The 254696-nt window shown below is 32.5% G+C and overlaps 11 protein-coding genes and 1 long non-coding RNA gene across 15 annotated transcripts; 6 read left to right on the top strand and 6 right to left on the bottom strand.

Annotated features, from left to right (window-relative positions):
* Nucleotides 1-15790: 15790 nt before the first annotated feature.
* LOC115889311 lies at nucleotides 15791-16449 on the top strand. Of its 2 annotated transcripts, XR_004051420.1 has the most exons (4): nucleotides 15791-15812; nucleotides 15872-16014; nucleotides 16073-16272; nucleotides 16331-16449. It is a non-coding gene; the product is annotated as an uncharacterized LOC115889311 (long non-coding RNA). The 2 variants fall into 2 exon arrangements; XR_004051419.1 differs by having other exon boundaries at nucleotides 15812-16014.
* Nucleotides 16450-17095: 646 nt separating this feature from the next.
* On the bottom strand, nucleotides 17096-24209 carry LOC115889309. The gene is made up of 12 exons (XM_030909268.1): nucleotides 23923-24209; nucleotides 23551-23868; nucleotides 23368-23486; nucleotides 23189-23253; nucleotides 22716-23133; nucleotides 22426-22657; nucleotides 20803-20882; nucleotides 20548-20753; nucleotides 20342-20495; nucleotides 17676-17776; nucleotides 17474-17617; nucleotides 17096-17420 (listed from the first exon to the last, which is right to left on the bottom strand). The coding sequence occupies exons 1-12, from the start codon at nucleotides 24055-24057 to the stop codon at nucleotides 17350-17352; spliced, it is 2043 nt and encodes a 680-aa protein (XP_030765128.1). The 5' UTR covers nucleotides 24058-24209; the 3' UTR covers nucleotides 17096-17349.
* A 3598-nt stretch (nucleotides 24210-27807) lies between these two features.
* LOC115889267 (ATP-dependent DNA helicase DDX11) lies at nucleotides 27808-44411 on the top strand. Its single transcript, XM_030909208.1, has 13 exons — nucleotides 27808-28074; nucleotides 28133-28324; nucleotides 28375-28632; nucleotides 28687-28853; nucleotides 28916-29163; nucleotides 29223-29489; nucleotides 29543-29670; nucleotides 32628-32957; nucleotides 36366-36566; nucleotides 36620-36854; nucleotides 40749-40879; nucleotides 42873-43088; nucleotides 44229-44411. Exons 1-13 carry the CDS (start codon nucleotides 27931-27933, stop codon nucleotides 44259-44261), a joined length of 2550 nt encoding a protein of 849 aa, XP_030765068.1. The 5' UTR covers nucleotides 27808-27930; the 3' UTR covers nucleotides 44262-44411.
* LOC115889269 (tRNA pseudouridine(38/39) synthase) lies at nucleotides 44254-60704 on the bottom strand. 3 transcript variants are annotated; one of them, XM_030909210.1, is made up of 10 exons: nucleotides 60656-60704; nucleotides 58774-58907; nucleotides 58600-58718; nucleotides 58322-58523; nucleotides 58050-58262; nucleotides 50014-50164; nucleotides 44816-44963; nucleotides 44606-44749; nucleotides 44415-44554; nucleotides 44254-44349 (listed from the first exon to the last, which is right to left on the bottom strand). In XM_030909210.1, the coding sequence occupies exons 2-10, from the start codon at nucleotides 58846-58848 to the stop codon at nucleotides 44273-44275; spliced, it is 1269 nt and encodes a 422-aa protein (XP_030765070.1). In that variant the 5' UTR covers nucleotides 58849-58907; nucleotides 60656-60704; the 3' UTR covers nucleotides 44254-44272. The 3 variants fall into 3 exon arrangements, with proteins under 3 accessions (XP_030765070.1, XP_030765069.1, XP_030765071.1); XM_030909209.1 differs by having other exon boundaries at nucleotides 58774-58915; nucleotides 60664-60695; XM_030909211.1 differs by lacking the exon at nucleotides 60656-60704 and having other exon boundaries at nucleotides 58322-58482; nucleotides 58774-58914.
* Nucleotides 60705-64256: 3552 nt separating this feature from the next.
* Nucleotides 64257-72582, top strand: LOC115889342 (upstream stimulatory factor 1). The gene is made up of 4 exons (XM_030909320.1): nucleotides 64257-64398; nucleotides 64551-64720; nucleotides 68368-68609; nucleotides 71724-72582. The coding sequence occupies exons 1-4, from the start codon at nucleotides 64370-64372 to the stop codon at nucleotides 72081-72083; spliced, it is 801 nt and encodes a 266-aa protein (XP_030765180.1). The 5' UTR covers nucleotides 64257-64369; the 3' UTR covers nucleotides 72084-72582.
* A 1465-nt stretch (nucleotides 72583-74047) lies between these two features.
* Nucleotides 74048-75278, bottom strand: LOC115889355 (programmed cell death protein 6-like). Its single transcript, XM_030909337.1, has 4 exons — nucleotides 75073-75278; nucleotides 74887-74993; nucleotides 74450-74718; nucleotides 74048-74396 (listed from the first exon to the last, which is right to left on the bottom strand). Exons 1-4 carry the CDS (start codon nucleotides 75114-75116, stop codon nucleotides 74295-74297), a joined length of 522 nt encoding a protein of 173 aa, XP_030765197.1. The 5' UTR covers nucleotides 75117-75278; the 3' UTR covers nucleotides 74048-74294.
* Nucleotides 75279-75549: 271 nt separating this feature from the next.
* LOC115889391 (peregrin) lies at nucleotides 75550-105174 on the top strand. The gene is made up of 19 exons (XM_030909366.1): nucleotides 75550-75681; nucleotides 75788-75969; nucleotides 76032-76325; nucleotides 76396-76477; nucleotides 76555-76736; nucleotides 76790-76947; nucleotides 77001-77167; nucleotides 77220-77357; nucleotides 77402-77596; nucleotides 77657-77757; nucleotides 88099-88276; nucleotides 88343-88519; nucleotides 89523-89684; nucleotides 91307-91619; nucleotides 96602-96728; nucleotides 96917-97010; nucleotides 98249-98483; nucleotides 101155-101333; nucleotides 104137-105174. Exons 1-19 carry the CDS (start codon nucleotides 75550-75552, stop codon nucleotides 104257-104259), a joined length of 3219 nt encoding a protein of 1072 aa, XP_030765226.1. The 3' UTR covers nucleotides 104260-105174.
* A 39-nt stretch (nucleotides 105175-105213) lies between these two features.
* On the bottom strand, nucleotides 105214-116210 carry LOC115889392. Its single transcript, XM_030909367.1, has 5 exons — nucleotides 115849-116210; nucleotides 112920-113204; nucleotides 110695-110952; nucleotides 105417-105614; nucleotides 105214-105353 (listed from the first exon to the last, which is right to left on the bottom strand). Exons 1-5 carry the CDS (start codon nucleotides 115916-115918, stop codon nucleotides 105286-105288), a joined length of 879 nt encoding a protein of 292 aa, XP_030765227.1. The 5' UTR covers nucleotides 115919-116210; the 3' UTR covers nucleotides 105214-105285.
* Nucleotides 116211-121149: 4939 nt separating this feature from the next.
* On the top strand, nucleotides 121150-126406 carry LOC115889393 (polyadenylate-binding protein 1-B-like). Its single transcript, XM_030909368.1, has 6 exons — nucleotides 121150-121280; nucleotides 121460-121525; nucleotides 121682-121715; nucleotides 124227-124456; nucleotides 124520-124573; nucleotides 125992-126406. The coding sequence occupies exons 1-6, from the start codon at nucleotides 121232-121234 to the stop codon at nucleotides 126168-126170; spliced, it is 612 nt and encodes a 203-aa protein (XP_030765228.1). The 5' UTR covers nucleotides 121150-121231; the 3' UTR covers nucleotides 126171-126406.
* Nucleotides 126407-126855: 449 nt separating this feature from the next.
* LOC115889390 (dynein assembly factor 1, axonemal homolog) lies at nucleotides 126856-140698 on the bottom strand. The gene is made up of 9 exons (XM_030909365.1): nucleotides 140560-140698; nucleotides 140319-140500; nucleotides 140117-140248; nucleotides 135405-135646; nucleotides 134411-134475; nucleotides 133603-133688; nucleotides 133373-133552; nucleotides 129901-130119; nucleotides 126856-129841 (listed from the first exon to the last, which is right to left on the bottom strand). Exons 1-9 carry the CDS (start codon nucleotides 140661-140663, stop codon nucleotides 127347-127349), a joined length of 3705 nt encoding a protein of 1234 aa, XP_030765225.1. The 5' UTR covers nucleotides 140664-140698; the 3' UTR covers nucleotides 126856-127346.
* A 277-nt stretch (nucleotides 140699-140975) lies between these two features.
* LOC115889364 (tubulin gamma-1 chain) lies at nucleotides 140976-144763 on the top strand. The gene is made up of 8 exons (XM_030909343.1): nucleotides 140976-141143; nucleotides 141198-141278; nucleotides 141341-141511; nucleotides 141575-141809; nucleotides 141874-142068; nucleotides 142128-142371; nucleotides 142424-142606; nucleotides 144205-144763. The coding sequence occupies exons 1-8, from the start codon at nucleotides 141095-141097 to the stop codon at nucleotides 144382-144384; spliced, it is 1338 nt and encodes a 445-aa protein (XP_030765203.1). The 5' UTR covers nucleotides 140976-141094; the 3' UTR covers nucleotides 144385-144763.
* Nucleotides 144764-157487: 12724 nt separating this feature from the next.
* On the bottom strand, nucleotides 157488-208053 carry LOC115889418. The gene is made up of 15 exons (XM_030909406.1): nucleotides 207990-208053; nucleotides 203819-203960; nucleotides 174710-174777; nucleotides 172897-173035; nucleotides 172712-172833; nucleotides 170330-170569; nucleotides 168285-168479; nucleotides 168106-168223; nucleotides 165605-165672; nucleotides 164196-164270; nucleotides 164019-164117; nucleotides 162729-162854; nucleotides 160821-160979; nucleotides 158841-158951; nucleotides 157488-158387 (listed from the first exon to the last, which is right to left on the bottom strand). Exons 1-15 carry the CDS (start codon nucleotides 208051-208053, stop codon nucleotides 158287-158289), a joined length of 1827 nt encoding a protein of 608 aa, XP_030765266.1. The 3' UTR covers nucleotides 157488-158286.
* Between the last annotated feature and the right edge of the window lie 46643 nt (nucleotides 208054-254696).

Genomic DNA, 254696 nt, shown 5'->3' with positions numbered 1-254696 from the left:
GTATAGCTATACTAATTTATTGGCGCTAATTTGAGTGGTGGTAATTGCCGATGATTATAACAATATATTATAGGTACCAATTTACCCCTGAGTGTGATTAGTTCAATCACAAATGAACTGATTTATAGCCGGTCCGGTATTAACCGGTACGACAAAAAATTGTTTACTTTGAACACAGTAGGTATGTGATACATTTGATTATGTAACCTACCATCAGGGCCGGCGGAAGGGCCGGGCAACCCGGAGCAGCCGCCCGGGGCGCCGGACGCGAGGGGGCGCCGCGACAGCCACTAAAGTGTTTAAAAAGAGTAATCTCAACAAATAGTAACTAATAACCGGATCAATAATTAATCGGTAGTATCAATTTCCAGATTAAAAATATTAGCAATTATCACACCACATAGGAAAAAATATCTGACTAAACATTATAAACACTACTATATCCTAGACGTATCCTATTATAGTTTACTGAAATTATGCTCAAAAATCCTTAGAACGAAAGCTTTGGGATAGTTTTGATTTCTTCTACTCTGTATGTTTTTAGGTGCTCTTTTCGTATATCGTGGAGGAATTTTAAACAAAATAAAATAAAAAATATAATAAATCTGATTTGTTCGTGGAATTTTACTTATAACCCAAAAGCTAACAACTTTTTGTAAATAACCCCGCTTTCTATAATTCTCGTTTTTATAAATTTCAAGTCGCAAACTGTGGTCAAGAGCCAGCGATATTGACAGTTTTAGACTGACCGCTCAAAATCGAACTTTTTCTACTACCCACATACTTTATTTGTTATTAATGGCTAATATACCCCTTAAAATTACATCAGGCAAATATTCATTCGTCAGAAGCTGAAGATGATCCCGAAATCCTTATTATCAAAAAAAAACTTATAAGTTTGCCTCGACCTAACCTAACTATATGTCCCGCCCTCCGATGACCTTAACATCGCATTAAAGAATAGACACAGGAATGATTCATTCGTTCGAGAAAAATCGAGTCCCACTGGAATGGACTAGTACATACGAGAACATTCGAAAACCTTCTCTATGCACCTAACGATCTATGGACTATTCTAGAGTTCTTTACCTGTCGGTATAAAAACCGGCGGCTGTGGCCTACAGGGGGCAGTTATAAATATAGCAGTTGAGTTGACGCGCTAAAATTCAAAATAAATTCTTAGTTATAAATCGTTTGTAAATAGTTCTATAAGTCTTTTATCGTTATTGTTTTTGTTAATTAGTGTTAAATAAATAGTGTTTAAATAAATTGTGACTTTCTATCCACACGGAACCGACGAAAAACGTAACAATACTTCTAAATTTTACAGCAGCTATAGAAATATTAATTCATAAAGTTTTGGGCAATTATGCTATTTAAAATTTGTATAGCTATACTAATTTATTGGCGCTAATTTGAGTGGTGGTAATTGCCGATGATTATAACAATATATTATAGGTACCAATTTACCCCTGAGTGCGATTAGTTCAATCACAAATGAACTGATTTATAGCCGGTCCGGTATTAACCGGTACGACAAAAAATTGTTTACTTTGAACACAGTAGGTATGTGATACATTTGATTATGTAACCTACCATCAGGGCCGGCGGAAGGGCCGGGCAACCCGGGCAGCCGCCCGGGGCGCCGGACGCGGGGGGCGCCGCGACAGCCACTAAAGTGTTTAAAAAGAGTAATCTCAACAAATAGTAACTAATAACCGGATCAATAATTAATCGGTACTATCAATTTCCAGATTAAAATATTAGCAATTATCACACCACATAGGAAAAAATATCTGACTAAACATTATAAACACTACTATATCCTAGACGTATCCTATTATAGTTTACTGAAATTATGCTCAAAAAATCCTTAGAACGAAAGCTTTGGGATAGTTTTGATTTCTTCTACTCTGTATGTTTTTTAGGTGCTCTTTTCGTATATCGTGGAGGAATTTTAAACAAAATAAAATAAAAAAATATAAATCTGATTTGTTCGTGGAATTTTACTTATAACTCAAAAGCTAACAACTTTTTGTAAATAACCCCGCTTTCTATAATTCTCGTTTTTATAAATTTCAAGTCGCAAACTGTGGTCAAGAGCCAGCGATATTGACAGTTTTAGACTGACCGCTCAAAATCGAACTTTTTCTACTACCCACATACTTTATTTGTTATTAATGGCTAATATACCCCTTAAAATTACATCAGGCAAATATTCATTCGTCAGAAGCTGAAGATGATCCCGAAATCCTTATTATCAAAAAAAAACTTATAAGTTTGCCTCATTAATTAAATTAACTTATTAAGAGTAGTGGGAAAAGATATCAATCTTTTGGTGATTTGGATTGTTCCGGATTGACTATGTAATAATACACTGAAAATGGTAGCAGAATCGTAAAATTTTCTCATTAGAGGAATCATAGAAAGAATTCCTCACAAAGAAATGCATCTCAAACACTGGCTGATCCTCATTTTAAAGCCGACAAAACTGTCTGAGCATATATTGATTCTGCACGAAATAATTGATTGAGAAAAAAAAAGGAAAAAAAAATCTTATAGAAAAATTATGCAATTGCTTGCAACTAAATACTAATGTTTTCAAAGATCACGAGACTGCCGAAGTTGGAATTCTATTTCTTATAACTCTATATACCGGGTGCGTCGCAAAAGTGGCTCACCCCTATGACTTATTTATTTTTTTAGATGAAAAGACGAGATTTGGTATGTTAGTATACGACATAAATTAGGCTTAATTGACGTATTCAATTGTTTTTGGGCACTTCCTGTTTCACCGGAAATTACTACAACTTTTGATTTTTAAATGGCATCCTCGATATATTTCTATTTTATGCGATAGAAAATGACACTTTCAATAGAATGACATAGCATATATCAACTTTTGAAATTTTTGAATATGGTTTATTTGAAACTGTATAACGGCGAACAATTTGTAACAATTTGACTAGATATACCAAGTGTGTGGTATCAAATTATCCTTAAAAAAATGCTTTTTCCAAATATGCTAATGAGCCATCCTTGTTCCATTTGATAAAATTGAGATATGATTAAAATTACGATTTGAGCATCTTTTAATCGGCCAGAACAAGACACGAAAAACATTAGACCACCAAATCTATTTTTCCAAGGCTCCTTGTTTAAATTAATAAATTAGTTTTTTAACACAGCGAGGACACTATAGATTGAAATTTAAAATACGGTTTTTTTAAACAAAAATGTCAAAAGTGGTCATATGATATGCCATTCTACTCAGAATGTCATTTTCTATCGAATAAAGTAGAAATTTACCGAAAGTGCCATTTAAAAATCAAAAGTTTTAGTTATTTCCGGGTGAAACAGGAAGTGACCAAAAACAATTGAATACATCAATCAAGCCTAATTTATGTTATATAATAAATGAAAAGAGAATAATTTTGAAGTATCTTTCTTTGAAAATTTATTGTTAAAGTAGCATAAATATACTTAGTTGTAGTTAAAGCATAGTATTGAAGAAAAGAGAGAGTTGTAATAACTATTAGGGGGGCGCCAGATAGGGTACTCGCCCGGTCTCAATATTTCCTTTCCGCCGGCCCTGCCTACCATATCTATCGAAAAACGGAGATTCGAAGAATAATTGATATTTTACATATTTCGAGACATGTTTTGGTCGAACGAGACTATATCTGAGTTTTTACCCCTATATGAAAAAGAACAAATAACTTGGAACACCAGAAATAATGCACATAAAAATAGAAATGAAATACAGGACGGCTGCCTGAGAATACACATCAAAAGTTGAGTATCAATAATTATTGCACCATGAACGAATTAAAAAATTAATTAATTAAAGAATTAAAAAAGAAGAAGAGTTGTTCTAGTCTTTTTAGTTCCTAAAATACAGGACGAATTTTAAAATGTTGCATTTTTCGATTCCATCGTATCTCGGTTATCTTATAACTTATCGAAAAGGTGAAAACTCAGTCTCGTCCTCGTTTCGTTTTTTACGTAGAATCCAGTGATGTTAACTAGTTTCGCTGATGGTTCTCATTTTCGAAATCTGACTTCTATTTTTTAAATGAGACACCCAGTATATTATTTTTTATATTATTTGCCTTGTTATGGGCTTTCTGAAAATATGATATACCCTATAATTATATTTTCATAAATAAGGCAAAAAAATATTATTTAACTTTTGAACATAAATAACCCTAGTTTACCTAGTTAAAAAAAAGTATTATTATCTTATTTAATTTAATTTAACCAGATGATTTTGCTTTCCATCTTGTTATCTTAATAAACTGCACTGATAATAAAGTTGCGGAATAAATTATTTGATTGTATGAATTTAAACCCAATTTAAACCGATAGTCTATGTTAAAAAGTTATATAATGTATTTTTTGTTCTCTGTTTCTCGGTCGGCGGTGAGATTGCAAGTGCGAAAATACGCATTGGCGCGTCCTGGCTCGGCGATTCGCGCGCCAGGCGCACAGTAGGCAATATGTCCAAACCAAGTTGCAAAAAATAACATCCACAGTTAGCATTTATGGCAATAACATTAGATTGGAAACATATTAGTTAAGAGGAAACCATATAAAACTAACAAAAAATCTTATTCGGAGTCTCTTTCGAGGGGCTGTAAAACGAACTTTGCGCAAAACCTACATTTTCAGTTAATTTGTGTCCAATAACTGCCTTTTTTCTACAATTTTTTAAATCGTTGGCATTGCATTCAAGTGACACAGTATTATAACAATTGAATCGGACGACCTTAGCTTGCTGTCAATAATTATTGTAAAATTGTCATAATGTGTTTTACGTAGATTCCCGGTTGCGGTAAATTTAATGTCAAGGTAAGTAAAAAAGGATCTTTTATTTTGATTTTTTGGATAAAAACTAGGTAAAGGTCAAAGTAGAACATAATCATTTAAGGTTTTTTTGATAGTGGCATATATTCTATCTTAGAAAAGTTAAGTCAAAAAAATCGCAACTTTAAACTTATTGGAAGCGTATGTCTCCATGCATATGTGTATAGTAAGATCCTTTATGTGGATACTTCTCATAAATTAATTGTTATAGTAGCTAGAGAAGAACTTGAAATATAAAGTTACGTAATTTTTCTCAAGATTTCCGAAGAGGTATGTCATAAATGTCAAATGACATTTTTTGACAAATTGACAAATTTTGACAGTACCTAATTTTTTAAATTAAATGAAATGGATTTTCTTTCAGATTTAAAATGTGCACTTCGTGACCATTGCTTCCAGCTGTTATAAAACAAAATATCAGTAAATAGTAGGTGGTAAAATAAAATTTAGATATTTTTAATAGGTATAAGTTCTGTTATTTTCGAAATCGTCATTGTTTAAGTCTCAGAATATTGTTACTTATTTAAAATATAATAATAAAATATTGTTCACATATTGTCTGGTATTATTAGAGACCCAACTTATTCAAATGACAAACAATCTTGAATAAAAGTTCGATTGGATTAGTATACTTAGAGTTTTCTTTTATACATTGACACCCCCTTTATATTTTTTATTTGACGTTTCCGAAAACTGTCTCAAATGAAAGTGGTTTTGAATAAATTTGCCAAAAAAGTCTATTTCGCATATCCAAAGTGCTTCAAAAAATCTAAGCGTGGTTCAACTATCTTATTTCAAATTAGGTATAGGATATGCTACATAAAAGTAGTTAGGATTTTTAGGAGAAAATAAAAAAAAAATAAATAAAAAATTGGGTACTAATTTGAAATAAGAAAGTTGGGCCACGCACAGGATTTCTAAGGCACCCTGTATATGGAAAGAAGACTGTTTTGAAAAATGTATTCCAGACCATTAAACTTTTATTCAAGACACTTTTTTTCGAAAACGTCGAATAAAAAAGATACAGAGGATGTCAATATATATACCTAACCTAACAAACCCTGTATATGCCGGAGGAGTAATAATTGCTCAACATTTGTCTGTTTCATCTTGGCTCTGCCAAAAATCGTAAAATTTAGTGAAATGTAAAATATTCTTACCGCATTTTGGTAGCTGTATTAGTCAAAAGATGATTTTTCCATTTTTGAATCCCCCACCACCCCCAGCCAATCTCAAGTCAGCCAAAACTAACTAGGTTCACGGGCTACTGGCATAGAATGTTTTTACCAAATTTGAATGAAATCGTACAATAAAAGAATTTTTGCAACATACTTCTGGATTTTTGCCCACTGTGAGGCGCGTGGATCGGCAAGCCACACGCCGTGTATGGCCCCTTTAGACTCTCAATACACCTTTTTCTTTATACTCGCCGAAACTCGACCGTTAATATTATTCCGCACGAAATTAGTCAAAAATAATTTAATATTTTTTTTTCTTTTTCTCGCCATGTTTTTTCCGATTAAACACTTTTATTAGTTGTCCAAGTCCCGACCTAATAGTTTATTAATGTTAAATTAAATCTTATTGTTTTTTCTAAGTTCCGACCGAATATTTACAGTACGTCTGTCCGTTCTGTAGCTCCGGGGTATCCGTGAGAGGGGAAACGATATTTTCTCGATGTTTTTCGTAAAAAATTAGACGACGCGTCCCATCAATCAAAATTCGACAAATTTGCCAGTAGCCAATAAAGTGAGTGGGCGGAGCGATTTGCGGTGACGCACTCGTCAAATCGACGTATAAAATATATTGCTGTTTATTTAAATGTTTTTTGCCCGCATGCCTTTCATAGACACAGGTCCAGCAGATGTACTGTACATTTACTCTTGAAAAATCTACTACGTTACGTTCAAACACTTTTATAACTTTTCTATATAAGTCCCGACTATTCACTTTTATTGAATCAACAAAAAAAAATAAAATAAAAACCTGTCAACATTTGGGCATTACGACGAGCTGCAACTGATATTTGTCCAAAGACTACTTTTATGAACTTCTGGACCCGTATTTATATGTAAAATTTTGCCACTACTCTCGAAGAATCTATTGTCCCCACCGTTTTTTAGGATGGCTACGTGCGTTTTAATTGGTGCATTTTTTCTAAGGAATTTTATTTACTGACCTCGAAAATGAGGCCAGCGTTCGACGGTCCCTGAGATTTTTCTAGAATTTTTACTTACTGGACTTTGTAGATTTTAAAGGAAGCTTGACCTTGTATTTAAATAATTATTTTTAATTATTTATACCTATTTGCAAAAATATCGGTTCACCACAAAAGCTACAAATTTAAAGTTGCTATTATTTATTACTCTGAGTAATCCCCATTGCGGCAGCCAAAAATAAAAAGTCAAAGTTAAAGATACGACGGTATAGAGTTAGTTGGGGTCTCGGGGAGCCGGTAGGGGGGATGTCTATGGCAATATCAGGGCGAAACCCGAAAGTTTATAGGGACCTGTGCCGACGATAAGACAAAAGTTTTCCCGACTCGCCTTCTGGAAGAACGGTCACGAAAATTTACAATAACGGAGGTCGCGAGCCGGAGGGGCCTCTGCCGAATATAAATTCTTTACATATCTGCCGTAGCCCGGCAGCAGCGGTTATTATTTTCCTTCCGAATGGAAATTAAAAATCGCCAACTTTCGGAATTCCTTTCATCTTTGCCCCGGCCAAGTTATTGCCGGAGGAAATGATAAAAAATGGTAGGTATTAAAATAAAAAACAAAGTCTTGATATCTATAGAGAATTTTTGGGACGATATATGACACCAAACAAAATAAGTTAAAAAAACCTTTAAAGGCATATCTGTAAAATGGTAATAAGACGTGTTGTACAGGGTGGCGCCTCTCATACGCCGCGGAGGCTCCAAGGAGAACGACAGTTTGTATTGAAGTAGGTTAATTCAGAGCACTTTTTAAAAATATAGAGGGTTCTACAGGGTGTCCCCTAAAAAAGTTACATATCAAAGTTGTGTTTTTTGTAATGGAACACCCTATATATTAATTGATTTTCGGATTCTGGGAAAAAAATAAATGTGAGTTTTATAAGAGAAGTATATGACTAAAATGTAAGGTTTTTGGCATATTTAACATTTCCTAGAAATAAAGAACAATTTATAAATTACAATAAAAGCTAACTAAATTGGAATTTACCCGGTATAGCCTAATATGTTGTTAAATTAACTATTGTACTTTAAATCAAATTAAAACTTAATCCAAAAAGTTATACAGGGTGAGACAAAATTAATATTGAATATTGGTCACCTTTAAAACCATGGTACTCTTTTATTTTAAATGTAACACCCAGTATATTATTCCGATATTCAATGGAAAATTCATGTCTCTTCAAAATACTATTAAGGTTGCCTACCCCTCAAACAAAGATTTTCCTACGTATTTTCATTTACATGATTTGATCTGAATAGATCTTTATTATTTGATAAAATCTAGGTGGCTGTGATATGTCTGACGTTACTTCAACATAGCTGTCTAAATAGTCCAACTTTAACAACTAGTTATCATTTTGTGTCAGTTAACAAATTTAAACGTTAACAGTAAAAACAAATTTTGAAGTAATCACTTGTCAGTCAAATTTTAAATATATTAATTTCCTGCAATGCGTTCCAATTGTACCAACTTATTTCTTTGAAAAATAAAATAAACTACTTTGAAATTAAAATGACAGACACATCTATCACTGTCAAGGATCTTGTCGTTGGACAGACTGTAGTTATCATTTTGTGTCAGTTAAAACAAAAAAAACTCAGGAATTTGCCGAAAATGCAAACTCATCCTACATCAGAGAGAACTGATATGATTCTATTAGTTGGTGAATGTAGTGTGCATTCACCAATTAATAGAATACTTAACTGCTCCTGATTTTATCTAGTCTGTTTTTTTTATGGGGATATGTTAAAGACAGTGTTTAAAAACTCGACCAACTATTGTCGACATGAGAGAAATTATTGTAGCTGCTTTTCGAGGTAGAGGTTTTTTAGGTAGCTGTTATCGAAATTTAAAACTTACTCTTCATTTTCACAAAATGTGAAATATGTCAAAGTCCTTAGATTTTAGGCTTTCTTTAATAAAAGTCACCTTTATTTTTTTTCTAGAATCCGAAAATCAATTAATATATAGGGTGTTCGTTGACGTGTAACTTTTTTTGGGAACACCCCGTATAATTCTATGTATATATTTTTATAACTATTATTTTGTTGGTTAGGTGATATTAGTTTGCGGTGGTGGTTGTGTTGTTTGTTTGCAAAATAGCTGGCTAGTTTAAAAACTAGCCAAGTATCCATTTTAGCCGTAACATATATGTATTCTAAGCACTCGTTTCTTATTCCCTCGTTCAACTCCGGCCAAATTTTAAAAACTCATCAAACGATAAGAACCCAACACCACTTGCCCGATTATTAATAGCCATCAGCGTCGACGTAATGAACATGTCAAATGGGCATTGTCCGGGGGCACCGTGCCGCAGCCCTTATCTCCATCCGTCCATCTTCCGGGGCCCCTTATCGCCGCTCGCCATCTTCCCGTTTATCGGCTAATGTCTCGGGGGGCCTCGCTCTCGGTCCCCGTCCAATATGTTACTTATTTGATAGCGTGGCGGATGGGGTAGATAAAGCCGTGTTAACATGACGGTTTTTATATTCGAATCGGAATAGAGGTTTCTATTAATACGTCTTTAATATGTAGCGTCCCTTATATTAAGATGTACGAGGTTTATTGCAAGTACTTAGAGCTGCAAGCTTACAGAAAACTTAAGTCTTTTTTTGGTTAAAAAAACTGTATGGGAGGAGGTTAATCACCGCGACAATTTTAGCGATTTTTAATACAATAACCGGCAAAAAAAACGTCTAAATCAAATCATCGTTTGATTTAGCAATAGCTACTACAGCTGCTGCACCCTACAGGGTGTTACAAAGTTCGGACAAAAAACTTCGTCTTATTGTTGTGCCCAGTATAAGCTCAAAATAAATTCGGAATAAAAATTTCTGACGTAGCATCCGTTAAGAAGGATTTAATTTACAGTTTAAAAAAATCATCAAAATCTAATGAGTGGTTCGCGAGAAATCCAACTTTGAAATTAGGACTAGTTTTTAGTGGCCGGTTTTTTTGCCGATGAGTGGTTTGTGTAATAAAAAAGTGGGTTTCCATTATTTGAAAAAACTGATTTATGATCATTTTTTAATCGCTCAATTCGATGACAACTACCGCCATTATTATCTGGCATTTGAAGAATTTAATTTTTGAAATAGATAGCCTACATGTCTTCTCTTTGTGTCACAGTAGCTGTGGTAATCACTAAATTTGACGTTTAGGCTATACAAAATTTCTTGAAAGGCAGTTTTTTTCCTCCAAAAATCTTAAATAATTTTTTCTCAAAAACGATTAATAGAGTGTTTAGAGTGTTTGATCTCAAAATTCACAAAATTTTATAGAGAATTTTTATGTGTGCAATAAAAAATAGGAGTACCCATTTAAAATAGGAAAGTTGCTGTCAGCTTCCGGTATTTCCGGAAGTGCCGCCATATTGAAAATATTTTTAATCGACAGAACTTGTACTCTCTAGAAACTTGTAATGCACGCTCAGCTTGGGACACCCTGTATATCGCCATTGACGTAACTACAGTGGTGCCCGGGGGTGCCGCGCCGGGCCCACCTTGGATTCTGCTGGCCACCCCCCAGAGAAATCTTGAATTATGACTCTTGGCTACGTATTAATTTTTATTTGCTTATGATGTAGTAAAAATTACGTTTTCTAGTTTTGTTTAGTTAAAATTATTTTGTTGTGTTCAAAAAATGTGTTAATTTTTATTTTTTTAGAAAATTTGTAGGTATTTAAGTAATCTACAGGAACACGCATCGCAAGTGTTATGTACTAGGCTGTAACGTTAGTTATAGCCTGAAAAATCTTTATACGAAAAATATCATGGAAAGCAAAAAAATGTTAACGCACCCCCGAACAATCCCACATGGCTTTCCGCACAAAGGAAACCGGAGCTCCGGCCACCGACTACGGCCGGGGGCAGAAGCGCCGCGACGCCGGCACCGCCGCCCCATAAATCCGACGCGACAGATGGGGGCGCGCGCGGTTTTCCGGGGCACTCCCGCCCCCTAGCCCCGCCGCTAACAAATAGCTTTGCGACATCATATTTACACCCTCGCCGCTACAAAAATAATATATGTCCGTTCGAATCATTGAACACGCATCCTTCCCAGTAACTTAAAGGTAAACTTGATATATAAAATACCTACAATAAATAGGTGAGAGAGAGAAATAACATTGCCTAACTGAGGCGAGAGTAATATTGCGAGAATTAGCGAAAAATGTACAATTCAGAGACTAAATTAATAGGCGTGATGCTGCCTGAGAGGGTTCACGGGCGTCTCCTCGTGACAAAATAGAAAGTTAAGATCTGCCATTCGAACAAGACAAAAAAACACATGGCCGTCAAGGGTGGTATTTTAAGTGTTTTGCAGGTCAATTTAGCGAAGCGTGTGAAAGCATCCCTTCGTGATCAACTTCCAATTTTGTATACATTAGGTAGTAGGATAATTTTAACATATTTACAAAACTAATACTAGGTGTTTATCAAAATAGTAAAAAAAACAAATGCGTTTGAATTGTATTCGAACATCTAAAAATAAATACAAATTATGTTAAAATGAAACCTACCCTTACGCATTTTTAAAGTCTCGTACCATTTCACTAAAAATCCAGTCAATGTTCTTTACCCAAATTTTCCACGGTAGGATTTAAAAGACACTTAAATAATAATGTCACAAAAATATAAATACATGTATACACATACACATTTCTAAAAGTTTTATTTCACATTTTTTTTATAAGTCAATTCTTTCTCTAAACGTTTTTCGAAATTTAAGCAATTATTTTCTTTTAACCGCATGATTTTACAAACTAAACACCATATGCTGTCTATTTGAAAATATCTATTCCAGAATCAGTCAACAAGAGTTCATCGTTTATCCAGAACCAGAAAATTATGAATTATTACCTACATAAATTTCGCAATGCATCTCAAACCTTCGGCTACGACAAAGCTACGGCAACTAAAACTAATTTTTTTTCGATATTAAAAATTTAAATATTGATTTACATTGACTAAACCAAACATTATACGCGATAAACGATACAAAAACCTCTAGGTTGTTTTAAAATTTGAGTTTTTATAAACACCCAAACTGCCCAAACGGCGAAATTTTTCCAGCGATATGACTGAAATCCTGTAATATATTTATATAGAAATAATGGCACTCGATATTTCTTAATCAACTATATTGATTCTCAACTAATAAACAATATTACAAATTACAAATAATAACACGCTGGTTTCTAGACAAAGACAAAACTGCCACTTTTTATATTGTCTTTCAGTAAACTACCGAATACAAGTGAATAGAATAGAAATCCGTTTGTGAATAATGCGGTCAATGGCCAATATAAACTATATCTATCGCACCTTAACCCATTATATTTTCTATACGTAGTATACCTTACCTTGTCGTGCACTTGGAGTTTAATCACAGGTTTAATACGTGCAAAATATAGCGGGAACTAAGGACAAAATTAAATTTTGACCGGCAGTAGAGAAAATGAGTAAAATAAAATGTTTTCAAGCGAAAATTGGATAGATTGGGAATAGTTTTGAATATTTTAGGATGAAAAAAAAATTATTTACAAAAAGTATAATTTAAATAAGTTTTTCTAATTTTCTCCTGATTTCTTTTAGGGGGGCATTGACCATTTGACCTCATGGTTAAGCCGACACTGGACTTAAGGCTCGTTCAGACGGCGACCAGATCCCAGTGGCGGCTCGTCAGGTGCAGTAGGTAAAGGGGCACTTCACCGAAAAAATACTCAAATTAAAGAAAAAACTTTACTGCTTAAAATATTAATTTAGTTTAATATATTTACATGTATCTAAATAATAAAATGGTAATTTTTCATATATTATTATTTTTCCGGGCGGGCCTCTGCATAATAAATAGCTAGCACGAAGCCACAAGTGAAGTGAAAATATTTCAATATTTGTGAGTCAAGCGGCTGCACGGTTTCCATGGTAACGTGACGTCAGCCTAGCGGCAGCGTGTAAGTCCCCCGCCCCGAAATTTTTTATCGGCGACCGATGTGAATGAGTTTTTGGTTGGTTTTTGGGCAGTTCTTTTCGTCTTCCTTTATGCTAATATTCGGCTACTTCGGCCAGTAATTAACCGTGTAAAGACTGTAAAATTGTTGTTGATTATTTATTGTTGTTTGTTAATTGGTTTTTGTTGATTTAACTTGTTAATTTTTGCTGTTTGTTTTGTTATTGTGTTTTAAAACTGTTTTGTGTGTGTATGTGTTAAAAAATTTATATTTAATTTAAATTTAATTATATTTTCACTGGAATGCAAAATAATGTGTTTATCGAAAACTGGTCGTATCTCTTTTTACTTAGTGCGTTTTAGGCCAAACTAAAAGGAAAATATTATAGGTATTAGTGTTTAAATAAAAAAAAATGTTGACAAAATGGTGAATGCGCCAAAAAAAATTCCCTGTCGCGCAATTTAAAAAAAATTAACTCTTCACCTATTTTTATACCCACTGCCAGATTCTGGCATTGTCGCGATGCGAATACCTCTCGAATTTTTTTTTTCTCATATTTTTTTAGTATTGAAAATACGACTGGGATTATTTTTATGTAAAATTAACATTGGCTGTCGCGACCTCGACACCGAAGCAGCGATATCGCTTGTGTGTGTATGTTTAATGTTAACCCTTAATGTTTGGCAAATGAATAATTTTGTTGGATGATTAATCATTTGGAAGATTAATAAATTGTGTTTCTAATTGTTTTGCAATTAAATGATAATTTTAGTATTAAAAATACCTTATTCTGGGATCATTTAATAAGTAATACAAGGGTAGTACATAAAATTCTCCTATCACAATTTTTGTGTGTTACTTATTATTATTTACTCCTCCGAAACGGCTTAACCGATTTTGATGAAATTTTATATGTATAATCAGTGAGTCTGAAGAATAGGTTGTTAGCTATTTTTTATACCCCTAAGTGATAAGGGTGGTCCACCCCAATTTTTTTTATTTTTTGAACAAAAACTTATATTTTATTTTTTGAACAAAAATTTATATTTTATTTTTTGTATGATTCGACCCCTAAGTGATAAGGTAACCTTAGCTAGTAGAGATCATGTAGAGAATGAGAGATGATGGTAGAGGCACGTAGAGGTGCTAGTAACCTCTAGTAACGTCTCCCCCTCCCCTCTCTTATTCACCCTTGCAAAAAAATCAGGTAATGGTGTGGATCCGGTGGCTGACCTTGAAACGAGTTTTTGCTGCATATAGTCACAGACACTACGCATGCGCATATCTTCGATGTTGCCAGATTGCAAGTTATTTTGGAATTATTTTCAGTAGAAAACAAATATGTACTTTTCAGTGTTTTTTTTGTCAATATATACCGAATGATCGAAAAAATGGCGTCCAGTTGCCTGGGAAATGACGATTGAGAACATTTCCCATAAAATGACAGCGATCTTCATTTCATAGTCATCGCTGGCGCTATTTTTTTCAATCATAGTACGCCGGTATATTATTTATATTATTATTTTAATATTTCGCACAACACGTGAAACGTGAAACGTGAACGCTTATTATGTATTTTCATAGTCAATAAAATTAAATAGAAATAAAACTCTAGATTCCTATAATTAATCTAATTGCTCTAGATTATTATGCTACGTTTCAAAAGTGCTTTATTAAAAATTCGGGAAATTAAAAGGGATGTGTCCAAGTTTTTTCTTTTTTTTTATTTTTAAATGCTGTAAACTGTAGCTCCATGTCATGTTCATAATAGGTTTTTTAACATTCCATCAAAACTACGGAGGCCTTAAAAGGCCTTTTTAGCCTCCGTAATTAAAATTGTAGAATCAGCTTCAGCAACATTTACAGTTACCTTGTTTAATTCTGCTTATACATATATTGCATTAATTTTTCTGCTACCTTAAGATTTCTCTATTCTTACACCTAATTTATGTGATTTTCTTTTTTCTTAGCATAATATGATTTGGTTTGGTTGCAGTAATAAATAAGTTTTACTGTAATTTGGTGCAAATTACAGTAAATTAAGAAAAGAATATAAGTAATGTATATTCTACGACACAAATCATCTCCCTTCTAACGAGAAAAAGATAAAACATAAAGCTTATTTTAATCTTATCAACACACTCTTCGAAAAATTGCATTAATCCACTAACTTGATATTTTTAAGAAATTATGATACAAACGATACAAACATTATAATCAAAGTATATTATATTAGTAACATTATAGGTAAAATGTTACCTCAATATCTCCCATTGACGTGTATTGTTTAATAAGACTAGTCATGGTAGTATTTCAAAACATACCAATACATATAATCAAAACTATTGTTGCCTGTAAATAACTAGAAATTAAATAACTTGAAAGAAATAAAATAATTCTAATAAGTTTAAAACCATTAAGAAAAAATCCGCACATGATAATTTTTAATTCTAATGTAAATATATAAATAAATGTTATATTATTACAATTTTATATATTCATAATACTTTCATTTCACAATCTTCATTATCCTTCTTACCTTAATTTTGGATATCAAGATAAATCTGAAATTATAAAATTAATTATAGAATTTGTATTATTATTGATAAACACTCAAAAAAAAATTTTTCAACTGCAAATAATTCGAAAATAAACTGCAATTTGGCAACATCGACGATGTGCGCTTGCGTAGTATCGATGATCAAATGCAGCAAATATGGGCTTCAAGGTCAGCCACCGGATCCACACCTTTACCAAAAATCATATCTGTTTTACTGGTAGTATTAAAATGAAAGTTTTCTCATCAAAATCAAAGTGACATAAATTTCATTTCTAGTTTCTAGGTTAGAAAAATAGGTATATAAAAGTAAAATGAATAAAAATAGTTTAGTGGACTGCAAAGCAAATATCCTAAGTTTTTGTTTGTATTGTTAAGTTGCTATGTTATCATTTCCCGATTCTACCTGCTACGATTAAATCGTAAGTGACAGTACCAGAAATTTCCAGTTCACGAAATTTAAACTAAACCTTTTTACAGGCATGACAATTGGTGGTATAGGACTTGGCCTTTTCATTTTATTAATAACTTGGCTGATAGCTATAGTTATATTTGTAATAGGAATTAAATTACAAAACAACGTTTCCTGGATTGCATTGGGCTTGGCCACCATCTTTACCATTATTTTATTATGTATCCCGACGAAAAAAGAAACTGAAGAAATTAAACTTCAATTTGAGGTAAGTTTTTTCATATAATATATAATTAAAAAAGTGTGCTGATATACTTTATTTTTAGGAAAAGGATTATACCATTATTTACAAAAACCTTATTGTAATATTTTTATTTCTCAGCACTTTGGCAGCATTCTTCGTGTTTTTCATTGGATATTGTATCGAACCTGTTAGACCAAAATATTTTAAAAGTTTTCATGAAACTTGAAGATGACTGCTCATATGTTTCTTAGGGGGAGTTCAAAAGTTTTTGGGTTATGTAGAAAATTTTCTATATCAAACAATCTTAAAAGGATTATTAATATCAAAGGTAGAATTTAAAACTTAACTGTAGTATTTTACATGGAATAGGTTTTAGTGGCTCTAGATCTTAAAGAAATTGATTTTTATACTTAGGGAATGATGAATTTCTGTCAAAAGTAATGAATTCAGAAAATCCAGTCATAGTGAATTTTCATGCAGAATGGTGTGAGCCTTGTCAAATTTTAACACCTAAAATGAAAGAACTTATCGAACCCATGGACAACATTGATTTGGCAATAGTAGATGTGGAGGATCACGCAGAATTAGTACATACGTTTGAAGTTAAGGCAGTACCAGCTGTTATAGCTGTAAGAAATGGTCTGGTAGTAGATAAATTTATAGGTCTAGTCGATGCCACAATGATCGAAAGCTTAATAAGTAAGTTAGATATGAAATTATAGGTTATTTGCTAAGTTATTTTAAATTATTTTGATGTTTTTTTTTACATACAAAAGATAGTTTTGCATTAAAAAACATATTGTCAATATCCTATTTGTTGAGTTTTGTTTTTAATAAAACAGAATAAAATTTAATATTGCTCTTTTATTTTCAAATGAATTTAATAACTGCTGTGGTTTATGCTGTAAAAAGTTAATTTTATTTACAATTTATCATTAACAAGCAAACAAATATTGACTAACTTAATAAAAAATAGCATGTCAATAGTTTGTTCTAATTATGAATGATTATAAATTAATGATTAAGTATAATTATTACTCCATAAAATTGATATAAACTTGCCCATATGCATAAAAAATTTAGTTCTATAGTATTTAATATTCAGAACTCTATATTGAAACTGGTTTCCGGAATTTTTATCAAATCATCACTAGTGTTGAATGTTATGTCAACTGAAAGAAAAAATATAAATCAAAAAATTAAATAATAAATATAAAAAACTTACAATGTTCTTCCTTAAAAATCTGCTCACATTCTTTAAATTGCGAATACACCAAAACATATTTTTCTGTAAGTTCAAAACCATTGAAATTAATCAGATTTAGTATTTTTTGCATTACTTGATTTTCCAAAAAAGTTTTCCATTTGTCTAAAAAAAATAATACAGAAAATGCCAAAATTGGTTTCTTTGTTAATTTTTAACATACTATAATTTCTCTTTTTATTTTTAAAATCTTTTCTAAAGCTTTCCAATGTTTTATATACACATTCTATTTGTAATTTGTACAGTTGAGGAAGGCAGGTGCATCTAAAATGAGATTTTATTATATAGAGGAAAGTAAACAAATATGAAAGAGTATCCCTAATATGGAATACCGCCATTTCTCAGAATCAAACTTTTTCGATATTTTGCCACCTAACCAGTATTTATCTATACTAATATTATACTAATATATAAAATCCTTAAGTGACTGACTCACTGATTAATCACGATCCTGCTCAAACCACTCAACGTAAGAAGCTCTTTTGGCATATAGGTTGATTTTAGGGTGTAGAGGTTCGATAAGAAGGGATTTTTCGAAATTCCAGTTTCAAGGGGGTGAAACCACCCCTCAAATATTACAATATTTTTTATTTCAAAAACAGTCAAGTTTCCGAAAAAACGCTTAAACACGTACATTTTATTTTGTTTTTTTTACATATTTTAAGATTTTTTAAAAATGTATACAGGGTATTTCGAAAAATCTGGTCATTGATTAATCAGGATCCTGCTTAAAGCGCTTGACGTAAAAAGCTGATTTTTGGAAAACGAATTGACTTTAGGGTGTAGAGGTTCGATAAGAAAGGATTTTTCGAAACTCGAATTCTAAGGGGGTGAAACCACCCCTCAAATATTAGAATATTTTTTATTTAAGAACCGGTGAATTTGTCGGAAAATCTTTTAAACTCGTATATTTTATTTTGTTGTTTTACATATTTTAAGATTTTTTAAAAATTTATACAGGGTGTTTCATAAAATATGACCATTGAGTAATCACGATTCTGCTTAAACTGCTTGACGTTTAAAGCTGATTTTTGGCAAACGGACTGACTGTGGGGTGTAGAGGTTCCATAAGGAGGGGTTTCTCGAATCTCAAATTCGAAGAGGGTGAAAACGCCCCTCAGATATTACCATATTTATTATTTAAAAAACGGTTAGTCCTTCGGGAAAAAGCTTGGACACGCATAATTTATTTTGTTTTTTACATATTTTGAAATTTTTTAAAAAATCACACAGGGTGTTCCAAAAAGTTGGGTAATTGATTAACCACGATTCTGCTTAAACTGCTTGACGTAAAAGGTTATTTTTGACAAACGGATTTTTCGAAAGTCAAATTCCAACGAGAAGAAACTACCCAATAGTATCAAATATTACCAAGTTTTCTATATAGTTTTTTTTTACACATTTCAAATTTTTTGCGTGTACTCGCGGGTACTTGTATATTATTTTTATAATATACTCTATTTTTTTTTCTCAGGTAAGATTTCGACAGACGATGACAGAAAAAAAGCAGATGACTTCCATACCAATCCATTTACTTCACTAAAAAAAGTTTCTAATATTTTTTAAGTTAACTATGGATGGGTTTATACATAAATACGTCATGCGTCGTCTCTTGTTGTTTTTAACCAGTTTTATTGGTTTATTTCAAAAATGACATCATATTTCCATATTATTGGTTTCACGCAACCATGAACGCCAAACGGACGCCTATGCGTATGAACTCGAATTAAGATATTTGATAATTGTCAAACTCTTGCCAAGTTATAGGTTACAATTTTGTGTCAAATTATGTCAAATAGAAATGATAAATGTTTTGCATTTTGGACTGTGTTGTTACTTGTGTTTCGTGTTTTTTAAAATTAAGTGGAGGAAAACTCAAGGGAAAATTAAGTGTTGACCCAGACCATAGTTTACAGTTAATATTCGGTGCACAGAGACCGCCAGAGACACAGTTTGCCAGAGACTATGGTCAGTGAGTTGTATTAGCCACAAATAAAGTTGTATACCATCTCGTATATGGTACCAAAAACTGGAGTATCTGTAAAATAACATCACACAATAGGTAAATAATTCATTTTAGTTCTGCAGAAAAAAATTAAGATTAAAGTTAATTAACCAAGATTAGATTTTTTCAGTTTATACAGTTTTTGTTCACAATATTTTGAAGTAATCACTTGTCACTCAAAATTTAAATATATTAATTATGTGTTCCAATTGTACCAACTTATTTCTTTGTAAAATAAAATAAACTACTTTGAAATTAAAATAAGAGACACATATATCACTGTCAAGGATTTTGTCGTTAGACAGACTATATGGCCATATTGTTTTTTCTCATGCTGACATTGATGTGAGAAAATTTTATCCAGTTCGTATATTAATGGAAATCCTTGCTTTGCTTTATCATCACCATTACAAATGATTAATTGGACGCGTACAAAGTCGCGGGTACACGCTAGTTGAGTATAAAATGGGATTTTTCCTCATGAAATATGTCAAAATGATTTTTTTTGTTATTGAGAAAATTCCACATACACTCTCTTAATAACAATATTTTTTTCCATTTTTACAAACTTTTTTCATTTTTTACAAACGAGTACAAACAGGTACAAACTAAAGAATTTTTACTTCAAGTTACAATTCAGAATTGAAATATATAGCAGTATTTATACTATATGTATGTATGTCTTAAGAATTTTTGTCCTCAAAGTTAAACCCGAATTTATTATATTTAAAAAGATGGCAAAAAAATTGTTTTTATATTGTTTCTACTAAAAAAAACTATGTATATATCTACTTGCCTTAAGAATAACATAGAATTATACTTACATCATTTGAGCATGATCATGATGTATCCAATAACTATATTTAAAGCTGTTATAAAGAAGTGAAACCATATTATTGCATATTTCTAAAGATAAATGCGGCATTTTGAAAACAGACTCTTGCAACAAAATGCTTAGAACGCAAAATGTACATGATCCTGCAAAAAGTAAATTAATGCCTTTTCCTATTAAGAAAAATGCAAAGATTACCTTCTTTGTAGTACAAAATTCCTTTGTCACACACCTCTAAAGGATCTATTTTAGTTTTTGAAAACAAATACTCAATGAAGTGATGCGATTGTGAGTAAACTTTTAATAATGTTGTTAATTTAAGAAGAACTTCTAAACCAGGACGAACAAATACTACTTCTTTAAAAGTATTATATAATAATTCTCTGTTTATATCCTTTCCAGACCTATAAGAAATAATATTTTATATAATATAAAAATATTTCTGTAATTTACCTGTATATTTCTGAAATTCCAATATTTATTAAAAGATTACAAACAGAAACTAAAAAACCAGACATCACTGAGGTTTTTCTCTAAAACATAAAGTCACAAAATTGTTAAAATACTTTAAAAATATAGTGCTTCTAGTAGTAAGAGGCTATACGTGCAAGTTTTGACAGACATTGTACAACGACAGAATAAACAATATATTCTTTTGCTGAACACACTATAGATAAAAATAAGGGGTCAACTTTTGTTTAGCTGAAATCAGTTATTAGAAAAAAAAATTCTTTAAAAAGCTACTGTGAACCACGAAAAACACAAATTTTCCTACGGAAATGCATAATTTCCAAATTTCGCACTTTAGAATAACTGAAATCTTCTATAAAAAATACATTTTGCGTTTTATTTTTAATATTTTTCTGAACATATAAACACAAAAATTTTCCTGCGGAAATAAGCTGTTTTCATTTTCTAAGGAAATTTATAGACTTTAGAATTTTTTATATGAATATTAACTTTAGAATAGCTGAAATCAGTTATATAAAAAATAAATATATTTTTGCCTTTTAGAAGCGTTTACAAACTCAGGAAAATAAAAAAAAATCCTGCGGAAATGCTTGATTTTCATTTTCCATTTTTGTATGCATAAATACATAAAAAATTATCTTTTTATCACTTTTGAACCAAAAAATAATTTAATCTAAAATGCTAACCAATCTAAATTATAAATCTAATATTTTTACAAAATCACAGTTAATTATTAAAATATAAAAACCACAGCTTAACAACCTCCACAAAGAAAAGCAACCCAAATCCTAATCAATCTAATAATATTTTTGGAAAATCACAGTTAATTATTAAAATATAAAAACCACAGCTTAACACCCTCCACAAAGAAAAGCTAACCAAAGCAACCTAAATGCTAACCAATCTAATATTTTTCCAAAATCACAGTTAATTATTAAAATATAAAAGAAAACTGCATGATCCAATGATTTTTTGTTTTGAATCAGCCCTATTTACGTAAAGCTTTAATAAAAAACAAGAATAAGTGCAACATTCCGAGGTACTTGTAAACCCATAAGTACAAGTATAAAAGAACCTATATTATCTATTCTACAAGAATTGTTATTCCTCCGAAAGATGTTTTACCCCACCCAGCACCCCTCTTCGCTCCCGGGTCCCGTAAGCTTCTAAACTGAAAAATGTATGAAAAACAAAGTGCAAAAAATGATATTGACACATTTCCGCAGGAATTTTTTTGTATTTTTTTTGTTCGTAAAGGCTCGTATAAAACAAATATAAGTTCATTTTTCATGTAACTGATTTAGGCTATTTTACAGTCAAGCATTTTTTTATGTAAAATAAAAATAAAACATTTCTGCACATACCGACACTTTTTTGTGTTTTTATGTTAGAAAAATGTCTAAAACACACCCCAAAGACTAATTTTCGATGTAACAGATTTCGGCTATACTAAAATCCGAAAAATGAAAATGACGCATTTCCCCAGGAAAATTTTTGTATATTTGTACTCCTAACGCCTTCTAGAACGCATATATAAAGTCATTTTTTATATAACAGATTAACAGATTTCAGCTAAACGAAAGTTGAGCCAAAATGGGTACTTACACACTTTCCAATATTTTTAATTGTATCTAGTAACAATGACAAAAAATAACCACTACTACTTATTAAATCATTTTGGGGCGGAATAAACCTTTTATCTTCAAAAACTTTATCTAAATACTGTAGTTTACCATCAAAACAAAAATATTCGCAAATATATTTGCTGTATACTATTACATCGGATAAAAAACTTAATAGTTTTCCTGCTATCATTCCCAATTCATCATTTTCAAATCTAAGAAAAAGTTTCAATAAATTAATTTAAAAGAAAAAAAAATGTTAACATAACTTACAAATCATTTGAACTAACACATTCAGATTTCTTAGAAAGCAAATAGTTCATATCAGCTTGTTGAACATCTTCCGATCTCAAAAATAAACAAAACTGTCTCAAATAGTCATTTAAATCATTCAAATGATTGATAGTGAGGCAAATAATTTTAGTTAGTGATTTGCTACATTCAGGTCCATTTATTTCATTCTCAGTACTGTTCACTAACTTTAATATATCAGGATAAATATGATTTAAACTACTATTTTGTTGATTCAAATATATGCATTTGTGTTTACAGTAAGATTCATTGTAATTCTGTTGGTTTTGTAGATACGGAATTGTATTTCTACTTAATTTGTATAATGAAGTTTGAATTATATGTTTTTCTGGATTGCTCTCATTAAATAAATTTAATTTTGTGTATTTTAAGGGGTACACTGAAATGTGTAACTGAAAATTATGTACATCAAATTCATTTTGTTGCATACATACCAGGTTCTAAAATTGCTTCTCTGCTTGGTAATTTCACATTTGTACTACTTTTATCTGTTGTGCTTCTAGAATCATTGTAGATAAACAGAAATTAGATTTGTAGTTTTAAAAATAAATCAAAGTATAAGAAAATATTCTAAATACCTAATAGAGTATTTGTTAAGAGTTATAATAAATACCTTTCTTGGTTTACCTTTACACTGCCAGCTGCAGTTAAATATTGTGAATTATTTGTAATTTCAATATTAATCCTTTTTAGTTCGAATAATTGTTGTTTTAGGTTTCCTATTTCTAAATTCTGAAAGTTTAGAGTATTTTAATTTTTAATACATTTACATTTTTTTTTTCAATTTTTTGCATACCTTAAAATCTAATTGACTTTTAATAGCTTTGATCTCTCTATCTGAAGATTGCAGTTTCTCCCTCCATTCTGTGATTGTTTTTTGTTGCTGAACATGAACTGTAGAACTGTTTTGTTTTATTTTGCTTCTTAAAATACTAATTTCTCCTTGTTTTTCATCATTTGCTTGTTTCAACTTGGTAACTTCTTGTTCCAGTTCAAAAAATGATAATTTCTTAGAGGGTACGCATACACTATTATTTAATTGGGTCGATGAAATTAGTCCGTTTGGCCGCCTGAAAGAGTTGTATGTGGGGAGCTGGGAAGGTCCAGCATTATCCTAGAAACATACTTGTTAACGTAAAATACATAAACAATAAAACAGGAAACTTACTTCATTGTAAGCTTGGCTAGCAACTTCAAAGCATTCATTTAGCGCCTCGTCGTCGATATCATTGTCCCACAGTTCATCTACTAATTTTATTTTCTTTTCGTTACTACCCTGATAATTTCCATACCTTTTGGTCATAGCTATTTTGCAAATTTTGAGGAAATAAACTCAAAGAAAAAACTTTGAAAATTTAGTTGAGTACAAATTCAAAACCCGTCTTCTTAAAATAACCCATGGAGTTTTTCCTACTAGCTGTGCTACTAGGCTACTCACAAAACACATACACAAGGAGAAGTGCGAGCCATAAAATAATTAACTAGAAAGAAGTGTCAACTCTGTGTTAAATCGTGGAAACACGATACGCCACCGTAAGCCTTCGTTGTCGTCTGGAGAACTAATTTTCAATTGACAGGTTGACATGATGGCTTCATTTTTATTTCCGTTTCCGGTTATTCAATGGCGGGCACCTCTTTCAGTTTAAATGTTTTTTTTAATTTGATTTGATACTATAGGTCTGTTCCAGAGAAATGAAGGGATAGAGAATGAGCGTCAACATGCGCAGAAGGTCTAATCAAGTTGGGCGCCATATTCCAGGTCTTCGTGTCATTTTGTATATAGGTGGTAATCTATAAGTAATCAAATATCAATTTGCTGTTTTCAACATACGGGGGGCAATTTAAATTTGGTGAAATTCCATCATTTATTATGGTTAGTTAACATTAATATGATTTATTTAATTATCAGTTTCAAAACTGCGTACAATATTGGTATATAATACACTAAATATACGAATATTCTGACAAAAGACGCTACGGACAGATGACCTTTTCGTCGTAAAACACTCGAAATGATATTAAATAAGTATTTACAATATTTCATGTTTACTTGTACTGAATTACGCGTTTCAATTTAAAATTTTTGCAAATTTGGTAAAAATTGTTCTAAACAACTTTTTGTTCAAGTTGTATATTCATAAAAAACATTTGGTTCATAATTATTTTTGATGATTATCTACCTTGTATTTTTAATATAAACCTAGAAAAAATATGTTTTTGTTTTATTTTTTTTATTCGTCCCTTCAAATTATGTTTCAAAAACTGTTACATAACATGTCCTCTAACAAATATTTTCATAATACATAAACATCATTGATTTTATTAAGGGTATTATTATTAGTATTTATCCTGGTTTTTGTCGACAATAAAAACTCAATCTTGTAATAGAACATCAATTTTATATTTCGTAAAATTATTTTGATACAAATTCGATTTGTCAAAATTCAAGTCATTAATATATTGATAAACAACCCAAATTATTCCTAAATATTTTATTATAAACAAAAACTGTTACCGGTAAGTTTGTAAAACACATTATGGTTTGTCGTAATACTAGAAAAAATCATTTATTTTTTGCACAAAAGAAGCTTGTCGATCCTTATTTGTCCATAACAAAATTCTGTATGTACATATACCTAATTTATTATTAAGAAAATTAGATTATATGATCTCAGAATTTTAAGAAATTTTTTTTTAAGATAAAATAGTTTCTTCTCAACTGTAATATTGTCAACTTTGGCCTGTATTTTATCTATTTAAAAACATGGGATTGACAATCCCCTTACTAAAATACATACTGGAAGGTACCGATTAAGTTTCATTGCATCAAATACCTTTACTATAAATCCTGGCTCACAACTCACAATTTAAGGCCATTGCAAAATGCTTTTGAACTTCATCATAGATTTTACAAGAATAAAAGTGTAATATTGAAACAAAGTAACACTGTAAGCTTCATGACTAATAGTCTCATTTTTAACACTCTTTAAATATCATCTCGTTAACAATTATGAATATTATATGATTTTTCTCAGTGATTTGTGGCACAGATACAAATTAATATATGCCCCATAACAGTTTTTAAATAAGAAACTTCTGCCTACAGATTTAATTTTCTTATTGGCATAATACCCTTCTTCCTATATAAATCTTGCCATTTTTTCAGTCCAATGTTCCTTGTTTTTACAGTTGTAGGAATACTAAAAATGTTGACTATAGAACTCGATACTATGTTTGAAAAAGCCTTCATACCTGTAACTGTGCATAAATCTAATTAACTGAATTCTCCTCCTCTTGACACTCTGAACACGGCTGCTGCTAATGTTAGAAATATTTAGCACAAAACTACAACTACCTACAACAAACTTTACAATAAAAGTGTTAAATTTTCGCTGTTCGATTAAAATACCCTATCTTATGTTTTCTTTTCCTCCAAATAATCTTCTTGTCAAGTAAGGACCAATCTTATTTGATATATTTCTGGTACACTTGAACTTGTGCTTTCATGGACACTATAAGAGTGCACTGTTTTACAGAAGCACGAACACTGATTCCAAGTATCTTCTTCCTCCACACGTAATAAAAACATCCTCTTTAAATGGCCACATCATACACTTATTTTTGACCATTCCCAATTACAATCACGATTTTTACAAATCGCCTTTAGGAAAACTAAAAATAAACAGTTTTGAATCATCTGTAAACACAATTATGTTGTATAAACTTACACATGAAAACTAATCATTATTCCCGGCGTATTAGCTTTCTTAGAATGACTATGAATATACAACAATCCTTTTTGAATTAGTGTTTAGAATAATTGAGATAATAATAAATTTTAACTAGATAACAACACAAACGAAAAACAAAACAAAACAAAACAAACAGATATCAATTAAAGAAGGGAAGTGACAGCGAGACCTGGAAGATGTCTGCCATCTTGCCGTCGACAAAAATTTGGATGCGCACTCGTCGAAGCTCATTCCCCACTTCCATATCTCTGGTCTGTTCCCATGATACAAAAGAATACAAGGTATGATATTGCTACACTCCATAGATATTGCGCAGGTTGGTCATTACGTCACAGGTGATAAACGGCACCATTGGTCGGCAAGCTCCGCGCGCCAATTTCAAATTGTCAAACAGATGACACAAAAAATGTGAAAATAATTTTTCAAATGTCAAGCTCGATGATTTGACATAACTTTTGAGGTTATGTCCTAATTCTTCCCTATTTTAGGTCTTTTTTTATTAGTTGCAATTGAACAATATGGATATTTTTTTGTATGGCGTATGACGTCACAGGTGGTATGCGCAAACTTAACGAAATTGGAACCGCTATCGATCATACCTTGTTTTCTTTGTACCATGAGTCTGTTCCCAGAAGAATCCCTGACTAGTCAGCACGTTTCTCATTGGTTAAAATGTGTAGAAACCTGATTGTTAGTCAGGTTTCTACGCATTTCAACCAATACGAAACGCGCTGACTAGTCAGAGATTCTTCTGGGAACAGGGCCTATAATGGACGGTGGCGATATTACATAATATTTATATATGAATATTATATATATATGATGATATCTCAATAATCAGTGGTGGGCAGGGTTCGGAAAACTACATGTTACTTTTAAAAACTACATATACTACATTACATGTAGTTAATGTAGTTTATGTAGAGGGTGTAGTTTATGTAACTTATGTATGTAACTTTCAAACATCAAAGGTTTGAGGTGAGGTTATAATAAGTTGAAACTCTAGAAAACGCAATGTATTTAAGAAAACAGAAGATATATGGCTTTAAATATAATATTCACACATCATATTATTTAGACCCCTCATACAAAGCAAAATTATTCATAATATCAATACATAGTTTATTAACGTAGTTTTCATGTAGTTAATGAACGGGAAAAGACGTAGTTTTTGAAGAAAAACTACACGTCAGGTAAATTACGTCTTAATTAACTACTTCCGAACCCTGGTGGTGGGTAGTGTCTGCCATTGCTGTATAAAATACAACAAATTAAAAAGAAGAAATTGTGGCGGGAAATTTTTTGGTTAGAATAAACAAGAGCCGTTGACAACCAATTGACAACAAACAACTCTATTTATTTTTTTAAAGTATACAGATTTCAGCATATTAGGATTTTTATTTTCATATAACTAACTTAAGATAATGGATAATGATTTTATATTGAAAGAACCGGATGAATTTCCTTTTCCATTCCCACCATATAATATTCAGTTAGAATTTATGCAAAAGTTATATTTCGCATTAGAAAATAGAAAAATGGGAATATTTGAAAGCCCTACTGGTACTGTAAGTAAAAAATGAATGTTTTGTACAGCTCAACTTATATAACCATTACATACTTTAGGGAAAGTCATTGAGTATTATATGTGGTGCAATTAAATGGTTAAAGGACCATGAACAACGGGAAAAAGATGCATTATCAGAGCAAATAACATCTCTAGAATTAGAAAAAGTAGAGTTAGCAAAAGAGGAAAAGGATTGGTTTAAGGCACAGTCAAAAGAAATTATTATTACTCAAAAATTAAATCACTTGAAAGTAATGTATTCTTATTTGATTTTAATATCTATAAAAAATAGATATTTTAGATAGAAGAGAATAAAATACTAGCATATAAGGAGAAAATAGACAAAATAAAAGCAGTAAATGTAGAAAATACCAGAATTAAAAATCCAAAACCAAAAATTATAAAAGAAAGTGTGAAACTGAAGTTACCAGTTAGTGATCTGGCTGAGGAGAAAGCCATTGACGATGAAGATATTTTATTAGAAGAAAAGGATCCATGTGATGTTAAAGATGAATCTAGTGATGAAGAAGATGAAAATATGAAGTACCATCCGACACAAGTTAAATAAACGCTTAATTTTGATGAATAAATATAAAATATTATTTTATTTTAGATAATAATAGCCAGTAGGACACATTCTCAACTTTCCCAATTTATAGGAGAGTTAAAAAAATCACCCTTTTGCAAAGATCTCAGAGTTGTTTCGCTAGCTTCAAGACAAAATTATTGTATTAATTCTAATGTAAAAAAACTAAATAACATGAATTTAATTAATGAAAAGTAATTAGTTTACTTAACTATAATAATATTTATTTTGTTAATATTAATCTATTAACTAACAGGTGTATAGATATGCAGAAAAAACAAAAAAGTAAAACAGTATTGACGGATGAAGGAAAATCAGTTAAAAAACAAAAAACTTCCAACTGTCAGTGCCCATACTACAAACAGAATACAATAGAAGATCTAAAACATTTTACCCTAAGTGAAATTCATGATATAGAAGATTTGGTGCAAATTGGGAAAGAAATATCAGCCTGTCCCTATTATTCAAGCCGCAAAGCAGCTGAAGATGCAGAAATTATATTAGGTAGGGGATATTTTTCAAGTAAATTCTATTTGCAACACACTTTAAAATGTTTTTTTTAGTTCCTTATAATACTTTGTTACATAAGTCCACCAGAGAAGCTAACGGAATAAATTTAAAAAATAATATAGTAATTATTGATGAAGCTCATAATCTTCTTGAAGCACTGGCTCAAATGTATGGTTGTGAAGTCAGTTATTCACACTTGTATTATTCTTTGCATCAAATAAAATGCTACAAAGAAAGATACAATACTATGTTTTCTGCAAGTACGTTAAGGCATTTAAATCAGTTAATATTTGTTCTAAATAAGTTGTTATCCATTTTTGGTAAGCCAAAATTAAAAATATGTATATACGGTATTAATAAATATATTTTTCAGATAAGGATGTTAAAGAAATCGCTACTGAAATATTTACACTAGAAAACTTTGTATTATCAGCTGGAATTGAGCAATATAATTTCTTTAATTTGATTAAGTTTTGTAAATCAAGCAGAATAACTCAAAAAGTATTGTTTCATTTTTATAATATAGGGAGTATAGATAAAAAAATGAAAAAAAAATCAGGGAGTCATTATTTCTTAAAAATAATTTTTTTTTATATAAAATTTTTGCTGTTGGCGTTGCTCTAGAAAAATCATTAAAAATAATGATATTTGATAATTGATTTGTTGCCTATTGCGTTTTTAATATATTTTCAATTAATTCCGTGTTGGTTCCTAATTTGATTGCTATATGCACTATTTTTTTTATTTCATAATTAAATCAGAGGAAAAAAATATAGTTAAATGCAAGATATTTGAAGATATATAAATTTCCCATTGAACACCGGAATATACTGGGTGTTCCGTTTAAAATAAAGGAGTAACTTGCTTTTAAAAGTGACTAATGTTCCATATTAATTTTGTCTCACCATGTATTATTTTTCGGGTCAAATTTCAATTTGGTTTAACATACAATGGTTACTGTAATTAAATATCGGGCTATACAAGGTCAACTAAAATTTAGGTAGCTGTTATCGAAATTTAAAATTTACTCTTCATTTCCACAAAACGTGAAATACGTATGTCAAAATCCTTAGAATTTAGGTATATGCTTCTTTAATAAAACTCACCTTTATTTTTTTCCTAGAATCCAAAAATCAATTAATATTAGAAAAAAAACTTTGATGTGTAACTTTTTTTGGGGACACCCTGTATCATTTTATATATTTTTATAAATTGCTTTCAGTTAACCTACATATGCTGTCAGAATTTAATTTCGATATAAACTACCGTTCTCCTTGAAACTCCCTGTATACATGCTCAACATTAACATAATTCTGCGTAAAAACGCCCGATTGGATTAGTAACATTCACACACCTAGCTATAAACATTGAAAAAAAGTCAATATTATAATTTTGGTTCACTTTATATAATTTATTAACTGCAGGAAAAGCTAATCGAAAAAAACCCATATCAAAAAAAGATAATTTTAAAAAATAACTTCCTGATTTTTTTGGTAATTTTTGAATTTGCACCTACAGGTTACAATATGATCAAAAAAAATGCGTAAGCTATGGCTATGAAACGAAGATCGCGTTGTCATTTTATATGTAAAATTTAGTGATGGGATAACTCGAGTGAAAATTCGCTCGAGTACTCGATTATTGAAATAACCGACATCGCTCGATTATGAACGAGCGATGCAAGTGACGAGTACCAAGCGACGAACGCAAGCGATCCTAAAATGAAATAAATTGAAATCCGATTTTAATGTGACATACTCGATAAAAAGCTGAGCGAATTTTCTACATACCGTCGGTTTACAAGCAAAACACACTAAGTCCAATTATTTTAATTTATTTATATCATTTGATTAGATTTCTTCCAGAATATAGATCTATATCCAGAAAAAATCTACTATACCTTCTAAGAATTATTAGTTTAATTTTTAAATTACTTTTATATTTTTTAAATCCATAATGGCGCTATATTAGTTCATTAAAAATGTATTTATTCGTTTTTGGACTTAGTGTGTTTTGCTTGTAAACCGACGATACATTGCAGGTAGCAAATTTATACGACCGATATACCGGGTCCGTCTCAAAAGTGGCTCACCCCTATTACTTTTTTATTTTTCTTTAGATAAAAAAATGAGATTTGTTATGTTAGTATATGACATAAATTAGGATTGATTGACGTATTCAATTGTTTTCTGTTACTTCCTGTTTCACCGGAAATGACTACAATTTTTGATTTTTAAATGGCACCCTCGGTATTTCTTTTACTTTATTCGATAGAAAATGACATTCCAAATAGAATGACTTATCATATGTCAACTTCTGACATATTCGCTTAAAAACAAATTGTATTTTAAATTTCAATCTAGAGTGCCATAGCTGTGTTAAAAACACTAATTTTTAATCAAGGAGCCTTGGAAAATATATTTAATCGTCTAATGTTTTTAGTGTCTTGCCCTGGCCGGTAAAAGATGCCCAAATCGTATTTTTGATCATATCTATTTTTTTTCAAATGGAACGAGGACGGCTCATTAGCATATTTAGAAAAAGAATTTTTTTACGAATAATTTGATACCACACACTTGGTACTTCGAGTCAAATTGTCGTTATGAACCGCATGTTAGAAATTCAAATTCAATTTCAAATATATCATATGTGAAAATGTCAAAAGTTGACATGTGATATGTCATTCTATTCAGTGTGATTTTCTACCGAATAAAGTAAAAAAATACCGAGAGTGCGATTTAAAAATCAAAAGTTGTAGCAGTGGCGTCGCCAGAGGGGGGGGGCAAGGTGGGCCGTGGCCCACCCTGGATTACCTTGGACCCACTAATGGCCCACCCGCGCAATGTCCAGAAAATATAATCAACAACTATGATATGGTAAATTATCTGGCCCACCCGAATAAAACCTGATCCCAGTGCTGGCCCACCCTGAAAAAAATATCTGGCGACACCACTGAGTTGTAGTCATTTCCGGTGAAACCGGAAGTGACTGAAAACAATTCAATATGTCAATCAATCCTAATTTATGTCATATACTAACATACCAAATCTCGTTTTATCTGAAAAAATAAAAAAGTTATAGGGGGTGAGCCAATTGAGACTCACCCGGTATATTTATCCGTTGCGTATCTGAGGGACAAAATTTAAGACCTACATCAACAATGCTTCGAAATAAACTAAACCAAGCCAAGCGATCAACCGAATCGCTCGCCGCTTACTACTTGCCGTTCATTACCGAAAGAATATGTGCCCTGCGCACGCAGCTTACTGCTTGGCGCTTGGCGTTAACGAGTACTTACAACATGTGACGGACAGAAAACCGTATTTTTAAATACGAGCGATATTTCGCTGGAGTGATCACTCGGTTATTACAATCGCTTGATACTCGAATACTCGATTATTGAAATTAATCGGTTTTTCCCATCACTAGTAAAATTATATGGACGCCGTTTTTTTTAGGTCAGGTCATATTCAATTAAATACCCAATTGAGGCGGAAATGATTAAAAAACCTACCAAAAAGTCATCAGGTGTAAAAAGCTTCTTAGCAAGTATATCAAAAACACCAAAGCCAGAAAAAAATGAAGAAAACCCTCCAGAAAAACTCAAAATTCCTATTCCAAACAACCCTATCTTACCAGTGGTGTCGCTTTTAGATTCATTGAATTATTCACAGGAAGATGGTAGAATACTTGTAACAAGAAACTCACAAAAGCATTTGTCAAAGATACAGTTTTTATTACTGAATCCTTCGTCGAATTTTAGTGATATAGTTAGCCAAGCAAGATCGGTAAGTTTAAAACACAAGCAAAATGATGAATTCATCTCTCCAAAAAATCCTATATGGGTATTTGCCCACTGCAAGAAAATCTACAAAATAAAATAGTTATTTTATGTAACACTTCTGCGTTTATCCCAAACGGAAACTACTTGTCAGAAGTTAGGTTTAAAAATATATAAATTTGCATAACGTACAAAAAAATGCTGAACCTTTCGGAAAGTTTATCTCTTTCCGTCGTCGGAAGCAAAAAAAAATACAAAGAATAAAGAAAAAAAACTATTTAAAATATTTAAATTCAACTATTTGAGAACATTTTAGTTTTTTTAAAACAGATACGTCTACAAAAACCGTTGACGTTCTATTAAAATGACATTATATCAAGTTATCAACTTCAAAATTAACAATTACTACCTGATTACAATTACTTAATAAGGTAAAACCCTTGTTTATATATTAATAGTTAGTCAATGTGCCTGTATAAGTCGATGCTGCCAACTGGTGGCAGAAATTAAAACGTAAAAAGGGGCGGAGACTATTGAATTTGGCAAAGAAGTAGGGACTAGAAATTCTTCGAATTTAATTCTCGGTAAAGAATAAAATATCTTATCTGATTCGAACCGAATTTATACCTCAAAGCGTTATTTACATTTTTTATTTTTGGACATGGATTTATATTTATTTTGATTTTCATGGCCACTTGTTGGATACTAAAGTATGATATTAGGTATATAAATATTTTATTTTCTTAAATAATCTTTATGTTCTTTAATTCGAACATTTAATGGTTTAGATGTTTCACCAATGTAAAATTTATCGCATTCACATGGTATTTGGTATATTACATTTTTTGTTTGTTGTTCTGTATTCATTGGTTTAGTATGTGATAAAATGGATCTAAGTGTATTTTGTGTTTTGAAAGATTGTCGTATGATATATTGTTTTCCTATCCTTCTTATTTTTTCCGAAACGCCTCGTATGTATGGAATTGTAAGTTGTATATGTTACGCACAATACTCGAATTCGGGTAATGCCCGAAAAAAATGCACAGAACTAGTTTTGATCAAAAAATATTTCCCAAACCCGAAATTGTACATTTAAACGGGTATTGCGCATTACAAAATAGTCAAAACTAGTATTGTGCATTTTGAATTGCGCAAAACTAGTTTGGTGCATTTCAAAATGTCCAATACTAGTTTTGCTAGTCCTATTTGATCAATAACGCCCTAACACAAAGGATGGATTGTTTATGAATGTGTTTGATTCAAATATGATTAAACTGACAATAAAATACTTAAAAAAATAAAACTTTATTCATAAATATTTTATAAATGGATAAATACATCATAATATAGGTACCTATATGAATATTTATACAGTAGCACTATATTATTTATTTGAGCAGGAACACTTAGGGTTGCAAATAACATTATTTTTTTCTACAAGAACACGCTCTATTAATACATTTTTTATACACATGCATGAAATAAAACTTTGAGTAGATCCGGATATATCGGAAGATGCAGTTCTAAGCGATATTTCCGTTTTATCGTCAACATTGTTGTTGTCAATAAAAAAATTATTATCAGCTAATTGAAACTCATTTCTACAATAAAGTTTTTGTAAAACTCCAGTCTTTATTGCTAATTTGTAAACCCATCATCAGCCGATTGTACAACTGCCATTACATTTCGTGGTGCTAATCTGCCTCGATCTACTACGTCTGGTATTCGAACAAAAACATTGTCCCCAATTAGGGCTGGTTTAAATTTTTTATTTGATTGTGCAAGCACCCACAGTTATTATATCAAAACGCTTTATCCTTCTATATTGTTTCGCACTCAAAATCAGTTTTAAGAAAATTTGCCTCCTTAACTTCAGTCATTATCGTTAGGTATTGATTTTTCGACATAAGGTTATGTTTCTGTGCTTTAGCCATCATCAATCGACTTACTTGAATTCGGAACTCGGTTTCCATTTTTTCTTGCATTTTTATGTTTTATTTTACCAAGTATTGCGTATTTCCACCCACAACAAAATCAAAATAAGAATCCTTTCAAACCTAAACAAACTGCTAACCCTACTTTTTGCCGTCTTATTTAAAGAAAACGAGCAAAACTAGTATTGGTCATTTTGAAATGCACTAAACTAGTTTTGCACAATTTAAAATGTACAATACTAGTTTTGCTATTTTGTAATGCGCAATACCCATTTAAATGTACAATTTCGGGTTTGGGAAATATTTTTTGCTCAAACCTAGTTCTGTGCATTTTTTTCGGGCGTTACCCGAACACAGCCCGATTTCGAGTATTGTGCGTAACGTATATTATTATATTGTGTATTGATATCATTGTGTCTATGATTTGGGGTTTGAATTCATGTGTCGCAGCTTGGTCGTCCAGTAATACCATTAAATCAAATACTGGTTGCTGTGACCTGGTCGTCAGTCGTCAGTGCGTTTGGTAGCTGCGCCACATTGCTCGCGAGCAGGCCGAACGAATACCTGGAACACGAAAAACATGGCAAACAGTCGGAGCGAGATGTTCGCGGTGCTCCACGTGCTTGCGATCACATAGAATACCCGTTTCGATTGTTCGGCACTGTCGCGGTACATCAAAGAGACGCTTCAGAGCCATGCGAGCATACGAAGGTTCGAAGCGCTCGAGCTATTTGCGTTGTTTGTTAAGTTTTTAGTTTGGTTTCATTCATAGAATTCGGTATTTACTGCAGTATGATGATACTACCACGATTTTTCTTATTTTATTTTGTTTAGAATTACAAATATTTGTGTTTTGTTCTTGGATTAATAATATTAAATATATTTAGAAGAAGTTTATTTATATTATTTTTAATGCTTTGCTTGGAAACTTTGAATAATTAACCCAAACTCGTATGTGAGCCTCTAGTTGCAAAGAATCTTAATGATATGGCCAATCTTTATTTAACTCTTTCTTTAACCGGAATACACTTCCTAAAAGTTGTATTTTATCTTTCTATACGGGGACCAACTAAGTAATATGTCTTTCAAAATCAGTAGCGGACATGCGATAAAAAATATTAAAAAAACATTCTGCCTGTTTGTAAATCGCGTAGATGTTTATTTTCACTGGGATCTATTTTTTAAATTATTAGACATCCAACCGCCTTTTTTCTCATTGTCTCCGTCGTTTTGCTATAATGATCGCACTAGCAACCGCTATTAAAATTACTTCGGTATCATCCATGTCCGAACAGCACGTACGCAAGCACTACATTACAATGTGGACGCCGTTGCTTGCGAGCCGAAAGATCTTGAGAAACACGACAAACAGGAAGCGCAAGCAACGCAAGCACAATCAGAAGCAAGAGCGCGAGCAGGATCACGAGCAATGTGGACGCACCTTTAAATAACCTGGCTATTAGGTATTTTTATTTTTTCAGGTTATTGTGGCTGGCGGCACCATGAAACCATATGCTGAATTTAAGGATAGACTTTTTATCAATTCTGGTGTTTCCCCAGATAAGATTTTTGAATTTTCCTGCGACCACATTATTCCTCCTGAAAATATCTTACCTATCGCTGTAACAAAAGGTCATAACGGTGAAAAACTACTGTTTAACTTCAGTAATAGGATGTCGCTGGTTAGAAAACATCTTTTCACAAAAATATTTTGTCTTTTAAAACATACTTTTAGGCGTCATCTTTGAAAGATATTCTTAAAGAGACCTGTCAAAATGTCAATGGAGGTATAGTTGTATTTTTTCCATCATATACCTATGAGAATTGGGTCTATGATCAGGTAAAAAACATGAACTTCGGTAGACCATTGTTTAGAGAACCTCAAAATTCAGGCTCTGTTGATGAAGTGTTGAATAAGTATTCAGCTACTATAGCTAAGTCAACAAATGCATTATTGTTTAGTGTAGTGGGTAAGTAGAATTTTTGAAGTGAATACAGGGTGAGTCTTAAATAAGTGCAAATATTTTCAGGGGTGGTATATTTCGACACCAGGAACACGTCTATAAATATGAGTTTTTTTTCGCAAAAAATGTTGAAAATCGTGCATTTTCTTTTAAATTTCCCTGTATATTTTTCGAAAACTGCCTGTTCACCGCAAATTTTCCAAAGGTATAATTTCTTAATCTCTGATATTACCATAGTTACGGATTTCCTCCATGGTTACGGCACTAAAAAGGATGCAAATACAGAAAAAAATCCGGTGGCTCTCAAAATTTTTTCAAAAAAAAATAATTCTTTTTTAATTTTCAAACTTAAATAACTCGGTTATTTTAGACTTATCTGAAAGATGGTAAAGAGAAAATATGTTTCTTTTATCGAGATTTACCAGCCCTGAAAATATTTTCCCTTATTTAAGACTCACCCTGTATATTTCGATCCCAGAAACACGCCTGTGTCTTTTTAAGGATAATTATTTTTCTTTAAATCTTTCGGTATATTTTAGAGATGCAGGTTTGAATTTTTTTAACAAAAATCTTTCATTGTGCACAAACAGTATACTAAGGGTATGCAACGTTGCTATTTTGTACATACTCTATATTCCTAATAATTGTCGTTCATCGATCGCAATAACAATATAATTGAAACAAATATTAACAGAACACTTTCTGTTAAAATGGTATACAAAAATTGCATTTTTCTGCAAATTTAATCAACAAATAATTAATCTACAATAAAAACTGGTTACAACTGCAAACCCACTAGTAAGACGCGATTCTCATTATAACGTATGGCCACCAAATATTTTTAAATTGCCAACAATGAACATATTTACACTACCCGTAGGGCTAAGGTAAATTGGGTTGTGCTTATATTGCGTGTGACATAACCTGGCGCGACGCGAGTTTTTGTAAACAACAGAAATAAGTGGGACAGCGTAAATTGGCAACACAGCGCAGCGCAGAGCGGCGCGGCGCGACCCGACCAGCGCGCGTCTCTGTAGTTCAGAGCATAGATAAATGAAACAAGTTTAGATTGGAAAGCCCGTCAAAATTTTGGGTCGCGACCGTTGTACGAGATCTGGCGCTGCTATAGCGGTTGCTAAGAACAACCGCAAACAAAAACAGAAATAATTTTCTCTTGTCCATATCTCTTGTCAAAGTCAGAATCTTCAAAAATTATAAAATCTTTCAAAATCCAAACCGCTCTCATTGAAAAAATTCCGAAAAGTGTTTATAGCGTCCATTTTCAAAGTAATTATTGCTATCATGTGAGTTTAATTTAAGTTTTATTTACTTACCCGTGATAATTATGAAAAAGTGGCATTAAAAACTTAAAAATCTGTGCTGTGAACTGCAAAAACCATCGTGGATCGTGGCATAACGTCGATTTCCAATGTTTCATAGGTATTTAATATATGTCCTTATATAAAATAAAGTTTCTTGTATGCAACACACTGTATTTTATTTATAAAATTAAAAAGAAATAATAATAAATTTGAATAAATATTTGGCGATATAATTCCGGAAAAAGCCGAACCGCTCCGAAATTTCCAAAAGCTTTGGGTCGCGACCGTTGCAAGAATAGCGCCAAATAGTGCTTACATTGTTCTAATGGACACTTTCCAATCTAAACTTGTTTCATTTATCTATGGTTCAGACACAGTTTTTCGCGTGTCGCGTGCATCGCGTTCGCGCCTTATTTTTTATTATAGAATACAGTAAAATTTCGGCATCATCTGATTCTGATTCAGAACTAAAGTTTAGTAACGATAATTGTTTCGATGGCGAATCAGATATTTTTATGCAGGTGAGCCGCTGAAAAACTGCGTTTCATTTCGAGGACTACCACGCAGCGCGTCCCGTCATGTCGGTCGCGCCAGGTCATGTTACACGTGATACACGCGACTCATTTTGCGCCTAGCGGGCGTAGCCGATAGTCGTGACAACGTCGAAATGACGCGGCGGCTATGTATGTCCCCGGATTGTCTTTACAAGAGGAAAAAACCATTCTTCATAAAAATGTTTGCTCGTTTTAAAATGGTTTAATCACGTATACTTTTCCAAATTTCCATACCGTTTTAGAGAGAATTAAAAAAATAGGAAAATATAGTTGAATTTTGTCCACTTAAAGGATTCTCACTATAGGTACCTTCCGTTTCCATACCATATCCGTTCCGTATTTTATATTGTATTGACGCTATACGTAAGCTTCCGTTCCGTATCAGTTCCATACTTTTTATTGTACAATTTATATAATTACGAAAGTTTTATTTTAAAAAGTTTTTCCTCTTGTAAAGACAGTCCGGGGACATATTGTACAGGGTGGGTCAAATTCGACGCTTTTAAATGGAAACACCCTTTTCTATAGGAGATAGACGAAAACTAATATTGGAGCTCAATTTTCATCAAAAACATGATGGTGAAAACCGCACATCAATATTTGTTACCGTTTCGGAGTTACGGGGTGTTTCTCAAAAATGTGCATTTTTAACAAATCGCTGTAACTTTTTTCCTATGGAAAATTTTGTATTTCTATGCAAACATTTCCAAAGCACCTTTTTACGTAGAATTTAATGGTTTAAGTATAATTTTTTTTAAATTAATAATTTAAGAGTTATCAACAGAAGAAATTATTTTTTATTTGGGACACCCTCTATATTTTTAATTAACTGAAAAGAATTTAAAATTACCTTTCCAAAAATATAGCACACTTGATATTTTGTTATAATCCCCTTCGAAATACAGAATTTTTAAAAGTTCGCCTCTTTTAACTAGTAGGCTTTGGACCCCTTCTTGATGATATGCCCTTAATGGAACTCGAAAACATATTTTTCCAGCAAGAAGACGCACCGCCTCTGAACGATGAAGTGATCAGCAAATTTTTGCAGCCAATTTCAAGAATAATTGAACAGCTAATCAAGATCCCAGCCGTTGGCCGTCGAGGGCGCCTGACTTAGTGCCCATGGATCTAATCCTATAGATAAATTTGCGGAAGAATAAAGGTTCCATATTCTTCTGTATAATCTAGACAAGAATTAGAAATACTTAGCAGTTATGAGACGATATCTTTCACCCCCACTGAGTTAATGAATTCCGCGAGAAATGTTCAAAAACTGCCCCGACAGTCCATAACAGAAGACGGTCGATATGTCGACACCTGTAGCAAAATCTCATGTCTTGGTTTGCTATTTATTTTTATTGTTATTAGATATAGTTTAAATGTGTTAATGTTGGTTAAATATATTTTAAATTGTTATAAAATTCTGCATCTCTCATAGCAAATATTATTTTCGTTTTAACTGATGCTCACAGCTAGAATTTTTTTGCATTACAACCGGTGCCGTTCAAAGCCTACTTATTTAAAGCGGGCGAATTTTTATATACTCTATATCTCGAAGAGGAATCGAGCAAAATATCTAGTGTGTTATATTTTTGGAAAGGTAATTTTAAATTCTTTTCAATAAATTAAAAATATACAAAGTGTCCCATATAAAAAATCAAATTTTCGGTTGATAATTCTTAAATTATTCATTTTAAAAAAATTATACTTAAACCATTAAATTATACGTAAAAAGGTGCTTTGGAAATATTTTCATAAAAATACAAAATTTTCCACAGCAAAAAAGTTACAGCGATTTGTTAAAAATGCATATTTTTGAAAAACACCCCGTAACTCCGAAACGATGACAGATATCGATATGCGGTTTTCACCATCATGTTTTTGACAAAAATTGAGCTCCAGACACCGATTATTAGATAGACAAAGTCTATCTCCTATAAAAAAGGGTGTTTCCATTTAAAAGCGTCGAATTTGACCCACCCTGTACATGAGTTGTTAAATTTACGTTATTTTACTTTTTTCAGGGGGTAAATTAAGCGAGGGCCTAAATTTTAGTGATAATTTAGGCAGATGCGTTATTGTAGTAGGCTTGCCATATCCGAACATAATGTCACCAGATTTGAAAGAAAAAATGGGGTATTTAGATAATAAGGAGGTAATTTATATATGTACAGGGTGGTCGAAATTGGTGTCTTTTAACAGAGAAACCATATTTTCAGTATTTTCTGATTAGATAAAGCAAAACTGACATAGATGTCATGGGCTCGATTTCTGAGACATGTTTAATGTCATAAACCGCCTGTCGATATTTTCACTGCCAACTGAGATACGTCTTTTTGAATTTTTGCCCATTTTGAAAATTGCCCATAACCTTTTTAATTAAGGCACTTTTTTAAGCACAATTCAGTAGCGTAGTCAGTTTTTTTCAATACTTGCTCTGTTTGTCAGCAATAAAAAAAATATGTTTTTTAAATGAAAATCATAGTTGGCTATGAACTCAAAAAAATGCTGGCGTTTAATCGTTTCCAACGATATAAACAATATAAAATGTCTATTTCTAAAAATGAGAGAAATAATAGGTATTTTTCTTGTAACTCAGTGGGCAATGAAAATATCAACAGGCGGTTTATGCCAATAAACATGTCTCAGAAATCGAGCCCATGACATCTATGTCGGTTTTGCTCTATCTGATCAGGAAACATGGTTTCTCTGTTAAAAAAGACCAATTTCGACCTCTACCCCCACTAAAGATTTCAAAATGAAAATGTTTACACTGACTGTGATTATAACACAAAAATAATTTGTTTTCAAAAGTATACAATAAGAAAAAAATCACAGTGGTCTTAGAAATGAGAATAAGGGTGTATTCTGTTGCTTACCTTGGTTATGGTTTTATGTTCCGTTTCTATCGGTTTCCTGAAAAATTCGGTTATAACTGTCACCAAACTAACCAGCGCGAGAAGGCTGGTTTTTCTGGTTTTGTTTGTCAATCAATGTCATTTATGTGACAGAAATCAAGCAAATATTGAAAGTTCGAGTGAAATTCTCATTTAATTTCTAAAATTTGTAATAATATTTTGTATTTACATCCAAAAGCAATGGAGGTAGACAGTAAAGGTAAATAAATTTCATTAATTAACTAGAATGACTTTTTAGGACCATTTAAATTTATCATGCAGCCATTGTTTCTTAAAGTCAGAACATTTAAATAAAACATGAACAACAAGACAACAAGTAATCGTGAATGTTTTGTAAGCTATAAAAATATAAATATTGATTAGATTTGTTGATTTATTATTGATCTATTTTAATATTGGGCCTGAAAATCTTCACTTGGGCTGTCTAACGAGCTTAACATTTTATTAATAAAGTATTTTTCAATATTAGACTCCATTCGAAACAATCGTAAAAGCAGAGAACAGGTACATTAAAAATGCATAAAAAATAAATTTTATAATAGAGGTATTGAAATTTAGAAAACGTCAACATTTGACCAAATTGACCAGTATTTTACCAAACCGTTCTGTATCAAACCGATGTTTTTCAGGAACCCCTCTTTGCCGTAGTTTACCGGTCTGGTTCGCCTGGTTTTGAAAGGGAATACAGTCTTAATCATAATTTCTGTCAGGGCAACCGCTGTATCTGTCAGATATTTCCAAAGGAAATTTCATTAGGGTCCTGGTGATTTTCCCACTGCGGGGACCTAGTGATTTTCCCACTGCGGGGTCCTGATATACAGTCAATTGATATTTAAATCTGTTCATTCAATTCATGTCTCCGAATTTCAGACATTTTAAACTACGTAAAATTAACCAAGAGATTTGTAAAAAATATTAGGATGCATGAAAATGCTAAATAAAAACTTCTTTAAATCTATCAAGTAAATTTTTCGCAGAAAACGTTCGAAATTCGGATATATGAAAGTTAGCCTTTAAATAGAAAGAAAGTAGATAGTTTACTTAAATATTGCAAATCTATTTTATTATTTGAAAGTGGATTTATGTCTGGAAATGTCCTATTTTTTCTAAATTAATTGTTTTATCATTTTTTAAAGAACAAAGTATTGTTTTTTATATCATATAGTATTTTATACTAATAACATTATTAAAAAATAATTGTTTTATTTATAACAAAAAACTGATATTTAGGGTGCAGGGGCAGGACAAAAATTCTATGAAAACCTATGCATGAAAGCTGTCAATCAATGCATAGGAAGATCTGTCAGGCATAAAAACGATTACGCTACCGTTTTGTTACTTGACGAGCGTTACAGTAAAGTAAATGTTCAAAAAGCTTTACCTAATTGGATACAAAGGTCTTTAAAAGTTTGTAACTTTGCAGAAACATTTGTTGCAATTAATCAGGTAAAAATAACCTAACCACATAAGAAAGTTTTGATCATGTCGTCCATTTGTCAAAGTACAATAAAAATAAAGAACTAAAATAGGAAATACGATATGGAACTTTTTTAGAAAGTTGGGTCCCTAGATCCTATATATACTTACGTGGATAAGTAAATCACTATGGAAACTGTCGCAAACATCAACGACTTCCGTTTATCTTCTTTTTTTGTTGCACACACGGTGCTTCTACTCTTATCTATCCTTGTCGAGGACCTATCGTCCGCGCGCCAAATTTGATCATTAATTTAAAAAATTTAATTTGTAAAATTCTTATATTTGAACAATAAATTGAATGTTTACTGCCACAAAAATCAAATTATATAAAAAAATAAATTTAGCCACTCTGTACGAATATCAATATTCTTAGGAAATCTAACCAGAAGGTATGCATGCGGCTTAATATAAATAAAATAACAACTGAATACTTTACTTGCCTATGAAAAGATAATTCGGGGACCTTTATATTAGAACTTTCCTACACTAAACACTTTCTAGTCATTTTTACGAGTATTTAGGAAGTCCAACGAAAAAAAAATAGAAATATAATTGCACAAACTTAAAATTTAACTTTTCACTGAACACACTTGCATCCTTGGCTATATAAAAGCGGCCGATAAAAGTAATTAATACAATTTTTAAATAAAAAAAAAAAACAGGCGTCGTTACACAATGGAAATAAGATTATGACAATATAATGACAATGAGAAGTTGGTTTCCATAACAACGCATAATTTGTACTTTCTAAACCGTATAAAATTGTGATTATTTTGGAAATACTGCAACTTTTAACGCGCATGCGCAAAGTAAGGTCCTCGAGAAAGACAAACCTATTGAACGTTTCATAAGTGCAATAAAGAAGGTTTGAAAATGGCATGTCGTGATGTTGGAGATATATTTTTAATGGCTAAACTTATGACGTTGATTTATCCACGTAAGTATATATGATCTAGGGTTGGGTCCCACTCTGTATGGACCAAACCAAACCAAACCCAAATATGTTTTTAAATAAGCATGACAATGTTGCAAACACAGTTTCTAAACAATATGACATGGTTACAACTTTGTTTTGCATTCCTTTAATAATTAAAATATTTTTTTTAGTTTTTTAAAAAGAAAAACAAGCAAGCTGATTAACTATAAATCCTTTATTTTTTATTCTCATTGGAAACAAGTTCTATTCTATTCCGTTTAGAAAAATGTTCGATTTTATCTTCCAAGCTCTCTGCAATATTAATTATATTTTTTATACTTTTGTGATATGAAAATAAACTTTCTTGCAAAACTTACCACATTTTTGTCTTTTCATTACCGGAACATATTTCTTCGTTTTTACACCGTTTAACAAATTTTCACTTAAACATCTCAGTTCGCATGATCCATCCACTTGTTTCATTAAATTACTTATTATATCTTCTATCATAGCAACTCTAAAAAACATTTGTGTTATAAAAAAAACTCAAATAATATACACTAACTACTTTATAGATTTAAAGACCCATATTCTTCTCAGAGTTTCTAAAACACTTTTTAAATTGTCTTTAGAATACTGCCAATTTATATTTTCATAGCCACATCGAAACAAATTTAAAGGGACTTCATTTGCCATATGGTAATCTGGTTTTCTATAAAATAGAAATAATAAAACAGTTAGAACAGTAAAAAAATTATAATTATAACTATTTTTTTACCTTGGGTTTTCTTTTACATCTAAAAGTTTATTTATTATATCTGGATTTTCTTTTTTTGAACCTATTAAGAATAATATACCCATGATATATCTTATTTGATGCCACAAAAAAGCATTTCCTTGAATATTTGCCACATATATTGTGTATTCTGAAATAATAATAAATAATAATAATAATAAATATTTTTATTTCTATTTCTCTATATTTATTTCAAAAGAATGTTAAATAACATAAAACGAAACAGAGTCAAAAACAAAAATAACTTAACCTAGTTTTATGATTAATTTACATTAATTTACAGATAGGTAATCCTTTAAATTATATGGTTCCAAATCTATTAAAAATTTATACAAATTATTTTTGAAAGGCATGATATTATCTATTTGTTTCATATAATCGGGTAGGTTATTAAATAATTTCAAACAATAATAATATGGTCCTAATTCTGTTAATTTAAGCCTGTGGACTGGATAATTATAATCAGAATGCCTGGTGTTATATACTATCTGGCTTATCAATGTCAAATAGGTTTTTATTTTTAAAGAAAAATAACGTGGCACTCCTGAATTAATATAGCTGTCACTGTTAGTATGTTATTCTCTTTAAACTTATTTCTACAAGATTCCTTAATTTTCATGCCTAACATAACGCGTAGGGCTTTTTTCTGAACTAAAAATTTTATGTAGTTCATTTGTACTTCCGTATATTACCATTCCATACCTGATGTTACTCTCAAATATGGCGTGGTATACACTTTTTAAAGTTTTAAAGTCTAAATATCTTTTTAATATGCGCAGATTGTAGACCGATCTAGAGATTTTCTGAGCAACATGTTTAACATGTAAACTCCATGAAAGATTTTTGTCTAGATATAATCCTAAAAATTTTACGTTGTTTTCTGGTGTTAAATGTGTATCGTCTGTAAGAATAATATCAGATTCTTGTATATTCGTGCGCTTCGTTTGAAAGAAAATAATTTTAGTTTTAGTTTTGTTCAAAATAAGCTGATTTTTGTTAAACCAAATGTTTGCATTGTCTATAATTTCCCTTGATCTATCTAACAACTCTGGCATATTTTTTGCTTTAATGAGGAGATTTGTATCGTCAGCCTATATCACTATGTTACAATAATTAATATTTTCTGTTATTTCTAATATATCATTTATATACAGTAAGAATAAAATTGGACCGATTACACTTCCCTGAGGTATTCCTAGAGTTATATCGTCACTTTCAGATTTGACACCGTTACAGTTTTTTAGGATCACTACTTGCTTTCTATTTGACAAATACGATTCGAACCATTTAAGTGTAAAATCTCGAAATCCATAGCATTGCAATTTTATCAATAAAATATCATAATTCAGAGTGTCATATGCCTTAGACAAATCAAGAAATAAGCCCAAGGGAATATCATTTTGTTCTAAAGATTTCAATATTTCATTACAGAAATTAAACAAAGCTGTGACGGTGGATTTTTTTTCTAAGTACCCATGCTGTACATTATTTAATTGTCCCGTTCGGAACATAAAATTTAATATTCTGTTGCACATAATTTATTCAAAAATTTTTGAAAATGACGATAATGTGCTTATTGGGCGATATTTTTCGATATCAGAGTCATCTTCTTTTTTATATACAGGAATAACTAAGGCAAGCTTCAATCGGTCCGGGAATATACCATATCTGAACGAATTATTTATTACGTAACACAATGGCTTATCTATAACCTTCTATAACATTAATTACAAATTTTATCAGACATGTAGAAATCTCATCATAACCTGCACTATGCTTATTTTTTAATTGTTTTACACAGTTATTTAATTCTTGTATACTTACGTTGCTAAATTTAAAATTTTCATGATAATATGGAACATTATAGGTAAAGGGAGTTTGCTTATTTTTTTGTAAGAGTGATAATGCGGAGTTTATAAAAAAATGATTAAACTTGTTTGCAACTTCTGAAGGACTACCTTCAATGTTTATTTTCTTTTCACTACTTTTTCTACTTGTTAACTCATTAACAATAATCCAACTAGTTTTAGATTTGTTTTCAGATTTTTCTAACATTTTGTTTATTTTCCGTTAATAATTTGTTATACTCCTTTTTTTTATTGTTATAAATTTGCGAATAACTTTGATTTTTTTCTCTTAACATATATGATATATCGAGTTCTTTTTTACATTTTATAGTTGCTTCACTCTTTATAATGTTGTTTTTGGGTGTCATTTTTCTTTTCTCTACTAAAGGAAAACATTTGTTAAAATGTGTTAAAACAATTTTTAGAAATAAGTCCCATTGTTTATTTACATGCGAAGGTGGCAGCTTATAAATTGTATCCCATGATATTTCTGTTAAGGATGACTTAAACAATGCTTTATTTTTTTGACTGAATATTCGAACTTTTTCTCTTTTTTTATCTTTATGTTCCGATATTTCAATTTTTTGTGCAGTATGATCGGAGATCTTAGTGGGCAATACATAAGTTTTATAATTTTCACTAAAATTGGTAATTACGTTATCGATACAGGTAGAACTGTTTTTGCATATTCTTGTGGGTTCGGTAATAGCATAGTGCAGATTATATGACCGCATGATCGATAATAGAGATTGACAATTTCTATTACTGACTAGAAAATCTACATTAAAATCACCAAGAATATATACATGCATTTTCGTTATGTAGTTTTTCACATAAGTCTTCAAATTTGTTTAAAAATAAGTCAAATTCACTATTTGGTGGTCTATATATACATACTATTATAAATTTTCTTTCTGCTAGCATTGTCTCACATCCACAACACTCCAATATATTCTCTTCTCCAAAACGGTAAATGTCCTTTCGTTCTTTACACTAAGTTTTTCTCACCAAATATTGCACTACCACCGTGAGAATTAGGTATTTTACGACAAAAACTTGATACAAGATTAAAGTCACTTATTTTGTAACATTTCAGCTGATCTTCCGTCTTCCAGTGTTCTGTTACACATAGAACTTTACAAAGTTTTTCATCGTCTAAAAATGCTTCAATTAGTTCAATAGAATTTCCTATTGATTGCAGATTTTGATGGATAAAGTTTATTTTTGGCTTGTTCGAGTTTGATTGAGTTGTTTTTCCAGAGTTCTCACATGTACCCTGATTACTTAAAAAAATGACTTATCTTTATTGTTTACTTGACTTCTGTAATTCATTAGGCGCCTTTGATATACAGGACAATTCATGTCAAGGGCCGAGTGCTGACTATCTTCTGGTTTATATTTCATTTTAATACAATTAGGACAGTTAAAAACAGTTTGTGTGCATTCTTTTCCACAATGATCGGTCGCTCCACATTTGTAGCAAGATTGTGCTTCTTTGCAGTGATTTGAAATGTGTCCAAATCCGGCACAGTTATAACACACAGCCAAATTCAAATGCTCATGTACAAAAACTTTCATTAAATCAAAGTTTACAGTACCATTTTTTAAAAACCATTTAGCTATCGATGGTTGCGCTTCCAAGATCCAATTTTTTTTTGCTGGATTTCGACATCTTCGCTTAGCTTTGACTTTAATATTTTCTCTCACATTAGTTGTGGGGAGATCGGTTTCAATTTCGCTATTTAATCTAATAAGTTCTTCAATAAATTCAGTATCCGAGTACCCCTCTTTCAAAATTCCAGTAATCATAAACATTGGGTTAAGGATTTGTGATTCCTTAATCTTTATATTATTTTTGTTCTCTAATACTTGTCTTAGTTTTTTCTGCTGAGTTTCATTGCAGCTCTCTATTATTATTGCTCCATTTTTCAATTCTTTTATATTTTTAAATCCTCCGTCTGTATCCTGAATAGTAATTTCCTTTTTGAGCTGTCGAAGTGTTTGTTTTGAATCAACTACTTTATCTATACGAACTATAGTTTCTAGCTTTTTAGATGTTGTTGGCGTCTTCCAAATTTCTTCGTTTTTCTCTACTGATGCTGTAACCGGTGATATTTGCGATGGTTGTGCTACTGCAGTGTATGTTTTCTGCCGTGTTAATATGGTTTGTGAGGTCTCTTCTCTTTTACTTTTTTCAGTAGCATATATCTTGCAGTTGTAACTTACGCTCCAATGAATTTTTCTCTTGTTCTAATTGTCCAATTTTATACGCGATTAGAGATAAGTTTTCATATATATATAGTTGTAGTAGCCGTTCTTACTACAGTACATCTGCTGGATCTGTGTCTATGAAAGGAATGCGGGCAAAAAACATTTAAATAAACAGCAATATATTTTATACGTCGATTTGACGAGTGCGTCACCGCAAATCGCTCCGCCCACTCACTTTATTGGCTACTTGTAAATTTGTCGAATTTTTATTGATGGGACGCGTCGTCTAATTTTTTACGAAAAACATCGAGAAAATATCGTTTCCCCTCTCACGGATACCCCAGAGCTACAGAACGGACAGACGTACTGTATATCTTGTTTTCCTTTATTTGTTACTTTTTCTATATCATACAGTGCGTCAAACTTTTTTGATAATAACTGATCCATAGTTATGCTGTTTTTCTATTTATTTTCTTGAAGAGTATTATTTACAAAAGAAAGTTTTTCTGCTTTGTTCAGAACATTATCATTTAGCCAGTCACACTGCCTTTTATTTTGGTTTTCCACACCTGGCGACATATCAGGCCCCAGTCTCTTACCCGATGTTTTTTCTTCATTACATTGGTTGCCGTAGAGTGTCTGTGACGTCATCGGTGGAGGAGTGCGCGCGACCGCTCTTTGAGGTCTAAAAATTTCGTCCTGATTCATTCCACACTCACTTTCAAACTTTCCGACGTCCCCCGGTATGCTCGGTCTATTATCTACATTGTCCCTGCATTTCTGCTTATCTCGTTGTTGTTTATCTGTATATCATTTTATATCCAAAGTTTTTTTGCCCCCGGTCAGTTTATTTATTTCCGCGAATTCTGTAGAACCGACGGAAAAAGACCTAGTTTTTCGCACAATGTTATCGCTAACATCCGCGATTTTGCCACTAGCGGCTTTACTGCCACTACTATTTTCCCCCATGCAAATCTCAACTTTTAAGTTTGTCTATATCCACTAAATAACACACCGGATTTAAGAGCGTAATTTTAAAACGTGTATTCGGGACCGTATACATATACGAACTTGACAAATTAGACTTTAATTATTTTTATTAAGAAAGTAATTAATACTAACCATTAATTTTGCTACTTTCATTGTCTAAAAGTTCTATCCTGAAATCAAGTATATTTCTCACAAACTGTACAACGCCATTTCCAACATCCATTTTACAAAAATTTCTGAAATCATGACTCCCAATTAAACATTTTGACGCCTGTCTCATAGCCTGTAATGTAAATAAAAATGCCTTCATATATTATATAGACTTAAGCCTTGTATATGAATTTTTAAAGTAGCTCAACCTAAGACGTTTATGGATGTAAAGCACCAGATGGCGGGGCGTATTTCACAGTCTTTTACTAGAGAAAAATATTTTTTGTTACTCTGAATTTTGAAGCGGCCAATAAAAACAGAGAAAATAAAAATCGACAATTTTCGGACTGTGCCAATTGGTTACTAATCGACCAGATACTTTTTGTCTATTAGATATGCTATAAAAGCTGGTAATTATACAATTCGACCATGTAAATACCCGACAAATTCCGCAAGGCCGACGAGGTCGATGTTTTTCACTGATAAGAAAAAAAAATGTTTGTTTAGATAATTTTCGAGATATTTTTTCTTTCTGAATGCACATTTTAAAGTATTTTATATTCTTTGTCCGCTTGATCTATTATACTGGTCGCACGTATCGAAGTTTTATTTCTTGTAGTTTTAAAATATTTTCTTGTTTCTTTGTAGTTGTAATGTAAAATTAGATTAATTTATTAAGTTTGATTATAATGTTTAGTGTAGACTACCAGAAGAAATTTAGTAGTGTTTTTATATTTTATTTTGAAGTTAAGTAGTAGGTGAAGGGGTAATTTGGTTAATTTTTCTTTATGTTTGATTAATTAATAAGTTTGATAATTTGTTTAGTGTAGAATACAAGAAGTAGTTTGTGTAGTGTTCTTGTAAGAGATTATATTCATTTATTTTGTAGTTGAGTAGAAGGTGAAGGTATTTGGGTATTTTTTTCTTTTTGTTTTTCTTCTAATAATTATTGTAGTAGTTCTTTTAAATATTGTGATAGATACATTATAATCTTCCTTCTACTTTTCTGGTAGTTGAATATACGAAAAAAATCTGATCAAATTTATTTTAAATGAAATTAATCTAGTCTTATTAATTAATCAAATTAAACTAGTCAAATAATATTAATTGCAATCAATTATTAAAAAATATTAATTATTTTGGAAAATAACTTTTGAAATGGAGTATTATTGATAAAATTTAGCCAATTTTTTTTACCCAGTAGCGTATTTCAATATGATCTTATCATTTATCACTGTATAATAACTTTGTTGTGGCAGAAAAATATACCAGTTAGTTTCAAAATATTATTTTTTTTTCAAACGTCACAAAAGTATTAATTTTTGCGACGTGATTGACAATATAAAAAAGTCATTTTAACGCCTAGGCATAAAAGTAAAGCACTTTACGCCTAAGCATAAAAGTATGAAAATATATTATTAAAATGACATAAGTCTCAAATTCAACGAGCCGTAACCATAGTTTCTCGATATATAATTACTCATGGTACAAAGAAAACTTGAAAACAAGGTATGGTCGATAGCGTCTCCAATTTCGTTCAGTTTGCGCATATCGCCTGTGACGTCATATGCCATACAACAAAATATCCGTATTGTTCAATTGCCACTAATAAAAAAAGACCTAAAATAGGGAAGAATTAAATAACCCCTAAAGTTATGTAAAATCATCGAGCTGGACATTTGAAAAGTTATGACACATTATACACATTTATTATGTGTCATCTGTTTGAAAATTTGAAATTGGCGCGTGGAGCTTGCCGACCAATATTGCCGTTTATCACCTGTGACGTGGTGACCAACCTGCGCAATATCATACCTTGTTTTTTTTGTATCATGATAATTACTTACAAGGTATGAGTTTTAAATATTTTTATAGTTCAGATCGAACAGTCATACGAGACGGTCGTGCTTTCGTTTCGTTTGTGGACCGCCGGTATTGAACGTTTGTTTTGTTTTGTTTTGTTTGGATTTGTCGTGTGTTGTTATTCGGTCTTGACCCGACCCGGTTCAGTTCGCTAGTTTTCGCTGAACGTGCGTTTCTGCTTTATTTTATATAATTATTTTTATATAGATATTTTTTAAACGTGACCTAGCTTCGTTGACATTGACACTGTTTTTATTATTGAACTATACTGTCTTGTTTAATTTAATATTTTCCGATTTTGCTGTTCCTTTACACTTCCAAATGGCAGATTTTAAGTGTGATTCGTGCCAAAACCATCTCGGAAAAGGAAAATATAGACTTCGTTGTAGTGGGGAGTGCCGCCGCAACTTTTGTATGACCTGTACTGGGCTGGACAAGACAACCACAAAAGTGATCCACCAGCAAAAGTTCAAAAATATTAGGTTTTTCTGCAATGTTTGTGATTCTCCCACGATGAAGTATCTCCATGACAAAGTTTCACAGCTTCAGAAATCACAGATCCCTCTAGAAACTGTTGAAGGTCTGGGAACCTGTTTAAAAAGGAACAACGACCTGCTTCCAGTCATAACTGAAATCTATGACATATTGAGTTATCATGACTCCAAATGGAAGTCTTTATACAAAAAAATGGATGATATTCACTGCCACCACTCCAAAATTTCGGAAAATGGTCAACAATCTTTATTTCATTCGATCAGTGAAATAAAACAAGAAATACTCAACCTATCATCCATTTTTATGGACTTTCAGGATGAGTCTGTTAGGGTCCAGGTTCATGACTCTTCAAAGGTAGATCTTTTGAAGGAAGTCAGTGAGCTGCGTAGGAGCGTAAATCAGATGGCAACCACAATAGAAAAGTTTGCTGCCCAAGGCAAGCAAAATAATAGGAGTAGCCCACCAGCAATAAAAAAGTCAACTTCGACTCAGACAGATTGCCAAGCCTCAGTGGGTGTCACTTCTTCTAAAGTCAGTACTCCCCCACCTCACAAACCCTCCATTAGAAAAGCCTGGCATTATGTCGTTGTGTCCAATATCCCATCTCCCTTTACGGCAAACCAACTGGCTCACTATATCAAGGATAAACTTGGAACTTCGGACTTTATTCGTTGCTTTCCTATGCTTAATAGTGAGGACAGTTCACTCTCAAAATTCAAAGTTGGAGTGCAGAATATAAGGCACCTAGAGCGGCTGCTTGATATAAGTATGTGGCCCCCAGGAATTGAAGTAGTCAATAGCAATGTCCAACCATCTTTGACTCCCTCGGAGGTATCGCCGCAAAAATCAAGATCTTCTGCCATGGGATTTCAACAGCCTAAGATTTCCACTTTGGAGAAACGAAGCCTTCCACAATCTTCCAATTTACCTACAGATCTAGCCAAGGAGGTCAAATACGTTAAAATTGGTTCAGACAGGGAGGCTATAGCTGCGAGTAAGTCCTTTGGGCAGCAGGAGGCGAAAAATATTATCAATAAGCATCCAAGGGAAGGTGAGGTGCTGAGTTTGGACCCAATGACTCCACCTATTGTGCGGTTATCGCGTGAATCGGACACGGCCAATGGACGTTATTTGTTGGCGAGACTAAGGGACCCTTCGATATTGAAAGCTGTCAGGCTATTCCTTGCGTACCTCCATGACCAACCCCCCAGTGCGTGTTTTGAGGGACACACCAACACCAGCATCAAGTTGGCGCTAGCATCGGAAGGTCTCCCATGCGACATGGACTCCCTGCGCAAGTTGTTTTATCGCTTCCACGACGCGTATGGCATTGGCGTGGCTGAGGTTGAGGCAGATCTCTCCGCCTTCAGGACCTTTTTCTCATCAGAGAAGCTATTTCACCTTCAGAAGTCTAGGGAAAGCCACAGCAAGTATTTTTCCAGTGGCTCTCCATCTAAAAATAAAAATTTTTAATTCATTTGACGCGAACAGAGGATCAAGCACCCTCTGATAAATCGGACGATAGCAAGCTAGGTATTTTTCTTATCAATGTTCAGTCCTTAAGACACAAAACAGATGAATTATTTCTTTTATTGGAACAGCTCAAATTTCCTGAAATCATTGCCATAACGGAACATTGGTTAAATACCGATGAGCCCGTGTTTGTGAAAAATTACACAACAATAGCTAGATTTAATAGAAGTAATTTATCTCATGGAGGTACTATGATAATGTCTACCAACAAAAACCTTACGGCAATAACAAAATTTGATCACTTATTAGCCGAGAAAATGTTTGAATTTTCTATCATCTACCACATTGCTTATGACCTCTATATTGTTTGTATTTATAGAACACCTGACGCAGATATGCATATGTTCTTTCAGAAATTACTGAGTTTGCTAGAGTCCCTGCCTGTGAATAGCAGGTTGATCTTGTGTGGTGACCTAATATTGACTTCTCCAGTGTGTGTGATGCTCGGGTATCTCTCCAGTCTATCTTCGAGACTTTTGGTGTAGTAATGCATGTTAATGCACCAACAAGAATCACTAGAACTTGTTCTAGTACTATAGACTATGTCGTGTCATCCTTTGATCCAGAATTGGTTGACTGTACTGTGTTGAACTCAGGCTTCTCTGATCATGAAGGAGTATTAACAAAATTTTCCATAAAATCCGAGAGTAGAAACACTTTTCGTAAATTAGGACGTATTTTTTCGGAAAAAAACTTTATAAATTTTAAGCAGCTTTGTCTAACAACAGATTGGCATGTCATCTCTGGTGATGTAGACACTGAAGTTTCCAGATTTACACAAACATTATCTGGTCTGGCATCCAAAGCCTTTCCTCTCAGGCCTGTCAAAATTAAACATCATAAACCCTGGACTATTAAGGGCCTACGTACATCTGCAAAAAACATGCGCTCTTTATCTCACCTAAAAAATTCTCGGATAGTGTCTTCTTTCACGAGTACGTGAAACTTTACAGGAAAATTTACCATAAGACTATAAAAGCCGCCAAGGACATCTATTACAATAGGAGGTTGACTGAGTCCGGTAACATTGCCAAAGAAACATGGTCGATTGTGAATGACTTGAGGAGTAAGGTTTCTTCGTCCAACATAACCTCAACTTCACCTGAGGACCTAAACAATTACTTTGTAAATGTGGCGAAGAATATAGTGAATACTATCTCACCCTCCCTTGATCCTCTATCATTTCTCTCTGACTATAATGTTAATTTGCACAGTTTCTTCCTTACGCCTGTGGGGTTGGCAGAGCTTCGCAATACATTAAATGATATTAAAAATAAATCTTCAGCAGGGACTGACGGACTTACTCTTAAAATGTTCTCTAGTATGCCGGAATGTACATTAAACCATCTTTCAGCCTTAATTAATATGTCATTTGAAGATGGTGCTTTTCCAAATTGCCTTAAGTCGGCGATAATTATTCCTTTGCATAAAGGAGGTGATAAAGAGCAAGCTTCCAACTATCGTCCAATTGCACTCCTTCCCACGTTATCGAAGATCATGGAGAGACTGGTTAAAAAAGAGGCTTGTATCATTTCTTCTAAAATACAAAATACTCACCCCTTTCAGTTTGGGTTCTTGAGTAACAAATGTACAAATGACGCTATGTTTTCGCTGTTTAATAATGTATACTCCAGTCTGAACAACCGTCTCGTTACAGCAACAATTTTCTGTGATTTCTCGAAAAGCTTTCGATTGTGTTAATCATAACATCCTACTAACAAATTGCAGTACTATGGTATCAGGGGAACGCCTCTTGAATGGTTTAAGTCCTACCTTAACAACAGAAACCAGCGTGTGAGGGTTGATAAGACTGTGTCTTCTTGCAAGCCAATAGAATGCGGAGTACCTCAGGGCTCAGTGCTAGGTCCTATTTTGTTTCTGTTGTTTATCAACGATATTGCTAGTCTGGACATCAGTGGTAAAATCTGTCTCTTCGCGGATGATACTTGTTTCACATGGAGCAGCCCGGACACCACGGCACTTCATAGAACCATTTCCAGTGACTTAATCAACATAAAAACATGGTGCGATTCTAATTATCTGTGTCTCAACGTCTCTAAAACTAAAGTCTTATCATATAAAAGTACGTTGCTACCTTTTCAACTTGATAATACCACCATTGACGTCGTTGATTCTGTGAAATTTTTAGGCCTTGTTGTGGACAACTATTTAAAATGGGATTTGCAATCGATGCTTTAGCTAAAAAATTAAGTTCTGCCTGTTTCGCACTTAGATCAGTTGCTAATGTGCTTAATTTGTCAACATCTAGGACAGTCTATTATGCCCTTTATGAGTCGCATCTCCGATACGCACTTCCATTCTGGGGTGCGTGTTGTGCGACTCAATTTGAGCGTATCTTCAAATTACAAAAGAGAGCTGTGCGATATTCACTGAGGCTAACCAGTTGTGCTCACTGCCGGGACTTGTTTAGAAGATATAAAATATTAACTCTTCCTTCCCTATTCATACTCGAATCCGTCTGCCTAGTTCGCAAGCACGTATCGAGTATTTCTCTAGAGCCAGTTCATGGCTATCCAATTAGGAACGCAGAGCATAACATGTATCTGCCAACCCCTCACTCTGAGTTAGTAAAGAGTTCCCAATTGTACAATGCAAAAAAAAATGCACTATCATCTGCCATCTGAAATTAATTCCATTTCATCCTTTCCTGCATTTCGCAGAGCCTTGAGATCATACTTACTGGAGAAAGCCTTTTACGCGGTTAACGATTTTTTTATTAATATCTAGGGTTCTAAATTTAACACACATTCACTAAATTTAAGAAATGATTTTGTTTTCTATCCATTTAAATTTAGTATTGACATTATATATAGTTGTTTATTTACATGTATGTTTATATTTTATTTATATTTAATTAAATAAATTTTTGACAATGTACAATTTCTATAATTGTATAAAGTATTGTTTTAGTTTTGTATGTTTGCTGTTAGTTTTATATGTTTTTTTTTTTATATTGTTAAGTGAAGTTTTGTATGGTTTTTATATTCTTTTTTTTTAAGCTTTGTCAACAAAATTGTTTAATTTTTTTATGACAATAAAGCAATTTCTTCTTCTTCTTCTATATTATTTGGAACGTTTGAAATTGTTTAAAACATTATTTGTGGCGTTTGAAAAAATAAAAATGACTTTTGTGCTTCGGCTGTATGTCAAACCTAAAGTCTCGCCACGAAAAGTGTCATTTTTACTCCTAATAAAACAATATACTAGAATGTTTTATGGTTTAACGGGCTTTGTGAGTTAAAACATAATGATATTTTCAGTTTTTATAATTCTTGATCGAAAATAAACGGCGTCAGCGATGGCTATGAAATGAAGATCGCTGTCATTTTATATGTAAATTTATGTGGGAAATGTCGTCGACCGTCGGAAATGTCGTAGATCGTCATTTCCCTGCCAACTGGACGCCGTTTTTTTTTCATATGGTACAAAGTTAAAGCAAACTTGACTCTGACCATGTTTTACGCTAAGAAAGATTTATTTCGTGTAATAAAGATTTAAATGGTGTATTAAGTACATAATATTTATTTAAATGTCAAATAATATTATTGAAACAAGTGCCAAGGTTTATTTTTAATTAAGAAAAAAATTAATCAAGAATGTATAAACGTTTTGTTTTCAAAAAAAAAAATTATCTTAAAAACGTAAAACCTCAATTTAGAATAAAATGATCGAAGAATGAAATAAAATTTTATAGCCCTGGGTCAAATCGAAATAAAGTAAGTGTATGTAACTTTTTTTAAATATTAATAATTACCAGTAATTAGCATTAATGTACCAACATATTGAAAATTGTTATTTCTTTATTAAATACAGTTTAGAATCCTTAAAATAACAGTAAAAATAATCGAAAATCAACAATGAAATAATAGTTTTGTTTAAATTTCTTAATCAGCTGAGCCCTATTATAGTTCGCAAATATCCGAGCTATATTATTACATTACTCTGAGGGAAATACCACAAATAATCGATATTTTTGACTCCGCTCCTAATCACATGCTTCATTCTTTTAAAGCTTTGCGATTTGTTCGCCAGAGGCAGCACATTTTGTCGAGAGGTTGACCAACTTTAAGAATATATAAACAAGGACTTAAGTAAAAAAATATTACCTCAATATCTAGGGTTCCTTTTACAAAATAATATCTATACAAGCGACTTATACAGTCAAATCTAGAACTAAATTGAACAGGAACAAGTGCCCATGAGATACATTGAATAAAATCTGGTAAAACTCTGTTTAATACTTTACAATAATTAATTTCTTTGTCCAACTCGTGTTCATTTTCTTTGGTAAGTCTACTTCTTACTGTTATTGAAATTGTCTGTTAAAAATCAATAGTGATACTAATATAAGTGATGAAAAAATAACAAGTTACTTTACTTGTCCAAAAGAGCTAACGCCTTTATCTGTTCGACCACATCTGTTATAATTAGAAGAACTTCTGTCCTTTATTAAACACGTTTTTATTAGAGCTTCAAATAAAAAGTACTCAATAGTATTAGTTGTGTCTTCTTGTACAGCAAATCCTTGATAATTCCACCCTAAATAAAAGAAATTTAACAGAATATGTCTGTATCTACAGCTAAAAATGTCACTGATTAATTAATATCAAGATATAAATATGTATATATAATATAATGTATTGATTTATGACCAACCTAGTGAAATCAAAACTATTGCTATTTTGTTTTCGTTGGTGGTTACTATTAGATTTAGCAATAACATTTTGTAATTGAAAGTTATGTGCTTCTAAGGACTGAATTTTTGCTATGAGTTCCTAATTTAAAAGTAAAAAAGTCAGAAAAAATACAGTTTTTTGATAAACAAATTACCTCTTTAGATAACCGATTCAGTTCTTCGCTTGACAGTAATTTTGTTTGTTTCTTTATTTTTGCATTATAATCCATTTTATAAGCACACCGGTACGAAATTAAGAAAAAATAAAAATTCTGAATATCAAAATCATGTCTGAACCATAGAGAAAGTTAATAGTTTAGAGAGTGGTGAATCGCGTGGTAAAATGTTGGGAGATTGCGCTTTTAGCGCCCTCTACTTGGCTACAGGTACGAACTATGAAAGAGCGGGAGATTTAAATTATTATTATACTTATTATTTTTAAGGCAATTAAAACTAAGAGTGCCCTTAACCAAAAACAGTGATATAAATGGAGATACCTACTCAAATTTTATATTATCATGATACTAAAGGATACAAATACAGCATTTATAATCCTTTTGTGACACCTTTTTATTCAAAGTTATACACGCTAATATAAAATTTGACTATCTCATTTGTTTCAGAGTATTTTTGGTTAAGGGCACTCTTGAGAAAAAATTTTCCTTTTTTCATGGGAAAACGATTAAATGGGAAGAATTGAATGGGTTCTGGCGCGGTGACCAATTATTGCATTTTGTATTAATTTATAATACCCCTATTCTAGACAAATATCTAGCTACATTGTACTTACAGTTAAATAGCTACATTGTACTAGCTATATATACATTTTACAGTTTTATGAAGGCTATTTTTCTTTTCATCGTGCTTTGTCTGTGATTCGCGTCAGACTTGAGTACTATGGCTCGAGATGGCTCCAGGAATTATTTACCTTTACAGGCCTAGAATATGAAGATTCACAGTAGAATTTTTGGTTTTTACTGCCTATTAGAAACAAACCTACCCCCTACATCAAGGGACATACAATTATGCCTTGTTCTCGGCCATGATATTCCTTCCATTCTATATCCAACATCCAACTTAGCAGACCTGATTTCACAACAGGGCCTAGATATGGTCGGATGATATTTAGAATAGCATTTGATATCTCTTTCTATACAACTTTCATTTAATAATTAAATAGGAGGGCTGGATGGTATAATTTCTGAAAGAATAGCCAGTGAAATAAAAACTTAGGCATGGACATTACCTTTCTTACCTTTATCTGCTATTTTTTAATAAAAAACAACTGTTTAGTTTGCAGAAAACTAAAATTAACAATCAAAAATTTCTTAAAAAATGATCAAGCCTTTGTACTACGCCGCGTACCGCTTTTTGAACAAACAACAAAGAATGAGATTATACAAGGTAAATTATGATTATTGAACTAATAGGTACCAATTCGCCAATTTGGGGAGAAAAATGTCCCGATTCACCAAAATATCCCCATATGATTATTTTAACAAAAAAAAATAATTTTAATAAAAATACAATATTTATTATATATGTTAGAGAGATTAAACTGTAAATTACCTTCTTGTTTTTTAATCCCTTCCCTAGTAGTCATTAAATAATTTGAGGTCACTAAATTTTCTTTCAACTTTCTTGCAGCATTTGCAAAGGGAAGCACAAGTAAAAAGCAGATTATAATTTTTAAGTTGGGAAAGATATATCGTCCCGCTCTGTTTTTAAAGCTAAAAATTTTACGCCATTTTCAATCAGCAATAAAATGTTGAAACCCTTATAATTCAACTTTATTGCTAAAATCCCTGACAAAACTCCAAATCGGCTCCGATTCCCCAAAATTTGGGAATTCCCCTTTAATTGGCAACGCTGAAGGTTTAGCGTGTTCTTTCTGAATATGCTAAGACTAACGGATTAGTGTCGAAACACAGATAGCTAGATGGACGTATTTCGGCACTTGCGTCGATGCGCTACAGGTACATTTGCCTGCGCGTCGTATGTCTTCTGGCAGTCTTTTAATTTTTCTGTTTGTCTATGGTCTGAACCAGTCTGAACATGGCTTTGACAAGGAAAGAGAGGGGACGGGTAACACGTGATCGGATAGTGAGGCCAAAATTCGATCGGCGGCCATACTTTGGTGACAAGATTTCGAGGTGACACCGAGCGAATTTTTATGTTTTTTGTGACAACTGTTTTGTTTTAAATTTATAAACTGTGTTGTTTAGTATGGTGAGATGTTCAGAGTATGGCTGCAAAGGCCGAAGCGAGAAAAAAGTGGCTGGAATTACATTTCACAGGTAAAAATCGATACACAACTTTTGTTATGTGGTCATAAAATGTACATTTTTTTCATTATAGCAGTAAAAATATGTAAAATGCTTTTAATATGTCTTGCACCACATCCAAACCAAACTAATTTTAATAATTCAAAGTAGTATTTTCAATATCCTGTATTATAATTAATGTTTGAAACTATAAATATTGCTACTCAGACCGGATGTCACCAGTGGCGTAGGGAATTATAATCAGAGAAATACAATTTCTGGAATAAACATTTTTTTATATATTTTACATGTAAAAAAATGTATAAAGTATTGTTATCAACTATGGACAATTATTTTAAACTATAAAAAAATGAAAAATTCTAGTGATAAAAAATCTACATGTATAGTTATATAAAACTTAAATTTACCTGCCAAGATTTGTTGGGGTGGACAAACTTGTGGTGGGCTACTTGTTACTACATACATAATAATAATAATAATAGCTCCCGTATATAGTGTTTAACGCCTTGGGAGTAGCAAGGTACAGCTTGCTATACTAGAGCCGTTCGGTATACAAGGAAGGTAATGTGGCTAGCACTACGCTTCAACCGCCTATTATTACCTCAGGATTGTAAATCCCAAGTACTCATTTAAGGCTGAGTCGACCTAGGTACCCAAACTATTTTTATTTTAATAGAAATAGTCGGCTGATGAAATGCCGGGTGTGGGAATCGAACCCACACCTTGAGATTGGTAGACGAGAGCCTATACCTCTACGCCACCGGGCACCTTTACTACATACATATATTTTTTTAAATATTCTTTCAAAAAATTTGCTAATTTAAGTGTATAATAATAGTTTCAGTGAGTAATTAATAAGAATTTAAAAATAAATAAAATAACACAAAGCTTCTAGAGTTGTTTTATTTTTTTGTGAATAAATTCGGATATTCTTAAAAATAGGATATTCTTATGATTGAAGGTAACAAATATTAAAAATTACATTATTTATTGAATCCTTTGAATAAGAAGACTAAGGAAGGAGCATATCAATAATCTTAGGTACACCGCGATGGGCCTCAAATATGGCCGACTTAAATTCCGGTTTATCAGTGTCGTTCTAATTTTATTTAAAAAATGTAAAACTATGATGTAGGGTAGACGTGGGGTAGGCTCAATAATTTGTTGTTTTATTTTACGTTGTGAATAAATGTTGGTAGTTATTAAAATTGTTATAAAAATATATAATTCTAATAAAAATAGATAAGTTATAATAAGTATTTATTAACACAAATATCCGATACGCTACTGCAGCAGGTAAGTCAAATTAACGTATCTAAATTCTTTGACATCTAATCTTTGACAAGTAATAAATAAAAGCTAAAATGCAAGAAAAATATATAATTTAGTTAATTTAAGTGAATTTCACAAATGATCGGTTTACTACACGTATGTATATTATATAGTCACTTACTAGCGAAAAGTTGTTCCATTATTTCACTCAATTTTTGCCGAGATCTACCGCACGCTACACAACCAACTATTTTAGAGTCTTTTTCGATAAATCGCGATAGTGTCACTGTTAATTTAAGTTCTGCCACAATTTCCATCTAGATTTACTACCTTTATGCAACTATCAGTAGTAGAATAAATAATAAATAACATAAAATAAGCTCCGTAAAGACTGACAAATCCACAAAATTTCAAATTAAATTCAAATGTGTCAAATGAATCGTCAAACAGAACTGTCAAGGATCCCCACCTTAGGGTGCAGCCACACTATCCTAAAAACGGCGTAACGACCTTGAATCGATTTCCAGTAATTCTATTGGCTGAAACATTCATCTGTCAGAAATTTTATCTGTCAAATTCATCTGTCAAAAATTTCAGCCAATAGAATTACTGGAAATCGATTCAAGGTCGTTACGCCGTTACGCCGATACGCCGTTTTTAGGATAGTGTGGCTGCACCCTTAGAGAGCTTTTATGGTGGCTTTTCCGCCCACAATGCATGAATACATGGATAGCATTATGCTCCTTCCTTAGTCTTCTTATTCAAAGATTGAATCCGTACGCAAGTGTGAAGGGTAATGACTAGATTCATTATTATACCGTATGGTCGAAAAATAAACGACGTCCAGTTGGCTTGTAAATAGAGAACAACGGCATACGGTCGAGTCGGCCGCTGCTGGCACGTAGACGTAGACGTAAAGAATCTTTTACGTGCATAAAAAATAAAAATATAAGAAATGCGCATGCGTACGTAAACGTTTACGTGTTTGTAGGCCGACTCGACCGTATGCCGTTGTTCTCTAATGACGATTGATGACATTCCCCATATAATTTTACATATAAAATGACAGCGATCTTCATTTCATAGCCATCGCTGACGCCGTCTTTTTTCGATGTCGTTTTGTATAGTTTTTATGTAATTTTATATGTAGAATTATATGGGGAATGTCATCGATCGTAATTTACAAGCCAACTGGACGTCGTTTTTTCGATTAAACGGTATAATAATGAATCTAGCCAATTCTCTTCACACTTGCTTACGGATTCAATATTCAATGAATAATGTAATTTTTAATATTCATTTGTGAAATTGTCATTTCCAAACAAACAAAACGCCGTTTTTTTCGATCATACAGTATATATGTATATACACGTTTAAAATATATGTTATTACATTATTTTTTATTTAATTATACATTATACACACGTTAATAAATAAATAATTGTCTTGATAATCAGTCCACTGTGACTGTTAAATAAATTTTGCATTATCGACTTAGATATTCTAATATTATAAAGGTGAGACTATAAAATACAAAATTGTATATGCATTACTCAAAAATGAACGATATATTAGTCTACGTTTTAATAAATATTTTGTACCGTCTAGGTACAAGCTAATAGAGAACAACGGCATACGGTCGAGTCGGCCTAAAAACACGTAAACGTTTACGTACGCATGCGCATTTCTGATATTAGAGAACAACGGCATACGGTCGAGTCGGCCGCTGCTGGCACGTAGACGTAGACGTAAAGAATCTTTTACGTGTATAAAAAATAAAAATATAAGAAATGCGCATGCGTACGTAAACGTTTACGTGTTTGTAGGCCGACTCGACCGTATGCCGTTGTTCTCTATTTCTTATTTTTTATACACGTAAAAGATTCTTTACGTCTACGTATACGTGTCAGCAGCGGCTGACTCGACCGTATGCCGTTGTTCTCTAATTTCTGACGCTACGCCATTGGAGAATTTCGGGTGGTGACAACTTGGCTCACTTTCAGCTGCCGTGTTACTTGTCCCCTCTCTTTCCGTGTCTAAAGGAATATGGTCTGAACAGCTGTCAGTGATGGTTGTCATTTGTCATTATGTCATTCTTTAGAAAATTTGTAGCGTCACATGACCTGTTTTGTTCCCGTGACCAAAATCGTACTAAAATTCAAATATTTTAGGAAAATAATATTTTTTCATAATTATGGATTTATTGGATCCTCTTGAGAGAAGGTATCAGTTATAATTTGTTTAAATTATTCTTTTATTGATACGGAAGATTATATAACGTCTTTGACAAGGTCAAAGTAACTTTGATATTTGATAACTGATTAATACAATAATTAGATAAAGGTAGCATAATAACAATAATAACCTGTTTTTAGCGATGATATTGAAATAGAGGAGCAAAAAGTAATTTTAGACAATATGAAAGGAGCTGCTTCTATGGATAGTGATTGTGATGATGATCAAGCTTCAATTGAACACTTGGCACCACAAACTCTACTGGAGACTCCTGATAGTGATGTGCAGTACTCTATAAGATCACCAGAAGGTTTGTAAATTTACGTACAATTATTCTGTTTATAACAGTATATTATTTAAAACATGGGATTGTTTTGACTAGTTGTTTGGAAAAACTATATATATTAAACAATCTATTTTATGTTAAGTACCTATTAACTATTCCAAAATTAATGTATCCCATTATAACCTAAGAATTTAGGATTTTTTAAGCGTTTCTAAATTTAGATCTTTGATTTTTATATTCACTATTAGAGATTCCCCTGCTTTTAGTGTTATGCATACTCTGCTTTTATTTTCTGTAAACATAGGACTTATTATATAGCACAACATAGGACTGAGTTAGGATTTGAATGAGTAGTTTGGAATCTCCATTACAAAAAAATTGTTTTGTTCAAGTCTCGAATGTTTATTTAATGCTCTACTTTTTTGGTGAAAAAAACTGTATTGCCTGTCAATATTTAATCTATGTAAAGCGCTGTATAAGAAGTGTATTTATCTTACTTTTATTTTTCTTTGCATTAAAAAAATAAGTCTGTTTAAAAAAAATACTATATAAATAATACTCTTATAGTAACACTATTATTCTCTATCTATACTATATTTTTCAACTTAAGGTCTGCACATTATCTTACACATCTCGTATCCTAGCAAGCTATTTCCGTTCTAGCAACCAGAATATGTATCCACATTAGGGTGTCCGTTATTAATTTATAAAGTTGATCATTTCTCTTACGACGCCCTCTAAATTTTTAGTTTAGTGTCTAAAAAACAATAACAGACCATTGTAAACCCTTAATATTCACAATAAACCTTGCCCTAAAGACGATTCATTTCTCATTTAAATTACATGGGAATTTGCCACTTTTTGCAAATCATTTTTTTTCTCTCGATCTTGTTCTCTCGCAGCCATTACAATTACATATTCTTCTACAGAATTGAACGCTCTACAAAAAAGGTCTCTTACAATTTTTCGATAAACCTACTCCTTCAAAAGTTATTCACGGTTAAAGTTAACCACTCGGTAAATTCCTAATTTTTTCAACTTTTTTGGCAAAATTATGATTATTTTTTCAACTTTTTTGACAAAATTATGATTATTTTTGAAAAATTTAATCTATTATTTAAAAAAAAAACAATTTTCATGATACCATGATAAACAATTTTGAACAATAATTGAATGCATGACGGGTAGTTAATTCAAATACTTATTCAGTATCAGGCAGAAAATGGTTGAAGCTTGAAGTGAGTAATTACGAAGAGTTCAATATTTCTAACCGCTGTTTTTCTGTGCTAACCGCTGTTGATAAATAAAAACCTTGATTATTTCATAAATTCAAATTCGTTACAATTTTTACACGGTTTAATATTGATACAAGTTTTCGGCAGTTAAACAGTACGGAATGGTTAAAGGATCCTGGATACATGAGAGGCTTGGAAATTGTGAAAAATTTGAGAGTAGTTAATGATACTGCAAAAATAGCTGTTAAATTGTCAGAAGAATACATTAATATTTTATCTAGAAGTGAAGATGAAAAACAATGTTATTCAGACTGTAAGAGAGTATAAGAAGAAATATCAAAATCCAACTAAAGAATGTCTATCAAAAAATAAGTCAGCTATATTTAAATGGTTTAAACTTCGTTAGACTTGAAAATTTCTTAATTTTATGCTTTTAGCCTAACCTTAACACTATCAGAATTGTAAATTTTTACAGAAATAGATTAATTTTTTCAAAAATAATCATAATTTTGTCAAAAAAGTTGAAAAATTTAGGAACTTACCGAGTGGTTAGTTTTAACGGTGAATAACTTTTGAAATAGTAGATTTATGGAAAAATTGTAAGAGGCCTTTTTTGTAGAGCGTTCAATTCTGTATAAGAATATGTGATTGTCATGGCTGCGAGAGAAAAAAATATTATTTGCAAAAACTGGCAAATTCCCATGTAATTTAAATGGGAAATAAATCGTCTTTGGGGCAAGGTTTATTGTGAATATTAAGGGTTTACAATAGTCTGTTATTGTGTTTTAGACAATAAACTAAAAATTTTTATAGGGCGTCGTGAGAGAAATGATCAACTTGGTAAATAACGGACACCCTACTGTATATCTACTAACTAATGTTTTTCAGATTCAAAAGGTTACGTCCTGGAAACGATAGATGTATAATAATGTGAAAAGACCATTAAGATACAATACAAATGATGACCTTGAACGGATAATAGAGTATGGTTTGAGGTACTGGGTAACCAGTGTAACCTTGCTGTACTATGTTAAAAAGTTACACACCTCTGACGCTTTGTATACTTTTATTTCAAGAAATATTTTAATTTATTCAGGGTCCAGCAATAATGCGTCGGGCATCTGTAGCTCCTGGAATAAAAAACTTTGTATTTCACGAAAATATTTTAATTTCTATAGGGTGACTCTAAAAAGTGAGTGGGAAAAACACCCTGTATATTATTGCATTTTTGGTTTCCTTTCAGATCACTTTACATAATCCTAAGATATGAGTAAATACATTTCAATAATTTCAGAGATATTAATAAGTAAATAAAAAAAATATATACTTGTCAAACTACTTCCCAGTACTTCCTTAAAAAAATTATTACAAATACAAGAACTGTCCTGATATGAAAACTATATTAATTAGGTATTTACCCTAAATAGTCTATATTTACTTTGCTATAAATACGGTAATCGTAAATCGTACAGGGTGTTTAAAATTCTACTTCAAACTTTCTAAAATATAAAATAATTTTAATTCATTTTTTAAATGGAACACCCTGTATATTATTTTTTTATTTATGGGATGGAGTTAAAAACAACATTTTTTGTATTTAAAGCATTCCAAAATTTTTAATGGTTTCGCAGATATAGACACAGTATTATTTCATATTTATGACTCCTTTCAACGGTAAAATATGAGAGAAAAATCATTGGGTGTCTTGACTGTCTTTGATAAAAATTCACTGTGGAAAATGCCATATGAACTATAAAACCGCAAACATCTGCGTTAAAAATTGTGAAATGTTTTAAATTCAAAAAATGTTTATTTTTTAACTCTCCATCTAATAAAAAATAATATACAGGGTGTTCCACTAAAAAAACAAAGAAAAATTATTTTATATTTTATAAAGGTTTGGCGTAGAATTTTAAACATCCTGTATGATTTACGATTATCATATTCATAGCAAGGTAAGTACAGGGCATTTAAAGTAAATACCTAATATAATATATTAGGTATTTATCAGCTAGGTATAATAAACCTGATTTCAGGACAGTCCTTATATTTTTAATATTTTTTTAAGAAAGGCTGAAAAATATATATTTTTTATTTATTTATTAATATCTCTGAAAGTATCGAAATATAACTCATATCTTAGGATTATGTAAAGTGATCTGAAAGGAGGCCAAAAATACAATAATATAGAGGGTGTTCCATTTAAACAAAATAAATCCGATCCACTCACTTTTTTGAGCAACCCTATATAAGTTAAACTATTTTCCTGAAATAGATCCTAGTACCTACTTTAGATTTGCACTTAAACAAAATTCCCAAGTTTTTTATTCTAGGAGCTACAGATGCCCGACGCACTATTGCCGGACCCTGTATAGGAATATTTATCAATTTTTCTTAAGTTGTCAGTTTACCATGGTTAATGCCATTTTTATTCAGGTCCACTAATAACCTATAGAGTGCTACAGGTTGAAAATGGTTCAGATCCTTCCCAATATGTGTCAACCACATCGAGTTTCTCAAATTCAACAACCATACCCCAAGTGATATCCGGAAGTGGCTTAAATGGACAAATATACGTTATCGGAAGTCCAGAAGTTTATACATCGACAAGTAGTACAAGAGCTATAGCACCCAGACCAACAGTGATAGATAATTCTATGTTATTACCAGTTAAGGCGGTGAGTTATTACTGCTAATTTCTACTTTTAATGCGAGGTCGTTCCTGTCTCACAGTGACTCAAAACTTTCTTATTCTTATTTTTCCTCACACTTCTCCTAACAGCATTTTCATCTCATCAACTAGAGGTGGGCAAAGATTGGACGAGTCGTTCATTTGAACGAGTATTAAAAATGAATCGTGAGATTCGATTCATTGCTTGCAATCCGGTTCGTTCAATTGAATCGTGGCCAGCACGGATCCATAACATTTGAACGATGAGCCGTAAAAAAGAATCGTGAGAATTGAATCGGATCACAATGAATCGTGGCCAGCACGGATCCATAAGATTTGAACGATGAGCCGTAAAAAAGGATCGTGAGTTGAATCGGATCATAATGCAATCGTTCATTTCTACGGGGGCGCCGGAGGCAGCGGTGAAACAATCGTAGGAGTCGATTCAATATGAGAAATTGAATCGTGTGATTCAATTCACTAAAAAGAATCGTAATGTCCATCACTATCATCAACCTTTCCAAATAATAGTTGGCCTCTTTATCCACAAAACAGTTGTTTAGGCATCATTTCGTTTGCTTTGGAACCATTTTCTCTTGGTAGTGCACTGTTTTGATTGCATTTCGTTTTGTGTATATAATATACCCATGTGAAGCCATGCAAATATGCTGATTGTTGTTATTTCATATCAAAATTTTATTTGAGTATGTGAAAATTACATTCATTAGACTTGAGTATGCCTCCAGCTATTTTTTAATTTAATTTTTTTTCAATTTTCAATTCAATTTCAAATCAATAAAAAGGTTATAAGTTATAAGTTCGTAAAGTCTATTTCATATTTTGACAAAAGTCTTGACGTCATGTCTAACATGAAAAATTCCCGAATTTCCATTTGTTCCCGGATATTTTCATTTCACTCTCTCGCTTTTGGATACTCCTCGGGATACTCTGACCGATCTTCTAAGTGCATCCGTTTCGGTTGCTTCTATTATTCTTTTATGTTTTTCTGTCATTCTCCAAGTTTCTGAACCATGTAACAAATTACTTTTAATTGGAGTGTTATTACTATACTGGCTAACGAAATCTCGGGTCGGCGCGCCGTTTACATGTATATCTAGTAACTGCGCTATGGCGATCTATTTGTCTGTTAAATGCTTATTTTGCTGAGTATTTTGCTTCTAGTATGAAGCAGTTCCTATATGGCAGTTTTGATGGAAAGCTGTAAATGTGTCTCGACTATCTTTTATTAGTATGTAAATATCATAATACTTTGCCTCAAAGTCATAAATTTGAACCTTAAGGTAATTCTACCAAATAAATAGAACAGCTAAGATCAGGTGATAAGGACTTGGCAAAACGCAAACATCAGATTGCCCTAAAGGAATATAAAGCCTTTGAACGCGAATTGCTTCACGCGAAACAAAATTTAGTTAAATTAAAATTATGTAGATATAGGTCCACGAAGCTTGATGTAACTCAGTCCGGACCCGACTCTGTTAAAATACCAGAACTACCCATCTCTAGTGCCAACCAAAGACATCTAAATGGGTAGACAACACTCTATTCATAAAACTCAATTTTTTAGAATCATACATGGCTTGACACTTTTATGAGAGTTAAAAAGAGATGGGTACATAAATATGACAACACGGTCGAGTTTGGTCTATCATTCTGTCATTTGGCTCTATCAGTGGCGTGACGGTGGCGTGATGTTTTTTTATCAAAAATTGATGAATTTTATCAAAAATTGATTGGGATTGCCTCAGACCAATTTTCCAATATAACTAGTTGTGCCTGAGGTCTAACTGAGGGTAACTCTAATTTCACAATCGAAAGCGCCAACAAATAAGAAAATATACGTATTTTTGTAATAATCTACTTAGCTATAACTAAAAGTATCTAAATACGCTACTGTAAGCATGGCTAAAGGTAAAAAAACGTAATGACACTTACCGTCGAAATATCAATTCCGGGTTAGAATAGTCCACCTTTTTACAAACTATGTACTGGCGAATCATCGTAGATAGTTAAAAACTACTTTAAATAGTTTTCTTTGCAATAAATACTAATAATTATTAGAAAGTTGTTCAAAAGCTACAAAAACTTTCAATTACCGCAGAAAACTCACAACCGCGCGCTGTCAAATATAAATTGAATGAAAACAAATGAAAACGTCAAATGTCAGCGTAATTTCTACAGATTTCGACAATTTCATAGTAAAGATGAATGCGCACAGCGATGCTGCTAGTTGTCATTGTAATTTCCCTAATATAATTTAATTAGAAAACTAAAAATAATTTCAAAGGTATAATCCTGGCACAATCTATGTATATTAATTAAAGTTAGATACCTATGCAAATATTTATAGTTTAACGTTTCTATAAGCCCGTGGTTACATTGGATGCGTGTCCGTACGTTTCTTTGGTCGTACGTACACGGACGTGAACGCAGCAAAAAAACAAACAAATGCTATCTACGCAGGCGGTTACATTGCATCGGAGTTTGCGCGTCCGTGCACGTACGTCAATTCCCGTTGGTCGGATGAAAACAAACTGGTTTGTTTTTTTAATACGTGCACGTCCGAGCGTTCGAATTTTTCTTCTCAGATCCCAATACATTCTAGAAAAATTTGAATATTTTTGAATACCAGGTTTAATTTTATTTGGGATATATTAATGTTGATGGAGACATCCTAAAATATTCAAAAAATTAAACCGGTTGCTGTCTTAATTCACAAAATGTTTTACATATTCATTTTCTTCTCCTCTTCTTGCATATAAATCATTTACCCAACATTTTCTTCTTTTCAAGAGTAGTTATTTTAACATTATATCCTCACACAGCATCAAAGTTGTGGCGTTTGTTTTGACAAACTCAACACACAGGACACCATGAACGCGCATCTAATGTAATCACTATAATAAAATAGTCGTGCGAGTAAGTAACGGTTCGTGATCGCGATAAAATGTAAATTGTTTTGTCTCCTTTTATTTAGATGTCTTTGGTGCCAACCCTTCTTTTATGAACCGCCACTGTGTTACCCTGTAACTGTCCCTGTGTTACCCTGTAACTGTCCATGTATCAATAATTGTGTAATCTGACAATTTCTATTGTTTTACAGAAAGATGATAAAAGGAGAGCGATCCACAACGCAGTAGAAAGGAGGCGAAGGGACAAGATTAATAACTGGATAGCAAAATTGTCGAAAATCATCCCCGAAGGTCCACAAGATAGCAGCAAAGGCAACGGCCAATATGAAGGCCACTCCAAAGGGGGCATTTTAGCCAAAGCCTTCGACTACATCATCGAGCTGCAGGCCACAGAGCGGCGCCTCAACACTTGCCTGAAAGATAACAAGAAATTGACAGTTTCTATAGAACAGCTAATACAGAGATCATGCGCGTTGGAAGAGGAGAATAAACAGATGCGCGAACTGTTGAAAGAACACGGACTCGAAGTGCCCGCCGCGCAGCCCTCATAGCTTAGTTTAGTTAGTGTTAAATATAGGATTATTTGAAATAAGAGTATTTCGGGATATCTGATCATGCCTTAAAATTACACGCTCTGATGGAATGGTATCGCAGTGACTAAGAAATCGCGATTCGGGTTAGTTTTCCGACCTCCCGTAGATACAAAAAAAATTCTACAAAATCTCATTGCAAGACCACAGATTTAGTTTATTGAGCGCAACTTTCAACTTGGGGAATAAAAGAAAGATAACGCTAAGGTTAAATCAAACAAATAAGGAGGGACCTAACATTTAAATAGAGATTGGACATCTTGAGTTTTACCATGGCAACCAGCAACCACAAAGGTGTGAGTACAAATGTGTTTTACTGCAATCTGCGTGACTGATTATTAGGTAAAAATATAGAGGTACCGCAAAAAGTTAAATACAAAAGTTATAAGATTTTTAAATATCTATTATCGAGTAATAAATTTAAGTATACAGGATCGTTCATAAAGTCGTGGCACATCAAAGTTTAATTTTTTTAAATAGAACCCCCTGTATATTATTACATATTTTGATTCTTCCTTCAATTCTAAGCAACAATCGAAATACACACAATGTACCTCAAAGCAACCGTTTCCGAGTTATTGACTTTTGGAAATATCACTTAAATAATTTGTTTTAATTAATTTTGATGTGTTTGGTTTGATTTAATGATGCCATTTTGCCGAAACTGTGATACTGTTGTAATGGGTTTTTAAATTTCTATTAGCTACTAGTAAATTTAAGTATACAGGGTCAGTAAAGTTGTGTCACATCAAACTTTTTTTTTAAATGAAACCCCCTGTATATTATTACATATTTCAATTCTTTCTTCAATTTTAAACAATAATCGTAATACACAATGTACATAAATTGAAGAATTGAAATGTTAAACGAAAATTTTGTAATTTCCAGACTTGTTATACTCTCATTTTATACATCTATAAATGCTAACTTGAGATCTAATGTCAAATATTATTAAGTATCACAGTTTCGGCAAAATGGCATTGTTAAATGAAACTGAACATATCGAAATTAATTAAATCAAATTGTTTAAGTGATATTTTCAAAAGTCAATAACTCGGAAACGGTTGGTTTGTGGTACATTGTGTGTATTTCGATTTTTGCTTAGAATTGAAGGAAGAACCGAAATATGCATTAATATACAGGAGGTTCCATTTAAAAAATATGAAACTTTGATGTGCCACGACTTTATGACCGACCCTATAACTTTTTTATATAACTTTTTGCGGTACCTCCTATATTTTACCTAATAATCGACCGTTTCCGTACATAAAAGCGACTCTGTACATCACTTATACACAGCTTGAAAAAATATAATATTATTCTTTCATACAGAATACAAGTTCTTCAAAGATTTCTTAGTCATTGATTTTCTTTTGGCATTTGACATGTTTCAAATTACTTAAATATACAGGGTGATTAATAGGCGATGATAGGTTAGATGTTTGCATAGAAATAGGTGTTGGATTTTACACATTCACTGTCTACCCTATAATCAACTGCGAATCATCATGTATGCTCTAAGACGCGTCGACTAGTATATTATATACATATTAAGATTTATATTTAACTTTTATAGGTAACCATAGAAAATGAACAGTTATTAATTAGTTATTTGCTTAAGTAGTTTTATTCGAATTGAAACAGAATATTCTTCTTTCAAGTAATTGCAAGTGCAAGTTAGAAGCTAATATATATTTTTTTATTATATTGATTAAACTGTTATTTTTACTGATTTTTTTATGAAACTGTTGTATTTTATCCAAATCTCCTAAATATTTATAAAAAAGGACATTTATTATGTTAAATTACAATGTGATTTTTCTGTTAATAAAAAATGCATAGATGAAATATTTTGTCTGATTTGCAATATGAAGAGTAAAAAATACTAATTAATTTGTATCCTATTCATAATTAAAAAAATATGATATGATCTTTTAAAATATATTTATTTATTGAGATTACATCTTTGGACTGATATGATTATTGTCTTCAAACTAGATTTAACTGTATCTGTATATATTGGGAATGTTATGACATTTTACTTTGGCATAGATGTACGTAAATTAACACTTAAGGCAACCAAGGCAACTAAGATATATAAAAAAATCCAGCTCTAGTATTTTTTACCTAATAGCAAATTGAGTAACATCTATATAAAATTTAATAGTTGATTTAGATTTTTAAACTTAGTACCATACCCAAAAACTGTTCATAATGAATAGTAATTACACCATCTTGATCAGTGTCATACTGTCGAAATGCTGATGTTAAGGTCTACAAAACAAATAATAAATATATTGGTAGTAATTTACTTGTAAAATACTTACATGTAAAACAATGCAAGCTTGAATGAAATCATCAAACAATATAGTTCCATTTCCGACACGATCGAACTTTCGAACTAGTGTACTCATCAAATCATCGGATAAGTTGTATCCAAATGAAGTAAGAGCAGTTTTTAATTCACTCTTATCAATATTTCCTGAATTATCTCTGTCAAATGATTTAAAGCAATTCTGCCAATCAGTTACATATTTCCATAATGCTCCAAAATCATCAAAACCTATTTGACCTTTATTGTGTCTATCAAACATACCTATACAGATAAAAATATATTTAGATACTTTTTTAATCTACTCGGTGAGTATTTAGTCATATTATGACTGCTATAAATAATTTCACTATCGACAAGCTATAAATTAGTCACATATCCTTGTTTACTTAGCCATAAGGCCATAAGTTTTCCTCGTTTATTTTAACCTACCAATCATTAATCTTACAGTTTCAGGATTAAAAGGACTCCATGTTCCATTTGATAGGGCTTGCTGTAATTCATTGGCATTTATAAAGCCGCTTCTGTCCCGATCAACACTAATTAAAAAATAAATATTTAAAATTCGCTAACTGAAAAATGTAAGAGCATATAATGATTACGTTGTTATTTACTTACCTTTGAAATATTCCCCATAGAAATTCTTGGTTTGGAAGGGCCATATTTCCTTTAACTTTATATATACCAATTGATATAATCGGTTTATAATAGTTCAAAGCTCAAAGTTTTTAATTGAAAGATAAATTAGTTTGATCAATTTTAACAAAATTTCAAAATTTAAAAAGGATAGGACAACCTTACCACAGAATATTAAAATTTTATATATAATCTTCTTTTTTTTTATTGGGCATTTTCACGGATCATATATATAATTATTTCCTATGTGGACCCGGTCGTAACCAGGGATATGAATTAAGCCTATATCTCTGATTATACTTTTGTGCTTTTGACTTGTCTTGTCTGTGGTATTTTATATTTCTCTATGGTCTGTGGTTTGTGGGCTATGTTTACATTAGTTGTTAATTTCTGAATTAAAATTTAAAAATAAATAAAAAAAGGGTAGCTGAAATATATTCAGCCTGTGATTCAGCACTAATGGGTATCGACTTTGATATATTGGAACATTGTAAGAAAGTAAGGGCCGATCACGGACCTCCTTATACATGTCCTGTGGATAAATGTGGAAGAAGTTACAAGACTGTTTGTGGTCTACAATATCATTTAAAGGTACTCTCGCAAGGAACCTTATTTTTATTGCATGCATGATTTCTAACTAGTACTTATAGCAGCGGCTAAATAAAATACCTACTTATAAATGGTATTGGTGTTTTAGAGCTACAATCATGATAATCCAACTCCAGTAACTCCTTCTACGCCTGCAACTCCAAAAAATAAGAAAGGAAGAAATAGACCCAAAGCTGCGACACCTGCTGTTAGTCAAAACATTCCAGAACCTTTAACTTTCGAGGAAGCACAAAAAATGGTACAGTTTGAAGTGAATGGGGTTATTTGCCGGTGAGTATTTTGTTAGTGTTTTGGTTTAGTTAATATTAATTAATCTAATTTTTATGTTATAGTTGGAATATTAATGATCCAATAGAAGTCATACCATATGAAGAGGAATGTAAAACAACCGAAAACAATGTGGAAGTTCAGTCTGATCTAAATCTTACTCAAGTGCAAGAACCAGTAGTTCAGTTGCCTGAAGCTAGTTATAAGGAACTGGCCGATTATAACATTTGTGATGCACCACCTCGTCCAAATGCTTATATTAGATTTATTGAGAAAAGTACTGAGGAATTAGATGGGGAAGTTGAATATGATGTTGATGAGGAAGATACTGCATGGCTGAGTATTATGAATGAAAAACGGTAATAAAATGAATACTACCTAATATAATAAATGTATTCCTTTGTATCTTTATTTTATATTTGATTATAGGGAAGCCCAAGGTTTAGCCCATGTTAGTGTAGATTCTTTAGAACTTTTGATGGATCGACTTGAAAAGGAATCCTATTTTCAGGTAAGAAAGTCAATATTTTCTTAGTTTAGTAGTTTAGTACTTACTATAAGAAAAGTGCTATATATTTAATGTTTTAGGCTGCTGTAAGTGGCCATACAGGAGGAGCTGTAGTAGATGATGACGCAGTTTGTTGTATTTGTATGGATGGTGAATGTCAAAATACTAATGTTATCCTATTCTGTGATATGTGTAATTTGGCTGTACATCAGGATTGTTATGGTGTACCGTATATACCAGAAGGGCAGTGGTTGTGCAGAAGGTTTTTATTAAAACACTGTAATTAATAGGTAAACATTTTTTTTTCATCTCTAGATGTTTGCAATCACCTAGTCGCCCTGTAGACTGTGTATTATGTCCTAATCAGGGCGGCGCTTTTAAACAAACTGATTCAGGTGCATGGGCTCATGTAGTTTGTGCTTTATGGATACCAGAAGTAAGATTTGCTAATACAGTTTTTCTAGAACCTATAGGTAAGACTGTAATATGACAATGAAACTGAGTTAAATGAGAATTTTTTTTAAAGATTCAATAGAAACCATTCCTGCTGCCAGATGGCGTTTAACTTGTTACGTATGTAAACAAAAGGGTACTGGAGCTTGTATTCAGTGTCACAGAGGTTCTTGTTATGCAGCTTTTCATGTAACTTGTGCCCAACAAGCTGGTTTATATATGAAAATGGATGCTGTTAAAGTAAGCAGTCTAAGTTTAATAAAAGATTTATTTTAAAAAATGTTGTTTTCAGGGAGGTGAAGTTGCTGGCCAACCTGTTTTAGTGCAGAAAATTGCTTTTTGTGATTCGCATGCTCCAGCCGAAGCTAAAGCTGAAAAAGGCGATCAAAAGAAAGAAGATGCTAGGAAAAAGATGATACAAGCAAGAAAAGTAGGTATTAATTCCAAAGAATTCATATAATGTTGTTTGTAAAGGTTTTAGCAAAGAAGCGTACGTCAGCACCAGTAATTCTTATACCGACAATACCGCCAGAGAGAATTCAGGAGATTGCTTCTTTGGTCACCATGACCAAGAAATCACAATTTATTCAAAGATTGATCGCGTACTGGACTCTAAAACGTCAGTATAGAAATGGCGTACCGTTATTGAGAAGATTACAAAGTGCACAGGTAACTTTATGATTTTATTTATTTATTAATGTATATTTTATATGGATGATACTGTTGAAGGGTGGAACCAGAGATTCAAATACAAGCAACGTGGATACTATTGAATTGTGCAGACAGTTAAAATACTGGCAGTGTTTGAGACAAGATTTAGAAAGGGCTAGGTAAATATTTTTGCTATAAATTTAAGGTAATATACCGGGTGGGTCTCAAAAGTGGCTCACCCCTATAACTTTTTTATTTTTTTTAGTTAAAAAAACGACATTTGGTATGTTAGTATATGACATAAATTAGGATTGATTGACATATTTGAATTATTTTCGGTCATTCTATTTTTTATATTCTATATTATTGAATTGTTTTTGGTCACTTCCTGTTTCACCGGAAATTACTACAACTTTTGATTTTTAAATGGCACCCTCGGAATTTTTTACTTTATTTGATAGAAAATAACACTCTGAATAGAATGACATATCATATATCAACTTTTGACATTTTCGCATATGGTTTATTTGAAATTATAACTTGCGGTTTGTAACGAAAATTTGACTCGAAATACCAAGTGTGTGGTATCCAATTATTCGTAAAAAAATGCTTTTTCCAAATATGCTAGTGAGCAACCCTCGTTTCATTTGAAAATATTGAGGTATGATTAAAAGTACGATTTGGGCATTTTTTAACCGGCCACGACAAGACACTAAAAACATTAGACGATCAAATCTATTTTTCCAACGCTCCCTTGATTAAGAATTAGTGTTTTTACCATAGCCATGACACTCTAGATTGAAATTTAAAATACGATTTTTATTAAGCGAGAATATAAAAAGTTGATGTATGATATGTCATTCTATTCAGAATGTCATTTTCTATTGAATAAAGTAAAAAAATACCGAGGGTGCGATTTAAAAATCAAAAGTTGTAGGAATTTCCGGTGAAACAGGAAGTGACCAAAACCAATTGAATATGTCAATCAATCCTAATTTATGTCATATACTAACATACCAAATATCGTTTTATGTCTGGATCCAAGCAGTGGTACAATATTTTTTGACTACTTCTTTACGTATTCCTGGTACTTGTTTTTCGTCTTCCACTTGTAATAGAATATTTAATTCATTTTAATTTATTATTTCCTAATGATCCTTATTAATATTCTTCTTCTTTTTATATTTACGGTCTTTAATAACTGTTCTAGCCTATTTGGGAAATATACAGAAAATAAATCCTTTACAGCCTGTAGCCTACTATTTCCTCCATAATACCAGTAAACTATTTTTTGTTTGTTTGACACGTATAAAGTCAATATTGTTGCGAGCCGGTGTGGACTCGACCTAACCTCACAATATGGCCCGCCCTCGGATGACCTTAACATCGCATAGACACCGCAATGATTCATTCGTTCGAGAAGAATCGAGACCCACTAGAATGGACGCGTACATACGAGAACATTCGAAAACCTTCTCTATGCGCCTAACGATCTTTGGACTATTCTAGATTTATTTTACCTGTCGGTATAAAAGCCGGCGGCAGTGGCCTAGAGAGGGCAGTTATAAATATAACAGTGCAGTTGACGCGCTAAAAATTCAAAATAAATTCTTAATTATAAATCGTTTGTAAATAGTTCTATAAGTCTTTATCGTTATTGTTTTTGTTAATTAGTGTTAAATAAATAGTGTTTAAATAAATTGTGACTTTCTATCCACACGGAACCGACGAAAAACGTAACAATTGGTGTCAAGTGTGGCGTGTGTGATAGACTAGAAGAATAAAAAGACTGACCATGGCTCTGAAAAAATTGTTGAAAGACTTGAAAGTGTCCGAACTGAAATGCATATTGGAAGAGAGAGAGTGCGAGACAGATGGAAAGAAAAGCATTTTGCAAGCCAGACTGAGAGACGTTTTGGTGGAGGAAGGTGAGGATCCTGAAACATTTTGCTTTGAGCTGGAAGGTGACCTTGACTCGTCATTGAAAAATTTACAAGACAATTTAAACGACAACTTGAACAATTTGAATAGTAAAATGATTAACTTGGAAGTTAATTTTAGAAGAGAAAATCAGTGATAAAATTAATATTTTGGAAGATAAGATCGCAGAAAATTCTAAAGACATACAGGCCAGCTTTAATAATAAAATACTTAATTTAGAAGAAAAGATAACAGAAAATTCCAGGGAATTAGAAGAAAAGATTATAGAGAATTCTACGGAGCTACAAGACAAAATAACACAAATTGAGGACGATGTAAATAAAAAAATCGAAATTTTAAAACAAGAAATAGAAAAGGCCAATTCACCAAAATGTCAAGAAACATCGGCACCGAAACTAGTCGAAAATAAGTATATCTCAAAGTCAGTTATTAAGCCTCCACAGTTTGACGGAAAAACCGCTTGGGCCAATTATTTTTGCCAGTTTGAGGCCGCTGCGAGAGCGAACGGATGGACAATCGCTGAAAAGGCTACCGCTTTGACTGTCGCACTGCGAGATGCGACTGATATTCTGCAGACATTGTCACCATCGGAACAGGGAGATTATCAGCAATTGGTACGACATTTAGAAATGAGGTACGGCCAAGCTCATTTGGAACATGTCTATCATTCCCAGCTAAAAAATCGCATTCATAAGTCAAATGAGTCTCTGCAGGAGTTTGAAGCCGACGTAGCCCGCCTCGTTCGCCTTGCGTACCCTGCTACGCCAGAGAATGTTATGGAGCGGTTGGCAGTACAGGCATTCTCCGACGGCTTACGTGATAACGAGACAAGACAAGCACTTCTCCTAGCCCACCCAACGCACTTGGTGGATGCTTTAGCACGTGCCCTAGAATTTGAGGCCGCGAAACAAAGTTCTCGGTCTTTAGGAAGAGTACGGGCCATCGACGAATGTTCCGACGAATCCGTGGAAGGGATTGTTCGGAAGGTAATGGACCAGTACATGGGCAAGAAGGGACCGATTCGTTGCTGGAACTGCGGACAGGTGGGACACGTGCGAAGCCGTTGTAAGGAGAAGAACGAAGAACCGGCTTCGTCGAGGTCGGAAAACTACTAAGGGTCGAAATGAAGGGGCACACGTCGACCTGTACCCAACATGCCCCAACGAAAACTGCTCAAGTCGCCTCGCTACAACACAAATTCAACAGCATTTTTGTGGATGGTTTTGTTGATGGAGAGTTCCGGACCATGCTGTTGGATACAGGTGCGACGAAAACTATCATCAGACCGGACATTCTTAAACATCGAAGAAGGTTAAAACAACACAATGGCGACTACGTACTGCTACGGGGGGCTCCGCTGCTGTCCATGGAGAAGTAAATCTTAATTTTGTTATTGGGAGCACCAGTTTTGAACATCCAGTGTTAGTAGCAGATATCGAAGATGAACTTATTCTCGGAATGAACATCATGACCACTAAAGGTTTTGACCTAAACTTCAAAGAGGGAATTTTGAAAATAAATGAGGAATAAGTGGTTCTACATCGAAAATGTGAGGAGACGCTTCGCGTGGTAGTAGCAGAAGATGTTTCGATCCCTGAGCGCTGTGAGGTATTTTTGGATGGTTGCCTGGAAGGTAAAATGAATAATGGGAGTATTATTCTGTTGGAGCCAAGGAACCATGACAGCGAAATAGGACGAGGGATCGCTGTTGGAAAAGCCCTGCTACGAGCGAAGAAAACTGTACCGGTGAGAGTAATGAATACGAATTATTATTCTGTATCCTTGAAGAAGGGAACCCTGTTAGGGTACTGTTGTTCGGTCTCCTCAGTCATTCGAAGCGTGGAAGCCTCCAAAGTTTCGACTTCAAAAATTCCGGACAAAATGGTGAAGGAGTTAGTAAACGTTAAGGGATTATCTCCCGAAAATAGTAGAAAATTGGGAAACCTGATAATCAAGTATCAAGATGTGTTTGATAAAGGAGAAGCAGGACACAGAGGTCGTACCAATTTAGTACAACATAAAATTGATACCGGAGAAGCACGACCAATCAAACAAAATCCGAGAAGACTTCCGCTCGCCAAACGTGAAGAAGCTGATAAAATCCTTCGAGAAATGAAAGAAGAGGGTGTCATCGAACCATCTAACAGCCCGTGGACATCGCCGGTAGTACTAGTAAAGAAGAAAGACGGTACCACCAGATTCTGTGTTGATTATCGGCAGCTCAATAATGGTACCAAGAAGGATAGCTATCCCCTGCCGAGGATAGACGATACTCTAGACACACTGGCGGGGTCAACGATATTCTCTACGTTAGATCTGAAGAGTGGATATTGGCAAGTCGACATGGCGCCGAAAGACAGAGAAGACAGCGTTCTCGGTGGGCTCTCCGGACTGTGGCAATTTACCGTCATGCCTTTTGGATTGTGCAACGCGCCAGCTACCTTTGAGAGACTAATGGAGTCTGTGTTAAAGGGACTATCCTGGACTACCTGTTTAGTGTACCTGGATGACATCATAGTGGTTGGGAAATCCTTTTGACGATCATCTGAAGAATTTGGAAGAAGTTTTCAAGCGACTAGGAGCTCTGGTTTGAAACTTAGCCCCAAGAAATGTCATCTGTGTCAAGAAAAGGTACACTACTTGGGCCATGTAGTCTCCTCCCAAGGAGTTGCGGTAGATCCACAGAAGACCAAGACAGTGGAAGAGTGGCCGATACCTAAAGATAAACATGAACTACGAAGCTTTTTGGGACTATGCACATACTATCGCCGTTATGTACAGTGTTTCGCCACCATCGCAAAACCATTGACCAGACTTACCGAAGGCGAGAGGCGTTTCTCTTGGGACTCAGATTCTGACGAGGCATTCCGAAAATTGAAGAAGGCACTGACTAGTGCGCCCATACTTAGCTACCCTCTAGGCAACGGAAACTTAATATTGGATACCGACGCTAGCAATGTTGCGTTAGGCGCTGTTCTGTCTCAGATCCAGGATGGTCAAGAAAAAGTCATTGGTTATTTTAGTAAGACCTTGTCAAAACCGGAAAGGAACTACTCTGTAACCAGACGAGAATTACTAGCAGTAGTTAAAGAAGTGGAACACTTCTACAAGTATCTCTATGGAAGAAAGTTCTTGTTAAGAACAGACCATGCTGCTTTGAAATGGCTTTGCAGTTTAAGAATCCTGAAGGGCAGGTAGCTAGATGGATTGAAGGATTACAAGAATTTGACTTCGACACAGAACATCGAACTGGGGCAATCCATCGGAATGCCGACGCACTTTCCAGAAGACCTTGCGCTAAGGACTGTAAGCATTGTTCCCGAGCAGAAGAGAAAGAAGCGAAACTCCTAAGAACAACTGTGGTTAATGATAGTTGGCAACCCGAAGATCTTGCAAATGACCAAACCAGTGACCCAGAATTAGGTTTAGTAATTAACTGGAAAAACGCAGGCCAAAGACCAACGTGGGAAGAAGTTTGCAGATATTGCCGAACGTAAAGTCGTACTGGGCCCAGTGGAATTCCTTGGTAATAGATAACGGACTACTTCGCCGTGTGATCGAGAGACCGGAGGGACAAGAGAGAGAAGGCAGATCGTCATTCCAAAGAAGAGGGTCCCAGAAGTCTTGGAGGAAGTTCACAATGGAACCAGCGGAGGACATCTTGGTGTTACCAAGACACTTGGCAAGCTGCGTGAACGGTTCTACTGGGTGAACTGCAAAGAAGATGTGAGGGCCTGGTGTAAGAAATGTGACATTTGCGCAGCCATTAATGGGCCACAAAAGCGTGGTAAAGCCCCTATGCGCCAGTACAATGTTGGTAGTCCCTTCGAACGAATAGCGATCGACGTGGCTGGTCCTTTCCCGGAGACGAACGATGGCAACAAATACATTGTGGTAGTAATGGATTACTTCAGCAAATGGGTCGAGGCCTACGCGTTGCCAAATCAAGAAGCGTCCACGATTGCTGATGCCCTTGTTAAAGAATGGATCTGCAGGTTTGGTGTTCCCATGGAGCTTCATTCAGATCAGGGAAGAAACTTTGAGTCCAATCTGTTCCAAGGCGTCTGTGAAGTCCTGAACATCCGCAAGACCAGGACGACTGCTCTACATCCACAATCCGATGGGATGGTTGAACGCATGAACAGAACTATCAACCGTTATCTGGCCAAAGTAGTCTCTGACCACCAAAGAGACTGGGACAAATTTCTTCACCTGTTCCTGTTGGCCTACCGTTCATCCGTCCAAGAATCTACAGGGCAAACTCCAGCCAGCATCGTTATGGGACGGGAAGTGCGCCTACCCTGTGATCTGAAATTTGGTTGCCGACCGGGAGAAGAAGTCGCCGGAGAAGATTATGTCCACACACTACGTCAAAGGATGGACGACATTCATCAGAGAGTCCGCCTAAATATTCAAAGTGCTAGTGACCGAATGAAGGAACACTACGACATTCAAGCTGAGCATGGAGGATACCAACCAGGGAAGTTGGTGTGGCTATATAACCCGCAGAGACGTCGTGGGTTATCTCCGAAGCTACAATCCTCGTGGGAAGGGCCATACGAAGTCATGGATAGAATTAATGACGTCGTATACCGTATCAGAAAATTGCCAAAAGGAAAACCGAGGGTAGTCCATTTCAACCGTTTGAGCCCCTACCAAGGCGAAATAGAAGATCGTGCTGGGACCGTGAGAACCTGCAGCTTTGATCCCCCTGATTCGGAGATGTCCTTTGACGATTTCATGGCCCGATACAACAGCAGTGAGAAGGCTCGCTATGGTGTAACCAAAGAAGATCAACGAGACCTCTTTTCCGTGCCTCCTGATTATTCGCTCGCTCATTGTGTGGCTCGAGATTTGCGGATGTCCAGAGGAATCGCTGCGACGTTCAATGAGAAGTTTGGGCGTGTCGGAGAACTACGCCGACAGGATCCAGAGGTTGGAAGCGTCTTGAGGCTAACCGACAATGCACATGGTCAAGCAAGGCACATCTTCTACCTGGTCACCAAGGAATGGTCCCCGAGTAAGCCGACTTATCTCAATCTATGGAAGACCCTGATTGAACTGAGAGAAGCCCTGCTAAACAACAACATTGCACGATTAGCCATTCCGAAGCTGGCGTGTGGACTCGATGGTTTGAGTTGGCGTACAATCCGGAACATGATTGAAGTCTTGTTTAGATTTACGGGAATCGAGATCCTCGTTTGCTGCTACAACCCAAAGCTGAGATCGGGAGAGAAAACTGTAGACTGCTATTTCTACCAGACTTCGCAATGGCCAGCTTTGCAAATACCTTCATTCACCGTATACATCTCGGGACGAGCGTGTGCCTAAGAAGGGGGCAGTGTTGCGAGCCGGTGTGGACTCGACCTAACCTCACAATATGGCCCGCCCTCGGATGACCTTAACATCGCATAGACACCGCAATGATTCATTCGTTCGAGAAGAATCGAGACCCACTAGAATGGACGCGTACATACGAGAACATTCGAAAACCTTCTCTATGCGCCTAACGATCTTTGGACTATTCTAGATTTCTTTTACCTGTCGGTATAAAAGCCGGCGGCAGTGGCCTAGAGAGGGCAGTTATAAATATAACAGTGCAGTTGACGCGCTAAAAATTCAAAATAAATTCTTAGTTATAAATCGTTTGTAAATAGTTCTATAAGTCTTTATCGTTATTGTTTTTGTTAATTAGTGTTAAATAAATAGTGTTTAAATAAATTGTGACTTTCTATCCACACGGAACCGACGAAAAACGTAACAATATGCATAGATAAATGAAACAAGTTTAGATTGGAAAGCCCGTCAAAATTTTAGGTCGGGAAATTATTTTGGGTCGCGACCGTTGTACGCGACCTGGCGCTGCTATAGCGGTTTGCGAAGAACAACTGCAAATAAAAACAGAAATAATTTTCTCTTATCCATATCTCTTGTCAAAGTCAGAATCTTCAAAAATTATAAAATCTTTCAAAATCTAAACCGCTCGCTCTAAAGTGTTTATAGCGTCTATTTTCAAAGTAATTATTGCTATATTGTGAGTTTAATTCAAGTTTTATTTATTCCAACCCGTGATAATTGTGAAAAAGTGGCATTAAAAACTTAAAAAGCTGTGCTGTGAACTGTGAACTGCAAAAGCCATAGTGGATCATGAATGACATAGTGGATGACATAACGTCGCGTCAGTTTCCAATGTTTCATAGGTATTTCATACATGTCCTTATATAAAATAAAGTTTCTTGTATGCAACACACTGTATTTTATTTATAAAATTAAAAGAAAATAATAATAAATTTGAATAAATATTTGGCGATATAATTCCTGAAAAAGCCGAACCGCTCCGATATTATCAAAAGCTTTGGGTCGCGACCGTTGCAAGAATAGCGCCAAATAGTGTTTAAATTGTCCTTATGGGCACTTTCCAATCCTGTGGTCAATATGCCCTTAAAAAAACTATTTAGGTAACAATAACGTCAATTTGACATTAAAAAATCGATTTTGAAGGTGGCATTTTAGTTATTCCAATCAGGACATTATTTTTAAATTAGTTTAGTATTTTTTATCTTTAACTACAAAAAATATTCGTAGAAGCTATTGAAAATAAACAATTGGCTTCATCTCAAGGAGTTCTTTAAAAAGTTTCAAATACATTTTTCTGTACAATAAAATGGCTAAAACTTACTCACAATTTTTAAAATTTACATGGGATTTCCTATGTTCAGGTTGGCGATACAACAGACTGTATAGTTTTACACTAATATATTTTTTTATATTTACACTAAGTATATTACTTTTGCCATAAAATTTTAATAACAAGTTTACTTAGTATACCTGGTGCGTCTCAAAAGTGGCTCACTCCTATAACTTTTTTATTTTTTCAGATAAAAAATCGAGATTTGGTATGTTAGTATACAGGGTGGGTCAATGGAAACTTTCCACCCCAATTTTTCTCGTTTAAAATTAAAATTTTGAAAAACCCTCGGACACGTCGATTTAGTTTTCGAGGGGGAAAAGAAAATATCATAAAATCACTTTCACACCTATAACCCCCAAGGCGGGGGCGGCGCCACCCCTAAATTCTTAAATGGAAAGGGGGGCCGAGTGATACCTCATGTGAAATGTCTTTCAATTTCCTTTTTAATGTTATAAGATATTATGTACTTTTGTTCAGTAGTTTTAAAGATTTATTGATTTAAAAAGTAGATTTTAATTTATCAGCTAAGTGGTGAAAAAATCGGTTTTTATTTTTTTTTCTCTCTGTATGTATTTTTTTGGCAAACTATGTATACTAAAAATTTTAACTAATCAATCTGCATCGATCCACGCCCAAAGATCTTTCAATTCGGAATAAGTGAAAAATGCTCGGGAAAATTTTTAGAAATTTAAAAAAAAAATAAGCTTTTTTATTTAAAAGCTTAATTTTTAGTATACATAGTTTGCCAAAAAAAATACATACAGAGAGAGGAAAAAATATAAACCGATTTTTTCGCCACTTAGCTGATAAATTAAAATCTATTTTAAATCAATAAATCTCTAAAACTATTGAACGAAAGTACATGATATCTTATATCATTAAAAAGGGAATTGAAAGACCTTTCAAATGAGGTATCACACGGCCCCCTTTTCCATTTAAGAATTTAGGGGTGGCGCCGCCTTGCCTTGGAGGTTAAAGGTGTGAAAGTGATTTTATGATATTTTCTTTTCCCCCACGAAAACTAAATTGACGTATCCGGGCGTTTTTCCAAATTTTAATTTTAAACGAGAAAAATTGGGGTGGAAAGTTTCCATTGGCCCACCCTGTATAACATAAATTAGGATTGATTGACATATTCAATTGTTTTCAGTCACTTCCTGTTCCACCGGAAATAACTACAACTTTTGATTTTTAAATGGCACCCTCGGTATTTTTTCATTTTATTCCATAGAAAATGACATTCTGAATAGAATGACATATAATATGTCAACTTTTGACATTCTCGCTTAATAAAAAATTGTATTTTAAATTTCAATCTAGAATGCCATGGCGATGTTAAAAACACTAATTCTTAATCAAGGAGCCTTGGAAAAATAGATTGGATCGTCTAATCTTATTAGTGTCTTATCCTGGCCAGTTAGAAAATGCTCAAATCTATTTTTAGTCATATCTCAATTTTTTCAAATGGGACGAAGGTGGTTCATTAGCATATTTGGAAGAAGCATTTTTTTACAAATAATTTGATACCATGCACTTAGTATTTCCAGTCAAATTTTCATTACAAACCGCAAGTTATAATTTCAAATAAATCGTATGCGAAAATGTCAAAAGTTGACATATGATATGTCATTCTATTCAGAGTGTTATTTTATATCGAATTAAGTAAAAAATACAGAGGGTGCCATTTAAAAATCAAAAGTTGTAGTCATTTCCGGTGAAACAGGAAGTGACTGAAAACAGTTGAATACGTCAATCAATCCTAATTTATGTCATATACTAACATACCAAATCTCGTTTTGTTAACTGAAAAAATAAAAAAGATATAGGGGTGAGCCACTTTTGAGACGTACCCGGTACAGTAATATAAAAATATCATTTTGTTATTTAGGTTACTATGCGAGTTGGTAAGAAAACGTGAAAAAATGAAGCTGGAATATACAAAAATTTCCGAAAAAGTTCTTCACGTTAAACTAAAACCTTTAGAAGCTAGTTTGGGAAAAGTTTTGGATTTGATTGAGGCCAAAGATACTAACGAAATTTTTACAGAACCTGTTGATTTAGAAGAGGTATGTTCTCTTTATTCTTTGTATAAAATTTATGAAAAAATATATTTATTTAAAATTATAAAATAGGTGCCTGATTATACAACAGTTGTGACCAGTCCAATGGATTTAAGTACCATGAGAGGAAAGTTGAAACAAGGCCTCTATCCTGATTTATCAGCGATGGAGAAAGATTTCGATCTTATGATAGCAAACTGTTTGGCATATAATGACAGGGATACAGTATTTTACAAAGCAGCCATTAGGGTAATGAAAGAGCAATAATAGTATATTACATACCGAGGAGGGAAGTGTTTCATTACTGTCGAGAGATTAACTAAATCTCGAGACAATAATGAAAACTTTCCTCCGAGATTTGTATACTATTTTATTTACAACCACATCATTAATTAAAAAATAGGGACAGTATTTTATTTTGAAAAAAAAAATAAATATGCGAAAATTTGTCGTTTTCTGTTTTGACATTTCCATATCTATAGTTACTGGTACCAGTGGTTGTTATGGCGCAAACCTTCAACAGCAAAACAAACAACTAAGTGACAGTTTTGAATTTCTCGTTCGCTTTTTCGAATTTATATAACATAGAAAGCCAGAATGTTGTCGGAAAGTTCTGATAATGAAGACTACTTTAATATTGGTACTCCACCAGAACTTACAGAAGCTGCAAAAAGAGCAGAAGCCAGTTTACTTCCAGAAAAAAGTAGGGGGCGATATGAAATAGCATTGAAAGTATACGAAAAATGGTGTGCCGAAAGAAATGCTAAGAATAATTGCTTCGGGGAAGGTCTTGTTGGCATATTTTAGCGACATGGCAAGGCAGAAAAAGCCATCTACTCTTTGGGCTACGTACAGCATGATACGGACAATGCTAGAATTAAGGGAAAAGACTGACATATGAAAATATCACAAACTCGTCGCTTTTTTAAAACGCCAGAATGTAGGTTTTAACCCAAAGAAGTCTAGCATTTTTACCTTCAACAAATATATGTATTAAAATCTTCAATTATTATTGTTAATCTTCTTGTTTATTTTTGTTGATGTTAGATATGTATTTAATAAAGATATTACAAGAATATTTTCCTTAATTAAATGAGGCGAGAAATAAGAAAAACCGAGTGAGGGAAATGGAAGAGGGAAGAAATTTAGATAATTTGACACTTTCAATTTTTAAAAGTCAGTAATGTCAGTATTACATAAATGGTTGTAAATAAAAAATATTTTTTTATGTTTAAAGCATAATTATTTTTAGATGAGGGATCAATGTGGAACTATTTTCCGTCAGGCTAAGAAAGAACTTGAATCGGCTGGTTTAATGCAAACAAATGCAGATTCTGTACAAACTAATTTAGGTAATAATGGTGGAGAGGAGGCTTTAGCTTCAGATATTGATAAAGAATTGGAGAATTTACAGGTACGCGGTTATAAAATATGGGTTACTAAGAGATTTTCAACAAAACACTTAATATTAATTTGAATAATAGCCTGTATTATTTAGACAGTATTCAACAGTAGTTATGTTTCTGAATTTACTTTTTGCCAATTTTGTGAGAAAATGCTATATCATTTTATCTAGGATCAATATCCAGTTCTACATACGAGATTCTTACTAAAAAATTATGGGCGCAGTGCTAGCAGTCCTTTTAAAAATATTTTTATAGATACACATTGGAAATGAAATGTATCTATAAGCTTGGGGCATTTTCCGCCGGTGCTGCCACAGCCGGAGAATATCGTAAATAACGAATACATACAAATACACGGGTTTAAATGGCGATTAAACGAAAAAATTGGTTTATAATTATTCTAAAAGTGTTAGAAAGTATAATTTGTGGAAATTCTGAACAAAATAATAAAAAGGTAAATATTTTGATATCTTAAGAAGATCTAACTTGCATTATAATTTATTATTCCAGTTAAAAAAAAATTAGATGAGTTCAACTACGGTAGCGAGCACAGTTTTATCACTGGCTTTGCTAGTGGGTCATAATTGGAGCTTTTTCGGCTATAACGAAATTTTTTAAAGGTACATAATTATAATTTTAGGAGATGATTTCAGTTGATTTCAACAAATTCCGACCGCAGCGCACTCTACGGCAGAAATCAGAAATTATCAACAAATTGTGTTCACGCCGCCGTCATGTCGATCGCGTTAAAATAATATTGAAATCGGGGTTTTGTCGTATTAAAGTATTTTAGTTTTTTGCTAGTGCAGTTATTGAGACTATAAAACATTCAGGTACGAGGTTTGTGTGATGTAAGGCTGTTTTGGGTAGTAAAAAATAAGTGAAAAAGAATTCGAACTAGGCGTCTTGTTGTGTTGTGACAATTTCAAATGTTAATAAAATTGCCCAAAAAAATGTTAACGCGTAAAGGAGAGATTTGTTCAATAGCAAAAATGGATTCAAGCAGTTCGACGATACAAGTGAGTAAACAAAGTGCTCGTTAGATAATCAAAAAATTAAATAGACATATACTATGAGAGGACGAAATATAATTTGTGTGTGTGCAATATTAATGGTATACTTTTTTAATCAACTAGTGATTAAATGTTTTATAAACATCTTCTAAAAATATAATTATGTACCTTTAAAAAATTTCGTCATAGCCGAAATAGCTCCAATTATGCCCCACTAGCAAAACCGGTGATAAAACTATGCTCGCTACCGTAGTTGAACTCATCTAAAAAAGTTTTAAATGGAATAATAAATTATAATGCAAGTTAGACTTTCGGAAGATATCAAAATATTTACTTTTTTATTTTTTTGTTCAGAATTTCCACAAATTACACTTTTGGAAAAATTATATACTAATTTTTTCTTTTACTCGCCATTTAAACCCGTGTATTTGTATGTGTTCGTTATTTACGATATTCCCCGGCGGTGGCAGCATCGGCGGAGAATGGACCAAGCCTATAATTGTATGAAGTTTGATTAGTTATACTAATAACACATTTTGCTAAAACACTGGTGTTTATGGAATTTTAATTTTACTGTTATTCTGCACAATTTTTAATTCGCAGAGTGATATTTTTAGGGTAAAATTGGTCTAGATATAATCACCAAACTAGAAGATCTCCTTGTTAAAAGCCAAACTTTGAAACATGGACTTGCTCGCGCCAAGCGAGTAAAACTTGTACGCAGTGAACTGAATAAGGTCAAGCGCAATATGGCGAACAATCCTCTATCTGAAACTAAGTCTGACGATAAGAAAGAAGCTGTTAAATTGAAGCTTGATCATCAGAGTGAAATGGAAACTGAACATACAACAGATCATACTGATCAAACTGACGTAGCTTCGCAGTCAGATGGGGAAACCGAAGAAGGAAGGAGTAGTGTCAATTCAGCAAGTAAGGGCTAGCATCCTAGATCATACTTAAGTAGATAAGTAAATCACTATGGAAACTGTCGCAAACATATCAACGACTTTTGATGACATTTATCTTCTTTTTTTGTTGCACACGCAGTGCTTCTATTCTGTCTATCCTTGTCGAGAACCTATCGTCCGCGCGCCAAATTTGAACATTAATTTTAAAAATTTAATTTGTAAAATGCTTATATTTGAACAATAAATTGAATGTTTACTTTCACAAAAATTAAATTATATAAAAATACATTTAGTCACTCTGTACGAATATCAATATTCTTAGAAAATCTAACGAAAGAAAAACTCTTAGAAAGTATGCATGTGGCTTAATATAGATAAAAAACAACTGAATACTTTACTTGCCTATGAAAAGATAATTCGGGGACCTTTATATTAGAACTTTCCCACACTAAACACTTTCTAGTCATTTTTACGAGTATTTAGAAAGTCCAACGAAAAAATAAAAATATAATTACACAAACTTAAAATTAACTTCTCACTGAACACACTTGTATCCTTGGCTATATAAAAGCGGTCGATAAAAGACTAATTAATACAATTTTTAAAATAAAAACGCAAACAACAAGCGTCGTTACACAATGGAAATAAGATTATGACCTTTGAATTAGAAGACTAAGGAAGGAGCATAATGCTATCCATGTATTCATGCATGGTGGGCGGAAAAGGCACCATAAAAGCTCTCTAGGGTGGGGATCCTTGACAGTTCTGTTTGACGATTCATTTGACACATTTGAATTTGATTTGAAATTTTGTGGATTTGTCAGTCTTTATGGAGCTTATTTTATGTTATTTATTATTTATTCTACTACTGATAGTTGTATAAAGGTAGTAATTCTAGATGGAAATTGTGGCAGAACTTAAATTAACAGTGACACTATCGCGATTTATCGAAAAAGACTCTAAAATAGTTGGTTGTGTAGCGTGCGGTAGATCTCGGCAAAAATTGAGTGAAATAATGGAACAACTTTTCGCTAGTAAGTGACTATATAATATACATACGTGTAGTAAACCGATCATTTATGAAATTCACTTAAATTAACTAAATTATATATTTTTCTTGCATTTTAGCTTTTATTTATTACTTGTCAAAGATTAGATGTCAAAGAATTTAGATACGTTAATTTGACTTACCTGCTTCAGTAGCGTATCGAATGTTTGTGTTAATAAATACTTATTATAACTTATCTATTTTTATTAGAATTATATATTTTTATAACAATTTTAATAACTACCAACATTTATTCACAACGTAAAATAAAACAACAAATTATTGAGTCTACCCCACGTCTACCCTACATCATAGTTTTGCATTTTTTAAATAAAATTAGAACGACACTGATAAACAGGAATTTAAGTCGGCCATATTTGAGGCCCATCGCGGTGTACCTAAGATTTTTGATATGCTCCTTCCTTAGTCTTCTTATTCAAAGATTATGACCATTGCCTGGAAACCAAAGAATATACCTAGCTAGAAAAAGAATGGACTCTGCCATACTGAAAAATGGTCCTACAGAAGTGGCGCCATCTATTGAGTAGGGCTTGTTTTAAATGGATCGAAGCGCGGGCTTTTTAAATGAGCGTATTTATTGAATTTTGCTCTAAAATAATTAAATTTGATTATTAAATCTTATTTTTACACAAATTCAACAATACTAATAACAAGTATCGTTGTGATGTGTAAAAAATAAGATTTAACAGTATAATTTATACAATTATTAAATAAAATTAAAGCCAAACATGTGTAAATATTATTTATTATTTAAAGTTTTATTTATATGTCAAATATTTAAACATCGTTTATTATAATAAAACAAGACCAACGTAATACGCCCAAAGTTTTGTAAATGGAGTAAATATAAATAGGTACTTAAATGATGGCAAAAATAAAAGACTTACATTATATTTTTAGGGCCACAAACAAAAGGAATTGTCTAATAAAAACACATATAACAAATCATCAAAATAAAAAACTAAATCACCACAATACACCAAAACACTTTTACTTTTACACTGGACGTGCGTTTCGCTAACCATGTTAGCATCATCAGCAGATGATTATAAACTGATCAGTTTATAATCATCTGCTGTAAAAGTAAAAGTGTTTTGGTGTATTGTGGTGATTTAGTTTTTTATTTTGCTGTGTAACACCAAAGGTTCCAACCCTCAACTGTAATAACAAATCATAGTTTGAAAAACGTTTTGCTAATCATTTTTGATAATATTATGACTATGGCGCTATGACAACGACAATATTTTTTGAGAATTTGACAATAGTATAACAATGGCCGTTGGAAACTATGGAAACTACAAAAAAAATCTGATTGAACGCCATCTGGCAATAACTAGTAGCAACTTCTTAACCTAAAAATTAATTGCACTACCACCTAGCGCCCGAGGCTGGAACTATTTTATTTGAAATTTCCGTGGAAACGGTGGAACCGCTTTTGCTATTTCACTTTCCGGCCCCTGCTGGAAACTTATATGGTGAAATTTTGATAAAATAATTTAGTACACACTAAAAACACGGTATGTCGCTAGTGGTAGGAAAAATAATTTTTAGAGGTTACTAGTTTATTTGGTTGCCTGTGATATGCATATACAGGGTGTTTCCTAATTAATCTAAAAAATAAAAAATCGTTAGAAAACGGATTAAGGCGGGCTCTTAATAAGTATATTTATTTTTTTCTCGACAACTGTTTGATGAACAAGAAAAACTCAAAAGATCAATCTTGTTGAAAAAGGATGGCCAGCCAAGAAAAAATATATTTTCTTTAAAAAAGCAGTGGTGTACCATTTATGTTAAGCAAAATATCGATTTTTTCAAATTTTTAACACCCTGTATCAGAAAGGAAGTACTGGTAGACCCAATAGTTATATATAAATTGTTTAAAGAACATATGAGGAATCACACCACAATTTTTTTAGACTAATTAGAAAATACCCTGTATATTGTCGACTTGACAATGATTGCTGATAAATCAAAAAATACCTTTTCAGTGAAATAAGCCCGATTTTCGCAGGAAAAATTTTGATTTTTATTGAATTTGGTCCTGATGCGTCTGCAAATACCGGTTTGATATTTAATTTTCTATCTATCTAAATTTTAAATATCATAGTCAGAAATAGTTTTATTATTTATTAACTGTAAAAATGGTGTTTTCTTGTTGTGTTGCATCTTGCAAAGAAACTAACGAAACTGCAAAAATGCACGTGTTTCCAAAAGACGATAAGGTATGTATCTTAGATAAAAGAAAAATATATGGTATGTATTCGTTGTTTGATTTTTTTTTCGTTCGCTTTAAAATCTATAAATCTCGGTCTATTCCTTAGACAGCCCGTCGACTTACGATCATTTACATGAAACTCTGTAAAATAAATAAAAAAATAAACTGTAAAATATATATATTCTTATGTTTTATTAAAGTTACCCTGAGATACTAATATATCAGTGTAACTTTAAAAATAATTCCTTTGAATTCAAATATAAATATAAAAAACATTTACAGCAGAAAAGGCGAAGGCGCTGGGTAAAACGTAGTCTCTACTAAAAACACGGAGGGGCGCTTTGACCCAAAATTTTACTATTAAGTTTCATATCTATCTTAATAGTAGATTATTTTCTTTTATCTATGATTATGACAATATGATGACAATGAAAAGTTGGTTTCCATAACAATGTATAATTTGTACTTTCTAAACCGTATATAAAATTGTGATTATTTTGGAAATACGTGCAACTTTTAATGCGCATGCGCAAAGTAAGGTCCTCGAGAAAGACAAACCTATTGAACGTTTCATAAGAGCAATAAAGAAGGTTTGAAAATGGCATGTTATGATGCTGGAGACATATTTTTTAATGCTAAATTTATGGCGTTGATTTATCGAATGTAATACCTCTTTCATTCTGAAAACGTGTCTATTCGACGAGCAAGTGTTATCTTATGGTGCGTTTAGACTTGAGCACGCACGCACTGATCCTCCGCGAATGCTCAAGTGTAAACGGCTGTGCGCGCACGCTCACTCTGAATCTGTCTGTGCGCGAGCAGCCGCGAACGTGAGCCGTCTGGTGTCGGTTTTTGGTCCGCGCTCAAAGGGATTTTATGTGTGCGCGAACGCTCAATTTGGACCGGCAATTTGTTTTGTCTGCGGTTCGTGCGTGCGTGTGTGATTTTTTTTTGTTTTCTTTATTAAAATTATGGAGTGGATCAATGAATCTTCGTTATTATTAATTGAAAAATATGAAAAGTTGCCTATATTATGGGATGTTAAACATTCTTTGTATTATTAAAAAATCAAAAAAAAATATAAAGCATGGCAAAACCTTGTAGATAAAATTAATATTGAATATGTCGATATTAATGAAATTGCTATTCTAAAATTTGTATCTTGTGTTCGTAATTTTTGGTGTTATTAAATTTTGTAAATATTTAAAGTCGGGCCTGGTCATTCTTGTAAAGTTTTTGAACTGATCATAGCCCTCCTCAGACACTAAGTTGTTGCAGTAAATTATATCGATTTCTAAAAATTTGGGTTTGCCACCAGCGACGATGTTTTCGATTTTTCTTCTTTTTAATAATTAAGCTGTGCATAACAATGACTTCAGCCTCGACTATTTCTTGGTCGTCCATTATTTTCGCCAACACAACACTGCTGTGCGCGCACAAATGGATCACTTCATTCGTCGAAAAATAAGTTTTTAATTTGAACGGAGCCGAGAGCGCGAACGAATGCCGTCCGTGCGCGCACGCTCAGCTCGTGCTTGCTCAAGTCTAAACGCACCATTACATATTATGGCATAGATCTGTCTGACGCACGAACATCTTAGTGGGCGTTGCCAGACCTATGAGCGTTGCCGGACATATGCCGATTTTTTGAGAGCGTTGCCTTACTTATACCGATCCCGGTACTATTTTTTGAATGAACTTATATAGGTTTATTCTTTAGGTGGTTCCCCAGGTGGAGTTAATAGAAGAACTGCCGTTCTTTTCACGAAAAAAGCTCAAGCGGCGTTAAAAAAGGAGGATGCCAAGGACAAAACGGAAACGGATACTCCGCCTTTGACTCCAACAAAGTAAGGTTTTTCTATTTATATTAACTTTTTAAAGTTACATAATAAATTTAACATAGAAGTTTCTATTATTTCTCCAATAAAATACAAGAATAAAAACTTCTATAAACTTGAGTCAATTTTTTTTTCATAGATGTTTAATTCACCTTGTTCATAAACAATGCTAATTTATGAGTTTATGTTATTTACAGAAAGAAGAAAGGCCAAAAAAGTACTAGCGATACGAAGAACGCAACTTCGATTGGTGTAAATAAAAGTAGTTCAAACGTCCCGGACAGTTTTAAGGTACACTGTTAAAGCAATATGTTTGTGTTATTGAAAAAAATACTAAGGAAGCATATTAATTTATTAAGGAGCATATTAACACAAGTAGAGCGACCGCGAAGCTACTTTAATATAGTCGACTTAAATTCCGGTTTGTCAGTGGAGTTCTAATGTGTTCAGTGTAATAGTTATTTTTATGAGTCGACCGAAAAGATTAATGTGAATTAATTTCGGGAGACGATAATGCAATTTTATCGTCGTGTATAAAACAATATTTTTTTCCATAGCGAGTTACGTTTTAAAAAATATTCAGAAATGATTATTTCAAGGAATTTATTACGAGTAGAAAAAATGTTGTGCTGGGTTGGCGTTGGTTTCTATGTAATTTGACAAATAAATAAAGCTGTCTTTTTAGTTGTCAGTTTTGAGTCAATATTTTTTAATTCTCTTTCGTGTCGATTGCTGATTGAATTGGAGTCAGAAATGGCTCAAAACGAAATAAGTAAATTACTAACAGATATTCAGGCTGAGGCGACAAACGCCATATCCAAACTACTTCCATTTAAATCCCGAATAACTTACGAAATACAAAAATTTTCAAAAATGGAAGCAATTAAAAAACGTGCGAGAAGAATTAAATAGACATTTACTGTGAGAGGATAAAATATAATTTGCAATATTAATGGTATACTTTTTTTAATCAACTAGTGATTAAATGTTTTATGAACATCTTCTAAAGTTATAATTATGTACCTTTAAAAAATTTCGTTATAGCTAAAATAGCCCCAATTATGCCCCACTAGCAAAACCGGTAATTAAAACTATGCTCGCTCCCGTAGTTGAACTCATCTAAAAAGTGTTTTTAACTGGTTTAATAAATTATAATACAAGTTAGACCTTCTGCAGATATCAAAACATTTACTTTTTTATTTTCAGATTTTTACAAATTATACTTCCTAACACTTTTAGTATAAGTAAATAATACATTTTTCGTATACTCGCTATTTAAACCTGTGTATTTGTATATGTCGATTGTTTACGATATTCTCCGATGGTGGCAGCACCGGCGGAGAATGCACCAAGCCTCTTCTGTGCATCTCTATAAAATACATACAAATGTGTCAAATAACACGTTAAACAAAACTGCCAAGACAAGATTTTTCATGACATTGGTTGCATAATATCTAACGCATGAATATGAAAATGGTACTGGGACTGCTTCGTTAGTCTTTTTATTCAAGTTTCATATATTTCTTTAGGTATATCGTGGTGGTAAACAAACTACCGACGAGGAAAAAAGCGACAGCGACAATTCTCTGTCAACGTGCTATTCTCACGAACCGAGTGAAATAGAGAGTGACGAAGAAGAGGAAAGCGACTCGATGGCTTCTTCGCTCATCGATAAAATTCTGCAGCCTCTTCAACTTGTTTGGGCCAAATGCAGAGGTTATCCTTGGTATCCTGCTCTCATTATCGATCCTACAATGCCCAAAGGTCAGTTAGAATTTATGATTTCGTTTACTGTCAATGATGAGCAACCCGGTATATTGAAATTTGGGTAAATACCACAGGTTTTGTATCCGATATACGGAGTGTCCCAGGCTGAGCGTGCATTAGAAATTTCTAGTATCTAGATCGGAGATTTTTTGCACATTATTGTTTCACAATGAGATCTGTCGATTAAAAATATTTTCAATATAGCGGCACTCCGGAAATACCGGAAGTGGACAACTTTCCTATTTCCTATTTTAAACAACTTTCCTATTTTAAATGTGTACCCCATTTTTTATTACACATTCGAATTCTCTATAAATTTTCATAAATTTTTATATGAAATACACTATACCTAACATTAACCGTTTTTGAGAAATATTTCAAATTTAAAAAAAAACTGCCTGTCAAAAAAAATTGTATAGTCTAAACGTCAAATTTAGTGATTATCACAGCCACTGTGACATATAGAGAAAACATGTAGCTATCTATTTCAAAAATTAAATTGTTTGAATGTCATATAATATTGGCAGTAGCTGTCATAGAATTCAGAGATTAAAAAAATATCGCAAATCTTTTTTTTTTTCAAATGGAAACCCACTTTTATTTCACTATTGAAAAACGTTTTTTAATTCGTTATTTTTTTATTATATATGAATCTGACCGTGCCATATTGCGACACTGTTAAAATATCAGTATGTCATCGATCGTCATTTCCAAGCCAACTTAGTGCCGTTTTTTTTTCGATCATATATTATATTATTAATATCAACTATTAGATATCACTAAAATACGAGAATATTTTTTATAAATATACTTTATAAAGTTATAGCAACAGTATTTATAATATACGATATTCTAATAATTAGTTTTTGGACAGAAGAAAATAAATTGTCTGACTAAAACTTAATAGTACGAGAACTACAAATACCGCGTAGAAGAAATGTATCAACCCAACTTTATCTCTCTTTAATACATTTGATTTATTATTAAGCTGCCTACACACTGTCTTACACGTTAAAATCCAGACCACACTTCTAAAATGACAGTTGCATTTTTAGACCCCCTTCATATCTCAGTTATGTTAAAAGATTATCGAAAAGATGAAAATTGAGTTCCAAAGAGTTTTTCCCGTAGAATCCAGTGGCTTAACTAGTTTGTTTCCTGGGAGGTGTCAAACTTATGTTTTTTTTTAAATGTATACGATACCCTGTATATGTTGGAGGCAGATGCCGAATTCGGCCTATGTCCCAAATAATTAGACATTTGGCGATTTGTCCATACTAAACTTGCAAGATGCGTGCAACTTCGTGGTTATAAATACTATTTATATAACTTCTTTGCGGAGGGGGTTAATCTTTTTTTGGTATAATATAACAACAAAAGATTAACACCCTCCGCATAGAAGTTGAAACCAATGCAATCAAAACTCTTCCGCGTAACTTTGTGGATATAGGTAGGTATATTTAATTATAATCGCCATATGTCTAATTATTTCGGACATAGGCCGAATTCGGCATCTACCTCCAACATATATATTTTTTTTATTATACATATATATATATATATATATATATATATATATATATATATATATATATATATATATATATATATAAAATGACAGCTATCTTCATTTCATAGCCATCGCCGACGCCTTTTTTCGATCTTATTGTATATATCTTACGAAATATGAAAACACGATTTTCTTACTCTTTTTAATGTCAATAAAAATAAATACAGCTCAATTCATTTTTAGCGACTATAATATTTATTTAGATTACGTGTTTTAAAATAGTGCATAATTTTTTGTATTAGTCAGGCAGCGTATATATTACTTTCTAGAGAAACAACAAACAGCTATTAAAAAATGTGGTTTGCACCCATTTACCCATTTGCATAAAATTATTTACTATGTATAATTAAAATTGATGTATGCAGTTAAGGTGTATTTTCTACTTTATTATTAACTTGTTGCATTAAAAAAATCTTGCAAAAATTTAGAAATAAAACAAACAGATTATTTTTATTTGTTTATTATTTATATATTTCAAAAAGATGAATATTTACATTTCCATTAAAATTGTAAATACAACAATATTGAAGCTATTTTATTTTATTGTATGTGGCGGAATATTTTATTGTTATTTACAAAGAATCTGCCGTTAAACGGTTTCTAGAATGCTATTAAGATAAATTATTTATAACTTCTGGTTACCTGCATTGTCTTTGTTTTATTGAGAGTCTATAGTTTATATGACTCGAAGTATTGTTTATTTAAATGCGTTAAAGTTAAAACATGATTGAATTAAGAAATATAACTAATACCCGCGAAGAACAAACGTTACTAAGTAATGCTAGCAACGGACTACCTTTGCATACCAGTGTAATGCCAGCAGACGACCAGGAAAAACTCACTTGGAATTTGTTTTTGTGGTACATAATTTATCTGATTGTTATAACGGTGTTGATCGTGTCATGTGCTGTTATATTGAAGGAGGCCTATAACTGGACTTTCGGAAATAAACATTTCGATCCTGTCGATGTATAATACCGAGAAACATTTATTTGATTTGTATTTTGGCTGCGTAATGAGCATTGTATTCTTATTCTAAGACTGATTTAATAAATACACGTTAAACTTTTTAAATTATTTCATTTAATCATTTTGTAGGTTACGTCCATAAAGGCGTGCCGCTTCCGACTCCTCCACAAGAAGTTCTAGATTTATCTTCGAAATTTACAGAACACGTGTACTTAGTGCTTTTCTTCGATGCCAAAAGGACCTGGCAATGGTTGCCGGCCGAGAAATTGGAGATTATGGGTATAGACATTGAGAAAGATGAGAGTAAGGTAAGCGAGATGGTATTAAAAATTATACGATAATAAATTTCCTTTCAATAAAAAAACTTAATGAAGGAGCATATCGGCAAAGTTAGCGTGACCGCGAAATGCTTTAAAATGGCCGTTTTTACTCCAGTTTATCAGTGGTCAAATCACGAAACTAGATAATAAATAAAATAAACTGAGAAAAATTCTTTGAATAAAAAGACTAATGAAGGAGCATAATGCTATCCTTGTATTTATGCATGGTGGGCGGAAAAAGGACTCTAGGGTGGGGATCCTTGACAGTTTTGTTTGACGATTCATTTGACACATTTGAATTTGATTTGAAATTTTGCGGATTTGTCAGTCTTTACGGAGCTTATTTTATGTTATTTATTATTTATTCTACTACTGATAGTTGTATAAAGGTAGTAAATCTAGATGGAAATTGTGGCAGAACTTAAATTAACAGTGACACTATTGCGATTTATCGAAAAAGACTGAGAAATAGTTGGTTGTGTAGTGCGCGGTAGGTCTCGGTCAAACATCGAGTGAAATAAGGGAACAACTTTTCGTTAGTAAGTGACTATATAATATACATACGTGTAGTAAACCGATCATTTATGAAATTCACTTAAATTAACTAATTATATATTTTTTCTTGCATTTTTGCTTTTATTTACTACTTGTCAAAGATTAGATCTCAAAGAATTTAGATACGTCAATTTGACTTACCTGGTTCAGTAGCGTATCGGATGTTTGTGTTAATAAATAATTATTATAACTTATCTATTTTTATTAGAATTATATATTTTTATAACAATTTTAATAACTACCAACATTTATTCACAACTTTGTTGTTTTACAAAGTATTGAGTCTAACCCACGTCGACCCACGTCTACCCTATATCATAGTTTTACACTTTTTAAATAAAATTAGAACGACACTGATAAACCGGAATTTAAGTCGGCCATATTTGAGTCCCTTCGCGGTGGTTCTAAGATTTTTTATATGCTCCTTCCTTAATCTTTTTATTCAAAGGAAAAATCTAACAAAGCCGCAAGAATCAAATCACACTTTGTGTCAAGTGAAACGTCAAACAAAACTGAAAATATACAGAGTGGCCCATTAGTGCGAGGAAGTCCAGTATACAGGGTGGTCCGAACTGTATTCCGGAAACTTCCGGGACAGCATATTCTGCAGATGAAAATAAGTAAAAAAGTTTGTATAAATGTATGTCCTAAAATATTTAGTTTCGGAGATACAGGGTGTAGAAGTTTCATTTTTATTTCGATTTTTTCCAAATAATTTCTGAAGTAACGTCAATATTTGGATGAAAATTGTTGTCTGGGTGTTTTTTGACATGAGAAATTTGATTTTGATGTCAATATGACTCCTATTTGTAGGAAGCGCCACCTACATGCGTTTAAACTGGTTTGAAGAGTTATCACTTTTTATCCGTACCTGTATAAAACTACTGAGTGAAAAAATGTACATTTCGGTGATTTTCTACGTAAAAAATGTCTCTTGGTAAAAATCGCTACGAGCAACGTTCTCAAGATATTCAGAATGGAAATAGTCAATACATGTCATTATTGACAAAAAATAAATACGTTCAGTAGACAATTATTTGACTGAAATAATAAATTTGGGAAATTTTTATTTTTTTAAATTAATCATAAATTTTTCTGTGAAAAAATGATGATAAAACAGTGTCTGTTGAACTTTTGACACAAAAACATTTCAAATTTATGATTTCAGTGTGATAACTATTTAGTGTCCACATGTTTAATTTATGTCAATGGTGACAGGTATTGATAATTTTGATTCCAAATATCTCGAGAACCATTTTTCGTAGCAATTTTGACAAAGAGACCTCTTTTACGTAAAAAAACGCCGTAAATGTATATTTTTCACTCCATAGTTTTATACAGGTACGGACAAAAAGTTATTACTCTTCTAAACAGTTAAAACACATGTAGGTGGCGCCCTCTACAAGTAGGAGTCATATTGACATCAAAATCAAATTTATCATGTCAAAAAACTCCCAGACACCAATTTTCAACCAAATATTGACGTTACTTTAGAAATTATTTGGAAACAAATCGAAATAAAAATGAAACTTCTACACCCTGTATCTCCGAAACAAAGCATTTTAAGACATACATTTATACGAACTTTTTTACTTATTCTTATCTGCAGAATATGCCGCCGAAGTTTCCGGAATACAGTTCGGACCACCCTGTATAATAAATTTCCTTTCAATAAAAAGACTTAATGAAGGAGCATATCAGCAAAATATGACCGCGAAATGCTTTAAAATGGCCTTCTTAAATTCCAGTTTATCAGTGAATCAATCCTGACATTGTATAAATTGATTGTGATTTTACTTTACTTGATAGGGAAAGGCGTATCGGCAACAACGCAACAGCACATCGTCGCATTTCTCTCACTCCGACTTAATAAGATCCCTATGCGATTTACTTCCACACATGTAAATACCCACCCAAAAGTAACAGTTGCCAGCACGGTATAGCGTGGTCTAACAATTATTGCACTTACTTAACACAATACTTAAACCACTTGCACTACTACAACACAATGCAATAAAATAAATTTGAGCTTATGACGTTCTATTTAGAAACTCTTTTGTCTCAACACATTTTTTTCTACATAAAGCAGTTACCAAAAAACAGTTTGGCAGCATATTCTGCAGATAAAAATAAGTAAAAAAGTTCGTGTAAATTTATGTCCTAAAATGTTTCGTTTCGGTAATACAGTGTACACTGTATCATGCACTGTGTATTAAATTTTTTTCTTATTATTTAGGCAAACGAGCCGCGGAAGCAGTCTGACCGGAAGGCGGTAAGAAAAGCTTACGAAAATGCTCTGAGCTACATTCAACAAATCAGCGAAGCTGCTGAAGTGAATCAGACTGAAATGAAAACCTGACAGGTGCGTCGAACTCGAAAGTTTTCGTTTTTTACTTGATAATACAGTTAAATCTCCTAATTAACTACCGTATGATCGAAAAAAAAAACAACATCAAGTTGGCTTGGAGATGCAATCGCTGACATTTACCATATAATTTAGCATTTAAATGGACAGTGATTTTTATTTTCAACCAACTCCGACATCGTTTTATATCAACTTCAATGATTGAGTTCATATGGGGAAGAAGTAGGTTAGTGAGACATAACTGTATCAAAACGTTTTACTATTTAATTTTAACAATTTTTTAACTAATCGACGTTCCACATATTTTTTCTGTAATTTTTTTATCTATTTAGTTTTTTTTTTATTATCTCTTAAGCTTCATTTATAACCTCGTAATTATTGGTTCCAGTTAGCGTAGAAATTTGTTCCTTTAATTTCAATGTAAGCATTCAGAACGTTAAAATTAGTGGTAGACATTTTCTATTAGTAGAAAAAGTTATCAACCTTTTAACTTTTCCACTAATTATACTTCAAAATTTGCGAGAAATGTTATTTTGGCCTTTGATTATCTTCCGTCAAATTGTGGTTAGAAATCAAAAGTTGATTGTTTTATAAGCTAAATATTAGGCTTTCTCTATGGATACAGCTGACTAATGCAAGCTGTTGCTGGGATGTTCTATTAATTTTAATTGTGTTTTTTAAATATTGTAAATGATCGTAAACTAAAATGTATATAAAAAGTGTAACTGAAACCACTAATTGTGAGGTTCCGAATGAAGCTTTAAACTATAATAAATTATTGAATTTAATCTTTAAAAATGTAAATAGCTTCAAAATATCTGTGTATTTTACGGTATATGTTTATAAAACGTCCTTAAGACTACTGTAATGATGAATATTAACATAAGTATACAATAAATAAATTGAACGTGATACTAGTATTTCTAACCTTAATTTTTGCTATAGTTTGTCTGGCGATAGATTATAAGTCAGAAATTCTTTTGCTATACACACTATGCAAACCTATTACTATCTATGCAATTATATGTTTTTCTTTTCTTCATGTTTTTTGTCACCATGTTTTTTTCGTTTCATTTTCTTTTTTTTATCTACAACAAGTATAATCTTTAACCTAATTTTAATGAAATTTAAAGAGATAATAAGTTACAAACCCTCCAGAAATACAGGATCGGAACCATAGGGAATTGCAAGTGGGGGTTCCCACATTTCATTGACGTAATTATTAGTTTGATAGATATCCACTGGTCTGATGTTATTTTCTTTTCTTTGAGGTACGTAGATGATTTCAATCGGCGTATCTTCGCCTTGAACATAATTCTCGTCATCGGAATCTTCTTCAGAGTCGGGTTCTGTAAATACAAATGAAAAAAAAACGTCACGGTATGCGTTGAAATAACACTTCTATTGGATATTTTTATTTACTATGGCTTAATTTCTTCACGGTGACCACTGGTAGTGAGTTATTTTGCTGAGAGTTAAAGTTAAAATATAACAAGACAATAACTTGTTTAATTTAAATGGAACACCCTGTATATTTTACGAGACCACCCTGACCAAAGAAAGATGCACAATTTAATAATAATAATAATAATAATAATAATAAATGCCTTTATTGTCAAAAAATTTTCAATTTGTAGACAAATGTAAACTAATAAACAAAGTAAAAAAACAAGGTACACAAACAAACAAACAAAAGATAATACAAAACATTATACAAATAATATTGTCAGTCTTATTGTTAAAATAAACATTTATAAATGTTTATAATGTCAAAGAACAAAAAATAAAAATAATATTCAAAAATATTTAGCTAGTTTATAGTAAAATATCAATGACCGTTAAATAAATTCATTTCGATGTCATTAGTAAATATAGCAATAGCAAACATTAGACCAGTGTGTACAAGATCAAATTTGATTTTCAAAATATAATTCATTTACGGCGTAGAAAGCCTTGTCTAGTAAATAAGAGTTCAATGCTTTGCGAAATGAAAAAAATGATGTTATGGATTTGATTTCAAATGGCAGGTGATTGTGCATTTTTTTCGAGTTGTATAATATTGAACTTTTAACTAACTCTGAGCGTGGGGTAGGTAGATAAAGATCTTGCTCCGCGTTCCTGAGTGGATAAGTGTGAGATGGCCTTTCTTGAGAAGCTGATACATGTTTACGTATTAGGCAAACGGATTCAAATATAAATAAGGAAGGAAGAGTCAATATTTTTAATTCTCTAAAAAAGCCCCGGCAATGAGTTCTGCTGTTTAGTCCCAGTGAATATCGAACAGCTCTCTTCTGGAGCTTGAAAATGCGGTCAAATTGAGCCGCACAACACGTACCCCAGAATGGAAGGGCATACCTGAGGTGCGACTCAAAAAGTGCATAATAAACAGTTCTAGCCACTGACAAGTTAAGCTCCTTAGAAACAGACCTTAATGCAAAACAGGCAGAGCTCAATTTTTTCGACAAAGCTTCGATATGTATGTCCCATTTCAGAGAATTGTCCACAACAAGCCCTAAGAATTTTACGGATTTTACGACGTCAATGGTGGTGTTGTCAAGTACAAAAGGCTGCAACGAGTTTTTATACGACAAAGCCTTAGTTTTAGAAATGTTGAGACTCAGGAGGTTCGAATCGCACCAAGATTTAATGGTGATTAAGTCATTTGATATAATCCTATGAAGTGCCGCGATGTCCTTGTTGCTCCAAGTGAAGCTAGTGTCGTCCGCAAAAAGACATATTTTGCCACTGATGTTTATGTTAGCAATGTCGTTAATAAAAAGAAGAAACAAAATAGGGCCTAGTACTGAGCCTTGTGGTACTCCACATTCTATTGGTTTGCTAGAAGACAACGTGGTATCCACCCTCACAAGTTGACTTCTGTTGCTCAGATACGACTTAAACCATTCGAGAGGTGATCCCCTGAACCCGTAGTGCTGCAGTTTATTAATTAATATCTTATGATTTACACAATCGAACGCCTTAGAAAAATCACAGAAAATTGTTGCTGTAGAATGATGGTTGTTTAGGCTGGAGTAAACTTGTTGCTTAGAAATCCAAATTGATATTCAGTAAGTATTTTGTACTTAAACAGAAAAGATACCAGCCTACTTTTAACCAACCTTTCTATGATCTTAGATAGCGTTGGAAGGAGTGCAATTGGGCGATAGTTAGAAGCTTCATCTTTGTCTCCTCCTTTATGCAGAGGAATGATTATTGCCGTCTTAAGACATTTTGGAAAAATACCATTTTGGAACGACATGTTTATTAAAGTTGTTAGGTAATTCAGAGTGCTTTCTGGCAGATTCGAAAACATTTTTAAAGTTAGTCCGTCGGTCCCAGAAGAGGATTTATTTTTGATGGTATTAATTGTACTGCGAAGCTCTTCTAAAACTACGGGCGAAAAAAAGAAACTGTGTGAGTTTACAATATCATTAGAGAGATAAGAAAGTGGATCATGAGGAGGACATATGGTATTAGTTAAGTTTTTCGCTACATTTACAAAGTAATCGTTAAGGTTCTCAGGTGAGGTAGAGATATTGCTAGACGAAGAAAAGCTTTGTTTCTCAACTCATTCATAATAGACCATGTTTCTTTAGCAACACATTACCAGAATTGACTATTCTCCTATTAAAATAAAGGTCCTTAGCGCTTCTTATAGTCTTATGATAAATTTTTCTGTAAAGTTTTACGTAATTGTGGAAGAAGAGACTGTCTGAGAATTTTTTTAAGTGAGATAATGAACGCATGTTTTTAGAAGATATTTAACTGTCTATCAAATTGTATTATACCATCTTTTACCTATCTCTTCAAGTTTTCGTAGAAAATGCATTTTCTTATAATTTAGACACCTCATTTATCACTATACCAATGGAATATTGACATTTTAGATTATTTTTAAAGATGTAACAAATTTTCAAAAGGTACCAGATACTAATATTGTCGAAATTAAAAAAAAACTTTAAATATTTTTTGTTATAGAGGACCAATTAATCCGGATCCCCGTATTCAAACTACATTAATTGACTGTTTACGTTGATTAATAATTATTGTTCCAAATACTAAAAAACTGAATTTTGTATATGTATTAGACAGTGTGGTAAAAAGTAACACCTTATAAATTTTATAGCATTTTTTGACGAATGCTTATTTATAACAACAGACGTTCATTTTCATAAAAAATAAAAAATTATGATATTGATTTCCGAGTCAAATCTACATTTATTTAGAATAATTTATTAATTAAAACAATTCAGTAATGCAAATAACTAATTTTTGGGCGGAAAAAATGGTGGTACATTTAATTATTGGTATACTCTTTTACAAAAATTTAAATCGTTTTCTTTTTGTAAAAAAATAGGTTTGCAATATTATTATTTTTACCACCTGTACATTTTGTACATAATATGTTGCTTTAAAAAATCTAAAATGTCAATATTCCATGGGTATAGTGATAAATGAGGTCTAAATTATAAGAAAATGCATTTTCTACGAAAACTTGAAGAGATATATAAAAAATGGCATAATACAATTTGATAGACAATTAAATTGTGCATCTGATTCACGTAAAATATACAGGGTGTTCCATTTAAATTAGACAAGTTATTGTCGTTGAAAGCTAGTAATTATTTAATATAAATTTTTGGACACTCTTTATAAGGTGGTATAATTTTTATTATTGCAACACAATATCTGATCAATAAATAATCTTCAGTAAATATTTAGTATTAAAAATTTTGATACCCTTGGAGAAATAATGAAGCCTTAAATTTTTTACTGCAATTTCACAAAATTGAAACTATTTCAAAAATAGTAAGCTTTAAGTGTGATAAACCTTAATTACCTTTATTTCAATCGTAGAATCTAAAAGTAAAAGAATATACAGGGTGTTCCATTTAAAAAAATACAACTATAACATTTTTTATTTATTTGGGAGACTGTATGTTGAAAAATTATTTTTAAATTGTAGCTCTAATAGTCCTTCAACGAACCGAAAAATTACAATTTGTAAAAATCTAATCGTTTAGCTACAATACTCCGTGTCGTATGTGGTGAACAACTTTGTATAAATATATCGACTTTAATTCGTAAACTCAGTTTACTATAAACTTTAGTATTTGACTTATTGGGCAAAATGAACTTTCCACAATAATTTTGCAACTTTTTCAATTATCGTTACTTTTTGATGTTATTCTTCATAATGACGAGGTGGTTTTGGTGAATATTGTTGTGTTGACATTGTTCTTAGTGTAGAAGATTGTGCAAAAGTCATTGATTTTGTTGAAGATGGCCGCAATTAGAGTTTTAATCAGTATCGATATGACATTATGACAATAGCCACTGAAGCCATCTCGTGATATTAAAAAATAATAACAGAAAGTATTGATAGTTGAAAAAATTGCAAATCTTTAGTGGCAAGTTCATTTCGCTCATAAAAAGTAACCAAAGCATTTGTTGACAGGAGTCAAAAAACAAAATGCTCAGTAGACATGGTTCTGATCAAAAAATAATGGGCGCGTTCAGGGACGGTCAGCGGCTGAGTAAGCGGTTTCCCTAAACGGTCTCTTTTTACACGCAAAAACAGTCAGCCGCTGAGTAAAATACTCAGCGGTCGGTCAGCCGCTGTGTTCCCTGAACGCGCACAATATTTTAGGAAAAGTTACACACGAAATTATTGCACAAGGTGTTTTAAAATTATAGTAAAAAACAACCCTTCAATTAAGGAAATATATATTATATTTCAGAAATCTGCCTCAGGCTTAGCCCGATCCTGTCGTGCTACACCCTGTCACACCCTAAATTCCAAACACACGTGCTTTGGTTAAGGCTTGATTAAGCTTTGGAGAGCTTCAGCATTTGCCATAAAATAGCGAGTAATTTGTTACAAAACCATATCAGTTATATATCACTATAATCACAAAACTTCAATCTATTCGTATTGCAACGGAATTTTAAATTATGTCTTTATTTTCGAGAATATTTAGTTCAAACATAAGGTATATTTTGTTTATGTTCGACCACCAAAAATCTTAAAAATAAAGAAGTTACCTAAAGATGTGCTATAATACGGATATAGTATAATCCTTTATCTTTAATTTCCTTCTTCATGTGTGTAAAAATACCTAGCCAGTTTTACATAAAACGTTAAATGCCGAACGCTTATTTTTCTATTTTTTCGGACTAGTGAAATGGACTCTTAACTCTGTATAATAAGCCAATTACTAAAGCTTATAAAAAACTGTGTTTATGAATTAATGTTGAAAGATTTATGTACAGTTTGCTAAAAAAAATCATGAAAATTGGGCTAAAAGTTAAAAAAATAACACTTTAAACTTGAGGAAAAAATGTTCCGTTGCGTTTTTTTGCAAAAGAGGGTACATTTTTTTAATTTGAAAGTACTATTGAAGTTTTAAATATAATTTTCATGTTTACCTTCTGGTGGCGGATTATTCGGCAACGATGGACCTGTTCCAGGGTTTACTGGTTTCTCATTACCTTCTGGACAGATCACATAACAACCATCCAGCCGAGTTCTTTTCTGCATATGTTTATGTTTTAATAATTTTGATTTTGCCTTCCTATTTAGCAAAACTTTCTCTTTTCTTATATGCTTTTTGATTTGATGTTGCTTGTGATTTTTATTCTGTCTGTGATGCTGTTGATGTGCATTACGACTCTGGGTAACATTTGCTGAAATATACTTTAGTTGTTATTTTGTTGATAATTTTAATACCTCAATTATTCTAGAGTAAAATTATTTATTTAAATATTTTATGTAGTAGGTATTTATTTGAGTATAGAGATAGAATATAAAAATAGTTTCTATTTTGTAACTACCGTGATAAAAAAAAACGGCATCAAGTTGGCTTTGAAATGAACAGTGATTTTCATTCCCAAACCATTTTTGACGCTGTCATGAAAGCAGTTAGAATTATAATTTTTATTTATACAGGATGGTACGAACTGTGTTCCGGAAATTTCGGCAGTATATTCTGCAGATAAAAATAAGTAGAAAAGTTCGTATGAATGTATGTCCTAAAATGCTTAGTTTTGGGAATACAGGGTGTAGAAGTTTCATTTGTATTTCGATTTTTTCCAAATAATTTCTGAAGTAACGCCAATATTTGGATGAAAATTTTTGTCTGGGAGTTTTTTGGTATAAGAAATTTGATTTTGATGTGTCAATATGACTCCTACTTGTAGATAACCCCACCTATATATTTTTTAACTGGTTTGAAGAGTAATAATTTTTTGTCCGTACCTGTATAAAACTACTGAATAAAAAATATACATTTACTACGTTTTTTACGTAAAAAAGGGCTCTTGGTGAAAATCCCTACGAGTAATGGTTCTCGAGAACCTGTCATCATTGACATAAATTACACATCATGTTAACTAAATAGTTATTAAACCGAAATCATAAATTTGACATGATTTTGTGTCAAAAGTTCAACAGAAACTGTTTTATCATTATTTTTTCGAACGAAAATTTATGATTAATTTAAAAAATAAAAATTTCCCAAATTTGTCATTTCAGTTAAATAACTATCTACTCAACATGTTTATTTTTTCTCAATAATGACATGTATTAAGTAAGTACTTCCATTCTAAATATCTTGAGAACGGTTACTTGTAGCGTATTATATAAAGAGACATTTTTTAAGTAAAAAATCACGGAAATATATATTTTTTCAGTCTGTTTTATACAGATACGGACGAAAATTTATTACTCTTCAAAACAGTTAAAACACTTGTAGGTAGCGCTCCTTATAAGTAGCAGCCATATTGACATCGGAATCAAATTTCTCATGTCAAAAAACTCCCAGACACCAATTTTCATCCAAATATTGACATTACTTCAAAAATTATTTGGAAAAAATTGAAATAAAAATTAAACTTCTACTCTGTATCTCCGAAACTAAGCAATTAAGACATACATTTATACGAACTTTTTTTACCTATTTTTATTTACAGAATATACTGCCGAAGTTTCCGGAATACAATTCGGACCACTCTGTATATATTTTTAAATTTTTAGCCGACCATACCAGGTATGGTAAGCTATTAAGATCGGTAAAAAAAGAAGTTTTTTTTAATTTCACTCAAAATGAGTTATTTGGGTCATAAATGACCTAAATACAAAATATTTTCATGGTCTGTCTGTCTGTCCGTCTGTAACACGATAACTCAAAAACCGCTAAACCGATTTTAACCAAATTTGGCACAAAAATATTGTGGCACCCAAGAATCTGGCCATTAGTTTTTGGTGGGGGTGGGGGGTTGGTAAGGGGATATGGGAGCGGGTTAAAAATTTTAACAAATCGTAACTCCAAAATTACAGTAGCTAGAGAAACGCGGTTTTCAATTTGAGATTAGGAATAATATTAGCAACAAAATTTGTAATAGCATCAAAATTAGTCAAAGTCGCAGTTTTTGCGATAAAAAAATTGAAAAAATTCCTTTACTTTGAAACTAAAAGAACTGCCTACCAACTTTTTATTAACATATTTTCGTATGGGCGGCTACATGTGCCTCCCGGCGCCAATTTTTTACACTTTTTATTTAAATTGCAAATGGAAAAATAAACTCAAAATAAAGCACAAATACCTATATTGAAAGTTGTGATTGATGATTCTAAACAGATTGTGACGTTTTACCTGGATTTACTTTAGTTGTTGTATCTGTATCTTCTTCTTCTTCAGACGATTCCTCTGTAGTGTTTGTTGTAGTATTGTATGGTTTTGGACTGGTAACATTAAAGGGTGTAGCAGGCCGCTGTGTAGTTGTGTTATGTATCGGAGTACAATTGTGTAAGAAATTTGGCGGCAGCGGCAGCGGCGGCTGTCCAGGACACACCAAATCGCAATTTGGAGATTGTTGTTTATAATGTGGAGATTTTCGTCCATTGTGATGCCTATTGCTTTTAGAGTTTGTTGATTTATCTGTAATTTCATAATCAAATTAATACAAACCAAGAAAGTGCTTGTAGATTGTATTGTTGAAAACTTTGTAAGCAGAGTAAGGTAAAAGTGTGTCCAGGGAGAGAGGTGATGAGTTTGACAGACGATATTCAAAAAATTGACAGGACAAATTATTATGCTGTATTCCGTTGCAAAACCAGGCGAACCAGACCGGTAAACTACGATAAAGAGCGATTCCTGAAAAACATGGGTTTGATACGGAACGGTTTGGTAAAATACTGAAAATGTCAAATGTTGAAGTTTTCTAAATTTCAATACCTCTATTATAAAATTTATCTTTTATGAATTTTTAATGTACCTATTCTCTGCTTTTGCGTTTGCTTCTTCTTTTCAATGGAGTTTAATATTGAAAAGTACTTTATTAATAAACTGTAAAACCAGTGGCGTGCGGTGAAATTTATACAAGGGGAAGCGATTCGATAAAGTTAATAAAAAAAGTCGAAAAATATGTTTAACAGATCACATATAAACCACTACCTAGATTCATATTACTTGCTATGAATTATTAATTAAAAAGCTTGGTCTCAACGTATAGGGAAGCGCCGGCGCCGCGCCGCTTCCCCCGCTTCCATGGCCCGCACGCGCCTGTGTAAAACTCGTTAGACAGCTCAAGTGAAGATTTGCAGGTCCGATATTAAAACAGATCAATAATAAATAAACAAATCTAATCAAATTTATATTTTTATAGCTTACAAAACATTCACGATTACTTGTCTTGTTTTTCATGTTTTCTTTAAATGTTCCTGACTTTAAGAAACAATGGCTGCAGGATAAGTTTAAATGGTTCTAAAAAGTAATTCTATTTAGTTAATGAAATTTATTTACCTTTACTGCCTACCTCCATTGCTTTTGGATGTAAATACAAAATATTATAACAAATTTTAGAAATTAAATGAGAATTTCACTCGAACTGAGAAAATTTTATAAAACCAAACCAAACCAAACCAAACCAATATTTGCTTGATTTCTCTCACATAAATGACATTGATTGACCAACAAAACCAGAAAAACCAGCCTTCTCGCGCTGGTTAGTTTTGTGACAGTTATAACCGAATTTTTCCGGAACCGCGTTCCGTAATAAGAAAACTTTCAGGAAACCGATAGAAACGGAACATAAAACCATAACCAAGGTAAGCAACGGAAAACACTCAAACATTTGAATTTTAAATGACAGACAACAACTGCCACTGTCATATACTCGCTCATTGGACAGACTAAATAAATTATTCAATACTTAGTTAGCTCCAATATCAGTAATGTTACACTGGTAAAATATATTGTTACTAGCGTGTACCAGCGACTTCGTTCGCGTCGAATTACTCATTTGTAATGGTGATGATAAAGCAAAGCAAGAATTTCCTTTAACATACAAACTGGATAAAATTTTCTCACAATTATGTCAGTATGAGAAAAAACAGTATGGCGATATTATACATATAACTTGGTAATATTTGAGGGGTAGTTTCATCTCGTTGGAATTTGACTTTCGAAAAATCCGTTTGCCAAAAATAAGCTTTTTACGTCAAGCAGTTTAAGCAGAATCGTGGTTAAGAAATTACCCAACTTTTTGGAACACCCTGTATGATTTTTTAAAACATTTCAAAATATGTAAAAAAACCAAATAAATTATGCTTGTCCAAGCGTTTTCCCGAAAGACTAACCATTTTTTAAATAACAAATATTGTAATATATGAGGGGCGTTTTCACCCTCTTGGAATTTGAGATTCGAGAAACCCCTCCTTATCGAACCTCTACACCCCACAGTCAATCCGTTTTGCAAAAATCAGTTTTATACGTCAAGCAGTTTAAGCAGAATCGTGATTACTCAATGGTCATATTTTATGAAACACCCTGTATAAATTTATAAAAAATCTTAAAATATGTAAAACAACAAAATATAATATACGTGTTTAAGAGTTTTTCCGAAAAACTCACCGGTTTTAAAAAAAAATATTTTAATATTTGAGGGATAGTTTCACACTCTTAGAATTCGAGTTTTGAAAAATCCCTTCTCATCGAAGCTCTACACCCTAAAGTCAATCTGTTTTCCAAAAATCAGCTTTTACGTCGTTTTTTTACGTCAAGCGCTTTAAGCAGGATCGTGATTAATCAATGACCAGATTTTTCGAAACACCCTGTATACATTTTTAAAAAATCTTAAAATATGTAAAAAAACAAAATAAAATATTCGTCTTTAAGCGTTTTTTCGGAAACTTGATCGTTTTTTAAATAAAAAATATTGTAATATTTGAGGGGTGGTTTCACCCTCTTGGAACTGGAATTTCGAAAAATCCCTTCTTATCGAAACTCTACACCCTGGAATCAACCTGTATGCCAAAATTGAGCTTTAAGGATCGTGATTAATCAGTATGTCAGTCACTTAAGGATTTTATATATTAGTATAGATAGTAATTAATTATTGCTAAAGTCTGTCCAACGAGTTAAAGAAGATTTTGACAGAGGACATCCAAAATCTGATAGAAAATTCAATTAACTCATACATGAATTTATCTGATAATTAAAATGACATATAACATTCGACATACTTTAACAAAATAGTTTAATACATTTAGAAATAATATTTTTAGAATTTTTGGTTCTTTACCTGGTAAAACTACACTTCCTACTATAACTATTAATAATAGGACTAAAATAAATTGTGTATTTCTGGACATAATTATTAATACTTTTCAAATATATTAAAACACTTTGATATTTTCGAATAAGGGATTTTAATGCAGAACACAAACTTTACAGAAAGTAGTGACTTAAAAATATGTTTGTAAAATACAAAAGAATTTATCAGAATTAAGGAAAATAGTTTTCTTTATACGTGTACGCATATTTGAATATTCATGAAGGTGAAAAGGTATTTTCTGTGATTAGGTTTGGCCAAACTACTTTTTTCCTAGATATATAATTTGCTTCCTATGATAAGCTTTTGTATAGGATATTAACGGTATTCTAATTGGGAATTTAAAGAACAGAACATTATTATTAAAAAATTTGGTCAAGTGCGAGTCGGACTCGCGCACGAATGGTTCCGTACCATTCATTATCTATACAACATTAGACACTATATTATTATAAACTTTTTTCCGATTTAGCTGAAATTTTGAATGCGCGTATAAGTAATTTAAAAAAAATGAAGAAACACATTACTAAAAATTGTATTAATCAATAATAAATATGTAAAAAGTAAAAATAAATATGTAAAAATATATGAAAATTAAAAAAAAGACGATTAAAAAAAGTCGCCTTGACTAGGATTCGAACCTGCCTTACTACGGCTCCAACGTCATAGGAGCGTAAAGTCCTAACGCTTTAAACCACGCGGCCACCGAGGACTTGAAAGATTCTATGTAAAATTCTTACTTAAAAGATAATGTTTAGTGAAAGTACTTTTTTATTTATCAACATTTATTTAATTCTGTTTTTAGTATTTGTTCTTATAGCGGCAAACTAGATACATTATCTGTAAAAATTTCAACTGTCTAGCTATAACGGTTCATAAGATAGACCTTTGTGACAGACGGATGGATGGACGAACGGACAGCGAAGTCTTAGTAATAGGGTTCCCGTTTTTACCCTTTGGGTACGGAACCCTAAAAATAATATAATTGTGAATTAAAATGACACATATCAACTCCTACTCTTTTGCTGGACAATTTGTATCTTATAAAGATTTAAGATCATGCGCTATGACCTTAAATAGATAAAATCTGTCCAACAAGATGTAAAAATTATATTTCATATCATTTTTTGGATGTTGTTTTTCGAAATCATCACTGATTTGTTGGACAGACTTTACCTCTACCTCTATTGTCATACGGTTCTTCGCCTTTCTCTACAGAGGAATCAGAGCTGCAATAAGTCAGTTTTAAAAAGACTTAAGTCTTGTCATTTCTAAAATCAAAATGATTTAAGTCTTAAGTCTTTGATTTAAGTCATTTTATTTCAAGTCAAGTCATTTTTGTAAAGACACAAATCAACATAACGGTATTTAAGTCTTTTTTATGACTTAAGTCTATATTTTGACTTAAATCATAATTAATAATTATTTTGACTTAAACTAAAAAGACTTAAATCATTATAATTACCCTCAAGTCAAGACCACCAGAACTCAATTTAAGTATCTTTTTTATTAACAATTAAAAAAGATAGGTTAAAAATGGTATGATACAATCTGATAGACAATTAAATTGTGCATCTGGTTCTCATAAGATATACAGGGTGTTCCGTTTTAATTAAACAAGTTATTGCCGTTTAAAGCTGGTAATTATTTAAAATAAAATTTTAGACACTCTGTATAAGGTAGTATAATTTTTATTATTGCAACACAATAACTGATCAATAAATAAACTTAGCCTTAAATATTTAGTATTAAAAACTTTGATATAGTCTATAAAATGAATAACTTTGAATTTTGACCGTTATTTTTTACCAACATGGCAAATATAAAATCCCTCTATCAAAAAAGTTACTGATATTCTTTAAGTATTCTTTAAATTGAGTGCCTGAACGAATCAGATAGGTAACTCTTTTTACTTTCGTGAAATAGAAAAGGAAAATAATAAAACAAGTGACAGTTCTTCCTCTTCTTGCAAAAATCAACACGAAATGGCATAATTGTCAAAAGTAAAATGTCATCAGCTTTTGACATTTCTAACTATCAGACCAATGCCGTCTCTAATAGAACAGCCTCGAAGCGAGATTTATGACGTCACGCTAATTAGATACGGATTAATAAATATGTTGTAGAATACATGGAAAACATAATTATTCCTCGTAGTTTACATGAAATATACAAAATATACAGTTAATAAATATAATATATATATATATATATATACCTATTTATAGTAATAAATACTTTGGCAAATAAACTATGAACCATACAAATGCAGCAAATGTTTTGCAATATACAAATAATGAATAATGGGTAAAATGTAAAATATATTTTAAATTTTGGGGTTTGAAAATCGATCTAATTTAACAAAAAACATTCAATATATACTAATAGTGATGTATTATTATTTGCATTCACAAAATTTATTTGTACATAATATATTTTGCAAGTATCAATGTTGGAAAAATTATATTTGCAAATAATACAATATCTTAGAAAAAAATGCGTCAGCGATGGCTATGAAATAAAGATCGCTGTCATTTTATAATGTAAAATTATTCTAAAATTTTTGATTTTCTTGGGATTTAGGTTCGGGAAAACCGTTGATTAAGTTTTCAGCTGGTTTTTTATTATTTTTTTTGGTTTAAAAAAACGTTTCGGCTAACAATATAGCCTTCATCAGTGTTGTGTCATATAAAAAAAATAGTGTCGAATATAATCCAAAAAATTGCATATAAAATATTCACACCACACATCACATAATGTTTACTGCAATTAATAAACTAATATACACTTGTCAAAAGATGACCACATATTTTTTTAAATTATTATTCTTAACACTAAAACTATCTACATTGACTATGGAATACGATTTCAGTCATAGTCAAATATAAGGAATAATTATGTTAGCGTGACGTCATAAATCTCGCTCCGAGGCTGTTCTATTAGAGACGGCATTGCGTCAGCATGGCCGCAAGTTGCTAACCTAATAAAATTAACACTAGAAAAGCCCGCGGGAACTGTCAAATTCAAAGTTATTCGTTTCACAGACTATACCCTTGGAGAAATGAAGCCTTAAAATTTTGACATTGCAATTTCACAAAATTGAAAATATTTCAAAAACGGTAAGGTTTAAGTGTAATAAACCTTTATCGAATTTACCTTTATTTTAATCGTCGAAACTAAAAATATAATAATATACAGGGTGTTCTGTTTAAAAAAGTACAACTTTGATATTTTTTATTTATTTGGGACACCCTGTATCTTGTAAAAATATTTTTAAATTGTAGCTTTAATAGTCCTTCAACGAACCCAAAACTTACAATTTGTAAAAATCTAATCGTTTAGCTACAATACTCCCTGTCGTATGTGGTGAACAACCCTGTAGATAGATGTCATCGAATACATGTCTATTAAAAAGTGGTGATGTGTTTTGATCACTATGTAATATATCGATGGCATAAGCTAAGAGCTGGCGGCATACATAACGGAGTTGGGGATTCACTTGAAAGACAATAGACTCACTACGAACTACGCACGCGTAAGCTTGATTTTCATGTATCCGTTGTCCGACGATACATTGATACGATATTAATTTTATTGGTAGAATTTAAAGACTTTGATTGGTTAGAAAATAACGCAGTTTTTAAATTTATTGCATTTTCATGCCTCCGTTTATCGGATATACGTTGGTGTTATTTTATATTTTCGTTTCCATAACGATTTTGCTATTTTACTTATATTTTTATTAAAGTTAGATTAAATTTGTAAAAAAAGTGTCGAAACGTCGGTTATCGTATGAACGGGTCCGTTGACGGGCTGAAGTAAAATATTTACGGATGAAAAGTGGCGCGAAAACGCTATGACCAATCAGAGCACCGTCGGACCATCATATCAAGGTATAACCACAAATTATGTATAACGGATGCATGAAAATCAAGCTTCTCGAAAAATAATCAAAACCGTTTCCGAAAAAATTACATTTTATTTACTAGTGGAATTAAGCATTGTTTTTTTATTCTGCTGCTTGGCTGCTGCCTAACAGTTTAAAAAGAAATGCTCCTGTTAAAAATTTATCATAAAAATATATAAAAATCTGACTTAAGCCTTTTATAAAAGGGCTTAAATCTTTTTAATGACTTAAGTCTTTTCTAAAAAGACTTAAATCTTTTTCTATTTAAGTCTTTTTTTAAGTCTATTTTAAGTCTAAAAAAAAGTTTCATCAGCTTTTGAAAAATGACTTAAAATAAAGTGACTTAAGTCAAAAAAAGACTTAAGTTGTCTGTGAGCTTGCAGCTCTGAGAGCAATAGAAATTTTCATAATTACAGGTATTTCTCTGAAATTAGGGTGTAAATCGCAATAGTAATTATATACGCACAATAGTCGCACAACACGTAGGGTACGTGTTGTGCGACTCAATTTGACTGCATTTTCAAGCTCCAGATTTGAGTTGTTCGATATTGACTGGGATTAAAAAGCAAAACTCATTGCCAGGACTTTTTTAAAAATATTAACTCTTCCTTCCTTATTTATATTTGAATTCGTTTGCCTAATACGTAAGCATGTATCAGCTTCTCAAGAAAGGCCATCTCACACTTATCCACTCAGGAACGCGGAGCAAGATCTTTATCTACCTACCCCACGCTCATAGTTAAAAGTTCAACATTATACAACTCGAAAAAAATGCACAATCACCTGCCATTTGAAATCAAATCCATAACATCATTTTCTTCATTTCGCAAAGCTTTGAAATCTTATTTACTAGACAAGGCTTTCTACGCCGTAAATGACTTATATTTTGATAATCTAATTTGATCTTGTAAACACTGGTCTAATATTTGCTATTACCATATTTACTATAAACTCACTAAATATTTTTGAATATTATTTTTATTTTTTTTTATTCTTTGACATTGTAAACATTTATAAATGTTTATTTTAAACAATAAGACTGACAATGTAATTTGTATACTTGCTTTGTATTCTCTTTTGTTTGTTTACTTTACCTTTGTCTACAAATTGTAAATTTTTTTGACAATAAAGGCATTTATTTATTTATTTATTTAATTGGAAGAACTTTAAAGCCATTTAACAAAAAAAAAACGATGTATTTGTATGACGTAAATTATGAAATACACTTATGACAAATATTTTATCAGATACCTATTTAGGGAATTTACATTTTAAAGTAATCTATTTCCAAGGTTTTTACGTTACATTCTTCTTTACAGGCAAATAATTTAAAAAATGCATTTTCCGTGATATGCGGCATATTTTTTCATATAAATATTAACCCTCGCGTAATAAATACCAGTGCCATACATAGCTAACATCTACTTGTTAGCTATAGAAACAAACATGGCTAATCTCTCTATTCTTTTGATTGTGGTGCTAGCAACCTTTAGTGGTAAGTGATTTGTTTTAATACATTTATTTTATTATATAGTACATTATTAAATATTAAAGAAAAAATAAAGGTTTTAATGATTTTATTTAAGCTAATATATTTTTACTTTGGTTTTTTGTTATAATTTTAGATGTTGTAACGCGAGATAATCCTATCATTTTATATAATTTATGTTTTAGGGTCGTCTGCGCATAAATCATTTAGCAACAGAGTTTTGAGTCTGCCCACCTGCTCTATTGTATGCAGTAAGTAACAAATTTATTTTTTTACTTTTTTAATATAGACACATATTATATTTGTTGTAGTAGTAGGTATTAGCAGTCTTAAATAATTATTACATAGCTTGTGAAAGGATTGTTGTTCAAAAATATTATTATTATTAATTATAAATATGTTTTCAGGCTCATCTAATTTAACTACCGTAAGTGCAGGAAGGTAAGAACTTAATTAGATTCAATTGATTAATTTTTATCAAATAATTTGAAACGCTTTAATTTAACCTTTTTTTATATTATTAAATTTAATTTTTTTTATAATATAATAAAAATATATTATATTATAATAGTTATTTTTTATACAAGACGATAAAATGGTATTTTATCGTAGACCGAAAAGATTATAATTCACGAGCGATGAAATCGCAACTGAATTAATTTCGGGAGACGATAATGCAATTTTATCGTCGTGTATAAAACAATATTTTTTTCCATACCGAGTTACGTTTTAAAAAATATTCAGAAATTATTATTTCAAGGAATTTATTACCAGTAGAAAAAATATTGTTCTGGGTTGGCGTTGGTTTCTATGTAATTTGACAAATATATAAAGCTGTCTCTTTAGTTGTCAGTTTTGAGTCAATATTTTTTAATTCTCTTTCGTGTCGATTGCTGATTGAATTGGAGCCAGAAATGACTCAAAACGAAATTAGTAAATTACCAACAGATATTCAGGCTGAGGCGAAAAACGCCATATCGAAACTACTTCCATTTAAATCCCGAATAACTTATGAAAAGGAATACAAAAATTTTCAAAAATGGAAGCAATTAAAAAACGTGCGATAAGAAATAAAGTGTTTAACCTATCCTCGCTGTTAAAGTATCATTGAATCTACCCTCGCGATTAAAGTACTATTTTATCTACTATTTTTGATAGATATAAGGCAATTTTAACAGTTGCTATGGAAAAAATATAATTAAATATAATATAACTAAATTTCAGTTTCAAACTTGTTCAAAAAAATTCTCTGGATATTTCGCCACTTGCACTGCAAGAAAATCTACAAAGTAAAATAGTTAATTTTCGTTTTAACACTGCTGCGTTATTCCAACAACGGAGACCAACTTGTCAGCAGTGTTTGACTAATTAAACAAATTTGCCTAACGGACAAAAAAATGCTTAACGTTTCAGGAAGTACATCTCTTCCCGTCGCCGGAAGCAAAAAATAAACACAAATAACAGACAAAAGAAAAATCTATTTAAAATATCTAAATACAACAATTCAAGAACACTTTAGTTTCTTTCAATAGATACGTCTATACAGGGTGAGTCTTAAATAAGTGCAAATATTTTAAGGGGCAGTATAATTTCGCCCTAGAAACACGTCTATGAAGTTTGTTTTCCAAAAAAAAATATTTTGAAAGGTAAAAAAAAGTTTGTCTGAAAAAGTTCTGATTTAAACAGAACGTCAACTGTTTTTATAGACGTATCTCTGCTGAAAAAATCTAAAGCAATGTTCTTGAATAGTTCAGTTCTATTTAGATATTTTAAATAGTTTTTCCTTTGTTCTTTGTGTTTCTTTGCTTCCGACGACGCGCGACGGGAAGAGATACCCTTCCCGAATGGTTAAGCATTTATATGTCCGTTACTCAAATTTTATTTTTTAGTCAAACATCGCTGACAAGTTGATCTCCGTGGCGAAATATCTATAGGCTTGGTGCATTTTAGTTGATTTCAACAAATTCCGACCGCAGCGCGCTCTACGGCAAAAATCACAAAATATCAATATATAGTACACGCCGCGCCGCCGCGCCGTCATGTCGATCGCATTAAAATAATATTGAAATCGAGGTTTTGTCATAATATTTAAGTATTTTAGTTTTTTGCTAGTGCAATTATTGAGACTATAAAACACTCAGGTACGAGGTTTGTGTGATGAACGCTGTTTCGGGTAGTAAAAACTAAGTGAAAAAGAATTCGAACTAGGCGTCTTGTTGTGTTGTGACAATTTCAAATATTAATAAAATTGCCCAAAAAAATGTTAACGCGTACAGGAGAGCGTAATTAGGGCGTTGTTGGGTGCAATAACATTCAATAACTCAACTTTCCCGGATATTCAACTCTCCCGAAACAACATTTTATAGCTTCATAATTTCTTACACCGATTTGATCAATAGTAAAAATGGATTCAAGTAGTTCGACGAAACAAGTGAGAAAACAAAGTGCTCGTGACTTAATCAAAAAATTAAATGACATATACTATGAGAGGATGAAATATAATTTGCAATATTACTGGTATATTTTTTTAATTAACTAGTGATTATGCATATCTTCTAAAATTATAAGTATGTACCTTTAAAAAATTTCGTTAAAGCCGAAATAGCTCCAATTATGCCCCACTAGCAAAACCGGTGATAAAACTATGCTCGCTACCTTAGTTGAACTCATCTAAAATTTGTTGTTAACTGGAATAATAAATTACAATACAAGTTAGACCTTCGGAAAATATAAAAATATTTACCTTTTTATTTTTTTGTTTAGAATTTCTACAAATTAACACTTTTAGAATAATTATATACTAATTTTTTCGTTTACTCGCCATTTAAACCCCTATATTTGTATGTATTCGTTATTTACGAGTTCTCCGGCGGTGGCAGCACCGGCGGAGAATGCACCAAGCCTATAGGACTTTTTTCAACTGCGTGTATACTTTAGTTGCATTGATTTTAGTACACCAACTACGGCTGGCTCATCTAGCTCGACTAGCACCAGTACGACTACTACTGCAACTACACCTACAACTACGCCCACTACTACTCCTACAACCACACCTACTACTACACCTACAACCACTGAAACTACAACCACATCTACAACGCCTGTTCCCGTGACGTATCCAGCTTGCCCCAGTATATGTCAAGCTGCCAATGGAACGGTTTATATATTTACTGCCGGTGGTCGTAAGTTATTAGTTACATTATTTTATTCAACTGTAATTTTTAATCTATTTCGTTATTTTTTAGAGGATCGAGCCCACAAAGCCTACAAACACCAATCCAACAAAGGGCATTTGAAAGGTAACTTGATAGTTTAGTATAACTCGTCAAATATTGGATGATATTTGGCCATTTTATAACCAATGTATATCAACACAGTGAGAACCAGTGGCGGCTCGTAGTTATTATTGTAGGGAGGTCAATATCAAAAAATATTGCGTCGATTTTTTTTAAGACGCGACCAAATTTAGTTGGTTTCTTACAAGGTACGTTTTGTTATAGGAAAATAAATCTAAAAATAAATACAAATTATGTTAAAATGAAACCTACCCTTACATTTTTAAACAGGTGGTCTAGTGCCATTTCACTAAAAATCCACTCAATGTTCTTTACACAAATTTTCCACGGTAGGATTTAAAACACACTTACATAATAATGGCACAAAAATATAAATACATATATACACATACACATTTCTAAAAGTTTTATTTCACATTTTTTTTTATATTTTAAGTCAATCGTCTAAACGTTTTTCGAAATTTAAGCAATTGTCTTCTTTTAATCGCACGATTTGTTGTCTATTTGAAAATATCTATTCCAGAATCAGTTAACAAGAGTTCATCATTTATCCAGAACCAGAAAATTATGAATTATTACCTACACAAATTTCGCGCTGCATCTCAAACCCTCGGCTACGACAAAGCTACGGCAACTAAAACTAATTTTTCTGGTTTCTAAACAAAGATAAAAACCGCAACTTTTTATATCGTCTGTCAGTAAACTACCAAATACAAGTGTAAAAATATAAAGTTGCCTACCTTACAAATCCTTTTATGAATGACGCGGTCAGTTGCCAATATAAACCCATTATATTTTCTATACGTAGTATACTTTACCTTGTTGGCTTCACGTAAAATAAAATGTTTTCAATCGAAAACTAGACAAATTGGGAATAGTTTTGAATATTTTAGGATGAAAAAAAGTGAAAAGTGAACGAACCGTATTCTAAGCAGTGAATCAAATCTCACGATTCATTTTTAATACTCGTTCAAATGAACGACTTGTTCGATTTTTTCCCACCTCGATTCTATACTGTTTTGGGTCTTTTCTTTCCCGTCCATGTCTCAAATGAAACCGTTTTACCTTACAACTGAATAAAAAAAGAGAACTGGTCGCCTGTTATCCGATATTCGCTTGATCTTTACCGACAGTTCAAGCAAGCAGCGCGAGTCGTGCCGCCGGCTTTTGGTTGCGGCAACTTTTTAATGATTTCAGCAACCTGCCTCGCCGACTTTCGCCGTCATCACAAGCCGCCGGCTTTGCACAGTTTGGCGTGTGGTCCCTGCTTTAGAAACCATTACTCTGAATTTGAAATAAGAAATTTTTATATTGTATTAACTTGAGATAAAATTGAAAAAAGAAATACGAGTAACATAAAGTTATATGAAGACTGATCATTTATAATAGTAAAAGTATGTTAACATACCTGATTGTTTTAGAACACGAAAAACACCATCACGAACAGAACAAAGAGCACCACCAGAATAGAGAACACCAGAACCAACACGCGGCACACGAACGTCTCCACCACCAGAATAAGGAACATCATCAGGTGAACAAGGAACACCAGCATGACAGAGTTCACCACGAAGATAGACAACATAGAGAAAATCACTAAAAACCTGTGATATAATTTCGGATTCCTTGAGGGATTAACTTACAGGAACTTTTTAGTCCTTTATGATAATTTCTTAAAGAATCCGTATTTTAATTTGATTTTATTTATAACAACTCCGGCGACTTTCTATACTGATCTTTCGTTAAGTTTTACTCTAGTACCTACATCATTAAAATAAGTGCATACCATTTTATTTTTTGTACAAATATTTAAGGGGATTAAAACGAACTAATTAACTATTTGGTTTTATTTCGTTAACAGAAATCTACTAAGAATGAAAAGTAACTTAACAGCAAACGGATCTTTAGTATTTCATTTTTTCTAGGAATTTATTTTTTTATTCCAAAGTTAAAAAGCACTAATATGCAGATTTTTACATTAATTTAGAACAGTTAAAAAAAATAAAAAAATAAGATGTGTTCAAGTATAAATATTCTAGCTATTGATAGTACGAGAGCTAGCAACGTCGGAAAAACAAGTATTTTAAGACGTCTCTTTGATATATCTTTTATTATGCTCTCTAGAACAGCATGCGGCCCGTCTGGCTGCCGGTAAACGTTGCGTTCTCTACTGCGCCTTGAAAGAAGATCCTATATTTTTATTAGTCCTTTAAATTCTAGTATTGAATATAAATCGAATATGTCTCCATAGCGCAGTGCGTAGAGTTTCAGACCACGAACCGTTGATTCAGAGTTCGAATCCGGGTCAGGGCAAAGACTTTTATTTTATTTTCGTTTATATTCTGATAGTAAAGTATTAAATATTTGGTTTTTTGAATCATCAGAATTACTTAATACTTTACTATCAGAATATAAACGAAAATAATATAAAAAAGTATTTGCCCTGACTCGGATTCGAACTCTAAATCAACGGTTCGTGGTCAGAAACTCTACGCACTGCGATATGGAGACATGTTCGATTTATATTCAATATTAGAACTTATAGGACTAAATTAATAAAAAATATAGAATCTTCTTCCGATGCGCAGTAGTGAACGCAACGTGTATCGGCAGCCTGTAGAGCATAGTAAAAGATATATCAAAGAGCCAGACGTCTTAAAGTACTTTCTCGAAAACGTTGCTAGCTCTTAGACTATGAGAAAATGCAGTGAATTTTATATTGACACAGACAGTCAAATCTAGTTAAGGTGAAGACTTAATGATAATTCTAAATCAGTTATTTCTTGTTTTGTGCCAGCTGCATCTCTAAAGAACATGTAATTTCTCTCTTTATAATTTTCTTTTCGTCAGACTCATTCTCTACATTAGTTACACCAATCTCATTTAGCTCGATTTCTTCTAATTTTATCTTCTTCTCTTCCTCCTCTTCTTTTTCGACCATTTCCTTTATAATTTCTAACTGCTTTTTCAGTTCTTGTATCGATTCATTATCATCACATATTTCTTCTGTGGTATCAGCGGTGACTGGACTTTTTGTGAATAAATAGGGAGTTAATAAAAAAGGCTTTTCTTCCAGATCTTCGGGCATAAACATTCCCATGTCGTTGAAATGCTTCTTCAAATACTCATCAGTTATTTCAACTTTTTCTCTGGGTCTTTTCATTCTCGGTAATTCTCTTCTTTTGGCTTGAGATTCTTCTTCTATTGCCATGAATTTTTTTAATATTTTTTCTTCTTTTCTCAATGCGTCTGTGTAGTCCTCCATGATTTTTTCTCTAGCTAGCTTGCTTTTCTTGGTAAATTCGTCGAAACTTTTATTAAACGCCTTGATTTCTTCTCTAACTTCCGATATAGTGTTACATACGATTCGTGCGTTATTTCCGGAATCTTCAGAAATTCCTTCTTCGTCCATGATTATCTCACCATCTCTCTGGTTGAACACTGGATAATTTTTCGACATCTTCAAAACCTTATGTATGATTGAAGAATTATCTTGATCTTCATCAATTTTAGTTTCGGTTTCTTTACATGCACTCCTGGAGCAAATACTTTCAGTGGTGTTCCTAGCGTAAATGATCTTATCGTTTTCTTCGGCAATATTCTTAGGCGGCTTTATTTCAAATTCCGGTTTTTCTTCTTTGCTTGACAGAAGCAACAGCTCGCAGAGTTCGTCTTTAAAAGCGTTTTCCTCTTCCTGCCGTTTTTTTCTATCAATGGGTTCCAGAATAATACGATTTTCTCTAGGAACGTTGATTTTCCATGTAAGTAACTCCCTGTAACTCCTGTCTTCATGCAAATCATCTTGTTTCTTCGATATTTCGCCGTATAAGCTCGTTTGAAGCTCTTCCTTGGTTTTAACTTGTACAGTGAAATCTCCCTCTCCAATTTCATCAGGAATTTCAAAAATATTTAGATCGGATCGATCAATGTCGTGCACAAAACTGCTATTTAGAGGAAGTTGCTTCTCATTTTGCGAAAGGGTCTGTTGGTCTGGCTCATTTATCTCATCAGTGATGCTGTTACTAGTCTGGTTTTCATGGGTTACATCAGATTTGCGGCATGTATAAACGCTTTTCGGTTTTCTCTCCATTATTTCGATATCTTCTTCATTTTCCTCGTTTCCTCCTTCACAAAAGTGACAGTGACATTTATCAACTTGACAATCATCACATTTTTTTCTGAAATATATAAGATGTTCTATGTCTATATCATCAGCTGAACTCTGTGGGTCTAATGCATCCGATAATTCTAGGGAAGATTCAGATTCATTATGATTCATAATATCATCATTTGTGCATATGTCCTGTATTACAGTGTCATTATTTTCTTCCTGTACAACACAACAGCATTTATCACAATTATTTTGGGTAACTCCTTCATCAAACTTCTCTAGTTTTATACATAACTGTTTTGAACCTATTTCTTTTTCAATGTTCTTTTTGATATCATCTTCGGAAATAATGTTACAGTTACACTGTTTAGGTAAACAGATTTCACACTTGCTATTAATCATAGGATTAGTTTTACTTTCATCTAGTTTTTCTAACCGTATGTACAGTTCTTTGGAGAACTTATCATCGTTACCATCAAGTATTTCTGTATCTATGTTATCCTTAGAATAAATTATATCATGGGATTCATGAGAATCATCAACCATTTCGATCGTATCATTTATAGATATTGGTATAGTATTTTTGGTTTGTTTCAATTCGGTTTCATTGGAACATTCAATAGCTTTACATATATTATCAATGACGGTTTGAACTACTTCTTCATCCTCTTTATTGGTTATATCATATCCTTCCTCCGCAGATAACGGTTGACTTATACTGCACTCGTCGATCTCAACTATCAAAGGTTTATTTATTTGTGAAGTGTCGTTCATATAATCATTTGAGTGTGTCTGTTTTTGATATTCCGCCAAGGATGGTTGACTTGAACTGGGTTTACTAACTTCAATTATGAATGAATCATTTGATCTTGAAGATGCTAATGTATCATCTACAATATTTTCTGATGTATTATCATTACCAGCGTTCTTAATATTTGTTTTATTTGTCGAATCAGTAAAGTTATTTTCTGATTTTGTATTATTCTGATATCCAACAGCTTTGCATATATCACTAATAACCATTTGAAACGATTCTTCATTCTGCCTTTTAATTATATCTTTTGCATTATCTTTATTATCATTTTGCTCATCAAATGTATGTTGACTGGTGCTGGGTTGGTCGATTTCAACGACCAAAGATTTCCTTGGTTTTGGTGAACCTAGAGAAAAAAAACGTAAAATAAGAAATAAAATCTTAAATTATGATTTCTTTGCTTACTTTTCCTTGAGTAATCAAATATTCTTGATCGATACTGTGAATAATCTTCATTTGGTTGTCGATCTCTCATGAAATCGTCAGAATTGTTGTCAGAGTTTGAATTGGAATCGTTTTCAGAAGATCGCGATGTTTCGTGACCGTAGTTGTAATTCGATTCTTCTCTTTCTTCATCTGAAGAGAGTTCTGCTTCGGTATCGGTTCGAGAATAGTTGGTTTCAGCTAAATAATATATCAATTAAATGACAGAGTGAAATTGGTTAGGCGAAGATTTGTTATTGATTTTTCTATTTCTTAGTTAAATCTTTATAATCAGTTGTAATAATATAGTTCTTACCAAAAACTTCTAAATAAAGGGAGATAAAACAATTTACATTTTATCGCGATCACGAACCGTGTTCCGCAAAAATCGATAATGACAGATTTACGCGGTATGTGATAGAATAAGGTTCGAGTTCCAAATGTTATTATTGTTATTAATGTTTTTTGGGTACCTATAGATACGTTAAACTCTGTTAAACTAAATATTTGTATAGGTATATAACTTTAATTAATATACATAGATTGTGCCAGAATTATATCTTTGAAATAATTTTTAGTTTACTAATTAAATTATATTAGGGAAATTACAATAATGTGCTAGTAAAAAGCTAAATATAAATACTATATACTTTTTATTATACATGGTTTCTCAATATTCCGTGGACATAGAACTACTACGCATTTTTGTAATCAAATTAAGTTCATTGGACACAATCTACCTCTGTATAAAAGTGCTTCGTTTGTCCGCTAGATGGCATCAAACTTTAAAAAAATAAACACATTTTTTCAAATATATGAATCGTTATTCCGATTTGAATGCAATTTTGGGTGTCTATGTTTTGCTAAGTATCCGAATTTTTTGGAAAACCCTGTATAATTTAGTTTTAATGTGTGGTCAGGATTTCAATAATATAATGATTATCTATCACTGTCCTAGAAAGATATATTAAACTCGACGTACACTGTTATTCTAAGCCTACTATGATAAGTTTTATTTTACTCTAAAGATGTCAAATATAATTTTGAAAAAAAGAAAAAGACATATCTTTCAAAGACATTTGGATATTAAATTGGTTCTAATCATATAGATAATAATTGTATATACAGGGTGTCCCACTTAAGATGGATACAAGCCAATATCTTGATTGTTTGTTGAGCGATCTTTTTCATTTTTGGCAGAAGGCTGTATGGGTATAAGACGTACATTTTGTCCAGGGTAAGAAATGTGATACTTCATAGACGTACGTTTTAATGGGGTTTGATATTTTTCGAGTCAAGAGTAAACTACCCTTAGGACAGTTTTTATTCCAAATCTAATAAATTATATTGAATCCTCCTTACCCAAGATACTTAAGTTCTAATTTTGATAAATATTGATACAGGGTGTGTTATTAAAATAAGACATTTTTATTTTAATTATTATTTTTTTAAGTACTTACGACGCCACTGGATAAACAACTGGTTTATTATCAATAACCAATTATTATGAATTAATAATCGATTTAAGTTTTCAGATAGATATTTTCCATAATTAAGATACGATACAAAAAAACTAAATATTTTCAATTTATTTTGTTTATTAAAAAATTGCTTTTTAAGTTTGCTAATACAAATGAATAAAATGAGTTACAAAATTATTTAAAAATCCAGTTTTCAATGGAATCTGAAATATGATTTTTATTCGCTTTATTGAGGAATATTTAAAAAAATCCAAATAGTTATTTAAAACAATCACTATTAACTTTGAAACATACGCTCTAAACAAAGATTTATAAAACTACTAGTGTGTACCAGCGACTTCGTTCGCGTCGAATTAATCATTTGTAATGGTGATGATAAAGCAAAGCAAGAATTTCCATTAACATACAAACTGGATAAAATTTTCTCACATGTCTGTCAGCATAAGAAAAAACAATATGGCGATATTATTATATAACTTGGTAATATTTGAGGGGTAGTTTCATCTCGTTGGAATTTGACTTTCGAAAAATCCGTTTGCCAAAAATAAGCTTTTTACGTCAAGCAGTTTAAGCAGAATCGTGGTTAAGAAATTACCCAACTTTTTGGAACACCCTGTATGATTTTTTAAAAAATTTCAAAATATGTAAAAAAACCAAATAAATTATGCTTGTCCAAGCGTTTTCCCGAAAGACTAACCGTTTTTTAAATAACAAATATGTATACTAATATTTGAGGGGCGTTTTCACCCTCTTGGAATTTGAGATTCGAGAAACCCCTCCTTATCGAACCTCTACACCCCACAGTCAATCCATTTGCCAAAAATCAGCTTTAAACGTCAAGTAATTTAAGCAGAATCGTGATTACTTAATTACTAGATCACTAAATTACTAAAATCGTAATTACTAAGAATCGTGATTACGCAATGGTCATATTTTATGAAACACCCTGTATAAATTTATAAAAAAATCTTAAAATATGTAAAACAACAAAATAAAATATACGTGTTTAAGAGTTTTTCCGAAAAACTCACCGGTTTTAAATAAAAAATATTTCAATATTTGAGGGATAGTTTCACCCCCTTAGAATTCGAGTTTCGAAAAATCCCTTCTTATCGAACCTCTACACCCTAAAGTCAACCTGTTTTCCAAAAATCAGCTTTTTACGTCAAGCGCTTTAAGCAGGATCGTGATTAATCAACGGCCAGATTTTTCGAAACACCCTGTATACATTTTTAAAAAATCTTAAAATATGTAAAAAACAAAATAAAATATACGTGTTTAAGCGTTTTTTCGGAAACTTGACCGTTTTTTAAATAAAAAAATATTGTAATATTTGAGATGTGCTTTTACCCGCTTGGAACTGGAATTTCGAAAAATCCTTTCATATCGAACCTCTACACCCTAGAATCAAACTGTATGCCAAAATTGAGCTTCTACGTTGAGTGGTTTGAGCAGGATCGTGATTAATCAGTATGTCAGTCACTTAAGGATTTTATGTATTAGTATAGATAACAAAGTGAAAGTCAACATCTTCGACCAAACTTAAATCGATTATTAAGTAATTGATAATTGGATATAATTGGTTATTGATAATAAACCAGTTGTTTATCCAGTGGCGTCGTAAGTACTTAAAAAATAATAAAAAAAATAAAAATTTCTTATTTTAATGACACACCCTGTATCAATATTTATAAAAATTAGAACTTAAGCATCTTAGGTAAAGAGGATTCAATATAATTTATGAGACTTGAAATAAATATTGTCCGAAGGGTAGTTTACTCTTGACTCGAAAAATATCAAACCCCATTAAAACGTACGTCTAAGAGGTATCGCATTTCTTACTCTGGGCAAAATGACTTATAGCCATACAGCCTCCTGCCAAAAATGAAAAAGATCGCTCAACAAACAATCAAGATATTGGCTTGTATCCATCTTAAGTGGGACACCCTGTATATTTGATATTAAAATATTACCTAAAACACTTGCCGAATCATTCTGAGTAGTTAGATTTATACTGCTCAAATTATGCTGAAACAAACTTTCCGCATCGCTTTCTGAATCCACTGCGGAAGTGCAAAAACCGCTATCTGGATTTTGGGCATTTTCTTCTCGTTGTCTCTGAGCTCTGTAACGATCTCTCATAGATATCAGAGCTAAAAAAGATATTAGTAAAATGAGTATATCATAGAAAAATCACTTTTACCGTTAACGCTATCCATAATTCGTTGTCTTTCTTTATCTATCCATCTCTGTCTTTCAGCGTGTTCTTCCTCTATCCCACCTCTTTCCCTACGATAAACAATATATTAAAGAAATTGTTGTAGAGGTTACCAGATTTTAATTTATAAAATGTAAGATATAATCGTATCACGCTAAAAATCTTTTTATTTTTAAAAGCACAAATTAATGATGTTCTTTAACTGAATCTATTTTACAATATTTAGAGAACAACGGCACAGACTACAAACACGTAAACATTTACGTACGCATGCGCATTTCTTATTTTTTATTTTTTATACACGTAAAAGATTCTTTACGTCTACGTATACGTGCCAGCAGCGGCCGACTCGACCGTAGGCCGTTGTTCTCTATTGTTAAACAAAATTAGTATTTAACCTGAAAAACAATGTTTTACGACAATGCAAATTTTCTTTAGTGTTTTTTGCAGTTTGCTGAGATGCTTCTATTTTTACTCAAGAATAAAAAAATAAAAGAAAATTATGTTATAAACCTTTTTAAAATGTTAGAAATTGTTAAGACAAAGTTAATAATCCTAATTTTGATTGTATTTTTGCAACTAATTCAACAAAATTTTAAAAGCACTTTTAATAAAGTAGGCTTTTAAGCCTACAATATCTTGCCACCCTTTCTCTAACAAGCGATATTATAGTCTGTCCAACGAGGGAATACATGACAGTGACAGCATTCCTGTCATTTTTTGGATGTCGTATGTCTAATTTTCTCTGATTGGTTGGACAGACGTCCACAAAATAATTTCAGGACATAATTACCATGCTTCTGCACATGCTCTCTCTCTAGGAAAAATAGGTCTGTCATCTAAATACTGCAAATCTTTCTGTAAAATAAAATAAATTATTATAATTAATTTTAACCAGATAAGTATTGAGCTTACAGAGTAAAGATTTAAGTTTTAATGGAAAAGAATCTACTCTATTGGAGTCTACTCTATAGTCTTTTATTGGAAAAACGTCTAATAAACGAGTAGGTATATTTTATTAGCCATTTTAAATGATTAGACACTCTCAATATAAATATATGTAATTTTTCATTCACCAACAATCGAGCCAACAATCAAATAAGATCATTATATGACCTAAATTTCTTCCTATAGCCTTATAACAAGTACAATATGCAGCAAAAAGAATGAACAAGATCATCAGTGTATCAGCAAACCACATCAATTTTAACTATACAGGGTGTCTGGTATACTGGTAGTATACTTCGATCCCGGAAACACGCCTATAAGGTTTTTTTTTGAAAAAAAAATGTTGAAAATTTTAAATTTTTCTTCACATTTTCCGGATATCTAAACCTTGCAGTGTTGCCACCTTCTACGTTATATTATCTCTGTTACCGACAGGATATACAGGTTGTTAATTTGTTTATTACTCGCGGCAAGAGCTTTATGGTTGAAATATAGCAACCTCGGCCCGCTCGTCGATAGACGACGCGACGGTACGAGTCGACAGAAAACCCTATAAGTGCATGCGTTCTCAATAGGCAGTGTTGCCATTCTGTTCCCTTATAAGTAACTGTCCAGTTAACAACCTGTATAGCATACCAGTTATATGGTGTATATGGTCAGGAGCGGATCCAGGAATCGGAAAAGGGGGGCCTAGACACAAAACTTTACTCAAAATACATACTCCGGAGTAGTTTCTGACATAATAAATTAATAATATCGTATTACATGACAGAACCTAAAAGGGAGAGGGGACTGAGCCCCCGAAGAAGGTGTATATAATATACTTATAATATACTTACGCATGCTAGGATGATCGTCTTTCGGTAAGCCGGTATTTTCCTTATTACCGGGTTACCCATCAAATTCAACACTCTCAAACCGGGCATTTTTCCCAATGTCTGGACGATTAGCGGCTCGTCCACGTGATTATTGGATAAATCCAGAACGGACAGCTCCAGGAGCTTTTCCAGATGCTCAAAATCCTCCACGATTTCCACGTAATTGTTGGCCATGTTCAGTGTGTGCAAAGATTTTATACAATCTAACAGGAGAATCATTAAAAATATATGTACAAGATTTGTGATAAGGTGTCCCAGAAATAAGTGCAAGTATTTAAACGCCTATGAGGTTTTTTTCGCGAAAAATAATTTTTGAAAATTCGAAATTTTTTGAAAAATTTTTTGGAAATTTTTTTAGTTTTTAGTTAAAAAACATAATTTCTTGATAATATGGCAACATAGGTATTAGACTAAATTTACAAGAAAGAAAATCCAGAAAAGATCCAGTGGTTCTCAAAATATTAGCAAAAAATCATTTTTTTCGGAAATTTTCAAAGTATAATAACGTTATTTTGGACTTATTTGAAAAGCGATAAAGAGAAAATATGTTTGTTTTATCGAGATCTACCATCCCTTAAAATACTTGCACTTATTTCTGGGACACCCTGTATTGTACAGCTTGTGCATTTTTACGGACTTGAATTTTTATTCCCAGCGCGCGTAAAGATTTTCACTTCAGTAATATATACAGGGTGAACCTATAAGAGCCCTGTAGCATCAAATGAAAATATCTCTACATATGGTGATCGCAAAACAATTTCCGATGGACGTGATCAATTTTGAGTGACAAGCGATGTCGACAGCGCTGCCAGATTGTGATGGATTTATGAGATGAATCTTAATTTAAAATTGACAAACAATGTGTATCATTTTTTAAAGAGTTTTACGTTTTATTTTTAATTTAATAACTAATATTTTAGTAATTAATTGATTTATTTGTTTTATAGCTTATTTTACTTATTACATATTGACAAAAACTAGTCCATTTTGAAGATTATTCTAAGCGTTATTATGGGGTTATTTATTTATTTATTTATTGATGCACATTTTACAACGCCATAAGTGGTAATAACAAGAGGGTGCTATTAATGCACAAACTAATAATCACAGAGTTTAATAAAAACTAACTCTGAAAGTGGTATAAATAAATAAATAAATAAATAAATGCCTTTATGGTCAAACATTTTTTCAATTTGTAGACAAAGGTAAACTAACAAACAAAGTAAAAAAACAAGGTACACAAACAAACAAACAAAAGATAATACAAAACATTATACAAATAATATTGTCAGTCTTATTGTTAAAATAAACATTTATAAATGTTTAGAATGTCAAAGAACAAAAAAATAAAAATAATATTCAAAAATATTTAGCTAGTTTATAGTAAAATATCAATGACCTCTAAATAAATAAATTCATTTCGATGTCATTAGTAAATATAGCAATAGCAAACATTAGACCAGTGTTTACAAGATCAAATTTGATTTTCAAAATATAATTCATTTACGGCGTAGAAAGACTTGTCTAGTAAATAAGAGTTCAATGCTTTGCGAAATGAAAAAAATGATGTTATGGATTTGATTTCAAATGGCAGGTGATTGTGCATTTTTTTCGAGTTGTATAATATTGAACTTTTAACTAACTCTGAGCGTGGGGTAGGTAGATAAAGATCTTGCTCCGCGTTCCTGAGTGAATAAGTGTGAGATGGCCTTTCTTGAGAAGCTGATACATGTTTACGTATTAGGCAAACGGATTCCAATATAAATAAGGAAGGAAGAGTCAATATTTTTAATTTTTTATTTATAACAACAGAGACATTAAAACTTACTTCTCTGACTGTAGCAAGGGTAATAAAGGACCTTTATTGTCACGTTTTCGTTCAAATTGTTTTATACAAGCTCTTTGCTTCGACTTTTTAAATGCTTCGATATATTTTCAACACACAATTTCAAGAAATGCAATACAAAAACTCGAAAATTTAGTTCTTAAAAGAACTGTTTGTGCTTAATAGTGCAAGTTAAAAAAAACTACGAAAATAGACAAGAAAACGAGAATTGATTCAACGACAACACGTTATAAATATACAGTTGACGCGCTAAAATTCAAAATAAATTCTTAGTTATAAATCGTTTGTAAATAGTTCTATAAGTCTTTTATCGTTATTATTTTTGTTAATTAGTGTTAAATAAATAGTGTTTAAATAAATTGTGACTTTCTATCCACACGGAACCGACGAAAAACGTAACAATACGGTACAATATTATACAAAATAATGACTGACATTAGGATAATTGTCAAATAATAAAGGACAACATTGCTGAACACGGCGCAATGTGACCAACATAGCGATAATAAAATTCGGTTTAAACTATTTTTTGTAGCTTTAATCTAAATAAAATATCTGTTACAATCATTTGCTCTATAAAGTAAAATGAAGAGCTGCTCGGTATCTTAAATTATACAACAAATTTAAACATTTTTGCCAAAATTTCATTTAGTCAAGTTTATAGACTTTAGTGTCAATGTCGATATGATTGTGCGAAGGAAAATATTTTGCGATTACAATACAGGGTGGCGCACCTCATTCGCCTCGGTTGATTATACGAAAACGGAAAGATGTAGAAACAAACTATTTTATGGGTATATGTGGGAAGGCAATGTGCATAATTTAAAATTATTTTGAAATATACAGGGTGTCTCAGAACTAAGATCCATACCAAAGTTATATTCTTTCTTACGGAACACCCGGTATTTTATTTCATTTTTCGATTCTTGGACATAAAATAAGGCATTTATTATAAGGGTTTAATATGTCTAAAAGATTTGGTTTTTGAGATATTTAAAGATATTTAAATATGCATGCTATAATAAAAAGGTTTGTCAACACCATTTACATTATTTTTCACAATTAATTCTGGTGCTGACTTTCGAGCCAGAGAAATAAACTTTACTAAAAAATTTGATTGCTTCCTTAAATGTATACAGGGGTATCAAAAATTGCTAGTCTATTTTTAACTATTTATTTTACATAAAAACTTCGTTATTTCAAATGCAACACTATGTATTTTTTTAAATATGTCAAAGCAGATTTAAATGCTCTTTCAAATTATATTCGGGTTTCCTATACCTAACTGGCTCAGATTTTGAATAAAAAGCGATTTTTCAATAAAACTGTAATCAAGATGGCTGGCGTTGTCATAGCAATTTTCTAGTGACACTTAGTAGCTAATTTCAAAATCGACATTAGTTTGTGGACTTTATTTAAATTTATAACAGGTTATTTTTATTTAATTTACATACAATAATATTAATAAGTAAGTATTTATTATTTTATCAAGAAAAATGAAGCAGTATCTGCTGGCGGAAGGAATGCACAAGAGCACAATTATTGCTTGTTAGCCTGAAGGATTTATGCTTAAATATATCCAAATAGGAATCTTCCTGATAAGCGTTCATTTGAAAAACTACTTTTCCTATTTCGCAGAGCTGATAGTGTGGTATATGAAAAACCTATTAGGCAGAAACCTGTCGTTGGAAGTGAAGAAAATGAATTTGCCTTAATTGGTTCTTTTATAAAAAATACAATATATCTACAAGCGATCGTAATATAAATCAAAGAACTGCTTCTTTATTTTTCTTGACAAAATAATAAATGCTTCCATATTAAACTATTGTAGGTAAATTAAATAAAAGTAAACTGTTATAAATTTAAATAAAGTCCATAAACTAATGTCGATTTTGAAAATAGCTACTAAGTATCACTAGAAAAGCTCCATCGCGACACCAGCCATCTTGATTACAGTTTTATTGAAAAATCGCTTTTTATTCAAAATCTGAGCCAGATAGGTATAGCAAACCCTAATATAGTTTGAAAGAGCATTTAAATCTGCTTGGACTTATTTAAAAAATACATAGAGCTGCATTTGATATAACGAAGTTTTTATGTAAAATAAATATTTAAAATAGACCAGCAATTTTTGATACCCTTTTGTATACATTTAAAAAAGCAATCAAATTTTTTAGTAAAGTTTATTTCTCTGGCTTGAAAGTCAGCATCAGATTTTACAAACCTTTTTATTATAGCATGCATATTTAAATATCTTTTATTTAAATATCTCAAAAACCAAAGCTTTTAGACATATTAAACCCTTATAATAAATGCTTAAATAATATTTTATGTCCAAGAATCCAAAAATGAAATAAAATACCGGGTGTTCCATAAGAAAAAATATAACTTTTGGTATGGATCTTAGTTCTGGCACACCCTGTACATTTCAAAATAATTTTAAATTATGCACATTGCCTTCCCACATATACCCATAAAATAGTTTGTTTCTACATCTTTCCGTTTTCGTATAATCAACCGAGGCGAATGAGGTGCGCCACCCTGTATACCTCATTTGTCATATTTATAAAATCCTTTTACCTTAATAAGCCTTTTATCAAAGTTTTTATGTATAGATTCAACGAAAGAAAAAAAAAACGATAAAAATAAATAAATAATGATGTTACGTTTAAAAAAATGTTATAGTACATCCACAATGAAGTAAATATATCCCGTTCACTTAAAATAATGGCAAGTTGTGTACGTTAAAATTTCGTAAATCTGTATGTTGCATTCAACAGTTTTTTTAACGTTTGAAACAAATAAATATTAACTTTTCTTAACTTACCTAAATTTTCAATTTTCTTTACTTGATTGTTAGATATATTCAATGTATCCAGTATAGAACAATTTTCTAAATTTTCAATTTTTTTAATTAAGTTGTAATGTAGAAACAAACTTCTTAATTCTTTCTGATTTTCTAAAAAATAAGAGTTTTATTTTGATGAATTTGCCTAATCTAATTTGATTTAAATAAACTATTTTTGTACCTAAACCACTTATTTGTCTAATTCCATTATTCTCCAGCCAGAGGCACTTTAATCCGGTATATTCCTCCAGATTCTCTATGTAAGAAAATCCTTTAAAATGAAGATAAAGTACATCATTTAAATGCGGGGTCTGATAGAGTTTTTGTTCTTTGCAATGTTTCTTGATATACTCTTTCGTCATTCTTGCAAATAAGAAAGCGTTATATTTTACATATTATATTATTTAAATAAAATAATTTACCTAGGACCTTTATAAAGTTTATCCAGTATGCTGTATTTTTCATTAACATCATTTGACTGGGCAGTTTCGGAATTTGTGGGAACATTTTCTACGATCAGCGACATTTTTTATAAAATGATTTTTTTTAACTTATTGATAAAACAACAAACATGTCATAGCTTTCTAATAATAATTATTGATTTAACAATATTAATATTGTATTGTTCTTTCAAAGAAAGTTATTAAATATGTTATGTTTAAAGAGATATTCCAATATTTCTATTTAAAAGTAATTTAATTTTAAAAATAAATATTTAAATTTCTTATTTATTCCGCTCAAAATTAAACCTCCAATTTTAGGTCAAATGTACTGTGTGACTAACTTCATTTGTTACCCAACCCGCTATTTTCGACCAATGAAATAGCTTGTGCGCAGTTTGAATTTTGTAGCTGTCAAATCCAAACAAAACGACTTCTCAAATTCAGTTGAATTAATAACAAATGTAATAAATTCATTTAATGATATTAAATATATTCATTATCCAAAACATTGAAAATGCCGTGCGAAATGATCACATTACAATTAGGCCAATGTGGCAATCAAAGTAAGTCTGTAAAATAAAGGTTATTTATTTTACTCCTTTTTGTATGCATTTTAGTTGGTTTTGAATTTTGGAAGCGCCTGTGTACGGAGCATGGTATTAATCCTGAAGGAATACTTGAGGACTTTGCTACAGAAGGTATTATTAAATATTTAAATGAAAACTATGATAAGGCAAGGGGTTAAAACTTCTTGTTTTAGGCATTGATAGAAAAGATGTGTTCTTTTATCAAGCTGACGATGAACATTACATACCAAGAGCTGTTTTGCTCGATTTAGAACCAAGAGTAATCAATACTATATTAAATTCTCCATATTCCAAATTATACAACCAAGAAAATGTATTTTTATCTAAAAATGGAGGTGGTGCCGGTAAGTTACATTGTTTTACATTTTTTTTAATTATATGGAAGTTATTACTTTAATTTTTTAAAGGAAATAACTGGGCATCTGGGTATTCTCAGGGTGAGAAACTTAATGAAGAAATTTTTGATATAATTGATAGAGAGGCAGACGGAAGTGATAGCTTAGAAGGTTTCGTTTTGTGCCACTCTATAGCTGGCGGAACAGGCTCTGGAATGGGCTCTAACATTTTAGAAAAACTATCTGACAGGTTTCCAAAGAAACTAGTTCAGACCTACAGTGTTTTTCCCAATTTGGATGAAATCAGGTTAAATTTTTTTGATCAATGTAAAAGTTTGATCAAAACACCCAATTCAAATATTTTATTTTAGTGATGTAGTAGTTCAGCCTTATAATTCTCTTCTGACATTAAAACGGCTCACAGAATCAGCAGATTCAGTTGTAGTTTTGGATAATACAGCTTTAAATAGGATTGCAGCAGACAGATTGAAAATTCAAAATCCAACTTTTACGCAGATAAATAGTTTGGTTAGTACTATAATGTCAGTTTCCACAACCACTTTAAGGTATTACAAAATTTAAGTTTACATGGATTCTTATATATGTTCCTGAGTTTTTTTTATAGATATCCATCATATATGAATAATGATCTGATGGGTCTGTTAGCACCTCTAATTCCGACGCCTCGTTTACATTTCCTTATGACAGGCTACACCCCACTTTCAACAGACACTGATGAGGCCAGTGTTCGAAAAACGACAGTTTTGGATGTGATGAGGCGGTTGCTTCAACCGAAGAATATGATGGTGTCTACTGCACAAGATAGAAGCTCTCAACATTGTTACATTTCAATTTTAAACATCATTCAAGTAAGGTGAGTAACTTTATTTTGGAATTTTCGCAAAGTTGATGTATTTTCAGGGTGAGGTTGATCCCACACAAGTTCACAAGTCTTTGCAAAGAATTCGAGAAAGAAAACTAGCTCAATTTATTCCTTGGGGTCCTGCTAGCATACAAGTGGCTTTATCAAGGAAATCGCCTTATGTCTCTACAGCACACAGAGTGTCAGGTCTTATGTTGGCTAATCACACCAACATTAGTTCAGTGAGTATATGTAGTATATGTCATATTTAGTGTTTTAATACAGAGAATATCTCCATTCGCAACGAGGGAAACATTTGTGGACATTCCCTTATAAGAACATTGTATAATCACAAACGAGAACGCTCCCTATAAATATTTCTTGCATTTATTACAGTGATTCTTTAGTTTTGAGTCTAAGTAGCATAAGCTTTTTACAAAATAATATTTTCTCTATTGTATTTATAATACTCCATTTTATATAGATATTTAAGTAACCAGATATCACCCTATAAATATTACAGCTCTTATTTTGTCTGTAATATATACTGCAGTGGCGGCTTAACCATGAGGTCAAATGGTCAATGCCCCCCCAAATAAATCGGGAGAAAATTAGAAAAAATTAGTTAAATTATACTTTTTGTAAATCACTTTCTTTCATCCTAAAATATTCAAAACTTATTACTTATAACATTTTATTTTACCCATTTTCTCTACCGCCGGTCAAAATTTCATTTTGTCCTTCGTTCCCGCTATGTTTTACACGTATTATAAACTCCAAGTGACGCGGCTCGTGATGCCAACTAGGTAAGGTATACTGCGTATAGAAAATATAATGGGTTAAGGTGCGATAGATATAGTTTATACAAATACGTTTAAAATAAAGTATACGGAGGGTACCGCTTAAATTCCTGTCCCGATATTGAAGGATGGCTATAGAATTTCAATGCATTTCCTACATAAGTCTATCCTTGGTTTGTAGGAGGTTTGACTAAACAAGGATGAACCTATGTCTTGAAACCATTCGACTCGATTTTCTGTCCTCCTTCAATACTGGGACGTAAATCCTCTCATTGCTCTTATGGGGAGGCCGTCGTATATTTTATTTAAACGTATTTGAGTTTATATTGGCCATTGACCGCGTCATTCATAAAATGATTTGTAAGGTAGGCAACTTTATATACACTTGTATTTGGTAGTTTACTGACAGGCGATATAAAAAGTGACGGTTTTTGTCTTTGTCTAGAAACCAGCGTGTTATTATTGTAATTTGTAATATTGTTTATTAGTTGAGAATCAATATAGTTGATTAAGAAATATCGAGTACATTATTTCTATATAAATATATTACAGGATTTCAGTCATATCGCTGGAAAAAGTTCGCCGTTTGGGCAGTTTGGGTGTTTATAAAAACTCAAATTAAAAAACAGCCTAGGTTTTTGTATCGTTTATCGCGTATCGCGTATAATGTTTGGTTTAGTCAATATAAATCGATATTTAAATTTTTAATATCGAAAAAAAAATTAGTTTTAGTTGCCGTAGCTTTGTCGTAGCCAAGGGTTTGAGATGCAGCGCGAAATTTGTGTATGTAATAATTCATAATTTTCTGGTTCTGGATAAATGATGAACTCTTGTTGACTGATACTGGAATATTTTCAAATAGACAACATATTATGGTGTTTAGTTTGTAAAATCGTGCGGTTAAAAGAAAACAATTGTTTAAATTTCGAAAAACGTTTAGAGAAAGAATTGACTTAAAATAGTTTCATATAAATTTTTGAGCATTTTACAACACTAGCCATGTTACACAACTTAGACTAAAATTAAATATATACTTTCAGTTGTTTGATCGTGCATTGATTCAGTATGATAAACTGAGAAAACGCGAGGCATTTTTGGATCAATTTCGAAAAGAGGAAATGTTTAAGGATAATCTTGACGAATTAGATTCTAGCAGGGAAGTTGTTCAAGATCTAGTTGATGAATATATTGCAGCTACTAAAGAAGATTATTGTAATTAGAAGGTGAAGGAATTCTATTTATTTTAGAGTTAAGTTTATTTTGCCATATCAGTAGGTAACATCTATGTACAAAAATTCACATAATCTTGAAGAAAATATAGAAATTTTATTTTCTGCTATAATTTTTCCGATTTAAAGCATTCAGTTGAGGTTCAGTTGCAGTTGGATGTTCGCGGCAGTTGAGGTTCAACATTCTTGTATTTATAAACTGTCAGTTTCGGTTGTAGGTTAGGTTTGGACTTGTGAAGATTTGGAACGTTTTTCTTTCGATTTAAAAATACTTTTGTTATTTTTTGTGATGGGATAACTCGAGCGAAATATCGCTCGAGTACTCGATTATTGAAATAACCGACATCGCTCGATTATGAACGAGCGATGCAAGTGACGAGTACCAAGCGACGAATTTTAATGTGACATAATGTGATTTTAATGTGACATATTCGATAAAAAGCCGAGCGAATTTTCTACATACATTGCAGATAGCAAATTTATACGACGCCGTATATACCGGGTGGGTCTCAAAAGTGGCTCACCCCTATTAGTTTTTTATTTTTTTAGATAAAAAAATGAGGTCTGGTATGTTAGTATATGACATAAATTAGGATTGATTTACGTATTCAATTGTTTTCTGTTACTTCCTGTTTCACCGGAAACCCTCGGTATTTTTTTTACTTTATTCGATAGAAAATGACATTCTAAATAGAATGTGGTATCATATGTCAACTTTTGACATATTCGCTTAAAAACAAATTGTATTTTAAATTTGAATCTAGAGTGCCATGTGTTAAAAACACTAATTTTTAATCAAGGAGCCTTGGAAAAATAGACTTGATGGTCTAATGTTTTTAGTGTCTTGCCCTGGCCGGTTAAAAGATGCCCAAATCGTATTTTTGATCATATCTCTTTTTTTTTCAAATGGAACGAGGGTGGCTCATTAGCATATTTCGAAAAAGATTTTTTTTACGAATAATTTCATACCACACACTTGGTACTTCGAGTCAAATTGTCGTTATGAACCGCATGTTACAATTTCAAATGAATCATATGCGAAAATGTCAAAAGTTGACATGTGATATGTCATTCTATTCAGAGTGTCATTTTCTACCGAATAAAGTAAAAAAAACACCGAGGGTGCGATCTAAAAATAAAAAGTTGCAGTCATTTCCGGTGAAACCGGGAGTGACCGAAAACAATTGAATATGTCAATTAATCCTAATTTATGTCATATACTAACCTACCAAATCACGTTGTTTTATCTGAAAAAATAAATAAGTTATAGGGGTGAGCCACTTTTGAGACGCACCCGGTATATTTATCCGTTGCGTATCTGAGGGACAACATTTTACGACCTACATCGATAATGCTTCGAAATAAACTAAATCAAGCGATCAAGCGAATCGCTCGCCGCTTACTACTTGCCGTTCATGATCGAAAGAATGTGCCCTGCGCACGCAGCTTACTGCTTGGCGTTAACGAGTACTTACACCATGCGACGGACAAAAAACCGTATTTTTAAATACGAGCGATATTTCTCTCGAGTGATCACTCGGTTATTGCAATCGCTTGATACTCGAGTACTCGATTATTGAAGTTAATCGGTTTTTCCCATCACTAATAATAATCCAATATTGCGTAAAATATGAACATTACATAAACAGAAATGATGAAACAACAATAAGGGTAATTTTCCAATGCATCTCTTTTCTGTGCTTCACGTGCTTGACAGTCGCTTACTCATTGGCTGCCGTCCCAACTGCCAACTTTTCGACCAACTGACTTTATAAATGCGCGTATTCATTTCATAGTGTTAGGTTAGGTTAGAACGTCAACTGAACTTTAACTGCCTTGTATATAAATCCAGCTTTAGTAAAATGAGAGACAATAATCAACCTCAAAATTTTAGTAGCCTATATTGGCTTCTAATTGGATACGTAAATATTTACAAAAGATAATTATATTTGTATATTTGTTCATAACATGTAAGTTTGTTTAAAATTAGAAATTGTTATTATTACTTTGTAATTTTTATAGTTAAATTTCATGCTCTCTATAGTCTGTATCAACTGAATTTTTTTTTTTTTAGAATCTAAAATTTAGTTACTGCTATTACTTATAGGCCAGTAAGCGAGGATAAAAATAGGGTACTACCTCCGAATTCTTGACACCCGCACCGATTGACGTGAAATTTTAGCAGTGAATAGAGATATATGTAAGAAACAAAAGTTACATAGTAACGATGTGTGCTTTCACCCTGGTGGTGAGTGCCACCTCTTCTCGGGGATGAAAAATAAATCGCCCATTTTAATTACTAATTTTGATTAAAAATCAATAAAGGGATGAATTCTAAGCAAAAAATGTTCTATAACATTTTTTCACAAAATTAATATTTTCCGAGTTATTTAGGATTGAAAATGTTGATTTTTCATCTAAAAACTGGATATTTTTTTGCAATTTTTTATAAATAACTCGAAAATCTTGCATTTTATCGCAAAACTCATATAAAGAAAAATTAAGCTTTTGGAATAACAAATCGATTCATTTGTTGTTGTTTACCGTAGGTGTAGTAATAGCCGAGTTATCACTCTGTAAACTTGATTTTTCGAAAACTAAATTGCAACCTTTTATCGTAAAATAATGGCGAAAGAACACATTTTCGAAGAATATGAATATGACCGTTTTTAAAGTGCTTGAAGAGACTTTTAAATGTTTTTTAAAGGTCTTTTCAAGTTCGTAGCTCAAGGACTCACAGAGTTATGATAAAAATAAAATGGTCACCTTATTTTTTCGAAATAAAATTAACAACAAAATCTATGACTAAAATCATAAAAATAAAAACATCAATTTGCAGGAAATTACACGAGCTACAAATTAACCTCTATAGTTGAACAGTCTTGAACTCTTCATTTTCATGAGATTTTTGGGTTTTAAGTGCTCATAGAAGGTGGTCCTTACATGCAAGTCAAACTAAAAAACCTAATATCTACGAAATAAAGAGATCTACAGAAAAATTGAAAGGGAGCAAAAATATTGTAAAAAAAAGACCTTCAATTTTCCTCTATTGCATTTTTTACGTATCTTGCTTAGTTTTTGAGATATGCCAAAAAAATAAAAAAATTTTCAAAAACAAAATTTTTTTTTCTCATTATTTTCAACTTTTTTTTCCAAATTTAGGCATTCTAAAGCTTGATTTTCATGCATCCGTTATACGTTGATACGATGGACCGATGGTGCTCTGATTGATCATAGGTTTTCGCTCCACATTTCATCCGTAAATATTTTACTTCAGCCCGTCAACGGACCCGTTCATACGATAACGGACGTTTTGACACTTTTTTGACAAATTTAATCTAACCTTAATAAAAATATGGCATGAAAATGCAATAAATTTAAAAACTGCGTTATTTTATAACCAATCAAAGTCTTTAAATTCTACCAATAAAATTAATATCGTATCAACGGATCGTCGGACAACGGATGCATGAAAATCAAGCTTAAACCGCTCGAACGTGCAGAGTGAATTGTCAATTGTTAGTATCTAATAATAATCTAATGTTATATAGCCAATTGTACATGTATTACGCTTAGTTTTTATTTTTATGATTTTAGTGAAAGATTTTGTTGTTAATTTTTTTCCGAAATAATGAGGTGACCATATTATTTTTATCATAACTCCGCGAGTTTTTGAGCTACGAACGTTTTTAAGAAAACATTTAAAAGGTCTTTTCAAGCACTTTAAAAACGGTCATATTCATTTTCTTCGAAAAATGTGTTCTTTCGCCATTATTTTACGGTAAAAGTTGCAATTTAGTTTTCGAAAAATAAAAAATCACGTTTACTGAATGATAATTCGGCTATTATTACACCTACGGTAATCAACAAAAAATGGATCGTTTAGCTATTTCAAAAGCTTCATTTTTGCTCTATATGAGTTTTGCGATAAAACGCAAGGTTTTCGAGTTATGTATTTATAAAAATTGGCAAAAAATATGCAGTTTTTAGATGAAAAATCAACATTTTCAATCCTAAATAACTCGGAAAATATTAATTTTCCGAAAAAATGTTATAGGACATTTTTTGCTTAGAATTATTTATCCCTTTATTGTTTTTTGTAATTAAAATGGGTGAATTATTTTTTACCCCAGAGAAGGTGTAGTAGTCACCCCCACGGTGACAGCACACATCGCTACTCTGTAACTCTTGTTTCTTACATATATCTCTATTCACTATTAAAATTTCACGTCAATCGATGCAGGTGTTCAGAATTCGGAACCTAAAACCCTCGCTAACTGGCCTATTAAGAAGTGCCATTTTTGTATATTTTGATTAATTTATTTTTACATACTTTGTTAATGCCATTAAAGTAAATTAGTTAAAGTAAAACACACTGGATTTTTCCATTCTTTATTTTTCATAGTCAAAATATAAGAATTATAACCCTTATACATGATAAGCAAAAAGTTGGACACACTATTATTTGAGAATTGCAATAATGAATAAAATAAACATATACCTTCTTCACAAAAATATTAATAATAGCGGCAAAGATTTTTTTGAAAATCTTTAATATGACAATTAGCAATTTTTTAAGACATTATTTATCCTTAAGGCGGCCTTTTCAGTTAATGTTTTCTAAGAAAAAAACAGCCTTAAGCAGAGGAACTAAAAGAAAGATATATACAATATAAAATCAACAAATAAAACTAAAGAGTACACTTAACAAAGAACACAATAAAGATTGCTTAAAGGAGATTAAGTCTATCCCTTTTTATATAAAGCGGATAATAATTGATCAAAAAAATTAAGAAACATTGGCATACAGTCTTTTTACATTTATATGTTACAAAAGGAAAAAAAATATTAAATTTTATATAGATGGAAACATTTATATAACACATATATACAGGTCATATACAAAGAAATAAAATATATAATTATTTTGTTAGTGTAAAACTGAAGGTGTATGTATGAAAATAGAAACAGTCTGTTTTGTAAGATGACGTTGATTTTTATAAAGTGCTGGAAGTTGTGTGAAAACGTGTTTTTAACAAAAATAGACCTATCTAGGTTGCTATTCTGTATGAAAATCTGTCAGGTTGTGGTATACGAACAGAATAATCATAATAAGAACATCTAATGTTGGTTAGGTTTTGTTCCAATTAACTATCAATATAATCAATTCCATATAACATCAGTTATGCAGGTTGTGTCAAAAACTAGCAACAAATGGAATTTTTTATTCTTGAGTTTATGAAACTTGCTCTACATAGAACTAAAATGAAATTGTGTACTTTTCATTTTGACTTTTTGCAATACTTTTTGTCAAATAATCCTACTTTTTACAATTGCAAAGAGGATTTTTATAAAAAAATGTCTATACCTACGTGGCGGATTAATCTCTCCAAAAAATCCTATATGGGTATTTCGCCAAAATAGTTATTTTTTGTAAACACTGCTGCGTTAATCCAAACCAAAACTACTTGTCAGCAGTTAGGTTTACAGATATACAAATTTGCCTAACGAACAAAAAAATGTTTAACGTTTCGGAAAGTTTATCTCTTTCCGTCGTCGGAAGCAAAAAAAATACAAAGAATAAAGAAAAAAACTATTTAAAATATTTAAATTCTATTCGAGAACACTTTAAAACAGATACGTCTACAAAAACCGTTGACGTTCTGTTAAAATGACATTATATCATGTTAAACTTTAAAATTAACAATTACTACCTGATAACAATTACTTAATAACGTAAAACCAAAAAGCCCCAAACTTTCTGTATGATTATTTTTAATTTTTACTTATGTAATGTTTATTTATGTTATGTTTTTTAAAATCAAAGAAGCGATTGCTATACATTACTAACATCTACAGATGCATGAGCAATACATTTATTTTTATTAGATTGTATTAAAAAAGCCTGCTGTATTTTTCTTTTAGAGGCTATCGCTTCTTTCATGAATGCTGACAAATCTTAGATTTGTGAAAATCTCCCTTTCTTAAATAATCTTTATGTTCTTTAATTCGAACATTTAAGGGTCTAGATGTTTCACCAATGTAAAATTTATCACATTCACATGGTATTTTGTATATTACATTTTTTGTTTGCTGTTCTGTATTCATTGGTTTAGTGTGTGATAAAATAGATCTAAGTGTGTTTTATATTTTGAAAGATGTTCGTATGATATATTTTTTCCTATCCTTATTTTTGCAGCAGTGTTTACAAAAAAGAACTATTTTATTTTGTAGATTTTCTTGCAGTGGCGAAATACCCATATAGGATTTTTTGGAGAGGATTTTTATAATTTACTACTATGACAGTTGTCGCATGGCATATATCATAATTTTTTTTTGTTAGTAGGCATGCAATAACTCAATAATAAAGACTTTCCATTTGTTGTGTACTTTCTGGCACACCCTGTATATGTGTCGCGTGGACGATAAAATAAACCAATATCAATTCAAATCTAGGAACTAATTAGCTGAGTTTCATTCAATATGGTAGATCTTCTATTAATATCCCGGATATTCAATGTAAGCACCTTAATATTAAATCTTCCGTCGTTATAAGACAACTAAGTATAATTTTATCTGAAAATATAAATGTATAATTATTATATCGTCCGTCGTACTTTATCCATTTTGTCTTGATTCATTCAACATTCTTTAATAAACTATTCTGTCTACCGTTTTTTATATTTACAAAAAGCTATACAGTCGATTTGTTCTCTAAAATATACCCTTTTCATTCACCATATTAGTGTTTTTCTCTCTATGTAGTATATGTGTGTATATTAGGGTGTCCGTTATTTCCCAAGTTGTTTTTTTTATGCTGGGATTTATGGGATTTTCTGACCTTTTGCATTTAATTTTTTATCTCCAAAGCAAATGAACCTACAGCTTCGACAAAGACATAATACAAAATTACTCTCTTTACGCTCTATAAAAAGGTTTTTTGGTTTTTTCCATAAAAACATCCCTTTAAAAGTTATTCGCGGTCAAAGTTATTCACATAGTTTATCCTCAAATTTTTCTATCATTTACTGCAAATTTTAATTGCGCCTTTTGATTTTGACTAAAAAAGGATCTAGAGCCATACTTTTTTCAATAAAACAATATTTCTTTACCAACTTTAATATGGAAAACTAATATTGCGCCATCTATGATCAACTGATCAAAACTATAATAGAAGGTTATTATTTCATTGATGTGTGTCAATTGAAAAGAATGAACACATTTCGAGTGGTTTTTATCTTAAATATTACTTGTATCGAATTAATTAAATTATTAATAATTTAATTAAATAATTAATTAATAATTAATTTAATTATGTAATGTATCGAATTTAATTAGTAACTTAATTTAATTAATTGCTAATTTAATTTAATTACTAATTTAATTTATTTAATTAATAATTTAATCTTATCTTTTTAATCGTTTATTTTTATCTTAAATATTACTTGTATCGAATTAATTAAATTTATTAATAATTTAATTTAATTAATTTATAATTTAATTACATTAATTAATCATTTAGTTTAATTAATTAGTAATATAATTTAATTAATTCGATACATTACATAATTAAATTAATTATTAATTAATTAAATTAAATTATTAATTAATTCGATACAAGTAATATTTAAGATAAAAACAAACGATTAAAAAGATAAGATTAAATTATTAATTAATTAAATTAAATTATCAATTAATTAAATTAAATTAACAGAAATTAAAAAATAAATAAAATAATTAATTAATTGATTAAATTATTAATGAATTAAATTAAATTACTAATTAATTAAATAAATTAAATTATTATTTAGTTAAATTATTAATTAATTTATTAAATTAATTTCATTAATTCGATACAAGTAATATTTAAAATAAAAACCACTCAAACCAAGCCAAACCAAACCAAGCTGTAGGTTCATTTGCTTTGGAGATAAAAAAATAAATGCAAAAAGTCAGAAAATCCCATGTTGTTTAAATGGAAAAAGTATCATGATTCCAGCACGGTTTAAATTACAAATTAAGAGCTTGTTTACGTTGGTTAATTTTTTTTAGATCAAAAACAAACACTTCAGAGGGCGGCAGCAATAAAAAAAATAACTTGGGAAATAACGGACACCCTAATGTGTATCTAAGCTATTAATGTTTTTTCCCAGATTATTTTACTTAATTTTTCACAGTTCTCAATGTAAAACGCTATTTTTATTAGGTATAACATCTACAGAAATAAAATACAATGGGAAAAAATAGAAATAACACGTCAGTGTTTGAATGTCATTCCTTTAAAGTTAATTTTCAATCGGCATTGTTACAAAGATTTACTCATATGAGCGTTTTTAACTAATATTGACAGTTAGTATATATCTTTTTTCTTCACTCTTAGAAACACCGTATGATCGAAAAAAAACGTTGTTAGTTGGCGATTGAAATGAAAATTAATAACAGCAAACTTCATTTCCAAGCTAGCTCTGATGCTGTTTTTTTTTCGATCGTATGACATTTCATTCTTGAAAATGTGTTATACTAATACAAAATAAAATATAAGCCGCTGAAGATCAACCTTAAGAAACTTTTGGCAATTTATTAACAAAAAAATATACCTATATTTAATGTTATCTATTTAAATACTGAGGTGTACAAAATTCCTATCTAAAATCTTTTTTTGCCATAATTCGCTACACTTTAGGCAGAATTATTTCTTATAAGGGGTGGGGGCACACAGTAGATAATACATTTAGAATAATTTCTATTTTAAAGATGCATTAAACGTTAAAATATTTTTTGTTAAAGAAACTTTTAAAATCTCTCTGTCAAGTCTTACTAATTTCTTTACAACTTTCTTAGGTACTTATACCTGGTCATTTTTCTTGTTAAAGAACCTAAAATAATATAACATTCTGAACAAAAGAGCGATATTATAACCAACTTCTTTTTATTTTTGCTACCTGTACAAATTTATTAGCAACCTGCTGAATATACTTTTCTCTCTCTCTCTAGCTGCTTTGTTTTCTAAATCACAGAATTTTTTAGTCTCTCACGCCAAAAATAAAATTACAAATTAGAAAATCATATTGTTTGTAAGTTTTGAAAAGGTTATCTTAGTAAGTTATGGGAGACCCTGTATAACTCCATTAATTTTTGTTTTAATTAATCAATTCATCTTTGTCAATCTCTTTAAAATTTCTCGTTACATAATTTATTTTATACCTCTATTTTTTTCAAAGTTTATAATAATTTTTACGGACTTATGTCAAAGTTTATACTAAGTGCTGGCAAAGGTTAGTCTTGGGTCGTGATTTCCGCATGTAAGAAGAGTACAATGCGTTTATAATGTACTGAATAAGGAGAGAACAGTAAATACGTTGCCAAACGTGTGAAATAAACCGAGAAACTGTCCGCATTGCTAGGAGACGTGGAAGGGGATATAGCAGATTTGTCACAGTCGACCGGTTGACCCAATCAGTACCTCTGTCAGTACTTAAAGTTCTAGGGAAAGGTGTACATCATGCGTTCTTCATGATTAATTACGTCTCGTGGTACTTTATTTGTTTATTTATTCACGAGTCGTTGTAATTTTCCATATAGCTTGAAAAATATTAAGTGCAAGTTAGAAACACTTGCATTTTTGGTAAAAATACGTGGAATTGAGTTGGTGTTCGACAGTGGTAGCGCTATTAGAACTTTGAATTCAAAAATCGATATCTCGAAATCTATCTATCTTCTCTTCTTAATATTTCGAAATCTATCTTTTCGAAAATTTTTTTTTTTTAAAATAAGCGGTTTGCGATCGTGATTTCACTTTACTTGATAGGTAAATGCGTACCGGCAACGCCGCAACAGCACACCGTCGCATTTCTCTCACTCTGACTTAATAAGATCGCTATGCGATTTACTTCCACACATGTAAATACCGACCCAAAAGTAACAGTAGCCAGCACGGTACTTTTTCTCCGTAAAAGAGATATAAATGACTTAAAACAATTATCATAATATGTATCATTGTGCAATAAGTAAGATTTACTCAAAACCTTCTCAAAACTTGAACAGACCAAAATCTTATTTTTATAAATGCTATCTAACTAGAGTCCTTTAAATACATTTCCCGATGAGCAATAGGTATATAAGGTGCCATCACAATTTTCATTAAAATAATGCTTTGCTTTATATATCATATTATCACCCTGTATAATATAAATTTAAATATATCTTTTTTAAATCTTATTTCTATATATGTATATTATAAATAATTAGCAAGTAATATATAATAAATACCGACAATAATAACAGGTATTCTTCTGTAGTGGTCATGTCAAATTCGTTGTATCATGTTACTGTGTTGTAATACAGGATCGCTAAAAAGTAATCTCGTTCGTGTATTTTAGAAAACCCTGTATTTGTTGTACCATACGATGAAAAAGAAAATTATCTTCAAAAGGTGTGTTTTTGTCTAAAATTATGATGTGTATAAGTTTTAAGTTAAGTGAATATTACATATAAAAAAGGTTATTGCTGAAAACAAAGAGGTATTTATTATATAAAATTTTCCGATTTGGCTTATCTCTATATAATCCCTGTATAATATCTATGTTGCCATTTTATCAAGAAATTACGTTTTTTAACTAAAAAAAAATCCAAAAAATTTCGAATTTTCAAATTTTTTTCACGAAAAAACCTCATAGGCGTGTTTCTGGGGTTGAACTATTCTACCAGTTAAAATACTTATATATGGGACACCCTGTATATTGTCGTATCTTACGTGATATCGGAAAGAAATAGAGTATGGACTGCATATTGTTTCTAGTAACTGGCATTTCAAACAAAATTCTAAAAAAGATTCTAATTTTGTTATTACTGGTATGTATTTATGTATTCCTATAATAATTATAAATCCAAAAACAAACAAAATGAATGACGGCCATACTTAAAATGGATAAATGCGGAACGCACTCATTTGTACGTACTTTAACTTATCAAGGGTGCATTCCGTTGCTTTTCTTGGTTATGGATTTATGTTCCGTTTCTATCGGTTTCTTGCAAGTTTTCTTATTACGGAACATGGTTCCTGAAAAATTCGGTTATAACTGTCACCAAACTAACCAGCGCGAGAAGGCTGGTTTTTCTGGTTTTGTTTGTCAATCAATGTCATTTATGTCACAGAAATCAAGCAAATATTGAAAGTTCGAGTGAAATTCTCATTTAATTTCTAAAATTTGTAATATTTTGTATTTACATCCAAAAGCAATGGAGGTAGGCAGTAAAGGTTAATAAATAATTTCATTAACTGAATAAAATGACTTTTTAGGACCATTTAAACTTATCATGCAGCCATTGTTTCTTATAGTCAGGAACATTTAAAGAAAACATGAAAGACAAGACAACAAGTAATCGTGAATGTTTTGTAAGCTATAAAAATATAAATATTGATTAGATTTGTTTATTTATTATTGATCTGTTTTAATATTGGACCTGCAAATCTCCACTTGAGCTGTCTAACGAGTTTAACAATTTATTAATACAGTACTTTTCAATATTAAATTCCATTGAAAAGAAGAAGCAAACGTAAAAGCAGGGAATAGGTACATTAAAAATGCATAAAAGATAAATTTTATAATAGAGGTATCGAAATTTAGAAAACGTCAACATTTGACGTTTCCAGTATTTTACCAAACCGTTCCGTACCAAACCGATATTTTTCAGGAACCGCTCTTTACCGTAGTTTACCGGTCTGGTTCGCCTGGTTTTGCAACGGAATACAGCCTAAATAAACTAATATTAGATAAATAATGATGACGTATCGTTGACCGATTGTTATACTGCCTGTACCTGTTAAAACCCAATGCATGCATATCCATGTAATCATACTATCATAAAACGTGATTAGATTAATGAAGTCGACTGACAAAAATACTAAACTTTAATGAATTCTTTTTGAAAAAGTCCACAATATTGTAGTTTTTGGTTTACCTTATATAACTAATTAACTTTATAGGGAAACGCCAAATCGAAAAGTTTTATAGGAGAAACTAATTTTTTAAACATTTTTTTTCATACTTTCATTTACGTCTTGTATAGTTATAGGAAGTACCCGATGTAATAGTTTTTATTTAATTACTTTTTCGAGTCCTAATTATCATTAAAGATGCCAGATTGATAAATTCAGGACATGTTGAATCAACTATACACATGCATAATACCAATATAATTTGGAACATAAAGGTGCGACTTCATAGCGATGGCTGGTCATGATCGTTGAATTTTTCCTATATTCCATAGTACAGCATCAACTGTAGTGTTAAAAGCCAGACAGAACTTATATTACTTGAAGAAGAAAATTATGATGATGTTCATATTTTATAATCGATAATCTGATGACACTAGCAAATTGTATAAATCTCAAAAGAAAGAATGATATATCAAAAATATAATACAAAATCATCTAAATTTTGATGAAAATGAAAATTGTAAGTTTCTTTCGACTTAATAAGAATCAATTCAATTTTGTACTTACTTAAAAAATTACTCTACCAAACAGAATAAAAAATATTCAATTTCTCTAGGAGAAAAATTAGCACTAACAATAAGATAAAGTAAATTTTAAATTATTAGTTTTAAACAAAGAATAAAAAAAATATTTTTTTTCCATAGGAACTGTTAAAATTTTCTTATATCTATCAAAAATAGTACTTTAACCGCAAGGGTAGATTAAATGATACTTTAACAGCGAGGATAGGTTAAAAACTTTATTTCTTCTCGCACGTTTTTTAATTGCTTCCAATTTTGAAAATGTTTGTATTCCTTTTCATAAGTTATTTGGGATATAAATGAAAGTAGTTTGGATATGGCGTTTGTCGCCTCAGCCTGAATATCTTTTGGTAATTTACTTATTTCGTTTTGAGCCATTTCTGGCTCCAAGTCAATCAGCAATCGACACGAAAGACAATTAAAAAATATTGACTCAAAACTGACAACAAAAGAGACAGCTTTATTTATTTGTCAAATTACATAGAAACCAACGCCAACCCAGCATAATATTTTTTCTACTCGTAATAAATTCCTTGAAATAATAATTTATGAATATTTTTTAAACGTAACTCGCTATGGAAAAAAAACGGCTATAAAATTGCATTATCGTCTCCCGAAATTAATTCACTCGCGATTTCATCGCTCGTCTCAAGTGCTGTACGGTGCAGCCTCCACTCACTACTCGCTAGGAAATCACACCTTAACTAAGAGAAAAGTTATTTAAAATTCTTCTAGTTTAATTTTTTTATATATTATATGATACCGTTTTTTTGGAAATGTATTTAAGATAGACCACATAACTTATGATTCGTGTTTGAACCTAAGTATTTATACAAAGCTAAACTTTTGGTACATTGCTATAGGGTGTATCAAAAAATGCACATAACAATAATTGTCACATGCAAATATATTACCTTTAATACGCCCTAATGAAAACTTAAATTACCAGTGTTTAATTTCTTATTTTACCTTCTTTTTTTTATAATACACCTAAACCTAACATACATAATATACTTAAAAATAAATAATTATATTATCCGTAAAGCCCAACAACTTGAATCACAATTATTCTTGTAGTTCAAAATTTCATTCCCGTATTTTTAATGATAAAAATGCTTTTTAACCACGTTAAAAAATTGACTAATATATGTCTAAAATAAACATAGGAATATTGCCAAACAGTGTTCCTTTTTTATATTTTTTTTCCTTGTTGCCTTATAGTTGGATATATGTAATTAAGTATTAAAAAGATTACGGTGTAGTGTTCAGGAATATTCCTATTATAAAGATATCGATAATAAATAAAGAAAACAATAGTCCTTAACTCTTGGGCGTTTAGTAGTTGCTCAGGGTGTGCAGTGTCGACGTCTTTCATCATCTTAGACATAACAAGAGAGCAATCGACATGATTACCAAAGAAACAGCTGGGATCAGGATCATGTTGGCAGTGCTTGAACTGGATTGATCGCATGTGCCTGAAATATGCGAGAATCAACATCAGTTTTATCTAAAAATACAGTATAAAACCAAAAGGAAAATTTAAGCTACTAAATTTTCCTGGGGTTTTATTTTTACTCTGTCATATTTGCAAAAAACACTTCATTGCTATAGTCTGTCCAGTGAAAGGATATATGACAATTACGACAGCCGTTTCGCCTGTCATTTTAATATTTTTTCTATTATTTTTTGGATACCAGTCTGTCAAAATCTCGGTCAAAATTATTCCCCCGTTAAACGTACTATATTTTTTTTAAAATATAGGTATGTACCTATTAATAATTATGAGGTAATAGTAACATCTAATTTTGATCATAACATATAAGCTGTAATATTAGAAGTAAGTATAGATCAGTAATATTAGTTGCGATAGAATACTTAAGTGTTAAGACTTTTTAAAACTAACTTGTTGCAGCTCTGATATCACTTACCATTGATAGTAAAGTTGAAAGCCCATCCTCCATCTATACCAGGTTTGATCATCCTGTCGCAACTTTCAGTGACCTTGGACATTCTTAACACTGGCGGTCCGGCGGCTTTGCCTTAAAATAATTGAAATCATTTCATAAAAAAGGTTATTTTGGATATATAGGATGTTCCGATATTTCTAGAACATAGAACACCAACGTACTGGGTGATAACAAATAATTTTCGACAATATAATCTTCTGCCCTCTAACGGACAAACCAAGTAGTTTTGAATCAAAAGTAAATTATGTCCAATTGACTTAGTCTGATTCTAAAAATACGTAGCACTTCTACAGGGTGTCCCAGGCTGAGCGTGCATTACAGGTTTCTAGAAAACCACAATATCTAGATCGGAGATTTTTTGCACATCCTTGTTTTGCAACGAGATCTATCGATTAAAAATATTTTCAACGTGGCGGCACTTCCGGAAATACCGGAAGTTGACAGCAACTTTCATATTTTAAATGAGTGCCCCCATTTTTTATTACATACTTAAATTCTCTGTAAAATTTGATGAATTTTGATTTTAAACACTCTATACCCAACTTTAATCGTTTTTAAGAAAAAAAAAAATATTTAAAATTTTTGGACGAATAAACTACCTGTCAAAAAAAATTGTATAGCCGAAAATAAATTTAGTGATTACCACAGCCACTGTGCCATAAAGAGAAAACGTGGCTACCTATTTTAAAAATTAAATTGTTCTAAGGTCATATAATAATGGCCGCAGCTGTCATAGAATTGGGCGATTAAAAAATTATTATAAATCATTTTTTTTTCAAATGGAAACCCACTTTTTTTATGCGAAAAGTAGTGAAAAATAGTGAAAAGGCTTTCCAATTCGTTACTTTTTGAGTATACATGTTCCTATACCTAAAATAAACCGTTTTTAAGTTATTTAAGATTTTGTTTGAAAATGTATATTTTTCTTGATTTTATCTAGCTTCCTTTGACATTAAGTGTCAAACAGTCAGACAATTTATTTCAATCTGTCAGAAAACGAATTATTTCAATTTCCTATATTATAAATACTGCCTGCTTAAGAGTTTAAAAAGTGTATTTATAAAAATATATCTCGTATTTTCGCTCTTTAGTGGTATCTAATAATTGATATTATTAATAATATTCCGTATGATCGAAAAAAAAACAGCGTAAAGTAGGCTCGGAAATGATGCTGCTTTTTGAACAAAGCGTCACAATATGACATGGCCAGATCTAGTGTTTTACATCACATGACGTTTAAAGTCATAGGCTCCTGGTTAAAATCAAGAAAAATATACGCTTTAAAACTAAATCTTAAATAACTTAGAAACGATTTATTTTAGGTATAGGAATATGTATAGTCAAAAAGTACCGAATTGAAAAGCCTTTTCACTAGTGAAATAAAAAAAGTGGGTTTCCATTTGAAAAAAATGATTTATAATAATTTTTTAATCGCTCAATTCTATGACAGCTGCGGCCATTATTATATGACATTAGAACAATTTAATTTTTGAAATAGGTAGCCACGTTTTCTCTTTATGGCACAGTGGCTGTGGTAATCACTAAATTTGACATTTAAGCTATACACATATTTTTGACAGGCAGTTTTTTTTGTTCAAAAAATTTAAATATTTTTTTCCCCAAAAACGGCCAATGTTAGATATAGAGTGTTTAATATCAAAATTCATTATTCAATTACAAGTATGTAATAAAAAATGGGGACACCTATTTAAAATAAGAAAATTGTTGTCAACTTCCGGTATTTCCGGAAGTGCCGCCATATTGAAAATATTTTTAATCTATAGATCTCGTTGTGAAACTATGATATGAAACAAAAAATCTCTACAACCGCTAGATGTTGTAGTTCTCTAGAAACTAATGCACGCTCAGCCTGGGACACCCTGTATATCCACGGAATATTGGTACACCCTGTATTTTTTTTATTAATACGGTGATTTTTACCTAGACCACCTTCTATGACAGCAGATTGTAGTTGATTTGACAACTGGAATATGAAGCAATATTTGGATGTTTCCGGTTGTTTTCTGGATGGATTGTTTCCTGGTGATGTAATTAGGTAAGATATGCCATCTTCTTCCCAGCTGCCATAGCATGCGTAAGCTGAAAATTATTTAAAAATATTAATCTTTATGTTTTATTTCTATTACATTAGTAGATTATGAGTAATCGCAAAACAATTTCCGATGCACGTGATCAATTTTGAGCGTCAAGCGATGGCGACAGCGCTGCCAGATTGTGATGGATTTATGAGATGAATCTTAATTTAAAAGTAAAGGTGGGTTCATACAGCCAAATAAAATAAAATAAGAATAAAATAAAATAAGAAATAAGGAATTCTTATTTGTGTGCGTTCATACAGGCAAATAAAATAAAATAAGAAATATATATTTGCTCATGCGCAGTACGATGAGGCTGGATAAAAGTTAACTTTTACGATTGTTTATAGTAATTTTACTATTTATAGTATATTTATTTATTCGTTGCCTACTATATTATACATTTTACTTAAAAAATAAATTAAATCCAAACTGAAAATATTTGTAGGTTAGAATTAAGCGTGCGCAAAGCCGTTTTCACATAAAATAAAACAAGAAGTTAAAAGATAAAGACTTTTTATTTTATTTGTTATTTTATTTGGCTGTATGAACGCATGTACGGTATCCCATATAACCAACTTTCTTATTTTATTTTATTTTATTCTTAATTTATTTTATTTGGCTGTATGAACCCACCATAACTTGTGGAAGTAAATCGCATAGGGATCTTATTAAGTCGGGGTGAGAGAAATGCGACAGCGTGCTGATGCGGCGTTGTCGATACGTCTTTCCCTATCAAGTAAAGTAAAATCACGATCGCAAACCGCTTATTTTTAAACGACTTTATTTTCGAAAAGATAACTAGATAAAATCATTAGATATATTTCTGAGCATCTGAAATAGAATTATAAGGATATTGTTAGGGTGTCCATTTTTTTTATAACAATAAAACGTCAGGAATCGCGATAATTTAGAAACTCAACTTTTTAACACATAACACGCTATAACTTAAGAACTACTTTAGACATTGAAACTTTTTTTTTTATTTTTAAACAATTTCCGATGCACGTGATCAATTTTGAGTGATAAGCGATAGCGACAGCGCTGCCAGATTTATGAGATGAATCTTAATTTAAAAGTAACTTTGTTTTATAACTTATTTTACTTATTACAAATTGGCAAAAACTAGTCCATTATGAACATTATCCTAAGCGTTATTATGGGTTATTTGCTTCTCTGACTGCAGTTAAGGGTAATAAAGGACCTTTATTGTCACGTTCTCGTTCAAAATAGTTTATCAGGGAAGCAAAAGCTCTTTGCTTCGACTGTTTCAATGCTTTGGCATATTTTCAACACACAATTTCAAAAAATGCAATACAAAAACTCGAAAATTTAGTTCTGAAAAGAACTGTTTGTCCTTAAAAGATGAATGCCTATATGAAGATAGGCAAAAAAACGAGAATTACTCACAAAGATTCAACAACAACACGATATTGTACAAAATAATGACTGACATTAGGATAATTGTCAAATAATAAACGACACCCTTGCTGAACACGGCGCAATATGACCAACATAGCGATAATAAAATTCGGTTTAAACTAATTTTTGCAGCTTTAATCTAAATAAAGTATCTGTTACAACCATTTGCTCTATAAAGTAAAATGAAGAGCTGCTTGGTATCTTAAATTATACAACACATTTAAACATTTTTGCCAAAATTTCATTTAGTCAGGTTTATAGACTTTAGTGTCAATGTCGATATGATTGATGACGTGCATCGGAAAATGTTTTGAGATTGCAATAAACTTACAGTGTAGAGGTTGCCCCGGACAGGTTGATTTAAATTCCATTTGGTAATATTCGTTACATCCTACTAATAAAGACTCGTATTCGTTTGATATGCATTCTGGTTCAGGGTTGTTTAGTTTTATATCCACTGTAAAATAAAAATACGTAAAATTATTACGACTATTGTACTTATTTTGTTTTACAACAATAAACTACCCAAATTTTTCAGAATATTTTATTTTAAATTGAAACCATACCTAGTAAAATTTCAGATGTTTTCAAAAAATGAACTAACAACTAGTATTATAGACCTGCATAAAAGATAGTCTAACCATATACAGGGTGAGTTTTCTACGATGTTCTCTATGGGTATCTCGGAAACTACTGGAGATAGAGAGTCGGTGAAATGGGGAAAGAATTGCAGTTTTGTAGGGTCATAAATATGCGCCTTTCAGATTTTTGAAAAAGTTCATGGCTTACTAGATGTTTCGAAAAAAAAACAAATGTCGGATATTTTAAAAATTTTCCCTAATTCCATTATAATCTATTTTAGACAAAAAGTTTTCAGATAAAAATTGTAGATAATCACATCCTTAATGAGACTGTTCTCCGTTTTTTTTTCTAAAGCATGGCATTTTTGACATATGGCACAAACATATGTTTTTTTTAAATGGAAACCATAGTTGACCATGACTTCATAAAAAGCACCATTTTTTAAGATTTTCATTGATATAAGTTATAAAAATCTGTTTTTTTTTCGAGTAATAGCCAATTCTTATCTTTCTTGACTAATTTCACTTAGTTAGCATGTTATTCTCATTTAATTATGATTTATAACTTATAAAAAGACAGAATATTTCATTAAACGGTTCTTTACAATTTACATTACACAAACTAGAACTCAAAAAAAATAATATCACTACATACATATGCATTTTTTGGGCATTTTTTAACCGGCCAGGACCAGACACAAAAAACATTAGATGATTAAATCTATTTTGCAAGGCTCCTTGATTAAAAATTAGTGTTTTTAACACAGCCATGGCACTCTAGATTGAAATTTGAGATACGACTTTTTTAGGCGAAAATATCAAAAGTTGACATGTGAATAGTCATTCAATTCAGAGTGTCATTTTCTATCAAATAAAGTAAGAAAATTCCAATGGTGCCATTTAAAAATCGTAAGTTGTAGTTATTTCCGGTGAAACAGGAAGTGACCGAAAACAATTGAATACGTCAATCAACCCTAATTCACGGGTCATGAGCCGCAACTGGTTTATATTGGGTTGGTTTTTATTTTACTGTGACTTACTTGGTTGTTCTCTTCGTTTCCGTTTTTCTTGGTACGTATTTGCTTGTGAAATAGAGTACCGACCTAAATGCGGACATTTCTTAGATGGAAAAGTTGTCGCTAGAAGAAAATAAATACATTTAATAGAGTACTTTTTAATAAACATTCAGATTTATTTAAATTTTAGTTTTTACTTACTGACTAAGGTTGTGTATGATGTTGTAGATGTATCAAAATTGGCACATGCATCATCGGGATTTTCGACATAGTTTTCTATAAAAAAATAAGAATTATGTTAGTTACAACTAATTAAAATAAAGTAATGTAATAAACTCACCGGCAAAAAAAACGGCCACTAAAAACTAGTACCAATTTCAAAGTTGGATTTCTCGCCAACCACTCATTAGATTTTAATTATTTTTTTTTAAATTGTAAATTAATTCCTTCTTAACGGATGCTACGTCAGAAATTTTCATTCCGAATTTATTTTGCGCATATACAGGGCACAACAATAAGACGAAGTTTTTTGCCCGAACTTTGTAACACTCTGTAGGGTGCAGCAGCTGTAGTAGCGAGATGAAGGATGAAGAAAAGATGAGGCTTAGCAATAAGCCTCATCTTTTTTTTCAGCCTTTTGTTTTTTTAATCACGACATTATCTCTGTTTGTGATAGAGATACGCTGCTTTAAAACGTCTCGGAAAAATGCTTCGCAGGCAGAAAGTTTTATGTATAAATAATGAAGGCGATATACGGATTTATGAGTATTTACAATATGACAACAACGGTTGTCAAATTAAAAAATGCCATTATCTGTGACGGATGTTGCTCGTATTGTGGGTTTAATCGAGGATGGCCAAAGTCAACGTTATGTGTCCGATACCCTGGGCATACCTTAAACAACAGTCCAGGATACCTGGAATCGGTATATGGAAACCGGAAATTTCACCAGGCGAGTGGGTTCCGGAAGAAAACGGAAGACAAATGCAATTGACAACCGCTTTATTGTCCTGAATACTTTACGAAATCGTAGAATTACAGCGTTTCAGAATCAACATCTGCTACAAGCCGTGCGTAGAACTCAAGTCAATGAGAGAACAATCCGACGAAGACTAAAAGAAAACAGCTTGCTTGCAAGGAGGCCTGCCACAGGACCCCAGCTACTTCCAAGACATCGTCGAGCACGTCTTCAGTTTGCGCGTTTACATGTGAATTGGGGGATACTGAGCAATGGACTAAAGTCCTTTTGACGGATGAATCGCGGTTTTGCCTGCAAAGCATTTTTCCGAGACGTTAATTTTAAAGCAGCGTATCTCCAATACAAACAGAGATAATGTTATTAAAAAAACAAAATGCTCACAAAAGATGAGGCTACAATCTGATTTGATTTAGCAGTAGCTACTACAGCTGCTGCACCCTACAGGGTGTTACAAAGTTCGGGCAAGAAACTTCGTCTTTTTGTTGTGCCCTGTATATGCTCAAAATAAATGGAGAATAAAAATATCTGACTAGCATCCGTTAAAAAGAAATTAATTTACAATTTAAAAAAAAATCCAACTTTGAAATTGGGATTAGTTTTAACATACTGATTCATTTACTTTATTCATACCTGATTGTTGTATTTCTATAACATGTGAATCTCTCTTGTAAAAGACCATACATACATAACCACTGTCGCTGGAAAACAATAAAAATATTAGTAATTCATATATATTTTTAGAATTCATTTTTAATTCAATATAATTTTATAATGTAATTTATTATATTTCCATTTCAGATAATAAATTCTATCGGAAAGTATATAAATAATAAAGTTCATACATAATAAATTATAACACGTCTGCAATAGCAATTTCAGTTAAGAGAAGTTTCATTAGAAAATGAATTATTGATATATTTATACACTTTTTTAAATGTATTGTTTCTAAATATTTTATCACATTTTTAGTTTGCAGGATTGTTATTTTTTAATAGTTTTGTTTAAAAACAAGTATTGTAAACTATTTACAATAGAGTTTTAAACATGTTTGGTGTGTAGCTGTTCTTTTAATAAAAAATTGGCGCCGGGAGGCACGTATAGCCGCCCATACTAAAATATGTTAATAAAAAGTTGGTAGGCAGTTCTTTTAGTTTCAAAGTAAAGGAATTTTTCCATTTTTGGCCTGCGGTTATTTCCCCTATCCGCCACCGGATTTTCTCAAAAACGGACTACGGAAACACGGAAAATCTCAAAAACTGCGATTTTGACTGATTTTGATGTTTTTACAAATTTTGTTGCAAATATTATTCCTAATCTTAAATTGAAAACCGCGTTTCGCTAGCTACTGTAATTTTGGAGTTACAATTTTTTAAAATTTTTAACCCCCTCCCATAACCCCTTACCAACCCCCCGCCCCCACCAAAAACTAATGGCCAGATTCTTGGGTGCCACAGTATTTTTGTGCCAAATTTGGTTAAAATCGGTTTAGCGGTTTTTGAGTTATCGTGTTACAGACGGACAGACGGACAGACAGACACCATGAAAATATTTTGTATTTAGGTTATTTATGACCCAAATAAAGCCGGAGTCTCATGCATCCGAAATCCGATGACACGACGAACCGACGGTGCTCCTATGGTTGAAATATTTTGACACCAATTTTTATCCGATATTTTTAACTAATCGTCCGACGTCGTATAAAGTTAAATTTTGTTTAACTTTTGTACGATATCGTGTCTTTTTTAAGCTCACTTTTTTTGAAAACATTGGTTTTTAAAATCAAGTTTAGTGGGAAGTGGCTCTGGAAGTGGGCAATTTCGGGATATTTGGCGAGGAAGTTATTTTTATAAGTGTTTCTTCAATAATACATGGAATAATACATAATAATAATACATAGAAATGACAGGTCTAAATGTCAAAACTGTCAAATTTCGGAACGAACTTTCGGATATATGTGACAGGCTTTTTTTATTTCACACGATAACTTCAAATTTCGGATGTCGTACCATCGGATTTCGGATGCATGAGACTCCGGCTTAACTCATTTTGAGTGAAATTAAAAAAACTTTTTTTTTTGCCGATCTTAATAGCCTACCATACCTGTTGGTATGGTCGGCTAAAAATGAGACTTAACTGTAATACAAAAGGGATAAAAAACAAAGTCATCACCTCAACCTAACATTCTCTAAAAACAATTCCATCAACTCATAAAAAATAAAATCTGATAAGAAACTTAATAAAAACCATGGCAGTTAATGACTTAAACCCTTGTATATGTATCTTTAAAGTAGATCAAACTAAGACGTTTATGGATGTAAAGCACCAGTAAAAGTCTACTTGAAAATATATATTTTTAGCCGACCATACCAACAGGTATGGTAGGCTATTAAGATCGACAAAAAAAAGTTTTTTTAATTTCCCTCAAAACGAGTTATTTCGGTCATAAATGACCTAAATACAAAAAATTTCATGGTGTCTATCTGTCTGTCCGTCTGTAACACGATAACTCAAAAACCGCTAAACCGATTTTAACCAAATTTGGCACAAAATACTGTGGCACCCGAGAATCTGGCCATTAGTTTTTGGTGGAGGTGGGGGATTTGTAAGGGGGTATGGGAGGGGGTTAAAAATTTTAAAAAATCGTAACTCCAAAATTACAGTAGCTAGCCAAACGCGGTTTTCAATTTAAGATTAGGAATAATATTTGCAACAAAATTTGTAATAACATCAAAATCAGTCAAAGTCGCAGTTTTTGAGATATTCCGTGTTTTCGTAGTCCGTTTTTGAGAAAATCCGTGGGGAGAACTCCAAACTCCCATCGGATGCGACCCCAGGTGGCGGATAGGGAAATATCCGCGGACCAAAATTGGAAAAATTCCTTTGCTGTGAAACTAAAAGAACTGCCCACCAACTTTTTATTAACATATTTTAGTATGGGCGGCTATACGTACTTCTCGGCGCCAATTTTTTATTTTTTTACTACTATTGTTCAGGAATTTGTTATAAACAAATATATTGTTTATTAGTAAATCGATTTTTTTGTATTATATTTATTCATGAAAATTTTTATTGCAAAGTTTTTATCCGCAGGCTAAATATTTTAGTACATAACTAATGGTATAAAGGCTTACCATCCTGCTGTAACATGAGCAACTATTTGAACTTTTCTATTTTCCTGTTGTTGTAAGATTCCATGGCAAACCAATCTCATTTCAGAATTCTGTTTTTTTAGATCTTGCGATTCAAATCCTTAAAAAATTGCACGTTTTAAAATATACATTTTTTTTAAATAATTTGAAGTAGATGTTACCTAAATCTTGGAAAGCGAATTGTGGTGGAGCATAGTTCTGATGGAGCTTGATCGGTTTTGAAGCCTCGTCGTCCATAATCTTAAGGGTGGCATTCCTTTGGGAGAATTTGAAAGTCTTATGATGATCTAAACTAAACCAGGTGTGATGTTCGGTGATCCATATGGGAAATTTGCAGCGTTTGTGTTGGTCATCGACTGAAAAAATAAAAACAATAACATATTTTAACAGAATCTAAAAATTACCCAATAAAAATACCTTATTTACATCATTTTATCAAATTTTATATTGTTTTTTCGTGTATAAGGACTAAAAATGTCCTATAATACACTTAATTATAGGACATTTTTAGTGGCTATACTGTATTTTTTTTTAGTTTTAGTATATTTAATGTATTTTAGTTGATAAACTAGATATTTCTTTAAAATTATTTATCACAGTTTCCGGTCTACCATTTATGGGCTTATTGTTACGTTTTTCGTCGGTTCCGTGTGGATAAAAAGTCACAATTTATTTAACACTAATTAACAAAAACAATAACGATAAAAGACTTAAAGAATTATTTAGAAACGATTTACAACTATTTATCTAGAAAGAATTTATTTTGAACTTAGCGCGTCAACTGTACTCGTCTTATTTCTATCTGCCCTCTTTAGGCTCCAGCCGCCGGCTTTTATATCCACAGTTAAAGATTTCTAGAATAGTCCATAGATCGTTAGGTGTATAGAGAAGGTTTCGATTGTTCTCGTATGTACTACTCCATTCCAGTGGAACTCGATTTTTCTCGAACGTCCGAATGAATCATTACGGTGTCTATTCTTTAATGCGATGTTAAGGTCATCTGAGGGCGGGACATATAGTTAGGTTAGGTCGAGTCCACACGGGTCCGCAACATTATAATCCACGGTATTGCGTCTCCTGAACAAAATATACACAAAATTATTTAAAATATCTTTTAATTATTTATTATTTCTAGTAACAGTTAACATTTAAGTAAGTAACATTTAATCTGTAGTCTGTAGCAAAGTTTAGTTTACTAATTTGGTTTAGTTTTTCTAGTTTGAATTGTCTAAATCCCTGCATAATCAATACTAGTTGAATGGATGTATATCAAACTATGCTGAGTGCTAATAAAAGTATCCTTTACAGATTTCTCTTAAGAGCAATAAAAGAACATTGCTTTTAAATAATGTCCGTGGACCATACTTTTGTTGACATCGGGTCAAATAATAATTTTCCCAAGCGGATATATTGATAATGTTACCATTATTACACATCAAGCAATACTACTCTTATATTAATCAATTAAGGCCTTATAAAAGATATAATATACAATTTTATATACTAATTCATTATAATAACATTTAATCATAAAAATATTGTAATTCTATTTCTGCAGTTTAAGTGAAAAGTTTTGTTCCTAAATATCTACTATACATATAATAAACGCGTGTTGAAATATTAATTTTGTGGAATGTGGAATATATATCAATATAACATAAAACGAGATGTAATTAACGAAATATCATCGTAACAACAGCTATTTTAGAAACGTCTAGGTTTACTTATTTCACTGAGATTTATGAAAAAAAATCCTTTGCCTCCGATACAGATACCGCCACGTTTTTGAAATAGCTCAAAACAAAACAAATTTGAGAGAATATCGTTATAATAAATTATTTCGACTAGGTTTCGATATTTTAACATGGTAAAAAACTGAAACTACACTCACCGACACGAAAAACGGACACCTTAAAATTTTGAGGCATCTTAAAGTTTAATATATTTTGTTCTAGTGGGACGATTTTGATTATTCTTTATGCAATATGTAGCTAAATAATTTGGCTTTTTGGTATCACTTTCTTAATTAAAAATCATCCATCTGTCAATTATACGAGGGCAAATAAAATGGATATTTTGGTGAATGTTTGAAACAACCTGTGGAATATGTCAAGCTAGTTTGTTACATTTCAGAAATCTGAAATGTAACAAATTATAATGACGTAACTATGTCCAACTTATTAATAAAAAAATCAGAGCAACTTACTAATGGTCAATTTCATTGTCCTGCTTCCTTCGAGAGCGGATTGCACTCCCGAACAAGTAGCGTCTCCAGATTGAGCGATGTAATAGACAATTTTTCCATTTTCTATTCTTCTTTGGTATATAAAACATCGATACTGGTCCTCGTCGGTGGTCAGGCTACGTCTGTTGCCTTGAGCCAACTTTCCAATTAGATATTTTGTCGATCCCTCTTTCCAGGCAGCAAGACATATAAGTTCCTCCACTAAAGAGAAAAATAGTATCATTAATTCGTATTATTCTAATTAGGTAGAGATAATTTGCCACAGGTTTATTGAAACACTTAATAATGAAGATATGTGTATCATGACCATATATGTTATGATAAAGTATTACACTTTGACATCGTGAAAATGTACCCCTTTTTAAACAGAAGGAACAACCTTTAAATTTACTTCTTTATTAATTATTAATTTATTGCGTATAGGTACAATATGATAAAGCAACTACTGTCAAGATTTAATTACTCTATCATCAGGCCTGATCTATAGAATATTAAGATATGGCGATCTTATATTTTATCATCGAATAAAAAGACAAAGGAAGGAGCATATCAACAGTATTAACGCAATGAAGCTTTTTTCCGGTTTTAATTAATTTAATTCCGGTTTTATGAGTGGCATTTATTATTTTAACATGTTAAAATAAAGGGTGAGTTTCCTACTGTGTTCTCTATGGGTTGTATCTCGGAAACTAGTGGAGATAGAGAGTCGGTTAAATCGGGAAAGAATTGCAGTTTTGTAGGGTCATCCCTGACACAAACGGTACATTGTGAGACAGGAAATTGCAGAGAGAAACAAGCCCTATAACATAGGATATAACATTTTAATGAACAGTAGTTTCCATAAAATCAATATAATGAAAAATATACGAAATAATATACATGTACTGATTTCTTTCGAAAATCGACAACTATGAAACTATGAACCCTTCCCCGACACAAACGGTACATTGTGAGACAGGAAATTGTAGAGAGAAACAAGCCCTATAACATAGGATACAACATTTTAATGAACAGTGCTTTGCATAAAATCAATAAAATGAAAAATATACGAAATAATATACCTACATGTACTGATTGCTTTCGAAAATCGACAACTATGAAACTATGATCCCTTCCCCGACACAAACGGTACATTGTGAAACAGGAAATTGTAGAGAGAAACAAGCCCTATAACATAGGATACAACATTTTAATGAACAGTGCTTTCCATAAAATCAATAAAATGAAAAATATACGAAATAATATACATATACTGATTTCTTTCGAAAATCGACAACTATGAAACTATGATCCCTTCCCCGACACAAACGGTACATTGTGAAACAGGAAATTGTAGAGAGAAACAAGCCCTATAACATAGGATACAACATTTTAATGAACAGTGCTTTCCATAAAATGAATAAAATGAAAAATATACGAAATAATATACATATACTGATTTCTTTCGAAAATCGACAACTATGAAACTATGATCCCTTCCTCGACACAAACGGTACATTTTGAGATAGGAAAGTTCATAGCTTACTAGATATTTCGAAAAAAACAAATTTCGACTATTTTAAATATTGTCCCTATCCATTATAATCTATTTTAGACAAAAAGTTTTCAGATAAAAGTTGTAGATAATCACTCCCTTATTGAGACTGTGTTTTCCGATTTCTTCTATTTTGACATATGACACAAACATATGTTCTTTTAAATGGTAGATTTAAAATGTAATTAAAAAATGTAATTAAAATTTCTTGTTAATGGTAAAAACATAGTTGGCCATAACTTCATAAAAAGCGCAATTTTTTAAGCTTTTCAGCGATATGAGCTATAATTTGTTTTTTTTTTCGAACAATTCGAGTTATAACCAATTAAAAACTAAAGTGTTCTCGAATAGTTGAATTTAAATATTTAAAATAGTTTTTTTCTTTATTCTTTGTATCTTTTTTTGCTCCCGACGACGGAAAGAGATAAACTTTCCGAAACGTTAAGCATTTTTTTGTTCGTTAGGCAAATTTGTATATCTGTAAACCTAACTTCTGACAAGTAGTTTCCGTTTGGATTAACGCGGAAGTGTTTACAAAAAATAACTATTTTTTTGTAGATTTTCTTGCAATGACGAAATACCCATATAGAATTTTTTTGGAGAGATGAATCAGCCACATAGGTATAGACATTTTTTATAAAAATAGTATTGTTAGTATTACTCCTTCCTTAGCCATTTTATTTAATGGATTTTATTAGTAGATTATTCATTCAGAAAGAAAAAATGTTACATTTTACTGTTATTATTGTTAGTACATTTTTTTACTGAAATAGAACAATTGATGCTGATAGCTGACTCAATATTCTTACCGTTGCTCTCTGTGCTGACGACATCCGGACAAGCTTGATATTTCAACACCAACCTGGATTCATCCGTACAGCTTTCAGCACGGCTTGGTGGGTTATTACATTCACCAGTTCCTCTATTATACCTAGTAAAATTATGCACATTTTATAGTAAACAGTTTTTTCATTATCTAGAAAATATGTCTTACTCTAGAATGTACGGCGAGCTTTTGAATGGACAAGGTATGGGCTTCACTTCCGGATGCTTTCTGAACATGCTGTATAGTGCAGCATCTCCAACGATACGAGAGCATATTTCGGCAAGAGAATCCTTGGGTTCGCAATATGCTGAAAACAAAATGAAACCGAATCTTAGTTAAACCTATTTTAAGAAAAATAGGGTGGAACTTTTAGTGCTATGACCGAAAATCGTACAAATATACTAGAAATAAACTGTATTTTAAATTTTGGCGGTATTATAGCAGGTAATATTCAGATAAAAAATAATTTTAAGTTGGAAAAACTTGATCAATGTATCAGATTCCATGGGAAATCGTCACCCTAGAATAAGATTGTTCTATAGACCATTTCGATGAAACTGTGAAAACAAAGTTTAAACCGGATATCCGTGAACATTATATACCAAAACGGTTCTATTAAACATATAAATTAAAGGTAATATAAAAACCTATCAAACATATGTATTTATTTTACTTTTAGAAGCTTTATTTAAAAGATATTAGTGATTTTAGATTTGGATATAGAACAAATGTATCTGTTAGATGTGCATTCAGCCAATTTTAGGGATATAGAACAAAATAAGGGGATATAGAATAATATAATACTCATTTTAAGCTGATTTATTTGTATTTCAAAATATTATTTCAACACAAAATAACTGAAATGGAGACATTAAGATATTAACTAAAAACAACGTAAAAAAATAAAAACCTAAAATACAATAGTAATAATTATTCGTCTGCATTGTTTATTAAAAACTATCATTTTTTTTCCGCCTATTTGTTTGGTATGTATAGTGTTAAAATAACTTAATCAGATTTTAAATCTGATTTTTAACTTTCATTGGATTATTTAAATGTTTTTTTAGCTATCTCTAGTACTGATAGTATTAGAGAACCATTGAGCAGTCAATTGAGTTGAAGTAGCTGGTTTCACGAAATTCCAAAATGTGAAACATTCGAATTTGCTAACAAATCAGGCAATCAGTGCTTTTAAAACGAACGATTGAGCAGTTAATTGAGTGCAGCGGGTTTCACGAAATTCCAAAGTGTGAAACATTCGAATTTGCTAACAAATCAGGCAATCACTGATTTTCAAACGAACGATTGAGCAGTCAATTGAGTTGAAGCAGTTGGTATCACGAAATTCCAAAGTGTGAAACATTCGAATTTGCTAACAAATCAGGCAAATCAGTGCTTTTCAAACGAACCGATTTGCCGCCTATTTGACAAACGAACGTTTAGTGGTGCAATTTCACCCGCTTAAAACAAAAGCCTTAAATTTAAATAAAAACAGATACATACATTGTATGTTAGAGAGAAAGAGATCGAGAATAAATGGATATAGAACAATCTAATTTTTATGCATAGTAAGTTTTTGATCTGGTATTTTTGTTCCATATCCACTTCTTAGGATAAAGAACACAATAATTCTATTTTTTTTTATTACAAACTGTAGGATGTAACCTTAAATAGTGATTTTTGGATGTAGGCCATTATATTGTTTCGCGACTTTCAAATTAATATGGATATAGTACAAAATATTAGATTTTTTTTCTTTATTTGTGAATTTGGCTATATTGTTTTTGTGGATATAGAACAAGCTAATTCTACATAAAAAAAATGGTGTATGTAACTCATTTTACCCCAAAAGTGGATATAGAACAACCTAATTCTAGGGTGACGAAATACTAGTTTCAAAAATGATATTAATATTGTTTTGAATAGTTATAAAACAATTCAAACAAATGATGTGTTAAATGATAAAATTGCTGGTACTTACTTTCTTTGTATTGAAGAACGCTAGGATGCTTCTCGTGCATCACTAAGCATTTGTAGCAATCGTCAGTTCTGAAAAAGAAAACAATAATTAGTTATGGAAACAAAACATTTGTACATAGTATCAATTTTTGTTAAAAATACATAAGTGGTGAACAAATATTTCTAGTTTTCAGTTAATAACGACTTAAAAGTTTTATAGAAGGATGTAGAATGTAGAATGAGTAAGAGGGGGGTTAATCACTGCGACCTTAAAGATCTATTGTGTGTGTGTCCCCCTTCCTTGAGTTATCACACAATCTATAACCCATCATACACCTGTTGTAGAGGGGACAGGGTATTTCCCATCCTCATCTGACAACAGTTCTTCCTCCGAGGGTACACACCCTTCCACGGTTGGAGTTTAGCCCTCCGTGCCACTCTTCACAGTCGAGGAGCTTGCCTCCGGCTGAGGAACCCGTGAGGTGGAGGCTGTAGGATCTGTCTGCATTTTCTCCACCTTTTTAACTTGGTCTCTCCTTAGACCTGATACCGGTGTTGTCCCGTATCTATAATAGAGAATATGTCTCTCTTTCTCTATTGCCTCCTTGGATTTGAGGTCACTTCCTATTGTGATGACCTGACCATGACCCTCCTCCCTCGAGTTGATGACTCGCCAACTCGATGTCCTTACATTGAAGTTCTGACCTTTGATAAGGCTCAGCAGGTAGGTGGTATCTTTCCCCTTGCTCCTCGGCAGAAAGACCGTTATGGCCTCCCCTTTAGAGATGTTTTCTCCCTTCACTGCAATCAGTTCCGGCCCTTGCCAATTTTTAAGCTTAAGTGCGATTTCCACCAACCAATTCGCCGATTCTTGAAATACACAATCTATGAGGATCATGCCCACACGAAAGTGTATCCCCGCAAAACGCAGGTGACCTACTTTATAGAAGGATAGTAGAATCTATTTTTTAATGGAGAGAGACTACGTACCGGGTATCCCACTAAGAATAGCTCTCGGCTGTATCTCGGAAAGTATTAGCCGTAGGGGCTCCGGAAAAAAAAATTATAATTAAAGAGGCTATGAGAAATTGCTGAAAATTATCTTCAAATTTGTAGAACGACCGCTAGGGGGCGCAATTGCAACAAAAAATAAGAAAATGTTTTTACACAATTTTGCCTAGATAAGGTGTACTATAAGTAATAGCTTCATAATCTTCAGTAAATTTGGAATATTTTTTGTTAGAGCCATTTTCCCCTATCTACCAAAAGAAAGTGGTGGGGGAAGGTCAGATCTGTTTTTATTTAAATATTAATAACTCTGGACTGGATGATCGGAATCCAACAAGCTAAGGCTCGTTTGAAAGAGCGTTTCTTACTCTATATTATACCATATAAACAATAATAATAAACTTTTGAACGTAGACGCTAGGGGGCGTTGTCTTACAATTTACCAAACATTGCGCGTTTTATCAAAAAAATTAAATGCAATAGTATATGTAATTTTAGCTGGTAGTAAAGAGTAGTAAAAGCTTAAAAAGTCAGCGAAAACCGCATCTTGATATCTTCTTTAAAACTGAAGATATTAGCAAAATCATAATAAATACCAAAAAATAAGCAACACGGTATCAGTAGCTCTCTTGATTATGCCCATTCTAACAAAAAAATAAGATAGAAACAGTTAGTTTATTTTCAAATCGACGAAATACCAGAATACCATAATACCAGAGGTATTAATATCTAATGATTAAGATATTAATAACAGTGAACAAGAAATGATAATTCAGTGAAGTCATTTGGAAAAAAGTTGCTTTTGACGTAATAGTATTGTTACGTTTTTCGTCGGTTCCGTGTGGATAGAAAGTCACAATTTATTTAAACACTATTTATTTAACACTAATTAACAAAAACAATAACGATAAAAGACTTATAGAACTATTTACAAACGATTTATAACTAAGAATTTATTTTGAATTTTAGCGCGTCAACTGTATATTTATAACTGCCCTCTAGGCCTAGGTCACTGCCGCCGGCTTTTATACCGACAGGTAAAAGAAATCTAGAATAGTCCAAAGATCGTTAGGCGCATAGGAAGGTTTTCGAATGTTCTCGTATGTACTAGTCCATTCCAGTGGGACTCGATTCTTCTCGAACGAATGAATCATTGCGGTGTCTATGCGATGTTAAGGTCACATCCGAGGGGCGGGACCCATATTGTAAGGTTAGGTTGAGTCCACACCGGCCCGCAACACTGCCCCTTCTTAGCACATGCTCGTCCCGAGATGTATACGGTGAATGAAGGTATTTGCAAAGCTGGCCCCTGGTACATTGCGAAGTCTGGTAGAAATAGCAGTCTACAGTTTTCTCTCCCGATCTCAGCTTTGGGTTGTAGCAGCAAACGAGGATCTCGATTCCCGTAAATCTGAACAAGACTTCAATCATGTTCCGGATTGTACGCCAACTCAAACCATCGAGTCCACACGCCAGCTTCGGAATGGCTAATCGTGCAATGTTGTTGTTTAGCAGGGCTTCTCTCAGTTCAATCAGGGTCTTCCATAGATTGAGATAAGTCGGCTTACTCGGGGACCATTCCTTGGTGACCAGGTAGAAGATGTGCCTTGCTTGACCATGTGCATTGTCGGTTAGCCTCAAGACGCTTCCAACCTCTGGATCCTGTCGGCGTAGTTCTCCGACACGCCCAAACTTCTCATTGAACGTCGCAGCGATTCCTCTGGACATCCGCAAATCTCGAGCCACACAATGAGCGAGCGAATAATCAGGAGGCACGGAAAAGAGGTCTCGTTGATCTTCTTTGGTTACACCATAGCGAGCCTTCTCACTGCTGTTGTATCGGGCCATGAAATCGTCAAAGGACATCTCCGAATCAGGGGGATCAAAGCTGCAGGTTCTCACGGTCCCAGCACGATCTTCTATTTCGCCTTGGTAGGGGCTCAAACGGTTGAAATGGACTACCCTCGGTTTTCCTTTTGGCAATTTTCTGATACGGTATACGACGTCATTAATTCTATCCATGACTTCGTATGGCCCTTCCCACGAGGATTGTAGCTTCGGAGATAACCCACGACGTCTCTGCGGGTTATATAGCCACACCAACTTCCCTGGTTGGTATCCTCCATGCTCAGCTTGAATGTCGTAGTGTTCCTTCATTCGGTCACTAGCACTTTGAATATTTAGGCGGACTCTCTGATGAATGTCGTCCATCCTTTGACGTAGTGTGTGGACATAATCTTCTCCGGCGACTTCTTCTCCCGGTCGGCAACCAAATTTCAGATCACAGGGTAGGCGCACTTCCCGTCCCATAACGATGCTGGCTGGAGTTTGCCCTGTAGATTCTTGGACGGATGAACGGTAGGCCAACAGGAACAGGTGAAGAAATTTGTCCCAGTCTCTTTGGTGGTCAGAGACTACTTTGGCCAGATAACGGTTGATAGTTCTGTTCATGCGTTCAACCATCCCATCGGATTGTGGATGTAGAGCAGTCGTCCTGGTCTTGCGGATGTTCAGGACTTCACAGACGCCTTGGAACAGATTGGACTCAAAGTTTCTTCCCTGATCTGAATGAAGCTCCATGGGAACACCAAACCTGCAGATCCATTCTTTAACAAGGGCATCAGCAATCGTGGACGCTTCTTGATTTGGCAACGCGTAGGCCTCGACCCATTTGCGGAGTAATCCATTACTACCACAATATATTTGTTGACATCGTTCGACTCTGGGAAAGGACCAACCACGTCGATCGCTATTCGTTCGAAGGGACTGCCTACATTGTACTGGCGCATTGGGGCTTTACCGCGCTTTTGTGGTCCATTGATGGCGGCGCAAACGTCACATTTCTTGCACCATTTCCTCACATCTCCTTTGCAGTTCACCCAATAGAACCGTTCCCGCAGCTTGCAAGTGTCTTGGTAACACCGAGATGTCCACCGCTGGTTCCATTGTGAACTTCCTCCAAGACTTCCGGGATCCTCTTCTTTGGAATGACGATCTGCCTTCTCTCTTCTTGTCCCTCCGGTCTCTCGATCACACGGCGAAGTAGTCCGTTATCTATTACCAAGGAATTCCACTGAGCCCAGTACGACTTTACGTTCGGCGAATATCTGCAAACTTCTTCCCACGTTGGTCTTAGGTCTGCATTTTTCTAGTTAATTACTAAACCTAATTCTGGGTCACTGGTTTGGTCATTTGCAAGATCTTCGGGTTGCCAAGTATCATTAACCACAGTTGTTCTTACGAGTTTCGCTTCTTTCTCTTCTGCTCGGGAACAATGCTTACAGTCCTTATCGCAAGGTCTTCTGGAAAGTGCGCCGGCATTTCGATGGATTGCCCCAGCTCGATGTTCTGTGTCGAAGTCAAATTCTTGTAATCGTTCGATCCATCTAGCTACCTGCCCTTCAGGATTCTTAAACTGCAACAGCCATTTCAAAGCAGCATGGTCTGTTCTTAACAAGAACTTTCTTCCATAGAGATACTTGTAGAAGTGTTCCACTGCTTTAACTACGGCTAGTAATTCTCGTCTGGTCACGCAGTAGTTCCTTTCCAGTTTTGACAAGGTCTTACTAAAATAACCAATTACTTTTTCTTGACCATCCTGGATTTGAGACAGAACAGCGCCTAATCCAACATTGCCAGCGTCGGTATCCAATATAAAGTTTCCGTTGCCAAGGGGGTAGCTAAGTATGGGCGCACTAGTCAGGGCCTTCTTCAATGTTCGGAATGCCTCGTCAGAATCTGAGTCCCAAGAGAACGCCTCTCGCCTTCGGTAAGTCTGGTCAATGGTTTTGCGATGGTGGCGAAACCCTGTACATAGCGGCGATAATATGTGCATAGTCCCAAAAAGCTTCGTAGTTCATGTTTATCTTTAGGTATTGGCCACTCTTCCACTGTCTTGGTCTTCTGTAGATCTACCGCAACTCCTTGGGAGGAGACTACATGTCCCAAGTTTCAAACCAGAGCTCCCTAGTCGCTTGAAAACTTCTTCCAAATTCTTCAGATGATCGTCAAAGGATTTCCCAACCACTATGATGTCATCCAGGTACACTAAACAGGTAGTCCAGGATAGACCCTTTAACACAGACTCCATTAGTCTCTCAAAGGTAGCTGGCGCGTTGCACAATCCAAAAGGCATGACGGTAAATTGCCACAGTCCGGTGCCCACCGAGAACGCTGTCTTCTCTCTGTCTTTCGGCGCCATGTGACTTGCCAATATCCACTCTTCAGATCTAACGTAGAGAATATCGTTGACCCCGCCAGCGTGTCTAGAGTATCGTCTATCCTCGGCAGGGGATAGCTATCCTTCTTGGTAACATTATTGAGCTGCCGATAATCAACACGGAACCTGGTGGTACCGTCTTTCTTCTTTACTAGTACTACCGGCGATGTCCACGGGCTGTTAGATGGTTCGATGACACCCTCTTCTTTCATTTATCGAAGGATTTTGTCAGCTTCTTCACGTTTGGCGAGCGGAAGTCTTCTCGGATTTTGTTTGATTGGTCGTGCATCTCCGGTGTCAATTTTATGTTGTACTAAATTGGTACGACCTCTATGTCCTGCTTCTCCTTTATCAAACACATCTTGATACTTGATTATCAGGTTTCTCAATTTTCTACTATCTTCGGGAGATAAGCCCTTAACGTTTACTAACTCCTTCACCATTTTGTCCGGAATTTTTGAAGTCGAAACTTTGGAGGCTTCCACGCTTCGAATGACTGAGGAAACCGAACAACAGTACCCTAACAGGGTTCCCTTCTTCAAGGATACAGAATAATAATTCGTGTTCATTACTCTCACCGGTACCGTCTTTTTCGCTCGTAGCAGGGCTTTTCCAACAGCGACCCCTCGTCCTATTTTCGCTGTCATGGTTCCTTGTCTCCAACAGAATAATACCCCATTATTCATTTTACCTTCCAGGCAACCATCCAAAAATATCTCACAGCGCTCAGGGATCGAAACATCTTCTGCTACCACCACGCGAAGCGTCTCCTCACATTTTCGATGTAGAACCACTTCTTCATTTATTTTCAAAATTCCCTGTTTGAAGTTTAGTTCAAAACCTCTAGTGGTCATAATGTCCATTCCGAGAATTAGTTCATCTTCGATATCTGCTACTAATACTGGATGTTCAAAACTGGTGCTCCCAATAACAAAATTAAGGTTTACTTCTCCATGGACAGCAGCGGGAGCCCCCTCAGCAGTACGTAATCGCCATTGTGTTGTTTTAACCTTCTTCGATGTTTTAAGAATGTCCGGTCTGATGATAGTTTTCGTCGCACCTGTATCCAACAGCATGGTCCGGAACTCTCCATCAACAAAACCATCCACAAAAATGCTGTTGAATTTGTGTTGTAGCGAGGCGACTTGAGCAGTTTTCGTTGGGGCATGTTGGGTACAGGTCGACGTGTGCCCCTTCATTTCGACCCTTAGTAGTTTTCCGACCTCGACGAAGCCGGTTCTTCGTTCTTCTCCTTACAACGGCTTCGCACGTGTCCTACCTGTCCGCAGTTCCAGCAACGAATCGGTCCCTTCTTGCCCATGAACTGGTCCATTACTTTCCGAACAATCCCTTCCACGGATTCGTCGGAACATTCGTCGATGGCCCGTACTTTTCCTAAAGACCGAAAACTTTGTTTCGCGGCCTCGAATTCTAGGGCACGTGCTAAAGCATCCACCAAGTGCGTTGGGTGGGCTAGGAGAAGTGCTTGTCTTGTCTCGTTGTCACGTAAGCCATCGGAGAATGCCTGTACTGCCAACCGCTCCATAACATTCTCGGGCGTAGCAGGGTACGCAAGGCGAACAAGGCGGGCTACGTCGGTTTCAAACTCCTGTAGAGACTCATTTGACTTTTGAATGCGATTTTTAGCTGGAAATGATAGACATGTTCCAAAATGAGCTTGGCCGTACCTCATTTCTAAATGTCGTACCAATTGCTGATAATCCCCCTGTTCCGATGGTGACAGTGTCTGCAGGATATCAGTCGCATCTCCCCGCAGTGCGATAGTCAAAGCGGTAGCTTTTTCAGCGATTGCCCAGCCGTTTGCTCTCGCAGCGGCTTCAAATTGGCAAAAGTAGTTGGCCCAAGCGGTTTTTCCGTCAAACTGTGGAGGCTTAATAACTGACTTTGAGATATACTTATTTTCGACTAGTTTCGGTGCCTCCGATGTTTCTTGACATTTTGGTGAATTGGCCTTTTCTATTTCTTGTTTTAAAATTTCGATTTTTTTATTTACATCTTCCTCAATCTCTGTTATTTTATCTTGTGTATCTATTATCTTTTCTTCTAATTCCTGTATTTTATTATTAAAGCTGGCCTGTATATCTTTAGAATTTTCTGCGATCTTATCTTCTAAAATATTAATTAAATCCTGGGAATTTTTCATCATTTTATCACTGATTTTATCTTCTAAATTATTCAAATTGCCGTTTAAATTGTCTTGCAATTCTCGGGAATTTTCTGTAATTTTGTCATTCAAACTGTCTTCTAATTTTTGAGAGTTTTCCGTCATTTTATCTTCTAATTTTTGTAGGCACGAGTCAAGGTCACCTTCGAACTCAAAGCAAAATGTGTCCGGATCCTCGCCTTCCTCCCTCAAAACGTCTCTCAGTCTGGTTTGCAAAATACTTTTCTTTCCATCTGTCTCGCACTCTCTCTCTTCCAATATGGATTTCAGTTCGGACACTTTCAAGTCTTTCAACAATTTCTTCGGAGCCATTGTTAGTCTTTTTATTTTTCTTATCACACACGCCACACCTGACACCAATTGTTACGTTTTTCGTCGGTTCCGTGTGGATAGAAAGTCACAATTTATTTAAACACTATTTATTTAAACTAATTAACAAAAACAATAACGATAAAAGACTTATAGAACTATTTACAAACGATTTATAACTAAGAATTTATTTTGAATTTTAGCGCGTCAACTGTATATTTATAACTGCCCTCTCTAGGCCACTGCCGCCGGCTTTTATACCGACAGGTAAAAGAAATCTAGAATAGTCCAAAGATCGTTAGGCGCATAGAGAAGGTTTTCGAATGTTCTCGTATGTACTAGTCCATTCCAGTGGGACTCGATTCTTCTCGAACGAATGAATCATTGCGGTGTCTATGCGATGTTAAGGTCATGCGAGGGCGGGCCATATTGTGAGGTTAGGTTGAGTCCACACCGGCCCGCAACAGTATAAACGTCAAATTATTTATTATTAGATGAACCTTTTGATAGTCTTAGCAGCGTTTTTTTATCTTTTGATTCCTTTTTCAAAATGCCAACAATTTCAACTACTTCAAATAATAAAGGCATTTTGAAAAAGCAATTAAAAGATAAAAAACGCTGCTAAGGCAATCAAAATGTTGATCTAATAACAATTTGACGTTTATACTATTACGTCAAAAGCAACTTTTTTTAAAGCCTACCATGACTTCAGTCAACCATCATTTCTTGTTCACTGTTATTAATGTTTTAATTATTATTAGATTGTAACGTGCCAAAATTTCACTAGACTATTTTATTTATTTTTCTCAATAATTTAACGCTAGTTGATATTATTATTATTAGCCTGAAATATCGATAAGTTCAATTCAGTAAACCAAGAATAAATAAATAGTACTTACATGTCAACAAAAGTAATTATTCCATTCTTATTTTTAACTAAACATATTTCATATTTAATATCACTTTTTTTGCAGCACAATACTAGTTCAATTTAATACAATTTAATATTTATTTTAGCCGAAATATATAAAATAATTCTTTCCGCCGTTAATTCTGTTTATTTACTAAATACTAGTGTTGGGAAAATTCGAATTAAATAATACGACTAATTCGATAGTAAATTAAAACTAACTAATTCGAATTATCTTTTTCGATATAATCGAGATAAAAATTAGTAGTATTTTATATTATATCTGTGGTAACCGAATTACAAATGAACATAAAACATAACCTCTTATCGACGAATACGAATATTTGTAGTGATGGGAATGATCGAATTATTTTCACCATCGAATAATTAGTAATAATTCATATTTCATAATCGAATTAATAATTCGAATTATTTAGTAGTATAATAAATTTAACCTAAAAATAAATTCGTCCCAGCTAGTGCTCGTCTAGGGGCTATTTTAAACAAATTCTGAACCATTGCCATACCTATATTCTATCACTGAATAAAAAATAAAAAAAATATTCTTTTTATTTTTAATGTATTCTATTAACTGTGCTGAAGCCGTTTAATAAATTAAACCATAATTTAAAGTTTTAAAATTTAAAAAGTGCCGAGTTTATGATTGTTTCCAATTCCTATTGAAAAGCTCATATCTAAAATAAAAGCTTCTTCAACAAAACGATATAAGTATGTCCTTGTTTACTTTGCGGTTCGTATTTCTTTTTATTTTATCAGTTGCAATCAATAATTATTTAGATAAAAGAAGAAAATTAATTTTAGTGTTCGGCAGGTGTTCGGTGAAATTTGGGTGAGATGGAAATGAACCAAATAATAGTAGTATTCTTTCGTTCTGAACGAAATGAAAATTTTCACTTAAACTGATTTATTCCTACGTGATATAGGAAATAACAATGATTTCTGGATTTTTCTATATCAGATCGTTCCTTTCTTTGTCGATTCCCTTTATAAATCAGTTTAAGTGAAAATTTTCAGTTCGTTCCGAACGAAAGAATACTACTAATAGTACTATACTAATTACTAATATTCGTATTGGTCCATAAGAGGTTATGTTTTATGTTCATTTGTAATTCGGTTACCACAGATATAATATAAAATACTACTAATTTTTATCTCGATTATATCGAAAAAGATAATTCGAATTAGATAGTTTTAATTTAGTATCGAATTAGTCGTATTATTTAATTCGAATTTTCCCAACACTAAATATTAGTAATTAGTATAGTACTATTAGCAGAGCTAATAGTAGTATGGGTAGTATTCTTTTGTTCGGAACGAACTGAAAATTTTCACTTAAACTGATTTATAAAGGGAATCGACAAAGAAAGGAACGATCCGATATAGAAAAATCCAGAAATCATTGTTATTTCCTATACCACGTAGGAATAAATCAGTTTAAGAGAAAATTTTCATTTCGTTCAGAACGAAAGAATACTACTATTATTTGGTTCATTTCCATCTCACCCAAATTTCACCGAACACCTGCCGAACACTAAAATTAATTTTCTTCTTTTATCTAAATAATTATTATTGATTGCAACTGATAAAATAAAAACAAATACGAACCGCACGTAAACAAGGACATACTTATATCGTTTTAGAAGAAGCTTTTATTTTAGATATGAGTTTTCAATAGGAATTGAAACAATCATAAACTCGGCACTTTTAAATTTAAAACTTTAAATTATGGTTTAATTTATTAAACGGCTTCGGCACAGTTAATAGAATACATTGAATAAAGAATATTTTTTTTTATTTTTTATTCAGTGATAGAATATAGGTATGGCAATGGTTCAGAATTTGTTTAAAATAGCCCCTAGACGAGCACTAGCTGGGACGAATTTATTTTTAGGTTAAATTTATAATACTACTAAATAATTCGAATTATTAATTCGATTGTGAAATATGAATTATTACTAATTATTCGATGGTGAAAATAATTCGATTATTCCCATCACTACTAAATACGTAGGTTAGAAATATTTGAATTGAAACGTCAAATATTTATTTATATTTTTATTAACATTAACTATTAGGCAACCCAAAATTTACTTTAATAAACTGATTATATATTTTTGTATTTTATTTAATCAACAGTAATTAATGAGCCTATTGTCACCTAGTTAAACTCAGTTAATTTATGTTGCTCTATTTTAATTTCTAATTAAAATTTTCTAAGCATAATTGTCTTAGGGCCGGTTGTACAACGACTGGTTCAACAGAAGTTTTCTTGAACTGCAGTGATCTATAGTTCACCGTTGAACGTAGTTCAGAGTCTCAAGTGTTGTTCCAGTTCCCGTTTTCATGAACTAGAGTTTACAAAGAAAAAAGAAGAAAAAACCAACAGCATAACCTTCAAACTGAGCAAAAAAAAAAACAACAGCCTCTACCTTTTCCTGCTTCAAGCGTATTCCTAAAGAAAGTATTTGTTGCCTTTTTAAAACTCCAAACGATCTCTCAATAGGATTCCTTGTTCGTATTTGTGCCTCATTAAATAGATGTTCTGCTTGTGTATGAGGATTTAATAGAGGTGTTATAACGTATGGTTTTATTGCATAACCACTATCTGCTACAAGTAAGTTGTCACCATACACTCCATTTTCAAAGTCATTTCTGACTCTGCTATTCCTAAATATGTTGGAATCATGGGCAGAGCCTGGCCATCGACACACTATGTCCTGAAATTTGAGATCAGAGCTGCAAATAGCCTGAACATTATATGAAAAAAATCCTTTTCTGTTTCTGTAACTTTCAGCATCTATCCCCCCAGGCGACTGAATTTTTACGTGAGTGCAGTCCAAAGCGCCAACACATCTTGGTAATTTAGCAATATTAAAGAATCCTTTTCTAACATTAGTTACTTCAGCTTCAGTTCTTGGCATCTTACAAAGTGTTGTGCCAACTGAGCAATTGCTTCTAGAACCATATATATTTTTCGGCTGGCTGTTGATTTATGGATGCCCCCGAAATCTCCAACAACTTGTAAAAAACTCCCAGTGGCTAAAAAACGCAAAGCAGTGCATACCATTTCTGTAGGGGTTACTGCTTGGTTTCTAAAGGAGCAACAAATAAATTATGTCCATCTTAAAACTTGGCAGGTTAGTAACAAACTATACCTGTCTGTAACAGATGAGATTTGTTCAGATAATTCATCTATTATAAATCTAACAACTTGTTTCTCCAACCTAAGTCTTGCTTTAAATTCTGTATCATTCCAAATGTTGAAATGATCTGGTCGATCTCTGTAGACTTGTGGGGCTCGAGGATGTACAACATGATGAACCAATTCCAAAAAATCTTCGTCGTCCGTAATATCTTCCCACAGATGATCCATTATGTTTGATTGCAATAAATTAATTAATTAATTTATTTATTTATATTTTGCTTATCAGCAAACCCAATAATAATCATTTAAAACGACTTGAACTGGCCTCGAACGCCCAAATTCGGACGTTCAAGATCAATCATCGATCAGCACCTGAACCCATAACGTACAACGTCTTTTACCCGTTGATCCTAAGATCATCGTGAACTCAGGATTAACTCCGTTTGTACAACCGGGCCTTAAAAATATCGTATCGATCCGGCAAGTATGTCATGCGCAATATCTCTAGATTGTCATTAGTTAATAATTTTTGAATGTTTTGATAAGCAAATTTCCATATAACTTTCATTAATCTCGTTAACTTTATTTATTCTATTAATTATATAAATTATTGATATTAACTTTATTTTCCTTTAACATATAACTTTTTCTTCATGTCTTTATTTAGCTCATGGTTGGCAATCCATATTTTATCAAGGGCTCGTGTTTTTATCTGGCTATTTCTTTGTCGCAAAAAAGGTTTTCGTTTTTCTTGGAACTACTTTGGTTTGGTCACTTTATGTTTAGCTAGTGTGAGGTACAGAGGCCTCTCGGTATTTTTGTCAAGTTTTTTTGATTTTTACCCTTGTGGGGATTTTCGAGTGTGCCTCAAAAACTACTGCAGCACCCTATCTTACCTTTTGTTTTTTTGGAGGGTGCTACAGTTTACCGGTAACGGGATTTTTACCTCAAAAAGCTGACGTGGGTCAACCGAGCAGCCCGCCTTTTTTTTTCTCATCGAGCACCCCATTCCATCCAAGGGAAGACCTAAGTTTAATCACTTGAGGATTCGTAGAAAACCCTGAGTTAGCAGGTAAAGCCTATTTTTTTTATATATTAATACATTTCTTTCCATTTTTTTTCTTCTTTAAAAAAACTATCGTTTTTATGGTATCTCGTACTATGGAGAAACTATAATATTATTTCTTCGTAGGGTTTTTTCGTCTGGGTCAAAGAAGTTTTTTCGTCTGGGCCAAAGAAGTTTTTTGTCTGGGCCGAAGAAGTTTTTTTCTTCTGTATTAAAGACATTTTCTCTGAACCAGTTTTTTTGTTGGAGCAGTTTTTTTTGTTGGTATCCATTTTACTTCTCTGGAGGAGTTGACAGTCGACGGTTGACAGATGACAGCCGACGGTGTCTGCCCAAGTCAGATGTTAATTTAGAAGATTTTCAACTATTTGGTATCGTACAATTCAATTTTTATTTTTTTCTATTTCACGATTTAAATTTTGATGGTGCCTACAAATACTGACCGTAGATAATTTTTTTCTTAACATTATAATATAATTAGAATAAATTTTCACATACACAATTCTGTTGATAAAATAATATTTCATTTTTTTTTCTCTAATTAATTTTTTTTGTAAATTTAATACTGCTGACATAGTTTCTTTTTGTCTATATTTAAATCTATTCATTTTTTTTTATCGATATCTGAATTTTTTTTTGTAACTATTAGTTCATTATTTTATTTATTTAATAATTATATTATTAATTATTAATATTAATGAATTAGCTTATTATTATTTATTTGATTTATTACTTTGTTGATTAATTTGATATATTATCTGAATTTAGTTGCGCTGATATATACATATATATATATTTTTTTTGTAAATCTTACGTGATCACGGAAGGTACCAATTTATTTACGTAATTTTACTATTTGCGTATTGTGATAAATATTTTTCTTGGTGCTCAATTTTTTTTATTGATTTATTTAATTTATTATTTGCTATTTGGTATTTTCTATTTACTGTTTCCTATTATTTTTTTTATACTTTAATAGAGGTACTGAAGCTAATCAGTTTGCATTATTATTTTTTATATTTCCTTTGGCCCTACGTCTACTTAATTCTCTGAAATACTGTTTATTTTTTTATTTTATTTATGTATTTGTGGAACTTGTGAGGCCCTAAATATACCTTGGGGGATTTCTGACTTTTTCCTTCTAAAGTCAGTGGCGCTCTTAACCCGCCCCTACTCTCCGAATTTTCTGAGCTAAGGCATAAATTTGTTCACGACCAGACCCCTGCAAATTCCGCAAATATTTATTTTTAATCACTAACTATAACTTTTTTTTATAATTATTATCTTATATTTTTCTTTCTATTTTTTTTCTAAATTGAAAAGAGCCAAACGCGTGACAAGATATTAATACATCTGGTATTATGGTATTCTGGCATTTCGTCGATTTTAAAATAAACTAACTGTTTCTATCTTATTTTTTTGTTAGAATGGGTATAATCAAGACTCAAGAGGGATACTGATACCGTATTGTAAAAATAAGGTAATTAAGGACTTATTTTTTGGTATTTATTATAATTTTGCTAATATCTTCGGTTTGAAAGAAGACTACTCTTTACTATCAGCTAAAATTAGTTTAGTTTTAATTACTATCAGCTAAATAAAGATAGATCTAATCTCCCCCCACCCCTTTATTTTAGCAGATAGGGGAAAGTGGTTTGAACAAAGAAAATCGAAAATTTACTGAAGATTATGAAGCTATTATTTATAGTACCCATTATCTAGGCGAAATTCTGTAAAAATTCTTATTTTATATTTTATATATTCTTATTTTTCATAAGTTTTTCATAGCAGTTGCGCCCCCCTAGCGGCCGTTTTACAAACTTATAAATAATTTCCAGCAATTTCTCATAGCTCCTTTAGTTGTAAATATTTTTTCCGTAAGCCCTACGGCTAAGACTTAGAGAGCTATTCTTAGTGGGACACCCTGAACAGTACTATAAGATAATGTATTACTAAATAGGATCTAATTTGGATTATTTCCCTCATCGTGAAATGGACCAATCAGCTAATCTAATTTTTCGAATAAATTTTGTATAATAATAAAATATATATATATATATATATATATATATATATATATATATATATATATATATATATATATATATATATATATATATATATATATATATATATATATATATATATATATATTATATAATCCCAAGACCAGTTTAACCGCGATTATTTTTTCGGCTTCCTTTTGGATTTTCTTTTTGTTGTTTATCACTAATTCTGAGAGATTTTAGCACCAGTTCATTTAAAAATATTGATTTACAACTCATATGTATGACTTATAAGATAATGTATTACTAAATAGGATCTAATTTGGATTATTTCCCTCATCGTGAAATGGACCAATCAGCTAATCTAATTTTTCGAATAAATTTTGTATAATAATAAAATATATATATATATATATATATATATATATATATATATATATATATATATATATATATATATATATATATATATATATATATATATATATATATATATATATATATATATATATATATATATATATATATATATATATATATATATATTATATAATCCCAAGACCAGTTTAACCGCGATTATTTTTTCGGCTTCCTTTTGGATTTTCTTTTTGTTGTTTATCACTAATTCTGAGAGATTTTAGCACCAGTTCATTTAAAAATATTGATTTACAACTCATATGTATGACTTAATGACGATTTTAATCGTTGAAAACCCCTTATTCGATATTATTTTGAACAAATAAATCGAATAAGTGGAGAAAAATACGTCAGAATTTGATATGTTGACCAAAGATGTTGACCACATGTTGACATGCAAAACGGTCCTCGATGCATTGTTGGGATGCGTAACCAAGGTAGCAGAAGCACAAACATTACTTACGAGACGTTATTTTGGAATAAATAATTAATATATAATTTTTTATAGTTAATAAAATTCATATAGTTATTTGCTTCATCCTAAGTCATTCGCTTCATTCCAAGTCATTCAGGAAATAATCTAGCCATATATCACTCAACCTATAAATTTAATTGATTAAACTACCAAAATAATTTTTTGCATGATTTTGCTTTTTAGAAAATAGTTTCATGCACAATAATTGTAGCATAAAAACCATCGACCGCTTCGCGGTCTCTTGTTTTTATTAAATTATTGTGCCATTCAACTATTTTCCAAGCAAAATCACGAGCAAAATATATTTGAATAGTTTAATCGATTAAATTTATAGGTCTTGTGCTATAATATATGATTATTTCCCTCATCGTGAAATGGACCAATCAGCTAATCTAATTTTTCGAATAAATTTTGTATAGATAAGTGATTAAATCCCAAGACCAGTTTAACCGCGATTATTTTTTCGGCTTCCTTTTGGATTTACTTTTTGTCGTTTATCACTAATTCTGAGAGATTTTGGCAAAGCATATGTATGACTTAATAACGATTTTAATCGGCGAAAACCCCTTATTCGATATTATTTTGAACAAATAAGTGGAGAAAAATACGTCAGAATTTGATATGTTGACATGCGAAACGGTCCTCGATGCATTGTTGGGATGCGTAACCAAGGTAGCAGAAGCACAAACATTACTTACGAGACGTTATTTTGAAATAAATAATTAATATATGATTTTTTATAGTTAATAAAATTCATATAGTTATTTGCTTCATCCTAAGTCATTCGCTTCATTCTAAGTCATTCAGGAAATAATCTAGCCGTATATCACTCAACCTATAAATTTAATTGATTAAACTACCCAAATAATTTTTTGCATGATTTTGCTTTTTAGAAAATAGTTTCATGCACAATAATTTTAGAATAAAAACCCTCGACCGCTTCGCGGTCTCTTGATTTTATTAAATTATTGTGCATTCAACTATTTTCCAAGCAAAATCACGCGCAAAATATATTTGAATAGTTTAATCGATTAAATTTATAGGTCTTGTGATATAATATATTATTATATTTATAAAAGTTAATAATTATTTTTTTCAAAATAAGTATAATTTATTGCATTTGTTTTCTTTTGTTCTAAATAAAAACAATATTTCATAATGGGGATGCATGTTATATTCACCTATTAATATGGTTATGCCCTCTTAATAATGTATCCTCTTAATCTCGACATTTCCAGAATGTACTGTGAAGTGTCAGCAGTTAAAACTTATAAATTCTCCATTGCTTGGGCGGACCTTTAAGTCTTTGTTGATACGTTTCAAGAGCATATTGTTAATGTGTCAATAAAGCTTCACCGTCGTAAAACTGAGTTTTTTTTTAAAAACAAAAGCACCACAAAAAGAACTTTAACTTGCAGCCCAATAATATATAAATATATAATATTCCGCTATTTTCGTTTATTTATTGAGTTATATTTATTCATTCTCTTACGGATATTAATAATGTTTAATAATAAAACTATTAGGTATATACTCGTAATTATTAATTTTATTTATATTGTAATTGTTATAAATGCTGACTATTATTACAAACACTTTTAATCAATAGAATTATTGTTTGTAAATTATATGGATTATTGGTAAATAATATATTAATTTTTGATATAAATTGTTCCCAAATCGTCAGATTATTTTTTTTGTTAATTATAAATAATCATAAATCAATTATTCAATTACGATATTTAGTTATTACAAAATTATTATTATTGCGGACACAGAATTTGAAGAACCATAAATTGAGACATTACTTATAAATCAAAAAACTATAAAAGTAATCAAATCTCCAGGAGCTACGAAAGAAAAATCTACTGGCTAAAAAGTCAAAACAAAGAAAACTATAATTTTTTTATTCTTGAGAATTTTACAAAAATTAATAACAAAATTGTCAAAAAAATATTAAATGAATATAATGTACCTTTAATTCAGTCCTAAATGTTATTCGTTTTAAACTAATCCCTTGTAACTACAGGTAGACACTACCTTGAGCTATTGACAAAATAATTAATTAGGAAATACAACCTTAGGAAATTTTATAGACGTGTTCATATCATAAAAATCAAAGAATATTATTGTTCTTTATGTCACTTTGTTAAAAGTTGCTTCATGACTTATAAGAAGCTTCTCTACGAATATTACAATTCAAGAGTTAATTATACATAGTTTATTATTCAATAAGTCTAAGGTATTAATATTTTAAAAGGACAAAACAACTAATATATGGGTGGTCCGAAATGTATTCCGGAAACTTCGGTAGCATATTCCGCAGATTAAAATAAGTAAAAACGTTCGTATAAATGTGTCCTAAAATGATTAGTTTCAGTGATACAGGGTGTAGAACTTTCATTTTTATTTCGATTTTTTCCAAATAATTTTTGAATTAACGTCAATATTTGGATGAAAATTGGTGTCTGGAAGTTTTTTGACATGACAAATTTGATTTTGATGTCAATTTGACTCCTACTTGTAGAGGGCGCCACCTACACGTGTTTTAACCATTTTGAAGAATAATAACTTTTTGTCCGTACCTGTATAAAACTACTGAGTTAAAAAATATACACTCACTACGTTTTTTACGTAAAAACTGTTCTCGAGATATTTGGAATCGAAATTATTATTACCTCTCATCATTGGCATAAATTAAACATGTTGACTAAATAGTTATTAGACTGAAATCATAAATTTGAGATGTTTTTGTGCCAAAAGTTTAACAAAAACTGTTTTTTCATAATTATTTTGAAAAAAAAAATTATGGTTAATTTAAAAAAAATAAAAAATTCCCAAATTAATAATTTCAGTCAAATAACTAACTTATTTATCTGTTGTCAATAATGACATGTATTGACTATTTCTATTCTAAATATCTTGGGAACGGTTGCTCGTAGAGATTTTTACCAAGAGACATTTTTTACGTAAAAAATCACGGAAATGTATATTTTTTCACTCAGTAGTTTTATACAGGTACAGAAAAAAATTATTACTCTTCAAAACAGTTAAAACATATGTAGGTGGCGCCCCCTACAAATAGAAGTCATATTGACATCAAAATCAGATTTCTCGTATCACAGAACTTCCAGACACCAATTTTCATCCAAATATTGACGTTATTTCAGAAATTATATGGAAAAAATCGAAATAAAAATGAAACTTCTACACCCTGTATCTCCGAAACTAAGTATTTTAGGACATACATTTATACGAACTTTTTTACTTATTTTTATATGCAGAATATGCTGCCGAAGTTTCCGGAATACAATTCGGACCACCCTGTATATATATAAATTAAAAACGGATGACCAAAATAATATTCTTTTTTCCATAACAACTGTTAAAATTGCCTTATGTCTATCAAAAATAGTAGATAAAATAGTACTTTAACCGCAAGGTAGTATTAAATGCTTAAAAACTTTATTTCTTCTCGCACGTTTTTTAATTGCTTCCGTTTTTGAAAATTTTTATATTCCTTTTCATAAGTTATTCGGGATTTAAATGGAAGTAGTTTGGATATGGCGTTTGTCGCCTCAGCCTGAATATCTGTTGGTAATTTACTTATTTCGTTTTGATCCATTTCTGGCTCCCAATTCAATCAGCAATCGACACGAAAGAGAATTAAAAAATGTTGACTCAAAACTGACAACTAAAGAGACAGCTTTATTTATTTGTCAAATTACATAGAAACCAACGCCAACTCAGCACAATATTTTTTCTACTCGTAATAAATTTCCTTGAAATAATAATTTCTGAATATTTTTTAATATGTAACTCGCTATGGAAAAAAATATTGTTTTATACACGACGATAAAATTGCATAATCGTCTCCCGAAATTAATTAACCTTTTCGGTCAACGATAAAATACCATTTTATCGTCTTGTAGAAAAAATAACTGTTAACCACGTTTCAATATTAAAATTCCAAAATCGTTCATTCTTATAGATTACCTGACGCAACAGACATTATTTTTATAGATAATAGTAAAAATGATATGCTCGTGATGTGCCACGACCTAGTAAGCTTCGTTTCATACAAGCATTACGAAAAGAAGTATACTTCTATTTTATAAATTCCGTATTGATTCCTCTATCGAACAAATGGAAACGTCAAAAGGCACACCCGACAGATTTTACAGTTATCGCCCGCGCGCCGCGATCATCCCTGCGCTGTTAAATCGTACCACTATCTTTTCGTATCTGTATAAAGACGGTTGTTGCAGTTTTCATTCGAGCAGGTGCGATAAAATTTGAGGAAGCTGCAAATAGAAATCAGTTCGTTTACGAGAAAGCCCAGCAAAGTTTTAGAAAACTTTGAATATATTGGTATCCGATGGTGTGGTTCTACAAGCTTATTTTCAGATTTTATATAAAATGAAACGTGGAAAAATATAATACAGCTAATAGTAATACGAATGTTAATTTTTTCTCCAGCGATATCTTAAAAAGTAAAGAATGTTGAAACAGATCTAGAAAATACTTAAAATATAACGATGGTAAAATTTCATTATTTTTTTTGAATAGCAACTGTTAAAATTGCTTTATATCTATTGTCTAGACTTAGTTATTTTTAAGTGTGTTGGCCTTGGCTAACTGCATAGACAAAGTTAACTGCCTGCCGCAGAAGGCGCTCATGTTTTCCGAAAAGGAAGAATGTAACCTAACCTCAAATTTAAGACAGCGAAAAATTAAGGCGCAAAAGAAGGTTTGTTAAAAAATACACGTTGTAAAAGTATTTGGTGTTTTTCCGGAGTTTTATCCTTCTAAACCTATGGACGGAGTTGTGGAATATAACAAAAATATTAAACATCTATCAAAAATAGTAGATGAAATAGTACTTTAACCGCAAGGGTAGATTAAATGATACTTTAACAGCGAGGATAGGTTAAAATTTTTATTTCTTCTAGGACGTTTTTTAATTGCTTCCGTTTTTGAAAATTTTTGTATTCCTTTTCATAAGTTATTCGGGATTTAAATGGAAGTAGTTTGAATATGGCGTTTGTCAAACTCAGCCTGAATAGTACAACTCAGCCTGAATATCTGTTGGTAACTTAACTTATTTCGTTTTGAGCCTTTTCTGGCTCCAATTCAATCAGCAATCGACACGAAAGAGAATTAAAAAATATTGCCTCAAAATTGACAACTAAAGAGACAGCTTTATTTATTTGTCAAATTACATAGAAACCAACGCCAACCCAGCACAATATATTTTTTCTATTCGTAATAAATTCCTTGAAATAATAATTTCTGAAAAACGTAACTCGCTATGGAAAGAATATTGTTTTATACACGATGATAAAATTGCATTATAGTCTCCGAAATTAATCTTTTCGGTCGACGATAAAATACCATTTTATTGTCTTGTATAAAAAATAACTATTATATTAGTTATTTTTAAAGTTATCAGTGACTAAATTTTTAAGAATTCTAAAATCTCAACAAAGTGTTCGAACAATAATTATTCAATGAATATGTACTTTTTGTAACGTATATAGATGAAGGTTTTAAAAGGTAATGCAAAATCCATTAATTTTACAACTTCAATACTTTTTATTTTATATTTAATATAATGCACATCAAAATAGTTTTTTATGAAACTGTATAAATGTATCAATATATCAAAGAATAAAAAATATTATTGTGTCTGTCATTTTGTTAAAGTTTTTTTTCATAACTTAGATGGATATGAATAAAACTTCTCTCCGAATATTACAATTCCGTAACATAGTTTGTTATTCAATAAGTCCAAGGAATTCATATTTTAACAACTAAATATCGAATTAAAAATGGACGACGAAAATAATATTCTTTAACTATATATTTCATTATATTAAAATTCCTAAATCCTTCATACATATAGATAATCTGACACAACAGAAAACAGAAAGATTATTTTACTTTTATTTCTATAGATAATGGTAAAAAATAATACGCTCGTGATGTAAATTCCAAGACCTAGTAAGCTACCTTTCCTATAAACCAACTTCTATTTTCTAAATTCCCTATAGATTGGTCTATCGAACAAATGGAAACGTCAAAAAGCGAACCCGGCAGATTTTACAGTTATTGCCCGCCGCGAGCATCCCTACGATGTCAAATCGTACCATTATTTTATGCGTATGTCTCTCTATCTTTTCGTATCTGTATAAAGACGGTTGTTGCAGTTTCCAGTCGAGCAGGTGCGATAAAAATAGAGAACGCCGTAAATAGAAATCAGTTCGTTTACGAGAAACATCAGCGAAGTTTCATAAAACTTCGAATATATTTGAATCCGATGGGGTGTTTCTACAAGTTTATTTTCAGATTTTACAGAAAATCTGAAAATATAATATATCTAATAGTAATACGAATGTCAATTATTTCTCTATCGATACCGTAAAAAGTAAATAATGTACTAGACAGTTTAATGATGCTGAAAATAAATTTATCTCAGTTTTTGTTTTTAAAGTTATCAGTGAACTTAATTTTTAAGAATACAAAAATCTCAACAGAGTGTTCGAACAATAATTATTCAATGAATATGCACTTTTCGTAACGTTTATAGATAACTAGACAAAGGTTTTAAAAGGTAATGCAAAATCTATTAAATTTACAACTTCAATACTTTTTATTTTATATTTAATATAACGCACATCAAAATTGTTTTTTTTATGAAACTGTATAGATGTATAAATATTTATATCAAAGATTAAAGAATATTATTGTCTTTCTGTCATTTTGTTAAGTTTTTTTTATAACTTATATGGATATGAATGACACTTCTCTCCGCATGTTACAATTCAAAAAAATCCATAACATGGTTTGTTATTCAATAAGTCTAAGGAATTCATATTTTCACAACTAAATATCGAAATTAAAAATGGATGACGAAAATAATATTCTTTAACTATAAATATTTCATTCTATTAAAATTACTAAATCCTTCATACATATAGATAATCTGACAAAACAGAAAACAGAAAGATTGATACTTTTATTTCTATAGATAATGGTAAAAATAATACGCTCGTGATGTAAATTCCACGACCTAGTAAGCTACCTTTCCAACAAACCAACTTCTATTTTCTAAATTCCCTATAGATTGGTCTATCGAACAAATGGAAACATCAACAAGCGAACCCGGCAGATTTTACAGTTATTGCCAGCCGCGAGCATCCCTACGATGTCAAATCGTACCACTATTTTATGCGTATGACTCTCTATCTTTTCGTATCTGTATAAAGACGGTTGTTGCAGTTTCCAGTCGAGCAGGTACGATAAAAATAGAGAACGCTGCAAATAGAAATCAGTTCGTTTACGAGAAAGCTCAGCGAAGTTTCAGAAAACTTGAATATATTTGGATACGGAGGAGTGATTCTACAAGTTTATTTTCAGATTTTACTAAAAATCAAAGACGGAAAAATATAGTATACCTAATAGTAATACGAATGTTAATTTTTTCTCCATAGAAACCTTAAAAAGTAAAGAATGTACTAGAAAATCTAATGATAGTGAAAATAAATTTATCTCAGTTTTTGTTTTTAAAGTTATCAGTGAACTTAATTTTTAAGAACACTAAGATCTCAACAGAGTGTTCAAACAATCATTATTCAATGAATATGCACTTTTTATAACGATTATAGATAACTATAGATGCAGGTTTTAAAAGGTAATGCAAAATCCATTAATTTTACAACTTGAATACTTTTTATTTTAAATTTAATATAATGCACATCAAAATCGTTTTTTTATGAAACTGCATAGATGTATCAATGGTAAAAAATAATACACTTGTGATGTAAATTCCACGACCTAGTAAGCTACCTTTCGTACAAGCCAACTTCTATTTTCTAAATTCCCTATAGATTGGTCTATCGAACAAATGGAAACGTCAAAAAGCGAACCCGGCAGATTTTACAGTTATTGCCCGCCGCGAGCATCCCTACGATGTCAAATCGTACCACTATTTTATGCGTATGTCTCTCTATCTTTTCGTATCTGTATAAAGACGGTTGTTGCAGTTTCCAGTCGAGCAGGTGCGATAAAAATAGAGAACGCTGCAAATAGAAATCAGTTCGTTTACGAGAAACCTCAGCGAAGTTTCAGAAAACTTCGAATATATGTATATGGATACGAAGGAATGATTCTACAATTTTATTTTCAGATTTTACTAAAAATCAAAGACGGAAAAATATAATATACCTAATAGTAATACGAATGTTAATTTTTTCTCCATAGAAACCTTAAAAAGTAAAAAATGTACTAGAAAATCTAATGATAGTGAAAATAAATTTATCTCAGATTTTGTTTTTAAAGTTATCAGTGAGCTTAATTTTTAAGAACACTAAGATCTCAACAGAGTGTTCAAACAATCATTATTCAATGAATATGCACTTTTTATAACGATTATAGATAACTATAGACGCAGGTTTTAAAAGGGAAAAGAAAACTTGAATACTTTTTATTTTAAATTTAATATAATGCACATCAAAATCGTTTTTATGAAACTGCATAGATGATGTATCAATATATCAAAGATTAAAGAATATTATTGTCTTTCTGTCATTTTGTTAAAAGTTTTTTTTCATAACTTTATATGGATATAAATGGCACTTCTCTCCGAATATTACAATTCAAAAAAATCCATAACATAGTTTGTTATTCAATAAGTCTAAGGATTTCATATTTTAACAACTAAATATCGAAATTAAAAATGGAGGACAAAAATAATATTCTTAAACAATGTTTCATTCTATTAAAATTCCTAAATACATATAGATAATCTGACACAACAGAAAACAGAAATATTATTTTACTTTTATTTCTATAGATAATGTTAAAAAATAATACGCTCGTGATGTAAATTCCACGACCTAGTAAGCTACCTTTCCTACAAACCAACTTCTATTTTCTAAATTCCCTATAGATCGGTCTATCGAACAAATGGAAACGTCAAAAAGCGAACCCGGCAGATTTTACCGTTATTGCCCGCCGCGAGCATCCCTACGATGTCAAATCGTACCACTATTTTATGCGTATGTCTTTCTATCTTTTCGTATCAGTATAAAGACGGTTGTTGCAGTTTCCAATCGAGCAGGTGCGATAAAAATAGAGAACGCTGCAAATAGAAATCAGTTCGTTTACGAGAAAGCTCAGCGAAGTTTCATAAAACTTCGAATATATTCGAATCCGATGGGGTGTTTCTACAAGTTTATTTTCAGATTTTACATAAAATAAAAGGCGCACGTAGATATGTATGTAAAGTAATATAATCTTAAGAGTAAAATGTCTTGATCGATACTTATATTATATAATTAGTTATTTGATTAGATACATATTTACTAGACTCTCAAGACATTGATATCAAATGTCATGAGACATTTATCAATAAAATTATGATTAGTTGGTATTATCATAGATTATTCGATTCTAGCCTGCCAACTTATGGCAACTTATGACAATGATGGCGAACCTTTTGAGCTCGGTGTGTCAACATTTTGAAACATCGAAACAAAATTTCAATGAAGGACTATTAGTGCTACAATTTAAAAATAATTTTACAAGATACACAATGTCCCGAATAAGTAAAAAATATTATAGTTGTATATTTTTAAATGGAACACCCTGCATATTATTCTGTTTTTAGATTCTACAATTGAAGTAAAGGTAAATTTGATTAAAGTTTATCATACTTAAACCTTACCGTTTTTGAAATATTTTCAATTTTGTGAAATTGCAGCAAAAAATGTAAGGCTTCATTTCTCCAAGGGTATTTTTAATAGTAAATATTTACTGAAGATTATTTATTGATCAGATATTGGTGTTGCAATAATAAAAATTATACTACCTTATACAGACTGTCCAAAAATGTATTAAATAATTACTAGCTTTAAACGGCAATAACTTGTTTAATTTAAATGAAACACCATGTATATTTTTGAATCAGATGCCCAATTTAATTGTCTATCAAATTACATTCTACCATTTTATACTTATCTCTTCAAGTTTTCGTAGAAAATGCATTTTCTAATAATTTAGACCTCATTTATCACTGTACCCATGGAATATTGACATTCTAAATTTTTTTAAAGCAACATATGTACAAAATGTACAGGTGGTAAAAATAATAATATTGCAAGCCCATTTGGTTACAAAAAGAAAAGATCATGGCTTGATTGGTTATCTTTCTCCATTTGTTTCTGTCTTTCGCCTTTATTCTCCGCCCATCCACTCTTATTCTTCTCAAGTCCTCTTCTACATCCTTTTTCCATCTGATTCTCGATCTATCCCTCCTTCTCTTTCCACCTATTTCACGTTTCATTATCGTACTAGGAATTCTTGCTTCAGCCATCCTTTCAATGTGTCCCACCTCAGTCTTTGTGCTCTTGCTACTCCCGTTATACTCGGTGCCCGATATAGTTGCTTTAATTCTTTATTTGTTTTTCTGGTCCATATGTTGTCTATCTTCTTTCCTCCAAAAATCTTCCTCGGTATTTTTCTTTCCCAAATCTCTAGCCTCGAACTTTCCGTTGCAAAAAGCTAGTAATTTTTTAATGTAAATTTTTATCCACTCTGTATAAGGTAGAATTTTGTTTATTATTGCAACACAATATCTGATCAATACATAAACTTCAGTAAATATTTAGTATTGAAAAATGACGCCGTAACATTTTCATTGCAGTTTTACAAAATTGAAAATATTTCAAAAACGGTAAGGTTAAGTGTGATACACCTTAATCAAATTTACCTTTATTTCAATCGTAGAATCTAAAAATATAATAATATACAGGATATTCCATTTAAAAAAATACAATTATATTATTTTTTACTTATTTGGGACACTCTATATCTTGTAAAAATATTTTTAAATTGTAGCTGTAATAGTCCTTCAACGCATCCAAAACTTACAATTATTTATAAAAATCTGATCGTTTAGCTACAATACTCCGAGTCGTATGCGTTGAACAACCCTGTAAACATATTTAAATACTAACTACATACAAAAGCATTGAAATGCATCCAAACTTAACTCCAAAACGACGTCCCGTCAGACTCTAAACCGTCCAATTTCCTTTCGCGCTCTTTACCGCCGCCATCTCCGTTACAATTACCATCCTTATCCGCTCCCTTTTATCCCCCCCCCCCTCCGTCCGCCCCTGAAAAACCGTCATCGTATGACGGCGCCTTCGCCCGTTCTTCCTCCGTATATGATACACGTCATAATAACGTGAAATTGCGAAAATCTAGTTATTCCGCTGCATAAAAATATTTCAATTTCCTCGGAGCACGCGGAAAGATTCCCGTATTGACTGGTGGCAGAAGAGGGAGGGGATGAAAAATATACATATACTGTGGTAGAACATTTTCGGAGTCGTATCTTACACGATTTCTGGTTTGTAATGGGACCGCTGCTGACGGTATTGAAGGAGACGTCTTTTATTAAAAGATGAATAATAGAGTAAATTTTATCTATTATATTAGATTCTGTAAATTTTTTGAATACGGTTAAAGGTTGATTCTCACTATACCTTCCGTTTCCATTCCATATTCGTTCCGTATTTTTTTTGTATTGACGCTATACGTAAGCTTCCGTTCCGGATCAGTTCCATACTTTTTCTTGTAGAATTTATATCATTACGCAAGTTGTATTTTAAAAATTTCTATCTTTTGAAAAAGGTAATAGATTTAATTAAGAGGTGAAAGAATGAATATCAGCAAAATTTTAACAGAGCTGGTACAAATATAAGAACTTGACAACGCTGTTTCCGATACACTTCAGTCCGTCCGCCAAAAAAATGTATGGAAGGAAAGGATATGGAACAGAAGGGAAACGGAACGGATAGTGTGCATTGTCCTATTTATTTACATGATATAATATTTTATGTAAACGGAAGGGAAACTGAAAGGAGTTGATACGAAAAGTATAGTGAGAATCAACCTTAAGGCGGCGCGGCGGTTACATTGTATCAGTGGTGGCGCGTGGTTCAATACTTTAGGAGTGACCAATAGAGGTAGGCCAAAAGATTCGATTCACCGCTTAGAATACGGTTCGTTCAATTGAATCGTGGCCAGCACGGTGTAGTATAATTATTCAAAGACTCGGCTTGAGAATAAACCAGGAGTAAACGCAACTCCATAAAATTTGAACGATGAGCCGTAAAAAGAGTCGTAAGTATTGAATCGGATAACAATGCGATCGTTCATTCAAAGAGTAGTGAGAATTGATTCAATGCTTAGAATACGGTTCGCTCAATTGAATCGTGGCCAGCACGGGTCCATAAAATTTGAATGAGGAGCCGTAAAAAAGAGTCGTAAGTATTGAATCGGATAACAATGCGATCGTTCATTCAAAGAGTCGTGAGAATTGATTCATTGCTTAGAATACGGTTCGCTCAATTGAATCGTGGCCAGCACGGGTCCATAAAATTTGAATGAGGAGCCGTAAAAAAGAGTCGTAAGTATTGAATCGGATCAGAATGCGATCGTTCGTTCAAAGAGTCGTGAGAATTGATTCATTGCTTAGAATACGGTTCGCTTAATTGAATCGTGGCCAGTACGGGTCCATAAAATTTGATCGACGAGCCGTAAAAAAAATAAGTATTGAATCGGATCACAATGCGATCGTTCGTTCAGGGAGTCGTGAGAATTGATTCATTGCTTAGAATACGGTTCGCTCAATTGAATCGTGGCCAGCACGGGTCCATAAGATTTGAACGATGAGCCGTAAAAAAGAATCGTGAGAATTTAATCGGATCACAATGCGATCGTTCGTTCAAAGAGTCGTGAGAATTGATTCATTGTTTAGAATACGGTTCGTTCAATTGAATCGTGGCCAGCACGGGTCCATAAAGTTTGAACGACGCGCCGTAAAAAAGAGTTGTAAGTATTGAATCGGATCACAATGCGATCTTTCGTTTCTAAGGCTCATTCGTTCAAATAATCGTGAGAATTAATTCAACGCTTACAATACGGTTCGTTCAATTGAATCGTGGCCAGCACGGATCCATAAAGTTTGAACTATGAGCCGTAAAAGAGTTGTAAGAATTGAATCAGATCGATGCGACGCTTAGCCGGGCACCAATATTTAGACTTGAACAAAAGCCCTAAAATTTTTACAAGAAAAAACTTATTCATACTGTGCTTAGTACGGGAATCTTTAGTACATTTAATTTTCAAGTTAATATTTTTGTTAAAATAATATTTACCGACTATAAAGTATAATAAATATTTATAAAGACCATTAAATGTCGGTCTCAAAGACAAAATCGTGTTTTTATGCAACTTATGCAAAAATATTTTTAGACATACTGTTCGTCAAATGATTTTACATGAAATAATTTACTTACTTATCATAGACGACGTATTTGTCCCCACTCTCTTCATAGCATTCACCTTTTGTCTCTATATGGGTGTTGTTGATAAGAAGTAGTGTTGGTACTCCGCTTTGGAACCACCGGCCCTGCCAAGATTTCTTGAATTGACATCCAGCTGAAACGAAAATAGGCGTTATTATACAATTTCAATTATAATTTATTTACTTAATTGATAAATACTAGTGTTAAGGTTTCGACAGACGATTACAGAAGAAAAGCAGATGACGTCCATACCAATCTATTTATTTTAATAAAAAAAGTTTTGGAAGATGGTGCATTTTGATTCGTGTTATTACGTGTGTTTTGTGTCTTTTGAAGTCAAGTGGAGGGAAAATTAACTGTAGACCCAGAGCACAGTTTATAGTTTGATTTGGTTTGGTTTGGTTTGGTTTGGTGTAATAATAATACTCTTTGTTTTGTTTGGTTTGGTTTGGTGTAATAATAATACTCGGTGTCCAGGCAGAAAATCTTATACACCAAAAAAATAAAGTTACCATCAATAAAGTTTGTATACCATCGCGTCATAGATAATTAATGCATCTCGCATATGGTACAAGGATCGTACTAAACATATACTAAAACTCGAGTAGCTGTAAAATAATGACATCACACGATAGGTAAATAAAGGATTTTAGTAGTGTAGAAAAATAATGTTAAACTAGACCGGTTTAAAAACATTAAGATTAAATTTAATTAATCAACCTTTAAGGTATAAAATTCGGTAAGTGTTATTATTATTATTAAAATAGTTTGTTTTATTTATGTAGTTTTATTTATTTCTGTGGAATAGTATAAATTTGTATTTGTACATAAGTTATATTGATAAATACAATAATACAAGCGGGAAGTTTCTTGAAGCTTGAAAATAAGAAATAGTTCTTTTTTATATTTTTTTGGTATGTGGTGTTTTGTTCTTGTTTGTTTTATATTAACACATACCGTTCTTTTTAATAATATAACTCGATTATATTTTTTCAGTTTTATACAGTTTTTCAGTTAGGTTAGGTTATATATTTTGAAGTAATCACTTGTCACTCAAATTTTAAATATATTAATTTCCTCCTATGCGTTCCAATAATTGGAATTTCCTACTATGCGTTCCAATTATTGTACCAACTTATTTCTTTGTGAAATAAAATAAACTACTTTGAAATTAAAATGACAGACACACCTATCACTGTCAAGGATTTTTATGGTGTAAAAAGGGTGAACAAAAAGAGAAGACAATATCGATGCTGGGAACATTAATAAAGGGATAATTTTAAAATATATAGAGTCATCAATAGATGCCTTTTTCTCCATTTGTTTCTGTCTTTCGCCTTTATTCTCCGCCCATCCACTCTTATTCTTCTCAAGTCCTCTTCTACATCCTTTTTCCATCTGATTCTCGGTCTATCCCTCCTTCTCTTTCCACCTATTTCACGTTTCATTATCGTACTAGGAATTCTTGCTTCAGCCATCCTTTCAATGTGTCCCACCTCAGTCTTTGTGCTCTTGCTACTCCCGTTATACTCGGTGCCCGATATAGTTGCTTTAATTCTTTATTTGTTTTTCTGGTCCATATGTTGTCTATCTTCTTTCCTCCAAAAATCTTCCTTGGTATTTTTCTTTCCCAAATCTCTAGCCTTGAACTTCATTCAACTGGGACCTAACGCAGTTGTAGAATAAGATTAATAATTAGTTATTTGAGTACTGAACTGTATTTTTTGTTTCCTTGAAAAGACACTAAGACATACAAAATTTAGTGATAACCATAAATTTATTTTTGTTAACGAAAATATTTATGTAATCGTTTTTAATCATACACTTTTGAAATGAAACATTTACTATTATCTGTTTCCTTGTTTTAGCCTGAGCATCCCTCATATTACCTCGTTAAACCCTCTCGACAAAAGGAATCATCGTTGCCGACGCACAAAGGTCCATTCCAGAGCCCCGTTTTATAAAGACCAGCGGCACCGTATTTACCGACACAGCCGCTCGAATTTACCCTCCATTCCCCTACAGCGGGAGATACATATTACATGTAAAGGTTGTTACACACCATACACATATGGCATACTACTAGCACAACCTATTCAGTATCAGCCGGATAACATGTGACAGCGTGTTTTATCGGAAGTAATTACCCAAGTGCATCAAAATTACCGATATTTTTTCATGAAAGCATGTTGTTAAGCAGTAAAAACTGCATGAGTTTATATTCATTTTTGCCATAAGAGCCCGACTCCGAAGGAGGAGGGCTCTTCTTTACAAGGAAACAGATACCATAAGTTATAAATATAGAAAACAAAAACGAAAAAGAAGTTTTTGAAGAAATAAAAACATTTTTTACTTTATTAAAGTGACCCAGTGCCCTAATTTATATCTCAATTAAAACTAGAACCGCTAGTCATAGTAAAGGACTTAGGCGATATCAGGTAATGTATATAGAGTAACTAGTTAAAACTATACGTGCCGATCTTTGTAAACACATTAACTAAGCAAACCAATTTACTAGGTAGTTTGTACATTTACGGACTAAATTCCTTGAATGTAACATACATACAGCCACGATATTCAATACACGTTAACAAATATAGGTTTGAAAAATTATATTTCTTTTTAATTAATTATGGTTTCAAAGTAAAAATGTTCATTAAAATAATTCGTTAGAAGAACCAGATGAAAAAAACAATAATTCTGTTATAACTTACTAGTAAGTTATGACACAATATTATTAAAAAAAAACGGCATCAGCGAATGCTTTGAAATGAAGACAGCTGTCATTTTATTTGTAGACTTATACAAGGTGGCGCCTCTTATACGCCGCGGAGGCTCCAAGGAGAACGACAGTTTGTATTGAAATGAAATTTTGTGAGCATACACCATCGGACAAAAGTAGAGCAACAAAGTTCATTTTTATTCATGTTTGAATAAAAAAAAATATTAGGTTGTGTTTTCGGCTATGTTTACTAACACACTATCCTTACACTAGAAGTAATATTTTACAAAATTTTGGTGTACTTTTAATCAGTTTAAAAATGGTAAATAATAATGATTATAAAAATTGATGAGAATGGGGGCGACAAAAGTAGAGCAACAAATTGTATTCAACAGATTTTATTGTGTCTTATTATTATTTATTTCAATAAAAATATTTAACACATTTAAGAACAATAATAATTGAAAGTAATACATTAGTAATTGATAGAATATCCATTATTATTAATAACTTGCTGACAACGGCGCGGCATTGAAGCAATCAACTTCTGAATGACATTTTCGGGAAGATTTGTCCAAACTTATTAATTACTCATTAATTTTATCTATCACGGATTGTTTATTTGGAAACATTTGGGTACGAATACGACGTTCTACTTCTTTACAGAGATTTTCAATGGGGTTAAGGTCTGGGGATTGTGCTGGCCATTGCAAAACTCGAACGCCATTTTCCCTAAACCACTGTTGAACAACTTGTAAAGAGTGTTGTAGATCGTTGTCTTGTTGGAAAATAAAACGCAGTGGCATTTCCCATTCTGCATAAGGAAGCATAACATTCTGCATGATATCCCTATAAACAAATCGGTCCAACATCGTGTCATTAATAAAGTGTATAGGGTCTATCCTATTCCATGAGAAACAACACCATAAAAATACACTGCCTTTACCGTGTTTAATTGTAGGTGTTACGTATTTAGAATTAAACCTTGTATTGATTGGTCGCCCCACACGTCTCATTCTATCAGAATTTAATATTTTGTGGCGCGTTTCATCACTGAACAGAACTTTTTTCCAGTCATTGACGGTCCAGGTTAAATGCCGACGTGCGAATGCCAGCCTTGCTACTCTATTTCTTTCCGAAACTAACGGCTTTTTAGCTGAACGTCTTCAAAATAACTATGCATCTACAAATCTTCTTTGTACTGTTCGTATAACAACCGTAATTTCTGGAATTTCGGCAATAATTCTAGGTGCGGACTTCCAAGGATCATTTTGAGCAATTCTTTTGATGCGTCTGTCGGTCATTACTGTTGTTTTCTTTGACCTTCCCGATTTTGTGGCAACTTTTCTAAGTGCCCCCTGTCATTATACGATGAAATTATTTTAGATACACTGTACCGCGATAACACAAACTGTCTTGAAATGTCGGCTTGTTTGTTACCTTCCATGAATGCATTCACAACTCTTTGCTTCAAGTCTTTTGAAATTGGAATTCCTCTTGGCATGACTAATCCAGCATAGAAATGTTTAAAAAAACATAAAATAAACCTCGCACAATTGTTTTGGCCTTTACTTTTGCTAAAACCCTTCTTTAGAATGAATTATTTGAATGTTGCTCTACTTTTGACGCGTTACTATTAAGCATTTAAAACTAAATGTCAAAATAAATTCATTTGTTTTGTTAGTAAAAATTCTTGCTGTCATGAATACTCATAGCCTAATTCGTAGTTTTTAAATTTATTGTATTAGTATACATTATCATGCATGTATAATTAAAAAATCGCGATTTACAAATATTTCTCGAAGTGTTGCTCTGCTTTTGTCCGATAGTGTATATAGGTTAATTCAGAGCACTTTTTAAAAATATAGGTTTTACAGGGTGTCCCCCAAAAAAGTTACATATTAAAGTTGTGTTTTTTGTAATGGAGCACCCTATATATTAATTGATTTTCGGATTCTGGGAGAAAAATAAAGGTGAGTTTTATAAGAGAAGTATATGACTAAAATGTAAGGTTTTTGACATATTTAACATTTTCTAAAAATAAAGAACACTTTTTAAATTACAATAAAAGCTACCTAAATTGGAATTTACCCGGTATAGCCCAATATGTAGTTAAATCTACTATTGTACTTTAAATCAAATTAAAACTTGATCCAAAAAGTTATACAGGGTGAGACAAAATTAATATTGAATATTGGTCACCTTTAAAGGCATTTTACTCTTTTATTTTAAAAGAAATACCCAGTATATTATCCGATATTCGATGGAGAATTCATGTCTCTTCAAAATACTATTAAGGTTGCCTACCCCTCAAACAAAGATTTTCTTAGATATTTTCATTTACATGATTTAATCTGAGTAGATCTTTATTATTTGATAAAATCTAGATGGCTGTGACATGTCTGACGTTACTTCAACATAGCTGTCTAATTTAATAACTTAAACAACTAGTTATCATTTTGTGTCAGTTAAAACAAAAAAAAATCTCAGAAATTTGCCGAAAATACAACCTTATCCTACATCAGAGAGAATTGACATAATTCTATTAGTTGGTGAATGCTGCAGTGTGCACATTAATAGAATACTTAAATGCACCTGATTTTATCTAGTCTTGTTTTTTACGGGGATATGTTAAAGACAGTGTTTACAAATGTAGCTGCTTTTCGAGGTGAACTCCACATATGCCTTTTAAAATTAAAAGATCTTTTGAAAAGACCATGTTATGCAGTTAACAGGAAAAGAAGCATTTTGAGCATTTGATTTGATCTAGCTAATTTTTCCACGCGCCACCCTGTACATTGTGTTTTTGTTCACTCATTAGAAGATATTTATTTATATGTATTAATACTTTTTATTTTCTTCTATTGTACCGATATTACAGACTCTAGAACAAAAGCCCTAAACAAACATCATGGATATAAAATGCAAGCGATGTGAAAGTTATCTACAAAAAATATTTATTTATACTGTGAGACGCAAAATGTGTTTGTAATTTGTTTAAATGAACGAATCGTAACAGCCGATTCATTAAGCCGATACACTAAAAGAATCGTAATGCGAATCACTGCTTCAAACTAACAACGCTCGTGTGTAACAACCTTTGGGAAGTGAGGAGGCAAACACAAAGGCCGCGAGCAACTTGTTGTTCCACTACCGACCTGGCGAGGGGAAAAATGTACCTCCGACAGCACTGACCCCCTGGAACGGGAATCGTGCGCCTTTGTAAACAAGAATTGTAATCAGAACAGGGAACTGCATAACCGGCGGTTCCGTTTGTAGTAAGCGAATTGGCCGCAATTCAATTTTCGAACGGTTTTCGAATTGTGTTTTGCACATTGGGCCCGGATTTCGTAGTGGAGAAACCGTACGATTCTGGACAGGTAGTGGAAGATGGAGTAAAGGGGAACAGGAAGGTTGCTTTACTGTTTAATTCAATTTGGTAAGAGGATAGGGTATAAAGAGCTTGAGGCAAATGTATTCTGAAACTTGTTAATATAAAGCAACTTTCCATCCATTGTCAGATCCTTAGACATACAGGCGTCGGGCATCTGTAGCTCCTAGAATAAAAAACTTGAGAATTTTGTTTAAGTGCAAACCTAAAGTATGTACCAGGATGTACTTCCGGAAAATAATTTTTACTTCTATAGAGTGGCTCAAAAAAGTGTGAGTAGGTCTGGATGATTTTTTTTTAAATGGAACACCTTGTATATTATTGCATTTTTGGCTTTCTTTCAGAACACTTCACATAATCCTAAGATATGATTAAATATATTTCGATAGTTACAGAGATATTAAAAAATAAATCAAAAATATATATTTTTCAACCCTTCTTAAAAAAAAATTAAAAATACAAGAACTGTTCTGAAATCAAAACTATATTAGATATTTACTTTAGATGGTCTGTTCTTACTTTGCTATAAATATGGCAATCGTAAATCATACAGGATGTTCAATATTTTATGCCAAACTTACGTCAAAAATATATAATAACTTTTCTTCGTTTCTTTTCTTAAATGGAACACCCTGTATATTATTTTTTTATTAGATGGAGAATTAAAAAATTAACATTTTTGTATTTAAAGTATTTCAAAATTTTAAATAATTTTCCGGATACATGCAGTATGATTTAATATGGCACTTTCAATGGTAAAATACGAGAGAAAAATCATTGGGTGGCTTTGATGAAAGTTTACTGTGGAAAATGCCATGTGAAGTACAAAACCGGGAATATCTGCGAAACCGTTAAAAATTTTGAAATACTCAAATTACAAAAAATGTTCATTTCTTAATTCTCCATCTATTAAAAAAATAATATACAGGGTGTTTCATTTAAAAAAAAAACGAAGAAAAATTGTTTTATATTTTAGAAAGTTTGGCGTAGAATTTTGAACATCCTGTATGATTTACGATTTCCATATTTGAGCCGGTAAAAAGCAAAGTGGTGTAAGTCAAGTAATAGTACTTCTGAGAAACACAAAGTTTTGCAATTGTGTAAATAATAAACTCCCAAATTATAAAACCAAAATTTAGTACAAAGGGATGTTGTAACAACATCCTAAAGTTTTATTGTAAAGTTGTATGAATACTAAAATCGATGCAGTTTTTGTTTTATACGGGCGCAAAAAAAATGTTGAAAATTTTATATTTTTCTTGACATTTTCCGGAAAATGTTGAAAAACTTTTGAGTGCCACTGTTCACTCCCCGGGAAATTCGTTTAACGGGCATAGAGAGTGTCGGAGAGAATGCAACGTTGCCATCTCCTACCATACCCACATTCTGCATGTTTATCTATAAATTCAATTATTTTAAGTTGCTACAGAAAAAAATACGAAAATTAATTTTATTCATATTAGTGTAGATTGCTCTACTAATTCTAGTGAAACGCGCAATATTTTAAATACTTTTTACAGTGGAGTAAACTGAAAAAAATAAATCTTAACAATTATAGCTTCTTTTTTCGCCATATTAGAAAATATTTTCAATCGTTTCAATAAACAAGTATAACCTTTAATGTTTAGTTAGAGCTTACCCTTTTAATGAAAGTGTTTTTATCCAGCACACATATACGCAAACACATACACACCAATATCTATTAAACTGAACATCACAAACCTATCACATGCCTATCACTTTTAAAATATTATTTAAAATTTTTCACATGATAATAATCAAACACTAAACTCATAAATACAATAAAAAATGTTAAAAAAACTTGCTTTAATAACTACTCATATCCGGAGGCTGATGGTAGACAGTCCGGGGTTTTCTTCGACATTTCTTCAAAACCGACGCAACCCCGACAACGATTTCGAAAACACTGAAGGAATTACAAATTACAAATTTTTATTTAGAAATTTTTTACCTTAGCGTCCTCTACTGGACTGATGTATTACTATTATGGGTCAACGTTTTGGTGGTTGTATAAAGATAGATAAATCAATTTTCTAAATGTTTAATGTATGGAGTAGGGATATCCCAAAAATAAAATAAAAGTACAAGAAAGGGTATACCCAAGAAAGAATTAAGGTAAAATCAAAGAGTATTCTACGTTATCTAAAATATAAAAATATGGGAAGCCCCGACAAAAATCTGACACCTGATATCAAAGTGATAAACAAACATCGGCGCATGCGGCAGCGAGCACTTACACTTAATTTTTCAGTTCATTGCTAGATGGCCTTTTACTAGGGATGCACTGCAAACAAATATTCCAGCAAAACTAAAGTGTTTTTTCTTATTCTAAATTCTAACAAGTAAATAAACCTGTAAAACTGTATAAATAAAATCGGTCTTCGATTTAAAAAAAAAGATCGATTATACCAAAAAATCGTTTGATAAAAATCACGTCGATTTGATAAAAATCGATTCGAATCGTACATCCCTAGTATGGTGTGTAGTTTAAGGTTATGTTTAAGGTTTTTTTCGACCATACGGTATTTCTAGGTATGGAATTATGTCTCTAATATGTAGTTAGGTAATTTTTTTCATTTGCCTATTGTTAATTATAACGTCGTCAAACTATAAAATTTGCTATATTTTTTACTTAATTTTTTTTAGTAATATCAGAACACGTTTTGAATAGTTTAATTAGTAATAAAGCTACTAACATGTTCGGTTATTTTTTTTTCTATAAAGCTTTTTTGATAAAAAAATAAGTATACCTGCTAAGACGTTAAATTGCCTGAGAAATTACGATCGATGCCATTTACCATCCACTTTTACACAATAAAATGCCATCGATCGTAATTTCAAAAGCAGAAAACTTGCCGCCGTTTTTTCCAATGAAATGGGCGGTGGGGAGAAAATTACAGATTCCTGTATTATATTAACGACTAACGACATTATTAATCGAGTGTACACAAAGCATGTACACTATTAGAAATCGATCTAATTTCTAATAGTATCGAGCTTTTAAAATTCGAGAAAGTGATCGGAGATTGTGTTTAAAGTGTTGTGAAATGTTCGTTAGTGCATATTTTTGTGTCGGTAATCGGTATCGGTATAGGCAAATCGCGATGAAGTATACAAATCCGGAGAAGGTGGATATGCTAAGACCATAGGTACTTAGCAGGGGAAAGCGCTGTAGAAGCTCGGAGACTTTATTCCGAAGAGTATCCGAGTAGACAAATCCCTAATGCTCGAACCTTTGTAAGTATGGTTCAGCATTTGAGGGATTCGGAAAAGCAACGAAGAATTGCTGCAAAACGTTAAAAATTCCATGCTCAGAAGAAGGAGAGCATCTATTGGAAATGGAGGTCGTCATTTTGAACAATTATTATAATAGCATGCAGTCAAGAAGCGAAGGGTATACCGGGTGGTGCATCATCGTTGGAAATATAGGATATCCCATGCAAATTTTGAACTGTCGAGATATCGGATCCCCTTATGCAAATTTGTAATGTATCTTTAAAAACCATTTACGATTTAGCTCTAAAATTAATAGGGGAGCCAATATTTCCACAGTTGAAAATTTGCATAGTGTTGTTAAGTATTGTAGTGAAGTGATGTTATTAAGTGTAGTGTTATGTGCAATTTTAAGAGTGGTAAAATGGAAAAAAAAGAAAGCTCTGCAGTTGTATCTCTCTGCTATAGGGATATCTTGTTTATTTGGTAAGTTTTTTTTTCTTTTAGTTTATTTTGTGGAATGTGGAAAGTAGGGCTACTGGCGATCACCCACTTAAAAAAAGTAACGCACCTCTGCAGAACCACTTGGGTGGTGTGGGATTTTGCAAGTACTTTTTAAGTCTTTCTAGTCGATGTGGCAACAGCGGGCGGCGAACAAGCTGAGATCCGCGAGATCTCTCCCCCGCGCCGGGGGATCCGCGAGATTCCCCGGCGGCGCTCAAAACGTCGGGTAGTTTCATAAAGCTTGAAAGTAAATAATAGTTCTTTTTTATATTTTTTTGGTATGTAGTGTCTTGTTCTTGTTTGTTTTGTATTAACACATACCGTTTTTATTAAATAAAATAACTCGATTACATTTTTTCATTTTTATACAGTTTTTTTCACAATATTTTGAAGTAATCACTTGTCATCTTGTCAATCCAATTTTAAATATATCCTGCTATGCGTTCCAGTTGTACCAACTTATTTCTTTGGAAAATAAAATAAACTACTTTGAAATTAAAATGACAGACACATCTATCACTGTCAAGGATCTTCTCGTTGGACAGACTATATCGTGCTGTTGTCCAATAACGGCAAAAGTGTAAAATCTATTGACACACACTGCTCATTCAAGCCGGTTCGAGGCTGGAGACACTTGCCAAATCGGTAGGCCATTGACCATGACATGGCCGAGGACCGCGGTTCGAATTCCGCGTAAACGAAGTAGGCCCCGTCTTGATTATCCCTGGCAGCAAAAAGGAGACGTTAAATGAAATCTTTACTTTTTTTATTATATTTTCTTCTAAATTTAATTTATTCACCCATAGTATAAAATTTCTCTACAGTTTATTTGCCGATATCTCCTCTTTCTTTCACCGTGTAACCAAATTAACCCACTCTATCCCCTTCTTGTCCCACCCTTCAGTCAACCCCAAGACGATAAATTAGATTAAGTGCATATTAAGGGAAACTTTTCCCTTCGGCCCTAATTACCTGGGCATTATACTGAGGTGTTTTTCGTTAATAAATTTGCATATTCAAAATACGTCGTTGCCACATCTCTCCCCGCCGCAAATTTGTATTTTGAAACTAAGTTAATTTTATTATAAGAAGCTCTTCTATAGGCATCGATTGAGGGAACGCAGAAAATCAGTGTAAATAATATAATTTGATACAGTTGTTTAGTTGGTTTGATTAGATGGGCCAGTATGAAATTTTAGAGTTCTTAGATTTTTAGTTTGTCAAGGTTTCGATTAATACGAATAGTCTATTATGCCTCTAGAATAGTCTATTATGCCCTTTTTGAGTCGCGTCTTCTTTATGCCCTTTCATTCTGGGGTACTTGCTGCGCGACAAAAATTTGATCGTATTTTCAAACTTCAAAAGAGAGCAGTTCAATATTTATTGGGACTGAACAGTAGAACTCACTGCCAGAATTTCTTTAAAAATTTCAAAATCTGACTCTTCCTTCCTTATTCATTTTTGAATCGGTTTACTTAATCCGCAAGCACATATCTGCTATTCCCGAAAGGCCACCTCACAACCATCCACTTAGGAATGCCGAGCACGATCTTTATCTGCCAACCCCGAGCTCAGAATTAGTTAAAGGCCCAATACTGTACAATGCCAAAAATCATCTGCCTTTGAATATCAAGTCACTTTCATTCTTTTCCGCATTTCGCAAAGCTCTGAAATCATACTTACTGGAGAGAGCCCTATATGCGGTAAACGACTTTTTTGTTGATGTTTAATCATGAACAATTTTGAATTTTAAAATTTTGATCATCTCACACACTGGTTAAAGGTCTAGTATTTAATATTTAATATTTTATAACTCTTACATGATTATATCCATTTACAATTTTCCTATTGTAAAATTTTATTGATACACCTTTTTTTGTGTTCTGCAATATCCATGTATGTTTTATTTGTAATTTTAATGACGTAAATTTTTTTGAATTGATTTGTATTGTATGATATTTTTTATTATTTGTATATTTTTTGCGCTTTTGTTTGTTTTGTACATTTGTAAATGCTTTGTCGATGAAGCTATTTTGGCTTTTTGTAAAATAAAGCGTTATTTATTTATATTATTTATTTACGAGTATATAATCTTAATCAGGACTTTTGCATCGGAAATTTAATTTTAAGGACATAATTATATGCAGGGTGAGTCCTAAATATATATCGGGATCTATTATACCAGCCATGAAAATATTTGCACTTATTCAGGACTTACCCTATATAATTTAAAAAGGTATAAATAAATGAAGAACATGATTAAAATTTTATTTTGATGTGTTTATAACTCTTTCTTTTTTATTTGTTTTTTTTGGCAAACAATCTTCTTGTACAATATTTTACAGAAGATACGAAGAACACTGTACATATTTTTTTATGAAACAATAATTAAAACAATAATATAAATCTCTCCAAAAAATCCTATATGGGTATTTCGCCACTGCAAGAAAATCTACAAAATAAAGGTAGCACATTTTTTTTTCATTTTTAAAAGAACGTAAACGGTTTTTGTAGACGTATCTGTTTTAAAAAACTAAAGTGTTCTCGAATAGTTGAATTTAAATATTTTAAATAGTTGTTTTCTTTAATCTTTGTATTTTTTTTGCTTCCGACGACGGAAAGAGATAAACTTTCCGAAACTTTAAGCATTTTTTTGTTCGTTAGGCAAATTTGTATATCTTTAAACCTAACTTCTGACAAGTAGTTTCCGTTTGGGATTAACGCAGAAGTGTTTACATAAAATTACTATTTTATTTTGTAGATTTTCTTGCAGTGGCGAAATACCCATATAGGATTTTTTGGAGAGATGAATCCGCCACATAGGTATAGACGTTTATTTAATAATATAAATATATTTTTCTATATGTATCCAGGTTTAGGATATACCAATCATTATAATGTGTCAAAAAATAGTTATTGGTTAAAAAAATTGAAAAAAAAATCATCTAGAGGCTGAAAATTGGTATATTTAAGTAAAATAAAAAAAAACATTTAAAAAAAATCTTTCTTTCCTTAGATGTCAAATTTGAGAGATAATATAAAGTAATAAGTTGAATTTATGCAAAAACTAACGCCAAAATCAAATTTTACTTAAATAATATGTTAAAAAATTTTATATAATGCGGACTATACGAGTACTAAATTTGAGTTAGTAAACGTGGCAACGTAGCCTCCATCAAGGCCACCGGTAACCCTTCCTGGAGGACCTGCTGCGGCTTAATGCGATGCTTTAAGACGAGCTTGAAACGTCCAATAAAAATAATTAAGCAACATTAAACTCGCTACGAAGATGAACCCGGGGGACACTTTGCGGGGAGGCTTTAATATTTTTACGACAATTACTAAGGAGGACGATATTGTTAGGTTAGAAAGTCGTTTTCTTCTTGGTTTATATACATAAAAGCAGAACGAAAATTCTAACACATACTAAAAATTCACGAACTAAAAATATAAAGGTGGCGCCCTCTACAGGTAGGAGTCGTACTGACATTAAAATTAAATTTCTTATGTCAAAAAACACCCAGACACTAATTTTTATCCAAATATCGGCGTTATCTCAGATATAAGTTGAAAAAAATCGAAATAAAAATGAAACTTCTACACTCTGTATGTTCGAAACGAAGCATTTTAACATAAATTTATACGAGTTTCCCGAATACAATTCGGACCACTCTGTATACTCAATTATTGACCAGCACGGACACCATAAAATTTTCATATATTTTAAAGTGCAAAAACTTCAATTGCATAGCTGCAATTCCATACATTCGAGGCGTTTCGGAAAAAATAAGGAGAGGAAAACAATATAACATACGAACATCTTTCAAAACACAAAATACACTTAGATCCATTTTATCACACACTAAATCAATGAATACAGAATAACAAACAAAAAATGTATTATACAAAATACCATGTGAATGCGATAAATTTTACATTGGTGAAACATCTAGATCTTTAAATGTTCGAGTTAAAGAACATAAAGATTATTTAAGATAGGGAGATTTTCACAAATATAAGATTTGTGAGCATTCATGGGACACAGGGCACAGAATAAATTTTAATAACGCCAAAATTATAATGAAAGAAGCGATAGCCTCTAAAAGAAAAATAAACAGGCTTTTTTAATACAATCTAATAAAAATAAATGTATTGGTCATGCATCTGTAGATGTTAGTAATGTATGGAAATCGCTTCTTTGATTTTAAAGAACATAACATAAATATAAAAAATAATCATACAGAAAAAAAGGGGTCTTTTTGGTTTTACCTTATTAAGTAATTGTTATCAGGTAGTAATTGTTAATTTTGAAGTTTAACTTGATATAATGTAATTTTAACAGAACGTCAACAGTTTTTGTAGACGTATCTGTTTAAAAAAAACTAAAGTGTTCTGGAATAGTTTTTTTAAAAATTTTAAATAGTTTTTTTCTTTATTCTTTGTATTTTTTTGCTTCCGACGACTGAAAGAGATACACTTTCCCAAACGTTAAGCATTTTTTTTGTTCGTTAGGCAAATTTGTATATATGTAAACCTAACTGCTGACAAGTAGTTTCCGTTTGGATTAACGCAGCAGTGTTTACAACAAATAACTATTTTATTTTGATAGATTTTCTTGCAGTGGCGAAATACCCATATAGGATTTTTTGGAGAGGTGAATCCGCCACATAGGTATAGAAATTTTTTAGATTTTATTCTTTTTCTAATGTCACTATCATGGAAAAGTCTTATTATTATTGTTTGTTTGTAGTTATTCTATGTAAATTGGTTTTATGTCTAGAAGTTCTCCACCATTTTCAATTATACAAATAACAGCCGATAGAACATTTAGACCTGAATTACTCTGACTTTACAAAAACAATAGACACTATCTCATAGATGTGTTGATGAGAACTAAAACGAATATCTCCAAAAACAAAAAAGCTAAAAACACAGTAACACCCGTTAAGGATATTAAAACCAAAATTTATAACACAAAAATTTATCATAACCGGTATAACTATGATATATTTTTCTTTAATTTCTTCATTTATTTTTAACATATTTTTACGTACCAACGTATTTAACTTTTCATTCTAATTATTTTTTTTTCTTAAATAATGCTAAATAGTTTATATTTAATTCTACCATTATAAGCTATATTTCTTAAGGTTTTACAGTAGTATAAAGAGCATATAAAATTACATATGTACATATATGTAGTTTGTTTCCGAACCACTCAATGCCTCTTCCCGATTCAAAAGTCAAGCTTTTTTGCCGAAAGCTTCTGAAAGTTACAATATTAAAGTTTCATGAAAAATCCAGTTCCCATTAGGCTTTTCGATACTTTGATATGTTTCAGGAAATCAAAAAAAGAAAAAAAAAAACGCCTTGAATTATATATCTTGAAAATATGATATATTCCTTTATTCCATACTTTTTATGGATTTTATTGCACGTGATATACCGAGCGATCAACAATGGAATGAAATACACGTACCGGCGCGAAAAACGGGCACCTTAAAATTTTCATGTATTTTAAAGTTTAATATTATTATTTAATTATTTTGTTTTAATGGGTCGATTTTGATAATTTTTCAAATCAAAAAATAAAGTATCGAGAAAAGACATACCTAGATGCCAAAATAATTTTTAAATTCCTTTCTTTGTTAACATACTCTACAGAGAGTTTCAAATTTTTACCAAAATATCAATATTTTGATTTCCCTCGTATAATTGACATATGGAAACTTTGATTTTTAATTTAGATAGAGATAGTGGTGGAAAGTTAAGTGAAGAAAAAATCGACCGAAAATTAACTGTAGACCCAGAGCACAGTTTATAGTTCTAAATAATCGGTGCCCAGACAAAGAGTTTTATACACCAATAAAGTTACCATCAGTAAAGTTTGTATACCATCTCGTAAATGGTACTAAAAACTGGAGTAGCTGTAAAATAACGATATGACACGATAAGTAAATATATTTTTTTCCATAGCAACTGTTAAAATTGCCTTATATCTATCAAGAATAGTAGATATAATAGTACTTTAACCGCAAGGGTAGATTAAATGATACTTTAACACCGAGGATAGGTTAAAAACTTTATTTCTTCTCGCACGTATTTTAATTGCTTCCATTTTTGAAATTTTTTCTATTCCTTTTCATAAGTTATTCGGGATTTAACTGGAAGTAGTTTGGATATGGCGTTTGTCGCCTCAGCCTGAATACCTGTTGGTAATTAACTTATTTCGTTTTGAGCCATTTCTGGCTCCAATTCAATCAGCAATCGACACGAAAGAGAATTAAAAAATATTGACTCAAAACTGACAACTAAAGAGTCAGCTTTATTTACTTGTCAAATTACATAGAAACCAACGCCAACCCAGCACAATATTTTTTCTACTCGTAATAAATTCCTTGAAATAATAATTTCTGAATATTTTTTAAAACGTAACTCGCTATGGAAAAAAATATTGTTTTATACACGTCGATAAAATTGCATTATCGTCTCCTGAAATTAATTCACTCGCGATTTCATCGCCCGTGAATTAATCTTTTCGGTCGGCGATAAAATACCATTTTATTGTATAAAAAATAACTATTTGTATAAAAAATAACTATTTGTATAAAAAATAACTATTAGTACTGCAGAAAAATAATGTCAAAAGATACTAAAAATGAAGATTAAAATTAATTAATCAACTTTTAAGATAAAATTCAGTAAGTGTTATTATTAATAAAATATTTTGTTTTATTTAAGTTTTGCTTTATTTATTTCTGTGCAATATTAAAAAAATTAGAAATATTTATTTATATATTTTTTTGGTATGTGGTGTTTTGTTTAAAATACACTTTGTTTGTTTTGTATTAACACATACCGTTTTTTTGAAATAATATAACTCGATTAGATTTTTTCGGTTTTATACAATTTTTTTCACAATATTTTGAAGTAATCACTTCTCACTCAAATTTAAAATATATTAATTTCCTGCTAGGCGTTTCAATAATTGTACCAACTTATATTTTTGTAAGATAAAATAAACTACTTTGCAATTAAAATTACAGACACATCTATCATTGTTAAGGATTTTGACGTTGGACAGATTATAATTCGGTTATTTTGAACTTATTTTAAAAATTGGTCAAGTGCGAGTCGGACTCGCGCACGAAGGGTTCCGTACCATTCATTATCTATACAACATTAGACACTATATTATTATAAACTTTTTTTTCCGATTTAGCTGAAATTTTGAATGCGCGTATAAGTAATTAAAAAAAAAATGAAGAAACACATTACTAAAAATTGTATTAATCAATAATAAATATGTAAAAAGTAAAAATAAATATGTAAAAATATGTAAAAATGAAAAAAAAAAACGATTAAAAAAAAGTCGCCTTGACTAGGATTCGAACCTGCCTTACTACGGCTCCAACGACATAGCAGCGTAAAGTCCTAACGCTTTTACCCTGCGGCCATCGAGGACTTGAAAGATTCTATGTAAAATTCTTACTTAAAAGATAATGTTTAGTGAAAGTACTTTTTTATTTATAAACATTTATTTAATTCTGTTTTTAGTATTTGTTCTTATAGCGGCAATATAGATACATTATCTGTAAAAATTTCAACTGTCTAGCTATAACGGTTCATAAGATAGAGCTTTGTGACAGACGGACGGACGGACGGATAGCGAAGTCTTAAGTAATAGGGTTCCCGTTTTTACCCTTTGGATACGGAACCCTAAAAACGGTAAAGAAAAGTATGTTTCTTTTATCGAGATATACCAGTCCTGAAAATATTTATTCAAGACTGTATTTGACGCTCTATATTATTTAGAAATAGTTTATTCAGTGCAATTATTCGTAACAAACTTTGTCACTAATTTTAGTTCGCCAGTGTTGAATTACATTGATATCGGCGGCGGTAGCGGTAGCAAGTTGATTGATGCTGTGGAAATCAAACAGCCGTACTCATAATTACGGCAAATATCAGACGAGGCTAATGTGCATTTTAGGCCAAACACAGTGTAACCGATATCTTGTTTGTATTTATGCCCAACCGAGTTTTATCTAATGTTTGTATCGTTAACGGTTTGCCTATTTGTGCATTCATAAACGTCTAATGGCCGATCGAATAATTGAATGGCATCGGAAAAAATGATGGCGGCTACGGCAATGAAATATGAAAGGGATTGTGTTGGTTTACGGCCAGTTTATTCAATATCAAATCGATGTACACCTGGAATGAATATCTTAAAAAAATATTCTTTATTATTCATTCAACTTTAATTGAAAATGTGAGTTTTTTTTCAAATTTAGTTAAGTTGGTTTCGAGGTTGGTTAATGTTGTTTGATGTAATTTTTAAGCTACCTATGTGTTTTCGTCTTTTTTTCGCTTGTGTTCATTTGTGTTCATGTTTACTTTCTCATGACTTAACAATTTGATATTATTCTCCAAAAAATCCTAGATGGGTATTTCGCCACTGCAACAAAATCTACAAAATAAAATAGCTATTTTTTGTAAACACTTCTGCGTTAATCCCAAACGGAAACTACTTGTCAGAAGTTAGGTTTACAAATATACAAATTTGACTAACGAACAAAAAAATGCTTAACGTTTCGGAAAGTTTATCTCTTTCCGTCGTCGAAAGCAAAAAAAATACTTTTTAAAATATTTAAATTCAACTATTCGAGAACACTTTAGTTTTTTAAAACAGATACGTCTACAAAAACCGTTGACGTTCTGTTAAAATGACATTATATCAAGTTAAACTTCAAAATTAACAATTAACTACCTGATAACAATTACTTAATAAGGTTGTAATGAAGTCCGTATATTTTTTTATTTAATCTGTTAAATGCTAGGCGTGAACATAAATCTATCACGGCACGGTAGTTCGGCGTGAAAGTACTTCGCTGGTACACCGAAGAGCCCAGGTTCGATCCTGCCTTGGGACATAACTTTTTTATTTTTTTTTTATCGTTAATATTCTGATTGTAAATGTTTAAATATTTGTTTTTTTGATCACCAGAACGGATAGCGTTTGTGGATTTATGAACCATACTGTATATGTATAAGTAGAATTTGACATGTTCATTTGTTTTGAAGGATTATGGTAACAAATAATTCTTAGACAAGCTTAGTATGGTTTATTTTTATTTTTAGAACTGTTATGATAGTCTAAAACCGAAAAATTATTTTTAATACTAAAAATTATTTGCTGATAAAATTGTGTGAAATATTTCGTCGATTTGCATGGATACGTTGAAGTTTTTTTTTGGTACAAACAGCAAATGGCTTTTTGTAGAATCGACGGGTAAAAACCGTTTTTTACTGTAAGGTTCTTAATGGGTCGTAGGACGATGGTAACCGAACGTGGTTCGTGGTTCCCGACGGGAAAGATTATTTAAGCGACGGGAGCGCGAAAACGGGGTTCTTCCTGTTGAGACTAAGTACCGGTGATCTTTACTAAGTAAACCTCGTGAGTTTAAGTCAATTCTGATCTGTTATTTTTTTTAACAGCGCTGCTGTAAAAAACCGAATTCTTGAGTTTTAAAGTAAAAGTACCGTATCTCCGTTTTTGATTTTAAATAAGTATAAATCCTGGTCCCAGAGATTTGATTTAAAATAAGTATAAACCGTATTTCTGATTTATGAGTATAGATAGTTAAAAACCGAGCATTTAAGTTTTCTTTATACCTGACCGTGAATAATTAGTGTGACTGGATTCCGGGCTGCTGTAGGCGATCCAGACAACCAGACCGTTTCGTTTGATCCGACGCCGATTTCCTTCAGAAAAAAAAGTAATCGCATTCTTTCTTTTTTTTTAACCGCAAGATACCCCATCAGAGTTCTAGTAATCACAAATTTTAGTTTCAGCACAGGAGAGTTTTTATTTTATTTTTATGGTATAAAATTTCTTTACAGATAAGGAGTTAATTAACGTTCCTCTTTTATTTTACCATAATAATATTTCTTTCATATTTGATTTATTTAAAGATGCATGTGAATTGTGTATTGCTAGTATTTTCTATTATAATATTTCTTTACAGGTTTGAATTTAAATAATATGAACTTAATTATTTGCTATTGTAATTAACTGATTTAATTTATCTGCGTTAGATTTTGCGATATTTCATGTTTTAATATTTTCTTTATATTTGATTTGGTTGAAGATATTGGATTCATATTTAATTTATTTAAATAAACCTCGTTATGAAATATATTCGACTTTAACTGGCTTTTACCCCATTTCCGTGGATTCTCCACTGTAGAAAAGCTACCCATACTGGCCGATCTAACTATAAATAAAACACTATAAATTTTGGGGGTGGCGCCCGAGAGAAAAAAGACCGACTGTTAGGCGTCAGTAATAGCTCTCTAGAAAAAAAGACTGTTACAAGGTAAAACCAAAAATCCCCAAACTTTCTGTATGATTATTTTTAATTTTTACGTGTGCTATGTTTATTTCTGTTATGTTCTTTAAAATCAAAGAAGCGCCATACATTACTAACATCTACAGGAGCATGAGCAATACATTTACTTTTATTAGATTGTATTAAAAAAGCCCCTTTTATTTTTCTTTTCGAGGCTATTGCCTCTTTTATTATAATTTTGGCGTTATTAGAATTTATTCTGTGCCCTGTGTCAATGAATGCTGACAAATCATAGATTTGTGAAAATCTTCCTTTCTTAAATAATCTCTATGTTCTTTAATTCGAACATTTGAGGGTCTAGATGTTTCACCACTGTAAAATTTATCGCATTCACATGGTATTTTGTAAAAAGTAAGAAAAAAACGTTCCGAAACGTTAAGCATTTTTTTGTTCGTTAGTCAAATTTGTATATCTGTAAACCTAACTTCTGACAAGTAGTTTCCGTTTGGGATTAACGCAGAAGTGTTTACAAAAAATAACTATTTTGTAGATTTTCTTGCAGTGCACAATAATTGAACGAAAATATTTTAGTACGGTTTCTAGTCCGGAAACTCAAATTAATACCACCAATTAGTGAATTTTTTATGAATTTTTGACAACAGAAATATAACTTGGCTAAGAAGCCCATAGAAATTAAAAACATATATATTTTACGTTTTTACCGTATTATTAAAAGTACAAACAACTGAAATGTGAAGCTAAAGTAATAAACAGAAATTATTTTCAACAAAACTGCTAACCTTGAATGTATATAACTTTTTCAAATACAGTTCATGCTAATATAGGATCTGCATTTGGCGCACATGGGTCGTGCACAGTTGATTCATCAGATTTTTGTTTTTTTTGTCATTTCTTCGTTGACATAGGGTTGACATATACCACATCTCCTTTTTTTCTGGTATTGATTATTCAATTATCTCTTCTATAAGTAAGAGATTTAGAATCGGAGTTATGGTTACTTTTCGGAATAAAATCAATGTCTCGATGATCTTCATCTCACTTACGCCTCTTTAAGTTTATCAAACCAATCAATTAATGCATCCTTAAAATTAGCGTCCCATTGGGGCACACTTTTTATACTACCCACCATCCTAATAATGAAATATTCTTGGCGTGGTGGTGCCACACAGACACCAATGAAACTTTAGCCCACGCTGGTAGGAACAATACTTGATAAAATCAAGTGAGCCTTTAACAGTTGCATATTGGCAACGTAAACATTTTACAGAGGTTTAAATAGTGCTTGGTAGCTGCTAGACCCCACCACGCCAGTTGAGGGTTCAGTTAGTACCTATACTTTTTTCTTGTTCATGTTTGTGTTCATGTAAATTTTCTCATGACTGAAAACTTAATTTAATATTATTTTCAATAAACATTTCAGTTTTTTATTTATTTTACTTTGAAAAACCATCCCTTGCTTTCTGATTGATGAACTGCACCACCATGGAACAAAAATTAGTCAGTACCGAAAGTACCGAAAAAAAACGGGAAATCCCTGTTCCTAAGAGGCGCGGTACCGAAATTCCGGGTTCCAAAAAACAGCTCCGGTTCCGGATTCTATAGGAGGATATATTGTTTCAGTGATACCAAAAAAATACAAAAAAAACTATTTCTTACTTTCAAGCTCCAAGAAACTTCTCGCATTTATTATTATATTTATCAATATAACTTATGTACAAATACAAATTTGTAATATTCAACAGGAATAAATAAAACAGCATAAATAAAACAAACTATTTTATTAATAATAACACTGACCAAATTTTATACCTTAAAAGTTGATTAATAACTTTAATCTTAATTTTTTTAAACCAGTAACTTTTGACATTATTTTTCTGCAGTACTAAAATCCATTATTTACCTATCGTGTGATGTCGATATTTTACAGCTACTCCAGTTTTTACTTATGTTTATTTTATATATGTTTAGTACGATCCTTGTACCATATACGAGATGCACTTGTCTACGACGACATGGTATACAACGAGGGGTGTCTCACTCGGGTAAAAAATGTACACGTACTGCCAAAATATCCTTCCACTGCTAAGCGACTGCCAATGACTATGAAGAAAACTGCCTATGACAGCCATGTTATTATTAAAGGCGACTGCCATAAGACTGCCAATGACTGCCAGCGACTGCCAAGAAAATGTACATATAATTCCAATAGTGAGACACCCCTCGGTATACAAACTTTATTGATGGTAACTTTATTGGTGTATAAGACTTTCTGTTTGGGCAGCAAGTATTAACTATAAACTGTGCTCTGGGTCTACAGTTAAGTTTCCCTCGATTTTTCCTCCACTTGACTTCAAAAGACACAAAACACACGTAATAACACGAATCAAAATGCATCATCTTCCAAAACGCAGATATTTGACTTCAGTTGACACAAAATTATAACCTATAATTTGGCAAGACTTTGACAAGCATCACAAATCTAAAGCGGTGTTCATACGCATCGGCGTCCGTTTGTCGTTCATCGTTCCGTCAAACCACTAAAATTAAAATATGATCTGTCATTTTTAAAATAAACCAATAAAACTGGTTAAAAACAACAAGAGACGACGTATGACGGATTTATATTTAAACCCATCCATAGTTAACTTAAATATTAGAATTAATTCATTAATTTAATTATTTTTTAATTTATTAAAAAATATTAGAAACTTTTTTTTAGTAAAATAAATTGATTAGTATGGGACGTCATCTGCTTTTCTTTTGTCATCGTCTGTCGAAATCTTACCTGAGAAAAAAAAACAGAGTATAGCTGCAACCTTTTTAGGCCGCAACCCTCTGATCAGGGTCGCGACATCGAACGCGTTCTCCCTGTATACAAATTTGTATGTAGTGTAAGTAACACTACCTCCCTTTCCTTTCCCACCTCCCTCTCTCTCGGAAAACCGCGGCCGCGTTTTCCAGTTTAGTGTAATTTTCCAGTTTCGTAACTCCGTTGCACATCGTCAACGAAACTCGGTGCAAACTTAACCTGAAAATCCTCGGTCGCTATTGTGCTCCGGCTCACTCGCCCCCCCCCCTTTCGTCGACGTGTGCATAGTTGCGCTGCCACCGACTTTTAAAGAACTTGGTTATCTACAGGTTAACGTCTTTCCAAAACTCTCGTGAAATTAGTCTTTAGACCATATTATCACCTAGACATCCCGTTATTTCTTTTAACTTTATATTTTATAACTTATGTGGATGAAGGCCAGAGAAGTGTCACATTGGTCGTCTGTCTTTCCACATCTACCTACGATTTTTAAGAAGTAAATGTATTGATAAAGGAATATTGTTATATTAGTTATTTATTGTCTATATTTACTTGGATGCAAAGACTATGCGACAAAAAGACAAGATACAGTATAGAAAGAGTAGGACAACGGCCGAGGTAGATGTAGATTGTAAAAGAGGCAGATGTAGGTTGTATAACTTATCATACAGTCCCAGGGCTTTGACAAAAGCCAGTACTTGAGACGGTTTTACAGAGGGTAGATTTCCATTGAAATTAATTCACGGGCGATGAAATCGCGAGTGAATTAATTTCGGGTGACGATAATGCAATTTTATCGTCGTGTATGAAACAATATTTTTTTCCATAGCGAGTTACGTTTTAAAAAATATTCAGAAATTATTATTTCAAGGAATTTATTACGAGTAGAAAAAATATTGTGCTGGGTTGGCGTTGGTTTCTATGTAATTTGACAAATAAATAAAGCTGTCTCTTTAGTTGTCGGTTTTGAGTCAATATTTTTTAATTCTCTTTCATGTCGATTGATGATTGAATTGGAGTCACAAATGTCTCAAAACGAAATAAGTAAATTACCAACAGACATTCAGGCTGAGGCGACAAACGCTGTATCTAAACTACTTCCATTTATATCCCGAATAACTTATGAAAAGGAATACAAAAATTTTCAAAAATGAAAGCAATTACAAAACGTGCGTGAAGAAATAAAATTTTTAACCTATCCTCGCTGTTAAAGTATCATTTAATCTACCCTTGTGGTTAAAGTATTTTTTCTACTATTTTTGGTAGATGTAAGGCAAATTTTAACAGATGCTATGGAAAAAAGCTATTATTTAACACCTATCATATCTATTCATTGTCTGATTTCCTCCCCAGTTTAGGAATAATATTTTAAAAATCAATATTTTCTTTATATATACAGAGTGTCTTAAAAAAGAATGTTTTGAATTTGAAGAAATATGTTTGTTTTTAAATAGGCGGTTCATCTCAACTTGGAAACTACTTACTACCAGATTATTATGCTGGCTACAAGATGCTTACGAAAAAGGAGTGTCTATATTGGGTTATGGTTTACAGTTATCTGTAGGTTAACGTCTTTCCAAGACTGGCGTTAACTTAGACGGGCGGGCATGTTAATAAAGGGCATGCGGTGGAGCTGTCGAAATGGTGAGCGAGGTGGAAACGAGGAACGGAGGGCGAGACGGGCTAGGGTGTGTTTACTACCTCGTTTAAGGGTTAGTTTGCGGTTTATGGGGCGCTCCGACCGAGAGTTGGCGGCATACTTGTTTCCTTAAATTAGTTTGTTCTTTTCGATGCACAGTGTTACTCGTAAAGTTTTTTTTTTTAATTTTAATATTCTATTGTATACCGGGTGCGTCTCAAAAGTGGCTCACCCTTATAACTTTTTTATTTTTTTGGATAAGAAACCTAGATTTGGTATGTTAGCATATGACATTAATTAGAATTGATTGACGTATTCAATTGTTTTTGGTCACTTCCTGTTTCACCGGAAATGACTACAACTTTTGATTTTTAAATGGCACTCTCGGTATTATTTTACTTTTTTCGATAGAAAATGACATTCTGAATAGAATGACATATCATATGTCAAATTTTGATATTCTCGCTTAATAAAAAATCGTATTTTAAAATTCAATAGAGTTCTATGGCTATGTTAAAAACACTAATTCTTAATCAAAGAGCCTTGGAAAAATAGATTTGATCCTCTAATGTTTTTAGTTTCTTGTCCTGGCCAGTTAGAAAATGCTCAAATCGTATTTTTAATCATATCATAATTTTTTCAAATGGAACGAGGGTATATAATTTTTTCAAATGGAACGCAAGTTATAATTTCATTAGCATATTGGGAAAAAGCATTTTTTACGAATAATTTGATGCCATACCCCATACAGCACGTCCAAATGAAATTACGTTTCTACAAGGGAGACACATGAGGAACAAAATATGTTAAAGTGAACCTAAGTGTTTATCTAGTTCTAACATATACATATGAGATACACGCAGGTTTATATTGATAGCATTGTGTGATACAGTGTTTACTAGTTGTATACCGTATGCACTCAAGATTCTAAAGAGTTTTTTGTAACGTAACAAATAATTATTAAAATGATGAAATCTGACGTCGGTATATAAGACATACAATGTATAAGTCATATGTATGTGTGATACTTGGTATCATGGTTGTGCCTCTAGTACACACCTTGTAAAAATGTGACGTATACACATAATATAAATATCTATATAGACACTTTGTAATAGTTTACTGTCGTGTCTACATTCTAGCATGAAATGAAGGTGTGCGCACGCGCGGATAGCATCAGCGTAGATACACCGACTAAGTGTATCTTATGTGCCCTCTCTCCTTTCTCCTTTCTAGGAGTGGTATGTGTTAGCAGCCATTATTGTTTTATTATCGGAAGCTCTATATAAAGGTTCTGTTTGTGTGTAGTTTAAAAGAGATTTTAAGGTAAGCACAAGTTTTTAATTACCTTGTTATACCTTCCTAAGAGCGTTATTAATATTATAGCAGCGACTCTTCCCTTACTCGATACTCAATTTACCAGATTTTGACTCCAATGAAAACTCCAAATATTCTCGTATAATGATAAAGAGGTTAGCTCTGCAATATATTTTTTTTAATTTGGAAATAATAAAAGTCTAAATGGACCAGAGAAAGAAAGATTTAAACACTTCAAAGAACTTCTTACACTGATATTCGGTAAGTTATTGATGGATCAATATACAGATATGTTTAATATTCAATAATCAGTTTCATATAAAATTTAAGGGTGAGATTGTTAATCTGGAAATAAAATACAACAAAGTCCAACAGAGTGCTCGTTGAATGAGTATGCTAACAAACCAACTGCTTGGAGGGAAAAGAGGAGAAAAAAATGATTAAACGAGGTCCACCAAATCGTGGCGATATACCAGTGTTTACTATTTTAGTATGTTATACTAGGTACTTATATTTTTAATACATTTTATACAAATTCTGCTCTTTTACAGTGTTTTCTTACTTCTGGTTTCTGCAGTGTAAATAATCATTATTATTGTGTTATTTGTGATATTGCGTTTCATGATATTGTTGCGAGCCGGTGTGGACTCGACCTAACCTCACAATATGGCCCGCCCTCGGATGACCTTAACATCGCATAGACACCGCAATGATTCATTCGTTCGAGAAGAATCGAGACCCACTAGAATGGACTAGTACATACGAGAACATTCGAAACCTTCTCTATGCGCCTAACGATCTTTGGACTATTCTAGATTTCTTTACCTGTCGGTATAAAAGCCGGCGGCAGTGGCCTAGAGAGGCAGTTATAAATATACCAGTGCAGTTGACGCGCTAAAATTCGAAATAAATTCTTAGTTATAAATCGTTTGTAAATAGTTCTATAAAGTCTTTTATCGTTATTGTTTTTGTTAATTAGTGTTAAATAAATAGTGTTTAAATAAATTGTGACTTTCTATCCACACGGAATCGACGAAAAACGTAACAATATAAAGAAATATAAGAATTTTATTTTTTAACCACTTAATCCATTTTATGGAAGAAAACTACACATTTAATACAAAACAAAAATGGAACAATTTTAAGGCTACTTCTCCTGAATTTACGATCGAGATACTTTTGGAAAATACAAAGTTTTGCCTTCCTAATTTTCGTTCTAAAAAGATATAATTGGTGTCATTGAATAAATATTTCTTAAAAAGAACGAAAAGTTAGGCATCAAAACTTGTATTATTTCCTAAATTCGTTCATAAGAAGTAGTTTTATCTAGCACAAGATGTATATACGAAGCAAAATACATACTTATACACGCGGTAGTCACAACTGCAATGTGTAAACAGAGTTTAAACGTAATACACAAGCACTGTGTATCCTACGGCATACTGTGTATCCCTTACTTTGTGTATACGTAAATGCTATACTGTGGCTACATTGTGAGGCGGACGTTTAACCTTTGTTCATACGTGTTGAACTACAATGTGTAAACGTAGCATATTTACATCGGGGGAATGGTGTCACCCTGTGTCTACGTCTAATAATGTAAACACATCGTAAATGTGATTTGATGTGCTGTATGGGACACTTGGTATTTCCAGTCAAATTTTCGTTACGAATCGCAAGTTATAATTTCAAATGCACCATATGCGAAAATGTCAAAAGTTGACATATGATATGTCATTCTATTCATAGTGTTATTTTCTTTTGAATAAAGTAAAAAAATACCGAGGGTGTACCGGATAAATCTGGCGTTGCCGAACATATTGTTAATAAAGAACATTGTATAGATTTTAATAATTTGAAATTAATTAAACAAGTCTCAAATTACATGCAATTAGATGCAATCAGAAAGCATCAGAATTAATAAATGTAAAGATAGTATGAACAGAGACAACGGTACAATTCCTTTAAGTTCTTTGTTCCTACTACTCTAGTGGCGGAAATCTAACATCTAACTATTACGCTCGGTGGGCTCTGACTCGGTTGGCTAGGTGATTGTATTTTAGTTTATAATCATCTGCTGATGATGCTAACATGGTTAGAGAAATGCGAGTTCAGTGTAAGAAGTAAAAGTGTTTTGGTGTATTGTGGTGATTTAGTGTTTTATTTTACCATGTATAATGTTAAACTTTTTCTGTCAAAGAAAATCGACACGGAGCCGATTATTTCGCGACAACGAACCGAGAAAAGTCGAAAACAACTTTTTCCGAATAAACCTAATTCAACTTTCAGATTGCAGAAAGTGGAAAACGATTCTACATTACAATGGAATGCGAAAAACTTTTCTACATCTTTATACGACTCCTTAATAACGTTTGGAAATGTTGGTAGCTAAGTTTCGACAATATTAATAAAATCGATCGATGTCAAACTGAATGTGATCGAATATCGAAAAGGCACTTTAAAGGTTGCCTGAAAGGAATGACTAAAAGTACTTGGAAGAAAACTATAATAAGTCGAAAGAATATTAAGACTTTAACACCCTGTAGCTACGAAACAAAGCAGAATCGGACCTATGTTGATATGAAAAATAAATTTTATTTTTACGCGAGGAATCTCCCCTCGAGGGATGGCACATGTTTTTTGAAACACCCTATATATTGTAAATAAGGGTAAAAATATCTAATCCAAAAATATTAAGATTTTTTGAAACACGGGGCTACCGTAAACTATTTAAAATATTTAAAATTCAGCTATTCGAGAACACTTTAGTTCTTTTAAACAGATACGTCTACATAAACCGTTGACGTTCTGTTAAAATGACATTATATCAAGTTAAACTTCAAAATTAACAATTATTACCAGATGACAATTACTTAATAAGGTAAAACCAAAAAGCCTCAAACTTTCTGTATGATTATTTTTAATTTGTACGTATGTTATGTTTATTTATGTTATGTTCTTTAAAATCAAAGAAGGGATTGCCATACATTACTAACATCTACAGATGCATGCGCAATACATTTTTATTGATTGTATTAAAAAAGCCTCTTTTATTTTTCTTTTCGAGGCTATCGTTTCTTTCATTATAATTTTGGCGTTGTTAAAATTTATTCTGTGCCCTGTGTCCCATGAATGCTGACAAATCTTAGATTTGTGAAAATCTCCCTTTCTTAAATAATCTTTACGTTCTTTAAATCGAACATTTAAGGGTCTAGATGTTTCACCAATGTAAAATTTATCGCATTCACGTGGTATTTTGTATATAAAATTAAAATTAATAATTAAATATAATAAGTATCTTAATTATATATTTGTTATTTTTGAAGTTTAACTTGATGTAATGTCATTTTAACAGAACGTCAACGGTTTTTGTAGACGTATCTGTTTAAAAAGAAACTAAAGTGCTTGCTTCATCCACGTTACCGTAGATGTAGCTAAGAAGGCTTAGGTAGGGTATATATAATAAATGAACAAAAATACGAGTAGCGGAAAAAGGGCCAAAAAAAACCCTATATATATGCTTATTCTCTGCATTAAGTTCATCAGGCCGAAGGGAACAGCCATTCGACGACCGGTTTCGGAGATTTTTCTCCATCGTCAGGCCGACTTTGCTGTAACCCTTGATCTGACCAACGAAAAGCAGAGAATAGCATTTGAGTACAATAAGTACTACTATGGCAAGAGTGCTAGACGCTCTACGCCATCTGGATGGAGAAAAATCTCCGAAACCGGTCGTCAAATGGCTGTTCCCTTCGGTCTAATGAACTTAATGCAGTGAATAAGCATATATGTAGGGTTTTTTTGGCCCTTTTTCCGCTACTCGTATTTCTGTTCATTTATTATATATACCCTACCTAAACCTTCTTAGCTACATCTACGGTAACGTGGATGAAGCAAGCATCCCATACAGCACGTTCAAATAAAATTACGTTTCTACAAGGGAGACACATGAAAAACAAAATAGGTTAATGTGAACCTAAGTGTTCATCTAGTTCTAACATATACATATGAGATACACGCAGGTTTATATTGATAGAATTGTGTGATACAGTGTTTACTAGTTGTATACCGTGTGCACACAGGATTCTAAAGAGTTTTTTGTAACGTAACAAATAATTATTAAAATGATGAAATCTGACGTCGGTATATGAGACATACAATGTATAAGTCATATGTATGTGTGATACTTCGTATCATAGTTGTGCTTATAGTACACACCTTGTAAAAATGTTCCGTATACACATAATATAAATATCTATATGGACACTTTGTAATAGTGTACTGTTGTGTCTACATTCTAGCATAAAATGAAGTTGTGCGCACGCGCGGACAGCCTCAGCGTAGATACATCGACCAAGTGTATCTTATGTGTCCTCTCTCCTTTCTCCTTTCTAGCAGTGGTATGTGTTAGCAGCCATTATTGTTTTATCATTCGGAAGCTCTATATAAATAATGTTCTGTTTGTGTGTAGTTTAAAAGAGATTTAAAGGTAAGCACAAGTTTTTAATTACCTTGTTACACCTTCCTAAGTGTATTATTAATATTATAGTAGCGACTCTTCCCGTACTCGATACCCAATTTACCAAATTTTGACTCCAATGAATGAAAACTCCAAATATTCTCGTATAATGATAAAGAGGTTAGCTCTGCAATATAATTTTTTTTAATTTGGAAATAATAAAAATCTAAATGGACCAGAGAAAGAAAGATATAAACACTTCAAAGAACTTCTTACACTGATATTCGGTAAGTTATTGATGGATCAATATACAGATATGTTTAATATTCAATAATCAGTTTCAAATAAAATTTAAGGGTGAGATTGTTAATCTGGAAATAAAATACAACAAAGTCCAACAGAGTACTCGATGAATGAGTATGCTAACAAACCAACTGCTTGGAAGGAAAAGAGGAGAAAAAATGACTAAACGAGGTCCACCAAATCGTGGCGATATACCAGTGTTTACCATTTTAGCATGTTGTTATACTAGGTATTTATATTTTTAATAAATTTTGATACAAATTCTGTTCTTTTACAGTGTTTTCTTTTGGAAAATACAAAGTTTTGCCTTTCTAATTTTCGTTCTAAAAAGATATAATTGGGATCATTAAATAAATAATTCTTAAAAAGAACGAAAAGTTAGGCATCAAAACTTGTATTATTTCCTAAATTCGTTCATAAGAAGTAGTTTTATCTAGCACAGGATGTATATACGAAGCAAAATACATACGTATACACGCGGTAGTCACAACTGCAATGTGTGAACAGAGTTTAAACGTAATACACAAGCACTGTGTATCCTACGGCACACTGTGAATCCCTTACTTTGTGTATACGTAAATGCTATACTGTGGCTACATTGTGAGGCGGACGTTTAACTTTTGTGCATGCGTGTTGAACTACAATGTGTAAACGTAGCATATTTACATCGGGGGAATTGTGTCACCCTGTGTCTGCATCTAATAATGTATACACATCGTAAATGTGATTTGATGTGCTGTATGGGATGTTTGTCCAGTTGTCCAAGTAGGCCGCTGGTTTTGAATTTTGGCGGTACGATCTGTGATTGTCACGGCTACCGCTAGATGGCGTAGAGCGTCTAGCACTCTTGCCATAGTAATACTTATTGTACTCAAATGATATTCTCTGCTTTTCGTTGGTCAGATCGAGGGTTACAGCAAAGTCGGCCTGACGATGAAGAAAAATCTCCGAAACCGGTCGTCGAATGGCTGTTCCCTTAGGTCTGATGAACTTAATGCAGAGAATAAGCATATATGTAGGGTTTTTTTGGCCCTTTTTCCGCTACTCGTATTTTTGTTCATTTACTTAGAAACTAAAGTGTTCTCGAATAGTTGAATTTTAAATAGTTTTTTTCTTTATTCTTTGTATTTTTGTTCGCTTCCGACGAGGGAAAGAGATGAACTTTCCGAAACGTTAAGCATTTTTTTGTTTGTTAGGAAAATTTGTTTATCTGTAAACTTAAGTGGTGACAAGTAGTTTTCGTTGGATTAACGCCAGCAGTGTTTACAAAAAATTACTTTTTTTATTTTGTAGATTTTCTTCCAGTGGCGAAATACCCATAGGTACAGGATTTTTTGGAGAGATGAATCCGCCACATAGGTATAGACAATTTTTAAAATATATTTTGGTAAATTGAAGTGAAAATATCTAATACAAAACCCGAATGAAGTATTCTTCGAAACATCGGTTATACTGTTTATATACAAAACCAAATTATCACAATGATTATATTATGGCAAGGGAAACAAAAACGTGAAAATAACCTTTTTGAATAGACCCAATTCAACTTTCAGTCTTCCTTTACCGGAAAACTATTGTATATCGCAAAGGCATGCTAGCGTAAAACTTCTCAACCTCTTTATTCGATGCTTGATAAAGTTCAGAAAAGTTGTCGGCAAAGTTTCGAAGGTATTAATAAAATCGGTCGGAAGAAAATTGAAAGTGGTCATATACAGGAAGGGTTTTAATAAGAGAATTTAGCGGATAAGAGAAACTTAAAAGTGAGTCTTCTTTTAAGCGAAACAAAGTTTAATTTAAGTATAGTCTGCAGTTTTGTGTGGGTTCATTGTAGGTTACTGCCTTGGTCAATACAATCTTCTTAGAGTGGCTTTTTACATAAAAAGAACAGATATTTTGAGTTTTAAGTATTGGTTTTAGTGCTTATATTACGAGAAGAGTAAATTACAAAGTTTAAGATAGTTAGAAAGATTTTCTTTTTGTAAAATTTGGTACAGAATTGAAGTTACAGTGAATTACAGTTAATTGACAGTCATTATCATCATTTTCAGCTTATTCAACCATTTACAATTATTGTGGTGCAACCTCCAATACATATTTAGATACTCTCTTTGTAGTTGGGCCTATAATATTGTTCAGGGTCCCATCTTAGGTTGGGTCTCCTTCTAGGTGTCTTAATTCCTCTCTGTTGCTGTAATTTTTGTTGTCAATCTGTTGTCCGTCCTTTTTGCCAGGTGTCCTGTCCATTGCCACTTGAGGGATTTGATTCTGTGGATGACATCTATTACCTGGGTATTTTGTCGTATCCACTCTATCCTTTTACGGTCTTTTTTGGTTATTCCCAGCATATTTCGTTCTATTGAGCCTTGTGCGACCTGCAGTGTCCTTATAATGTTCGTTTTAAGTGTCCAGATTTCGCATGCATATGTCATGACTGTGTCCAAATTTCGTATGCATATGTCATGACTGACTATCACATTAATCGAATGGTTTCTTCTTTAGATAAACTGGCATTCTAGATTTGAATATTATTGAGCTTCTTCCATAAGTACTTCATGTCAATTAATTTCTTCTCTTGATTTCTGGTAGTTGTTCCAAATATATATTCTTATAGAGTGCTAGAATATATTATAGTCTAGTATATATTCTTTTTTTGCTCTAGTTGCAAAAACGGTACAGCAATTACAAGGCTTTGGGCCTTAAACTAAACATCGACAAAATTAAAATCATGTGCACTCCCCGGAAGATCACAACAATGCTATAAAATTCGGAGAACTACTGGAATATGTATCGAAATTTAATTACCTCGGTAGTTTGATTTCGGAAAAGTCCAATATCGACTCTGAAATTCAGCCCAGGATTAGCAGCGCCTCAAGGGCATTCTGGAAATTAAAAGACAGGATTTTCTACAATCATGACTTGTGCACAAAAACGAAACTTGCAGTGTACCGAGCAATAATAATTCCCACCAAGTTATATGGAAGCGAAACCTGGGTGCCGTACCGCCGACACATGAATGCATTAAACAAGTTGCAACAGAGACATCTTAGACAACTCTTAGGAATAAAATGGTTCCATCATGTCTCAAACGTATCGGTCCTTGAAAAAGCTAACTGCGAGAGTATTGAAGTCATGATTACAAAGTCCCGCTTAAGATGGGCTGGTCACGTATGCAGAATGCAAGAAAACCGCATACCTAAATCTCTGCTTTACGGTGAGCTTGTAGACGCTAAAGGAGGCCGGGTGGACAACTCAAAAGGTACAAGGATATTTTCCACGAAAACTTAAAGGGTATTAACAAGCAGAATGAGTGGGAAGAAGCAGCTCACAATAGAATGGAATGGAAAGAAAATTGTAAACTCAGTTAACAGCGACAAATAAAAAGTAAAGAGGCAACAAAGCAATGCGATTTTTGAATGTCTGGAGTACGGTAGATAGATAACATCACGTATCGGGCTTTTCAGTCACAGAAAAGCTCATGAAAGAAAACGCCTGCGTGACCATCTTCTGATGCGTATCAAATACTCGTCAGCGAGTAATGGCAGTAGTAGTAATAAATCTAAATGTTTCAAATAAAGAACTTAAGAATATCAAACTTGTGATTCAGAAAAGTTGATGTTTAATCTATCAAACAACAAAGCGATTTTCAAACATTGAAGTTAACGATTGTGGTCTGTTTTTAAGCTTAAATGAGTCGCCGAAAGTTTGCTTTTATTTCTTTAAAATCGTTTATGGCTGAAATTCTTCGGCATCTTTTAAACTCGTTTTTTAAATCTTTCGAATAAAGAACGGCCCTTTTAATAGTCCAATTAACTTTATTTCGAGAGGCACTTTTATATTTAACGCCGCGAAACGACAAAAATGGCGAAAGAAAATCGCCCTGAAATAATTTAAAACTTCAATAAAAATATCGTAAATATGCTTGGGTAATTCTTGTACAATAAAAAAATTTGGTGTAATGAAGATGGTCTACTTATCTGATGTCAATGTGTCTTTTATCACAGATAAAATCCGCATCAAGTAGAATCAGTTTTAATGATTTTGGAGAAATGTTTATTAAGCAATAGTTTTCACTGCACTCTTTTGGAAACGTTTTTGTTTACAAACAATATTTTTTTAAACACAAACCTCATTGATATTTATTAATAGATATACCACATTTTTTCTGGAAAAATTTCTTTACAACAATGCGAGTTGCGATCGCAGCTCCCAACACTACAATTTCCGGTCATTTTTTTCATATTTTTTTTCAATTTGCTGATAATGCTAACATGGTTAGGGAAACGCGCGTCCAGTGTAAAAGTAAAAGTGTTTTGTGGTGTATTGTGGTGATTTAGTGTTTTATTTTGCTGTGTAACAACAAACATTCCAATCCCCAACTGTAATCCAACGGAGACCAACTTGTCAACTGTATTTGACTAATAAAACAAATATGTCTAACAGACAAAAAATGCTTAACGTTTCAAGCTGCGTCCACTTTGCTCGCGAGCAGGCCGAATGAACATCTGAAACACGAAAAACATTGCAAACAGTCGGAGCAAGATGTTCGCAGCGCTCGCGACGCTCGCGGTGCTCCACGTGCTTGCAGTCTCATAAAATGCCTGTTTCGACTGTTCGGTTCTGTCGCGGTACATCAAAGAGACGCTTCGGAGCCATGCGAGCATACTTTAGACGTTTCGAAGCGCTCGAGCGTTTGCGTTGTTTGTTTGGTTTAATTGGTTTAATTCATAGGATTCGGTATTTACTGCAGTATGATGATACCACCATGGTTTTTATTATTTCATTTTGTTCAGAATTACAAATATTTGTGTTTTGTTCTTGAATTAATAATATTAAATATACTTTTAATATAATATAATTCTGTATTTATATTGCCTACTTATCTTAATCTGATCTTTGAGAACTTTATTTATACACACACCGGAAAAGTCTAAGGATATTACAATTTTATCCAGCAGTAATTTTATTATTTGCATTTCTGATATAATAAAATTAAAATAAACAAATAGTTTACAGGACGTATTGGAAATAAAAATGCGAAATTTACCGAATTTTTCAAATATACCTTGATTTTTATTGAACTCCAAAAAATACACACATTTTTTTTTATTCTAAACTGTGAATTAAAAAAAAAGATAAAACCATTTTTACTTAATAAAGGGTATAGCCTCCTCTACTGTTCATTACAGCCCTACATCGTCTCTCCATGCTCCTGATCAGGTTGTCGATCTCTTCTTGAGGTACAGCCTGCCACGCTGCATTCACGGCCCGAACCAGATCCCTAAGAGTTTCACGAGGCATACCCATTCTCAAAATTCTTCTTTGGACCGCGTCCCATACGTGCTCGATGGGGTTGAGGTCAGGAGATTGTGCCGGCCAGGGTAAGTTGTTTAATTGATGAGCATTGATAAACTCACTTACCACTCTGGCTGTATGAGGCCGTGCATTGTCGTGCATGAGAATGAAGTTTCTCCCAAAATCATTGGCATATGGTAACACGACAGGCTCAAGAATTAAATCACGATATGTGATTCCTGTTAGAAACCTTTCAAGAAAAACGAGATCGGTTTTTCGGCCTAATTGGACTCCTCCCCAGACCATAACTGTTCCACCTTGATAAGGGTGCACTTCCTGAACATGATCCAACCGAATAAGATTTCCCGGTTCTCTCCATACCCTAAGCCTTCTCGAATCCGGATGAATTCCAAAGCGTGACTCATCCGTGAAGAGAACATTGGCCCATTGTTCATTCGACCACTGAACATGATCTTGAGCCTAAAAATATCGTACCTCTCGATTTCCTCTCGTTAAGGGTTGAGCTCTCCAGGGGCGTCTGCTTCTTAAGTTGACCTCTCTTAATCTATTGCGAACAGTGTCAGGACTAACGGGTACATTATGTGTTTCCTGGAGAATGAAACTAAGCTGTGGTACTGTAAGAGTCGGTCGACTTCGAGCATTTAATTGTAAAAAATGATCTTGCTGAGGGGTAGTAATGCGATGTGACCCTGTGTGCCTTTCAGCAACATCACCACTTTCACGGTAGCGTGTACTTAATCGCGATATTACACTTTGCGTTGTATTTAATACTCTAGCTACGTCGATTTGGCGCATTCCAGCTTCGAGCATACCCATGGCCCTTAGCCTTTCGTCTCTGTTAAGATGTCTACGCTCCATAATCTCGTTTAATACTAAACAGATTTATTTGAATGAATTCTGGGCAGTTATCATAAAAACATAGCCAGTACAGGTTAAATTCGAACAACTGATGCTAGGTGCTTTTTATACATTTGACAAAAAATGCACAAACACTTCTGCAAATATCCCAAATTTAGAAATAGCTAGTGTGACTACTTCGTTTCAATCGAAGTAGAAAGAATCGGCCTACAAATATGTGGTTGTTTATTCAAAACATTTATTTTTAACTTTAATAAAATTATATCCCTAGATTCTTCCGGCGTGTGTATTTTGGAATACGCTTGGTATTATTTTTGAAATGCTTTGCTTGGAAACTTTGAATAAATAACCCAAACTGGTATGTGAGTCTCTAGTTGCAAAAATCTTAATGCTATGGCCAATCTTTATTTAACTCTTTGTTTAATACACTTCCTAAAAGTTGTATTTTATCTTTCTATACTTTCTAAGTTAATAAGTCTTTCAAAATCAGTAGCGGACATGCGATAAAAAACATTCTGTCTGTTTTTAAATCGCGTAGATGTTTACTTTCACTGTGCTGGGAACTATTTTTGAAATTATTATAAATCCAACACCGCCTTTTTTCTCTTTGTCTCCTTGGTTTTGCAATAAAGATCGCACTAGCAGCCGCTGTTAAAAATACTTCGGTATCATCCGGCATGTCCGAACAGCACGAACGCAAGCACTACATTACAATGTGGACGCCGCGCCGTTGCGGGTGAACTTTCGTTTAGCCGAAATCTGTTATATTAAAAATGACTTTATATATGCGTTCTAGAAGGCGTTAGGAGTACAAACATACAAAAATTTTCCTGCGAAAATGCGTCATTTTCATTTTCCGGACTTTAGAATAGCCGAAATCTGTTACATTAAAACTAGCTTCTAGGATGTGTTTTAGTCATTTTTCTGGACATAAAAACACAAAAAATTGTCTGCGGAAATGTTTGATTTTCATTTTATATAAAAAATGTTCTGACTTTAGAATAGCCGAAATCTGTTACATTTACGCTAGTTGTTCTGTTGAATTTTAGACATATTTTCCACTATAAAAACACCGAAAGATTTGTGCGGAATAGCCGGGGAGGTTGGCACAGTTTTTTTGGCAGAAAGTCCTATGCTTATAGAACAGTTTAAAAAAAAATCCTTGGATGAAGCACTTTTCAACTAAAAAAAATCATTTAAAAGTGTCTAAAATGCTAACCAATCTAATAATATTTTTACGAAATCACAGTTAATTATTAAAATATAAAAACCAAAGCTTAACACCCTCCACAAAGAAAAGCTAACCAAAGCAACTCAAATCCTAACCAATCTAATAATATTTTTGCAAAACTTCACTTAATTATTAAAATATAAAAACCACAGCTTAACACATTCCACAAAGAAAAGCTAACCAAAGCAACCCAAATGAAGACTACAGGGGAAAAACGATCTAAGTCACATTTTCTTATTTTTGAGATAAATGATTTTGAAACTTTAAAGACTAAAGGAAAAGAAATAATAAAATGTAGCGAATGGTAAGAAGTTTTTATCAATAGTTATATATACATTAACTGATTAACAGACAAAACAAAGAAAAATAATTTGTAGCAAATTTGTGAGATAAAATAAAACTCGTATTCGCTTGGTTCAATGGAAAAGTGATCCAAGTCCATATGGAATAATTCTGTATGTGGTTACTCCGAGGATTACTCGTGCTGGAATAAAGAGAAAAATATGTTTTTATTCTCATTTTTATTATTAATATTGTTATTATATTTTCTTAATATTTTTTATTTAATTCTTATTTTTATTATTATTTTATTTATTAATATTATTAGCATTAGATTATTTTTTACTTAGGAATGGCAATTTGTTTATGACAAAATGAAACTACACTACTAGACAGTTCCCTTATGGTTCCACTATTCCAGAATTTAATTTCTTTGAATTTAAAACTAGTGACACAATAGACATAATCAGACTTCTTTTCTTAGGCAGAAATAAAAGCATAATAGTTTAATTGATACTACTCACCATATCTGCATCGTTTAGATGAGCATTGTTTGACGCACAAGGCAAATTTGTGTAGTAGTCTTGCAGAGAACTCTACGAACTTTTTCAAAAATTGTAACTGCTCATACTTGACTTTGGGCAAAGGAATTAGGTCAGCATAAAGTTGTTGTGGTGCTGAATATATAGCTATTTTTATTCGTTTTGTATGCGTTGATATGTTTACAAACATGAAATATGGACTTGGATCGGTCTTCCGTGAATTCACGTGGACTTAGATCGCTTTTCCAAAGTATTAATATTTTAATTGCTGATTTTAATGGACTTAGATCATTATTTCAGTATTACATTATTCCTATTTTGGAACGGACACTTCATGGGCATAAGATGGCAGTGTTATCACAATTTCCATTTTTTTGGACTTAGTCCGTTTTTCCCGTGTAGTCTTCAAATGCTAACCAACCTAATATTTTTGCAAAATCACAGTTAATTATTAAAATTAAAATATAAAAGAAAACTGCATGATCCAAAGATTTTTTATTTTGAATCAGCCCTATTTACGTAAAGCTTTAATAAAAAAACAAGAATAAGTGCAACATTCCGAGGTACTTATAGGTTACAAGAACCTATATTATCTATTCTACAAGAATTGTTATTCTTCCGAAAGATGTTTTATCCCACCCAGCACCCCTATTCGCTCCCGGGTCCCGTAAGCTTCTAAACTGAAAAATGTATGAAAAACCAAGTGCAAAAAATGACATTGACACATTTCCGCAGGAATTTTTTTGTATTTCTTTGCTCGTAAAAGATCGTATAAAACAAATATAAGTTCATTTTTCATGTAACTGATTTCGGCTATTCTAAAGTCAAAGCATTTTTTTATGTAAAATAAAAATAAAAAATTTCCGACACTTTTTTGTGTTTTTATGTTTAGAAAAATGTCTAAAACACACCCCGAAGACTAGTTTTGATGTAAGAGATTTCGGCTATACTAAAGTCCGAAAAATGAAAATGGCGCATTTCCGCAGGAAAATTTTTGTATATTTGTACCCCTAACGCCTTCTAAAACGCATATATAGAGTCAATATTTATATAACAGATTTCGACTAAACGAATGAATCTTGAGAAACACAACAAACAGGAAGCGCAAGCATAATCAAAAGCAAGAGCACGAGCAGGATCACGAGCAATGTGGACGCACCTTTACTTATATGTAGTAAACATACCCTGCTGGCAAGCGAAACTTTGGGTCGGCGTTTACATCTATAGGAGTGAATCACTGTGGCAATCTAGTAAGTCGGATAAAGCAAAAATACGAAGTACCTATTTATTACATAACCACTTAATCTGACGCTAAATTTCGCATGCGCTTGGGAAAATACTGGCTTTCTGTCTTTATTCAGTACATCTTATTTTGCTAAGCGTGTTGACCGTACTATTCGTACACACGAAAATCGGCATCCAAGACAAAAAATGCCAGTAGTATAAAACCTCCGTATTATTTCATTCTCGGTGATTACACCCATTTATCGTGGCTTATATTGATGCACTTTATATGTCGGAGAACCGAACTCGATAGGCCGCTATCAATCATAATTCCCTGGCGTTTCGGAAGTTTTCTTAGCGCTCAGTCATCAACGTCGAAATTACAAAATCGCCCCTTAGGTGGCACCCTTTCAGCCACCGTTCTATCACTGCTGGAGACTATAAAGATTGAGCCGAGATCGAAGTATTTAGCTTTTGCTGGTAGATATTTCCTTGTTTTCCGTTGCTTTATGTTCGTTTTCCGTGGCAATTCTCCTGATTTTTACGAGGATATTAATGAAGCTGTCTAGACATTGTTATCGGATCTGATGTAAATTACTACTAACGTGGTCGGACTTATTTTATTGCTGTAATTATAAAGGCATCGCCTTTTCAAAATTATGAATTTTGTAGCAGTTATGACTTATGACTAGCAATTTTGAGATGTGTTTACACAAGTTCTGTTTCAGACTCATTAAAAAAAATTATTAAAAATACAAGAACTGCCCTGAAACCAAAAGCTGTGCCAAAACTATATTAGGTATTTACTTTAGATGGTCTATACTTAACTTTGCTATAAATATCGTAGATCTTAGATCATACAGAATGTTCAAAATTCTACGCCAAACTTTCTAAAATATAAAATCATTTTTCTTTGTTTTTTTTTTTAATGGAACACCCTGTATATTATTTTTTTGTTAGATGGAGAATTAAAAAATGAACATTTTTTGTATTTAAAGTATTTCAGAATTTTTAATGGTTTCGCAGATACACGTAGTATTATTTCATATATGGCTCTTCTCAACGGTAAAATACGAGAGAAAAATCATTAGCAAAGTTTACAGAATAAAATATAAGTTCGGTCACTTAGCATCGGCACTTTGAAAATCGCGTATCAAAAGCCAGAAGCCGCCTCGTCCGATACGCCAGATTTCGATGAAAACAGGAGTGGAAGCCGGGGTAAATAGAAGCCGCATTTTTACCGATCGCAAGGTGCGACAAGGTGCAGGGGAACGTGGGGTATTTCAAAAATACCTAATAGTAAATCTACAAAAGAAAAAATATACTATCAGTTTATTGGTGTATTACATATAAATATTTAGACATGGCAAGATAAAAAAGATATAGCAAAAATAAAATAAATTTTAGAAACAAACACAAAAAATAAAGCTACACAATATCAACAGTAAATAATGTAAAAGTATATTACGTAACGAATGTTTTGGAAAAAATAATATTACGCCCGAGTGCAGTATTCCATGAGTGCGTAATATGGTTTTCCAACACGAATTACGTACACTATAAAATTCAAAGCTCAAACTACTAAATGTCAACAACTTTTGATGTTTAAATGGTATCCTCGGTATTTTTTTTCGTTATTCGATAGAAAATGATACTCTGAGTAGAAAGACATATCATATGTCAGCTTTTAACAGTTTCACATACGATTTATTTTAAGTGTAACACGCGGTTTATAACGACAATTTGACTCGAAATACCAAGTGTGTGGCATCAAATTATTCGTAAAAAAATACTTTTTCCAAATATACTAATGAGCCACCCTCTTTCAATTTGAAAAAAATTAAGATATGGTTAAAAATACCATTTGGGCATCTTTTAACCGGCAAAGACAAGACATGGAAAACATTAGACGATCAAATCTATTTTTCCCAGGGCTCCTTGATTAAAGTTTTGTTTTTAAAAGAGCTATGACACTCAATATTGAAATTTTAAAAGATTTTTTTTAAGCTAAAATGCCAAAAGTTGACATATAATATGTCGTTCTATTCAGAGTGTCATTTTTTATCGAATAAAGTAGAAAATGCCGAGGTTGCCGTTTAAAAATCAAAAATTGTAGTCATTTTCGGTGAAACCGGAAGTGACCGAAAAAAATTGAAAACGTTAATCAATCCTAATTTAGGTCGTATACTAACACACCAAATCTCGTTTTTTTATCTAAAAAAAAATAAAAAAGTTATAGGGATAAGCCACTTTTGAGACACACCCAGTATATGATTTTTCGTGTAAAAAAATAAAGTGTTCTTGAATAATTCTAATTAGATATTTTAAATAAATTTTTTTCCAGTGGCGAAAAACTCAATATTATTTTTAAGAAATAATAAAAATAATTAAATTTTTTATAATAAACTAATAAATAATTAACTAAGGCTAATGTGATCAGTAACATTTTGCAATGAAAATTAAATAATCACTTGAAAAATAATTCCATATGCATGCGAGACCACTCTGTAATAACGCCAAAATCAGAGTAATACGGCGAACGTGATCCGCCGTGTATGCTGGGTCCAAAGTCCACACACCAGTAATACACTGGGAAACACGTGCGTGAAGCGGCTTTTGATACCTGCCGCCGGCACAAGTGACGGAACTTATATTTTATTCTGTAAACTTTGTCATTAGGTGGCTTTGATAAAAACTTACAATGCTTGCAACTTACAAATATCTACAAAACCGTTAAAAATTTTGAAATACTCTAAAAATGTTCATGTTTTAATTCTACATCTATTGAAAAAAATAATGTACAGGTTCCATTTAAAATAACGAAGAAAAGTTATTTTATATTTTAGAAAGTTTGGCGTAGAGTTTTGAACATACTGTATGATTTACGATTACTATATTTATAGCAAAGTAAGTACAGACCATCTAAAGTAAATACCTAATATAGTTTTGATTTCAGGACAGTTCTTGTATTTTTAATAATTTTTTTTAAGAAAGACTGAAAAATATATATTTTTTATTTATTAATTAATATCTCTGAAACTATCGAAATATATTTACTCATATCTTAGGATTATGTAAAGTGATCTAAAAAGAAGCCAAAAATGCAATAATATATAGAGTGTTCTACTTAAAAAAAATCATCCCGATCCACTCACACTTTTTTGAGCCACTCCATAGAAGTTAAAATATTTTCCTAGAATACATCCTAGAACATACTTTAGATTTGAACTTAAACAAAATACTTATGTTTTTGTAGGAGCTGCAGATGCCCGACGCACTATTGCCGGATCCTGTATATTAAGTTTGGAACTAGGGCATCTTCCACATTTGACACCTCACGCCACACACACTTATAGCTTATTTGTAATATTTCGTATTTACTGCACAGAAATTTAACGGAAAATAGTGGAAAAACAGCATATTGAAATATACCAAACGTACTAAAATAAAGAAAATACTTTGAGAAATGCAAACAAGAATATAGAAAAAAATTGGCGTCGGGAGGCACGTATAGCCGCGCATACTAAAATATGTTGGTAAAAAGTTGGTAGGCAGTTCTTTTAGTTTCAAAGTAAAGGAATTTTTCCAATTTTATTTTATCTCAAAAACTGCGACTTTGACTGATTTTGATGTTATTACAAATTTTGTTGCATATATTATTCCTAATCTTAAATTGAAAACCGCGTTTCGCTAGCTACTGTAATTTTGGAGTTACGATTTTTTAAAATTTTTAACCCTCTCCCATACCCCCTTACTAGCCACCCACCCCCACCAAATACTAATGGCCAGATTCTCGGGTGCCACAGTATTTTTGTGCCAAATTTGGTTAAAATCGGTTTAGCGGTTTTTGAGTTATCGTGTTACAGACGGACAGACGGTCAGACGGACAGACGGACAGACGGACACACGGTCAGACGGACAGGCGGACAGACGGACAGACGGACAGACGGACAGACGGACAGACGGACAGACGGACAGACGGACAGACGGACAGACGGACAGACGGACAGACGGACAGACGGACGAACGGACAGGCGGACAGGCGGACAGGCGGACAGGCGGACAGACGGACAGACGGACAGACGGACAGACGGACAGACGGACAGACGGACAGACGGACAGACGGACAGACGGACAGACGGACAGACGGACAGACGGACAGACGGACAGACGGACAGAACGGACAGACGGACAGACGGACAGACGGACAGACGGACAGACGGACAGACGGACAGACGGACAGACGGACAGACGGACAGACGGACAGACGGACAGACGGACAGACGGACAGACACCATGAAAATATTTTGTATTTAAGTCATTTATGACCCAGATAACTCATTTTGAGTGAAATAAAAAAAAATTTTTGCCGATCTTAATAGCCTACCATACCTGTTGGTATGGTCGGCTAAAAATGACAACTGTAAAATCGATTGGTCTCAATCATCCAGACCATTCGGTCAATCAGTCATCTTTACTCCCTAGATTGGCAAAAAAACTCTCACTTCACTGTCCTCTTAGGCATACGAAGTTAGCCGGATCAGCTAGTATTATGTAATTCCTCATGTTATTTAAAATATTTGTATAAAAATTACTGAATTATCATGCTAAATAAACTGCAGAGATGCCTTCGCTGCTTCTAAAAGCAGAAAATAATAATAAAGCAAAAAACGAGGATGAAACTAAATTCCCATTTTAATATGTAAACGAGAAAGGCACTTTATAAAATTTCAACGTTTATTTTAATTTGAGCAAGTTAAAAATTCTTCTCTTGCCGTACTTCAAAGGAGAATTAATAAAGCAACGTTGCCAAAGTTAGAGATTTTTTTGCTTTATTGCATTTTTGCATCATTGCAACTTTAATTAAAAACTAACTAAAATACTCTTTCCGTGCTAATTCTCATGAGACTTAAATATTTGTAAATTGACTGCTGTGTGAAATAATTTCTGCAACCTCTTTAAATATTATCATGTCATTAAGGAACCCAAACCAAACCCAACCCTGCATAAACAAAAAAAATATTTTTTGTGAAAGCGTTTCGAAATTGACAGTTTTTGATATTTATTTGAGATTCGAAATGACATTCTTTTAGGCACTATTATTTAAAAGTGACACTTGTTTAGGCACTAATGCCTAAAAGTAAAAAATGAAACGTTAGAAACAATGAAAATATTTATTTATTATAAATCTTATTTATTACAATTATTAAAGTGAATACAAGAGGCATCCAACTTTTCGTCTCTAAGAGAAATGCTTGTTGCAGGAGTCGGAATAAGTAAATTTCTTGTACTGGCAATGCTGGTAGCTTCTGCTTCTAATTTTGAACTGCTTTTAATTTCTTATTTGGCGTATCTTTCTGTCCCATGATTCTTTTTGCTATTTCGGTTTTCTGTTCAATTGAATTTTCAATGTAACCTTGATCGCCAACTTGATAGCAAAGCTTGATCGCCAACCTCCATGTCGCTTTAAAATTGTTATGTCCGCTCCTGAATCTGCCAGCATTGTTGCAGAGTCCAAGAAATTCCGCTACCTTTTTTGGCATACCTCCAATTGTATTGATTCCAACTGGCAGGATACAGCATTGATTTTTTCGATACGTCAAGAAAAATTGCTGATGTGTCACATTGAGTGGTCAAAGTTTTGCGTACTTACGAAATACATGTAAGAAATTGATACCATCTATTGGTCCCTCAGTAATCGTAAACACTCTTGGAAAATGAGTTTTTGTATTTGGAATCTTCCCACTAATAAATGACTGATAATCTTTAATGGCATTTACGGTCAAAAACGTGATTTCTTCCCTCCTACATGCTCCAAATGCTACTGTGCAACGATTAAGACAACTTTAGCTAACAGGAATTCTTTGTCATCGGCTTCTTTCATAAAGCGTTCTATTTCCAATTTTGTAAATACTGTTACGGATTCCGTGGGTATTCCGTCCACTATTTAAACTCACGATAAAATACTTAACGAATTTATTTGTTTCACTCTGTACACACAACTTATACTATTTACAACACAACTTATGCAACTACTATTACTCTAACGGTATTTCGCGGTATTTTCAAACTTTAGACTTCAAACTTCAAACTTCAAACTTCAAAACTTTAAACTTGTCCAACTGTCAAAGTGCGGGCCTTATATACCCCCTGGCGGTTGTTTCTAGATTTTTCTAAAGAATTCTATAATTTTCTTTACTTTCTGGCGAATGCGCCAGGTTCCTCAATGCACGTTGCGGTTATGCAACCAGTAATACACCTTGACCTTAACATTGCCCCCTTCTCAAATTTGATCGTCCCGATCAAGGTTTCCTGTCTGGTATCTCTTCAATCGATCCAGATGAACTACTTTCATCTTACTTCTAGGGCTGCGTTGAATCCGGTACACAACATCATTTATCCTCTTGATGACTGTATAAGGACCTTCCCATGCTGGAGTTAACTTTGGGGACCTCCCTTTCTTGCGCTGTGGGTTATATAACCATACCATATCGTCCTGTTGAAATCCCGTAGAATTGGCTCTGAGGTCGTAACGAGCTTTCATCCGGTCACTGGCTAGCGTAATCTTACTTCTTACGGCCTTATGAATTTCCATTAACCTTTCCTTCAGTTCATCCGCGTAGTCCTCTACATTTGTGGTGCCGTCGTCTGGTGATCCGAACACCAAGTCACAAGGCAACCGTAATTCTCGACCAAATAAAATCTTCGATGGTGAAAGTCCGGTGGTGTTGTGAACTGCACTTCTATACGCCATTAGGAACAGCGGTATGTGTTGATCCCAATCTCTTTGATGTTCGGCCACCATTTTCGAGAGGTGTTCTTCAATGGTCTTATTGAATCTTTCGACCATCCCATCAGACTGCGGATGTAAAGCTGTTGTCCTAGTCTTGTGAATACCAAGCAGATCACACATCTTCTGGAACAGTCTTGACTCGAAGTTCCTTCCTTGGTCAGTGTGAAGCTCTAAGGGAATTCCAAATCTACTGAAGACATTATTGACCAATACTTCAGCTACAGTCGATGCTTCTTGGTTTGGAATGGCAAAAACTTCTGGCCATTTACTGAAATAATCCATCGCTACTAAAACGTACTTGTTGCCCTTGTGCGTTTCAGGGAATGGGCCTGCAATGTCAACAGCGATTCTTTCGAATGGCAGTCCAACGTTATATTGTTTCATTTTTCCCCTAGAGCGAGTGCTTGGTCCTTGGCTGGCTGCACAAGTTTTACATTGTCGACACCATTTCTTGACATCTTCGCAATAATCCACCCAGTAAAAACGATCTCTCAGCTTGCTCAAGGTCTTGTTTACCCCAAGATGGGCTCCAGTTTTACCACCGTGAATTTCTTCCAATACCTGGGTAACTTTCTTCCTTGGTACCAGTAACTGAGTTGTTACTGTCCTGCCATCCGCACTTTCCCACATGCGCTTTAACAATCCATTCTCAATAACCAGTGAATTCCACTGAGCCCAGAGAGCTTTGAAAACTAGCCCTCTGTCCGCAATATCCTGCCACGGTGGTCTCTCGCCGTTACCTTCCTTGAGCCGTAGTATTGCTCCGATGTCTGGATCTTCCATTTGATCTTTCCTCAATTGTGTCGTCGTCCACTGTTCATCGGTTCCAAGTTTAAAACTCCTTATCATGACAGTGCCTTCACGTTGTTCCGTTTTACAGCAGTGCTTACAATCGGTTTGACAGGGTCTTCTGGATAAACCGTCTGCGTTACCATGCATTTTTCCAGCACGATGTTGGATGGTAAAGTGATACTGTTGGAGCTTCTCGAGCCATCGTGCTATTTGACCTTCAGGTTGTTTCATCTCCATAAGCCACTTGAGAGCCGCATGATCTGTCCTAATTAAAAATTCTTGGCCGTACAGATATTTATGAAAATGATCAACTGCCTTCACAATTGCTAGCAGCTCCTTCCGGGTAACGCAGTAATTCCTTTCTGGTTTGGATAGAACTCGACTGTAATATTCTATCACTCGTTCTTCGCCATCTTGCACTTGTGATAGCACTGCACCTATGCCGATATTGCTGGCGTCGGTATCCAGGATATACCTCCCTTGTTGTTGCGGGTAGGCTAGAATAGGACTTGAACATAAAGCCGCCTTAAGTCTTCCAAAGGCTACATCACAATCGGTGTTCCATTCGTAGCCGACTTCATCACCTGTAAGTCTATGTAAGGGTGCAGCTATATTGGCAAATCCCTTGACAAATCTTCTGTAATAGGTGCATAAACCCAGAAAACTTCTAAGTTCATGTTTGTCGCGAGGTTTAGGCCAATCCTTGATTGCAGCGATTTTCTTCTGGTCAGTGTAAATTCCGTCTGCTGAGACTACATGGCCCAAAAATTCCACTTGTCGCTGGAATAAGCTACACTTCTTCGGGTTCAAGTACAGGTGAGCATTCCGTATGCGGCCGAAGACTTCTTCTAGATTTCGCAAATGCTCCTCAAAAGTTCTTCCCATAACCAATACATCGTCGAGGTAAACCAAGCACGTTTTCCAAGTTAATCCTCTTAACACCACCTCCATGAGACGTTCGAAAGTGGCTGGAGCATTGCATAATCCAAACGGCATGACCTTGAATTGGTATAGTCCGTTTCCTGTAGAAAAAGCCTCTTTTCTTTATCGCCCTCGTCCAGACCCCAACTTGCCAGTATCCACTCTTTAAGTCGAGAGTGGAGAACCAGCACGAACCTGCCAGAGTTGTTAATGTGTCATCTATACGTGGCAGTGGGTAGCTATCTTTCTTAGTGACGTCATTGAGCTTCCTACAGTCCACGCAGAATCGTGTACTACCATCTTTCTTCGTCACCAAAATAACAGTCCATAACCATGGACTTGATGATTCTTCGATTACTCCATCTTCTAACATCTTATCTACCATTGTCTCCATTTCTTGTTGTTTGGAAAGGGGCACCCTTCTAGGACGTTGTCGAATCGGCTGAGCATGACCAGTATTAATCCGGTGCTTCACAAAATCCGTTCTTCCACTGTTGTACTTCTCAAAAATACTGCCATGCTTTAGCAGAAACTGCTTAGCCTTCTGTTTCTCCTCAGGTGTTAGGTGATCCCATGCTGTTCTAGATGTTTTAGTGTTTCTTGGGATGCCTTTTGTGTAACAGCTGACGACACTTCATCACATCGGGTGACACTTCTTACAGGTTCGCAGATGGCTATCTTGTCACCTTTTGGATCTTGACACAATTCGGGAAAAACATTCGCAATTCTGATCGGTATATTCTTGTCGGTGTTCACCAATGATTTTCCTACTAAGTACCTATCTTGTTTCTTGTCGCTACTTTGTACCAGTCCAACACAGCACCCAGCGATTTTCTCCACTTTACCGAATACGATCTTCTCGGTATTACCAGGTATCACCACAGTTTCCGCTGATCTTACATCCATTCTTCCTGGTCCCTCGTCTGGAGATAACATAAACTCTTCATTTCCGATATTCAGGATATTTCTCTGGTGATCGAACGAAAATCCATGTTGACGAATCACATCCATGCCCAAGATGAAGTCATCTTCAATATCTGCCACTAAAACGCTATGCTGGAACTTCAAATTTCCTAACTTCAGTTCGACGATAGCCTCTCCCCGTACAACGGCCATTTCCCCCGTAACTGTACGTAAACACACTCTTCTTCTCAGAGGCATCAGCTTCAATCCTTGCACTGAGTTAGCCCGCACCAACGATACCATAGCGCCAGTGTCCACTGTCATTCGGATTCCCTTTCCATTGACTTTCCCGTCGATCACCAAACTGTCAGCGGTTCTTCCTAGACTTCTAATGGAAAAAATCCTGGGGGCTCTGTTCTCCCCAGTCAATACTCGCCCCTTAGTATTGACTGATTTTAGTTTTCCTGGTGCCTACGTTCTCTGGATGGTGAACGGGATCGCATTTGAACGCGGAATGAGTTTAATCCGGCCATTCCTGCCACATCTAAAGCACCTTATGTCTGGGATGGTTCTCTGGTTCTCTGTCTGGTTATTGTTGACTCCTTTGTTTATTAGTAGCTCACATAGTTTACTAAATATCTGCAAAACGTATGTGAGAACTTCCTGGCTGTTCCTCGACCGTTACCGATCTTATTTTCGGTCTAGGGATGGTGCTAAAAGCAGCTTCGATTTCCAGCGCCCTGACCAGTGCTTCGCTGCTGGTAGAAAATCGGGATATTTGCAGCGCCCTCTGCAATTCGTTGTCCCTCAGTCCGCTGATAAAGTACTGAGCAGCGAGTTCCTCCCTAAATCCTTCCGGTGCTTCTGGATATGCCAGGTGTACCAGCCGACGTAAGTCTGCTTAAAATTCCTGCAGACTCTCTCCAGACCTCTGCAGGCGTGTCTTGATCTGGGCCTGGTAAAGTTGGCGTCGATGTTGGTCGCCATATCTTCTGTCCAGTGCAGCGACCAAAGTTTGGTATTCCTGCTGTTGGGCTGCAGGAATAGTTTGCAACAGTTCCAGGGCAGGGCCACGCAGCGCGATGACAAGTGCCGCTGCTTTCTCCTGGTCAGTCCATCCGTTGGCAGCGGCGGCTGCTTCAAACTGACGGTGGTACATTGTCCAGGTCGTTTGTCCATCGTAGGTCGGTGCCTTGAGGTTCGCAGTTCCAGAAACGCCAGGTGTCCTTACTTGTACCTTGGTCTTCTGTAGGTCCATC

This window comes from Sitophilus oryzae, unplaced genomic scaffold (genome assembly GCF_002938485.1).
Source record: "Sitophilus oryzae breed Bouriz unplaced genomic scaffold, Soryzae_2.0 scaffold_813_pilon_pilon, whole genome shotgun sequence".
Lineage (NCBI taxonomy): Eukaryota > Metazoa > Arthropoda > Insecta > Coleoptera > Curculionidae > Sitophilus > Sitophilus oryzae.
Note: the sequence above shows the minus strand (reverse complement) of the source record. Positions and strands in the feature narration are given on the sequence as shown.

Excerpts from the sequence above, each read along its gene's own strand:
- LOC115889309 (XM_030909268.1), bottom strand. The coding sequence starts at position 24,057 with ATGACCAAAAGGTATGGAAATTATCAGGGTAGTAACGAAAAGAAAATA. Across the intron at positions 23,869-23,922 it reads CTAGCCAAGCTTACAATGAA|GATAATGCTGGACCTTCCCA; the intron begins GTAAGTTTCCTG and ends GTATGTTTCTAG. Across the intron at positions 17,618-17,675 it reads AAATAAAAAGAGAAATTATA|ACAAATGGAAAACTTTTTTG; the intron begins GTATGTTAAAAA and ends TATTTTTTTTAG.
- LOC115889267 (XM_030909208.1), top strand. The coding sequence starts at position 27,931 with ATGGATAATGATTTTATATTGAAAGAACCGGATGAATTTCCTTTTCCA. Across the intron at positions 28,633-28,686 it reads TGAAGTACCATCCGACACAA|ATAATAATAGCCAGTAGGAC; the intron begins GTTAAATAAACG and ends ATTTTATTTTAG. Across the intron at positions 29,671-32,627 it reads CAAGCAGAATAACTCAAAAA|GTCAGGTCATATTCAATTAA; the intron begins GTATTGTTTCAT and ends CGTTTTTTTTAG.
- LOC115889269 (XM_030909210.1), bottom strand. The coding sequence starts at position 58,848 with ATGGATTATAATGCAAAAATAAAGAAACAAACAAAATTACTGTCAAGC. Across the intron at positions 58,524-58,599 it reads AATAGTTTTGATTTCACTAG|CTGTAGATACAGACATATTC; the intron begins GTTGGTCATAAA and ends TGACATTTTTAG. Across the intron at positions 50,165-58,049 it reads AAGGAACCCTAGATATTGAG|GCTATGAGACAGGCGTCAAA; the intron begins GTAATATTTTTT and ends TTTACATTACAG.
- LOC115889342 (XM_030909320.1), top strand. The coding sequence starts at position 64,370 with ATGGATTTATTGGATCCTCTTGAGAGAAG. Across the intron at positions 64,399-64,550 it reads TTGGATCCTCTTGAGAGAAG|CGATGATATTGAAATAGAGG; the intron begins GTATCAGTTATA and ends ACCTGTTTTTAG. Across the intron at positions 68,610-71,723 it reads TGTTATTACCAGTTAAGGCG|AAAGATGATAAAAGGAGAGC; the intron begins GTGAGTTATTAC and ends ATTGTTTTACAG.
- LOC115889355 (XM_030909337.1), bottom strand. The coding sequence starts at position 75,116 with ATGGCCCTTCCAAACCAAGAATTTCTATGGGGAATATTTCAAAG. Across the intron at positions 74,994-75,072 it reads CTATGGGGAATATTTCAAAG|TGTTGATCGGGACAGAAGCG; the intron begins GTAAGTAAATAA and ends TTTTTTAATTAG. Across the intron at positions 74,397-74,449 it reads AAGCTTGCATTGTTTTACAT|ACCTTAACATCAGCATTTCG; the intron begins GTAAGTATTTTA and ends TTTGTTTTGTAG.
- LOC115889391 (XM_030909366.1), top strand. The coding sequence starts at position 75,550 with ATGGGTATCGACTTTGATATATTGGAACATTGTAAGAAAGTAAGGGCC. Across the intron at positions 75,682-75,787 it reads GTCTACAATATCATTTAAAG|AGCTACAATCATGATAATCC; the intron begins GTACTCTCGCAA and ends TTGGTGTTTTAG. Across the intron at positions 89,685-91,306 it reads AAGAATTGGAGAATTTACAG|GGTAAAATTGGTCTAGATAT; the intron begins GTACGCGGTTAT and ends TGATATTTTTAG.
- LOC115889392 (XM_030909367.1), bottom strand. The coding sequence starts at position 115,918 with ATGTCCAGAAATACACAATTTATTTTAGTCCTATTATTAATAGTTATA. Across the intron at positions 113,205-115,848 it reads AGGAAGTGTAGTTTTACCAG|ATAAATCAACAAACTCTAAA; the intron begins GTAAAGAACCAA and ends ATGAAATTACAG. Across the intron at positions 105,354-105,416 it reads CGATCCTGTATTTCTGGAGG|ATAAAAAAAAGAAAATGAAA; the intron begins GTTTGTAACTTA and ends TACTTGTTGTAG.
- LOC115889393 (XM_030909368.1), top strand. The coding sequence starts at position 121,232 with ATGGCTAATCTCTCTATTCTTTTGATTGTGGTGCTAGCAACCTTTAGT. Across the intron at positions 121,716-124,226 it reads ACTACCGTAAGTGCAGGAAG|TACACCAACTACGGCTGGCT; the intron begins GTAAGAACTTAA and ends CATTGATTTTAG. Across the intron at positions 124,574-125,991 it reads CAACAAAGGGCATTTGAAAG|AACACGAAAAACACCATCAC; the intron begins GTAACTTGATAG and ends TGATTGTTTTAG.
- LOC115889390 (XM_030909365.1), bottom strand. The coding sequence starts at position 140,663 with ATGTCGCTGATCGTAGAAAATGTTCCCACAAATTCCGAAACTGCCCAG. Across the intron at positions 140,249-140,318 it reads TAGACAAATAAGTGGTTTAG|AAAATCAGAAAGAATTAAGA; the intron begins GTACAAAAATAG and ends CTTATTTTTTAG. Across the intron at positions 134,476-135,404 it reads AGACGATCATCCTAGCATGC|AAAGATTTGCAGTATTTAGA; the intron begins GTAAGTATATTA and ends TTTATTTTACAG.
- LOC115889364 (XM_030909343.1), top strand. The coding sequence starts at position 141,095 with ATGCCGTGCGAAATGATCACATTACAATTAGGCCAATGTGGCAATCAA. Across the intron at positions 141,279-141,340 it reads TGAGGACTTTGCTACAGAAG|GCATTGATAGAAAAGATGTG; the intron begins GTATTATTAAAT and ends TTCTTGTTTTAG. Across the intron at positions 141,512-141,574 it reads TAAAAATGGAGGTGGTGCCG|GAAATAACTGGGCATCTGGG; the intron begins GTAAGTTACATT and ends AATTTTTTAAAG.
- LOC115889418 (XM_030909406.1), bottom strand. The coding sequence starts at position 208,053 with ATGCCAAGAGGAATTCCAATTTCAAAAGACTTGAAGCAAAGAGTTGTG. Across the intron at positions 160,980-162,728 it reads TCCGGGGCAACCTCTACACT|CTTACGCATGCTATGGCAGC; the intron begins GTAAGTTTATTG and ends AATAATTTTCAG. Across the intron at positions 158,952-160,820 it reads TGTCATAGAAGGTGGTCTAG|GCAAAGCCGCCGGACCGCCA; the intron begins GTAAAAATCACC and ends AATTATTTTAAG.